The following is a 253,341-nucleotide window of genomic DNA, read 5'->3' on the forward strand; positions in this document are numbered from 1 at the left end:
ACCTCACCCCACTCGCTGAGCTGCAGCAGTCCCCTCGTTTGCGGGTACCAAATCCCCCTACGAAAACGCCCTTCCCAGGGCACGCAGGAGCCACCTGGGTGCTGGGCCGTCACCCGGGGGGACACTCAGCCACCAGCACAGCATCACCTTCAAAACCATCCTTAATAGGATTGCCTGGAAATATTTATTATCAGAGGTCCCTAAGGGCGAGCGTCGCCAGAGGCGTTGGACTCGGGGGCACCTGGCCGAAAGCCCTGCCCGTCACCGGCCGCGCTGCGGCGGCTGGGAGGTTTGCTTTGTTCCCTGGGCAAACAGCCTCGCTGGGGCTCGGCGCTTTCTTGTCGCTAATTTAATCTGGCAGAGGCCTCGCCGAGGGAGGAGCTGCCCATCTGGGTAATTTCCCTGGCTTTTCGGGGGCCCCTCTGAGCACGGTGCTTTGGCACCCGCTTGGCTTTAGGCAGGAACGTCGTGACGAAGTGGTGGAGCTGGTGGGCACCGATAACGCTGACCTCAGCGTTTAAACCTCTAGTGATGCTGCTGCCCGTAAAGGAGGGTCTTGATGCCATCGAGTGCAGCGATACCGTTAAACGGAGTTGGGAAGCATCGGATAGACTTAAAGAAACTTAGAATTAATGCAAGAATACACAAATGTGATCAGTCAGACCACGGCTCTGTCCAGCCTGGCATCCTCTTCCCCGTAGCCGTCCATAGAAGATGCTTTGAAAGAATACAAACGCCATTTGATGCTTGACTCTGTGGATGTCTCCTGCAGCGAGGAGTTCCACGGCTCCTTTACCTGTGACGTGAACAAAAGGTACTTTTGGGGCGGGGGGGGGGGCGTTTTGAACCTGCCGCCTCCTCGGTTTGTTTGGTAACCAGCGTATCTGGGCTCCAAGGGATTGCACTTTGTTTTTCAGGAACTTTAATGGGTGAGAGGAAGCTGACTCAGCTGCCGATGAATCACTCCTGCTCCAGATTACGTGTTTCTCTGCTTGCTGGTGCCCCTCGAGCACAGGGAACGATTAAGCCTGGATGAGACACGCTCCTGTCACATCACGGGCTGTCAGTCTGAGCCCAGGCCTGAGACCAGCTGGGACTCAAATCCCACTTCCAGCCCCTGTTTTCCATCCATCCTTCCCAAACTCCGTATTTCCATGCGAGATCAAAGTCTTTCCCATGCCAAAAAGCCTCCCTGATAACTTCCATTTCCTCCAAGGTCCCCTCAACCCCTGATTTTATTTGGAAAACACTATTAATTTCACGCTGAAAATAGAAACACCCTCTTGTTTCCCCCGTGTTTCATTGGATTCAGCTGATTTATTTACCAGTTTGCCTAATTATACAGCTGGGAGCTTTGCTCCTGCCTTGATAACACCCAGCTGGTACCCAGGGCCGATGGATTTGGGTTTTTCTCCGCACGGTGAGATGGGAGGAGATGTGAAGTGATTGCAGACATGAGTGTACCTTCCTCCCCGGTTGCTTGTTCTGCTCTTCGGTTGCGATTTCTGTTTGCAGACACTGGCCTGGCTTAAAGTAAGCAATGGAAAACTCTGCTCCCAGAGAAACATTCCTCTCATTTTTCCCCCATGCTTCTGCCTTTTCCCTTCCCTCTCCCCCTCCCACGAAAAAAGCCTGCAGTTTAAACACCAAAAATAAGGCATGCCTGGTCGTGGGCTGGATAAAAATAGCAGCCCTCGGTATTTGCTTTAGCGGCAGCAATAGGCTTTCCGGCTTTGGAGGAGAACGGGGAGGCGGGATGGGGTGGGATGGGATGGTGGCCCTCGTGGGGTGGAGGGTAAACGCTGAGCTGCTGGTTTTTGGGGCTGGCAGGCTCTCGTGGCAGCTGCTTCATCCCCTCCTGTCCCTCGGCTGGTGCCTCTGTCCCCTCTGGGAAGGGGGAAGCCCTGGGGATGGGTTGGGCTCAGGTGTCCCAGTCCCACCTGGATCCCCACCTTAAATGCCTGGGGCTCAGTCCCACGTGGGTAACGATGGGGGAAAGGCTGCTGCTAGGGGACATGCCTCAAAACTGGTGAGTTTTTTTGGGGTGCCTCTTCCCCACCCATCACCTGGGAGGCTTTGGGTGCAGCTGGGTTTGCTGAGGTGGGTCTGGGTCTGGGTCTGCTGGAGCATCCCTCCCTGGTGCTTAGGGGAAAGAAAGGGCTGGGGTGGGGACCAAGGTGGGGTCCGCGGGTGCATCCTCAAGTCCCGCTTGGTGCTTGTGTTGAGCAGAGATGGGGTACGGGGTCCCGAGTGTGTTTGGGGGGGCAGGGAGAGTGTGTGCCTCCGCACCCGATGCGGGGAGAGCAAGCAAGAGACGGTGGCTCGGGGTGTGTTTCGGTGCGTGCCGCAGGGTTTGGGAGGAAAGCGGTAGGGCTTTTTGTTGGTTTGGAGCTGACGATTGTTTTGTGTGTGCGAGCCCTCAGGAACTCCTTCCTGAGGAAATCCTACGGGCAGCGCTGGCGGTGGGTGAGGGGGAGAGGAGAAGTGCCGGGAGGTGGGGGAAGCACTGGGGATGGGCAAGTCCCGGCAGCGTGACGTGGTGCCTTCCCGTTTAGGAACGGCTCAAGAATTAATTATGTGAAGGCCAGGGGACGAAAACCTGTCAGTGAACGGGGGTGTTCCTTCCCTTGGCATGGAAAAGGGGCCACCGGCAGCGTCTTGCTGTCACCTCCCAAGGGTGAGATTTGTGGGAGGTGTGGACCAAAGGCAGAGGAGCGAGTGATGCTCGGGCACGGCCCCGGTGCCCCGAGGACCAGTGTGTGCCCCCAGCAGTGGGAAGTGGCACCTTGTGCCTCCTCCTGGAGCAGCCGCTCCTGGGGGTTTCTCATGCTGGGTGGGTGTTGGATCTGATCTGCCAAGGTTGCTTTTTAGGTGAAAAACCAGTTGTGCTGGCTGTCCCCTCCAGCGTGGTCCGTCCTTCGGCTCAGCCCCGCGATGCTGAGGAGCCGTCGGCGTCCATAGCTCGGCGCCAGCTTTCCGAGGCGGGCAGCGAGATCCGATCCTATTTCTTTGATGATAAGCGCTTGCCAAATTATTTTATTTTGTAATGTTTTCACTGTCCCTTCCCTTCCATAATCCGCTGCTCCTGGAGATCTCCGGTGAGCTGATGTCCCTCAGCTCAGGGCCACGTGAGGATTTTTAGCTCGCGCCACCACAAGCGGTTGGCCAAGGTGGGCTGTCGTGCCGGGATGTTTTGTGCTGCCCTTGGGGCTTAGTCCCTGCCTGGGGATGGGGACCGTTTGACCCTTGCTCTTCATGGTTCAAAGTCTTCCTCCTCCTCATCTTGTTTTTTAACGGGGGCTCAGCAAGGAGGATGCAGCTGGGCGCTGTGGCTCGGGCAGGGTGGCTCGGTGGGGGCTCACCCACCCCTGGGGAGAGAACCGAGAACGAAATGCAAATCGTGGTGGGTGAAAGAGGAAAAACACGCTGAAAGCCTTTCTCCTGGGGGTGTTTTGCCTCTTTCTGCCCCCCACGAGGGAGAGCAGGTTCCTTTATTTGGAGGGGCAAAGTCCCCCTCGGGCTGGCGGGGGGGAGAGGTGGCCTTAGGTCACGGGTGAGGAACCGATACAAGACGGCAAACGGGCAGATGCCGGCTGCTTTCGGCATGACTCGAGTGCAGGAGGGGACGTGGGACCGGGAGGAGGGCCAGAGCCTGTCCCCAGGAGCAGGGGCGTGCCGGCTGGCGGTGATGCTCCTCCAGCCCTGTCCCCTCTGCTGCTCCCCTCCCGGCTGCCGGTTTCCAACGCTTCGTCCCAAAATCCTTAGAGGAAGGGTTTCCCACTTCATCCCCCCCTCCTCTCGCTTTTTGGGAGGATTTTTTTCTTGTAAACATTCTCAGAGTTACTTCCTTCGAACCCCTCTTCTGTTGCGATGTCACCGAACGCGGGGGACGAGGGGCCGTTGTGACGAACAGAAGTGGCTTGTGTTCCCACCGGCATCCCGCTCCGCTCCGCCGTCCGGCAACCGCGCCGGGCCCCGGTGCCCGCGGAGGAGTAACGCTGGGGAGATAACCTGGGCGGGAGCAAGAGGATTAACCGCGCCGCTGGGAATAAGCGTGTTTATACATCGTGTGGTATACGCTATGGGGGGGGCTTCACATCTCCAGCATCCCCACCGACAGCAGAAAGCGATCCAAAATACGGGGAGGGGGAGAGGTGCTGCTATGAGCAAGTCCCTAGTCACAGCTAGCGCTCTGCTTCAATACTTCTGCCTCAAATATAATGTATATATATTGGGGCTTTTTTTGAGGGGGAAAATTGCTGACACAGGGTGGGAGCAGAAAAATCGCTGCGTGTTGAGGCCGTGGCTGTAGCGCAGGGAAAGGGAGAATAAGCCTGTGGGCTGCTGTTCGCGGCACCCCTCAACCCAGGGAGAGGGGACAAATCAATGAAATTTAAAAGCTCTGCATTTAGATTTGATTAAAAGATTATTATTTTTTTTTCTTTTACACTCTACATAATTAAGCTTTAGAGCCTGTAGCCACAGGAGTTGAAAATATAAAAATGGGAACGAGGGTTTTAAAGGGACGATGAGCACATCCAGGCTTACGAGGGGGAATTAAAACCCAAGAATGTTAAAGAGGGTGCTATAAAAATCACATCCCACAAGGCGTAAAGCAGCTGTGAATTCATGGGACGAGGATGCTCCTTCACCGACCTGCTCCAGCCTTGCTCCTGCAGGCGTTGCGCCTCCTCCTCCCGCGGTGCTGCCCGCTCCTGGGCGAGTGTTTCCCTTGCGGTTCTTTTTTGGGCTGAGGTTGCAGGGCGTGTTGCTGAGAATGCGTTGTTCGAGCTCCAGGTTTGGGACGGTCGCCCAACGCCCTTGCTGAGGACCTTTGTACGCCCTCCTGATGTTTGCTGGTGGAACAAAGTTCCCGAGCTTCGCTCATGCAAGAAGAGGACTTTGGTAAGAAGGCTGTGATGAAATATCTCTGTACAGAGTGCAGATGGGGGGTGCTGGCGATGGGATGCTCTGCGGTGGCTGGAAGGGCCTGAAGAGGAGAGTGGCTGCCCGCAGCGCGGCCGTGCTGCCTGCAGGTTCTGCCTGCACAAAGCCTGGGCAGCCCGAGGAGGTGCGCTCCTTGGAGAGGCTGGAAATGTGAGGTGCCACCGTGTGTGATCCTGCAGTGCCACCTGCGTGATGAGGGTGGTGGGTACCTGCAATGGGTCATGGGGCAGAAGCTCCCCAGGGGTTGGTGTGGTGGGGCAAAACACCTCCCTGGACTTATGTCAAAGCTTGGAGCACCCCCTTCTCATCCCGTCCGAAGCATGGAGCTGGGCCACGGCTCTGATTCTGGGAGGTGGGTTACAGTCCAGAGGGATGCGGTGGCTCCACGTGCTCCTGCCTTCTCTGGGTACCAACCTCCGAGTGGTGTGTGCCCACCTCATGCATCTGGTTATTGCAATGGAGAGTCTGTGTTTCCTTCAGCTTTTCTGGGGGCCTCTGCAGGGATTTTGGGGTCCTGGGGGGGTCCCACCTGGCCCCAGATGTGCTGAACAAGGGATACAGTGGAGACCACTGCCCTTCTCTAAGGAACCATAAATGAAACCCACCACATTGGGTCAACTGCTTGGCCAAGCAGGGTGAGACAGATGACAAGCACTGGTGCAGGCCACCCTTCCTCCCCATCCCAAACCCATCTCCACCCCTCGGCTCCTCTGCGGACAGGGCAGAGCCCCTGGGCTTGTTGGAAGTGTCTTCCATGGCATTGAGTCCCATCAGACGTGAAAACGGTCATTTAACACAGACAATTGAGTCTGTCAGGCTTCAGGCTTGGCTCTTTGCTATGCCGGTGGCTGTGGACGAGGCGGGGGATCCCCGTGCTCACAACTTCCTTTTTTTTTTTTTCTTTTTTTTTTTTCTCTCAAATCAGAGCAAGAAAGAGAAGTTGAGAAGCTACAGCAAAGAAAATTCCCCTATTTTGTCTCTCTGAAATTAAATTTAGAAAATATTGAAGTGGTCTGGCAGAAGATCTTCTTTCGGGCTTTCTCATCCTGCTTGGCTACGTGTCAAACACGAAAACTTAAGATGAGGAGGTCTAAATAAAGTTTGCGTGTGAAACGAGAGGAGACTTTCGAAATCCTCTGAAATTCATACTTGTCCCAGAGATTTTTGCTAAATCACTGTTTGTTTGTTTGTTTTTGTTTTCCAGTGGGAGCACGTTCTGCTGGAAATAGCCGCGCAGTTTGGTTTTTGCCGGCGTTTCCATTGCGCTGGGAACATTTTGCTTTCTAAATCGGGAGAACGGCTTTAACCGAAGACTTCGGGGTAGTTTCGCTCTGCTTCCGAGCATTTACACCGCGGCTTTGCTTTCTCTGGCTGCAAGCTGCAGAGCCAAGGGCCTCTCTAGCTCATGGGAGCAGCTAAATTTATTAACAAAACATCTTGCGCTGGGCTGAGGCCAAAACGCAGCTCCCTGCCTTACTGGGGTTAAAGGACCGGCCGCTCCGACTCGACTTTGTGGTCACTTTATTATTATTTATTTTAACAGGATAACTCGGGCAGGGGGGAACCTTGGGAGCTTCTGGTCCGACCTGCTGCCCAAAGCAGTCCTGGAGTCGGACCAGGTTGCTTAGGGCTTTCTCCAGCCTGGTCTTGAACACCTCCAAGGATGGAGATGGCACCACCTCTTTGGGCAGCTTGCGCCAACGCTGGGCTGCCCCCAACATTTCCTCCCTCTGTATATATAGATATATATATTTTTTTTTTTTTTTTATCCCATTGGATGTGCTTCGTCTCTCAGCTGCTCTGTTCCTCCCGGTTCCCGTTTCTTGGCGTGCTTTGCAAAGGAGGAGCGTGTCCTCTTCCAGCTGCTGCCGGGCTTGCTGGGGTGGGTGTCTTGGCTGTATGACACCTTGCCGCTCAGCTGCAAACCGCCGAGCGAAAAACCAAGCCTCTGTGACCAACTGCTTCAGCTGCAGAAGTATCTGAGCTCCAGTGGGGCAGGGCATGCCCTCGCAGGAGGGTGAGAGCGTGCGAATCCCTGCTGACGAGCCCCCCCCCCATGCCCCTTCTCCCATGGGGTAACCGAGGATTAGGGACAGAGGATGCGCGTCCCCGCTGGGCGTGAGGTCAGGGCTGTGATGCTGCTGGGCTTGGAGGCACCAGGACCCCACTCCCACCCCGCTCCCGGACAGGCACACGGCTCACTCCTTCGGTATCTTTTATTAATGTATAGAAAATGCATTAAAAAAAGGAACTATACATAGCCTAAGAGCGGTCAGGACTAAAAATACTAGTTAACAATGGTTAACAAGCGTCGATCCCATTCTCCGAGCTACGTTTTCATTAAAGGGCAGGGAGGGTTGTTTTAATATATTATTTATTTATATTATTTATTTTATTTATGCATTTATTTGCTTTTATCTTCCCCCTCATTTGGTTGCATTGGTTTGTGTTTGAGTTCATCAGATCTTCCTTCTTATTTATGTTTTTTAATTTTTTTTTTTTTTAAGTAATAAACATAATTTCAGGGTAACACCTGTACACAGGGGGCTGCTCGTTTGTTTGTTTAGGTCTTTGTGTCACCATCCTTCTGAGAAACCACTGACACCTGGAGAGCTGTGGGCTGGGTACCGAGGTGGGTCTGGGCATCAGCATCTCCCCAGCCCTTACCCCAAACCTCTCCCCTGGAAGGGGCGAGGAGCTGCCACCACCATCTGGGTACCATCAGGTTTAAGGAAGGGGGAAGGTGACCCTGGAGGGTACTGGTGGTCCCCAGGGGGCTCAGTTGGGTTTGATGGCCATCCTAGGGTGCTCGGTTGGCAGAAACAGGGATGGGCTTCTTGCTTGGCCCTGGGACAGAGCCCTTCGTTAGAGGGTGTAAGCATGATTTAAAGTTGGTTTTTTGGGGGGCAGTGAGGGCTCTTTGACAGTGTCTGGTAAGGTCGAAGCTTGTGGGCATTGCTGAGGAGCACAGGGCAGGGGGTCCGTGGTCACCCCGGGGTGTGACGGTGGGGATGTGCCTGGAGGGTGGCTCTGGGTCTGGATGAAGGGCATGTGCTGCCGTGGAGGTGATGCACCGGGGGGGCATTTTGGCTCCTGCTGTATTTTGGCAGGTCAGTCTAAGCCTGTTGTGGGCACAGGGCCACCCCAGCAAGGCGACACCACTGCTCTCGTCCTCACCTGCCGCAACACTGGGGATGAAAGTGGCGTGACCTGTGCTTTCCACGCGCCAATGCTTCACCTGGGGTAAGCATCACTTTGGGAAGGAGGTAAGAGGTTGGGGCAAGAGGGCAAGTAGGCTGGTACTATGCTTTGAGATACCCATGGTAAAGTAATGCAAAGATAAGGAGTTAGAAGCAAAGGCTTCTTCCCAACCTTTGTGTGGCTCTGAGACTCTTCCAGCATCCTTCTTCCAAAACCCAGCTACTTTGGGGAAGGCCTGGCCTCTTTCTTCCCCCAAATTGCTTGTTTATAAATGCTGTCTTAAGGATCTCTTCACTAAAGCAGCTTTTCCTTTCAGGCCTTTTTCTTTCTTTCTTTCTTTCTTTCTTTCTTTCTTTCTTTCTTTCTTTCTTTTTTTTTTTTTTTTTCTTTGGTTATGTTTTAGTGCAGTGTGTGGTGGAAAGGTGGACTTGGAGGTCTGGCAGGAATGGAAACAGAGGAAAAACAAAATTGGGTGAGAGATGAGAGAGTCCCTTGGTGTTTCCTTCCAGGTTAGAAAAAGAGGTGACTTTGAAAGGCTGTGGGGGTCCTGGGCATGCATGGTGCTCTGCTGGGTGAAGGACCTGACGTGCTTCTCCTTGCTTGATGTTATGGGAGTTGGCATCTCGCAGTGCATAGTGTGGTTTGGGTAACAGCTTCAGATTTGTTTTGGGGTCTGGAGCGAGCCTGACCCGTGTGAGCTGGATGGCCGAAGAGCCACCAGAGCCCAGTGATGGTTCATGTGCTGGAGCCAAGGTCTCTTGAGATGAGCGCTGCGTGGGATCCAGGCTGGGTTTCTGGGAATTTCAGGCCTGTTGCCAAGACTTCCTTCAGTCTCAGTGCTACACTGATGGGGGACAGGGCCAAACTTGGTCTGGTTGGAGAATGAATTCAGAAAAAGGGCTTGCCCAACCAGTGATGGAGGGTAAAGAGAGACTGTACTTAATCACCTGGCTGTTCTGTAGCATCAACATTAAGCACAAATTTGCTTGAAACTGCTGGCAGGAGCTCTGTCCAAAAAAATTCATCAGGCAATGGTGAAAAAGAAATTTCTGGAAAATTGTATCTCATAGATGGACAATGTGAACAAGGGACAGTGGCCAAATGACCGGGTTGTTGTTGCTGATTGTTTGCCTAGGCTTGAGTTAGGTTATGACCAGGAGAACAAAACCACCACGTGTAGATGTCTTTCCTTTAAAAGATTTTTAGCAACTGCATTTCATCAAGGTAATGGAAAGGTACCGTGTTTGAGATCAAGGACCAGCATTGGTATATAGCAGCGCTGGAAGGTTGGATATTATCTCCAAGGGCATCCTTCAGACTCGATGATGGTTGAATTAACCGGACCTTTCATCATTACAGGACTTATAAAAGGGGTGACAGACATAAGCAGGGAGGGAGGGACGTACATCAGGAAATCTATTTAGAGAATAATCAGCCTTTTTGAAGATCTTCTTTTGAAGCTCCTGGAAAAGCTTGGCATGTTTTGATTTTCTGTTTGACTTGTACTTTTGAAAAGAGAAGTTTCTTGCCTTCCACTTGATTGTGAATGATGAGCTCCCGTGTTTCCACTGACGTCTCTTCCTTTCACCTGGGTAGATAAGCAAACAGCACCATCCGAGACAGGCGATGAACGCCATCCACTGCCAATCTCTGCTTCTGCTTCTAACACTGCACTATAGTGCTTTTGTTAGGACGCTTCTTGCCTCTAAACTCTTGGTGATGTTGGGAAAAATATTACTCTGCTGGTCTACTAGGAGGCTTCTTAATTTTTAATCAGTTTTGTCTGCTGCTTGGCTTTTGGGACCTAAAACAGGACGGGTTGCTCAGAAGGCATGAGATACTGCCATCTGAGACACTGGCCATGTCCTGCAAGGGATCCCATCATCTGCAGCCTCTCTGACCTGTTCCTCAGCTGGTGGACTTGTTGCCTGATTTGATGCTGATGGGAAGTAAGAAGAGATCCCTCATTTGCATATGAGATGTTGCTGAGCTACAGCATCCTTCCTCCAGGTCAGACTGCAGCTTGTAAGCTGACCACTTGAAGGGCTGGACCCCGTATCTAATCCTGCCCTTGGGGTTAGCTATGATTTCGTGTGCCAGTATGTGGCATGGACAATGAGGCTGCGTTTCCCACTTAATGCCCTTCTTCAGCTCTGCAGCCGTGGTGAGTAACGTCAAAAAATCCAGGAGCATGACCATGAAAGAGACACTGGCCTGAATTATAAGCTACTGCAAAGATGCCTTTATGTTGCCATCTGGAAGATGTTTCTTGAGACAAAGCAGCTTCAGTGTGATAAAATAAAAAAAAGCAGTGTTTAGCATTTGTAATGCTCCCTTGGCTGCGAATCCAGCGATGAGCTGCATTGTCCTTGGATGTGGGGACGAGTCCCTTCTCCGAGACCAGGCCAGTGACAATGCCCAGCATTGATCAGAGCCCTTGGCAGGGGAGTGACTCCAGCGTAGTGGTCATTTGTGCTACACAGAGGTGATGTCAATGACAACAGAGAGCAGCCAAAGCTATCTGAAGGGTCCATTGTCCTTAAGATGGGAGAAGTTAAGGATGGGAAGAGTAAACTCATCTATTCTTCCAAGAGTCTTGAAGCGCTCCAAAATCTGAATGGACTAAGCTTTCCTTCCAGGAGGGGAAACGGTTACCTGTTAGAGAGATGGTGGTACCAAGGCACTGAGATTTGAGTCCCTCTTGTGATGGCGGCAAAGAGGGATGGTATAGAAGAAGGAAGGGAACGGGCGTTTCTCAGCTTGCACTTGTCTTCCCTTGGCTGCGTCATCATCCTTCCCATGTGCGTGGAGGTCCCTGAACAAGAGCACCTGGGCTGTGCTGGCTGCTGTCTGGGCTGTGCTGGCTGCTGTCTGGGCTGTGGTTGTGTGACAGCTCTTTTGGTTGCTGCTCCTTCTCTGAGATGCTTTGGTTTGGGTCCAATGATCTCTGTGAGAGACAGCGCGGTGGCATATAGAAATAGCAGAGGAACTGGGCCGTAGACTTCAAGACCACAAGCAGTGATTTTTCTCCCAAGTCCTCGAATTTGACTCCTTTTTTCTCCATCAAGCTCAGCATAACCCAGGCAGATGGCATGTCCCTGGAGTGGGGTGAATTCAGCTTGGAGGAGTGGATGATGCAGGTTGGGGTCAGTGGAGCAGCTCTTGTTCCCCTGCACCTCATGTACATGAGGATGACTTTGGCTGTGGTGGTGCCAAGACATGAGCTGTGGGTTTTCTAGAGTTCACCTGCACATGCACGTGATGTTCACCAAGCATTCCTGGTGTGATCTGTGAAAACTGGGGATGGGATGAGCCTTGTGTTTGCTCATCCTCCCTTTGTCTCCATGTGTACAGTGACTGCATGTAGGGGAGGGACGACCAGGCTGTGTGTCCTTGGCCACGAGGAGAGACGGGTCTCTGCCTGCTGAAAGAGTTGGTGTCTACAGGATGGCATGAAGCTTGGCACCTCCTTCCCAGGAGGGGACAGGGAGGCAGGGAGAGGGCAGGTGTCCCTGGCCATGACTGGGGTGGAAATGGCCGCACCAAGGTCCCTGTGGGAATGTTTCTGCCACAAGCCCCGTGACAAATGTTTCTAATGGGGTTTGCTGGGGATTTCTAAGTCTTTTAAAAAAATATCAAAAATCTGTCTGTCTCTCTCTCTCTCTTTCTTCTCGTGTTAAGGGCCAGAGTATTGGGGTAGGGAGACTGGAAATTTGGTATTTCTCTGGGACAGATGCAAAGCAATGAGATCTTTCCTTTCCCACAGCCTTTGCTTGTGCCGTGGTTCCCTCCAGCACTCGTGAGGGGCAGGTTGCTATCTCAGGCGAGTAGTAATTATTTTTTTTTCCCCTTTTCATATTATAAAATACAAACAAATGACAGAAAAGGTCAGGTGGCGGGAGGTGGGAGGGGGTTCAGCTGGCTCAGAGCTGTAGGGACCGTCGCTTCCTCCCAGAGATGTTACGGTGGTTGTAAGGTCGCATCTTCATTTCCACGAAGGGGATGGAGAACTCGTGGCCTTTCCAATGGTACCAGTTAATCCCCTGGCAGGAGGGAGAGAAAGGCACAGGGTAAAGACAGACCCTAACACACAACTAGAGTGGGAGAGGAAGGAAGCAAGGTCGACCACCACAAAGAAGTCAGAAGGAAGAACTTGCTACAGCAGGAGCAAGAAACTCTTCTGCTACTCTGGCTTGATTGTTTTTTCCCCGCTGCTCAAAGGCTCCTGCTAAAATTTATGTATGTATTTTTTTTAAATGTAACTTAACACGGTGCCACGATAAATAACCATGTATGAGGCACAACACACCAGCCCAAATGGCTCGAAGGGTCGTGCTGCAAGAAGAAATGCCGAAGGCTTTCAGCCCAGCTCTGCCCTTACCTGACTGTGCCGGGACTCTCCGTACTTGCCGTTGAGGTTGGTGCGGTGGCAGTTCTTGTACCACCAGGCCCCTTTGTAGGACATGGCGCAGTTGGTCACAGCGACGTCGTTGTCCCTGTCCTTGGTGGAGAAGGGGCGGCCCTGGTGATAGGTGAGGGAGTCCCCTGTGGAAAGAGGTGCCGTTAGGGGTGATGGAGCCTGAGTCACCTGGTCTTTTCACAAGGAAATTATGATATTACGGTATATGTGGTTGTCTGTGGATCAACAGTTCAAGCAGCTGAAAGTCTAGGAATAATGTTACCTGGAATTGCTAACAATAGCTTCATCTGAGGTCCTCTGCTGTTGGTTTAGGATAAGTACAGACCGTAGCAAATTTTAGAGGCTGCTTGGGTTTGGCAGATAAAATACTATATAGTTTTGGGTCTGAATTTCAGTGTTTCAGAAATGAATTAAATCCTAGATTTGGGCATCTCATATTTCCTGAAGCCTGGCTCTGCTACATAACTTCAGGATGCTTTCAGCCTCCTTCCCTCCTGTTAGCCAAAGGGAACTTTTTCTCCCAGAGGAGGCCAAGCCTTCGGCTATTGAACCAAGACACTTAGCCTTCTTTTGTCCCTTTGGATAAGGGGAAGAACCTTTTGGAAGGTGTGTGATGTCTTATTCCACCAAAACCATCAACCTCATCTCCCCTCCTTGCTAAGGAACAAGAGAGCTGCTTTTGGGTGAAAGAAGAGCCAAAATGAAATATGGTCATTATTACAATTGAGTCATGTCCTTACGGGAGACATTTGTAATATGCTCCTTGGTGGTCCCTACAAAAATACAAAGTGGACCCGTGCTAGTTGTGTGCAGTCCAGCCACCGAGAAACTTGCTAGAAGACCTCTTGGCAATGAACCATTTGGCGAGTCTTGGCTCTCTTTGCTCAAGGTGGAGCAGAAGCTCCTTGGTTGGATGGCTAGAAGAAGAGCTTGCGTGGGAAGAAAGGAGGGAGTCATGTCTGCAGCTGTTACTGGCATTTTTGGCAATAGGTTGGGTGCCTTGAGCCCTGGGACTTAAGGTCAGAGCAAGTGTTGTGTTGCACACAACCAAGATCCCTGTTGCTTCTCTTCCAGTGTCAACTATGTGATACCGTACAGGAAAACTCCTGCATCTTAGATACGGTGTGGGGTTCCTTGCTAAGTACACGGTGGTGAAGTTTTGTCTGGATCATGGAGGCTTGCCCTGGGCATGTCTATCCCAGCTAAAGGGGCTGCGGCTGTACCCCTGTCCACCTTTTTGGGGAAGAGACCCCATGCCCTCCCTCCATCACCCACTGTTTTCTGGTGGGCAAAGCCTAGCGCTGCTGCATCGACCGAGCAAACAGGTGTGACAGTGTCCTTGCAAAACCGGACTGTGTTTAGCCTCTGCGTGAGGAAACGATACAGAGGATTTCAGATTTTTCCATTGCTGTGGGAGGGCGATAAATACACCCTCCAGCATGGCATCAATAGCAAGCTGTGGTTATTGCCAAGGGAGATGACACCTCTGACGATTGACCTGTTATTTGAACAGTAATGCCTCTGATATTAATATCTAATCCCCAATGGAAAATTCCCTGTGTCCTTAGTTGGATTTATCACCCTGGTTTACATGATGGACTGCAGGAAGGGAGAAAGAGCTATGGGTTTGTGTCTTGCTGCTCCAGAGAAGTAAGCTTTGATGTTGGGATTTCCTTTACAGTTTCAGACCCACCGGTCCCAAGATCTCCCTGTGACTTGCTGGCAACAAGGTTGTACCTGAAGTGCCGTTGTAGTCCCCGATTCGCAGCTTGTACAGGCTCCGGGAGTCACCAATGGAGAACTTGTCGTAGTAGGCGTACGCTGCTTCCTGGCCATCCCTCATGTCTATTCGCAACTCATAGCGCCCTTGGGACGTGATCTTGTGGATGTTGTCCAAGCCTGGTAAGACAAGCAGCGAGACATCCGGTGAGACCCGGTGCCTGGATCCACTCTGTGAGCAAACAAAAAAGGCTCTAGGCAAATAAAACGGCTGTGGGAAATGAGAGCGAGGAGAGGAACCAAAGAGCGACAGCACTGCTGGTTAAGTCTTTGTCTCTCCTGGCAGTGGTGGGGTCTGAGCTCTCTGGGTCCTTTCAAGCCTCACCTCCCCATGGCTATGAGAGGTGGGTTCAAGGTGCAGGTTCAGCTTTCTCCATGCTGCTGAAGCTGGGGGCGTTCAGCTGTGGAGCCCTGGTGCTTCTCATGTTGCTGTTAAGCTTTTGCACAAGCCAGAGCGTGTTTACGCTGCGGGGCTGGCCTTGGCTCACGTTCAGGTTTTGGGGGAGCACGCTTCATTTCAGAGCCATGCTGGGTCTGCCACCGACCCCCTTCCTACTTTCTTTGGGCAACTGGCTTGCTGGCCAAGGCCAGGTGAGGACCACAAGCCATTGATACCACTAATGCAACCTGTAGTCATCCAAAGGAGGATGATGGGTTTTGGTCTATGAAGACCTAGGAGGAGCAACTTAGGGAGCTGCTGGCCTTCACGATGTGCTTTTATGTGGTGTGCCCATGAGTGACTTTCTAACGTGCAGGGCAGGGAACGAACAACGGGAGGAAAACTGTCCAAGGGAGAGCGTAGAAGAGTGGGGTGAAAGGCAAGGAGCCAACAGCTGGCACAGGTGAGCAGCACAGTGTACGGGGAGCTTGAGTTTGACATATCGATGAAAAACAACCGGTTAGGGTCTTACCCAGCCAAAACTCATCCTCCAGGTTTCCAAAGCCAACCCGGTAATCTGCCCATTTCCGGAAGAAATCGGTCAGTCCATTCTGCCGCCTCTGGAAGACCTGAGGTGGGGGAAGACCAGGGGGGAAATCAGTGTGAAGAAGAGGGACGGCCTCGCTGGGCTTTGGGGCTCACAAATAAAGACAATACTTTGTCTTTCCATCGCGCCTTTCAGGGAAGAAAATTGCAATTCCCATCCACTTAGTGTTAATTGCAGCTGTGCGATTAATTCCTGTGCAGGTGGAGAAACTGAAGAGATGTGAGATGTCTAAGGCCAATCAATGTTATAATAGGAAGGAATCGGCCTTCAAGCTTTCCGCTCTACCCCATGCGTGGTGTCTCTGGTTTTCTAGCATGTGATTCTGCTTTTGGCTGGCTCTTTCTGTGATATCCAAAGGGATGCTCTGAGGCAGAGTGAGATGGAGGGAAATTTCTTGGCTAAAATAACATCCGTGCTAGAAATCAGCGTTTGAGGAAGCCCATTTTTTTTGTTTCGACTATACATCTAGCAGAGTTTTGTGTAATGCATGTAAGTAGGCATTTGACATGAATAAAATCAAAGCACCGGAGCATTATTTACTTAAGCTGTCAGTCTATCTACGTCAAGACAAGCAGTGTTTGTGCAATTCAAAAGCCAAACAGGCATTTGCCTCTCAAATGCTCCTGTGCGGACTCAATTGGGGTGATGCCTGACACCCTCCTACTGCAGGCAGTGTGAATCATTCCCCATGAAAGCTATCGGCCATTAATTTCATTTCTAGAACAATAAATCAGCTTCGCTCTCAGATTTTGCTCTCCAGAAGCACCGCAAACATGTCAAATAAATCAAAGGGCATTTCTCCAAGTGTAACTATTATTACTGGAGCGTGGGCCATTCCCTATGGCGTGGGAAATGAAGCGTGCGATATTAAGCCTGCTGTTGTTCCCGCGCAGCGTGGTGCTTGGCTTTGCTGGTAGGATGAAGCTTGGTTACTTTGCAATGGGGACAACATGTAGGACAACCACATGGCTACTCACAATCCAGCCGCCTCCGTCGGTGGTCATGTCGCAGTAGACCTGGACCCGCTGGCTGAGGTCCCCGTTGATGGAGATGGTGTAGATGCCGCTCAGTGTGTCTCCGTTCATCAGGTGCTGGGCGCAGTCCTGTGGGTTAGCAAAGACACGGCCGCCTGCAAAATTAAAAAAAAAAAAAGGCTAAATTTAAGCAAAGCAACACCCTTTCCGCATGTCGTGGGCCCCACTGGTTGTCATCCAGGAAAGGTCTAGCTTGGCTTCTGCGTCCTGAGTTTTTCTGCGAGGTGGTGGGACTTTACGTCTGCCAACAACATCAGAGGATTTAATGGAAAAAAATGTGTGCATATATTAATTAATCTCCCATACGTCCTATATTGGAAAGGTGCATGGTAACATCATTATGAATGATGAGGGATGTCACTTCTTGGACCATCTTTCTGCACCGTGTCTGAAACCCTGGGGTTTAAGCTGTCACCAGCGTATTTAGACAGCTGTGAAAATACCAAAACCTGTTCTCCTCTCAGGATTGCCAGCTCCACACCAGTTCTATGACTTTACTGATTCCAGGGGGATTCCCCTGATCTACGCCCTTGGAAGCGATGGTGGACCTACGCCGGGCTGATTGTCACTTGCAAACTGAGCAGGAATTAGGCCGTGAGAGATGCTAGAGATGGGCAGCCTGGCTGTGCTGCAGGTGTCCTCTAATGAAGAAACGTCTCATTTGGGGGTCAGAGTTTAAGGGAGTCTTAACTATGAGACCCCAGCAGTATTGGGATGTCAACTCTGGGTTCAATTTTTTCCCATTTAGTGCAAAAGAGGGGGAATACATCTTTTTCTTCGCTGTCGGTGCATATGGATGATGGAGTAAATGAGCGCAGAGCTGGCAACATGGATGTGGCTTTTGAGGGTGTCTCGGTTACGCGTTGAGAAGGTGTGAATGATGTGTCGTGTGCGTCTGTCCCAACTGCGTGATACCCCGTAGGACCAGGGTACAGACCCTTGTCTGTTATTTCCCACTGGGGTGTATTCCACCCACCCTTGTGACCTGAAGATTCGGAGGTTGTCGCTTTGTCCGAATGTTGAAGATCCTCTATTTTTTCCCGTCTCCGTAGTCTGCAGTGCGAGGTCTGGTGAGACAGTGTTTGCATTTTATAGTATCTGACAATTAAAACTGCTTCAAAGACAACCACTTCAGGCTCCCCTGAGCTGTGCGGAGATTACTTGTTTCTTAATTTATATTCATATCTTTAAGAGCCAAGGAGACCTTGAAAGACATTTCAAACCACTATAAATTATAAATACTGTATCTGTTTCTTCCTTTTGTCCCATCTGTATACAATTCCCCAAGAACCTTATGCAAACATGAAACAAAGAGACTGAGCTATTAATATGTCAGAGGGAATAGAAGAACCACGGGATGTGCACCGTGAGCAGAAGGAAGCAAAACAATTTAAATTAAGCCTGGTTTGTTGTTTTTTTTTTTTTTTTCTCTTTTCTTTTCTCTTTTTTGTCTCTGTAAAGACAAGCCCTTGTTCTCTGCAAAGTGCCCCAACACGCTGCCAGAGTGAATTGAATCCTAGGCCCCAATTCTTCGCTGAGGTACGCTGCCGATGGATTGCATTGCTTCGGTGTTTGTTCCTGGGTACTTCTGTCTCATCGATACGTGGGGTAAGTGGGGAAAAACTGGTTTCTTGCTGATGCCTATCTTCATCTTAAAAGCAAATTAAACCTGTGTTCGGATGCTGCATCAGCTGGCGATGGTGTCTCTAACGCTGCCGAGGTCTAACATTTGTGTGTAATGGAAAGGGTGCTCTCCTTGCCTGACGTGAGTGGGTTTCTGCTGCTTTATCCCAGCGGAGAAGCCAGCCCTGTGCAGTTTCATCCCTCACACCCCAACAGCATCAAAGATTACACGCGTTTTTCCAGCACCTGTCTGAATTGCTTTATGTGCCCGCGTAAGAGGCAAGAATAACAGGAAAGCCTGATCCGTAGATGCATTAGAGAAGAGGTTTTTTTGTTGACGTAAATAGTTTCTATTATCTCTTAAAAGCAGGTGAAGAGACCTTTGCATGTAACCGAGATGGGGAAGCGTATCCGCAGCAGATTCAGAGAAAACTCTCCTAATCAAACTGGCAGCGCAGATGGGAGGAATTTCAGTGGGCATCATCTTCAGGCTTCTTGGGGCTTTTGAAGCCCAGGAGAAACGTAATTGGATTCAGCCCTGAACAAAACACACTCTGTCTGTTAAGTGCCCTGGCCTAGCACGGCTTTTCAAAGAGGGTAAGGGAGATATGCTTTGCGTGGTTTCTAATGTGAACACTTGCAAAGGGTGGGGACAATGGTACCATTTTCGTGCAAACTTCATTCTTGCAAGCACAAGCACTCCATCTGTGAGGGTTGCAGTGGCTGTGGATGTCCACCATTTGATTTGGAAAAGAAATTCCTGTTGCCTTAGGGGATTGCGACTTCTCTAGAATTAAGAGGGGGAAAGGAATAATGCAATTAGATAAAACTGGTGAGACCACAGTCCTGTGGGCACCCTGGCTCTGCTGTCTGTGACTCCACTGATGGTGGTGGAGATGGACCTGTGTGATATTTCCAAGGATGCCCCATCCCTGGAAACATTCAAGGTCAGGTTGGACGGGGTTCTGAGCAACCTGATCTAGTTGAAGATGTTCCTGCTCATTGCAGGGGCGTTGGACTGGATGACCTTTAAAGGCCTGTTCCAACCCAAACCATTCTATCATATTTGTGAGAGATTGGACCATGTCTGCAGCATGGAGAGACCAGCTGGGTCTCTCCCCACTCACTCCGAGATCACACCCATTGATATGTGTTGCTGACTTTTGTGGTTGTTTTCCTCTATTTATGTGTTTGAGGAAAGGCAAGGTCAAGGCAAAGGGCCTGGTAGATGGTTCCCAATCTGAAGCTCAAACCCCTTTGCCCTGGGCTGGGTCTCATGTTGGTGTTGTAGGTCCTTCAGCCATTAACTTTTTGTAGCAGAGCAGCACTGTGGGTCATGGCAATGAATGTACCTCTCTGTGGACCGTGGTGAAATGCTGCCTGAGGAGGGAAAGCCCATAAAAGCAGTCTGTGTCTACCAGCACGGTATGTGGGCTAAGCCCCACCTGGCTGAGCAGATGTGGTGTGAATCCTCACCTGTGGTGAAGGTGGTGGAGATGAAGCCGCTCCGCATGGCGTGTTGGGCAGCTTGCAGGCGCACAGTGTACTCTGTGGTCTCAGAAAGCCCTTCCAGGCGGATCCACGTGTCCTCGGCATCTACAATCAGCTCCTGTACATGGGTCCCAGAAGGAGGTAGACACCAAGAGCAACAGATGAGAAAAGCGATGGGGAGCCTAAAGAGCAAGCGAGGAGGGAAGGGAAGCCACAAACTACTGCAGTCCTTGGTGCCTGGCCGAGGAGCATTGCGTGGCTGCTTACATCCCTGGACTAAGTCAACGTGAGGTCAATGAATATATTCAGCCTCTTGGGATGGTTTGGGTGGGAGAAAACTGGCTGGTTTGGACACAGGAGATGTAAATGTTTGCAGTCTGTGTGTTCTATTTACCGACTCCTTTGGGACCTGCGTGCTCTCAATACGGGGCATGACAGATTACCCAAGCATCGCAAGGAGTAGAGCTGGCCAAACCTGGTTATCAGCCTGTTTTGACTCCGTCAATTCCTGTCACGTTAATTTTTCTGGTCGTCAGCCAATGCCACAGAGCATTATATCGAACCCCTTCTGCAAAGCTATTACCCTTTGGCCGCTGTGAGCCAGTCACACCGGCCATGGAAACGAGACTATTTGTGGTGACGTATTTCTGATAGTGTTTGTAGCAGCTCTTCCAGACAGGCAGATATGGACACACTCATTAAATAATCCAATATATTGTATTGTGGGATTAATTAGCTGTCTGTACCTTTCTTCCATGTTGCAAGAAGGGCAAGTGGCATTTTTAGCATCTCTGTTCGCGGGATAATTCTCTCCTGCCTCAGCTTGCTTGTGTGCTACAAGTTGTGAATTTCCCCTGTTCCTCCAAACTTTCCAGGCATGCCCTCTTTGCCCAGACCTGCAGGTGTGCATGAAGATTTTGCCCTAGGCAATCTTTTCCTGCTTTTTCCAATTGTTTATCTAAAGTATTGCTTATGTAGACAGTAGCATCTGCCCTTCTGGTCTCTCCCTGACCTGGTGAGCATTGTTCTTTTGCTTTGTTGGGTTTCTCCTGCTCATTTCTCCACGGTCAATTATTCCTTGACTTAATGATGCTCCTTTCTGTGTGAAGACTCACTCACCTTCCGGCTGCCATCGGTGGATCTGTAGGTCATGATGTAGTTCTCGATCTCTCCCACAGGAGGCACCCAGGAGAGCAGGGCGCTCTGTCGAGTGACTTCGCTGGCAGTCAGATTTGTTGGAGGATCCAAAACTGCAAAGGTGGATAGGGACCCAGGGAAGTGCAAGTTCTCACATGCAACCACCCCAACCCTGCTTCCCAACTCAGTGCACTGGGGTTCAACCTTGCAACCCTGAGCTACAGCCCAAAGTCCATCCTCACCCTCCGTTTCCAGACCTCATCACCCCTCCCCAGGCTTGAACAGAGCTCTGCAAGCTCTCTAAAAGTCCTCCTCTACCTGCATGCTCTCTGAAGGGTAACGGCTCTGAAATTCTTGTGCTATGGGACCTGTCAAGCTTCTTGTAAGCAAAATGGGTTGTAGTGCTCTTCTGGGCTACGCCCTTGGGCAAGAAAAAGACCAGGTCAAGGGTCTTCTTGGGAAACCACATGCAGAGGAAATCAAAGGAAGGGGTGGATCATGTTGAAAGAGTGAAGATGATGGTTGATGCTTGTTGTGATTAAAATTCTGTTCTTGTGTTGTGCCCAACACTCGTATTTGGGTGTCCTTTTAGCACATGGCTACTTCTACACCCACATGTATGTGATGAGCTTTGGCTTAGCCTTGCTGGCTGCTTTTCCTCAGGGGGGATGTGTAGCCGAGGACACGTAACAGGCAGTGGGGAAGGCGATTGTACGTACGAGTTGTAAAATTGGTGCTGATGGTCTGGCTGGTGAGAGGCCCGTTGGTGGCGTACATAGAGACTGTGTAGGTGGTGCTGGGCAGGAGGTTGGTCAGCTGGTACTCCTGGTTGACTCCATCCACAAGAACTGTTTCTCCTGCAACTGTAAGCCCAAAGAGATGACTTAGGGTAGATACTCAAGGTGTTTCTCCAAAACGTATCTAGGCCTATGACCTCACGATCAAAACCGCTTATACTGCTGAAACACCATGAGCTACTGTGTGGCAGCTGAGCTGTAGTGGTGGTGTGTGGTCTGAAGGATGGTCTTATTTTTCCCACGGTCCCTATGTTTACTTGATGCTTTCTTTCCCTTCGGTAGTGGGTTTCATGGAGTTTGCTGCACACTGAGTTTCTGTGGGATGGGTACTTGCTTGCCCCGGGCTGCTGCTGGTGGGCCAGTTAGTAAAGCGGGAGGGTCTCAGTCCCCTCCTGTGTGGACTGCCATGCTCTGAGGCTTGGTGAGGCGCACTGCCATGGGACCTGCACGGGAGGAGCTGGCGCCTGGGGATGGGGTACAGCCCTGCCACCCACCAGCTGCTGCCCTCCTGAGACAAGGGCCCCTTCCATACTCCCTCTGTGGAGGGCACCCGCCAAGCCCTGGGCTTTGGGATGGGGCAGAAGTGGAGGTGAGCTAAAATGGAACCCCAGCAACGCTTGCGGCAGAGGGGCACAGGGTTTCGGTGTACCTGCGTGGCGTGTGAGGACGAGGACGTAGCTCTCCACCTCTGACAGCGGCGGGTTCCACTGCAGCAGCGCCTCGGTGGGGGTGACATTGGTGGCTGTGACGCCCAGGGGGGCATCCATGGCTGCATGGGGGACAGATTCAGAGAATCAGAGCCATTAAGAGACTGGGCTGTGGACTGGAAAGGCTTCTTGTGGCCCATCACTCGTGGCCCTGCCTTGCTGCTCAGCCACATGTGCCTGCAGAGGAGTTATTGCTGCCCTAGATGGAGAGCAGAGATGTCATAGCTTGTGCTACTCTGCTACCTGGGCTGCTCTTCCACTGTTTTCCTGATGCACAGCCTGGGATGTTGAGGCATCTTTTAGGTTTTGAGGAGTCTGGGGATAGCAGAGCGTTTTATTCTTGCAGCAGATGCTGTTTTTGTCAGGGCTTCCCCAGGGATTATTTCTGGGAGGCTGTACTCCCTTTAGGAAAGGTTGTCATGGTTGCCCAACATCATATCTCTAGCTTCCCCATGCTCGGTACACAGATTTACCACTCCCCTCCATGACTACCCATGCATATACGGGAAAAGCTTTGCTTAGACATACTTCAAAAGTCCACACTGGGCCCTCGTGAGCCTCGCTCATCATCTTGAGCTTGCATCAGATTGGCACGAGGTTCAGCTTTCTCTCAGGTGCCTGATTACTACTGCGAGCAGGGGCTGGCACCATTTGATGGCTACCTGCCCACCAGGAGCTCCTTCCCACCTGTGTGCACAGTGATGGAGGACACCTCGCTCTCCTCCCGGCCCCGCATGCTCTTCACCCCGATCTCGTACTTGGTGGCTGGCTGCAGGCGGCGGAGGGTATACTCGGTGGCATCGCTGGCGATGGCGGTGCTGTCTGTCCTCCCTGTGGGGACAGAGCCAAGAGCTTTAGCATCATGGCTGGTCCCATCCCTGGGATACAGGAGGTGCTCGGGAGGGGAGGGCAGTGCCACAAGCCCTCTCCAGGGCTGGTACTGGGTGTAACTGGGGTTTGTGCCTGCGGGTGCACACTTGTGCGCCCATCGCTCTGCTGACTCAACCTTTTCAGCATCGTAGGTGAAAGTGGCGCTAAGGGAGATGAGGCAGGTGGGGAAGGGGGGATTTCAGCATCGGGCCCTGCGTTAACCATCCCGAGGAGGGCTCGCGGCAGGGGTCACTCCCTGTGACTTGGGCTACAGTGGCCCATCCTTGCCCCAGACACCCCGTCCTCCATCCCTGCAGCCTCTTGGTCCATCCCAGCTATTGGTGGCTTTTCCCGGGATGAGGATGACCAGATGGAGGGAGGGTTGGCAGCTTGGAGCTCAGGGCATGAGCAAGAGTAGTCTGACCCATTACCTTCCGCAGCACGGTAGGATATTCTGTAGTGGTCGAAGGCAGAAATGGGAGGGGTCCAGTAGATGATCATGGACTCCTGGGTGACATTGCTCACCCTGAGGTCCTTCGGCGCATCGATCCCTGGTGAGATGGAGCAGAAAGCAAAGCTGTGGGAGGCAGGTCCGCTCCCCGTTCCCCCCACCCGCCCTCCTGGCGGGGTCCCGTGCCTGGTAGGGGGGTCCCATGGTACCTGTTGTGATGGATTCCACGACAGGCTCGGAGCTAATGGCACCATGCATGGCCATCAGCGACACCAGGTACTCGGTGGATGGCCGCAAGCCCGTCAGGCTGGCGTGCCTGCGGGTGCCATCGAGCGTGAGCTGCTGTGCCTCCTCCTCGTCCCGGGCACCGTAGGTGAGGACGAGGCGGTCTGCTGGTGGGGACGGATCACTCCACGTGACGTTCACACTGGAGGACGTCAGCTGGGAGAAGTGGAGCTGCGTGATGGGCCGGGCCCCTGCAAGATGGAGAGGGGAGATGCAACCCCGACCGTCTGCAGATCCCGGCCTCTGCATCGTTCCCAGCACTTGTATGGGAAATACCCAACAGAGGTGGCAAAGCTGCAGCTCTGGGCTCTCCATTGATCTGAAACTGTGCTGGGAGTGAGAGGCAGAACTGGGAGGAGAAAAATGGTGCTTTTCTCAGCTCTGCCTGCAAACACGCTCCACCATCCCAGACCCATATGGTGAGTGATGGGGCTGTCCCACTACGGATGGTATGTGCTGTCTGGGCTTCTCGACTGCAGGCTTTTCATCCAGAGATGCGTGTGTGGTCACTCAATGCTTGGTTTTTTCCTTCTTATGGACACACAGACCACCCTGACCACAGAGGACAGCTTGGGCTGGCTGTTCCCCCAACCCTGCCTCTTCCTTATGGGAGCCTCCAGCCAAGCAAGAATGCTCAGTGCTGCTGGCCAGGGTGATGGGATCACCATGCTGGTAGGGCCATCCTCCTCCCATGTGGATGGATTTCCCCCATCACCACCTCAAGAGTTTTGGTGCTGGGGACGTAGTGGTCTGGTGGAGGTGCCAGTGTGGGGTGGTGGTCTGTGCCCTTGGCCCCATCCCATCTTGTCTTTCTCTACCTGTGAAGGCATCCACGGTGGCTTCCAGGCTCTGCTGGCGTCCCCTCTCGGCAATGATGGAGATAGTGTACTCCGTCCCGGGCTCCAGGTCCGAGAGGGTGAGCTGCGACTCGTGCCGGGGCACTGTCACTTCGGAGGCCATACCCGAGGCGGGGGTGAAGGTGACACGGTAGTGGTCGATGGGACCTGTGGCTTTGGTCCAGGTCAGCGAGATGGACGTCTCTGTGGAAGCTGTCACCAGGAGGTCCCGGGGGCTGTCAAGCTCTGTAGGAGAGAGTTGGTGCAGACCTTTGTCCCCATGCACAGGCTGTCCCATGGGGATGTCTGAGCCATAGGAGCCGACCGTGCTTGGAGCACGCAATGGGGCCAAACTCACCGGTCCTGGCGTTCATGGTTGCTGGCACACTCTGCTGGCTGTCCATCACAGCTGAAATCCCGATGCCGTACTCTGTCCCCGGCACCAGATCTGCCGGGGGGGCAAAGGACACAAAGGGGCATGAGACCAGCACGTGGCTGGGTGGCCTTGGGGTGCGACCTCCCCCCATCTCCCACAGCTGGGAACAAGGGGGGGACACTCATGAGCACCTGTGGGGTGAGCAGCCCTCCCACGGGTCAGCAGTTCCTCTGCATGTTGGAGAAGAGCTGAGCCCTTTTAAAAAGCTCCGTGGATGCTTTTGGACAGGGAATTTAGATTATCCTAGCTCAGAAATAAGCAATTTAAAAAAAGTTGTTGCTGAGGTCTGCTGTAATTGCTGGCACTGAGACAGAAATTGTGTGTGTGTGAGCTGAGATGGGAACGATAAAGTATTTATATTTGTTTCCAAAGTGATTCAACATCAAATATTGTCACTGGGCTGGTGTCTCAAAGAGAAATAAATTATGCAGAGCAAATGAAACGCACAGCAATTAGGAAGGGCACAGTCCTTCTGGGAGCCCTATCAGGCGCCGCTTCTTGGGGTGGACGGATCCTGCGGTGCCTCTCTCAAAGGACATGGGAATCTTGCTCGTCCAGCTCCTTTCCTGCGCGCCTCTTGCTGATGGCTGTTTTATCTCTGTGGGACATCTCCTGCCTCTGCCTGTCACTTGGCTGCTGGCGGCTTTATTCCCCTCCTCCCTGTGCTTCATGATCTCTCCCATGGGGCTAGAGAAAGCCATAAACCCTCCAGCCCGGCCTCACCGTGCCTTGCCCAGGGGCAGGAGCCCCTGCAGCCGCCAAAACCTTCCCTGAGAGGCCGGGAGGGAGGGAAACCCCCGTCCCCTGCTCCTCTCCTCTTGCTACGGTGCAGTCTCAGTGCTGGGAGGGAGATGGACCCCCTACGCCCCTGCCCAATAACTGTCAGAAGTATCCTGGAAAGGAGGAGAAGAGCCTGGGAGAAAGGGGGAGGAGAAGGAAGAAATGAGCAGGAGCATATAAAACGATGCCTTTCGTCTCCCAGCACTTTTGCGTAGAGCAAAATTACGGATATTTCTGTGCAAATGCTGGTTTTGAAGAGAGACATATGGGGCAGAGCAAGGCTTGCTGTATTTTTAAGCTGAAATCTTTGACAAGCTTTGCTCAGCACTGTTTGTCACTGCTTTTCCTGCAGGCAGATGAAGGGGGCCAAAGGAATCGCTGGTTGCTTTCATGCCACAGATCCCAGCAGGTCCCGGGTGGCTGGAAACACTACATGCAACAAGACCTTGGAGGACAGGGCTACTCTGTGCGTAATGGAGCTATGAGACAGCCTCATGTGCCATCCACATTATGGCTATCCTGGCTTTTTTTTTGCCAGCAGCAATTTTTTTTTTTGTTATTTTCTGCTATAATTAGATTTTTTTTAGATTTGTTTCTTTATTACATAGTACCCTGAGAGCTAGAAGCAATGCACTTAAGTGATGATGGAGACAGTATGTAAAAAAATTGCTCACCACTATCAACTTAAGCCTCTATATCTCTGGAGCTTGCTCTGGGGGTCTACAGGTAGAGACTTGGCAGCTTTTTTTATTTTTATTGAGAGAGAAGAGAGCCTTCGTGCTGTCTCTTCTTCTGGGGCAAGCTCAGGCTCTGCCATGGGTGCCATCGCAGTTTAGGTCACTGGGGTAGTATTGCCCCAGGGAGGAGGATTTGGCCCATTTTTAATGCTCCTTCTCACCTAGAAAGGCAGTAAACGCGTAGAGGAAAGCTATCAGGAGATCAGCACTGGGTGTCCAATCCCTTGCTGTCCCCTTCCATCTCATCCCGTTTCTCCGTGCACGTCCTCATCACGAATGCAGCAGAAACTATCCCAAACATTTCTTTTTTCTGCATGCCACATTTTTCAAGCTAACTGCTCTAATTGCTTTCCTGCCCTCCAGCGTTTCTCGTGCCTTGGTGCCGCTGTGCCTGTCTCTTGGCATTCGACTTGCCCACCAAACTTATTCCTATATGGCAGAGATGTCTGAGCCCTCTTCGGGCTGAGGAGGTCCTAGGAGGGCAAACGTGGAAGAACCTGGTGTCCTGCAATACCGAGGAGCTTCAAGCTGAGTGAGTGATCTTTTTTTGTCTATGTGTAAGTAAGTCTTTTATTTTATCAAAAAAAAATGCCACCGGAGCTGCAAATCTCGCAGGCGAGCAGTTGTAGTTGGAAAAAAAAAAGGAAACCAGATCTCACATGGTGCATCGTGGTGTTGCTGCAAAGGGTGTTTGGGACTTTCCTGGCAGTGGGAGGTGGATGATGTTTGCAGCCCCGGGTGGCACCCGCTGTCCTGGCCTGAGTAATGTACTACTTCAGGGACCGGCTCAAAAATAGCATCCCTGGATTTGGGTCTGCTTTGTGCTCGATTTGGAAAAAGGTGACGAACTTGGGCAGCATGGATCCCCATCGCTGCCTACAGGGCATAGCGCCTGCAGCTCTTTCCCAGCGAGGAAAAAGAAAAGGAAGGTCAAATAATATTTTCCTTTGCATTAGCCTAAAAAAGCCTTCCTCTCCCCATTTCTCACTTTGCTCCTTGCCAGCTCTATTTGGGACCTGGTCAGACCCCTGTTGGAGGTGCATCGCTCAAAGGTGCACCACCTGAAGTGTACCACTCGGAGGTGCGTCGCTCGGAGGTGCATCACCCTGCTCGTGGATAAGCAATGCCCAAATCCAGACCCACAGAGGGGAAAATGAGCTTCATCCCAAGGAAAACCTTCTCTCCAATAACTAATAAACTCCAAACCACCCTTAAATGTGTGCCAGCATAAGGGCAACCAAGCATCAGCGCTGATTTGGGCTCTCCATCACCCTACCTGCTTGCGAGGAAGAGGATGGGGAGGAAGGGCACGTGGGTGCACGTGTACCTGCGAGGGTGGCCCGGGTGGTGGGGCCGGTGTCACGCGGCACCAGGACTTCATGGTAGTGCTCCCCGGCCAGGGTGCTGTAGACCACCCTGTAGCTGTGTGCCTCGGCCTCGCTGTTGTCCCAGGCGAGCTCGAGGCTGGCGGGCGTCCGCGAGCCCACCCGTAGGTTCTTGGGGGCATCGATCTCTGCGCGACACAAGGGAGAGAGGCTCCGTCTCACTGCCGGGCACCAGGGATGCAAGGCACCCCGTAGCCTTGGCAAGGCTAAACAGCAGCGGAGGGGTACCCAGGTGTGATGTCCGTGAGGTCCCTCCTTCCCGGGGCACATCCCCGTGGCAGGGGCTGGGGCATCTGATCTCACCTCCTGCTTAGCGCAGACCTGGAGATGCCACCCAAGAGACCAACGCAAGTGCTGGGGTATTCACAGCGTCCCTCAGGAAGTAGCTTTGGGAGCTAATTGCATGTTATTTGAAAAAGAAAAGTGTTTCCCCTCTATGTTAGAGTAAGGGAAACCGAGGCAGCGTGCATAAGAGAACAAGGGCTCTGTAGCAGTCACGCGTTGGTATGGACTGCTCTTAGAAGAACCTCGAGCATCTTTACAGGCTCATTCACGCTCAGACATTGCCCAAAGGGTTTGTTTATTAGTGCTGCTGGGGCTGTGCACCAAATCTGCTCTGATTTCCGTGATAAACCTCTCGTGCGCAACAGCTTGGTGCCCGGCAGGGGCTGGGCGCCAGCAGATGGGGGGTAATTACTGCTTCTTGATGTTCTTTATGTTGCCTTTTAGAAATAAAGCAAGGAAGGCCAACGCAGCAAATCAGTCGGGGTGAACGTCTCGTCTGAAATATATATCTATAGAGATATATATACACACACAATTCACACACCACAGTTATTGTAATAGGAGCCTAGTATCCACCAGTAACGTACATGACAAGTAATTTATATACCATAAACCAGCACTGAAATACACGCTCTACCTCCTCCTTTATGGCACGGTAAATTAAACCTGTTAGCTATCTGCAGGCTTAACATTAATTAAAGTTTTACCGACCAGTTAGGGTATTCAGGGAAGATATAAAATAAGATAACCACGTTTCTGATTGGGCTGCTTTCAGCCGCTTGACTGCTGATTCCTCGGGCAACGCATCTGCCTTGGCTCTCGACGCTGAATGGGAGCGAGCATCGCCGTGAGTTCAGACCTGTGCTTGCTGTTTTGGTGCTTTTGAGAATTGCACGTTGATCAACGGGTGGTATTAAGGGTGTGAACTGCTGGGTTTTAAAGTTTTAGCTGTGAACTCAAGCTAAGCTGTGGGTCTGAACGGGCATTGAAGCTGGTGGGGACGTGTGTCCCAGGCAGCAGCAGGTTCAGCCTTCATGCTGCAGCAGGACATGCCCAAGGTGGGATTTTCTTGGGGGTTGTCATCTAAACATGGGGTTTGGAGTCATCTGCCTGGTTGCTGGCATCTGGGGGTCACCTGGGGGGTGCCCTGGGGGCCATGCGAGCATCCCTGCGGGGCATGGTGGAGACCCATTGCGCTGGAGGTTTAGGGACTAAACAGAAATGTAGGCGCTGGTGGAGGGGGGGGTCAGAGGGTGGTTTGAGCTGTGCACGTGTGGTTTAGGGTGAGCTGAATCGTTTGCTCTGCACCAGGACCATGATGGGATGCGAGGTACCTGCATTCAAGCATCTTCATTCGGACCTGCATCTTAACCATCATGTTTTCATTGCACCGCTTCCTCCCAGTACACCACATTAAACCCCAGCTCACTCATGCCAGGGGGGGGAAACCAGGTACCACTAAATCCCAGATGCAAAATCCCCTCAGTTTGGCTCCGGATACGCAAACCCCCACGCTCATTGCAGGACATCCCGTCTGCAGATTGCAACAAACCATCTGCCCGTGCTTGCTGGAGGCTTAAAAATTCGTGCCGGTTCTCCCAGCAAAGCCAGCTTAGCTACCTGTGGTGAACTGGGCGAGGGCCGGCCGGCTCTCGTTGGCACCCCGGAGGGCACTGACGGCCAGGCGGTAGCGGGCGCCGGGGCGCAGGGCCTGCAGGGAGTACTGGCTGAGGGGGGGCTGCAGGCGGAAGGTGGTCCTCCCGCCCTCCCCGTCCGCCAGCCCGTACTTCAGCAGGATGGCGTCCACCTTGGCGCGCGGCGGCGTCCACTCCACGAAGGCCACCGTGTCGGAGACGTCCCGCACCAGGATCTGCGTCGGGCCGTCGATGACTGCAGAGGAGGGGGGGAAACGGGTGCCTGTTATTTTGGGAGAGTTGGATAAGGAAGGGTGGTGGCTTTGGGGAACACCAAGCTTCAGGGATGCTTTAACCTGACCTTTGGAGTGGCCCAAATTAGCAGTTGGGGATGAGGCAGAGAGGTAGCACAGGGAAGAGACATGACCCCTCCACCCCAAGGTACTCGGGAGGTTTGGTCCTGGTGGGTTCCCAGTCCCTCATCCCAATGTCCTGGCTCTTTACTGAACCCTTTCCGCTTCACCAGTGTCTCTTCCAAGCTATGGACACCAGAGCAGGACCCAGCAGCTCTCCCATCGATGTCCATTACAGCTATAAGGCAACTCATGCCCTTCTCTCGAGCTGGTTATCAGCAATGATTCCTCCCTGGCTTTTCCAGACAGCGTCCCCCAGGATAAAACCTCCTCTGTCTAACTGTAGTCCATTTTCTTTGCTCCTAGCTAGCTTTGCAATGCATTGAAAAATATAGTTTTCCTTTGTTCCCAGCTCTTTGAGCCAGTCAAACTGCTTTTAGATGATCTCCTTCCACTCAATTTACTCTTTTCTGAGCCTTTCTGTCATTGGCAAAATTTATCAGCAATGATATTATGTCTTTTGAAAGGCGTTGACAATGTGTTAAATAACGTGGGGCCAAGGACTGATCAAATCATCGAGAACGGAGGAACGTCTCTAGAAATGTTCCGGCTTCGGTGCCAGCTCCTGGTTTGTATTTAAGCTGGGAGATCAGCTCTTAAAGCTGTTGACGTGTTAATGATGGGGAGAGAGGAGAAAATGCAACTGCTCTGGCGAGTCTTCATAACTAGCTGGGTGTGGGGCTACAGAGAGTGTCCACCAAACCCTCTCAGATAAAGGGGTTTTAGCTAAATTCATACTGGGGATCTCCTGGGAGGCTGTTTTGGACATTTCTGCTTTCTTTCGCAGAGAATTTGGGCCCTTCCCTCCTCCGCATCCCCCAACACTTGGCTTCCGGAAATCATGGGCTCAAGCCTGGGTGGTAGATGCTTTGAGTCCAGCAGGATCTAACCGCTGCATGGACGGATGGACGGGCCAAACCTGGCCATCGCTCCTGTGCCACGGCAGCATTGATGCACAGAGCCTGCTGGGCAGCCCCTTTTATCACGTACATGGTCACAAGGTGGGGATAAAATCATGCTGGTCTTGTAATTCAGGCTATACTGCATGCAAGTACATCTATTATACTGGATATATTAGAAAATGACGCTATATAGTAAGGATGCGCTGAATGCTGTACTCCAGGGTGGGAAGTCCTGGGGGAGATGAGCGTGGGTAGGGGTGGGAAGGACCACGGAGGGTTAGAGAGGACATGTGGGGGGACTGGGAGCAGTAGGGTGAGGTCTGGGGAGAAGGGAGGAAGGCTGGGAAGTACGGTGTTGAGGTAGGAGCTGGGTGTCCAGCTCGGTCAGGACCAGGTCATGCACATCCAACCCTGAATTTCCCAAATGCTTCAAGTTGTCCAGTCATCCAGGTGGTGCTGGGGAACAGCAAGTGACACTTAGCAGTGCACCATGAAACCATGCCTTTGCTGCTCGATCCCAGCACGAGGTGTTGAAGCAGAACAAGGACGATGGGGGCAAAGACACGGGGGTGCCGCGGAGGAGGGCAAACATGAGGACGCCTTCATGGAATGGAGAGCCGGGAGCCCACCAGTCCAGCCCTGCTCCCCTGCAAAGGTCACGCACTGAGTTTGAAGTACCAACTTCTCTCTTATTTTTGCTGACTTGTTAGGGAAAGGAAGATTTGGGCTTGACCAGGAGATGTCTCTGTTAAGCCATGTCTAGCCGAGCGGGCAGGCAAAGCAGGAGCAGAGGACTGTGCTGAGGAAGCTCAGACCTGCAGCAAGCTGCTGCTGGTGGAGGGACCCTCCCTTCACTCTCACAGTTGCCTCAAATTAGCAGCCTGGAGAGAGCATCACCTCGTTATAACCCTCCAGTAGCTATTTAAATGCTGCTTCCGTCTGCAACAGCTTGGATGGAGGTAGGTGCCTGCCTGGCTGCCAAGGCAGACTGCAGCAGATACGGCATGGACAGCCTTCTCTCCCCAGTGAGCTCTGCCCATCACCGTGTCCCCTTCGGTGAGGAGAAGACCCCACTGAATTTCCTCCAGCCTACAGGACAGACGAGTGACCGACTGAATTAAACGGGTTAGGAGAGAATGTGCCGTTGCTCTTGGCTCCCTGCCCTGCTGCCTGATTTGCCTGAATCGGTGGGAGTAGAGGGCATTTAGTGGTACAAAAGCAGGTGGGAGTTTTAATCTGTTATATATGAGCAGGCAATACATTTATAGAGATGTTTCTTGGGGGCATCCAGCCTCTGAAATGTGAGATTAGTGGAGAGGAGGAATTTATCCAGCTATATAATAAAAGCAGACCTGAGCCTTTGCTCCCAACTCCATTAACCTCGCCACGGTTTCTGTGCTCGCAGCAATTTGGGAAGGAGAGCGACAAAATACTGCATGAAGAAGCTGTTGCTGCAGTGCACCTGTAGCTTGGGCAGTTGGGTGGTGCTAGTTTTATCCCTGCCTGTGCAGCGCAGGGCTGCTCTCGCTGATGGGACCATATTTTGGGGACCGAGCCCTGGGTGCTGCCGTGCTGCCTGGGGTCGGGCTCACTCACGGGTTGAGACGCTGTCGGAGGTGGGAGGGCTCCTCGCTTGTTCCTTCAGGGCCACCACGGTGACGGTGTACTCCTCCCCTGGCTTCAGCCCCGTCTGGTTGAAGGTGGTGACGGTGCTGGGGAGCTGGGCGATCACACCGCCCTCGTTATTCTGCCAGGGAGTGGAAATAAGCATTAAAAAAAAAACCAAACCAAAGACCCCCAGGAAAATGGTGTTTTGGGTGGACTGATGCATGGAGAGGAGGTTCCCCTCACGTTACATCCTTCCGCACCCAGCCCTGCATCCCCAAATCGCATCCTCGCCCCAGCACGTCCCACCATGGAGGTGCAGAAACCCAGGGTGAAGTTGCCCACCAAGCGTGGAGCACCCGTGTTGTTGGGCTGAGAAATCCTCCCCTATTCCTTCTTCTACCCTCCCTCAACTTCTGTATTTTGCCATCTGTGTGTCTGCTGTTCTCCAGAAGAGAAGGGGTAATAAAACCAAAGTCTGGGCTGGACTTCTTTTCCCTGCTATTCAGGTGCCAGGAGCCTTCTGTGGTTCATATGTAGCTATGAAACTCTAAGGTCTATTTTGGCATTCCCTGCTTTTTAAGTATCTTTATTAAACTCATTATACTTTGCGGTTTTGCTTTGAAAAACCCTAAGGCTTTAAGCAACTGCAAATGTCACCTTTCCTGCCAGTGTTTGGACAAAGGATCTTTTCTTGCCGCTGTCTTCACTAATAACACGCTAAACAAATCTTTGCACATAGATCTCAATTCATATTCATCTCTTTTCTCATTAAACAGGAAATCTTCCATTTCAGCCATAAATTGCCATCTTACCTTTCCTAATTTTCTTTTCTAAATCTGTCTTTGCTTCATCTTTCCCCCCCCCGCCCCCCGCCATCCCCAGCGCACGCAGCAGACGGGCAATCCCCGCCTGACCCCGCTGTCGGGGGGCGAGAGCATCGCGGGGACCACGGGAGGAGAGTGCGAGCATCCTCGTGGGGGTGTCGAGGACCAAATTAGCGTCCTTTCGCCTGGTTTTCAGGAAGGCAGAGCGAGCTCTATTTTCCTCATAAAGGTTATTTGTGATGCCCCTGTTATAACTCTTGGGTTTTTTCACATTGATGCCTCTGGGACGAGGTTTTAGTTTTGTTTGGGGTGCAGCAATGGTTTAGCGTTTGCCCGAGCGAGCCTGTCTTCCAGGCAGTGAAGGAGACAGCACCCTCTGCTTTATTTTAGGAGAAAAGCTGGGTGACGGAGATCCGAGAGAGTCCGATTTCAGCAGCAAACAGGTAGAAGAATAACTGTGTCTTCACGACGCAGGACCGTGCGCTCGACCGATGAATGTGAGAACTTCAAAGCCTGGTGAGACACATCCCTTCCCTGCCCCAAACCCCTGCATCCAGGAGCAGCCATCCTTTGGAGCTTTTTCCTTTAAAGACTGAAATGTGTTTGCATGGTTTTAAGTTGTAAGCTCAAAAACAGTAACGGGGCCAACAGTTTGTATTTATTGGTGAGAAAAACCTATCGCTGATGACCCTGTGGGGAGAAGTTTGCTTCTGTCCCAGCAATTCCTCACCCTAAAATGGGTACATCCCCATTTATCTGCTTCAGGAGGATGCTGTTGAGCTTAATTGCTGAATATCAGTGAAATGTTTGAAAGATAATTATTTTTTGCTGCCAAAATCTCTTCCCTGACGTTGCCTTATCATTTCAGCTTTTATCCCAACGCTGAATGAAAATTACCCCGAGGTTTATGCCTGCAATACCTGAACTCTGAATTCCGACGCAATGTGCGTGTGGATGTGCCCAAAATTGCGCCCGGACCCTTCCAGCCTTTTTGGAAGGGAGGGAATGAGTTATTTAAAGCAATCGGGCCCTTGCTTCGTGCTGTGTAATGATATTTTACAGTTAAGAGCATTGAAAACTTTGGGGCCAAGTTCTGCGGTTCTCCGCTGCCCAGAGCTGCCTTTGACTCCAGCGAGGGTTTTGTACAAGTGAAAATGGCATAATTGAGCCCTTAATCAGCATTTCTTTTACTGCTGGGGCTTGAATGCTCTTGTAAAGAGGCTCCATATACAATTGAAGCTATACTTATGGCTAAATGGTGTAGAAATTATGAATATAGATGAAATACTTGATGTACAATTTTTGTTACTGAACATAGAAAATATGTGATATTTAAGGCAACATTTTCATCCTTTCATCTTTTCTGGCACAAATTCTACCTGTTCATCACTGCGATTAAAATTCCGTGGCAGGAATTAGCTGTGCGTGTGACTCGGGGATGCTGAAGGTTGTTGTCTGAAAGCCGGCGGCTGCTCGGTTCGATGCGGGCTGCTCTGGGTAGCTTAGTGTGCAGAGAGCAGGGGCGAGGAAGAGGGGGAGGAGGAAGGGTCACGGGAGGCAGTGACAGCAAGGCTGGAAGGTTTATTTATGTGCTCGTCTCTTGATCTTGTTGGGAAATTTCTTTGAAGGATATGTATGTCTTGACACCAAAGACCACTGGGGTAACACGAGCTGGCAAACTGAGGTTGAGGTGTTTGGGGTTGTCTGATGTGAAGCACGCAAATTGCAAACAGAGGCTGGGCTTTTTTGGGGGGAGTAATTGGAAGCTAATTTGGGACCTGCTGGCTCAGTGGTTTTAGGGTGACCGGGTGTACCCCGCGATGCTGTGCACGTGGGGACGGTACCTTGGGGATGAAGCTGATCTCCCAGCCGTCGAAGGGGAAGGAGAAGGGCTCCCACTGCACCTCCGCTGTCGTCTCTGTGATGGTCTTGAACTTCAGCCCCTGCGGCGTGGCGAGGTCTGGAAGGGAGCAGGGGGCGGTGAGCAGAGCGGGATGTGTGGGTGCTGCTGCCCGCACCCCGCTCCCTGTGGCAATTTTGTTATGTGGGTGATGGAAATGGGGGACCTTTTGGTAGCTGTTAGCAGAGTCATTGCCCCTTTGTCCCCCCCCTCCAGGCGGTTAGAGCGAGAGGAGGGAAATGCCTGGGCTGCCGGACACCACAGCATCCCTTTGCATCGCACCTAACTGAACCATGCAAACAGAGCGATGGGGTTGCAAAAGGGGTGTCTGGATAAGTTATGTTTGCCCTCTGTATCTTTAGTTTCTGAGGATCCTCTTAGGAGGTTGATACTCTTGTTTTACTCTGTGCATCGCGGTCCCGGTCTGGACTACTTATCTCCTGATGCACAGCAGCATCCCCTCTTGTGCATCCCCATGCCATGGGGATTCGTCACGGGCAACTTATACAAACTGGGAGGTGAACCTCTGACTTCTATGATATATCGCAATATTTTCTATGAGGAAAAAAGTGTAAGATGTCTTGGGCTATATTCTGTGGGCTTCAATCAAACACTGAAAGTTTCTTTGATTTTCGGTCATTTGAGATCTCATCCAGACTCTTTCTGCAGAGTGTGGACACATTTCCCCCATTCCTATATTCCCATAAAGATATAAATGGGGATAAAAATATCTGAAATTATTATTTTTTTTAAGCCTCAATTTTATGCTGCAGGAAGGATTTTGTGGAAAATATGAGCCAGCTCGAGCATCATCTCTGGTTATCCGGTTACCAAGCGACAAGTGCAGTAGGATACTTACTGGTCATCACCTTGGAGGTAACAGGAATGCTCAAGACGTCGCTGATGACTGCGTAGACACTGATGTTGTATGCAACGCCCGGCTCGAGGTCCGTGATGGTGATGCTGCTCCAGTCCCCGGGCACCCGCTGCTGGAGCTGGGTGCCCCCCGGCCCCACCGGCTGATACGAGACGACGTACTCTGTGGCCACCCCAGGGCTGTCCCACGTCAGCTCGATGGAGCTGTCGCTGATTCCCGTCACTCGCAGGTTTTCGGGAGGAGCCACTGATGGGAAGGGCAGAGGTAAGGAGAGCGTCAGGGTGTGCGTGGCTTATCCTCACGCCCGGCCGTGGGGAAGGGTGCGTGGGTCTGCTGGTGGGACACGGGTATGGGCTTTGGCCTGGGGGTTACGTGTTATCTGTGGTTGTATTAAATGCTATAGCAAGGCAAAGGCTCCGGAGAACCTGACTGCAAGCCGCTGTGGCACCAAGGGTTTACCACCGATATTGGGACAAACCTTGCTGGCTTTTTGCTCGCCTCCCAGACTTTTGACTGTGGCGTCTGTGGGGACAGGGACAACAGGGAGGCAGTCAGACTGCGGAGCCTGAGCAGGTCCTGTGTGACATGCTCTGCCAGTTATGGGTTTCTCCCAGGCTTCGTGGTGCTCCTACCGGGGCTCTGGGCATCTTGAAGCCCTTACTCATACATTAGGGTCTGTCTCTCCCCGTGCACGCCCCTCGCTACCTGCTGAGCAGTCCTGCCCTTCGTAGCCTTCCTCGCAGACGCAGAGACCATCCTGGCAGACCCCGCGGCCACTGCAGGCGTTGGGGCAGTGCAGCCACCTGCAGTCCTCCCCGGCGTAGCCCTCCTGGCAGATGCATGTACCGTTGACGCAGTGGCCCTTCCCCGAGCAGTCGTGGGGGCACCGCAGCTGGGAGCAATCCTCCCCGGCGAAACCCTCCTCGCAGACGCACTCGCCATCCACGCAGAGCCCGCGGGAGCCACAGCCGGCGGGGCAGCGGAGCTGGGAGCAGTCCTCACCCCCGTAGTCGTTGTCGCAGATGCACTGACCCTCCAGGCAGACGCCACGGCTGGAGCAGCCCCGGGGGCAGCGGGGCTCGGAGCAGTTGCTGCCCGCCCAGCCCTCCATGCACACGCAGCTGCACGACTCCAGGCTGAAGTTCCCGTGGCCGCTGCACTGCGGGGTGTAATCCAGCTGCCCTGCAAGGATGTGGGACCGAGGGTCAGAGCCCACCCGGCGGGAGGTGGAAAAAGGTCAGGATTGACCCCGGGTCAGCTTGTCAGTGGGCTGTGGGGAAGGGGAGCAAGATGCGGGGCAAGCAGGGGAACGTTCTCCCTCTGGTTGATCATGCCCCAGCCCTGGGGAGCTGGTGGCTTTAGCGCTGGCAGGGGCAGGATTGGTGATACGGGCTCATGCTGGGGCTTGGGTGGGTCCCCAGGAGTTTGTCTGTCCCTGGGGAGCACTGGCCTCCATGGCTATGGGTGCCACCAGCCATGTGGGGGTGCAAGTGCCCCCTTTGGTTTCTCTTCAGCTCAGCACTCAGTTGATGGGAACCTCCCTAGACCTCTTACTGGGAAAAGGTCTTCCCTGGCCAGGCCTTCTGAACCAGCCATAACTTTAATGGGCTCCTCTCCACCTGCTGTTCCTTTTTACCGGTGAGAGATCCCGCTCTGCTCGCTCTCTCTTCTACAAGAAGCAGGCGTGTATCCAAAGACATCATCTTCATCCCTATCCTGGTGAGCCTCACTAAGACAGAGCCGTTGGCTTTGCAAAAAGTACCATGGGTTTGGGTGTGCTGGGGTTGTGGGAAAACGGGGACAGCACATGGCCACCATGGCCACCACCTCTAATGTCCCCCCTTTACCCTGCAGCCCTGCACAGGGGGTGAAGGGACCAGTCACTCTATCGCCAACGCTCCCCTCTTTTGCCCCTCAATGTGGACCCACAACTCCAGCTTAGGGTTCTGAACTGAGGAAGACCAGACACCCTTTCCACGCTTCCTCCAACCCTTGGAAAACCTCTGCACCACAAAGACCCCAAGCCGCAGCACTTTTTTGTCCCCCAACTAAGTTTTCCATCCTAGCTGAGCTACCTGAGCAGCTCTTCCTATGGCACGTGCGGCAGACGCTCACGTAAGAGCGGTTCAGTTGCGTGCTGCGCCAGACAGACCCGTTCGGGTCACTTTGCAGGACTCTTCCCATCTAAACTGCGAATACTGGGAACGGAGATCAGGTTCTCTTCAGATCTCAGGCTCTAGTTAAGTTATCAAAAGAGGAGAGAGTGTAAGTGTGCTGGAAGAGAGCAGCTTTCCTTGGGGGGAAATGCCTCGGGCGGTGGGGTACGGATCCTGATCTCCTCTGCAGTGCAGTGAATTTAAAGCAACTCTGGTAAAAATAAGTGAAATTACTCCAGTTTTGGCTCAGCGTATCTGTGATCGGAGTAGAGACTCCACCAAGTGATGAATGTTTAATGGAACTGTCTGCGTATGTTGCAAGTAACCCAAATAGGCCCATCGGAGTTTCAAATTAATTCCTTTAAAACAGGTTTTTCCCCATTGTGTTTCCCATGTGATTTTTAACCCTTGCTTTGCACGCGCTGGTGGCACGTGTGGGTGTTTTCCAGTTTGTCTTTTTTTTAAGGCGGCTGATGACCGTTGCATCGGAGGGACAGCCCCTCTTACCCACCTCCCCGAGACGTAAGGCAAACCTGCGCTGTCGAGATGCAGCCTCTAGCCCAAACCTTGCTTAGCCCATCGCATTTCAACTGCGTGCTGCTTCCCTGGCTCCGAGGGGTGGCCGCGGTGAAACGATGGCTGTCTTTGATGGGGTGACCCTAATGGGGGCTCTAGGAGAGCTTAACAAACCACACCTATTGCTATTTAGATAAAGTATCCTGTTGATGGTTTTGTGCCTTTTTTACAGGTTTTGTTTGCATCTTTCATGGCAACAGAAGTTATTCCCTGTATTTATTTTTACTTTTAAACTCAGCTTTTCGTACACATTCACTCACCCTACAGAGAAGATGAAGGGGTTTATTGCTGGCTCCTGCGGTGCTGCCTTCAGCCCCGGGTCAGCTTAGGAGGGCAGCAGCTACGTCTCTCCTCCTGCAGCGGCAGATTTCTAACAGCGTTGCACGGAGTGCAGGGCTGGGAGATCACCCACCCAATTACAGATTTTATCTGTAATGGGGCTTTAGCTCTGGCCGTTACAGGGTTGCTGCAGCAAGCAGGGCATGGGGGCTCAGGTGACTAAATCCCTCCCGGGGATTTTCCTGCCTTGGAGGACCTAAGCCAGGCTTTTGCCTAAAGCCACAGCGATACCGTGGGTGAACATAGGTTTTCATCGGTTGCCGCTCTGAGTGGCATCGCCAGCTTTGTATTTATTTCTCCTGCCTTTTGCTCGAGCCCTCAGTCCCCAGCAAGAGCTAACAGGATGGCATTACTACCTGTGGCTGCATTTTCTTGGCAGCAATTGGAGTTGCATTGGTCCCGGAGCATGGAGACCTCCCTCTCCAGCATCTCAATCCTGCTCAGCAGCTCCTGCAGGGACGGGAGGGAGGTGGAGCACTTGCAGGCCTGCTTGGGCAAGTTTATCCTGTGGGTGAAGGTGACCTGGCTCTCGCTGTCGGAGGTCTGCTCCGCGTACTCTGCCAGCCGGTCGTCTTCTGAACTCACCTCCTCGGCCGAAGACTTGAACATGGATGAGCAGCAGCTGTCCAGGGGGATGTTGATGTTGTAGATGTGGTGGAAGACCATGGGCTGCTCTTTGATGGGTGGGCTGCAGTTGGCAAGGCCACCCTCCTCATCCACCACCGGCCTCTGGGCCGGTTCTGTTGTCACCTCCAACCGGCACTCGAAAGGTTTGAGGACGGCACCCAGCAGGAGCAAGTTGAAGCTGATGAGCATGTTCCTCAGGACTGGGTTTTCACTGTCAGTCCCCATTTTCTTGGGAGAGGGAAGAGCCTTCTAAGCCAGCCTTGGTCAGCCAAGCGCGGGGAGGACCTGGGGACACGGAAGAAAGAGAAGAAAGAGAGCATGGTTCGTGTTAGCCCTAAAACTGTGCTCAGCTTTGAGAGGCAAGTCCTTCTGGGCAAAGTCATCCAGACTTGATGGGGCTGATTTGACCCATGCACAGTCCTGCTGGCTTTGGTGGAGCCTAAACCAGCCCCGAGTGGAGCCCATGGCTGGTGGGGACACCCTGCCATAGCCCTTGGACAGTGACAGAGGCAGATTCTTGTTGGTTTTTGGGTTTTTTTTTTTTTTAATTTTTAAAAGAAAGCAGTTAATCTGGTACTAACAAAGCACTGAATACCTGTTTTCAGGAGAAACACCCTGTATGGGGTCTACTTTCAGTGCCACATCAGTACGGCATGTAGGGGCCAAAGAGTTGACACATGGGTGACAGTGACGCATCCTGGTGCTCTCCTTTGATTGTCTCCCATGCCCCAGGAGCTGCGCCCGGGGTTGCTAAGCTTCCTCCAGTAGCTATAGGAACTGCAGCCTTGATGTTAAACGCCGTTAAATTATACCACACAGGCTCCAGCTTGTTCAGGTTGACACTATGAGCAGACAAATCCCTCCTGTTAAAGTGGCTTCACCCCCTGCCCGTGCTCTGGATTACGGGTTGACCTTGCCTTGATTTGGAACAACACAACTTCTTGTTCTGGTATTGATCGCGAGCACCGGGGTGGTAATCCAGCCTCTGAGGACCACATTTATCTCCAGCCTAAAATCACCAGTGGTAGCCCAGTTTTGCTGGGGATGGATTCACCCCCATTAGTCTTGTTGGGACTATTGTGTGCTGACCAATACTTAACACCAGCTGGTTCGCTATGAGGAATCGCTGCCTGGTCCTTCAGAGGATAGTGCTAATGGGCAGGCGAGGCCATGTCTGCAATGTCGTTGCATCCAAAGATACCGTTTGCCTTGTGTTTTCTTTGCAGGAGGTAGTCTACCTGCAGTCCAAGAGGGATTGCTGGAGCACGGCTGCTCAGAGGGCACGTTCTGCCGTGGTTAGAGGCTCTCAGCTGAGCCCTGGCACTGCTTGGGTGTTGGGACAGCTACTTAAATATTTCCAGCTAATGGCTGCAAATGCTCGACTGGATTTCTTATAGCATTTTAGGAGAGAATGTAAATTGCTGTGTTTACTGCTCCCTGCTGGTGTTGGGTTTGTAGGAGTCAGACCGGTGAAAGCTGGTGATATGCTTTGTGGTTCCTTCTGCACCAGCAGTGCAAAAGATGCAGCAGGAACGTTAAATCTCGTCAACAGGCTCTTTACAGTGCTGGTAAAAAGATGCAAAGAGCCGAAGACTTCCTTGCTGCATCACCAGAAACTTTACCAAAACTCCAAGAAGTTGTGGTTTAAGGTATTATTCAAAGCCAGGACATAGCTCTTGCAGTGTTCAGCCTTAATTAATAATGAACTTTAATAACTCTGTATTTAGTACCATTAATAACTCTGTATTCAGACTCTAAGTGGGCTTAGCCATTCATGCAGATTCAAAGACTATGAATAAGCACCTGGGACTACGTGACTTAAGAAGGACTTAAAACCTCAAGGACTTATGCCCCCCGAGTGCTGGGGTGACCCATTTGGATAGAACCTGCCTTGAAGGGCCACTACGTGGAGAGGTACAAATTGCCACATCTGCCAGCTACAATGTGCTCTTTCTTCTGGGATATTTGGTGGCAAGGGGAGATGGGACATCAGCCTGGTCTGACTCAGCTGCCTATTGCAGTAGCTCTCATACTGGTTCCTGTACGTGGGAAACGGAGGTGAAGAGTAGCAGCAGGTTGAGCGTTTCCAACAAGCTGCTTAAAGCTGAATCTCCCAAGTTGCATTTAGTGCAGACACTGTAGGGTCTGGACTGGGGGGTTCACGGCTGGTCCACGCTAGGGAATGCTGGCCATGGTGAACACGAGGTGGGGAAGATGTGCTTTTGGTGGATGCTTCCCACCTACCCGTGTGGACCTTTTCCAAGCCATGGGAGCTGGCCCGGCAGGGTGGGTGCAATACCCTAGTGGTTCGGTTTTAGGAGGTGGGAGAAGATAGCAGTGCAAGGCTCAGCTGCGAGCCACGGCTAAGCCACGCTTGGGGCCGCTTGCGGAGTCTGACTTTGCCGGTATCTGCCGGTGCCATAATAATGAGCAATTGCCCTCCCTTACTTCTAACGACTCTCCTGCTCTGGAGCGCCTCTCCAGCTCCCCTGGGAACAGCCATGCCTCCCCCCTTCTCCTGCTGCTGAATGAAAATATTTGTTTACTTGTTTCTCTCCTACAATACCATGCTACTCCAGAAAATATCACTATTCAGCTGCCTCGCAGCACTCGCAGGGTTATTATCCCATATTACCGCACTGTTTCTGCTGCACTTTGCGGCTCTCTGCTTAATGCCTGCTTCTCATGAGCAGGCACCTGGGACTCCTTTGGTCAGCTCTCTCTTTTTCTTTGGGGTTTCAGGAAAAGCAAGAAAAATGGAAGTAACTCCACAGTGGGGTTACCTCCTCCTTCCCCTTGGCCTCTGTGGTGGCTGTGGCCATGCTTGCAGAAGAGGAAAAGGAGGGCACCTGAGATGGCAACGGGAGGGATTGATGCTCTGTAAGTGGCAATTTGGGGCTGCGCTCTCAGACCCCGACCCCCCCCAAATCCTCCTCTGCCTTCTGGGCTCTCCAGTGGCTCCTGGGTGGCCCTGGCTGACCCACAGAGAGATTTCTTATCCCTGTGTGATGGGGGGAGGCACAGGGACTAATTAGCGCCGGCTGCCATTAATTGACTCGTCGTTGTTCGAGGCTAACTACCCGCTCCTTGGCCTCTTGCTCAGCTTTTCTGTGTGCGCTTGGAGTGGAAGTAATCGTGGCTGTGAGCCAGCTGCGCTGAGCCAGGGCCAGAGCTTCAAAGCAAGCCTCCTTGCAGGATTACAGGAGCAGCTTAGACATGGGAGGATGAAATCCTCCTCCTCCCGGCATTTCGGATCCAGCCTGGCTCAACAGAGACGCCAGAGCCAGTTTACGAGGGATGGGGGGAGAAGGGATCCGGTTGGGTGCAGGGACGAGGGAGCAGGAGATGGGTCGGTGAATAAAGCGGGGCGAGCGGATGCACGGCGGAGATTGCTCGCTAATGACAGCGAGCAGGTTGGGTAGTTAACGACTCTCTAAAGACCGAAAGCCATTCATTTGCTGGTAGAAACCACCAGGCTCATTGATCCGAATCTGTTTATTGGTATACCCATCACAGCGGCCACCGGCGGGATGCTGTCCAGCGCCCGTTTCTGAGGGGCAAGTCGTGGCATCCCCCTCCAGCCCCGCTCAACGCGGCAGCCTTGGGCAGGGGGTGATGCTGCAGGGGTAATGGCATCCCCGTGGCTTGATGCCTGGGGAGCTTTCTCTTTTTTAATTTTTATTAGAAACAGGATTGTGTAAGGGAAAAAAAATCCCGAAAAAGTCTTCCTGCCTGTATTGGGTGCTGGGTCAGGCTTAATGCCACCGGCTGGGCTGTTTGCTGTGAAATGGTGAAAAGTCACCCCGGTTCAGGCTGTCCCCAGCTCAAACCAGGCTGAGTCCACAGGATCCTGCAGAGCAGGAGGATGCTCCTTGGTGTCCTCCGACCCACAGCAGACCATTTGAGCCATAAATCCCTATTAATCCCCGACTTCTTCCCAGAGGCTTGGGCTGACAGCTCTGAAACCCTGCCAAATTTGCAGATGCGTTCCCAGGGTCTGTCGTCTCCCTTCCTTATCTGCTCCTGCTTTGTCTCCTGGTTCTCCTGTCAATGGTTTCCTTTTTCCTGAAGGACCCCATCACCATGAGTTCAGCTGAGGTGAGTCAACGCGGGGATCTGGCTGGCAGCGCTCCGGGGCTGTGTGCACGGTCTGACAGCTCGAGGCATGTCGACCGGGGAAGAGCAGCTGTATTAATGTTCCTGCTTCAGGTTCCTTGTCCTCCTGCCCTCCTGCTGCTGCCCAGCCCAGGTAACGCTGTCCATGGGCAGTGACAGAACCGCTAGAGACCATTGACTGAGTGAACAGATTCAGGACTATATATTTTTTTCCTTCTCTACGAGAAAAAAGAAGCAAATTTCTGTGGTTGCTTCACGTGTAAAATCAGTTGCATTAGGGCAAATTTATCTGGGGTGCTTTTCAGTCTTTTTTTTTTCTTTTTCTTTCACTTTTGTTGCCACCAAGTTCAGATAAAACTCCAAGCTGGTGGTCTTCCTGGTGGCTTCAATCCCTCCGACCCCAGAGGTGGCTATGGAAAACCTCCTGGCTGGGGCAGCGAAGGCAGCTTTGAACCCAGCGCTTTCCTTTGAACAGCGATGTCTTCTCCTTCGCTTTCCAGCCGGGCTGGGGCAATGCCTCTCCATCCGCTCGCACCCACGATGCGGGGGTTGAGCTCCAGTTGCCTCTGGCACAGCACAGGTTTGGGGCTGCTGCTTTATTTTTAATATCGTGGTTTGTTTTTTTCCCGCCCCCAGCTGCTCGTAGGTGCCGGGTGGGAGTCACGCTCGTTGAGAAACAGCTTTCCCTGTGCTTCAAAAACCAGAGCTGGTTTCCCTTGCTTTGCTTTGCTGGTTTTTTTCCACCCCTACGATCCCCTAGAAAACATGGGTGTTTGAATTAAAGCTCAAATTAAAGAGTTATTAAAGTTAATTATGAAGTTTGGCAGGCACTGAGCTCTCGATTCCAAAGCATCAGCTTTGGGGAGCTGTGAAAGAATCAATCTGCTGCAATTTCCGTGTAATGCTCAATAAAAAAAAAACAACCCACACACAGTATAAAACTGAGAAAAATATTTGAGGGCTTTTGCCAGATGTATACCAGAGCAAAGCACTCTCTCTCCCTCCTGAACAGCCTTTCTCCATCCAGGGCTCGTGCCTTATGGGCCAGCGAAGGAAGAAATAGAAAAACCCTATTAAATCCACAGTGCATCCACCCTAATTATATATTTTTTGGCTATTTTTACATTTTGCTGATGGGCTGTATTTGTGCGGGCAAATGGTGCTGGGAATGCAAAAGGGAACCTGCATGCGGCGATGCTCAAAGCAGCTGTGCAGAGAAAGTCATTAATGGTGTGGCAGCGGTTTTGGGGGGGACAGCATCACCCAGAAATGCAGCACCACGTCTCCCAGCAGCATCCGCACCCCCTTTTTTATTGCTTTGCAATATCAACGTAGCAAATGCAAACTGTGCCCCAGGGGCTGCTGCAGGATGGGCACAGGGACATCAGATCTGCATAACAGGGATGATGCCAGCGGTTTTATCTTCAGCATTTTGCTGGAGATAATTTAATATGTGGATGGTCCAACAACATTTTTACTTTTGTGCCAGTTTTGCTGAATTGCTTTCATTAAAAAAAAAAAACAACAAACAACAAAACCAACACAACAACAAACACTGCCTGGAAAGGTGCTTGAAAAATTAAAGCATTTCTTTCTCCAGCCAGATATTGTGTATTAAAGAGATTTTAAATTGCTAAAGATGTGGAAATGAAGTGAATGTTTTGTTCTGGTTGAGAAACAATTTAATCTACCCAGAGCACATAGTTATATATGTGTATATATACATATTTATATGCATTTATTGTATTCTCTTTTCCTGAACACCAGATAAACCACAAACCCTGCTTTTCGGTGCGGATGGCAAGCTGGATAATCAGATTTATCTGGAGTTCGGATCGGCACTCATCCTTAATGCCGACCAACAAACCATCCAGAAACGGCGTTTGCTGCCTGCTTCCTTGGCGCAGCAGACGCTCGCTAACCCCCAGCGGTCCCCGGGCCGTGTCGGGGCTGGCCGATCGGAGCTGTGATGTGTTCCCTGCCAGAGCTCGGCTGGCAGGAGCTGAACCGCCGTGACGGATTTGCTCCCGGCTGCCGCTAATGATGGGAGCAAGCCCGGTGCGTGGTAGCGCATGAAGCAAGCAGGAAGCCTCTGAGCGTACTATTTGGGCTTTTATGTCGAGAAGTGTGTTGAAGCTTTCCCATAAGCCAAAAAAACCCCATGCTGGATGGTTTTCAAGACTCCCAAAACTGCCCTGGAGATACCCGAGCGCTCAGTGCAGATGATGCCTGCTCCATGTTACGGTGAGATGCAGCCCGTGCAAGCGTTCCTTGCCGGGCTCGTAGGGAAGGAAATTTAGCTCCGTGGTGGCCCTGGTTGGCTTCCCAGCCATGCGCTTTCCACTCTACGGTGACCACACAGCTGGGAAAATGAGGTGGTCTGCAAGCTCTGAAGCTCAACCCTGTTTTTTGGGTTTTTTTTTTTTTTTGACCTCCCAAGAAAGGCTGCAGCACTCGCCGGTTTAGAGCAACCCATCGCTCCCGTGCATCAGCATCGTTATTGGCTCTGCGTTGAAATTACTGCTGGGTGCCGCAGTCATCCACCCGTGGCAGGTGAGGACGTGTACACAGGAAGGTGCACGCCTTGCTTTTGCTTTGCTTCATGATCCAGCGAGAAACTCTTGTGATTTGCCCGTCTCACCAGAAAACACTTGCGTCGCATCAGCCGCTAAATGAGAAGTAGTGGAAATAATTGGGTCAGCTCCTCAGCAGCTTGAAACTGCTGCGAATTTGGTGTTGCGAGGCTGATTTGCACCAGCAGGACCCTCCTGAGCAGATGTAGAGATACAGCGTGTCCTGTAGACCCAATTCCCTCCCGCAGCTTTCTGGGGAGGGAAGAGTGCTGGCTCCCAGTTATTACTAACGTAATGATGTGCAATTTGTCTGTTTAAAAAGGTTTTAATTTCGTTAGCTCCCTGGGCTTCATGGCAGAGCGAAGGTCCCTGCAACGTGCAAGCAAACGTAGTCCTCTCCCTGATTGACTCCTCCTTCACCCTCTGCCTAATTGCAATCTTCGCCTCCTCTCTAAACCCAGTCTGCCGCGGGCTTTCGGGGGAGTTAAAGGAGATGGAAAGCTTAGAGGAGCAAAGCATCACAGCCCCCATAATGCTGGACCTCAGCCTGAGGTCGGTTCGCTGAAGGTCAGACCCTGCGGACTCATGGGGCCGGAGCTGAGGACCAATGCTGATACCTGCACCATGCAGGAGAAACCCAACCGAGTCATTTCATGCCATCGCCAAGCAGCCCTCGGAAAGGGAACGACTTTCACCCCGCTGACTAATTGCATATTTAAGGATGAAATACTTTGATGCTTCTACCAGCGTTCCCTAACTATATGTGGAGGGAGAAATCTATAGTTCCCCCAACTGACTGTACATTCTTCTGGCTTAATAATTCATGCACGCCTCTGTGATTGCAGCCTACGTTATATCTTGCTTTCATTACATATTCTTTTGTTGAATTGCCACGGCATATATCAATAGCCTCTATAAGCTCCCCCAGGAAAGCAGGCAGCGGCTTAACGCAAAGGTTTTGGGGGGGAATCTCCTTCCATTTTCCCATTAACAGGTAAAGCCCGGATCCGGCGTGTCCGACTTCACGTCGGCGCGTTCGACTGCTGCCTCCCACCTGCTCCCCCGCGAAGTCTGGCAAGTCTCAGGGGTAAGTCTCATTTTTGCAAGGGTACCGGCTCTAATCTGAGCCCATCCCAGCATTTTACTGAGCAAATTGTGGGGTTGACTGTCTTCATTTATGTGTACCTACAGGCAGCAGCAGGTACGCTATCAGCTCCCCCTTCAGAGCAACTGTGTGCTGCAAAAAACACTTGCTCCGTGTAAAATTCACTTATGATGTGACCAGCTTGCAAAGGCAGGCACCTAATTTTGTGTCAAAAGCCAAGGTGGGAACCTAACTTCATCCTGAAAGCCGTTAGCAGTGGGCTTGGGCAATGCCCAGCCGCTGCCTGTGCCTCTTCGCTGCGACCGGACCCAGCGCCCCATGGTGATGCTGAGATGCAGGCACAGGCTGCAGCATATCATGGCTCATGGTTAAACACCTTTTTCCATCCTTTAATGCCAATATAAAGACCCATGGTGTCCTATGTCCTGGAGGAGGGTGACCTATGTGACACCATGGTCTGGCGGTGCCTGAAATTCCAGCTCCTAATGGGAGCCGCTGGCTGGTAAAACTGATCTCTTCCATAACTTCTTATGGATGTGTGATTTGAGTTGTGGCAGGGGAGTATTTGGTAGCCCGTCCCTCTGAGCACTAGTATTTGACATCTGTTGGAGATGACCTCGGCCGCCCCGCTGCTGGGACAGCCCCATCCCTCAGGACTCCCTGCCCGTGAAAGGTCTTCACATCCTGCACTTCACACCATATATATTTGTCCACACTCAGTTAAGAAATACCGCGTCCCCCCACCCTCCCCCCCACCCCCCCCCGGGCCTGTATGTTGCAGAAAGGTTTATTTTATCCTTACACAGCATCACGGTGTTTCCTACCTCCGGGAATTAAAGCATTTTTACCAGGGAGAGCATGGGGGCTGAGGCTGGGACGGCTCCCGCTGCTCTCCCCTGCATCACCATTTGCCCATAGCGATGCTCCTGGGGGGGCATCGCTCCTGCCCCACGCCTGGGGAGAGATTAAATTTCTAAAAAAAGATTTTTGGGATGGGGCCAGGCCTTTCCGAGATGCTACCCTTCGACGCTAAAGCTGTGCACTGAATTTCTGAGCCCCGCGACGGCCACTCTGCCTGCCCCGGCAGCTCCTGGATCTCCGCCGGAGATGCTCGGAAGCCGTAAAGGAGGAATTAGCCATAATTATGGAGCATCGCAGGGCGTAAACACCCTCTAAATCCTCTTTAATTACGTGGTAGCACTTAATTACATGGCAACTGGAATGTAAGCACAAAAACCAAATATGATTTCAGCTTTATCTTCAGCAGGGGCTCAGGTAATTAATTTTGGAGGGTAACGTAGGACCCAGCTGAATGCGGGCAAGGTGCGGACCCTGCACGCACAGCGCTGCAGAGGTGCTGCCACCCGGGATGGTCAAACCTCCCTTCTCCCTCTCCAACAGCCATGGCTTTGCCATCCCTTCCCACTCCCCGCTCAGCGGCATCCCTCTTTTCTGCCCGTCCGTGCACAGGCAGAGACTTGCGGGCATCTCTTGCAGGACCAAGTGGTAGGGTACTCGCTCACCATCCAGCATGGACAAAACCAAGCGTGAGAGCCTCCGTGGCTAATTCATCCCACGTAAATTATGCTGCCAACCCACAGCCCATAACCAGACAGAGGGATGTGGACTGCTCTTGGCCATGGGCATGAGGGGTTTTATTTTTTTTTTCCCCTGTTTGCTCCCAGCACACAGCTCGGGTGCTGGCAGCAAGTCCTCATGCTCATGTAGCTGATGCTTGGCTGTCATGTTGCGTTAGAGTCTACGAGTCAACCCGGACCTCCCCAGAGCTTAGCTGAAGCGGATGCAAATGACCCAGCTTGGGGTGGGGTGCTCCTTCGCCAAAATGCCGCCAAGCCATTACCCCCGGCGCGGATGGAGGGTACGGCTTGATGAAGGAGCGTGTGATGAAGTGCAAAGTCACTTTGAGGAAACTGGATGCACCATGATCTCCATCGCCCCGTATAATCACCGCGTGCTGCCAGCGTGACCATGTTTAAATGGAGAGGAAAATCCCTGCTATTATCACAGCTTTTTTTTAACCATAATTAAAAGTTTGTGGCATTTTCCCCCAGGAACCCTGAGCAGGAGCACCCGGGAACTTGATTTACTTTCAGTAAAAGCAAAACCACCTGCTGAGGTCAAATGAGCACATTTTTTTAAACTGGCTTTTCAGTTTGCCTAGTCATTTATCCCCTGATCCGAAGTCGGGGGAATGGGAAAGAAACACTCATCTGATGCGTTTTTGCATTTGTTTTCTCCCCACATGTGTATTTCTACACTATGGAGATGAAGCAGAGCTGATGTGGCCAGGGTCGCGCATGCTGTGGCTTTCCCCCACCCGCTTTATAACCCCCATACTGGAAAAATTCTGATTCTTCTCCCTTTTAAAATATATTGCTCAGACTAAACTCTGTGTTACAGCTGATTTACAACCTGGCAGGTAGCAGCAGAGATCGCACCGTGAACCCTCCAATAATTGATATTTTCTACTCGCCTTCCCATTGTAATTTCCCTCTGAATATTCAGAGCAGCAGGAGATACTTGTACAATGGATTTGGGGCTGGAGCAAAGCCGCTGTGGTGGAGCTGGCTGATGCTAGAGTGTGGTTTTGCTTGGGCAAAACTTGTCCCAGGTCCATTTTGGGGACCTGCAGGGCGTTCTCAGGAGGGGAACAGCCTTGTCACAGCGACTGCAAGGAGCCTGCAAATGGTTTCTATCATCTCCCATCGAAAGACAGCCGAAGAGAGTGCAAGCAAGCTGGAGCAGAGAAATGAATTGTAGTCCTGCTGCAGAGACTTCATTTGATAAATAATGTATATAGAGTTTGCAGTAATAACTGCTTTTTTCCGACCCAGGCAGCCGGGCTGGGTTTGACACATCCTGGATGTATTCCTCCTTCCAGGTAGTGAGTGGGATGAGGGGTGCTCGCTCCCGCGGTGGGGAAGGCAGGGCGGGCAGTGACAGGCTCCGTTGTGCCTGATAGGTTAATCTGGGGCTTTTCTCACTTCTGACGAGGGTGTATGGAAAGGAGGTGGTGTTTCCAGGCACTGCAGGAGGAGAGATGCACTGGGGGTGCAGTGTTTAGGAAAGCTCCCGAGGTTAACACATGCCATGGAAATATGCCCGAGAGGTGACATATAGCCCTGGGTCTGCATGTGGGTACCAGCTGCCCCAACACCAGGATGCTGCACCCTGACCTGCCTGCCAGCCCCGGTCCAGCCCGATGCTGGAGATGTGTCTTCTCCATCCCAGGACCACGTCCCTCATCCCTCCCCTGGTAAAGGGGCAGTCCTCCTCTGAAATCTCTTTTTTGGCTTTGAGCATGTCTCCCGAACAGCATGTGGCATCGCCCACGGGTGGTCTCCCCCAGGAAAGATAGGACCTTGGAGATGACTAGCTAAATCACCCCTGGTTATCCCCGCACAGCACCGGGAGCAAGGATTTCCCTTTGCCATCCCATGCTGCTTTACAACAGCGTGAAGCGAGGTGGTTGCATCGCCTCCCCTCCCCAATTCGCCGTCCCTTTGACCATAACAGCCATTGCAGTAGGGCAACCCAACCAGTGGGTTTGGCCCTCATCCTCCTTATTCTGACATCTCAAGATGTGGAGGTGTGAAAATGGGGGCTGAAAGTGGGTCTCCTTAGGAAGCCAACAAAAAGGGGAGAAATCCCCCCCCCCTCCCCCGTGCCCTGATGCCCTTAAAAACTGCTTTCACAACAAATTAACAAAAAATGTGCACCTTCCCAAAGAACAAACTGAGTCTCCAGACCTCTTAATGTTTCAGGGGCTCATTTTTGGGCTCCCAAAGAAGGGCAAGGAGGGATAGGGGAGAACAGAGGTGGATCATGGCCACCCACTGAGCCTTGGAGGCCATGGTGGCTCAGGGCTCTCCTGACTTTCAAGAGCCTGGCTGGCCCCTGGTGCCGAAAGGGGTAGGGCAGAGCTAGTCTGGGCTTTTAGGATGGGTACAATAAGTCGTGCTGGGGTGTGCAATCAAAATCCCAGATTCCCTTAGGTTTATACCTTTCTGCTGGGACAGCGGCCACGGGCACGTCTGGGGCTGAGGGGCTGGCTGGCTGGCTGCACAGACCCCCCCAGCGCCACTGGAGGTATGTAAAATGACTTTAATCAAGTCACGCCAGAGATAATGCTCTTTAATCATTTTTATGGCAGGCTTTGAACGTTTCTGCTGGAGCGATTTGGTTAAAAATAGATTTGCTTCTGTTGGACTTTGGAGGAAGACCTGGGCTACCATATTAATGAAGGTGAGTGGGAAAACCCATCTCTCCCCTCATTTTACATCCCTGTGTAAGAACTGGAGATAGCCTCAGCGCTTTTATTGCAGGGAAAACCAAGATCCTTGGGAAGGAAAAATAGCTGTAGTCAATGTGGGCTAGCACCAGCTGAAGATCTGAGTCAGGTTGGGTTTTTATTGCCCTATAATAGGTAAGTACCTCATTAAGGAGTGGATATAAATGCGTAACATAATTTCATCGAGCCTGGAGCCAGTGCAGGGTGCAGGAGCTTGGAAGCAAGCCCACTGCTTTGTGATGTTTTTTAAGCCACAGCTTGGTTTTGCTCACTTTAGTTCTCCCACTAGTATTGTAAGTGTTGGGGTTAGACAGTTCACAAGCAAGCACTTAAAATCAATTTTAAAGCCCTTTTTTTTTTATGCTGAAGAAATGCGTGGAGATGTAAGACTCAGGATGAAGGAGACCCCTTCAGTCCTGTGACAGACAGTGATGTGATATAACCCCTTTCATGAACAGGTCAAAATTCATCTTTAGGTTGACTCCCATGGTCCCCCAGTGTCCCAGAAGGCTGGTTCAGCACCTTGTATTTCTGAGACTCTTATAATTTCTAAGCCAAAATTAACCACAGCCAGTTGAAACACACTTTCATGCTCGCCTTTGCTGCCCTCCTTCACTTCTGATCAAACGGATGGATAAATAATGATAAAAACACGCTGTGGCCATCAGTGTAGGGCTTGCTGAACTGAGAAATGAGATCGCTTGGGCAGCAATTGCAGCACCGTGGGAAGGCAGGAAACAGCCAAAAATATTTGCAGAGTCGGAGTGCTGCAATTTGAAAGCGAGGGATTACTGGCTGCGTCCTATTCCTGCAGAAAGTGAGGAGCAAACGCCCCTTGATGCCTGCTGGGAGCAGGACAACCCTGTCAAATTAGGCAAATGCGACCAGCTAATTGAGATGGACACGGACTGCTTCTCACACTCCTTAAACAGAGCGAATAGGACAGTGATCAGAGAGATGTCTCGATATATGACTGCACCGCTCACTCCCTGGCTTCTCTCGCCTCCCACCAGCCTGTAGTGGGCCACGCAATGAGGGCTATACAATTGCAATTTTCCCTTCAAAATCAGAGGCATTAGGCGCTGCGGTGCCTCTGCCACCTGTAACGCTGAGCTGCGACCGCTGAGCGGGGCAGGGACGATGGCACTGCAGAGGATGGGGCTGTTTTGCCCTCTCAATCCAAGGGACAGAACCAATGACATTTCAGAGTGGTCCTCCTTGAGAGGGGGACAACGACAAGGTGACATCCCTTCCAACGCTTGCACACGGGTACCGTGTCTCCAGTTGGGTTTTGCAGCGGGTTAGGGGATCTTTCTGGAGGAGGTCACCACGAGGCTTTCAAGCAGGCTGATATTCTAGCACAGCTATTTCCATTTTGGAATGGTTGTTTTACCTTTTGGGATAAAATTTGTTGGTTTGGTGTGGCTGAGCAGGTCAGCAGCAGTCAGGCAATGAACCCCCACCCTGACCCTGGCCGTCCTGTTTCACCGTGGATACCTCTCGCTGCTGCTTATCCCCTTTGAAAAATGGGGATAATTTAGGGCTATCTCCCTATGAAATGCTGAGATGACAGCCTAATGCACAGCACCACGAGCTGGTGGAGAATCACTTCTGTGCAGAGGTGCCAATCTAATTTTCCACTCTAGATAGATTATTTAATAACCCAAAGTCCTCTTACTCTGGTGGGATTATCTATGGAGCACTTTTCTTCCACAAAGTCCAAAATACTCTACTAAAAAGCAGGTGAGAAATGAAAACAGAGACCCCTCAGACGTGTGCTTAGCTGGGCGGCTGACAGGGACGACTCCACTGATGAAACTATGGAAAAAGATCAATTTTACAATCTGGCCTGAAATTTGAGTGGGCTGTCTTCCTACCCCAGCTGGCCTTGCTCTGGTGTTTGGCTGGTGTCTAGGAGATGAAAATGAGCTGTGATGTCTCTGATACCTCGCCTTCTCTTATAAGTGAAGTAAGCGGAAAAGAATGTTCTTTTAATGCAAAGCTTGGCTTGAAGATCAATAGCAGCTTCACATGTATTTTTGTCTAATATTTGGTTTCGTAGGGCTTTGGGGAAAAAAAAACAAAACAACAAACCACATTGCTTTTTATGCCGCACATGGACGTGATGAGCTCTGCTGCCAGGTTCTGGGCTTTTATCACTAATTGCCTCCCCAGCCTGAGCCATCGAGGCCAAAACCACGTGGCTGGGGCAGGCAGTGAGCCAGGACTGCCCATACACATCTTAGATCTTCTCCCACCAAATAGATGGACACCCTAAAGCCAAGGCATGGATGGCATCCAGCCTATGGTGTCCTACGGCACCTTGCAGAGGGGCTTTCACTCATTACTGCTTGTATAGAGCCACGAGATGCTCTGATGGAAGTTTTTCTGATTGCAAGTCATTATAATCATTCTCATATATGATTACGTTTCCTGGCAGGGAGCTAGTCTGCTAGATACATGCCTGCCGTGGCAAGAAATGCCAAGCGTTGCTAAGAGCTATCTTGAAACTCCATCTTCTTCACCCTGTGGTTCTCCTTTCTAAAGCTGCTGCAGCCCTTGCAGGTGAGATGGCTAATTACAAGGGGTGGTACCAGCTATAAGTAATTAGGCTGGTTGGTCAACACCTTTAAGTCCATGTGGCTCTACTGATTGCTGTGCTTATTTATGTCAGCTGAGATCAGGCCAGGAGCAGAGTATCTAAGGTAAAGGTGGGGGTTTGAGGTTTTTGTGGTGTTTGGAGGACAATGAGCATCTGTGGGTGTTGCTGCTCTAGACAGATAGGAGATGTGGGTAAGTGGGAGAAGAAGAGGAGCTGATGGTTTTTGTAAGGACTGTGTTTCCAAGAGGAACAACCCAAGTTTGGTGGGGTGCCGCTTTTTGATACTGGGCAGAAGGAATGCCAGAGGACCCTGGTGTGCTACTTCTGTCTTGTTCCGCTATCTGCACTAGTGCGTTGCTGGTCTGCCATCTGATGGCCTCTGAGAAGTGTGAACCTTGCCTTGCTGGGAGTCCTGGAGGAGGAAATGCATTGATCTTCTGTGACCTGAGTCCTGTGCTCTGGAGTTCAGGTGTGCTTGTTGTGCTGATTTCCTGCTGTGCCTCCTTCTCTACACTGCTGTGCCCTGTGTGGTCTTCTGTATCTCATGCTTACATATTTATATAAAGATACAAACACACATATATATATATGTGCTCCACTTTTTTGATGTGTGGTGGACCCCTGCTCTATGCAAAGTTGGGGTGCTAAAAGGACATGGCAGTAGATGATAAGGAAAGCCATGCGTTTGGAGGGGATTCAAGTACTGTTGTTAAATCTTCACACCCTGAGAAGAATGACATTTGAAAACAAACATCCAATCTTGAGCTCCTCAGAGCAGGCTGTCAAGCACAGGGTGGGAGAAGACAAGAGTGGGAAGGTCTCATCACTTCACCTGTCTCTGCACCCCACGTTTCCTGTCGGTGGTTTCAAGGGGAGCTTGGTTCATGCCAGGATTTCATTGTGTGCCCAGCTGATGCTCTGTCTCTCTGAGCTGCTTTTATGTCTCCTCTGTGCTGCTCCCGCAGCTCTGAGAGCCCTCCGGTCCCCCTAAACACGGGTGCTTTGGGGCATGCAGACTTTGACGTGATCTAAACAAAATTTAGAGGAACAGTTGAATGCAGTAAGGTGCTTTTTGTTTGTCAAGGCCAGGAGGCACAACTTTTCTCTCTTTTTTTTTTTTTCTAAAAAAAAAAAAAAGAAAAAAAAATCAAAGATTTGTTCTGGTTTTGAGAATTTGCAGGTAAAACAGTGATTTCCAAAGTCACTAGAGCACACAGTCCTGAGCCGGCACAGCTGCAGCCAGGGTTATCCAGCAGGTGTAAGGTTTTTATAATGGCCTTCTAAGGTGTGGGTTTTTTTAATTTATTTTATTTTTAGACAAAGCTGCTTTGTTACGTGTTTGCTGGGTTTGAGTGAAAACTCCTCCTATTGAGCTGGCCAGGCAGTGAAGTTGGGAGCACCTCTGAAAAGCATCTCAGGATGCAGTGCAACCGTGGGGACGGGGACCACGGGTGTCCTACAGACAGCGGGAGTCAGCCAGTGCTCCCAGTGCAACCGGGCTGTCCCCAGCTGGGGTTACTGGAGATGCTGGAAACCTCTGCCCTGAGCAAATTAGGCAAACGTAATCCACGTGCCCTAGGGCTGCTTCTGGGTGCTTTGCCTGGATGATTGCCCTGGGAAGAGCTGAGTGTGGCTCTTAGTGCTGGATGAGGGGTCTCATTCCAGCCGGATGCCGTGCATCTGGATGGGACGGAGCTGCTGGACACCCAGGCAGGGAACTGCCCCCCCCCAAATTGCAATGCTCCCTTTCCCTGAATTAACTTAAAACCATGGCAGCAACTCAACAAACTCTGTTTTCCCTTGCTGGATGTCACGTTTTGCATTTTTTGCTACACTTAAACCGTGGGATAATGCTTCTGTATGTGATTATGAACCTGACAGAGCCCCCAGTGAAGTACCTGCCTTTCTGAGGCGCTTAAGTAATATTTTTTGAAAAGCACTTCAGCGACCTTTGAATTCCCGTGGAGCACTCGAGTACGCGCGACCTGAGGCTTTGGTGTTATGAATGCAATTCTGAAAAAGCCTGGAAATTGATTTGTGGCTGTGTGAGACATGCAGGCTTCGGAGACACGGGGAAAAATGATGACTTATTACCTGACTCTGGAAATGCTTCAACGTTGGACCATCGCCACGGGTACGCCCATAGTGGGTCCATCCATCCTGCGGCAGACCCGCTCGTGGTCTCACTGGGCACTTTCCACCATAAGAAAATGCAAGTTCATATTGAATTGAGTTTAAAAAAGTGTCTTTACTAGTTGGGGAAGCCCAAATTATTAGAGTAAAAAGTGCTGATGCTGACAGGATCCATTCATCTGACGCTTATCCGGTGGCTCTGCTGCGCTCGCGCACCGCAGGCTGTCTGCTTCGGGTCTGTGGTCGTGTTCTTGTTAGCACTGGGGGATGGGGGGGTTGGCATAGGTGATGGAAACTCGCCCACGTTTCATGTCAGCCTTCCTTGGCACGTTAAAAAATAATTTTTCTATTTACCATGACAGCAGGAGCTTAAATCAAATCTCAAATATCCATAAAAGTGTATTGGTCGGGGAAGCCTCTGCTTCCTGGGGCTGGGAGGCACCGCTGTGGCTGCTGGAAGGGACCGTCTGATATTTTCCCCACAGAAAAATGGGACCTGGGACAAGGTAAGACAGTGAGGGAACGAATCTGCTTGTGAGCAGCAAGTCTGTGAGCTCCGCCGAGGGCAGCGGAGCATCCCGCGGGCGCCGCTTCGGTCCAGGTCTGGCTGCTGGAGTAACATGTTGGTTGGCGACGGCAAACCGGGGCGTATCAAAGCAGCTTGCAAACCTGTACAAAATTAACTTTGTACGGTTGTGGTTGGAAACTGGCCCTGAAGCCTGAATATTTATTTATTTTTAAGGAAATCGCTCAAGCCATGTTTCAGGATAACTTGTTTTCCAAGTAACCTTACACGGTCTAAGGGGAGGGAGGAGAAACTGCTGCAAAGCTGGGTTTTTGGTGGGGCTCGGTGTCCCGCTGCCAAACCTGGCTGGAGGGCTGATGCAAAGAAAGCAGAGCGACCTTTGCGGAGAGCCAGATGCTGCCTGTGAGCTGAGCTTGCCGGGGGGGAGGATAAATCCCCCACAGATGCTGCTCCAGAGCCTGTGAAGGAGGCAGCAAGTGACACGAGAGCCAAGGGGGTGAGGATTTGCAGCGTGGCAGTCGCAGCCCTACGCGCTGGTTACCTGGGACTTCCATGGCCTTGTGCATGCTTCCTTCGCTTAATTCCTTTTTTCCCCCACCTGAAAATGAGGGAAGGAGACAGCAGCGTGGGGAGATCCCTGTCTGCTCTGGGAGGCAGCTGATGTTGCTGCGGACCCAGCGTGTTCAATCCAGAGCTGCATTCCCAACCTCCTGGGCTTTGGGATTGAGGGGAGAAGAGAGAGCTGCATCCTCTGGGAGGCTCTGGAACATGGTTGGGGCTGAGAATATTTTTATATTTTTTTTCTTTCTTTCTAATTTTTATTTTTAGACCCAACCCTCATGGTGCAATGTCAGAGCTGCTGCTGCTTGCCCGAAGACTGACTCAGACTGGGCTGATGCCCAGGTGAAACAGCTTGTAAATCCAAGGCTGCGCTGTCCTGGTGTTTCAATCTGCCGTGGGAAATGATGTCATGGTCCTGGGCTCAACAGCAGGGTTTGGAGAAGACAACCTCTTCCCCCAGCTGCATGCAGGGTACATCCCTGCAGGGATGGATGCTCTGCAGCCCCTGCATCTCACTGGTGCTTTGCACCATTCAGGTGGGGAAAATCACGTTCCCTGAAGGCAGAGGTGGCCAAGGGCAGCAAGGATGCCTTGACCGCACCAAAACCAGCTTCTGTGGTATCTCCACCCTGCTCACGCCAGCTGTGGGCAGGGTGCTGGTGCAGCAGCACCACTGCTTGGTGCTGCAGGCTGGTCTTGGTGGCAGTGGGAGGGTTTCAAGTCCCCAGGACCTCGCTATGACATCTACTTTATATTTCTAAGTGAGGAGGCTGCAAAGGAGCATCCCTTGGGAGGTGGGTGCGTGTGTGTTCTCTACCTTAATCCCACTGAGCAGCTTCAAGCGAGAGATGCCAAACCCAATAGCCACATGGCCCCCACCACGTCTGCCACTAGCCACCCTCCTCCATGAGGGGACCTGTGATGCTGCAGAACCTGGATGAGCCAGCCCCATCTCTGCAGGACGCTTCCTTTGGATCAGAGGACCCCTTTCATCCTCCAAGCTCCCCCAGGCAGATTCCGTATCTCTGAATGGCCCAAGAGTTCACAAGAAATCAAACTTCAACATTTTGGATAGGTGGATGAAGTGAAAACTTGTGTCCCGGGGGAGGCGTGAACGCACACATCCGTGCACAGACAGACTGAGCAACACCCCTCATGGAAACTCTGCAATGGTTGAGTGTACCCCTCTGGGTCAAAAAGAGCAAATCTTTAATTTCTATAATACCAGGAACAAATCGGTGTGGAGGCAAGATCGTCACTGATGGCTTTGGCACAGTTGTCCCCAAAGGCGAGGGGAAAGCAGTACCAGGGCTTGCAGCTGCCTGTTCCCGTAGGAGATGGTTGGACTCCAATTTTTACGTGGAAGCCAACTGATTTTTGCCAACTGCTTATGACTTTTTTTTTTTTTATAGAACAGTCAGGATCTCTCTCTACTTGGACACCGCAGCAATGGCCATGAAACCCCCCCTCTGTTAGTTTGTCTAGAAAACCCTGGACTCGAACCTGTACATTTGGGTTCCAGCAAGACCCGTGAGCTCCCACTCCTTGGCGATGGCGTACCTGAATCTTATTCCAAACTAAACAACCATGGATGCCAGGAGTGGAGAGTCCAACTTTCAAATCCTTGCAAGACTTAAACTAAGAATTAAAGAGGAACTATAACTTTGGGGAAATGCAATTTGAGTTACATTTCCTGGCTTTTTTTTTACCCCCTTGAAAGCAATACAGAGGTTAATAGAAAGTGATTTTCTGACAGGTTTTTGTGGATCATGCCCTGTGAAAGGGCAAGAATAATTCTCCTTGTCATAAAAAACCTGAATGTATTGAATGGTTAAAACCACTATTAGAAAGCGTGTCCTGAGCTATTAAATGCTGCAGGTCTCAGGGTAACTCCATTAGCTGCATTGCTATTGCATCCCCCAGGATTTTCCCCACAGGGTACAGTTTCTCAGGGAGCTCGAACTACATACACTGACACTCGGGCATCTACAAAAGCCAAAATAACGCTATTTCTTCTCTTGCAGAATGGGGATTTTATCTCCCTTTTTATCTTCTTCTCTCTCCAGCTATTTCAGAAACGTCCTGAGGTTATGCCCGGGTGCTGATACAGAGACGTGACAGGGTACGTGGTGCGTGTGCGGGCTTTCCCCTTCGGCAGCAGGGCTGCTCGCCCGGGTCGGGTGGGTGGGCTTACGTGGGCTAAGGCTGCTTGCTGAGCACAGGGCATGATCAAAGGCAGTGTACAATGGCTGAAAAAGTTGATTTTTATGTGGGGTTTTAAATTAATGAAAATAATTTTGCTGTGCCTTTCCATGCTAACGTGATCTGTGCAAGCTCAGGACAGCCAGCTGTGGATGGAGCCGGCTCCTTGGGGGATCACCATGCGCCTTTTACTGGTTTTCTACCCTCCTGCCGCACTTCAAGGCTGATTAATCCCTTGATGGTGGCAGGACGCGTCCCTGTGATGAGGTGTGAGTATGCAGGCAATGCCATCAGCAACAGGAGCAGGTGGCAGGGAGCAAAAGGAGAGTTCAGCCCTTGCTCTGTGGGGTTTCCCTTAACTGGGAAGGGAAGCCCTGCTCCGAGTCTCCCTCTGGCAGCCAGCATCAGGTCAGCTGCTTTTTTTTTTTTTAAAAAAAATTATTTTATTCCCTCAGCCTTTACTTTTGTTCTTTGTCTCCATTCTGCCATCTCTGAAGGAGATCACAGCCAGTCATCTGCAAACGTGGGGGCCTGGTCTGGAGGGGAGACCTCAACCCCAGGCATTTCTCAGTGTGGATAATATTGCTCAGACAGCCTTTAAGCACCGCAACAGAGAGTTCTGCGGGAAAGCAGGCTCCAGATAGCTTAAATGCTTTATATTAAGGCTGGTGGACAAGGCATTGATCCTTTCCAGCTCCGTGTAGCCAGTGCCTTCCCATGCACTAGCATGGGGTTTGCATTTTTATTTATTTTTTTTCCCTCTGCTCTGGCTTTTTTTTAGGTTTTCCTCTCACATCAAGCAGCTGTAAGCAGCTCTGTTTCAAAATGACCAGCAAACATCCTGATCCCGTGAAATCCTCATGCAAACTCCTCCTGAGCTTCCTGGCCAGCCCCATACTGGAGACAAGGGACATCTTCCCAGTACAAACCTCCCAAGCAACAGCATGCGAAAGCCAGCTATTACAGCTTCTCTTCAAGGCTCTGTCGCCTTCCTTGATTTCTATTACATGACAGTGCTCACAGATTTTTCCAACTTGTTATTTATCAGGGCTGGAGCCTCTGGTGATGACAAAAATGGGAGGTTTTTCTACCAATGTCCCCGGGCAGCCACGGCTGGTTAGTCATTAAGGGCTCTGTGCACAAGTTCATCCTGAAGTCAGGTAGAGTTTCTCTTCCAATTTCCCCTCCTATCCTTCACACTTGTTCCTTGTTTTCCCTTTGGGAGACCTCTTGTAGTGAATTCTTTCTTTTTTTTCTTTATTTTTTTTTGACCCTCCCCCTGTATCTAGCAGAGTTTGATTTGGAGACCAGCCAGGAGAGAAAGGACTTGCAATTGCTTTGTCCTTTGGTGGGTTAGGTTACTGTGCCTTCGTGGTTTTCTGCTGGGAAAGCGATTAAGAAGAAAAAGTCCCATCTGTGACTCAAAATGGACTTCTGGTGATAAAAAATGTCCCTAGGTTATCTCTAAAGCTGGTGCAATCTCCTGCATTCTTCAGTTTCCAGTTTTTTTCCACCCTTTCCTTAATATATTTTTTTTTTGCTAGCTCTTCTATTTATTTCACAGGTGCTCGATTATTTGAAGGATACTCCTTCTCTGCTTGGGCATTTGTAGGTGGTACTTTAAACCCATTAAACCCTGTCTCCTGGAAGCAAGGGCAGAATCACAACGTTTTTTGGGGAGGTCTAGGTGAAACAAGCCAAGAAGCTGCCGATGGAAAGGCTGGTGGAGACAGGCTCACCGTCTTGTTTGTTTATGGGTGAGGAGTGGAGAAATGCTCCCATCTGTCGTTGAGTTTGGGGATCGGCAGAACCAGAGGCACTTGACCTGTATGGGGGGTCCTCGTTAGAGGCAGGCTGGGATCCCCTTAATTAGGAAAGGTGCCTGGTCATGCCGGCTTGCCATCAAAGCGAGGAGGTGCTGCACATCCACAGGTGACCAGAAGAAATGCCAACAAATAGCAGGAAGGGGGGGGGAAAGGCGGTGAGAACAGGAAAGGGATCCGAAAGCAAATAACAAGGTGAGCATGTCTGTACACACGTGCCTGAGCATGGCAAATAAAAGCTGATGTAGATGTCTTAGTACCTTGCTCAGACTAAGGCTCAAATGGCATTACAGGGACTTGGTGGGATAAATGGGACTCAGCATGACTTGCTGGGGAAGAGCAAGCTGGGAATGAAGGAAAGGAGTGCACCGAGAATGGGGCACGCTTGTCCTGAAGGTTAGCAAGGGGCTGGCAATGGGCTGCTTCAATGTGAGTGACTTAAAAGGAGTAAAACTGGTGGGACAGACCTCATGTGAATTATGAGGAGGTGAGTGAGTGTGAGGGCTCTTCAAACTCAGGCTGCCTCAGTGCAGTACAACATGGTGGTAACAGCATCTTAAACCACGCTGACATCCCTTGGGAGAGCGATGCAGCAGGAAGGAGCCATTCAGTTCTCTGGATGTGTTAGTGCAATATCTTCCAATGATGGTGAAAGCTACTGGAGAAGCTGCTATTTTGGGCTTGGCTTGGGCTAATAGAGCGGAACTGGTTGAAAAAAGTGGAAGGTGATTTCAGGAAATAAACTGCAAAATAGTGGAGCCCACAATGCCAAGACAAAGGGATTGAGAACAGCAGAGTAAGGATTAATGGGCTGCAGAAATCTCAGGGAACTGGTGGGCAGCATCTCTAGGGAAGATAATCCAAGAGAAAGAGTGCAGGGAAGCTGGTAGTTACCTAAAGCGACTGTGTTAGGGGCACCACAACAACCCATCCCGATGTAGAAGAACAAGAGGAAGGTGGCACAGAGACCTGATGGACCTCAGACCCAAAGAAGAGTTGCAGAAAAGGGGAACTGAGGCCAGAGACCCAGCGATGGGGAGAGCAGAGCAGTTGCTGTGCCAATATATGAACTTGGAGATGTGAAGGTACAGAATGAGCTCGTGGGCTGTCCAGTCAAAGACTGCACAAAATCTTTTGTAAACATGTAGGAAGGAGAAAGGAGAGCTGAGGAAAGCCCAAGCATGTTGCTTCAGCAGAGAAGGAAAGCTGAGGGATTCAGCATGGGCTTTGCTTCAGCCTGCCCTTGCACCCAGCTAATTAGGACAGGATGATTATTCTGGGCAGGAGCCCAACTCAGGGGGAGAAGACCTTCCAGGGTCTTTAGATCAGTCAGGTGTGCTTGTGTTGGCAGGGCCTGCTGAAATTCCCCCCCCAGGCATACTTCCAGAGCTAACCCAACCTTGGAAGTATTTGGGGTTTCTCCAAGCACTGTGGGAGCCCAGGGCAGGCTGAGAGCTGCAGCGGGGGCAACCCCAAGAGTTAGAGGCTTCAAAACAGGGAGCGATGCAAGAAGTAGTTACTACGCAAATCAATTTTGGAGGATAATGAGGTTAGAAAGTCAGAACTGACATGGGTTTGTCAAGAACAAGTCATGTGAAACCAGTCTAATTTTCTCCTCTGACAGGGTAACTGGCCGTGTGGGTAGGGGAGCGGTGGCAGGCGGGCTACTAGGGCTGGGCCTGTGCTGTATGGCAAGCAGCCGTGGGAGGGTGACCTGCTCTGCAGGAAGGGTTGGAGACCTCGGCCTTGAGCTTCAGGGGGAGGTGAAGAGCAGATGCATTGCACAGGAGTGAAAATGAGAACCCTGACGCATGATTCCATCAACAGCTTTCTGAATTGTCCCCCTATGGTAGTGCCTGTATCGCTGCAAGCTGATGTGCTCGCTTCTGTGTCTGTCCCAATGCTGCGAGGACCACCCCTGCCCTTGCTAATTGCCCCCATGGTCATCAGCTGGTTGACATCACCATCATCTCTGCTCACTGGGGGCACGTGGCTGCTTTCCCCTGCCCCATCCCTGTCTCTTGGGTTCAAGACCCTGAAGAGCAGCCCTGCCCTAAAGCAAACCTTGCAGGACTTGCCCAGGTCATTTGTCATGGTGCTTTTTATAGCCTTCTCTGCTGCAGCACAGCATCCCCCATTCCCCAGGATCGGCACCTCCACCTTGCATCTCCAGGGACTGCGGTTCTGCCATGCTCATTGCATGGCTGCATTTGTCTTAACGATTGACCCCTTCAGTTATTATTAGCCTCATGGTCACCTCCAGCACTGCCTGTCATGACGAATTAGAAATAGAGTCCTCTCCGCATCATAGTCCTGGTTAAACCAACCATCTCTTCTACCTGCCGCAGTCGTCACCTCATTATAACTCCATTACCTTTAACAACAACTCCATTACTATCCATTATCTTTCTTATCATCTCCTTTACAAGCTGTTATCTGCACCTCCTCCTTTACAGCCATCCCCTCCTCAATTACGATTCCATTATCTTTATTACCACCCCATTACAGTCATAATTATGCCCATTACGATTTTGAGATCTGCGTCTCCATCCAGACAACTTGGTGCTCCGTCAGCCCCGTCACCAGCAGCACGCCTTTCTCACTCGGCGCTCCTCATTGCCTTCATCTGCCTTCGTCGTCTAGCGCAGTTACCGCCACCTTCCCTTGCGTTTGTAATTATCCTCATACCAATGGTTGTATTTTAATTATTTTTCATTATGGTTTTATAGTCTTCTGCTGTTATTGCTTCCTTTATAGGCCATTCTCCTCTCCTTGAAGTCTCACGGTTGGGATGGGTACTGGGATGCACACTGAGACTCAGGTCAGTGATATTACACTGATTTGTACCAGCCCTGAGCAGGTACCTTCACCCCATCGCTGTCCTCCATTGCAATTCCAGCATTTAATCTCCATTGCAGCCCTAATTACTGACATTATCTTTCCATTATCCTTCCGCTCATCTCCATTGCAGCTTCCCTGATGGGCACGACCACCTCCTCCAGCCCATAGTGCCTTCCTGCCCGGGTGGAGGAGCATCCCTGACCCTCTCTGATTTTTCCATACCTAGAGCTGGACAATGGCTCTAGGGAAAGTTTATTCTCTTTAACGAAAATAATATCTGTGTGATATTAACAGAAGAAGTGGTTTTGTTGCAAAGGTACCGACTTCCATAAATTCTCATGGTGCAGCCATGAGCATCCCATCCCATCGGTGTTGCTCTCCCCTGGTTTCAGCTGCATTGCCAGACCTGCCTGCACTCCCCCCAACATCACCATCATCATCGAGAAACCACCCTGGTAGCTCAGGAGCAGTGTTTGGCATTTCTTTCATCAGCTTTAAGAGGGGGAAAAAAGTTTCTTGGCCAGCATGGGGCAGGTTGCACCAGCGCTGCACCCCTCGCTCCGTGGTTATTGGGCTCTGGCAGCATCACATCGCTCCTGATCTCATGGGTGGTTTCCGAAGGAGCCTGCCTCGCTCATCCAACGTGCTCAGGGCATCGTAGACCACAGCGTATCGGCTAATCACAACCCTTCCTCCGTGCACAAAACATCATGGACTAAAGATACAAACCGTGCATCTAAAACTGGTGCTGGGATGGGCTTTTCTATCTCTGGGCAGCAACAGACCTACACGGTGAGAAGAGGAAAGGGAGAGCCTCGATGCACCCATGCAGGAGCAGGGTGTCATTTAGGAGGAGCAGGGAACCATTTTATCCCCTGTACAGCACTGATGGAGCCAAGGACAAGCGCTCTGCCGGCGGGTCTGATGCCCACGCTCCTTGAGAGGACGTTGAGGGATTGGAGTGGTTACAGAGAGAGATGCAGAACTCCCCAAGGATGGGGAAACTGCCGGATTTAGAGAGCTTGGTCTGCTTAGTTTATCACGAAGATTGAGAGGTGACTTCATGACTTCCTATAAGAACTGTCAAGGCAGGGAAATACTAAAGAAGGTACTAAAGAGCTCTTCACGGCGGCGGGGAAAGGCAGAGCGGGAGCGATGGCTAGGAGCTAAGGCAGGCAAATTTGGATGACTGATGCAGCACGCGGGGTTTAAAGTGAGAGCGATGCCCGTTCCCAGAAGCTCCGGGAGGCTGCTGGAAAGGACGCGATGCAACGTCGGGTCTGCGGGCGATGCTTGGAGGCAGATGAGCCGGTAATGGCTTGCAGGTAATTAACATCTCTGGTGTAAGAGGGGATGTAGCTGGTGTTCGAACACCCCTGGGTTATTTCCCACAATCGATAAGCTTCGTAAATAATGTGTCCCGCAGGGGGGAAAAAAAATGCTACCTTGCGCTTATCAGATTTTGTGCTCTGTTTGGTTTAGCAATGCTCAGAGGGAATACAGCTCAGAGGGAAAAATAAAAGATATAAATAAGTAAAGGGGTGAGGGGAGCGACCCCGTGCTGCTGCAGCCCCCCCAAGATGCCACTGGGGAGCACCGGGAGGGAATCCTGATTAAAAGCTAACGAAGGGGCAGGGAGCTGTCATCCAGCCACGCCAGGTACCGGGCAGACACCAGCCTGGTGTGAGCTGAGCAGGGTGCAAACCACGGGGCAGCGCCCTCCCCGAGGGGCACGGGGACGGCTGGCACACTTGCTCGGCCACGCCGTTCCCCTGGGGATTTCAGGAGCACCCAGCGATGCCCTGTCCGCACCTCGGCGATCCTTTGGGGAAGGCTGAATGTAAGACAGGGCGGCAGGACATTTAAGCTCTTTTTGGGGTCAACGGGAAGGATTTGACTGGAGAATTGGGAAGCAGCACCGGGATGGAGCCTGGATCTCCTGGCTTGTGGTTTTAATGCGTAGCCACAGGTTGCCTCTTAAAAAGCATCACCTGGGATTGCCCCAGACAGCTGCCGAGCTGCCACGACCTGCTGCCCGTACCTTGGGGTTTTTCTAGTACAGAAAAGCAAGGAGCTGGCAGAAAGCAGGCAGCGTGGTGGCAAACACCTTCAGCATTAAAAGAACACCCACAGTAAGCCCTTCCCAGCAGGTTTCTGCTGCCCGAGCTGCTCGCTGAACATCTGGAGCCAGAACATCTGGGAGCTTTTATAAATTAAAAGGAAACACAGATTTTCCTGCTGTAAAACTCAGAATTACGATAGGCAGTAGAGCACGGATGTTTTTAGAAAGCCTTGAGGCGCTGGAGGTTTTTTTTCAGTGAGGTCAGTAAATAATTCCGGGGTTGAACTGGGGGAGCCCCGTTTCCCACAGAGACCCTTGCGAGGGTCTGATCCTGCTGCTCGGCAGCCCCTTTTCCCTCAGGGCAGGCGATTTCCACCACGCACGGATAACGGCAGACTGTAAATAATCCATCACCTCTGGGCTGGGGACCTATACTGGGAAGAGCGGCTTTTACCAACGCCCCCCCCCCCCCCCCCCATTGCAAACCAGTTGCAAACGGCAGCTGGGGACGCCGGTTCCCCAAAAGGGCTGCGCTGGGCTGGATGAGCCGCAGTTAGGAGCAAGCGTGCTGCAAACCGCCGGGCTGAGAAGGGAGCACCTTGGGGAGTCTTTAAATGCAGCTTAATTACATTAGCTGTACACCAGCCGAGGGGATAATTTACCGTCTCCAGACAGATGCTTTACTCCTTGCAACAAGATGAAAACAAAAGCAAGCGCAGCCCCGCGCAGGCGCCGCCCGCGCCAGGGGACTTTCTGGTCCCCGAGCATCTCCGACGGGTCAAGAACTGCTGCCGCTAGCGCTGGTGTTTCCTTGCAAAGCATCGGCCCCGGGAGCTTTGCTGGCAAGCAGGTTTCTACATGTGCCTGACCCAGGAATACCCACGTACGACCCTACCTGTAGGAGTAAATTAATATTTGCTCAGCTGCTATCCAGGGCTTGGGTTTGCTTCCCTGCTGCCCCGGGGAGGGTGTTTTTTGAGGCGGCGTGGGTGCTCACTGCTCCCCGCCGGCTGGAAAGCTTTGCTCTGGAGCTTGGCTGCTGGACCATGCAGCTGTTTTGGGGTTTATATTTCAAGCTTTGTGCGGCTGGCACCATCTCCTGATCTAATCATGCCCCCCAACCCATCACCAAGCCATCAGAGCAAAACTCAGCCCCCCAGGGACTAAACCTTGCTCACCCCGGGCAGAGGCTGCGCTGAGAGCAGCGTTGCGTTGCAGGGACCGGCGGGAGCAAGTACATCCCCATCAGGGTCTTTTCTCCATCACTATATCTCAAAAAAGATTTAAAAAATAATAATAAAAAATTCCTAGCTTTCCAGGCTGATGGAAACTTGCCTGTTAAAGTTTCCAGCCCCCCCTCCAGGGTTGCTCTGGGAGCTGGAGCCCAGATGGTCTGAACAGATTACTGCAGCCTCCGGGGCCATCCATCCCGGGCACTTTGGCAGGCCTGAATTCCCTCCAAACGACAAAAATAAATAAAATCTCTCAGCATTAAATGCCGGGAAGACCATGAAAAAAGCTGGGTACACAATGAAAACAAATATATGGTTAAATAACCTCTCTAACAGTATTTCTATAAAATGCCTCTCTAAATAATGCCAAGTGAAAGGCTTGCTCCATCCTGATTAACCTCAGTTGGGGAAGATTGTCTGTATCAAATCATTACTGTCAGCTGATTAAAAATGAATTAAACAAACAGAAAACAATTCCCAAAACATCCTCTTTCCTTTCCAATTCAAGGCCAAAATAAAAATAATAATAAACCCTGTAACGCCCAAGAGCAAACGCAGCCCTAAGTCGCCACAGCCTGAGGATGGAGCAGGTGATGGGGACCTGGGATGGGATGGGATGGGATGGGGGGGCTTGGCCACGGTCGCCCCATGGAGAGGCGGCAGGACCAGGTGTAAGGGACGTAAGGGATAAAGGGAATGCTGGTACAGATTAATTAAAATAACCCAAATGAGCTACCAAGTCCTTCACGTCTTAAACAGGCCCCTTTTTTGGAAGGACTGGAGTCAGCTAAAGAGACTTTTGACATCTCTCTCTTATTTTTGTTTTCTTTTTAGGAAGCCCAGCAGACCCTTGCGGTCAATATATCCGAAGGAAAGCAGAAAGTCACGAATCTCCAGTGTCGGCCAGATAAATCCATCCCGCCGGGAGCACGCTCGAGCGCTGAAAGCTAACGGGAGATGCTCTCTTTCACGCAGCAAAACCCCATCCCAACGCATTTCCGGAGAAAACACCTCCAGCAGCATCACCGGCGAGCGCCGAGGAGAGGGAAACGGTGGGCAAACCCTGCGTTTGGGACCCTGCCACAGGCACCCTCCTTCCCGTTGGAACAAGCTCCCGGATAAAGCCGCTGAGTAATGGAAACTCCTCAAATATTCCTTCTCGTGCTACTTATTGTTTAGTCGTTTCCATTTTTTCGATTATTTTCTCAATAACTGCATAGCAATCGTTGGGTCTCATCAGGACCCATCAGCCGAGGTGCTCCAAGGTCCTCCCCGGCTTGGGGTTGAGCAAGAGGCATCCTAAGCTGGAGCGATGAAGGAGAAAGGTCCCAAAATTTGGGAGTTCCTCCACTGAAGCTGTGCTGGTGACCCTGCTGTGACGTCCCTGCGGTCCCCAGCGTGAGCTGGTCGGAGGGTTTTGGGTCTTGGGGTAGGGCTGCCGGCAAAATCCACATTGGCAATGCTTCTTGGACGCAAACCTACCACGTTACGAAGGAGGGTCTAATTACTAACTCTAATTACAAAGAGGAGTAAATCACCGAGAATATTTTATTTTTTGGCCTTCGCCAAGTGTCTTTGATATAATAAAGAAGAATAATTGACAATCAAAGGGACCTGCCATCCTGACACTTTAACGACAGCCTATTTCGAGACACCAAAACTGAGACTCAGCAGTTCTAGAAGTTGTAAAAACTGTTGTAAAAACTACTCTCTGTCCAAGAAGTTGTAAAAACTCCTGGGTGCAAGCATCCCTGCCGGGTCCAGTCCCTGGGAAAAGATGACGGTGTCCCCCCCCATCCCCACCAGCATCCAGCCCCATGGGATGCGTGGGGACCCGACGGTTGCGGGGGAGAGCAAAGCATCACCAGGGCGGGCTTGTTCTCTACCCCAGGTGATTTTTAGAGCCAGGTTGTAAAAAGAGCATTTAATCCTCTTAAGGAGAGGCTTGTTCCTCCATGAGACGTAGAGCTGTCAAAAATGCCTGTACGTATGCGTAAGATTTTCTGCTTTTTGCTCTACCCCCCTCCAGCTTTCCAACACTGGGACACCCCTGCACCTTTCCCGTGGTGCTGGCACCCTAAACCCAGCAGGACACCCCGCTATGAGTGTTAATAGGAGCACCCTGCATGCTATGCATGTATGCGTATGTATTTTGGAGGAACCTTTTGGGGTGCGAGGGGACGCGATTAACAGCGCAGCCCTCTGCGGGGCTGTCGGGGGCTCGTTAAGGGGGGGGGAAGGTGGCATGGTGCTGGGTTACGGTGCCCGGCCGCTGGCAGGAATTAGCCCTGAGGTGCCACTCGCTTTGTTTTGAACAGCTCTTCCAACTCGGGCTGTAAAATTACTGTCTGAGCAGGTAGCTGGGAAAATAGGGAGCCGTGTAAAGTAACTCGGCGCTCGGTGGGGGGATGGAGACGAGCCGCGTTTGGGAGACGCTGGGATCCGACCGTATTTCTTTCCCCTCCGGAGATGCCAAGTGCCCCGGCACGGCGGGTACCACATCCCCATCCCTCCGCCCTGTGCCCCCAGCTCTCTCTAACGCCCAGCTCCCTGTTATTCCTCTCATCTCGCTGCTTGTTTATCCACCTGGCTTTTCTCTCCATTCCCCCACCCCTCGCATGTTTACTGAGCTCTCTGCCCTCGCAGTCCCTGCTTTATTTGCTGGCTCTTCTTCCCAGCCTCTACCTTGTGCTTCTGCTTAGAGCTTCACCTATTTATATTCTTAACCTTTGCCTCTCTTTCCTCTGTCTCTTTAATCCGTGCATCAATCTTGTTTATGGCCTCCATCGCGCTGCTCATCGCGGGTGCGTTGCCAGTGAGCTAACGCAGCCCCATCCGTGTGCCCCCTCTCCTACGCCAGCCGCAGCTCTAGCTCCTCCAGGCAGCAAAGTGCGATGGAAAAAGCCCTTTTGGCGCTGGAGCACGACGCGCGGAAGCTCAGCAACTCACCGCAGGGGATGCTTCCCCTCCTTGACACGTTTTTTTGCCCGGTTTTTGGGGTCAGGCTATGACTGGAGAGGTTTTTGCCCTGCAAATGGGCATCAAGAAACCTGCGGATGGTGAATACGTGCGGGGGGGGACTCAGCCTCCTGCATCCCTTCACCCTGGGATGCTCGGGACCCCGTCCACCCCACAGAGGGTGGTGGGTTTGGGGAGAAAACTCGCTGTTTCAGCGCTGCTGTGAGATTGGTACCCAGGGCAGCTTTCCCAATCTTCCCAGCAGCCGAAATTCACGCCAGGAGGACCGTCAGCTGAACATCCTCAACGCATCGCCCTGGTGCTACACCCCGCTGGCTGCTCCGGCACCACGGCTCCGCGCCTTCCCTCGACCTCCCTATTCCCACCTCATCACTGCATCCCATCAAGTAGCATCGCAGAGCCCAGCACGTCCCTGCACGTATTTTTTTATTGCCTCCTATCCCTCCCCGGAGAGTGGGAATTTTCCTCTTGCTGATTCACGCCTCCGTTGCGTCATTTTGCTTTTAAGCGCTGACGCTGACTGCGCTCACCCCAGGGAAAGGCTAAAAACCCCGAGCTGCTGCTTCGGGGACTGGCCCTCTGCCAGCCACGTGCTGCCAACTCAGCCAAAAACCTGCACCTGGGCTGAGCACAAACCTCTCCCACTGGTGGGGTCAAGTAAGGGAAAATTCAGGGGTTCATTTTCTCCCCGCTGCCCTATCCCCGTGCTCCCAACCGAGTCCCCGTGCTGGGAACGGCACACCTCAAATTTCAAAAAAAGGCCTTTTTTTTTTTTAGTATAAAAATCCCCTGGCTCTTCCCTCTGACCCGTTAAGGCGGCAATAAAAAGGTCAAGGGGTTGGTCATGGCCCCGCGGGCATCACCCGCGTCCCTGGTGGGATGGAGCTGTTTGCAGCCCTGGAAGGGTTTTGGGGAGGGGGAGCATCCAGGTCCCCCTGCAGGCACGTTTTGGGGGGGTTCAACAGCTGGATTGGCTGAACAGAGCATCTCGTGCCACGACAGGCACATTTGATGGGCTTTGCCATTTATTTTCTATCCTGGGAGGCTGTCTTTTTTTTTGTCTTTTTTTTTTTTCCCCCTCTTATTAAAAAGGCTCCAGAAGCATTCGATCCAAGCTCCCTCCTTCCCAAACCCCACCGATTTCAGCATCCCTGCCAGCTCCCCTTGCCTATCTGTAATCCTGCCTCCCTCTGGCAAGGTATAGTGGGGCCACACAAGACCTCGCTGCCTGGGAAGCAATTCCAAGGATTTCCAAGCAATTCCAAGGATTTCCAAGCAATTCCCACTTGGCAAAGGGATGCACAGACCCTTGCGATCGGCTCGGAAGTGCTGCTGCCCGCTCAGCTGGGGCAGGGTCCCTGCAGGCACCCGGGGAGGGGGGGGCTCTCTAAATGCCACATCAAGGAGGATGCCCATCAGTAGTTCCTCATGGGGTGGAATGAGTTTGGGAGGTCTCAGCCACACCAGTGTGCCCTGCCCCCCCCCCCCCCAGCAAAAGCTGCCTGTCCTCTGCCCGCACGCTCAGTCCAGGGTGGGAAAACCCCACAGCTCTGCATCCCCCTGCGGTCCCCGCAGCAATTCCAGGGAACATCTCCCCTTTCCTCCATCATCCTGCTGAGCCCAGAGGATAATTAGCGAGTAACGAGCCCCGCAGTCCTAAAATCAGAGTGGCTTTAGCGCCGGCTGCTCGGCCGCGGTGCAAATTACAGGGAGATGGGGATTTTGGCATTCAGCTGCAACGCCATGGGTTTGGGACGCTGCGGGGCACCAGCGCGGCCACCCTGGGGACCGACCGTGGCATGGGGGGGTGCGGGCAGCTGCCAGGCTGCCTCCGCCCTGGCAAACAAGAAGTTAAAGCTTTTCCTGATGTGACTGGGAGCCATTTACTGGGACCAGCTCCCACCAGAGGCTGGGAGCTGGAGAGCTGGCTCTGGACTTGTCCCAAATGCAGGTTTTTTTCACACCAAATACACTAGGGCATAAATGGAGGGAGGGGTTTGGGTTTTTTTGTGTTGGTTTTTTTTTTTTTTTTTCTTTTCCCCTCTTCCTTGCATTAAACCATTTGTTTCCAAGTGGTGGCGAGGAAAAAAGGAAAGGAGGAGAAGGGATGCAGTTCCCTGGAGATGATGGTCGGGGAAGGGCTGGTTGTACCCACAGATGCCGCGAGTTTGCACGTCCTCTGCCAGACTGAGCCCAGGGCTGGGGCAGCCCCAGCTCCGGGGGAGAGCAAAGAGCCAAGAGCTTTACCCTCTGCAAAGCCCCAGAGGTGATGCGGCAAGGCGAGAAGCTCCCTCGCTAGGGACCACCCAGCCCTGGCCACCTAACTGGGGTGTCCCACGCGCCGTCACCCACCGAGCCCTAGAGATCCCCGCAGCTCAGGAGCGGGGGGAGACTGCATTTGTGCCTCCAGTCTCATTTGGAGCAACTGCTTTTATCAAGGTCAAGCGGCGGGGAAAGTATTTCTGTAGCTATCATCTGCAGGATTTGGGAGGAACAACCCCCCCCCCAAAAAAAAAAGCGCTGATTTTTCACTCCAGTTGAATTTTTAGCCTGTTGAGAATGGCCAGTGCTCCCTCCTGAGTCTGCTCTGGTTTCGGTCTGGAGCATCCCAAAGCATCCCACCCTCGGATGCAGGAATTATCCCTGGCTGGCTGTCAGGCTCTGGGCGCAGCCACGTCAGCGGCTTAGCGGGAGCCGAGGAAGGATTAGAAACCGAAGGGGATAACAAGCGAGGATAAAGGCTTAGAGGGGATAAAAGCCCCTGGTGCATCAGGGCGTGAGGCAAATACTAATTGCCCCAGGGGAGGGAGGCAGTTTCCCTCCAGGAGGGTGATTTACGGCTGCGGGCAGGATGCTGCCAGCAAATCGGTGTGGCCGCAGCCAGCAGGCAGTGCCCGCCCGTTCCCTAGAAGCAAAGCTGAGATTTGCCCCAATTTGGGTAGCGAGGCGTGGATGGGCATGTGCAAAATACACTCGTGAGTGAAAAGGAGTTTGAGGACAGCATCTCCCACTTGGCATCGGTTAATGATTCAGTTTATACTCCAAAGGCGCAGAGCTGTTCTAATTCACTTGGTGTCCCGTTTAATGGGACTCTGAGCTTTGTCATTGACCAGGTAAGTGATGAATCCTGCTCGTTTCTGCACTGGGGTGTTCCCCAAATACACAAATATTTCGGGAGGAGGGGAGACCACGCTGGGCTGGATCTCAGCAGCATCCTCCATGCCGGCTCCCGGCAGGAGCAGGCAGCGGGAACGGGCAGCCCGGACACGGGCAGAGGGATGTGCCACCCGCCCCAGCTCCCTCTCCCTCTGGGAACCAATTTGGGGGCCCTCCCACCTCCTCCCAGCTGATGGAGGATTGTCCCACCAGGTGAGTGGGATGGACCATGAACCCCAGCGTGATGTCTGCACTGGATGTGGTGGAATCCAAACTCCCGGGATGGGGTGGCAATAAAAGCTCCCGGTGCCAACCCGCTGTGCTCGGTGGGCTCACGTCCGGCAGTGGCTTATTGACAAGGCGACAGCGGCCAGGCTGCCACAGGTCACGCGCCAAGGGAAGGGACAGATGTCCGTGCCGGCACCATCTGGGCATGGTTTAGGGGGTCCCTCTGTCTGCGGGTTGGACCCTTCTCCATGCTGGTGGCACTTGGGGAACCACATGGGGCTGGATGGCTTCAAATCAGTGCTGGGGGAGGTGAGAATGAGTGGTGGGGTAGGAGGGCATCGCTCTGCAGCATGCTCCAACAGCACGCGGCAGTGGCATCACCACCCTGCCTCAAATTCTGCTGAATTTGGGAGGAAAGCCTTTCACCGGTGCACACTCAAGGATCATCACCCACGGGCTGCTGGTCTCCTAAACTCCCCCCGTGCCCAGCCAGGCTGCACAGGACCTGGGTATGAGCGAGCCTGCCAGCGGCACGCCGTACGTGCGGGACGCGGTGATGGCGCACGCGTCCCCTCCTCCAGCTGTATTTAAAAAAAAAAATAAAAATCGTGAGAACGCCGCCGCCTTCTCTGCAGCACCACCAGCCCAGGCGCTGCTCTGCTTTGCCCAGCCTGGGGCAGAGGAGCAGAGGTTTGCTCCCAGCTGAAGGGAGGCACACGCCTTCCCCAGCGCCCAAGTGACGCTCAGCGGGATGCTCAGCCTGCTGCTCCCGCAGGACCCATGTGCGCAGTGAGCCGGTGACGTTAGAAATCCGTTTTTTTTTTCCCACCTGGATCTTGCTCTGCCATCGGCTTCAAAGGATCCCGTCCGAGGATTTCTCCTGCAGTTGCTCTGGGACGCGAAGGGGATGCGCAAGGGCAGGACCGAGAGGCAGCCGGACGCCTACCCGCGGGCTGAGTGACCGCTCCTGGGCAAGGTCAAACTCGCGCTAAAATTAAGGAAGGCTGGGCTTTCGCCTGGGATTTAATGGGTATTTTTAAGACCAGATGTAAACCCCGAGCCCTTGCTATTTACAGTCATTAAATGTCCCCTGGTTCATTCTGCAAAGGGTAGGCACATTAACCTGCTGGCCCGACCGCCCTCCGCTAACCACAGCCTCATCACACAAATTCCCCTGACATTTGAAACTGCTCTTTTTGCCAAACCCGCTGCCTACTCTCACTTCCCAACCCAACGTTTGGAGCCTGGGCATTTGCTTCTTGTCTTTCCTGAGGATCTTACAGCGTAAACGATGCTACGGAGGAAGAAGAAAAGACCCGTTATCGAAGCATCAGGCATAAGCCCGTCTCCATCACAAAGAGATTAATTTTTGCTCCGATTAATATCCTAAAAACGCAGGGAGAAGCCCTCCCTCGTCCAGCGAGGGGCAGGCGGGCAGAGCATCACCCCTGCCAGGGCTCACCGCTGCCTGTGCTGCCTTCACCACCTCTCCTGCCAGCTCCCATTTCCATGGAAACCTGCCCTCCTCCGTCCTTCCCCTGCCTGCACTCCCGCTAATTCAAGGAAACCGGTTGCTTTCTGCTCCCCGAGGAGTTGCCCGAGCCGGCTGGAGACATCCCACCGCGGCAGGCAGCGATGCCCCCCTGCCCACCGCTGACGGGGGGCTGTGCTGCTCTCTGGCAGCTCGGGCAGGGCAGGATCCCTCCGTATCTCTGCCCCTCTCATCTCCGCTCCTCCCTCCCGGTCCCTTCTGCGGCTGTGGCTCCTCTCCCAGCCCTCCTTATCTCTCGTCCCCCCCGTCTCTCTCGGCAGTTTTGTTTACATCAGTAAAACACTTGTCCAGGTCAAACACGGTTTCCTGATAAACGCATTTCCATTGATTGCTGGAAAGAAAAATCCCCCAGAGCAGCAGATTCTTTGCTCCGGGGATTGATAACACCTCCAAATCCCTCCTGTCCCCCAGCCCTCCATCCTGGTGAGGAGGATGCGGTTTGGGGACCCTCTTAGAGTGGAGGCAGGAGGGACCCCCCCTCCTGCAGGTATGGGATGCGAGGGATGACACCCGAAGCAGATATATGATGTAAGACACCTATAAATCCACCTGGGAGACCGAGGGCAGGGCCAGAAGCACTGACCTCTTCCATGCTGCACCCATGGGTGACCAACCGCCTCCAGCTGCTTCCCCAGGCAAGCGCCCCAGCGCATCAGCACCTGCACCCGTGTCCACGCATGCATCCCGCTCCCCTTCCCTGAGCCTGCCCAAGCGTTCCTGTATCATGCTGGAACTCAGGGATGCTGGGGTGCTGCCAGAGCTCCTCCGGCGAGCCCCACGGATGGGGCCAGCAGGTGAGGTGCTGCCATGCAGCCCCGTGCAAGGGCTGGAGTCCCACAGACCGCTAATGCACTTACGGTGGGGAAGCTCATGTGTCACTACAGCGAGTGATTTAGCCGTAAAGCTGCAATCGATAAAGAGAAATTTAAAGGGATTAAGTTTTTTGCCTCTACTGCCAACAAGATGCTCCCCATCTGGGTATCTCCCTCCCGGACCGCGTCGGCTACTGTGGGACCTCGTAGGTGAGGTCCAAGGGTGCCCATGTGTGTGGCCATGGGTACCCACCGAGACCACCCCCGGGTACCCGCAGGGTTCACTTGAGAGGCTTTTTTTAGACTAAAAAAAATGCCAAGCGACATGTAACCTGCTGTGCAAAACGGTGCTTCGCCCACCCGGCCGGTGAGCAAAACACACACGGGACGATGCTGGGCAAGCATCGCAGCTCAGTGAGCCTCACCATTTGGTGTGGGGAGAAAACGAATTCAATGACAATCATAAATAATTCCAGATAAATAATTAATAAATACATAAAAATGATAAGTAATAATTTGGGCTAGGAAGAAATCAGCCCGAGCGCTCCGTACGGCCCCTATAAACTACGGGAGTCCTGCCCCGAGGGAGCCAGCAAAGCGCTGCGTGGCGGAGCATAAGGAGCTGTAATGAATTCAGAGTTTCCACCAGGCTTTAATAAAGTCCGTCTGCAGAGGCTATTAAGGGAGCTAAGATGAGAGGTGAAAGTTTGGTATGGATCAGAAATGGCCTAGAAGCTCGAGAAAAAGCTAACGGAGCTGAGCAGTGGGGAAGGCACCCGATGGGGTGGGCAGCCTGGGCCGTCTATGGGGCGGGTGCTCCAGCGCGGGGCAGAGAGAGGGGGCTGGACCCCGTCGGGGGCTGCAGGAGGATCCGCCGTGCCCGTGCCCAGGAGCTGGGTTGGTTTTAAAGGAGAAGCTGAACCTCATTCATCCTCAGTGTGGGCGTTCATTCAAAACGAAAGCTGCCTTCGGTGCTGAGGATGCTGACGCCACGTCCCTCCCGACAGCGCCCAGCCTGTGCCTCGGCACCACGGCCCTTCAACTCCCCCGCAAAAGGCTGGGGTTACCCCGGCTCAGCCTTACCGATGCCACCAGGCTCCCCGCTGCCAGTCAGAGCCCGTGCACCACAGCTCCATCGTGGATTTTCACCCAGCTCCAGCCTGATTTTCGACCCGCATTGGCTCGGGGGGTGCTGTGGAGGTGCCGTGGGGCCATCCCTGCCCTCCTTGGGGCACCAGCGTCAGGTTTACCCCTTGCTGAGAGGGCGAGAACGACCTTTCCCAAAGGCAAACCAAGCCCCTGGGGTAGCCAGGAATTGGAAGGGGGGGGTGTTACACCCCACCAGGCCCCCCCCCCCCCAATCCCACCCAGCTTCATGCCTCTGAGCCCCTGGCATGAGGGCTGCAACCCCCCGGCGCCTCCAAACCCCTGCCCTGCTGGGATGGATTTGTTTTAATTGGATTGTGACAAACATTTAATACCTAATAGAGCTCACACCGGCACAGTTAATTAAGAAGGTGACTAATCCAATTCACTCGTGGGAGCGCAGGAAGAGAGGAGCGGGAGGGAAGCAGCCTGCGTGCATGTGGGGGGCAACGGCGGGGAGGGAGCAGGGGAACGGGGAAAAATCAGCTCAGCTGCTAGCACCCTTCATTTCATTTCGTGTGCGTGCATAAATGATGAAGAAGGATTTTTTTTCCTCCGTTTTCTCTTCCCCTTGCAAGCACCGGAGCGGCTGGGTAAACGCTGAGCTGTCTCAGGCACTGTACGAGCATCACTGGGGTACCAGCCCGGGGGAGGGTGGAAATTCGTGGCAGGTCGGCTGAAGGCTGCTTGGGGTTCAGCCGTAAAGATGCCCTTAGCCCAAATCTTGCTCTTTATTTTAAAACACCCCCCCACCCAGCTGGTTTTCCAGCTCTGGATGAGATGCCCAGAGCCAGACACCCCAGAGCATCCCCCCCTCCGCACAGGACCCCCCTTGCAGGGCCGGTCCCAGGCACGTCGGCCGGCAGAGCCAGCTGTGACAACATCTGTATGCCACTCACTCCCCGTCCCCCCGGAGTTGATAAATAAAACAAGTGGAGTTATTTTGGCCCCGGGGACAGGGCTGTCTCCCGGAGCACAGAGCTGCTCTTTCTCCGTCTCTCCGTAGCGCCCGAGTTCATTGTTATTCCCCCGTGGAGAACAGGACGTGGATTGAGCCCAGTTCCCCATCTGCAGCGGGCAGCTGGAGAGAGACTCTCTTCATATTAGCGCCGAACAGCATCAATAGCGCTTTTAAACGAAGCCCCAGGGGGAAACAAAAGGTCGAAGCGGGGAAGAGCGTGCGGTCGAAGCCGGAGAGGGATGGGGGGGACGGACGCGGAGCCAGGGGAAGGGATGGGGGGAGCAGGATGAGCTGGAGAGGAAGATGAGGGAGGGAAACAGAAATGCAGTAGCGCTGTATAAACAGCGTTTCCTACCAAAACCAGGGCAGCTGGAGGACCTCGGGGTGCGGGCGGCAGCGGCACAAGTGCCAGGTACCAGGGGTGCTGGTGGCATCGCCCGCCTCCAGCTCGGCTGTTGCCCACTGCCAGCCGCCCAGAGGAAAGCACCCCGCACGTTAATCAGCATCCCGCTGCAATTAGGCTTCATTAGGCAAGACGATGCTTTAGTAAAATGACAAGTGGCTAGGTTAAAATTGGGGAGGAGAGGAAAACAAAAAAAAAGAAAATCCAAAAAAACCAAGCCAAAGGAAACCCAACCAACCTCTGCCCGGGGGTGCTGCCAGCCTGGGGCCGGTGGCACCCGTGGGCAGCACCAAGAGCACCCGCTGGGACCCCGTCGGTCACCCCAGGGTGTACGGGATGGTGGGTGCACATCGGCCAGGCGCGGGGAGGAGGAGACGACCCGGCATCGAGTAATTAGCGAGGAATTACACGGAGGGTTCGTCCCTCCTGCTGCAGGGAGCGAAGAGTCCCCCAGGGCGCTCCCGCATCGTCCCCCTTGCAGGAAATAATTACTTAAGTTAAAATTATTTACTAAATGAGGCAATTCTCAGTGTGCTATCTCGGAGCCGTTTGCCCGGTTTACTTTGTTACCAGTGCTACATAATAAATTAACTGTGTAATTAAAGATAAGTTTACTGCTGGTGCTTTGCAGAGGGATTTTCTTTTAAGTTTCTGTGCAAGTACGAGCATCCCTCCTAAAAAAACCCACACGTGCGTGTGAGCATCGCACGAGGAGGTGCTGAACCCTGCTCTGCGGCTGCGGGCAGAGACAGGCAGGGCCAGGCAGGGCCAGGCAGGGCACCGGTTCCCCCCAACAAAGGCGCTCCCCAAGGGACAACGACCAGATCGAACCAAATCAATCAGCATTTTAATTACTGGCTGCCGGGATGCTGAGCCGCCTGCGGGTGCCAACTCGGCCGCCAGCAGCCGAAAGCGCCTCCGGGGAGGGTCCCCGCTCCTGTCCCCCACGTTATTGGGCAGGAACGTGGATGTGCTCCATCAGTGGGACCTATTCCTGGCCACGGTGCTGGGCAGGGTGCGGCTGCAAAAACCCATGGGGATTAGAGGGCTCGTCCACCAAAAAAATATGGAAAATAAAAAAAAAAAAAAAAAGCACTTTAGGAAATTCCATGTTTTCAGTGATTCCTGCTGACTAACGCAATTTCAACCAAAACGCAAGAAGCCGGCAGGGAAACGGCTCAGGAGCTTCGCTGGAAACATTTCCCTGTTGGAGATGATGCTCTAGGACCGCGACGGTGGGACTTGACCACCAAGGGTGGGGACCCCCAGGGGCCGCGAGACCCAGGGCACGCTCTGCTCCTCCTGCTCGCTCACCCGTCCTGCACCCACCGTCCCACTCCAGCGCAGCGCGGGCAGGGCTCGGCGCGGGCAGGGCTCGGCGCAGGCAGGGCTCAGGGGTCACCTCCTCCGCTAGCGATGAGCTCGGGAAGCCAAAGCCCAACCTTTCCCCGTTGCCGGCCGTTGGTGGGGGCAGCCATCCCCAAGCGCCTGCCTCCCCCGCGGCGAGCAGCCCGGCACGGTCCGAACGCATCGCTATCGACTCGGAAATCAATTTTCAAACCCCAGGCAGCTGGGCCAAGGAAGAGTAATTACGCCGGCCAAGCCGTGTGCCCCAGCTAACGCAAACGGAGCAGCTTTCCCTCGGGACACGGCCTCTGTGCCAGCACGCCCTTTCACATCCCGGGATGGGGAAAGCGATGCCGGGCTGGTTTCCTTCCTCCGGGGAGGATATTTACACTTTGGAGGGGGAGCCAGCACCCACTGGAGCACCTCCGCTCCCCAGGCACCTCTCCAGCCCCATCCGCAGCCCCCCCAGCTCCGCACTATCCCAACTGAGTGAGAGGAAGAGGAGGGAGCCGCCCCGGGGATGAAGGACAGAAAGCTGAAATAACTTCTCCCCGCTCTGTGACACCTCTCGTGAGCGGAGAGGAGATTTTTGAGGTGTCCCCCAAAAGGAGAAGGAGCTTCAGCCGGGCCAAGGGAAGCACCGTGGGTCATCAGCACCCCAGACCCACCAATGAAACACCCCATAATAATTCCCATAACAGCAGGAGACTTCAAACCTCGTCCTCCCACGGTGGCTCACTGGGGGGGGGGGGGGGGGGGGGGGGGGGGGGGGGGGCGGTGCTGGGGCTCTGCCCTCTCTGGGAAAAGAGAGGGGAGCAGAAACGCTGGCCAAAAAGCCCTTACTCAGCAAAAGAGCCGAGAGGCAGGCAGGGAGGTGGGGGTCGCTGGGATGGGCCCAGCTCGTCCTGGGCCACGCTGCCCCCAAAACCCAGAGCTTTTAGAAGAAAAACGTCCAGGTGAAGACCTCCTGGAGACAGGGACCTCAGCGTGCTCAGACCACCTCTGCTGCCCTTTGCGCTGGGGGTTTTGGGGGGACCTGGACCCCTTCCTACCCCCAGCCACCCCAGGGAGCCGGGGGGGGGGGGGGCACAATTTCATGTCCCTGGGATTTCCACCCCTCTGGCAAAGCTGGCAGCAACCGGCCACGGGGTATCAAAGCCCGTACCCATGAGGGTCCCCAGCGTGGGGAGGAGGAGAGGGGACGTGTGACACCCCACAGCCGTGGCACCTCCACGCGCCCCGTGTTTTCCCAGCCTCTGCTAACGTGCCGGCAGGACGAGCTGACCGCGCTGGCTCATTTAAAAGCATTGTGTTTCACTGAAGGCAGGCGCTGCAAGCTGGGAGACGTAAGCAAGGCAGCTGCCAGCTTTGCTGCCTGCACCTCGCCGATGCCTGCACTGGCTTTTCGGCTCCCCGTTTCGCCCTGTGGATGCTTTGCCAGGGAGAAATGTGCTGGTTTATGGGAAGAGAAGGCTTTGACATTGCAAAGCATCAAGGAAAATGGGGGGCGGGGGGGGGGGGGGGAAGAAAGAGCCAAACAATTACCTGGGCCTCATCAAGGAGCTGCTGGGAGAGATTGCGCCGGGTAATTATAAAGGGAAAATAAAATCAAGCTCCGAGATGAGGATGACAAGCTGGAGGGGTCTGGGAGGTGCAGGAGGAGAGGGGCTCACAGCGCCCTGCGGCAGCCCCTGGGTGGGAGGTTTGGTGCCGAGGTTTTGGCGAGGAAGGATTTTTTTTTTTTTTCCTTGGAATATTAATTTGGTCGGCAAACTCCCCGAGCAGGTCCGGAGGCCAAGAGGCGGGCGGGAACGTGATGTCTTGACAGGCAGCGCCGAGCCAGCTGCCGGCTCCTGCTGCCTGTCCCTGGGCTGGAGCCGTCCCACTGCTCCCAAACTTTGGGGCTGTTTCAGGGAATATCAGCATCAGTTAATTTGTGCAGGGCTGCTGCTGCCCCAGTGGGAAGGGGCTCGTCACCCCCCCCCGCCTTCGGCCAGAGAAGAGCGGGGAGCGCGGGGGGGGGGGGGGAGGCCCTGCCAGTGCCCACGCAACCCAAGTGAAGCAGCTTCCCTCGAGGGCTGCGGGAGCGGAGGCAGCCGACGGGGACAATCTTTAGCTAAAGGTCAGCTGAAATGGTGCTGGGCACCCCGGGATTCGTTTCGGGCGCATCGGTAAGGAACGCTGAACCTGCCCTGCAAGATGCGAGAGAGCGCTGGGGAAAAAAAAAAAAACCCAACCCTTCTGCAAGGGATGGACTAACGGCACTGCCAAACCTGCCCTATATTTTATATTTTATTTTTTTAATTTCTTATCCCTACCCTTTCTTATTTCCTTATTTCTTGCACAGCACGGGTGACACCGGGCTGAGAGCAGCGATGTGGGTTAGGGGAGACCAGGGGCTAATCACGCCTCGAGCAGGTCCCGTAGAGCCCTTCAGCTTCGAGCACTTAATGCCATCAAATTTAGCAGCCGCCTCCCAGTAACTCCAGCCGGCAAACTGGGCATGGCTAGAGACCAGTTCCCGGGGAGCTGGGAGGATCCAAGAGCTCCCCGGCTTTGCCCTAGCCGGGATTTTAACCCTGGCCTGTCCGCAGGATGCTGCTCCCCTGGCTGGGACCATCCTGCAGGGAGAAGCGGCGTGTAACCACATTGACATTTCGTTTCTCATTACAGGCGCAGTTAAAAGGAAAGAGGATTACAGGCGACGGCCGTGTCGTGTCCCTGTCCCTCGGCAGCCACGCTGCCTGTATCTCTTCCGCCCGGGCAGTTCCAGCGATGGATCGACTTCTCCCCCCCCCTACTCCTAATTTATGGCTCCTTTATGTTTGTTTATATAATATGGTTAAACATCTACTTTACACCCTGCTCGCTTGTACTCGCTAATTAGCATTTTTCTCGGCGTTTATTGCATTCGCTACGCATTCCGGCAAGATGAACGGGAGCAGGGAGAGGGCTGGGCAGCCCCACAGACACCCCCAGCCGCCAGCCCAGCCCAGCAGGTTTGGGTGCCCGTCCCCCCCTCCCCAAGAGCTGCAGATGAAGCTGTTGGCAGCCGGAGCTGCGGCTGTGTCAGGGAAGGGTTTCCTTGGGATTTATTTCTGCCTCCTAATGCAGTCCTTGAGCCATTTTAGGGGGACTGGGGAGCCTGGAGCATCACCGTCAGGGGAACAGCAAGGTACCCGTGTCCCCACCCATGACAGACCATCCCCACAGCCGTCTGTGTCCCCACCCCGGTGATGCTCACAGCCACTCGCTGAGCCCCTCTGAGTGGGTTTGGGGTGCAGGGCAGGGAGGTCTTAGGGCGGGGGGGGCCTTGAGCTTGAGCCCCCCCCATACCCCACAAACAGCCCCCCGGACACAGCGGATCACAGCCTGTCCCTGCACACAGAGCCACCTCCACTCGCCAGGAGCTGAGCCCAGAAGAAACCCCAAGCTCAGCCCAAACCAGACCTTCTCCTCAGCCTTGGTTTGCCAGGATTTACAGCCAAATCCCCACCCCTCCCCGAGCACCAGCATGATGAGTCCTGGCAAACGGCACTGTATCTTCCAGTCCTGGCAGTATCGATCTACATATGGATCCATACCACCCTGGGGCCCGAATCTGCCCCGTGGCCCCAGTAAAAGCCCCAGCCCCTGAGGAGTCACCACCTCTTGCTGCCCAGGTACCCTGGGGGGGGAGCTGCCCTCCTGGCAGGCTGATGCTCCGCTCCTCTCTCCCACTAAGCCTGCCTGTCCGGAATCCCGTCACGGCGCTTCGCACCCCAGCGCTGTGAGCACAGACCTAAGAGTCAAAGAAACAGCCAGGCTCATGCTCCACCAAAAGTGCAGGCAAACCCTCCTCTGACCCCTCGGCCTGCCCGCCCAGCCTCCTCCTCCTGCCCGCTCCCCGCGCTGCGCGCTGTTTCCCTGCCTGCAGACACAGGTCCCAGGGGGTGCGATGGGGGGGGGGCACCCACAGGGGTGCAGCCAGCAGGAAGTGCCCCCCCCCCCCGGATCCAGCCCTTCCTTGAGACCCCAACGCCAGCGCAGGAGGGGTGCCCGGTCTCAGCCGACACAGAGAGAGGAGAGCTTACAGCGGCGAGGCGCTCCCCATTTCCAGCCGGGAGGGCAGGATACAGGGACGCTTCTTCCCCCCGCCCAGGCTCCGCAGTGCCTTGGTGAACCCCCTGCCTCTCCGGGAAGCATCTTCCCATGGGGCTCAGCCTCCTCCTGCTCTCCGGATAGCTGGATTCTGCCAAAAGCTGTAACAGGTAACTGCTAACGAAGCACATCTAATTAATGTGCTCCTCGGAAACACCCTTGCCACCCCTTCCTCCCGATGCTTGGCCACCCCTCTGCTCAGCGGCGACCTCGCCAAACAAGCGCTCGGCTCCCTGACTTTACAAGATGCAGCTCGGCGAAGGCTCAGGGAGCATCTCTCAGCCCAAAGCTCTCAGATGGCCCCTTCCAGGGCAGCCCGAGGGGTTGGGTCTCCCAGAGCAAGGCGTCGTCACCGCCCCCAAGGTGTTCCCAAGCAGGCAGGAGGAGAGGCAGAAATCACAATCAAACTTTGGTGAATTGAAGCAGAAAGCTGGGGTTAAGGCTCAGCAGAGGGCCTGGGTGGTCTTCGTGCCCGCCAGCAGCATCTACGGGCAGACGGCAGCCGTGTGCAGGAGGGAAAGGCTGCGCAGGGTTCTTTCCACCCTGCCTGGAGTTAGGGATGCTGCTTCCCCAGCAGCGCGGTGGTGCCAGGGCGTTCGCTGCGGGGAACCGGGCTGCGCTCAGCCCTTGGCAGAGGGGAGCCGTGGGCAGGAGGAGGGAGGGAACGGGGTGAGGAGGAGATAGGAAGCATGGGTTTGATGGGGAGAGGGGGTGAACGAGGCTCCCCCAGCACTGCCTGCGAGTATGCAGCAAGAAACCTCCTTCCCTCCCTGAACTGTCTCCTCTCTCCGTGTGACGCAGGTGCCAAAAGCCAAATTTCTTTAACCTCATTCCAGCAACAAAAGGAACTTGCAGAAAGTACAGGCAGCCTTTGCCCCCCCCCCCCCGCCCCCAACACCCCCCCTACCCCCCCACCCTCTCTTTCCCCTGCACAGTCCCCCGTGGCCGGGCCGGAGAGACGCCGCACCGCGGCGGGGGAACCGCGGGTCCCTTCCCACCGCCACCTCCCTCCGCGCCCAACTCCGCGCCTGGCTGCCCGGCCGCGGGGGTGGCGGGACACACACACACACACACACACGCACACGCACACGCACACGGAGCACCGACGGCCGGGGCGCGGCCGCCCGCGGAGCTGGGATGCGCGGAGAAGCGGAGCGCGGCCACCCGCGGAGCCTGGAGCACGGAAAAGCGGAGCTCGGAGCCAGGAGCGCGGCCGCCCGCGGAGCGTAGGGAGCGCGGAGCCGCGGAACCGCGGAACTCGCAGCGAGGAGCCGGAGCGCGGAGCTCGGAACGCGGAGCGCGGAGCCCGGGCGCGGCCGCCCGCGGAGCGCGGAGCCCGGAACGCGGAGCCCGGAGCGCGGAGCGCGGAGCCCGGAACGCGGAGCCCGGAGCGCGGCCGCCCGCGGAGCGCGGAGCGCGGAGCTGTCCGCGGTGCTGAGGACACTCACCGGGCCGGGCCGGGCCGGCGCCTCCTGCCGCCGCCGGGAGCAAAGTGGGGCGGCCCCGCTCCGGCGGCGTCCCCGGGCTCGGCCTGGCGCCCTGCCTGGCGCCGGCAGCCCCGCTGGCTGCTGCGGCGGAGAGGAGCGACCCCGGGACTGCCTCGCTGCCGCTCCCTCCCCTGCTTAAATTTCAGCAGCTTGGCTTTTTTTTTTCTCTGTTTTTTTTTTTTTTTTTTTTTTTTTTTTCCCCCGTGCTCTCCCCTCTTCTCCCTGCGCTCCCCGCTCCGGGCTCTCCCAGCACGCAGCCACCTAGTGGGCAGAGGCGGGAGGAAAATCCCACCCGCAAACCCACGCAGCACCGCCGCATCGCCTCCCACCGCCGCCCCGGCCGCCCCCGGGCTGCCCCGCGGGACCCCCAAACCCCCCCTCCCGGGCGTCCGCTCCGAAGGAGTCAAGGGACTGGGGAAGAAGAGAGGGGGAAGGAGTGGTGCAACAATATGGGATTAAAAAAAAATAGTAATCAAGTGAGGGCCAACTGAGTTTGGCCTCATGCTTGCTGGGCTGTGAACGCAAGCCAGCGTGGCCACACACACGGTCAGAGGGCTGGTCACCTCTGCTGTGAGGACAGGGTGAGGGAGTGGGGGCTGCTCGGCCTGGAGGAGAGAAGGCTCTGGGGAGACCTTAGAGCACCTTCTAGTACCTAAAGGAGGCTTATAAAAAAGATGGGGACAGACTTTCTAGCAAGGCCTGTAGTGATAGGACAAGGGGTAATGGTTTTAAACTAAAGGAGGGGAGATTTAGACTAGATATAAGGAAGAAATTATTTGCGCTGAGGGTGGTGAGGCACTGGCACAGGTTGCCGGAAGAGGTGGTAGATGCCCCATCCCTGGAAACATTCAAGGTCATGGTGGACGGGGCTCTGAGCAACCTGGTCTAGTTGAAGATGTCCCTGCTCAGTGCAGGGGGTTGGACTGGATGACCTTTAAAGGTCCCTTCCAACCCACACTATTCTGTGATTCTATAACCCAACTCAACAAAGGCCTTCCACCAGCTGTCAGACCCTGGGGAAGTGGAAGGGTAAGCGGTCAAGCTGGCAGTAGGTATTTTTACACCCATCCTTACTTAACTTGGTGAAAAAGACCCGAGTTCAGCACTCCCTGCTTCTCCTGTACAGCCAGGGACCGGCCCCACCACGAACGTGAGAAACGAGCCTCCGTCCCCCGGGGCCGCTGCCCCAAATACAGCCAGGACAAGTTCTCAGCTGAATTCTCTCCTTGCAGGTTGAGAGCCATTGAAGCCATTTGTAAATTCCTGACAAATTCACCCAGTTACCATCGCTCAGCCAAAATAATGCAGGAAAGATGCCGAAGAGGCTGTAATGTAATATTTTAATGTATTCGGAGCGCTCTAATTCCTTTTAACATCAGAGCCTACCTGCATATTCAAAGTAATAAGCCTCCGAAAGCTTTTTGCTCAATAATGAGTAGCATTTTTGATGGTAGGAGGTTGTGAGTTTTTTTCCCAGCTAAGCTGGTGAACTGAAGTTGAAAAGAGCAAATCAATCTAATTCTGCATACAACTTTAGACACAGTTTCCACAGGTGGCTCAAACATTTTCCTGGCAAGCCGCTCTGTCAGCCGAGAGACTCCCGTCCCGAGGAGTTAAACCAGACCTTCCTTAATCACCGTAACAAGGTGGCCCTAAAAGTATCCGTGACTCCGGAGATACGATTTCATTTCCCAATTTCCCCACGTTGCTTTAGGTAAATTGCCTAATCTACCTCCTGCCTCTGTAAAACGGAAGCTCGTTGAGAGATGTGTAGCCCATTAATAACGACGAGCCGCTTCAGCTCTGGGGATTAGTGCCCCCTTAGATGTATAGGGACTCACACACCTGCACCTATGCACGCAGATGTCCTACACGGAGTGAAACCCACAGCTCCGAGGGAGTAGGCAGCAATTTTTGATGGTCTCAGACACCAAAGCTGACTAAACCTGGTTGAGCTACACCCAAAGGGTGCCACCACTGAAGCGGCATGCAACCTTCCCGACTGTAATGCAAAGGCCTGAGTTGGAAATGAGGTATTTCAGCTGCAAGAAAACTCCCTCTTTGGTTTTACAGAGGTACCAGCAAGACAAAAATTATGTTCCTTGGACCACGCCGATGGAAAAAACCCCAAGAAGCCATATTCAAGCAATAGAATTAAATAGCTGATGCGTCCCTCCTGGCTTTCTCCTCCCAGGCTCCTTGTTGTGGTGGGCAAAAGAACCTGGCTGGGTCCTGCCTTGGATGCTGAAATCACGTCAGCTGGAGAAGAGGAGGTCATTGCTCTCCTCCACCTTCCTGCCATGATGGCAAGCTTGCAAGTCAAAGTCAAGGGCAACATCCCCAAAAGTCGTGGTTTTCTGACAACGGCCACGCCTGAAGGAGAGGTTTCTCGCCCGAGTGCCTCAGGGCAGGGTGGCTGGGTGTAAAACTGGCACGCTTTAATTCCCGTGGTAGTGGAGATGCAAGGAAAAAGCAGACCCAAGCAGGGTCCAAAGCTGTCACCCAAAGCAGAAGAGGATCCTTCATGAAACCTGTGGTGAAGCTGAGGAGCAACACACAAAGTCCTGTACTCTTAAATGTACTTCAGAGCAAAATACACCCCCAAAATGAGAAACTCGCTTTTTTTTTTTGCAGCCAGCACAAGAAGTTTTCCAAGGGACACCTCTGGAGGGGAGAATACGTGGCTTGCATGAGGCATGGATGGTCGGAAGTGGTCCCTGGGGAAAACTAGAGATGTGCATTTAGAAGAAGTCTGCTCCCCTTTGCCCCTCCGCTTCTCTCACGCTGTTTCCAGCTCTTTGGCCATAACCACCCAGGTAGCCCGGGCACCCTCACGCTCTCCGAGCCTGCCTTGCTGACGCCAGCGGGAATCGAACCTCAGCTGGACACCCCGGGGGTTTCCATCCCTGCGGTAACACGGTGCATTAGGGAAAAGCACCCTCCAGTGAATGAGACCTTCTGGGCTGGCCTGAACACCCCAGGATCCCCCGCTGTGTGGTGCCCTTTGAGGAGATGCCCTCTCCCAGCACAGCCCTCAGGATCACCGGTGCCCGCCCGCATCCCCGGGCTTCGAGCATCCCTGCCCTCCCCTGGAGTGACGGGAGCTCTGCCTTTGCAGGAGGAGTGTGGGAAATGGCTTTTATTTCTTCTCCCAGCGCTGATGTTGGGGACGGCGGCTCCAGGGAGAAGCTCTTACGCAGAGCTACGTGTACGAAGCTAAACCGCCTCTTGCCGGGGGTGATCCTTACGTGCGCACAGAGGAATGAGCCGGGGCTCCGGGCCTAAATTACCAGAAAATTAAACATATGTCTCCATTCACCCAGGCGAGGAATTAGACGTTGATCCGTCCCGATTCCATCTATTTCAATTACAGCCGAGGGCAGATGCTGCCTTTCCCGCGCAGAGACCCCGGGAACGCTGAGTAACTCCGGAGAGGTCTCCAGCCCGCAGCGCTTTTCCGCACCCTGGGCACAGCAGCTCCAGCGAGTCCCATGGCTGGGGGGGGGATGCTCAGGGCCGTGGAATGATGTTCAGGGCCGGGGGAGGATGCTTGGGGCTCTTGGGGGATGCTCAGGGTGCCAGGGGGATGCTCAGGGCCCTTGGGGGATGCTCAGGGCCCTTGGGGGATGCTCAGGGTGCCAGAGGGGTGCTCAGGGTGCCGGGGGGATGCTCAGGGCCCCAGGGCACCGACAACACCCCGAGCCGCTTCCCCAGGAACGTGCAGCACACACAGGGCTGTAGGTCCACGGATAATAAGAGGGAGCATACTGTAAACCAGGGGCGATATTAAAAATGTTTGACTTTAATCATGAAAGCAATAAACCCAAATCTTTAAATCCATCTAATACCCTACAATCAAAGCCCCCAAATTATCTCCTGTCATGCAACGGCTGAATGAAGGCGAGCGCTGGCAGGGGCGCAGAGAACAGCAGCGGAGTCGGAGAAGAGCCCTGCAGAAGAGACACCAGCTTTGCGGCAAGGCAGCCCAGCTGCTTCATCGGGCCGTGGCACCGAGACCTCAATCCTCCCGGCGACGGGCAGGGAAAGCCTGTCCCCAGCTCGCTGCAACGTGCTCCCTTAGTGCAGGGTTTTGTGTTTCCGAGGGAGAGGAGAAATACCTCGAGACGCTCCAGCGGTGGGAAACACGGGCGAGCCCTGGGAGGTGCCCTGGCAGCCACAACCCGTGTTGTCCATGGAGGTGTCTCTGTCTTTGGCCTTGCTGGTGAGAAGCATACAGCTTCGCTGTGAAGCTGGGGGAAGTTGGTCTTTTTTTTTTTTTTTTTTTTTTGATGACAAAACAGTTTGTCTAACATTTCATATGCAAGTAATAAATATTAATATTATAGTACGGCATCACCGTGAAGTCTAACTACTGCGGCAGGCGGGTCGAGCCGACGCGGCTGTCTATACAATGCTCATTAGGAGAGGAGACCTTTTGGAAAACATCCAATAAACCTGCGCTTAGAGATCACTGGCAGCACAGGAGAAACCAAATGGAGTTTTTTTATTTCACATTTTAAGGAAGGACACGGATTCGCTGCCGAGAGCGCAGAGATCTGTCGCTCGCTGTGAGGACGAAGCACCTCCCGGGTCTAAGCGTGAGTCGTGTCCATCCTTCTCCATCCCCAGCCCCTCCTTGACCATTCCTGGGAGAGCCCCAGGAGAACACTCGCCCACGGGGCAGCTCCGAGGTTGGCCGCTGCTGCTCGGGGAAGCGGCTGTGAAGCTGTGCCCCATCCTTGGGTCTCAGGGTGCTGCTGGCAGCATCTTCCCTGCTCCTCCCCGGCATTGGCTGTGTCTCACCACATCCACCCTACAGCCAGTAAAGCACCTCGGGTGGAGGTGCTGCCACTGTGGAAGAAGCCACCCTGATCTCCAGGTGGATGAGGCGCTTTCCTGCTGGCTTTGCTGCTGGCCTGTGCTCGGACCCACCCCCAAACACCTCTCCATCCCCTCTGAGCTGGCCGGCGCCTGGCCCCATGGGAGAGGTGCCACCCCACGAGGGCTCCTCTGAGCCCTTTGCAAATCACCCCAAGGCTTTGGGGCATCGCCTTCGCTTTTTTCTCCCCCTCCGTGCCCCTGCTTTGCAGCAGCCAGGCCACCCTTAGCTGCTCAGAAATTCCCTGGGGCAGCCGGGTCCCCTCCCCAAGCGCGTGGCACCAATTTGGTTTTTCTCCCTCTCTCCACCTGTCCGGGGTAAGCGATGCCGACGCAAACACTTCATCATCATTAAAGCATCGTCGCCGCGACAAGCCCTTGCTTTCTCATCCGTCAGCAGTGCGGGCCACGCAGAGAGCATCTCCATCGCCGGAATAGATAGCCCTTAAAAACGGAGGCAAGAGTCAAACAGCCTCCGGGGGCTCGGAGCATCCGTGCGGTGGGAGGGGGACCCTCGGGGGAGAAGCCCCCCAAATCCTTCACCGCCCCGGGCAGGCACACCGACCCGCCAGCCAGTGCCACCGAAACCCATGGCTTGGCATCCCTGTGAGGAGAGGCTTTGCAGGCTCGCAGACAGACAAATAGCTACGTAAACAGCCACGGGGAAAGCGGGCACCCTGGGGACGTCGGTCCAAGGACCGTGCTAAACGCAAGCATTTTAAACCCTGATTTTTTTATTGCAAACAAGCGCCACGTGCTCTGCTGTGGTGCAGCCAAGCGGGGAAGGTCTCCTTCCCCTTGTGCAGAAGAGGCCAACCCCCCCCCCCCCCAAAACTGTCTCCTTACTCCCGCGGGAGGCTGGTGCCTGGGGGGGTCCCTGTACCTGGGTCAGACGGTGCTGGGGATGTCCCCTCGCTGGCTGCGTGGTGCTGGGCTCCCTCTCCGTCCTCCTCCTCCCAGCCCCGTGGGGCAGAGGCAGCTTCACGGCTCCGGTGAGGATTGCAGCATCCCCCAGCGACATCAGGGCGCTACAGGTTCCTGGGGGTTTTTAAAATGCAAAATGCCCCTTAGCACCGCTACTGCCGCACACAAGGCTTTTTGATGTCACAGGAGTGTATTACAGTAATTAAACCCCACGTTTAGACTTAATATCAGGTATGAAAAGGAAGCACTGGCAGCTCCGGTGCTGTTCAGCGGCCCCACGGCTGCTCCACAGGTGAGAGAAAGAAAGGGTCTTTAACCCCACGTCTCTGCCTTGGGATAAGGCTGTGCCATCCCACCTTTGCCAGCAGGTTGGGCGCATCCCGGCTCCTTCACGCGCCCCCCAGCTTACCCGAGCAGAGCCGCTTTCCTGCAGGAACCACCGCGTACCTGGGCTTTGCATGGAGGCAAATTTATGCCCATTTTACAGCTCAGTAAAACTGAGCCCAGAGGTAGCAAGGGCAAGGCAGGAATTACTGGGGTGGTTCAAGCTCTTTGACCACCCTGAACATCGCCTCTGCCGATATAGCGGGGTCGGGGGCAGGCAGGGCAGCTCGCCGGGTCCTGCCGAGCTGGGGGTGCCAGGGGGGACCTGTCCCGAAAGGAACCAGCACCCCGGTACCAGCACTCCATCGCTTGGCTGCGCACAGGTTGTTCGGGGAAAAAAAAAAAAAGATGATAAATAAAGATAAATGGAGGAGAGCGGAGCATGCCGGCAACCCTTTGCCATCATTCCTTTTCTTCCCTAAGCAGATCAAATTATGACCTGAAATCACTGAATACATATTTTATTATGTGGATAATTTAAAGGATGAGGGTGAGACAGAGAATTCATAAGGTACAGTCATGTTAGAAGACAAAGAGTTCCCATTAATCTCCTGCGGGGAAAAAACTGAACAGGAGAAAAGGGGAGGGGGGGCTCAGGTTGTAATGGATGCTGCCCTCTCCTCCTCCTCCTCCTTGTTTTGGGTGAGGTGGGACACACGGGGATGTCTTCTCCACCAATACCCAGACAGAAGCCGCTCCTGAACATCTCGCAAAACAGACGCGGCTCTTCCAGCCCTTCCCAGCCCCGCCGCCCTTCGCCAGCAACACAAACCCAACGCGTTGCACGTAAAGGGCTTGGAAATCGGCTCTCCTCCTCCTCCTCCTCCTCCTCCTCCTCCGCGCAGCGCCGGGGAGCAGGGGAGGGGGTCAGGATACAGCCGTACCTTGCCCCCAGCCCTGGGTAGGGCTGGCCCATGCGCGCGTCCCCCCCCTCCCCAGCACTCGCAGCCCCCAGCCCGCCGCTCGCCCTTGCCGGGGCCGTGCCGGGGGGCAGCGCCATCGCGGTCTGCTGGGCTTTGGCCCGTTTCGCCCCGGCTCGGGCGCCCGTCTGGCGCCAGCTCGAGCGTGATGCTCTTCTGACTTTGAGGGGTCGGGCTCTGCTTTGCTTCCCCTCTGCACCCCCCCCGCCCCATTAAGTCACGGGTCGCTCCGCAGATCGATGCCAGCTTCAGGATGTTTTTCCGTCACCGCAGGAGGGGGAAGAGCTGCTGGCTCTTAAAATTTGTTTTAACTGCAATGAAAAAAAAAACCCAACAAAAAACCCCCTCCATATAAAATAACTGTATATATAATTTTATAGGTATTTGAAGCCATGGCACTGGGCTGGGGGGGTGAGGGCTCGTCCCTGGAGGTGATGGGACAGGAGCAGCTGGGCTGGTGGCTTCAGCCCAGCTCCTGCTCGGCTCCAGGAGGACGAGAGGAGCGTGTTTTCCCTCTTAAACACCTAAATGGTTTTATGGGGATTTTGACAAGTCAGATTAAGCACCATAATCAAGACAAACTTGTTGTTTAAATAAGGCCCCTGAGGACAAATCAGAGCTGCTGAGCGTTTTCCCTACCCAACCCCGTGCATCTCGCGGGCGGAGGGTTGGGCGGTGGGATGGGGTCACACCTGCAGCACGAGTTGCCCATCCTCTGGCGGTCACCATCCTCACTGCGGCGTCCAGAGAAGGGGACACGTGGGATGGTCCAGCGCCGTCGCACCTCCATGGCTCGGTCCATTGGAGCCCAACGCCGTGCTTGTGGCTCCCCACGGCGTTGGCCAGCCCCCTCCGGGAGGCTCACGATGCCAAAGGGGTTACAACGAGGGAACCTTTCAACGAACACATTTCATTTCTGAATTAAAAGCCCCTGGGGCTGCTCTCCTTCCTGGCACGGCCCCTGGTGCGGAGCGGGGCGGTGGGAAGGCAGGCGGGGCTGGGAGGGCGCAGCGGCACTCGCCGGTTTGGGATTCACGTCGAGCTCGCGCTGCTGGCTTGGTTTCAGCTGTCACATGCTATTACTCACGCCTCCTAAGGATGGCCTTTACGTTTGATTTTTTTTTTTTTTTCCTCTGAAAGTCTCCAAATTATTTTTCTTGGCTGCCTGAAAGGATTTTAAGACACTAAGTGACAGCGCGCTGCCCAACCCTCGGAGGGGCGGATGGATTTTGGGGAAGATGATGGGGTTGGAGATGCTCACGGAGCTCTCCCTCTGCTACTCGAGCAAGGCTCCAGGTGAAAACCAGCCCCACATTGCTCCCCACCACCACATTTTGGGAGTCAAACAAGAGCATCAAGGTTGATATATCTCCCCAAACAAACTGGGGAGATGGCAATGCCTTTAAGAGAAGGCAAAACTAGGAGAGGAAAAAATTAACCTGCCTCTCTCTGCTGCCGCATGGACCAGAGCCTTTGGGCAAGCAGCTAGCACAGACGAGAGTGTGTTTCCTCCCCCATGAGCTATTTTCCACCGCAGCCCGTAGCAGGCACGGTGCACGCACTTGCAATTCCAGGCAGATGAAAAGAGGCTGCGATGGGTGCACGGAGCCCTCCGTCACCTGGAATGGTGCACGGAGCCCTGCGAGATGCTGCGGTCCTGCAAGAACCGGAACCACCTTCTCCCCTTGCACTGCACGTTGGCCAAGGAAGGTTCATGCTTTGTTTTCTTTCTCAGCGTTTATTCCTAAGAGATGTCCAAAAAACCTCGCTTTTTTCCCCCCTCCCAAGAATTTTTCCTGCTGCTCGATGTCATAGGACAAATTCCTGTCCTGTCCCTGCTGAGTAACGATGGCCAACCATCAGCCAGAGCCACACTGAAGGTCCGAAAATTAAGATGGAAAGATTTAAAACAGTTTCTCAGCCAAACCTACTCAACTCAAAAGGCTCGTTAACACGTGGAGCAGAGGAAGTCATCTTGTTTTAATCCAACCAACCATTTTAATTCACTTATGAAGACGCTGGGGTTAGCACCGCTGCCTGCACACAAGACGATCTCTTCAAGGCAAACGCCGCAGTGAACCCTCTGCTTCGCCCCCAGACCGCCGCAGGTCCTTGCTGGCCTCCGAAAAGCCGCGAGAAAGGAAAGAGGACTTTTGAGCAAGGAAGGAGTTAGATTTGCCTTTCCAATTATCCGCTGCTGTCATTATGACCTTCCATAGTTAAACAAAATTACCCTAAACAAACAAGGCTCCAGCGCTCGGGTTGAACGCTGGCATTAGCAGCCGTCCGCACTCACCGCTGAAGAGCCCTGACATATTGATATTAATTTAAATTTCCCCTTGACCATCATTTTCGATTCCCTCCAGCGCTGAACTTCTTTTTAGCACTGAGGCTCGTTCCTCCTACTCTTCTATTAAACGCTTTAAAATTAATTAAAGAGGCTGGCTGGCCAGGCAGGGTTTTAAATTCCCTTGCTCAAAGAAAAATCTGACTCACCCAACACCTCTCGCAGGGACGCAAACGCTGGAGGCAAAACCGTTCTGGGGCAGCTTCCAGCCAAGGGCTTTGTAACCCTGTTCTTTCAAAAGAAGAAAATGAGAATAAAGACTCTAAGTGCCCACCATCTGCAATTAATTTTCACAAGGAGAGCGATTAAGCGCTGGAACAAGTTTCCCAGAGGGAGGTAGGAATCTCCAGTCCTTGCTCGGTTGAGCTGTGAACATCTCCAAGCCTTGGAGCAACCCCATCCAACTTGGAGGTAAGCCCTGCTCTGGGCAGGGGATTAGACCGGAGACCTCCAAGATCCCTCCCAAACTCAATCACTCCCCGACTCTAAAAAGGCTGAAAACCTGATAGGGACCGTTCGTTGAGGAAGAGAGCCTAATTAAAAAAATATATTGACCAAATGCTGTTAAAAGAAAAAGAAAAAAGATTACAGTAAGTAATTATACGCGACTTAATACGTCAACTGCAAAGAGTTACCTGAAGGAAAGAAAATTAAGGGGATTAAAATAAGGAGCGTACCGTTTGTGACAAAGAGACAAAGACAAAAAATGCCATCAACTTGTGTTTATGAGCCGCTGTGTTTCTAATTAGGGCCAGACACCGCATTTGAATTTTATCTTGATTGAAACAGAATGAAAACCGAAAAAAATAAAAGCGGCCAACGTTAAACTGTTTTCCCTGTTTAATGCAAGGACTAACCTTACAGCATTCAAAATAGCTGGGGTTTTTTTCTTCTGTTTTTAAGATCTCGGCTTCGTCAAAGTGATTTCAATTTAAAACACAGAGGACCTTCAAGTGGGGGGAGAGAAGGAATGAGGTCACCTGCCAAGCAGTGGCTGCGTGGCGCGGAACTGGGGTACAACAGCAGCGGCAGCTTGCAAAATCAATTAGTAGGCGTCGATAAATAAGTCAGGGGACGAAGGAAACCCGCGCCTGAAACCAGGGCAAGCAGCAAGAGCAACGGCCATCGCTCCTCGTGCCGGTCCTGCCTTCGGAGGTGGCTCCCTCCGCGCAGCCCAGCAGAGTCACCCGGCACCGAATTCTCTTAAAATGCAGCAAAATGGAAATCAAGCCAGTGCTCAGCGGGACGCGTCAGACAGCTGCCATCAGGCAGAAGGAACCAATTTCATTTCCTTCTGCCACAGTGACTCGGGTGACTCATACGACGGAGACCTGCAGGCAGCACCTCGGAGCAGGACACGCAGAGCCCGCTCGTCTCTCTCCCTTCCTTCTCTCGTTGCTCTCACCCCCCACCAGCGCACCAGAAACCACGGAAGAAAACCAGCACGCGGCATCGGGGGCCCTTCCATACCTCTCTTGGAGCCGAGTGTCACGTTTCTCCCCACCGGACAAGGCTCTCCAGACGCCAACAGCAATTTCAGCACGTCCCACACCCTTCTCGGCGAGAGCCAGAGCTGAAGGAGCACCTAAGTCCTCTGCGGCCCCGTGGCGACGGGCACCAGCGTTGAATCAGGACAGGATCCGCCCTGACTCTGCTGTAAGGCTCCATCCCCGCTCCTTCGTTCATACCCCCAAGAGTTATCCCTGGTTTTTCTTTTCTGTCCTCTGACCAAAAGACCTCGCAACCCTTCCGGGAAGAGCAGAATCAGGCTTTTAACACCTGGAAGACGTGAGACACCTTTCACACGCTCCTCGATGAGCGGCCCAAGCCTGCGGCAGGACCTTGCTTTGCTGACACGGGGAGCCAAGTCCCTGCAGCGATCTCAGCCTCAGAGGCGCGCCGCAACGAACGAACGCGGGGAGATTCTGTTTGCAAACCGAAACGCTTCCTACAGGTATTGCTGTATACATCACACCTTTGCTACGCGCAGCCGGGAAGAGATGCTACGCCCACCAATTCCGCTTTCAAGCTTAACGAGTTCTGGCAGCAATCCTGACAGCTCAGCACGACAGCTACTCCTGAAGACCGTCTGCACCTTCTCACCCCTCCCGCTGTCCTGCCAACAAAGCAACAACGACTCTCAGCATCATGGTTTATTCCCCCTCCGTATGTACAATTAAGTGTATGCATGACCATTAAAAATAAGGCTACTTATATCATGGCTCTGAAACACATTACAAACCAACTCCATCCCCTCTCTTGTTACAACATTCGAAACGCTCGGCTTCCGTGGTGCGCAGGGAGGGACAAATGCAACCAGACCACACGGGCGATTCAGCGGTGCAGGGCTTTGGTAACTGGATCTAGAAGCTTCCTCCTCTAGCCGAGATAGTCAAACGCAGCCAGGGCAGCGTGCGTGTGTGCGTGAGGGGGGGATCGTTATCCCATGACGTCTTGGTGAGGTCAGTCCGGATCCCAGGCAACGACACGGTGCCGGTGGCAGGCAGCAGAGAAGCCCAGGCTGGCGTGGATGGAAGGACAACTTACTCCTCTCCTTTGGAGCTGCCCCTTTGGGGTGAGGCAGGGGCATAAGGAGAGGGGGAAGGGGAAGCTGCCCTTCTCTTCTTGAGAACCAGAGGACTTCAGTCTCCAGAGGTGTCAACCTGGGTGACACTTGTCAACATTTTTAATGCATCTAAACAAATAAAAATAAATCAAAGGAACAACTGAACCATATCATTATGGGATCTCAAAGCAGATTGCTTGCATGTCCAGGTAAGACTTAGAGACTTTCTTTTTCCAATGGGGATGAAGGAACAGTCCAGATGAAAGTAACGGGAGATGTGCAACTGAGGACAGCCCTGTGTGGTCCTGTAAGCTCCCTTCCCAAGTAAATCTGTTCCCATATGCAACAAGAGAGAATCTTCCAGCTTCAGCTTGTGGCTCAATAAATTTTATTATTCCTTTTTGTTTTTATTTAAAAGAATTTGTTTTCCTATCATAAAAATTAGACAACCATACCACCACCAGCAGCAGCAAAGTCTGTGGAGTTAATGTTGATGGCAGACAGTTCACTGGCATTTCCAGTGTCTCAAAACGTCCTAGAAAGTCCATAAATGGAAAACCCAAACATGATGGTTTTGAGGAGGAACATCAAGGTGGTTTCGGTTTCTTGTCCCGCTGAGGATCCCAGATGAATACTGTAGCATACCAGCTGGACCAAGTACCTCATGCCTTGAGAGAAAACCCTTCATACCAGCTCCAGTACCTGATTAGTAGGGAAGAGGAGACTTTTAGAATAGCAATTTATGACATTCATTATCTCCTACATCAGCATATAGATCACTAGGACAGGACTGACCCTTCTGTCTCCACCCCTTACCCTTTATTCAGCAGCATGCAATAATATCACACAAATGGGATAAACACTTGGCAAGGATCCCAATTTTGATGTCTGCTTGCACGAGGATAAATTACAGCACGAAGCAAAACCATCCAGTTGCCTCATTTCCACACATCCCAATCAACCACCTCTCAGAAATCTTGCGATGGAGATCAGAGGTTTGCTGCTCCTCAGCCCTCTGTGCCCACATTTCCCTTTGTCCACGCCAAGATGGTGCAGCAGCCTCTGAAGGCATGGTCTAGAGATGGTCTGGAGATGGCAGAAGAAAAGTGACTACGGGGGCCGTCACCTGCCGAGTGATTTGCACAGGGTATTGACCCAGGGTGGTTTTACTGGGGAGAGTTCCAGAGCCCGTGGGTACTGGCTGGTGTGGCATCGAGCCCCCAGACTGGAGTGGGTTTGGGCAAACCCAGACCCTTCCCAGACCATCCCACCTTCCTCCTGCGCGCTGCAAAAGGCAAATGGAAATACCAGAGTTCTGACAGCCCTGGCTGTTTGCATGTTTCTCTGTCTACCTTCTCTCATTAACAAGCGAAGTGCATGAGCAAAACCTCTCCTCTCTAATCACTCGCCTGTTGTTGCTGGATTCACTTCAAGATATCAAAAGTGTCTGTGCATTTTGTCCATTTTACTGAGAAGGAAGTGCCCAAAGTAATGAGCAACCAATTCCACAGCCTGCTAAATAAATCACCTACGAACGAGAGGCTACAGCATCACATGCTGCAAGAGCAGGAGTAACCAGGCCACTCGTGGCCTAAAAAGGAGGAAAAAAAAAATTAAATCTCGACACACAGTCAAACACAGACCACTTGGATCTCCCTCCATGCCTGCTTTTTTTTGTGATTTTTCCAGGACCATTCAGACCAGAGTTGCTGGTCTGGCTCCAGAGAGCTGCTATCGTCACAGGGATGAGAGAGGAAATCAGGATGAGGACCTCAGCTTCATGAGAGTGACAATCCAGCGTGTAACTTTGCAAACAGCAAAGAAACCCCTTTATCGGCAGCTCCAGAAAGCTGCCAGAGCTCTGGGCTACAAGCCTGCAGCATTAACCACCAAGCCTTAAAAGCACGGTGGAGGTCAACGCTGCTGTGTACAACTCGGGATGGCATCAGACCTGGGTTCTCTGGAGGATCAGCACCAGCCTGGGTTTGGGGACTGGTTTTGCTTGGCTGTCTGATGTAAAGAAGGACAAAGTCTCTGCCATATTAGTTGACCTTTCACGGAAGGAAATACATTGAACAGACACTCTGGAAGATTTTTAATTCAAGCGCTGAAAACCTGGCAGAACGCTGGCTTCTCGGTGCACAGGGAAGGCTGTTGCTTTCACAAAACCCTGCGCTGGCAGCTGCTGTTACGGCCAGCCCGGGCGCCAGGAGTAAGCAAAGCGAGGGAGCATCCCTGCTCATTTCAAACATTGCTCCAGCCGGCTGCACACCAGGAGCTCAGCTTTGAGCCCTGCCGCACCCTGCGTCGGCGGCTGCAGCCAGAGGATGGGTTCCGGTTAACGCCGGCGAGTTAACACGCAGCCTCTGCTCTGCCGCAAGAACCAGCACGACCCTTGGGAAGATGCTTGCGCCAGGCTCTCCGTGCTACCAGGGACCCCAAGGAGCGGCAGAAGCACGGCGGGTGCTGGACGGCCGCCAGCAGCTCTTCTACACCTTGCTTTAACTGGGTTTCACTGCTGGTGCGCTGTCTGCTCGCTCCGCCACGTGCAAATACATCATTTACATTACAAACTTCCGCAGTTGGGATGACCTCCTCTAATGGTTTCTCCTGGCTGCACGGTTTCTCTGACCTTGCTCTTTATTAACAACAGATTCAAGCGTTTAAAGAGGAGATGCATGAAATAACTTACCTTAATTGTACCCTGACTGTTAGCAGCAATCAGCACGTTGGACTCCTGGAAAAAAAAGCAGAGGCACTATCACAATCTGCCATTGCTTTTTTTTTTCCCTCCCCTCTTTTTCTGGAAGCAGCAGCAGTTGTTTTTATCTAAAACATTAGAAGTACATCTACTTTGAAAGGGACTTAACTCTTCCCATTTCCAAGATGCTTTCAAGGCTAAAAGTCTTTATAAAAGTTATATTACCTTAAAGAATTAGAAAGCAATAATCCTTAGTGCTTGTACAGAGCTTTAAATCTCCAAAGCAATTTACAAACATGAATTAATCCTCACAGTCTCCCTGTGAAGTGGGCAAATAACAATAATCATTTTCATCTTTTGGCAGCATACGGACAAAGGTCTCCAGCACCCTAACTAAACCGACTAATCACTGTGACAAAACCTGTCTGGCTCTGAGGCCAGGAAACCTCTCCCACAGCCAAGAGGTTTCAGAGAAGTAAAACAAAGACGAGCAACGGCAGATACACCCAGTTTGGAAGGAAGATAAACAGAGAAGGCTCCAGCCCCGCTTTATTCAGCAAGGCGGCATCTATTTACCTCCTGCCAATTGATGGAGTTGCCTTTGGAGATATCCTGGTTGTTTGCAAATTAATGGTCTGCTGCATCAGTCAGGCAAGCCCCAGGCAAAAACTAGGGGAGACAGCCTCTGCTCTTCAGCCCGCATTCCTGACGTGACCAGCGAGCGCAGAGGCACCCTCCCAAACCACAATCGTTCAGACGAGAGGAAAATCCAAAGGAAGGATATGGTGCCAATAAACCTAAAGCATGTAAGTGCTGGGGCGCTGGCAACAGCCCTGGAGATGCCCAGGTTGAACCACTGCTCCCAGACCGGTGTCCCACGTCCATCCTCGTGCCATCGATTGTAGCGTACGCTGCCAGACCGCCTGCCGCGAACTGTTTTCTCTAAAGATAGCTGATATCTTTTCCTCAGGCACATTTTTCAATTTCTCTCACTGCTGCTATCCATCCCCAGACAAACTTGCCGTAATTATCCCAGCGCTTAACACATGCATTTTTAATAAACTCGGTGACTGGAATACGCCCTGCTCCAAAGGGAGCGGAAAGCCAGCTCGACCCAGCCCCAACGGGGTTACGCGCTGCCTCACCATGAGGTTCGGGACTTTGCACAGCCACCAGCTTCGAAGCAGAGGGAGAAAAGTCCTTTTCAATGCAAAAATCCACTTATCAGGTAAGAGTAGCCTCATGGTGGACCACTGGGCTAATTGTTGCAGGTAGATTTGTTCACCCTGGTACAATCATTAGGGGATTACTTAAGACTCCTGATATTATCTCACCAGTGATCCTCCAAGTCAAAGCTCCTGAAAAGAAAGTATATCCTCAAAGGAAGCGCAGACTCCAATTTCTATTAATTTGGTGGCTAAGAGAGTCAGGTCCTGTGAACCGCTCAGCTTCAGGTTAACAGCATTAAAACCCACCGCAGGGGAGGAATGCAGATATAAGTGTGACTTAAGGACCAAAACAGGGTCTGGGATGCCCGATGGGATTTTGGAGGCAAGGGAGAGACACTGGCAGCTATCTAGCACGCAGCGCAAGAGACTTGAACTCCTGAGTACAGATGATCCAGGGTTTGAACGATTCCTGTTTGCACTGTGAGTGATTGGTAATTCATCCTGCTGCTGCAGTCTGCTGGGGTACCACTGTAAATGAACTCTGGTTCAATGAACAGTTTTACCTGCTAAATAAAATAAAAATGCCAGAGGGTAATATACTCTCGCTCCCTTGTTCTTCAGAAGCTACTGATTTTTTTTTTTTTTCAGCAGGGTCTGAGCTAATCACCGCTCTGCTGCTTTCACCCACAATCATGAGATGCAAACGGGAGCAGACAGCAGCAAAATTAGCACCAAATCTGTCATCGAACAAACAGTGACTTGCTTGTTAAGGCACTCTAGCACTGCTTCCTCGGGAACACAGCTAAGTAACTTGTTTTTAAACCTCTAAGGAAACAATTCTCTTCCTTTTGCGTTGCCTGTAAAACAGCCAATATATTTAACACATTAAACGCCTAAGCAAGTCGTGAGGTTGCTTAAATCTGTAGGTAACTCGCGACAGCCGTGTGCACGTTGAACCAATCCTCTCGTCAGGACACGTGTGAATGGAGTCACCACGTCCCCAAAAGAAAACCACCGTGACCGCTTAACTGGCAGAATATCTATTTCCCCTAGCACACTGCTACGAGCGTCTATGTATCTCAGGCATAAAAGCAGAGTATCACCATCCATTGTGCTTGCACGTTCTACTTTACCATCATCACTTGGTGTTTCTGTGCAGGGCAAGAAGGTTGAAAGGCTGGCCTTCCTCATCTCTCCCAAATCCGTTGTCTGCAGGAGCCAGAAACTCCCAAAGAAGAGGCAGGGGTATGTTGGAGATCCTCCCCAACTAAGTAGTCGTGCTCTGAAGAAATCGGGTATTAAAATGACTGTTCTATGCATGCACCTCCTCCTATGGGCGGTTAGCACCTGTAGCCCTTAACAGGAGAGGCAGAAGGTGCCAGCTGCCTTTGCTAAAACAAGATTGAAGGAAAAAAATAAATGAACAAACACAACAAAAACCAACAGATGAGGGTTTACTGCCTGGCAAGCAACAGAATTTTGTTCTGGGCGGCTGCTAATCTCAAGCATTACTGCACCCCGGTGGAAAGCCACCGACTGTGTAACCTGATGAAATGTGGCAACCTCTCCTCTGCACATTGAGGCAGATAAGGAGCGATCGGTGGAGAAGTGGCGCGGAGCGCTCGGGTCCCCTGCGATGAGATAACGTTGCATCTCAACAAGCCAGGGACGGCCATAAAATTGACGGGAGACAGCTCAAGAGTTTTGGTCCTGTTAAGTCAATAGAAAAGAGCAAGGCTCTAGGGATGACAAAAGTATGCGTCGTCTTGTCTCTTTACATATTAATTTAGAAAGATTAATTGACAAATGTGGGTGCATCTCAGGACTCACGTTAAGATTAACATAGGGTGCAGGTCCAGAACTGCTCTAAGATGCTCCAGGACTGAAGTCCTGTGCTAAGACTTATGAACAGCCTTCCACACACACGCCAACTTTTTCCTCAACTGCAGAGACAGCCTGAAGGACAGTTCCTTGACATTGGGAAGGACTTGACTCCACCACAAATCTTTGTTATTGCCTACAGACTGGACACATATCCACACAGAGGTAGGCATTATGCAAAATGAAGTTGTAAATCAGTCCTGAGTGCAAAGACAGACCTGACAGAAGCACCTCTGTCCTGAACCTGACACATCCCCGTTCTCCTGGATGCGGCACTGGCTGAACACGACTCGTCCACCCACAGGAACTTAGAAGCGTTTGCCCTTGGGATTTGAAGGGACTTTCATTGATTACACCAAAAGAAGAAATTTCTGCAGCGCATTCTTGATGGCAAAGAAAAACAAAATCAAATTTAGGACCTTCCTGAGTAATGAGATACCTGCTACATTCATCATTCGAAGGAATTATTTACCCGGTGACAGCTAGGTTTTGAAGCATACTGATTTCCTTCCCTCCTAGATGAGCCCTGTATTTGGGTGGCCCTGGGGAAGCAATTTGGGCAGGGAAGGAAGGGAGAAGGAAAGCCTGGCTGACCGCTGGCATTCATGCGAGAGCAGTCGGCAGTAAGAGAATCAGAAATGCTCTGGATTTTTCATGAAGCTTGAGGAAACTCAGCTGAACAACTGAAAATTGTCAGAGCTGCTTCAGTGTGACAGGGAGTAAGAGACAGCTGAGATCGTAGCTCTTCCACTCTTTCTTTACATCTTTGTGCAAGAAAACATTGGCAGGGGGCTAAATGAAAGTCACCACATCTGGACAGCTGTTAAAACAGCTCACACATCTCCTTGGAGCGACACACACTGATAATATACAAGCGGACTCAACTCTACGGAGCAAGTGAGAACTCCAGACATCCTCCCAGTAACTGCAAGGCTCCTCTGTCATCCCTCCTCACTAATAAAGAGCCACCGTGGACACCCGCCCGCAGCCACAGCGCTCCAGGAGCTAAGCACCCCTCTCGCCAGCGTGCTCGTGCAAAACCACAGCCGAGTGTTTTATTGTCTTCCTTTCCTGGCACAAAATAGAGAGCCTGTCCCAAAGGGGCTCAAAATAGGCAAGATGAGCACAAATCACTTGCATCTTTTTTTTTTTCCCTTTAATATAATCCTTTGTGAGACCATTCCTCCTCTATTATCCCACATATATCAATCCTTAAAATGAAATTCAGAAGCTCACACTGAAGAAAAAAAAAAAAAGCTGGAGCATGTTCTACACAAGAGGAGGAACCCGGACGCCAACTCTGAAACACCTCGGTGCCCCTGTTGGGAGTGAAACTGTGAATCAGAACATTTATTTATGTACATAACCTACACTTTTATAGTTCATAAACACGGTAGTTTTGCAAAAACTAGTCTTACCAGAAACAGAGTCAGCGTATCTGAAGGTGGGAACTGCAGCGGGTAGCTAACAACCACGGCTTTGACCACGTAAGCCACCACATCAGAGGTGCAGCAGCACTCCTCCGTGCTGTTAGCTCGACAAAACCAACCCTGAAATAAACTTAACCGACTGTGTTTCCCTCCAGGCCCACACTGAGGAAGGAGGAAAGTTTGGCTAAGGAGAAGTAGTACGACGTGGACTTATTTCTGACTTTTACACTCTCCCCTACCTCCTACAGGTACCAGCAACAACGGGCTGAAGGAGGTGTTCCTCAGGAGGATTATTAAGACGCGAGCTGCGTCTCTTCAAATTGTGCGTGCACATGTTCATGCAACGGACTGGAAATCCTATTTGGGACTTTCACGGTATTATAACTAATTACAGGCCACGAAGTCTGCGTTTGTTATCCCCCCCTCCTGTGCACAGATAAAGCACATTTGCCTCAAACTTCCAGCGCAATTGTCATTGCGGTAAGCGTGAATTTTCTGCATTTTTCAGCTAGGTTTGTTCTAGGGATTCACAGTTAGGATTCTTAAAGATCTTATTTTAAATTAACAACTTCTCACCTTCCCACCCCAGCACACGTTTTTGCTAACAAACGGCTGGTTCGTCAGCAATTCTCTTTCAAGCAGACTCACTGACAAGTGACCCTGAACACTGAGTCAAAGGAACTGGAGCCTAATTAAGCAAAGTTGTTGATACAATGGGAAAATGTAGTGGGTGAGAAAGCTTGCACTCAAACAGCCATTGTCTCATGTTATTTATAGGCAGAATAAAAATATATAGTTGAACTAAATCTAGTGCTCTTTGTGCAGAAAGTCCTTTCTTGAAGTAAAACTACTCGGTCCTTACTGAAGATGGCAACTATTACTCAGGTGAGTAGTAGTCCTTACTGAAGATGGCAATTATTACTCAAGCTTTTAGGACTGAAGCTGCAGATCATCTACAAGACACATTTCACTGAAACTTTTCCCATCGATATCACACGCAAAGCTTGCTTATACATCAAGATGTGTGAAAGCTGTTCCCCAGCAGACCACCACTGCTTGACTGCTCTTCATCTTGTAATTAGCAGATTCTAACGGCTTTTCACTCAAAACCCCCTGGGATCCAGTTATTTTCTTGTTGTATGACTCAAGTCAGCTTTTGTTTTTGAAAGAAAATTACAAATTCTAACCTAGGCGACATGATGAACCTTCAGCGTACAAAAATCAAGGCTTTTAAAAGCTAAACTGCTAGATTAGATTTCTTCCCAGCAGGATAACGTGTTGCACGCGGAATTATATTTTCTTCTTTCCATTGTTGCGATACAATCGTTATTGACGAAGGGGCGCACGGTGGGATGGTTAAATGTGGTGCGAACCCCACTGTCTCCCTGTGGGCCAAAATTAATCCCATCACACTCACCTAACATGAATCTCTTCTGAACAATTTCAAGGGAATACCATCTATACTGTGAACATCAGGCCCAAGCAGAAATTAATGACTCCTTTAAAAACCGAGCACTTCTTAAAGAACGAGGTCTTACATACAAGAGATATCGTACCAAGACATTTCAGGAGCAGCAACGCCCAAGTCTTTAGGTTTTAAACCTGGAACAGAACATGCATGCCTAAACTGTGTCTTTTAATCCTTAGAAACTATATTTTTATCTCATTCTGAAGGAAATTCCCTTGTATACACAGAGATAAAGCCTCTTTAGGCTTATCTGGGCCAAAAAAAAAGGCAACTCAATATATCTGAAAAAGGTCTTGTATGTGCTTCTAGCTCCAGCTACAAATATACAATCTTTTGGGGTTTTAAGTTTACAAAGGCTACACAATAACATCCGCACAGCGAAATAAAGATATTTACTTAACACATTAACCCACAGATTTACAGGCGACGGCGCTCCTTTGGCTTGTTTTCTATGGAAAGACTTGCCCGCAATCATATGCACACGCGTATAGTTTCTTCTCACGTAGGAATTCACGGACAGACTACAAAGGGGAGAAAAGCTTTCAAATAAATTAGTGTTTTCATCATCCTACATCACGCAGACTTTGCAGCTTCTGCACAAGATGAAGCGCGTCTCGCTAGGAAAGGTGCACAGGTAGAAATTCAGCATCTCCTTGAATCCCTCCCCTTGTTTTTCTGCAATTCCAGACTTTAACCTCTGTAGCAGGGACGCTTTTATCAAGTTTTCTGACCACTTTCACATCCGGTATTCTCTAACCGCAACTCAATATGTGACTATATCCCTCTTTTCTGCACCCTGAAGCAGCAATGTTCTCATTTTTGGATTTTACACTTAATGCATTTCTCTACCCCTATTCACACCAAACTCAGCACAAGAAGATGCTGTATAACTGGAAGCTTATTTGCTATCACATATAGCCAGGTCTCTGTATTCCCAGCACATGGGTGCCCAGAGGAAAGCAGTCCAAGGCTTGCTCCGATGACACACTCAAATAAGTAGTAAGCTATCCCTCAGCCAAGTGAGAAATCACTTTTTCTTAGCATGACCTTTCTTTTCAGCATGTAACTCTCAAGAAAACGAGATCAACACGGCAACTGAAGACCAGGCTAGAAGAAAACAGAAGTACGGGTGCGTACGGTGCTGCACACAGGCACCGATTTGCTCGTTTTTACGCCGTCTTCTGAATTCAAGATGGAAACGGAGACCAACGAGACTGATGGGAAGAGGGAGAAGAAAGCTCTGCAAAGGCAGGAGAGCCAGCCAGCAAAGCCCACCCCAGGAATTGTTGATGTATTACAGGCGACTGCCTCTGTAATTTAGTCATTCTGGAACAAAACTGGTTTTGATGAGCGCCTAATTTATTTAGAATTCAAGATGAGAATAACTCGTCAGAGGCTTATTATTCTGCATCTACTGCAAAGTGAAGTACGCAGCTCTAACAGCTGTTGCACACTCCCCATCAGGCAAGGTAGGGAGACATATGTTAAAACCAAATTATGTTGGCATTAACCCCCCTCCCCCAAAGGGCAAGTCTTCTCCTCCTCTGTCTGTGTGAACATCGAGCTCCACTACCCATCTATCTGTGACAAGGTCTTTAAAGCTACTTGTTCCTGTGGTCGTATATCCTGGGATTTCAGACACTCCCCATAAACAATACGCTCAAGGCCTTGAACAAAGCGGCAGCGGTATATAAATATAGCTTGCAATAAGCCTACAAAAAACGTATACATAAACATGCAACACATTAGCATCAATATTGCAAAACCACAGGAAATGGCTAGGCATTCGTTTAGCGAAAACAGCTTTTAGCATCTATTCTCTTAAAACTTAGAGCCCCTAAATACTCATTTGGCAATTCTACATAACGCAATGCCGTACGTTGCTTGACGACTACATAGTCCAAGACCAGCGTTCCTACTGCCGATACATTTTCCTCCTTTCTCTTCTACTGTTGGTTGCACTCAGTCATTACATCGTGCTGGAGGTGATGAATTTAATCTCTCCCTAGCCAAGGTCAGGCTGCCCTGCCCATCGGTGCTGTATGTGGCAAACCCAAGCCCCGGGGTGCTATCATTACTATCGCTAGTGCTTTTATCTCCCTTCCAAACCCTCATCAGAAACAAAATGTGCGATCTGAAGAAACGGCCACCAACCTGCATGAGAGTATTCAGAAGCGTGACCTAAATCTGGTAGGTTTAGATTTTGATTTTGTGCGGACCAATGGCAAACCATAAGGGATCAGAGCCATAAACAGAAACCAGCAGACCGTGAAAAGCCTTTTCCGTACAAGCTACTCCGAATTAAACAGCCCAGTCCACCCTGCCACAAGTGCTGCACAGCCCGGTCCTGAAGCCCAGCAAGGACCACCGCTCCCGACTGCTGCACTGGGAAGGAACGGATGCTGGTGAGAAAGTCCTGAGAGATGCTAAAAGACATCTTTTCCTGGGCCTCCCAGCTCCTTGGTCCTCTCTAACTCACAACACTCTCCTTGCCTCCTGCGAAGGGCAAACTCCAATTTCTTTAAGCCCCGCTTCGTGTTTAGCTGGTTCTCTTATGCCTCCTCCTTTCACACTCATGATGTGTTTCTCCCATCCCTCTTACCTTCTCTATTCTTCTTCCTTCTCTTTTTGCCAAGTCAGTGCTTTCTCTTCCAGCTAAACTATATCCAAAGCTCCTCGGTTGCTCAGTTCCCTCTTTCAAATCATCTTCACACTTGAATCAGCAATTCCCTAGTTTGTGCAAGAATGCTTTCATCTTTCCTAGACCATCTGTCCTATATCCTTCAGGGCTTTTGTATTTGTGAGATCATTGTCCCTTGCATGGCATCTCTCATCAAAACCCTACTTTCAGCACTCCATTCTTGAGTTTCAACTGCCTCTTTACAGCATCGTGTACATCTTCTCATCTCCTTCTCCATCCCACTGTGAACCCACCTTTGAAAATCCTGCTTACAGAACAGTATCCCCTTCTCTCCAACCCTTTTGCCTCCAACATGCTAGCACCAACACGCACAACTTCCTTGGGTTCAGAAAGGGAACGTGTGATGGTTAACCTTCCTCTCCGGTCCCAACTGTATCAGGTCCCCCAGGCCTTCTTTTCTTCTTGGCTCTCCTAGGTCCTTGAACTCATGAGTGCACTAGGATGACACATCTGTTCCTCTGGTCCCTGCCTCGGCTGTCAGCTACAGCTCATTCCCTCATCCACCTCAAACACCTGCCTGGATAGAAACCAGAGGATAGAAGAATATAACGAGGCAGAAGCCTTATGGTTAGAGACCGAAACATCCTGTTAATTTGTGGGAACCAACTGCTGCTGGGCCAGGAGTTTTCAAAAGGAGATGGCGATCCACGTCAGCAGCCTGGCAGATGCACACATGCCCCAGATATCCTTTCCTTCGTGCCTTTTCCCGATACACAAGAACTAATGCCACGTATCAGCTGCCATGCTGAACTGGAACACACTCCTCTGAAGGCTGACAAATGATTTTTAAGTTGGGCCATGGGGGATCACTGCTAGGTGCCACATCTCCTGTGCTTCTTGAAGCTCAGTGCATCGCTGATGCCACCAGAGGCTTCCCTGGGCCAGGCAGCGGAGTTTGGATCCTTGTGTTAAACCAGTCCCCACATAGAAATACCATGAAATAAGCTGTTACCTGGTCAAGCTCCCGCTTCCCTTCCTCTCCCGGTACCATTAGTTTCAGTCTCTAAGTAGCTGAATGATACAGGCTTAAAATTGACCCAACCACCTTGACGTTAATATTTTAAATTATTAAGTCTTAGTTCTCTAATGCCAATAAATCATTTATATGTGCACATTTAATTAACAATCCAATCAGTAAAAACAACTTAGCATTCGCACAGCACATTTTATCAGAGGACCCAAAGACACATTACAACATTAATTAAGTGTAACAAATGCACTGGTGAGGGAGTTAAGTATTATCCTGCTTTGACATGTGGGGAAACCGAGGCAACATGCTCAGTGGATTTGCCCAAGGTTAATCCAGATGTTTGCAGTGAGGCGCCGAAGAGAAAAAGCAGGGAGAAATACCACTGAGATTTAACTCTCCTAATAAGCATTCATTTTCTGAACTGCAGCATTTGCTTATTGGCTGATGAGAAATCCGTTCCAGCTGCATTCCTCTCCCAAACAGGCTAAGGGCACAAACCACTGCTGTCAAGCACGCTAAAGATCAACCCTAAACTGCAACAGCCTGCCAGGTGCGGCTGAACACACTGGGTCCAACAGGATACCTAGGGTTTTGAAGACCATTAATGACCCTTCCCACCCCATAGTTCACACCTACGGACACATCTGAGGTCATGGGATGCAGGACACCTACCCAGCCATCATAGGTCCTAGACCTACATCAGTGTGTGATATCTCCCAAGTGCTCCAACAACTCATCCAGCCCTCGGGGAGTTTCACACTTGAGAGCATGGGAGAAGAGCAAGAAATTCCTGAACGACACCAACTCTGCTCACAACACGCTGAACAGTTATGAGTCTTGGAAAACGTCAGGAGTCCAAATATCCTCACTCTTCTCCAAACCCATAGCTTAACAAGTCTTTCAGGCCATGCACAGCCTGTCTTTCCATCTCTCTCTCCCTTCCCACAGCCAGGAGGTGACCCTCACAGTGGTCCCAGACAATGGTGGCACTCACATAGCCATGGCAGCTCTGGTTGAGGATGTGCTCCTCTGTGTCCTCAACCTTAACAGCTCTAGATGCAGCAGTTCTGCTTGCTTCTCCCATTTGGTACAGAAAACCACCGGTTCCTGGGACTAAGGCTACAGCTGACAGCCAAATTGATTTGCCCAAAGTATCAGGGATGGTTTTGTTGATAGTGCCTGGCAGCCATCTAGAATTCAGTCCAGAAGTCCATTCCGGGCAAGTCCAGCCTTGTTTTTTCCAAAGATAATGAATTCTGCTCTGTATGCAAATTACATGCTGTGGCAATGCTTTAGGTTTCCCAATTACCATGTGATGAAACATTTGAGACCCAGATGATGCCTACTACCCGTCCCTTTAACCCAAGCGTGTGCCTCTCAGCGAAGCTGGCTGGATTTTCAGAAGTTCTCACTGAAACCAAGAGGAGCTCATCTCCTCAACACCTTTGGCTACTGGATCTCTATGATTAAAAGACCTGAGTATCGATGTAAGTCTGTCTCACGATGGCGGGATGCAGAGCCTTCCTTCCCCGAACAGAATGATGTACTAAGCATTGCTTACACAAGAGTAATCACAAAGTCACCGGTTCGTGCACCGCTCCCAGTCTGAGACAGGGCATGCAGAAGATTAAATAAGACAGAATTCACCTAATTAAAACAAGAGAGAGAAAGGCTTGACTAATGTTAAGGTATTAAAGCTACCATAGGCTTAAGACAGGGTGGATAAAGCCCCAAACTAACCTCTGGAGAAAGAGGTCTTGCAGCCGTGTAACTGGTGGGAATACATGCTGGGCTAGTGGGACGGGCTGGAAAGAAAAACCTTACAAAACCCCTCATATGACACCGTCCTCTGAAAACAGAAGTGGAAGAACAATTAATGCATTACAACCGCAGATGGTGGCAATCAATACGGGAGAATGGGGTAATCATAGGACATGTCAGGAGTGACGAAGGGAGCCAAGCCGAGTCGGGCTGGCTGGGTCAGCAAGAGGGGAACACTTTGGCAGGAACTCATGAAATGGCTGATGGACTGAGGAAATCAATTTATTTAAAACTGGTAATGGATTCATACTCTGCTACTGTTCATTTTATATGGTTTGGCTGTCAACTCTTTGGGGCAGGAAGCTGTCACTCGCTGTCTGTTCGGACAACGTCTAGTAAATTGGATCTCCTGCCGATTGTAGCTTCTTTGCACCGGCCTAATGAAAGCCACCTTCACCTCTAAGACTGGCCTGACACAGAGATGCAAAAAAATGGTCACGTTAAAGCAACCTGAATCCTGACATTTAATTTGTATGCTTTAAATGTACTAACATCCTTGAACATCCATTTTCAAGTGGAATTCCACCACCACCAAACCAAACCCTGATACTACAGTATCCCAAACCAACCAACTTTGTAAGTTCTGGACTTATGCTAAAAACTTGACTGTTTTGCTAACGGGCCTCGGAATAATGTTGCAGGGGGACTAGAGTGCTCGATATCTGGGAAACACATTAACTATTCTGAATGTTTTGCTCATGCCAGCTGGAAAAGAAAGATGATGGTTTCACTGCATCTGCAAGCCTTCTAATTGTGTTTCTGGATGGGCCAGAAGTCTGGCAGCCATGGAAATCAAAGCCTTCATTTCTCTTTGCGCCAGGAATAGTATATTTAATAGCAACAGGAACAGAGTCCTGGGTCTAAGCGTCAGCGCTTAGGATGCTGTCTGTGGGGGGGAAATGACAGCGTAGGTAGGATACTATACCTCCAGCCGAGGCTGCAGGCAGGGAGGGTGGGGGATTACACATCTGCGTGACAAGCAGAGCTACTGCAAGGGGAGGGGAAGCGAGGCACAACGGGAGAGCAAAAAATATCTCATCCCTGGAGGCCGCTTCCATCCAAAGGGCTGCAGCTGCACGAGGGAAGAACAGGAGAGGGAAGGGCACCTGCCTGCAAGGTGGCCCAGCTTGGAGCTGCATAAGCCACTACAGGAGATTTAAGAACACACGCTCATAAATACGTGTATGTGTATATACACCTATATGTTCTTGTCTGTTCTATGCAACTCATACATATAGAGAGAGAATTGCAGAAGTGAAATCACCAAGACCTGATGAGAGAAAAGAAGGGACAAATTGTTTCTTGCAGAGAAAAATCAAGACAAACATTAGCATACGTATAAGCTTCATGGAATTATACGTATAATAATGCTATTCATAACATACACCTATTTGGGAAAGGGGACTTTGATTTAAGGAATGAAAGTTTAATTAAGGTAAAACAAAAGTTTCCATTAATCTTGAAAGAATTCATAACCTGCTGCTCTCCTTCAACATCCAATTCAGCTAATGTTATAACAGGATCAAGCGCGGCACTAGGTACCTGAAACCTCCTGCCACGCAGGCAAGACCGGACAAGCTGTACTAAACCACGTGGACTTCTCTAGCCTTGAGAAATAGGAAGCTTTCTCTCCTCAAAATACTGTTTCAAAAGTGACCCAAGTGCAATGGGCAAATATTTTCACTAGCCAGGGCACAAAGGAAAATTATGAAGGAGGGAAGCTGTTGATAAACTCAAGACTGGCGATGAAAAATGGCTAGAGAGTCTACACCTGCAGGCAGCAGGTTCGGATGATATCCAAAACTGAGTTTAACGTCACAAGCCCGAGTTTACTCTTGAGCAGAATTATCTCCTCCTCACCTAAAGCCCCAAAAGGGTCAGAGCTGGCCTGGCTCGTGGTCAGTGCGGTCTCTGTAAATCCTTATCGTTACGGCAGTATACAAAAGGGAGCTGAACCGGACTTTGAGCTGTCTGCAAGGCTGTTGGGAAGAGAGCGATCTTTCATTTGTAAACGGAAAGAGAAGCTGGAATATCCTACTACTGATGCTTTCTCCATTGTATTTATCTGGGAGGAGAAGGGAGTGGGAAAAGATGACAGCTATGCCTTAGGTGTTAAGAATGATGAGAGTACAGCTTTATAGCTTTAGTACAATAAATGCAAAGCATGACATCTTCCCTACTTCGTTCTGCAGAATGAACTATTCAAAAGACAATAATGAACTTCGCATCATCTGAAGGACTCAATTGTGCTCTGCTGCCTGCTTCCCTGATCCCATCCATCTAAAACACTCCCGAATCCAGAAGGACGAGTGAAACCAGCAACAAAAATGCACCTGAGAAATCAGAAATCACTGGGTCATTCAGCTGTTGAAAAGCATTTTAGATATAAAAACAAAGGATGTAAAGAAAACCCACCAAGGACTGAGATTAAAGTCAGAAGAAAAACGTAGAATGTCTTTAGACAAGTTCATTGATTGTGAGAGATGGGGGATAAAAATAAAAATCCAAATGACACATAATTTTTACAACTAGAGAGAAATTCCCTATTCTTTCCTTCACCTTCCGCTTTCCCTCTTCTCGACTTGCTCATTCACCTCCCTGCACCTTACCTTCCCCTAAGGAATACCAGGAGGTGGCCCCTGAATTCTAATTGCCTTTGCCATTCTATTAAACCCCCTGGATTTAAATGGGCAAAATTAGCAGGACTCGCCTATCAGGCATTCTCCACAACACTAGATGAGAAGTCACCTGAAGCTCTGGATGGGCTTTCTTTTGTTTATGGCCTTTAAATAATTCAGAGAGAGGAGTTGTCAAGCTGAATCTGCAAAGGTCCCTTGACTTTGGACTTAACGCTATTAGACAGCCTGCCTATTGTTTATAAAGACAAAAAGGAAAACGTTACAGGATCGTATGTCTGCATGGGAGGGGAGTCAAGGACTAGAAGAACAAGGGCTGTCAGGACAGAAGTCATAAAAAACCAGATGGGAAAAGCAAAAGTAGGCAATAGGTGAAATACAGATGTACCAGCAAAGCAGCAAGAGCAAGTTGCCAGTTTGGTCATGCTATAAATAAACAATGCTAGCAGTTTCTTTTGTAATAGGATGTCATTCTTTAAAAAGGAAAAGCCCAAATGCAAATGGTAATTAGCAATTAAAAACACAACTTCCCAGCTATACAGCTGCAGCCACCTCTCCCAGATCTGTCTCACTTCTGCAAACCAGTGACAGCCATCAGGCAGCGGGCCAGCACTTCATAATCATCCCAAACCTCAGAGAGAGCAATTTCATCCTTTCTCCCTTTTTTTCCCTGGGCTTTCTGGGCAGACAAACACGGTAAGGCCTGTTGAAGATCTACTAGGTCCTGCCTGGGGACACCAGCAGACCACAGGCGATGGCTCCTGGCATCCCAGGGAGCTCACATGCTCCAAGGTGCCTTTTAGTTTTTATTTTTTTTTTAAATGACTCTGGGGCACGGCACCGCTTTGATGGGGTTTTGCACAGTCATTTTCAAAGCTGCAAACCTGGCTTGCAGCAAATGACTGTGTCTTGAAGCAGCGCGAAGAACTGAGAGGGAAGGGGAACCTCAGGACGTGCAGCCCTGCTCCACCCATGCACATCTCCCCAACCAGAACGTAATCACCTCTACAGCCAGTCTGCTACACCTAATGAGGACTTTTTTTAAAATAAAAAAAAAGGGCATTTTAATACAAAACCCAATAACTATGATTATAGCCTTGCCTTAAACTACTGAGCTGGATTAACTTTCAGCTATTACACTTAGCCCTGGATGCTGCAAGACAAAACCCTGCCCAAGGGCTGTCCCCACGTGGTGGGACATCACGGACGGGCAGCAGAGTCGCTGCTAAGGACACTGCCGGAGCTGCCTCTGCGTATTGGGGGATAATTCACGTGTATGGAGGGGAACGATCTGGTTTAGTTTGCTCTCCTAAAGCAGACAGAGACCTCCACTTCACTCTAGGAAGACTGCAACGGTGGACAAAAAACACATTTCTTTTGCCCATGACTGGTCCCAACTGGTCCCAGCAGCTTCCAGTTGTACAAAACATCACGATTAAAACAGCTTTTTATTACACCGTCTTTTACCCCAGGCTTCTGACCGTATCAAATCCTAAATGAAACATGACGTACCGCATGCAAATGAGCTGAAGAAAAGAGGATTCAAATAATAGGAAAATATCATTAAGTAGGCGAGTTTAACTCAGAAGGTCAAAATCATTCTAGCCAGAAGAAAGAGACGCTGCACGGGGCGCACACGCACGCCCGGTGGCTCCTTTCTTACTCGCTCGGTGACTGCCAGCTCACGGCAGGGCCTGAAGCTGCAGCACCGTTAATAAGTCCCTAAATCTCCTGGCCTTGAATACGCTCCTAAACTCGAGGGAAGAGCTTGCCAACGGTGTGCTGCCTGCCAGCATCCCTACAGCAAGGCCATTAAACAGCAAGCTGCTTTTTTTTCCTTTTTCTCTATATTTTTTTTTTTTTTTTTAAATTTTAAATGTGGTACGTCTATCTGAAATAAGTATCACCAGCTCCCAAACGTTACCGATCACAGCCTGCTCTCGGGTAGGAGTCCTGATATGAACTGAGGGGCTGTCAAGGTCACACGTCACATCTTGGAAATCCTTGAATTAGATTTTTCCCCTCCCCGTTCTCTCTCCTTGGCCCTCCCAAAAGGGTGAAAACCAGATGACATCCTCACTCCGTTCTAGGCTGTAACTGAGGATTTAGGAAAATCTGATGGCTCTACACACTCCCCACCAGAAAACAGGAGATTAAAAAGAGACATTAATTCTTAAAAGCATGGTTTTGTTGCTAGCATCGCTGCACCAGCAGCACGCAGGCAGGGTTAGTGGCAGCAAACGGAGCGGCGGATCGTGCTGTGGCTCTGCCGGATGTGCTGCCCGAAGGGCTCGGGTAGCTGGAGCCTGAGCTTGTCCTTCTCTGGGTTCCCAAAGAGGAAACAAAGCTGCAGTAAGGTACTTAATTTTCCGTCCTGGCCACTCCACAAACCCAGCAGTGGCCCAGTCAATGGCAGACCTTTTAGCCATCAGAGGCTTTTGCAGGTGGAGTGAGCCCATGCCAAAATAATTTCTAGCTAATACACTACAGATTTACCTATTCCCTACAACATCTAACAACTGTATTCCTAAAAAACTAGAAACCATTTTACTTTCTAATGAGCCAAACGAGGAAAAAGCATCCTTCTACATATGATGTAGTCCCAAGCAGCTCTCACACGCTCGTGGCTTCTCGGCATTGCAAAACCAACAAAGGCTTTCAATAAAGCGAGATCTGGGTAATGTTCCTCATCACTGTTTAAGGACAATTTGTTCTGGATTAAAAGTCTTGCTCCGATTAATCTTAACAGAGCAATGAATAGGAAATCCACGTCCCAGGAAGTAGGAAAGATTTTATCTTTAAACTCAATTCACAAGTAAAATCACCTCTCTTACAGTGGATAATTCTGCTACTGTTCAAGTTATTTTCACACAGTGGGTATAAAAAAATTATCTCTAGATTTCTCAAATTGAAATGACTGTTTTTAATGCTCCCTGTCATTTTGAATGCATGCAAAGACTAACAATACTGTATCAAAAAGAGAAGCTCAACAATCAAGAAATCCATTAAGCTACCAACGACACTAATAGCAAAAAGGAAGTTTAAAAAGACTCAAGTATATAAAGAAAAAAAAATCATGTCATTTTCCTTCTGGGATTATAGGAGTGAACAAAACCCCTTGTGTTGCGACATAGTACCTCTCATTTTATAATATCCTTCAGCTACACAAATATTAGAATACAAACCTGAGCTCTGCTGACAAAGGGTGAGGGAAGACAAACAAACACCCCCGGCATTTGATTTTTTTTTTAGCTCATCTGCTTCACCCTCCCTTGATTTTGGATATTCTTCCTGAAGAGATGCTGCTGTTGACTCGCTCCTCCTCAACAGACACCCCAGAGCCAAAGCCAGGGCGTGCGGCAGGTACCCTCTGCTTTTCTCAGCCTGACGATGCCTCAAACGTTTCGGAGCAGAGATGGTGAGAAATATAGGACAAAATACAGTGGATATAAGAAAATAAAAACAACTGTCCTCTGCGAGGACTACGCATGACTTATTTCTTGTCACAGCAAACTCATGGGTACTGCTACAATCATCAGCAGAAAAGCTCTTGTGACGAGCTCATGATCGTCTACTGCCCTGGCTATAGCTTCCAAGGAAGAAATAAATGATATTATAAGAAATTGCCTCTAAAAAACCAAAACCACATGGCACATACACAGTATGTGTGTGTCTGGATAAGGAGAGACAGAGACAATGGGGCTTGGCGTGCGCCACATTCATTACTTCATTAACTTTGATTTGTAGTGAGCTGGGTTCAAATTCCACATTCATATGTTATCCAAAATTAATACCGAAGCCCCAGCCCGGTCAAGAATACACTTGTCGGCATCATAAACCCACCTCAAGCCTGCTCACAAAGGAAAACAATGGAAACTTCACAAATCTGTACAAAAATGAGTTTTCACAGCTCCCCACCCCATTGCAGAATGGGTAATTCCCAGGTTCACAATAAACAGCAAAAGCCAAAGATTCAGTGATTGCGGTGGGCTTACGAGGAGGAGACCGTCCTTGTCCACACTCGTGCGTTCAGACAGCTCTGCTCTCGGGGGAAAACCAAGGAGCCTTACGACGGGAAGGAGAGGGAGGGCTGCAGAGGATGGCCAAGAGTCAGAGAGCCTGAGCTCGCGTCCAAGGATACACTGGGAAAACAGCGGCAAAATTGCGTCCCTTCACCCTGTAACCATACATCTAGCCAAACATTTATCTGAAAGAAATCTCGAAAGCGATATTTTTCTTATATAAACATCTGAGCATTAGCAGAGTGATTTTTCACAGTGTGGATCTTTGCTTACTTTTGGCAAGGTAAATATATATATTCTTAAGTTTTGCAACAAAGAAAAGTCACAAGTTCCCAGCACAGGCTGCTGCATGCTATAAGACCAGAAGTAAAGTTTCACAAGCTGCTAACTCCTGTTTTACTTCAGATTTTCATGCATTTCCCAATTTAAATTTCTTCTTTTGCATTGTTAAGCCAAGCGTGAACCTAACAAAAACAGAAAGCTGACAGTGAGATGAATCCTTTTGTACTAAATAAGGACATTTGTATTTCACTTCCAGCTCATATTCTCTTCTTAATACTCCTGTTGGCCCAAATTTATCTTTTCAAATGCCGGCGCTAACATGCGATTTGTGAAGCAAGACACACACAGAAGCACTATTAACCTCCTATTTTAATCAAGGATATTTCACTCTAAACGAGTCAAGTCTTCCCCCCAAGCACACACTCCCCAGACTAGACAGGCTTGCCGTTATTTGGTGGTCAGAAGAAACTTGGCTAGAGCAGTCTGCTTTGGAGAAGGTCTGTCTTGGAAGAAAAAGGCAACGAGGTCTCAACTGACCAACCTAGAAACTAGGAAAGAAAAAAAAAAAATCACGTATGCCTGATTTACACTCGGAGACTTGGCGAGCGATGCTGAGCCTCTGCCAGCGCGGGTAGTGAGGAGGGATGCAGCTTCTCCTCCCCCTGCTGCAGTTAATTTATGTGCTGTCTGCAGATTACAGGTAAAAGGAACTTTTTTTATTATTATTTAATGGATTTGAACTAATCTTTCTTTCCAGTATATGTAATATTGCTTATCTTCCCTCCAGTATCTCTCATTATTATAAGTAAATGGGAAACAATGCACCGTCTCATCTGCCAGCTCCCCAGGCTGCCCCGGCTATACCTCTTTGCTTAACTTAATATTCACTTCAGACATACTAAAGTAAAACCAGAAGATCCAGTACTGAACCAAACAGCTCCCTTCTCTCCAGCTTTAGCAACCAGATAAGAGTTTCGGAAGCGATTATGATATACAATAACATATAAGAGACAATTGTCTGAAGCAGCGCTTCCTTCGCAGAATTCAAAACACCTCGTGCAAGGGTGAAGGCAACTCCGTTCAGCTGCACAACCCCAATCATTTCTGTCTAAAAGGTACTCATTAAATTACTAAACATAACTTTCCTGCCATACTAGTTTTCTCTTCCTTAGAAAGGACTGATTATTATAATTCTGTGTGTATCCTATATAAGATAATTACATATCCTAATTACATATCCAGGTAGTTTCAATTCTGACACAAGATTGCTTTCAAAGGTGCGACTGTTTTCACTCCACGCACATAGCTACCTCATCTAGCATTAGCTAGAATTAGATCAGAACATTACCAAAAATCTTATTTAAATAGGTTAAAAGGACACAAATCCACCTTGCTGTTGGAAAACCAGTCTGAGCAGTTGTTTTTACAAGGAGTGTCCAAAAGCCTTAATTCCAGCTTTACTAACATTGCAATGCAATTGGCATTAAGCTGGTCACAAGTTACTGGGTTTCAAAATGCTTTGGGGTTTTGTTACTGATAACAGAAGGGCAGAAGGCGTACAAAAGCCTTCAGAACAGTTGCCCAAAGCCAAGCAGTAACTATATTGATGCAGAGACCTACATAAAGTAAAGCTTTTGCAGAGAAAACCACCTGTGCATAAATGCTTCTGCTTCCATCTCACCCAGAGGTTAAATTATCTGATCAAAATCTTGCGCTGGAAAGAAAAAAAAAATCAGTTCATATTTTTTCCACTTCATTTAGACTCCGTAAAACATTAAATCCTGCCATTAAAATTGCTTAATTAGGAGCGCTAGAGCGAAAGGTTGATGCAGCTCATGAGCTGCGACTACTGAATGGCGGTGGCCTGGCAGGACTTGCCATCGGTAGATGCACTGAAGAATGGGGAAAAAAGAAAAAGAAAGAGACAATATTGTGAGCTAGCTTTGACTGTAATTGAAGCAGTGCCACTTGTTAGAGGGAATGAGGTTATAAACCCACCTTCAAACAGCAGTGACAGCAGACCACCAGCAGCGAGGGCTTCAGACACCCTCAGTGTGGGAATTCTGCTGCTGCATTGAAGCCGACTTCAAAGGCGGTGGTTAGCCCAATGCCAATGGCTTTTCAAAACCTGCTTCACTCTCTCTCGCTTTGCTCTTGCTGGTCTGAAACCAGAGTCCCCCTTTAGCACTAAGTATCGAGAAATCCAGCTTTACCCCTGCAGCTCCCATCCTAAACAGCCCCCTTCATCTGCTTCATAAAACACTGGATACCGCCGCACTCACAGAGATTAGCTCCGAGCGTTCAGACCTCATCTCGCTGGCACTTCGTGCCAACCAGAGACTTCAGCAGATAGATGGCACTTCAAAAAAAAAAAAGAAGCCAGCATGAACCTAGCAGAGGAAAGTAAAGCAAAGGCTGCTCACGTAGGAGATGCTCTGAGTCAGAGGAGACCAGCTTTGGCTGGAGCTTGAGATCAGGCAATAGATGCTGACTCCGTACCCGTAAAACTTGCCTGGCTCCTAGAATGACTTACTGCTTTCAGGGGACACTATACATAATATACATCATAAAATGTATATCATACAAATACTAGGGATGAGCCTTCCTACCCAAAGGCTAAGAGCTGTGGGGGAACAGAGTGCACGCCTGCCACCTCTAATCCTTAGGGCAATAGAGGGTGAAATGCCCGCGGGACAAAGGCACATCACTAAGAACAAGCATGGGAAGAGAGGAGCTTACAACTCACAATAAGTAGGTTTCCAGGCATCATCTGAGAAAAAAAACCCCACCCCAAACCGTACAACAGCCTAATCAATTATTTAATCAGCATCTCTAGAGTCCAGCAGGATACGTATCAGTTCAGACCAAGGGGCTCAAGAGCAGCACTGCAGAGGTTGGGTGGGAAAAGAAAAGTACAACTGTGGTTTTCAATTACTTAATTCTAAAAGCAAATGTCTCCGAATACAAATCTGCTCTTTTTTTCCTCTCTCCACCCCAATATATAACAGAAGGGTGACCCTGAGTATCACCCTAATACAAGTAAGCTTCTATTAAGCTGTGCTGTTTGGAAAACAGGTTATGTGAAGGGCCACACCGTACATCCTGCTGCACTTCAGCTTGTACCTTGTAACATTACGGCTCGGCAAGGCAATTGGGGATGGAGTCAGGAACAAAGCCCAGGTTCCGGGTGAATTCCTGACTTAGGTTCATCTGTTAAAAAACCCTCACACTTGAATAAAGAATTGATGGTTACTAAAGCAGCAGAGTCCCAACAGGAGAGAAACATCCACTTACAAGCTTAATGACAGCTGCACAGAGACTTCGTTGTGTTCCCAGTTCATAGCATGTATCATAGCAATACAATTTGTGATTGCATTGGGATGCTCTTATTTTTTAAAGCCTAGGAAACAACGAGAGCCTGCTCGGACCTCTGCTTGCACCGGCAATGAACTGCAATCCATTATCTGTACAGCTGCACCACCGGGATCAGCTACTGGAACCGTAATGTCAACGATACTCAGAGTTATGTGGACCACTGTGTCATTCACTTGCTCTAGGAAAGAGATGACTAATAAGGAGGACCTCAGTCCTATCTACAGCACGCTGTCTACTTCTCTTGGCATTAGAAGAGACACATTGGTAAGCAAATATCAGCTGTAAAAGCCTGAAAGAGTAAATGCTGCTTTCATTCACGAAACGTGTGACTTTGATCTGCCTTCACTTCAAAAAAACATCAACCCCTTGGCAATTTTCCGCGCTTATGCGGGGGGGGGAGGGGGGGGAAAAATGCCTCAGCTTGCAGAAGGAAAGAGAAATTGAGTTTGAAAATGTAAACTTAAAATCAAAGAAGAAAAACCTGAGCCACCTACATTTCTTGGAGAAGCTATGCTTAAAATAGAAGCTAGGATGATATCAGAGTGCTGCAGTACCACAGGGGACCTGAACTTCCAGAGCTGAACAAAAGCGACAGACTCTTCCCCTCCGTTCGCAGCGGCGGCAGGGCCAGCTGCTCCGCTTCTAGGAAAGGAACAGTTAACATAGGCGCTGATGTACCAGCTACCCGCTGGCGTCCCACCTTGAGCTCTGAAACAGCATAATAAATGGTGCAATACACTTCTCCCCCCCTCAAACACATTAGATGGGAAGAGTAGAGCAGGCAGAGGTTGGGGTTATCAGGGAAGCGCCTGACTCCCTTCACCCCTCACCAGGAGGAAGCTCAGAGGGTGTCCAGGGGAGAAGCCATACTGAAAGAACATTTACCGATATTATTATTCTTCTCCAGGAGACTGAAAATTAAACACTTTCTCCTAAAGCCTGTCATTTGCATAATCACATTATCAAGATGGTCTTTCACATGGACCAAAGTGTCAACACACTGAGATTTCAATATAATCCATCAACTGTTAATAATAGACTATGATTCCCCCCACCCCGCAAAGTTCTCTGCGGTTGGACTCCAAGGGTTGTGATGAGGAATAAAATATTGTTAGTCACCTGAGTATTTTTTAATTACTTCTCCTTAGCCACAGAAAAAATAGAGGCCAAAAAGAGCATTTGAAAATGTATGGGTATGAAAGTGTATGAGCACGTTCAGCACAAAGAAGCAAACATACTGAACTTGTGACATCTTTTAACTGCAAGGTAGATATTGTTCTGCATACGAAAATACTCTTCAAGCAGCATATAACACAATATATGCAGTGTGTGTTGGTATACATAAGTATATAGGGGAAAAAGTCAACCATGTACGATGTATCTTTTGATATTCTGGGTTTCACTTGTTTTTAATGAAGATTTGAGATTCCTAAATAAGTAAGGGAGGAACAGACACGAAAAAGGTAGGATGGAAGAGAAATAAAAATATACTTACTACCTGAGGAAAGTGCAAAGCAGCAAAGTAATAAAAGCCAAAGAAAACTTCTTGTATAAAGCATTGCCAATGGCCAGAGAGCAGAGGGCATGTCAAGAGGAGTGGGAAGCCATCACACAGACAGCTGCGAGCTTCACAGCACACATGCTATAGGCCTTAGCTTCCACAGGAGGGAGGAAAATCTTTGAAGATTTTCAGGAGGGGAGGGGAAAAAAAAAAAAGCCTGTATAATAAACCCGATCAAAGCCACATATCCTTGCTTTTCTTAAAAGCTGATCATTCTCAGCCTTCCGTAAACTGCCGTGCATTTCAATCAGAAGAGAAAAGACGAAGACCACCGCAGACCGCGTTTCCAGGATGAAGCAGTAGCGTGGTACAGCACCGGAGAATAACCTGCAGGAATGCTGCTTTGGGGGATGCTGCACACAAATGCTACGGGTCAGCCCTGGTCTAGGAAAGAAAGGACGAGTCAGAAAACAGCAGGCACCCTCCCTGAAAATACCGCGGTTGGAGCTGCTCTCGCTGCTACCTGTGCCAGCGGCTGGTATCAGAGGCAGGCAAGGGACAGCTCGGGTCTGATCGCTCCAAGCAGGCATTTATCTCGTAAGCTTTAGATTACTACCTAGGTATATCTTAACCGACATCTGAACAACTTATTGAGGATGCTGCAAAAATGAAACAACACTGAGTTGAAGCTGGAAGTCAAAAATTCTCACCAATTTTGAGCCTTTGAAATTTCAGCAGCAAAGCAGAACACACACACACACAAAAAAAATCACAATTACACTTTCCCCACCCCCAAAATCCCATTGGAATTCATATTTCAAGGTACAAGAGATGTAGTTACAGTCGATACAAGTTACTTAAGAATGACACTGAATAAGCATTTGGTTATTTGGGAATGACAAAGGAGGTTTCATTTTTAATGTTCATAAGTCATCCAAATTAATTAGTGCTTTAACATGGCAATGAATCACTTCCCAAAATAATTTGTATTGGCTAAATTAATTCCAGTGAAGAGAGCCAATTTGCTGATTGTAAATTATCAGAGTCCCTGACTAGCTCTTGTGTATGTTGTGTACCATTTATTAGGCTACTGGGAAACAAAGGATGGCTACTTTTCATCAGTGAACAAGATTACAGCCCTATTAAGTGACCAGCTTATTGCGGTACAATTATAGGTTTCTATTTAAAGAATTCAAGCCAGACATCATTAAGAAACAAAGCTGGATGTTCAGAGGAAAGGAAAAATAAATGGAAGAAAAGCTTGTTTTCTGAAGAGATGCACCAAAAACCTATTTGAAGGGAATATTTCCATCCTCTTAGAGTAACAAAGAGAAGTTCAGACATGCAAGACTAATTATGAAGAAACTTCCATCATATGACAGTGCCTAAAGGCAACCTGAAGCCTGGAGTCCCAGAGCCTGCTTCTCTCACTCACAGCTAGATGATCGTTGTCACTCTTCAAAAGTCATTTTAATTTAGGGGAGACTCAAAATGAGGTGAGAAAACACATACAGGGGTTTCTGCTTTCCCCTGTCAGGCAGAGGAGACGCCTTCATAGCACTGCCTTCTGAGAGCCTTCCTCCCAAGTGCCAGGAGACCTCTGCATCCATCCAGCATGTACCACCAACCACCCACTCACTAGGGTGAGATGACTTGGTTCAAGTCCACAGCGCTGTCCTCAATGGATTTCCCTTCTTTACCCCTCTTAAAAGAAAAAATACATGTCCATAAAGCTTTACCTAAGCTAATTTGCATGGCATTCTCCTGCTCTTATCTGCATCTCCTTACTGGTATCAAAGCCTCGACATTTCTGCTTGAGAAATCTTTCCCTGGCTAACCTGCTTATCGGCAGTAATGAATACTCATGCAAACAGGTACAAAATTAAATGGCTTCTTTTCAGTGATTATGATAGATTGAGCCATGCTTAATCTACATAATCAAATTGCTTCTGTGTTCAGCAGTAATACCTTTTTGCTGTCCTGGGAGCAGGTTCAGCCTTGGTTTCTCTTTTGACAGCTTGTTTCTGAGAAAGACTAACCATGACTGGGAAAGGGGCTACTTGAGATGCAATTATTTAATACAGCTGTATGAGGCACGTCTCAAACTCTGCAACACGGCAAAGCAGGTCCGAACAAAAGGTGCCCCCTTTAGGGGACGCATAAGGGAAAACAAAGTACAAACCAATCTCTTCCAGCTACTATCCACGTACCTAGACAAAACTGGAGTGACCCTCCCAAGACAGATAGAACATCTCTACCCACCTAGCTGCAAGTGAGCTATGATCACTACAATAATTGCCTTTTTCCCAGGCAAGCGCATCCCCATAGGCAAGCAAGCGCATCCCCAGCTTCCATGGCAATGAAATAGAACCATGTATTTTCCAATCTCAAGACCAGATTTGCGTTTCAAATCAAGCTGGTTAAATCCTGCCAAGGTGCCAGAAACAAAGGATGGCACAGGTATGTTATAAAATCCTTGACTTGGGATTTGCCTCAGGGAAGGCTCTGAAATGCACCTCTGTGTCTAACTCATGTTTATCAGGTCACTTAGCACCAAAGTATCCTGAAGCTTTCTCTACTTTTAAATATTGATCAATTTTTAGAGTAAAATGAGAAGTGAGAAATGGTTTTCCCCACAAACTATAAATAAATGCTATTTAAAAAACACTAAACCGCCTATTTACCTTTGTCCAAAACAGCACCAAAAGAAGCAGAACAAAGGTTTGCTTCCTGATGTACCTGCTGAGAGGTTTTTTGTTTGCTTGGGTGGGGTTTTTTTGGGTTGTTTTTTTTTTTTTCAGTGTAACAAAACTATTAGCCTACAAGCCAGTGCTTATTTCTAAACATTACTTAGGAGTTGAAAAGTGAGTAAGCCTGAAATGCTAATAAGCACTTATGGAGAACAATTGCTCTCTCTCCTTATGGCTTTGTCACAGGTGGAAAAAAGGCACCGGCTGGACCTCTGCAGTTGGAAAGGTGACAGCTCTAGCAAAAAGGTCCCTGCATCTTTGTAAGCGCAGAAAAACCATGCGGGGGCGGGGGGAAAAGGGTTCTGGCAAGGGCTGCTGGCACAGCTTGACTTTGGCTCAGGAGGAAGTAAAAGCTTGAATTACACAAAAATAGATTTAAGAAAGAATCAATGACATTTCATCTGAAAGTTTTAGTTAAGTTTTAATTAGGATCTGAGATTTTGCACTTAAGTGCGTGAAGTGAAGGAGTACATGTACTCGTGCTTCACAAGATAACTGACAGATCTGAAACTTACTCATCTCATCTCGAAAGGTTAATTAAAGAACAATCTTTGAGAGCAACACCGTAGGGAAACCGAGGAGAGTCTGCTCTGCCGGGGAGCCATGGGGAAAGGCTGGCACACACTGCCCGCATCTCCTCCGCCTCAGAAACACTCCGGGTAGCAAACCGAAGCTACTGCCCAGCGACCATAGCACGGAGACAAGCGAGACAGCTTTGCGCCAGCCCAGCAAGGCACGGAGAGTAATATAAAGTTGACTCGCTGGGCTCCCTGAGGCTCTGGGGCAGGTTTCCCAGCCCGCACCGTTGCTGCTAGGCTGGAGCTGCTTCGATGTTCACACCCTTCGGCAGAGCAGGCACGATCACTGCCAGCGGTGAAAGGTAGGTGCGGTAACTCTTATAATTAGGAAACTAAGGCAGAGTGACTCACCCAGGATCAAAGTCTGCAATTACACCAGAAATAGGCTGCGGGTTCCCCGATTCCAGCTGACAGTGCTGCGAGGCAAAGGCCTTCTCTATTTCATCCGAGCATCATTAAAAAACACACCAGCTTCTAGGGAAGCCCGTATATATGAAGCTCATTTGAAAAAAATCTTATGCGAAATTCAAGAAACGTTATCGAAATGGAGAATAAAAGTTTCATCGTTCGAGTAAGACTTTGTGGACATAAGTGACCTTTGGCTGTGCAGTAATTTAATTTCCTAAGTACATGAGGAAAGTTTCAATTAGGTCAGAGAGGACTGCTGCGCCAGTACAAGAGGGAAGAGAAATGCGCGGCTGCATCGGTGAAGAGTACTTCTCGTCTCGAGGGGACTGAAGATATGGTGCAAGGAAGCATTAAGGCCTCTTGGCAAAAGCAAGGGAGGCTGCTTGCTCGGTATGCAAAGCAGGATGGCATGCACCACAGGCAGAGGTGAAACACAGAAGCAAAACACTCAGCCAGTGGCTCTCAGATCACAGGCAGCTTTTTGCTGCTTTTTTTTTTTTTTTTTACAAAAGACAGCCAGGTACTGTGGCTGCCACGGGAGGAACAGGCTAATTTAGAAGCCCAGGGAAAAGCAGAGGAGTGATGGAAAAGAAAATGATCAGAATAGCGATGGATTCTGAATGCTGCTTAATGGAGTGAAGCCTGAACGTTATTTGGCACAATCTTGATGGGCCTGACTGAACTATTACATTTTTGCACAAAATTTTCATACCGGTTATGAAGAATTGCTCGACACCCTTGGTGACTGCTCAAAAGTTTCTCAGTCACTTAAGCAGAAGGTCTGTTAGAGTAAAGCACGTTAATCAGAGAAAAGACTGATAGGGAGCGGGCGACAACAGAAACCCCACCAGAGGTGAGACATCACTGCTGTTTGTAGAAAAGTTGCCCAGGAGGTCAGTGGGCAGGACAACCCAACACAGGAACGCTGCAGTGAAGACAGTTCAGGGAAGAGGGTTTCTGGACACACAGGTTCCCACAGCATGTTTTTTATCCAGCAGAAACAAGAATTACGCAACTTCCAACAGCCGCTCTTCCTCTGAGACATGACATCGGCATATACCAAATCCTCCTAAATCCCCAGCCAGAAAGATGGTGACCCTACCTCACCAAGCGATGCCCACCGTTCAAACCACAACGGCCCACTTTTTACTTTGAAATCCAGAGTGCCATTTCAGACACTCGGGTTTATTTTTGTTTTGATTCAGAAGTGTCTATCTGAAGTGAGTTTATGCCAGTGACAACTGAATCGTGGTTGTGGGGGCAGTTTCTTCATAGGGAAACAGATTGGTAGATGTTACCCTTCCAAAACGCTGCCTTTGTGAACGCAACATCTCAGGACATCAATTAGGCAATGTTCCGTTTTTAGCTACTTGGAAGACTGTATTTAGGATGAACTCCTCTCCTCCTCCCAATAAGCCCATTAGATATCTGATCTGCAAACCCTTGTTTAACCCTTGTACAAGAGAGTTACTTGCTCAAGGTTTTTTGGTTTTTTTATGCAAGGTTTTCAAAAGCACTCTGAATTTAAAAGCAGCATTTTGTTCTCCAGAGCAGCCTCGTGCCGAAAGGCCACTCTCACAAAAGCTGTGTCAGGTCTGCCTGCAGCATTAGTACACACGCTACGTATATGAATTAAGTGTCACTGGAACAGTCATTGAGGTGACTGCAGCCTGGGCTCGCCTCCTTTACATATCTACTCATCTAAACACGGGGGCTGTATTTCAATGAGCAAGCCCACATAGACACAGTAACATCGAGATAAGGCTCCACAGCGAGTATCTGCAGGTGCCTTCATTAAAGCAACAAAAAAACCTGCTACTGCACCCACAAAAAACATTAAGTGCCAGAAATACAATGTTGCTTTTGGGATTTCAGGTGCCAAGAAGAGAAATTCAAACACCCAGGTGGAAGAGTTAAAAGCACAGCCCTCCCTTCTCCCCCACATCCCCCAGCATTTCTGTTACCCTGCAGATCTTCACGTTCTCACGCCGACCTGCAACACCCATAAACGGGAAAATACCAAGTGCAGTCAAACCCTCAGCACTGCTATTTCGTGAGAAAGCAGGAGGCATTCCTTCCGCACCCGGCTGGGTGTCTGAACAGAAAGCTTACCCCATCTGGTAGTGCCCTCCAGCACACAGCACTCACAAACTCATTTGTGTCGTCTTCTTTCCGGTCCTTGTCCAGGACACTTTTGACTGTATCAAACTTGAATGTCAGCAGTGTCTTTGAGAGGCCCTTATAGTATAGGTAAAGGGAATTATTTTCACTTCCTAAAAATAAAAAAAAATAAATGTACAAGGTCAGGTTCGGGTAGCAGACACAGAAATAAGACTTCTTAGCTTCTTCATTGTTTAAGATGAGACCAGACATTTCCTCCTTGTAGTTATCACGCTCGTGGTGCCTTGGCAACTGGGAATACTCCACAGCAAACTTTCACGATGCTTAATAACAGCACCAGGTTTTATTACAAGACAACTGCAGCATGCAGCACGTTTGCAAAACATACAGGATCCCAACTGTCCCCCATAACTTCCTTAGGGCAGAGCAGAGCATCTACGCTACCACATGAAACACCGCTACGCCCAGCCTGCTCAGTGTTACAGCTCTGAGGCAGGTAGCACTGTCACAGTTTTGCTTGCCGTAATCAAGTATGACAGTTTGGTCTGTGGAGGTTTAAGTAAGAGAGACTAGACAGTGTGCAGGCTTTATTTAGAAATCCATCTCAATTTCTGCCTTGCAAGCTGTACAGAGATCAGAGTATGCACAAGCCCAGGTCCTCCCTTCAGCGCTGGCACAGCTGTCCTGCTCATCCCACAACAATCAGCCTGTCACTGCTTTCCCACCAAGACCTCTGGGTTTACAGGGGTTCAACGGTCCAACTTAAGCGGCGAAAAGACAGAAACCGCCAAAGGGGTAACTGTTTCAGGATGATTTAGTCTTCTCGGGAGCTGCCCACGATGAGAGCGTTAGCGCTTCGCCATGCAGAACGCCATACCAGTGACAAGCACAGGACCACTCATGTGGCCCAGGCTACTGCCCTTCCTTCAAAGGATGCATGAGATGTGTCAGCTGATAAACTTGAAAGAGATAAGTGATATCAACAGTGGCTACATTAGCAGTTGATTTTTGGTGACAGCAAGTCTGAATTGTCATATAAAGAGAACTCATCTGAAATGGGAGAAAACCAAGTACAGACCCCCTTAGGTCAGGGCTCCTTCGCCATTCCCTGGGAAGGGAAGGAGGGTAGAAGTTCAGAATAATCCTCTATTAAAGCACCCAGGCAGCTGCGTAGCACAACTGCTGTGTGCTTTGCCACTGGAGAGGCACCAGCTCTGAGGAGTCCCATTAGCATTTGTCAGGACGGCTGCTCTACTCACCACAGGCGATGTAGTCTCCGTTGGACGCAAGCCCTACGAAATTCTTCTCGTTGATGTGACCCTTGAAGGAGCGCAAGCAGTGAGGCTTCCCTACGTTCCACAGCTTCAGCTGACTGTCTGTTGACCTGAAAACAATACCTAAAGTTACCCCGCTGCCATACGGCTGGTACTCCTCGCTTGCAACCCTGCTCCTTAACACCCTACTTGCACTGTAAACGTAGAAAGTCTTAGTGCACTCCAGGAGATCTCTCTCACTTTCAATCATATGCAACTCAGCTTGAGCTCGGAAAGGTATCATGTTATTTTAAAAGCCTATTAAAACGCATTACATGTTTGAATAAAACACTTCCCCGAAGTATTACTCTTCCTTGCTCCTATCAATTACAGAGTCTTTCACTGAACTGTACAGCCTTATGGGCCATCGCTGCCTCCTCCAGATCCAGGACACACTGAATCTTTTAATTTTTTTTTTTTAAAACCTCTACAGCACCAGACAAAATCTGTTCCCATCTCTGTGCCGGCTGCAACTCTCATTCATGCCTTTACAGGACTCAGGTAGGAAGCAGTCTCCTCCCTCTCCAGCTGCCCTGAAAGCATGTTCTCCTCCTCCTGCCCAATACCAAGCAGCAGCATATGAAAACCTATGGGGGCTCAGAGTTACTATTAGCATTAAATTGATGTGGTTTTCTCATGTGTAATTGAGACTGCATGGATACGGATCTCAAAACTTCCACTTTTTTCACCCTGGCAGCAAAGCTAAATATTACTATTAAAATATACAAACTCTGTTGGGATTAAATCAAAATTGATGTTTTCCGTTGTTCCCCCACATGCAAACATACCTGCCTTCAAAATGTTTTTCTATTTACTGTGAGCAAACACTTTCCCTTTGGCAAAAGAAAGGAGGTGGAGGTAGTCTCCTCTGCCTGGCAGAGCTCGGCTGTTCTGATCTTAAATTTGAAAGAAACGGGGAGCAGAACCTGTCAGCCTCCTGGGTGGGAAGGAGGGGAGGCAGGCAACGCTCCCCTCACGCAGGTCATGTCACCCAACCTTGCTGCTTTCTGAATATTTAGAGTTGAAGGGGGGAAAAAAAACCCCCACCCAATATCCATCAAATATTACCAGTGACATAAGACATCAGCCCTGCACCAGTGTCACATTTACCTAAAAATATAGCACAAAAGAGGAGAGATGCACCTTGTGCTATACTGCAAAAACCTTATCTCAGTCCTCAATGACAGCTGGAATGACAAAGGAGCGATAAGGGAGCTGCAGCAAGATTTGTTAGTCATTTGTAGTAATAGTGTGAGGTCAGATCAGAACGAAAGGTATGAACTTTATCTGCAATACTGTGACTTCAGCAGGAGTGCATTCCTCATCCCAGGTTTTGACCGGGGGGGCCCTAGAAGAGAGTATTCAGCTTCTCTGCCTGATGCTTGTTCCACGTCCGTCCCTGCCCTACGCTGCTGCTCACTCTCTCTTCCCTTGGCTTTACCATCCCAGTAGCAGCATAGCTCACAGAAAGGGAAGAAAAGGTAATACGCTACTGCTTTTTTGTGCTATTAGGGCAGCCGTATTTTTAAAACGCTGCTTTTAAAAGCTTCAGAGTTGCCTGGAAACTAAACTTTTCTGAAGGCAGGGTAAAGGAGCAAAAGACTAATCCCTGGCCTACAAGCTGTCACATTCTTGTGACAGCTTCTGGTATTAGCTAACCTATCAAGATGAGCATATAGGCACTTAACCTCTATATCTTAGTAGCATTTATTCTAGACCTCTTCATTAAAATAAAAACACTTAAAAGTCTATTAGTAATGGAATGCTTTTACTGTTAATAGATTCCCATTGAGCTCTAGCCATGTTTGCATCGCTTAGGATAGCATGCCTTAAAAGAAGAAAGTTACCCGCCACTGGACTGCAAAGAGAGGAAAAGGCCATTGATCCCGCTGGTGTTACACTGCTCTTCTGGTTTCATACCCTCTCCAAAAAAATACCATGGATGCACTGCTCTGTTAAATCCGTCTCTCTGTAAATCAGCACTGCAATCAATGCGTTGTGCTAAATACCAGGCAGTTCTGAACACCCTTGAGGTCAAAATCTAACTCTACAAGGCAAAGTAAATCAATGCAATCTATAAAACAGTTTTAGCTAGAAATCTAGAGAATCTGAATATACATATAATTTTTTCTTAAAAGAAATCAGTGCTTGATTTTTGGGAATCACTACTGCTGTCTCCTCTCCTCAATTTGCAAAAGACAGACATGAAAAATAATCTGCTCTGACGTTTCTTTCTGTTCACGCAGAAAAAGATAGGTGAACCCTCCAGATAGTCCCCTCACCCTGTTGTTACTTGTCCAAGTCTGACAGCTCTATCTATATTCCCCCCAGGACTGTGGGATAAGCTTTCTCAGACAGTCAGCACAAGCAGGACGGGTCCATTCTGTCCTAAAACATTCCATATACGATGTTCCACTTGATCATGGCTGTAAAACTTTCCCAGTCTCCTCCTGCTTCTATTAAACACTTTCTTCTTACCCAGATTTGGTTCAAAGCATTAAATTTAATTTTATCTGTGTTCTAGGTATGAATTTGCACCCTTATAGAGTTATAATGTTAATGGAAATAAGAAGAGAGGAGCTGATTAAATAGAAACAGTACCAGGAGCCACCAGGGAATCTTCCATCACACAGCTCAGCTCAGAGTAACTCACTAGCAGCCTGAATACACCTTAAAACACTACGCTTTTGCTCCAGGCTTCTAGAGCAAACTGCGTGCAAACACAGGACAGAGCAAAGCTGGATAATCATCGGCTCGGTACAAGGCAGCAGACGTACTTTCCGGGACGAGATCTACCCCTGCGACCCACTCCTGCTGCCCCCGGGTGTTACACATCAGCGTGTTGGGATCGAAGATTCCCCTGCAGCCCCCCACAAAGGTTGCTCACATTTTCCCCACTGTGTAAGAGGGGCTCAGCTCTGGTTTATTGAAGAGGCTTGCAGCCAGCCATTCGAACCTTTCACTACGTGATCCGATAGACACGCTCATTCCCACACAACTGAAAACCTGCCTAGAACTGAGGCAGCCACATCTGGCTTTGGGACGGAGACATCTGGCTGCGTACCTGAACAGAAGCTGTTGAATATTTTTCTTCAGTATCTCCATAGAAGGCTTTATGGCCTACCCTTAAGGCTGAAAAGCTGCACGCATTAGGACCACAAAACACAACTTCTTGTCTACTTTCTAACCCAAATATAATCCTAAAAAGGGCCTTTGCAGAGCAGATTAATAAATTACCAGAGAACAGATCACTCAGTCCTACTCGAGTTGCTTTCAGGCTGTGGCTAAACCTTCTCTTCAGACATAGCAGTACCATTTGATTGCTTCTGTCGCTCATCAGCTGTGTTCTACTGTTGATTACTATCCTCGCGGTTCTGCCAGCAGCCTTCTCTACAGCAGAGCTCTGGTCAGGAGCATCCTCAGCACACACAGCACTTTGTACAAGGAGAGTTCACCTGCAGCTTCCCCAGGTCGGGGCTTGCAGTCAGGAGCTGCATCTAGTTGTCTTCAGATTCCTCTTAAGCATTTTAGCTCCACGAGACAGAGAAGAACCAAGTGGCACTGGGAACGAATTTCTATTTTTGTCTTGGAAGGAAAAGCAACGATCTGCTTCCCAAAAGCACAGCAGCTAGCAAGCGCACCCACCCACGCAGGTGAACTTGCACAACGGCCCTGAAGCACGCCAGAAAGCAAGGGCTACAAAGTTTTTAGCTTACATAAAAGGCAATACTTACGCAGAGACAATTTCTTCCCCGCTCACAAATTTTGCGTAGGAGACTGCCTTGCGATGCCCTTTAAACACCATGATTGGCTGTTTAGTGTTGCGAAGATCGTAGTAGTGAACACAGTGATCTGGAGATGGGAAAGAAAAAGGGGCAAGATTTAATCACGGGACCTCTAATAGTCAGCTCGCAACAAAAGTCCTGCCTACAGCTTCCACATCTCACTTAAAGCCTCACCTAGGCCAAACAGTCTGCGCTATAGCAAAGGAACATTTAAGCAGGCTTCTCAAACCCAAAACTCTGTCTGAAAGGGTCCAAGCAGTCTTTCAGAGAGTCGACGAGGGAAAAAGGTGCGTCCGCATGTGCGTGCACATACACGTGTCCTCCTGCAAAGCCCACCTGGCTCACGTGCAAGCCAGCAGCTAGAGGAACTCTAGCCTCTCCTGCCTGCCTTCTCTTGGCTCCCTGCCCCGCCACTCCAATTGCCATCGCTAATTCCCTGCACCCCCTTCTTCCTCCTCAGGCTGTTCCTCTTGGAAAGCTGTTGAATTTGAGGCTAAAAAACTCAGTCTGTCTGCTACTTAAATTGGATTGTGGAAAAAAGAGAGATGAAATTTCTCATGCTTACTCTGAAATGGGTAACCTCCATACTTTTGTTTTTTGCTTCTCTCCTTTGACTTTATTACCAAAAGAGAATTAGCATTTCTGCTAATGAGAGAACAGACTAAATTTCATTTCTTCTTAAGTTTTAATTCACAGATGTGCTGCAGTGCCACAACCACACAAAAGGGATTGCAACAGAATTAGTGATACATTTTATTTTCTGCACAACTAACTGTCAATTCCCAAGAAAATAGAAAAATAAGAATAGAAAACCCCACGAGATCCAAGTCCCAAACACCCCCAGCGCTCTTTCCAGCTCAACAAGGTTAATAAGTTTCTCCCTTCCTGATTTTCAGCTTTTAATGTTGAACTTCATTAAATTATCCCCTGCTATTCTGGAAGCACAGGGAGGGAAGGGCCACACACATGCAAGGAAACCGAGCTGGACGCCTTTCTCACCAAGCAGCTTGCAATACCCAGACGTCAGCTGAAAACCGCTCTGACCCTCCTCCCACTGAAATAGCACACCACCAATGGAATTTTATCACAAAGATTACATAGAAATGAATTTAAATGCCAATAGCTACGGTTATTTTTGTATTTGCACAGCGTTTCAAAGCAGGGCTCTCAGGCGTACAAGCAACAACCAGCTGTCCCAAAATCCCATGTGGTTTGAGAGATAACTGGATTTACATCGATCGGGCTACAGCAACCACCACCAGACCGGCAAGGGCAGCTTCTCCCCCGTATTAACGCGCTAATTGGCGGCCGTGGCAGGACAGGGGGGCTGTGCCAGGAACACCTTTGGTAAATCGAGGCCAGCAGGCAAGTCGCCTTCCTCTCTACCTGCTCCCAGCATCTCACGCTCTGCGTAAGATGGGATCAGAGACTTCTCTGGTAAGAGGTTTACTGGCTCTCTCCCTCCTCGCCGTGTAAAAGCAGATGGTCCAAGCAGCCACCCCAAGTTTTCTCCACCGCTTAGCAGCCAACTGTCGAATTACCCCATTGTGCTGAAACCCAGCAGCTGCTGTACCCATTGCTGCTAGCACTGAAACGCTGGGAACCCCAAGCACTCTTTCCAATACTCTTCTTTCTTCTACCTCCAAAATATTAACCCTCTGAACAGTTGACACTATTGACCAAAATCCCAGAGCGTTGCTACCGTTCGGGCACTTTAATTAGCTTTACAACAAGATGACATTGCAACAGGCTTATTCAATAACGGGCTTAATTTTCAAAAGGACTTTGAAGTAAATTTTAACACTCCTTGAAAAAGATTTGGGCATCCTGGTCCCTTCCACCTCCCTGAAAGCTTGAGCCAAAAAATTCCACAGTTTCTCATCTGGCTGGTGTATGGAGCTACGAAAGAGTTAACTGGCAATTGTTATTTTAATGAGAATGATTCTAGCAGGGCTTTCTATTAGGAGCCAGTTAGCGGAGAAGCCTTTCAAGCCTATTTTTGCTCACAGTTTCAACCTCCTCTCCAGCTGGCCCGTCATTAGGATACCTTTTGAGCACCAGATTTTTATCCTTCAGAGGGTGGCGGGGAAAGGGGTACCTGCGGATGGCTGCGCATGAGCAGCTGGAGCGACGCGGAGAGGAAAGAGCTAGTGCAGGAAAGACAAGTTCATTTGCAGAACAGAGAGACGAAGCTGCATTCACCTTCTAAACATCGCCATCAACAGCTCGAAGCCTGCCGGCATCTTGCCCCGGCACCGCGTGTGCCCCTCGGCATCGGCAGGGCAATCAATCACTGTCTGCTCTGATCACAACCAGTTCGAGGGAATGGGCAAGGCCAGTGGGTTCTAAAATTAGGCACTTAATTATTAATTGATTATTTCAGCAGCCAAAGTGTTGGTGCCCAGTTGAGGGATTTTTTTAATTCAATTGAAGCAGCTATTTTTAAGTAGATGTATGAAGACGAATGCTCACTGCATTCATTAAAATCAGAACAGGTGGTTGTGTTTTACAATTAAAGAGATACTCTCTCTTGTAGGCCATATGGACTTTCCGAAAACATGATAAAAATGCCATCTGCTGAGGAAGCAGAGAGCCCAAAAATGAAGCTAAATGAAAAGAATACAACTCCCAGGTACCGCAGGCAGCAGCCTTGCCTGGTGGAGTCCGATGAGCTGAAATTGTCCGTGATGGGCAGCATCCCGGGCACGGCAGTGCGGCCGAGGCAAGGTGCTCTGGAAAGCTCAGAAAAATGAGTTAGTCCTAAGAGCCAGCTGAAGGTAAGGAAAACAGAGCGGGCACTGAGGGGAATCAACAACTTTGTGAACTCTGTGAGAGCCCGTAAGCCCATCCAGCATCCCACCGCTGGCTCCTGCCCTCAGCATCCCTGGAAAACCATGGAGCGCACTCCACCGCTAACCAGCGATGCACAGGGGTATTTGCTTCTTGCTTTGCTCCTCAAACACGAGCATTAAAATCATCATTTGGCAATTATTTTCCTGCTCTACAGTTTCTAGAAAAGTCACTTAGAACCATTTCAACTTGAAAATGACATTTCCACAGTTAAAAGCCTCATGTCTAACCCTTGGGCAGCAACAGCTCGCTGCTTTACTTTTTCTTCTGCGTTCAGGCTTAATTGAAATATATATGAGATAATGGGAAAGAACACATATATATACCATAACAAATTAAACACTCCAAAGCAATTCTCGTCCAGTTCAATGTCACTGCAGAAGCTGAACACGACAGAATTCTGCTGCTGCATCTTCCGAATTCAAATGTTTGCTGGCAGGCCATATTTTATTTTTTTTTTTATATATATCTATATATATCTTTTTTTTTTCAAGTGATCTCAGAAGGCAAAAAGGACAGCTAAGCTCCACCACTGCTGCTGAAAGGTCTCTGACCGCAAGTCTGAGTTTTTAAATAGTGCTTTTCCAGAACACTCAAGAACTGCTTACTTCCTTAAGACGCCGCCGCTTTCACCTTTGAGCCGTCTAGTGACAACTAATCAAGAATTCAGACTTTTCCAAGCTTCCGGAAGATCTCGCCACCTCTTCAGTAAATATCACCCGCGTCAGCAAAGAATGGCATCCCTGGCTGCTCGGCAGCTCATAAATTCACAGGACTCCAGCCGGCAGGAACGGGGCGAAAGGGAAGGATGGTTTTGTGATGTACAAGGTGAGGAGACGAGCACCTTCTCAATCTCCGTCCTCAGACTCAGCTTGGTTGCAGGGGTGGGGATGCAGCAAACAAACTGATGATGCTGTTATGTGAACTTCGGAAATCAGAATAAAAAGTTCAAAAAAGAAAAAAAAGAGCTGGGAATTGCTAATGGAACCAGCAGCATCTTAGGTAATTTCAGAGCTGTTCAGAAGGATGGAATTGTTCTTGGATCTTTGGTTGTTTAAACAAAAAAGGCAAAGTCCATGTTTTTGCCAAAAATTATTTTCCTTATGCTTACATTTGTTAAGAAAATTCACAAACCAGTTGTTACTAGCAGGCTTTAGGTTCCTATTATCTATTGCAAAGCTCTTAACGTGTACAGATAAGCAGCAAGCCCTGAAAGAGTAGGCGAGGGTTAGGAAGGAGCATCACCCAGCAGCAGTTTGTTTCACTGAGTACCAGTACATCCAGGGTAGCAACACACACAACCCAAAAAACCTAGAGTGATTTAACTCTCCAGGTAGCCAGCGATTCCAAATAACATTAATATTCCAGGGCATGTGCTTCATCCACCTTCACCACAAACATTAACCAGTCTACGGCACGAGCTAACTTGCAGACCCCCCAAGGCTTTTTTTTTCCCCAACCGCTTACTCGAAGGTATATCAAGGCCAGCACAGCAGTAGAAAAATTTACCTGCAATGCAACAGTTTTATATTCAATGGATGTAACGACTAGAAAGCCCCAAGAGCTGCTTACAAAGGTTCTGTGGCTCTCCTCTGGAAAACTGCATTGCTGGAGAATCAATGACCATTTTTCTTATTTCAATCATTTAGAAATGCATATTTCTCAACTGTTCAATATTTAGATTATCGATCCATTAAAAAAAGTAATTTACATTACTCAGATTTTTCAGTTCTTACAGACTTGAGAATATAAGTGGTGCTCGCTGCTACATGTTAGATGAATGTTACAGCCAAGAAGATGCCCGGATTCAAAACCGAAGTTGTAGGGTAAGGAGCCAGATGTTAATTAAGTGGTCTGTTAAAGTCTTCTGTTATCAAAGCACATTTTGGACTTTTTTTAAAAAAAAGTAAGAGATCTTCAATACCAAACTTAGATGTCCAATTATTTTCTTATATTAATGCTCTGGCTACAGCCTGTACTCCTGCACGCCTCGTGCTACAGATGTTTTACTGAAGCAGAAGCGCAGGCTAGAGCGTAACCTTTAATACATTTCTCTTGCGCTTCTTTGACCGTGATGATGTCATTTGTTGCATCTAGTAACTCATGTCCTCAGTTGGTGATTCCCTCAACTCCACCTATTTGTTTTCTTTCATATGAACTTTGAGTTTGGATCAGGGCTGCCTGTTTTTACCAGTGAAGCTCTGTGCATCGGTAGTAAGAGACATTTGTAGTCTGAGGTGTGTATTTAAATGACTTAACAAGATTTAAACTGAATCAAAGCAAATTTGGTGCAACATACCTCTGCTCGCTTCCAATTAAGTTATCCTGAAGAAACCAAAAGAGCAACAAAATAAAAGGGCACAAAAAAGCCCACATATCTTCAGTCAGAAAGAAAGATGAGAGGCATGATTTTGTGGAATTTGATTCCATTTCTACTTTCACTAGTTAAAAAAAAATTATTTCAGAGATCCTGAAGGAAGCCTGCCTTGCTCAATACATATGGAAGGGGTTAGCTAAAATCCAGTTATTTATATTTAAACATCTACCTCTAGAAATTGATCCTTCCTTTCTCACTTTTCTCCTCTGTATACCAAGCATAAGACAAGATCACCCAGCACACAGAGCGACCAGAATGAAGCCCTCAAAGCTACCTAGAATTGTATCTAGGCAACTTGTTTAGCAGGAAAATATAATCATATCCTTATGCCTTCGAGTGTCCAGAGCCCAGTGGTTCAAACCAAAGCTTGTGTTTCAAGTGTACTCTTTCCTTTCACCCAGAGACATGTTGTCATTCCCTTAAGTGGCATGCCATGAAGGAGAGCCATTAAGCCACCTTAATTTTTTGTTGAACATAGATAAACAAGCAGGAGAAGAACAGAACTTCAACAGCAAGATGGGTTAACCAAAAGGCTCTTTTTCAGCCAGGCTCCGTGTGATTTCTTGCTATAAAAAGGAAGCTTGCATCCTCAGAGGTAAAGCCTTTGGCTAGGCTAAAAATGGAAATGGAACTGGAGGGCTCACATGCAACCTCAGTTTTCACTGTTAAAAATTTTTCTTCTTCTGTTAGCGAGGAGAAAGAGGAAGGAGATAAAAAGGGACAACATCCTGATTTAAAAATAAACTCAAATCAGTCATACACTGTACTACAGCGTACTATATTGCAGTACATGGAAGATGACCTGGGACATTAGATGCCTCGGTCCTTACAGAAACCTGAACAAGGGCCAGGTAAACAGTGCTGGTACTCTCTCAAAAGCCTGAGAAAACACAAACAGCTGCTATCAGCACCCAAACCTCGAAGACAAAATGCTTTAGAATAGATTTCCTTTAATTTGAGAGACCTACAAGCGCCTCAACACTCTCTTGACCTCGCAGCCATCTAACAAGCTGCACACTTACTTAGAGGCTGACTGGAAAGCTATTAACAAGGAAGCGGAACCTCTCCAGTGGATCTTCTACATACCTCCGCACCAGGAAACACAGCGATATCAAAGGCTGGTCAAAAGACAACTCAGGATTTCATTATGAGGAAGCCCAAACCGAAACTTAATCCTACGCAGAGTGCAGTTTCTGTTTGAAATCCTTTTTTGCTCAAGGGCCCTGAAAGTCGTAGAATAAAGTAGGTTGGGAGGGACCTCTGGAATCCAGCCAGCCTGACTTCCCGCTCAAAGAAGGGACAACTGCAATGTTGGCTCCAACTTCCAAGTTAAATAATTGTGTTCAAGGGTCCTACTCAGCCAAGCTCTGAGCATTTCCAAAGACAGAGATTCTGCAAACTCTTCCCTCATCTTGGCTGCCTCGAAAAGTACTCTTATGTCAAAGGACTAGGGAGGAAGTTTTTTTTTAATCCCAATTTGCTTAAGGTATTTGCAATTGACATAAGAAATGAAAGGCATTAGCCCACCTCTCAGCATTACAGCGTTAACATTTAGGCTGTGTTTTCCTTCCTGGAAACTGCCATACAACTTTAGCTCTCCTTTAATTTTTTTTTTTCTTACTAGTAAAAAAGAAAATGGAGAACTGCTGAACTTTAACTGTTGCCAAGTCCTTAATACCAAACAACAGCACTTACGGATCTTCAGGTGACCAAGGTGGCTTTGTTCAAAAAGTTGAGGGTGGAGATTTAATCTCCCCTACGGCAGAGATGCAGCCTGGAGTTTGAACATCTGTATGCAGGTCTTGCTCTGGAGAGAAGGCTGGGGACATGGGACAGTTGAACACTCCATCTCTGGGAATAACTCAAGACAGGTCAACCTTCATGCAGGGACCACAAAACAAAGACTACTTTTAATCATAGGTATTTTCCAGGGCAGAAGAGAGTGTATGGAGAAAAAAAAAGGGTCTTTATTATAGCAACAGAAAGGCAGGGTGGCATTTGGGGATTCGACAAAGAACAGTGAGGAAACCTTCCAGCCAATGAAACACTATAAAGAGATTTATTTCAATTGACAGAGTAATACCAGGATGGGATACGATCGGGGCAGGCTTGGGCCCATCACAAGCCATTTCAGGGAGAGAAGGCAGTGTGATGGTTTTCCACTACACAAAGGAAATAGATGGGAAAAGAGAAAAGGTAACAACGCGTTAGAGATGGGAAACAAAGTGGACTTGAATTTGAGTGAACAGAGCCCTGCACGAAAAATTAACACAAGAATTTTCTTAAGAAATTAGATATTGACAGCAGTGAGCTGACATCTGTGCCCTCTTTACAAACCATTTCCCTTACTGCAAGGAAGGAGATTAAAAATGGGTTTGATACAGCCTGAAGCAAAGAACCTTTGACAGACAAAACTATCCGGAGTGTTTTGCTGAAGAATGCAGTGTGCTGTTTTCCACTTGCAGCATGACAAATCACATGAGGAGGAGAGAGCAGAAATAAATCCATTTCACCCCAACATCTCCCTGTAGAACACTACAGTGCAGGCAAAGCTAACTGGTGGGTTTTTTTTTTTATTTTTCCTGTCTATACTTCCCTCCAAAAAAAAAACCAAACCCACCCACCAATAAAACAAGAAAATTTTATCCCAACAGCCATCATTACAAGCACATTAAAATGTTTGCTGGATATGGCTTTGTATTAACAGTTTTCTATTCCAGCAGAGATTGCAAGTACTCTGTTTCTATAACTAAGACAAAATTACCCATTTGATGCATTTGCTTTTTCCTCTTCTTTTTACTTGGAGTTCCCTTTGCAGGAAAGGAACAGTTTTTCTCTGAATAACCATTTTCTGTTGTCCTGGGGGAATCACAGCAATGTCTTGTAGAAGCAAAGCTCTGGTCCGCAGCAGCAAGCTGGAACACCGCCCTTATTTTGTATTTCATGGGTGTGCCTGAGACGATTTGGGATGCGGTACTTTGTTCATGTTTGCTATCAGAGTCTGTCTAGACAATTGGTCTCAAACACTTGTACCAGACTCCCAGGGAGCTCCCGCACATCCCGTCTTCATAGGTGTCAAAAATTCAATGGCCACCCAAAGAAGGGCTGAACTTTGGGAAAGCATTCAATAGCTATTTTCCCTGCAGGTCGAAGCCTCCCCTGTGTGCTCTTCCCTTACAGCAGGCTCTGAAGACTATACAAGATTAAGTAAGGTCCGTATGATTTATTTTGCTGGTGGCAAACTCTGGAAGAAAAAAGTGCCAACAAAACCCCCTGTCTTTTAAGTGAGGAAGCCACAGAGCCCATGATGTTAGCGAGGAGATGAAAAGGAAGTTTCTAAAGCAGAGGAAGGCACAAGGGTATTTAGGGATGACAACTCAATCTCCCTACACTGCAATACAGATGACAGGGCACTGCCTCCAAAAATCGTATTTAGGGAATCCAACACAAATATAGTCCAAGTTTTTATTTAAACAAAAGGAAGAACATAAACTTTGAGAAGGAAAATCCCTAACCGTGTTCTGTTTAGCAGACCAGATGACCGAGGAAGCAACACAAGAAAGGTCCACTCCATGAAAATGGAATTAAAGAGAGCGGCAGTTGTTAAACACATCTGGCAGCCTCAGTTTAATCCCTGGCAAAACCAATACCACAGTAAGCACCTTCTACCTTTCCTTCTAACAAGGAAAGGCTCAGGGATGCGACAGCAGAGGGTTTCAGGTTAGCACTTGAGATATTTTGACAGAGCTCTGCGAGGAAGACTATATCCTGCTTCAGCCAGTGATTTTCACCTCTTACTAACACCAAATGCACTTTTAAAAAAATTTTTTTAATGTATATCAACACTAGCATTTCACTAAAGATCTATATCTCCCTCTGCTGAACAGATGAAGGGAACAGCAGCCTCGATGGGAACCGCCAACTGGGTTTTTAACCTTTGTATTCGACAGATGCCCGATGGCTTGAAGTTACAGATGACATTTGCTGGGTTATGGATAATGGTCTTTACACACTGGGGACATTTTTTACTGACTTGTCTAAAGCTTTTGACACAGCAGCCCATAAAACCTCCACCCTAAATAACTTGTCTTGTATTAAGGAGAGAAGGAGGAGACATAAAACATTAGAGATCTTAATCAGTTGAGAAAAGGGCTCTGATGGGAGGGGGAGGCAAAACAGATTTCTCTAGAACTCCTTTGAAATTTTGACCTTTATGGTTTTAAAGAGCTACAGAGATTTCTCACAGGAATAAGGGATAGCTGGTTTTTGTGCAATTCAAAGATTGCCTTCTATCAGACTGCTGGAGAAACAAAATATTCAGTACACATAAGGAAGATTTACTAATGTTACAAACCCAATGAAGACAATAGCAGTAACAACCTGCAGCTTTTGGAAAAATTACTTCTTTATGTCTGAAAGAAAAAAAGAGAATTATGTACTGTTCAGACTCTTAATCCAACTTTTCTCCTTGACTATGTAACATGTACAGCTCTACATGCAGTAGTGCACGTAGGTCAAAGTCCAAAATGAGTTTTAAGACACCGAGAGCATGTGAAGAACTGTCATTTTATAGTAAAAGGTGCTTTGACCTGTGCTGTCTAAATAGACTACCTCTCTGAAGATCTGAAACTTCTCACATGAGCATCAGGAGTCTTATTTGTACAATGACATTTGGATACATCTTTCAAAGTCAAAAGTACCACATCATTCAACCAGATTTCTCCCAATTCAAGACACTTATTGCACACAGTATGTGTTCTTACTGCAAACCCATGTCAGCTCCAGTTCTTGGACGACTCAAAGTTGTGAAGGTCATGGAACAGCGATGGAGGGAAAGGGCAGCACAGTCAGACTCCCAGGGACCACGCGCTCTGCGAGGTCAAGATCATGTAAATAAGGGCTTAAGACATTAATAAAGGCAGATACAAAAAGGAATATCCTCCCTCAGATTTTAGGAGTTCATTTATGAAGTAACAACTTTAGGGTGGGGTTTTTTCCTATCAGCAAACATTTTACAAAGAACCAAACAGGCTTCAGAGCAAACTAGCTCTAGGGGAAGTGCAGGCTGCTGCCATATGCATTACAATACGCAGCTGAGGACCCAAGTTTGCCAAATTATCAGTCAAACCTGATTTTAGTCCAGATCTACATTTTGCTTCACTAGCCTGAGGAGATACTTTTTTTTTTTTTTTTACTAGGTTCTGCACAGCAATCCGATTCATCACTTATACTGCCCTCAAATCAGACTCCGCTGGAAGAGATGATGGATATTAAATACAGTGTCACAATCGTTAATATTCAAGCTTAGATAAAGAATGTTTAAACCAAACCCCCAAAAGGTACAGTGGGATTATGCAGACAAGGAAATAAGCCCAGGAAAACACATGATGATCCACAAGCATGCAACATAGAAAAGAGGCGATGTATGGTCTAGGTAGGCAATGAAATAAGTGATGTGAAGGGGAACTAGATTTCCACACACACATCTACAGTCTTACTTTTTGCTATCTTCTTGATAATTCCTCTCAACCGAGGCCAAGTGTTCCAAAATTCTCTTAAAAGCACATGCAACGCTTGGGTGCTCAGATACTCTCCAACAATGCCTTTGAGATAAGAGCCCACAGTGCACCTGCAGGTTATAGGTTTTCCTATGCAATGTGCCAATCTTCACCAGTTTGTATGGAAAAAAAAGGAGGGAAGGTTACAAGAGTCTAAATGTGCACAATACCCAAATAAAAGGCTGGAATGGTTAATCTACGCAGCAGTCTGAACAGCAGATAACACAGGAAGCCATTACGGACGATGTCATTCCAACAAGCAATTCCTTTAAATGAGCTACCAGAAAAACTAGCTTTGGAAACTGCCAAGGTTGGAAAGGATTAAACTCTAAGGGATATAGCAACAGCTAGCAGCGAGAGCAATTTGGCATTCTGAGGAAAAGATGAATCTTGGAGTTGCCTATTCTGTTCCTGAATTTCAAGGCTCATTTCAATTTTAATTTGAATTTTGTAACATTGACTAAATGGCTTCTATACCAGTCGGAAGACAAAATGTTCAGGAAAAGAATATTTAAGCAAACAATTAGCACACTCATTTCTGCTAATGACAGATTTATCCTTTTCTCCAGAGAATCAAATGGAGCTTTTCAAGTTCATTTTATTCATTCACTTGTTACTGAAGTGTGACAACCTCTGGGATAAAGTTTGGAAACTCCCAATAGGTCTTGATATTGATACTCACTATTCATTACAAATGCTTTATCCAAAACAAGTCAGAGACTACTTTTTCTGTGCAAGTAGAAAAGTTACATAAGCTTTTAAACTCTGAAGCTTATGTGAAATTTGCCCGTACAACGTGTCCCGCACGCCTACGAGAGGTTTGTGTGTCCCTTGGTGATTTCCTAGGAAGGAGCTGCAGCAAGGCGGGACAACCCTGTGCAGTGCCTGGCTGATCTGGCAGCATCTCTGATGTGCAGATATAGGCAAGTCAGCTTAACTGCAAACACCGTAGGCTTAAATAACATGGCATAGCTGCATGTCATTCCCGAGCAGCAGCAGAATGTGATTACCTACCAGTGCCAGAAAGATTGTCTTCACCAGGACAGTAGAAGTTATGGCTCGATACTTTACTTTTGGTTACATCCCAGCCTCCAAGAAGAGGGATAACCACCCCACAAAGCTCAGTGCCTCCCCCACAGTAAGTACTGTTCAGGACAGAAATATGATCACAACCACATTGGCCAAAAATACAGATTCCTCTAAATGAACCTCAACTGATTGAAAGGTTGTAGATGCTTTAAAAGGTTACAAGAAATGAAAACTTTGCAATGAATTCTGGAATGAGTTTAAATTATAAGGTGACAAGTGTGCAATTCCAAAACACAGACCTAGTCCCCTACTTCCCCTGCTGATAGCCTCAGAGATCACGGACTTGAAGATTATTGAATACCCGCAAAAAGAAAAGACACCCTGCAGGTAAAGTCTGATACAAGTAACGGGCAAGTCCTGGACTGCTGCATGCCATCCCGATTTCATAAAGGCAGAATTTTGAGCACCACTGTGAACTTTTCCACAGGCTTGAAAGAAATGCCTAACCTTCGTCTGGGCCTTTGAATACTGCGCTGAATTCATACGCTAAAGGTAATCTTGTAGCTTAAGCTCAAAGAAGACGCCTAACTCCACCCTAAACATGTCATATATTCGCACAAATAGATTCTTTCTGAGTCACTGCAGGCTTTCAATAGAGCAGAGTACTTACCCATGAGAATCTATTAAGGTAAGACCTTGCTTTCAGCTGGAAAACATTAATTCTCTTCCAAAAAGGCACACCGTCTTCTTGGTCATTAATATCGCATCATTCTTCTGAGCTGAGCGACAAGCCAAGCAAGTCACCCAGATCTGAGGCAGCATGAAAGGCTAGCTCTATGGAGAGATGTTTGGGAAAGAGAAATCACTGCTCCAGTTACTGCAGCAGAAAAATCAATATTTCACTGGACAAGGATGGTCTCCAAAGTGGTCCCGCTTGGACACCAGGTATATTAGCACAACTGAATGATGCTGATAAAGAAGCCACACGTGACCTTGACCTGTAAGTGCAGCACGGCAATGCAGACCTCTTCAGGGGTGGGTAAATAGTTGCAAATGAAAACAAAACTGTTGACATAGCAACAGGAGTTCTTCGGCACATTGTATGCTGTGAATCAGCATCGGCAGTTTTGTAGCCGGTCAACAACGAAAGAAAAGCGGCTGCATTCAAAGCCAGAGTATGATGTCATTCTGTAATGCTGAAGATGGTGCACAGGAAAGCTCTTTAAATAGCATACAAAACCTGCTAGGGAAAGGCGGCTTTGAAGGAAAAGCACTTTCTTGGGAAGTGTTCTTGCTCAGCCTCACTGTACAAGTGGGGAACGGAATAAGGAGAGACAGAGCGGTCACGAAAGGGGAGAAACCTCAGCACTGGGAGAAGGCCTCATGTTCCGTGAGGACTCACCCCTCGGTAGCTGATGCTGACCTCCATTCAGGCTGCCAAAAGCCTGTCTGGGGCTGCACTGGTGCTCTGTGATCAGGGCTTGAGCTGATCCAGGAAAAAGGCAATTCAGTTTTGGCCACACAATTGCTAGCATGAAGGAAGAGATGGAAAAACAAGATTGGCAAGTTTAGGAGGGAGTACGGTACCCCCAGTGCAGGTAGTCTCAAACTCTGAGGCTGTAAACAGTAAAACCAACATAAACCAGCACTGCCCCAGGTTTTCCCCGCACTGGCCACTGCATCTGAACCCACACTGTCCAAAGTTTGTGACAACGCAGCGTTTGGAGACCTGATCAAGGTTCAAACTAACCCAAATCCTTAAGCCTCTGACCATGTTGCAGCTGTTCTGTTGTTCTCCTCTGTCCGTCTGTACGTGTCTGCTGCTTCCACTTACTTTGTGAAGCTCCTGCAAAGCAGGTAGTCTCTTGTCCTGCACCTCTACAGCCCTGAGGAACCCCTCTCATCCCCCAGTCTGACCTGCTAGATTTGTGGGTCCTACAAGGAAAAAAAAAACCTATAGCATGTGAGAGGATGATGCATCTAGTGTAAGAACTCAGGAATCTGAAGTTTTAATGACATGATCTCTGCATAATATATGGGAAATAAAAGGTCAGTGGTAGATGCTGACAGTATTACAGCATGCTGGGAATAAAGCATCGCTACTATCAATAGCTACGCTTAGCTCACTCGAGTTAGCAGACAGTCTGATCTCACCCAGACTGTCCAACTTGGACATTCAAGCTGCAAACTGCATGCATTTTCAGCCTTTTATTTTTTTTAAAGCAGGGAAATGGTACTGCTAGAAAATATACGGGTTGAGGGCATCAGAGCTATTGCTGAGGCAGAACAATAACAACTTCAGTCATGATTTATATAGCTAATTTCAGGATAAAACCCTATCTATTTTTAAAAAGAGGAAAAGACCACAAAACTACCTGATTTTGTATTCGGCAGTGATTACAGTTTATACTGCCCAATGTTTCAACTCAGTAAGCATGCAAATAGAATATTTTATTAAAGTAACAGACAAAAGGGATCTTTTCTTCTTTATGTGCCCTCTCTGATGCAACAGATTTTATCAGGCTGCAGCCAGACGCACGAGCTTCCCTCTCACCTGAAGTGCCTGTCTGGTTTTAAGAGAATTATTTCCCAAACCAAACACCCATTCCTCCCTTGTATAGGCTCTATTTTGAGTTTATTGCTCATTTGTTCTGTTTTAAGCTACCAAAATGACCTTTTGGTCATCTAAAAGCTTTCAGAGTGAAAAGCCCAGAAAAGAAACATATATATCATCCATATCAGATGGTAATCCTGGGATTTGCTTCTATAGTGGCAACTAAAGCATGGTTTTCTATGGCATCTGAAGCCAACTCAGTGCTCTCTACTAAAGGAAAGTGCTCTACATGGAGATACACAATCTAACAACACTTTTGACCATGGCTACATCTAAATCAAATCGTCACAACTCCTTCCATGATCACTACTCATGCTTACCAACAGGTATACATACTGAAGCACAGAGGGTTTGACCAAGAGATCCACATAAATCCCAGTTCCAACCCACATGTCCTTTTCAGGAAGCATCATTCAAGGCAGTCGCTTCATGTTCTCCTGCTACCACCTGTGATGGGCAGGGACCTGCAGAGGAACTCGGCACACGGGGGAAAGGGATGCTCTCCATGAAGGAGGCGCAGCATGATACGAACAGCAGCGAGCAGTCTAGCAGAGTCGACGTAGTCTCATCAGGGAGAAAAAAATCTCAGCCACAGCTGCTGGAGCAATAACCCCCATTTCACTGACTGTGCCACAGGGTTTGCCACCCGGCCTGGCTTCAAAACCCGTCACCGCAGTCCTTCGGTTCGCTCCTTTTGTTTGACAATACAGCATGTAAACTGGGTGCAGGTGGAAATGCTCTGTTAAAACCAAGACCTCTGGTTCAGGATTACTTACAGAGCCCTGAAGCTGTGGGTACATGACTGTGGCTACCTACATGAGTAGGACCGAGGGACCCAGCTGCCATCACCCTCAGCACTGGACACGCAGAAGTGATCCCAACCCCAGAGAGCCCCTAGTTTGAGGGCCAGAGGTCCTCAGCAGATAGACACACACGGAATGACAAGGCAATGAAAACACTTCAAATAGGCTGATGCATCAGCTCACATAGCTCATGCCACATGTTGGTACACCTCTCTGGGACCTAAGTATCTTCCTTCCTACTTTTCTGTAAAAAGAAGTTCTTCTAAAATTGGAGAAAGAGAGAAAGCACAAAGATAACTCTCTGAATATTTCACCCGTGCACAATGTAGCATCACTGGCAGAGGTGAGCCGACAGTCAAGATTTTACTAACAAATGAGAAGGAATATGTGAACTGGAGACAGGCAGAAAGGACCCTAAGATAGCCATCCTATTTCTGTGGAGAATGCAAAGGGGGAACCAGCACAGATATTCAAGAGATGCCGATCTAGTTGAAGCATCTGATTAGGAAAACCCACTTCAAAGAGGCATTTCTAACAGATGGAGGCAAGTGGGCAAGGTGCATTTGTCAAGGGCAGAGTAAAATATTTCATTAAGCAAGGTGTGAAAGAGCAAGACCTTAAGAAAAGGAGGTTCAGCTGTATGGATGGTTAAGACAGACCCTCAAGAGAAAATAAGAGAGAAATGAAAAACTGAAAAAAATTCATAATTTCAAAACATTAACACCAAAAAAAATTAGACTTGCATTCAAAACTGCACTGCTGAAGCAAGGCATGCCAGCTTGCAAACTATTCTGCGTACAGAGGAGAAAGGGGGAACTGAAATATGTATGTTTAGTAATTTAATAATGGTATATTAAATCAATTTACTTTCTCTTTTTATATCTCAAATATTAAGTATCAATGCTCCCCCTTCCCCCAACCATTTCATCAATTACTTATCTCATCAAGTCTTAAACTATAAATATATATACACACACACATATATAGCATTAAGTTCCATCAAATCAACAAGTAAAACAAGAGAGTATATACAGGAGCAGCATTTCTGCCTAAATGCTGTTCAAAACTGTTGGGCATGCAGTGCTAGGAAGTCTTGGCTCTTCTACCATTGTCTAAATCACTGAATAAATAATTGAAATGATTTTTTAAACTGAAAATCCTCTGAGAACGTGAGCAAGCCAAGGCAGAGCTAGGACAGCTTTCTAAAATTGCCCACTACACTGGTCACTGAATTAGCGTTTTGCATCGCTCATCTTTATTCCTGCTGGGGAGCAAACAGGAACGGCCAAGTCAGTGTGCCAAATCCACCTTTTTTCTTTTTTAATACTACAAGGAAACTAGCTTTGACACTTCCTTTATTGATTTCTATGGCCCACGTGACAAATCACACAATTTACAGGTTAGATTGCTTTTTCCATACACTAAATGAAATTAGTAAACAAGACCAGCTGAAACTGATGGAGGAGAAAAAACTTTGGCTCCATCTCAACACATGAAACAGGACTGATTGACTCTATGGAGTATGAAAGTAGACACTAACTCATTTCTTTGCTCTGATTGTTTTTAGGAGTTCAGAGATAACATCTGTCAAGACCCCAGTATTTCTTTTAATTTCATATGCCATTTTTCCCAATGTATCTGATCTGAAAGATCAATTAGAATTCCTTTGTGGGAAGTCATTCCCATCAGTTCAATTACTCCATGTAATTGTTTCAGCAATCATAGTTAAATACCCATTTTAATTTTTATTTAGAGACTCAATTACCAAACATCAAGCAGATGTAAACACATTTAAAATTTTATCTTATCTCCCTCCTATGCCTTCTTCCCCAGTACAAATACCATTTTACCCCTCAGCATTCTCTAAATCATAAAAATGCACATGTAGTCATTTAAAACCTCCACATAACTCCCAGTGCTCGCTAATGCTTCTTTCCCAAACGGACTTGAAGATGAGCCCATTGTGGTTCGTTAGGCACGAGCGTGGATAGACAACACTCCTACCTGCTTCCAACCCATGTGCCCTACAGCTCCAAAAGCCTTCATGGATTTATCTGTGCCTTATCCCCCCTCTGCCTTTCAGGTGAAAAAGAATCCCAGTTGCTGATTTATCAGGAAGAATTCTGTTCCGCGATGCTTTTATATATCTATTTTAATCAGCAACTGATCCATTTGGAGCTGGTGCTCTCATCTTTCCCCAGAGCCTTTCCCAGATAGACCCTTTCATTCAAATGCTGCTAGTAGGTATTGTAATTCAATTCTATTCTTGCATATAATTCACTAAACTTCAGTGAGATGCCTGTCAAGCAAGTCAATATTTTACACTCCAACTTGAATCCATTTTTTTGCAGTGTATCAAAATGCAAATTTATTTTTTTCCTCCTAAGAGTCACAATCTAAGTAGAACCAGCCTGGAAATGGGAACACCTAAATGAAATGGCAAACCAGTGGTTGCAAGAATGATCAACATATCTCCTGAAGTCCAGAGATAGCAGATGTCGTCAGAACATCTAGTTACAAGTGCATTAAAAGTCCCCGAGGAGAAAGAAAACGCAGAGTTGGTTAAACATTTATAGGTACCTCCGAGTTTCAGTTGCTGCATGCATAGCGTGATACGGTTGCCTCCCAAAGCGATACCTGCTCTGCTCTCAAATCTTTGTATTCTCACCGAGAACTATTTAATCTAAGTGAATAAAAGGCTCATCATGCCTTCCCCACTGACTACTTCAAAAAAATAAAAAACCAACATGTTAACAGCGATGCTTTGCCCAACCTAAGAAAACACGAGCCCACCCATGGGGATTGTAGTTGCAGCTATGGAAAACACGCACAGCCAGCATTATACAGCACGCCTCAGGTAAAACCAGTTAAAGTTCCCAGTATGGCTTTGTAGTATTTATAGAGCAACGCTGTAAATCAGAAAGAACAACTATCACCACGTTAACACATTAACTTTATATGAGACTCTCAAAGCTGAGCTTTGCCTGGTTGCCTTAGCAATCTCAATAAACACACTGGGTGACTTAGCTCTGACAGAGGCACCCAAACGAAAAAGTCAGGCTGCGGGACCCAGTTGCCACTTATGTATCATGATGTCTTCTGGGTGACTGCACACTTGAAAAAAGTCTTACTCAACGGCATTTTAACTGCAAAGACACCTCAGTCCTGGGCACAGCAGCCAACAATAAGAATTATGAAACAAATTAGAAACAAAGGAAGGAACAAACAGTATCTCTTTGCCCAAAACCCCTTTTACCTACCTGCACAGCCAAAAGCTAGGTGATACCTAGAAGAGGGGCTAAATTTGACACAACACACGTTAGCCTTGGCCTCGATGCTTGCTACTGAGTTGTCCAGGTTGGTAGACCACAGCTTCACTAGAGAAACAGAAAAAGAAATGAGTAAACAAAAACCAAACAAAATTAACCAATCTCATCTGAAAGGCATAAAATCTAGTTATTTCATAAATAAGATTCTGAAAAGCCTCACTTGCCAAGATGTTAGTGATTATAAAGGGTCAGTCACTGCCCACAGCTAGTAAGCTTGAGAACATTCTCAAGTGCACACTAAATATTCTGCCCACCTCCATACACACACGAGATGCAGAAAGTCCACGTCCTGCATGGCTGAGAACATCAGAGCAAGTGACTAACCACACGTTAGAATCTCAGCGTTTAAGGCTACTGGAGTGCAGATTCATATAACCAAGAGCACGAAGGCTTGCATCCTTTTTGTTCCTTGTCCCTTAGCTGAGATGCAAGAACTCCATGCTCCACAGCAGAATAGCTTTGCACGGAATAAATATACCTAATTGTATGCTTGAGCACAGCGAGAACAACTTGTTTTATTCTCAAAAAACTGGCACAGACAGGAAAGAAATCGTGTGCTGGCTTCCTACGATGATATATTTCCTTGGTACAAGGAACTCTACTGTTCTATGAGACTACTGTGGGAACACATTAAACTTTGTGCTACAGAACGATCTCTTCCCCCAAGCACTCACTCCAGTGCTGCACAGGATGACCAACAGTCTCCCCTAGCCTTCACAAACACTTCAAGTACCATTTAACTTTAAAGATGAAGAGTGCCAGGCATAGCCAATCTTACTATTAAAAGCTACAGATGAAACACTTTGCACTCAGTCCAGGAGAAGGGGCAGCACACTGGCATCAGCCCCCACTGAAGCCTACAAGGTAGAAAATAAGACCTAAGCGTTCTCCTTCTCCCTTTTCTTGATGAGCGGGTTGTGCTGTACTTGAGCATCACGATCGGTGTGCCGAGGCAGGAAGCAGAGCACCCTGAAGCTGATGTTTGAACATGCAGGAGCTCCATGGAGGCTTGATGCCCTAAACAGTGCCCACGAGCTGCCTGGGCTTCTTCAGGTCTGTGGCCAATGGGTTCTCTGCTGTCTTTTTACAAAAAGCTCACTTTGGAGGTGAAGTGAGCAAAAAGGGCAAAAGAACAGTAATCTTGTTACCCACTGCGGTCAATACATGAGGTAGGCAGTCTTATGGTGTGTCCCCACACCGTCCGAGGGGTCCTCTTGGTCAGCCTTTCCCAGGAGCTTTAAAGAAAAAGCAAGGCTTCCATGCTGATTACCCAAGGACATTTTAGATGGTCCAGGAAAAAGAGGAACACTGGCAGGTTTGGTCTAGTGCACCTAGTTTGTAACAACATGGCAAGCAATGAAAAGCAACAAAAATCGCACTATTTCTGACCCTACTTCGGAGAACTGCTTCAAGGATGAAGGAAATATTTGACTGCTCAGGGCAGACCAAGGAATCATTTTAAATACAGCGCTGTGTGGACATCTGACAGCTGCCTAGAACCATTATAAAGCAGCACACACACACACCAGAAAACAAACACTGATGTATACCATATTTGCATATAAGCGTTATGTAAAATTCAATGAAAACAGCACCCATTCTGTTGTTGGTTTTCAGAAATAAATCCATTCTCATTTACCAGAGCTATTATATTCACCCTAAACATCTAGCTGCATTTCTAAATGGAACCAACAGCTTTGCAAGCGTGGCTTAAGGTGCTCTCTTCTCCCAGGCGAGACTTGATGATACACCTCCTCCATCGTGTTTTGCGCTCGGGGACAGGGAGGGGAATGGAGCCAGGAAGGACAATTTTGCAAAACAATAAAACATTAGCAGGAGAGGACATCGCGTTTATGGATGAGATGGTATAGGAAGCACATAATACCATGATTGCAAGAGGACATTGTTGCCAGACAGCATTGCTTCAACTTGAGGCATGTGGGGAGGTTACATGATCTCACAGTTCAGAGCGACGTTCTGCCCAAATCTAGTACCAAACCCACGTGAAGCCTTCCAACCAGGTATCAATATTTCAAGCTGCATCAAGAGCAGCCCAAGTCCCTCCTTGACACCACCTCTAATCAACGGTTGGCCATCTGGTCTCACTTTTGTAGCAAAAGCTAATTGAGGGCTCTGTTTCAACTTGGCTCCTTTTTTCATTCAAGCTTTCAGGTCATAAGCGGAGCCATTTAATCTGGTGAAGAGTCAACCTGCATGTTTAAAGCCATCATAATATTCGTTACAACTGACAGACACAGATTAGAGCCTGCAATTTCTGTGATCTAACTGCTGTGGGATGCGCTGGGCTCCAATTATATCTTAGTCAGTGCCATTAAAAAAGGATATACGCAACATATAACAACACGTAATGAAACGTGTCAAGTTTTACCTGGAACTGCCCATTATTTTTTAAAAAGATCTGACAGGTTAATAAAGCATAATTCATAAGGGTAGAGTTTATTTGCTGTAGCTTTCTTCAATTTTGCGAAGGTCGAGGCAGTAATTATACAACGTACAGATGTCTTGATAACACCTAGAATTGTGTTGATGAGACAAGCAACCATCTGAGATAGACTATTTTTAAAACATACGTTCTCAAAGCATATGTTTCCTAATTTTGCAGCTGCTGAGAGTGACATCTCTGTGTGGCCAAATGTCTACCCCTCACCAAACAATTAAGAAAATGCCTCCGGAACAGCTTTTTCAGTTTATAATGTTTAGGTATTTTTCAGGATATTTTTTATTTTGTTGGAGCTTTACACCAGACATGTACATTTTAAGACAATTTCCTCTACATCAGTTCCGTGTCTAAACACGGAGGTAGAAGCCTGTACTGCCACAGCTGAAGGTGTCGCTGTACACAGCTGGTAAACTGATAGTAAGGATATTTCATCCAGTCTGTCATTCTTGAAACTCTTAGCTGGTCGTGTGATAGAGGAGCTGCCATTACTCTGAAGAAACTCTAAACCAGGAATAGGATACTGCTACCAGAAAACCCATTTGCACAGATCTGAGGAATCCCTAGGAAAGGAGGAAGCTGCTGAACTATCCTGCTAGGCAGAAGTTTTGATCCACTGCCTTACGCAGGTCAGGAGGAGGATGTAAACTGATGACTGTTAGCAGGCAGTGACCGCAGGGTATTCCTCTTTGCATAAGACACAGCCAGACAGATATTTTGGTTGGTATTTTAACTACCAACATCTTCTTGACCTTTCAAGGTATTCCCAATTGAAACCAACAACCCCACAAATCTCCAGGAAATTTTTGAACTTCTTTTAGCCAGAAAAATGAGCAAACTGGAAGTTCAACCTGATATTTTAAAAGCAATAAACACCTATACCTCCAGTTAAAGTCAGCAGAAGCTGAAGGAGCTAAGTATTACTGAAAATAAAACCCCAAATGATTCTCTAGAAGTCCTCAAAAAAGCTGGGGAGCAATCTCTGATGTGCAGTCCTCAGGTTAGTTGCCCCTCTAAAAGGCCACGCTTCTTTCTTTTTTATGAAATCTGCTTTGCCCCACTGAATTCAGTGACACTACAAAAAATAACCATAGGATTAGCACCTGTGGTCTCACTTACCAAGGCAGCATGGAAATTACTTTCCTTATACATAACAAAACAGATGCTTGGATTCCTCCTTGCCATGAGACAATGCAAAGTAACCTCTCACTGCAGCTCAGAGCTCTAGGGTGCTGCTGTTCTGCTCCACTTCTCCATTTTGAGCCAGGAAAAAGCAAAGGGACTACAGCTTACAGAAAGGACATAAAACCCAGGGCTCTTTCTCCAGTTGAATTTGTCACTACTGCTTGTATCTCCTTAAGCTTCAAAAACCACCCCAGAGCAGAGAACAAATGCTTCATCACTCCAGAACAGACCTCTATCACAGTGGCATCACAAAATACTTTGCTCTATCTGCTAACTTTACCACGGCCATTAAACTACATTCCCAAACGAGAACAGACAGGGATGTTGGGTTGAGAAGCAGCTGTAAGTCATTAGCTAAGTACACTAGCTCCAGCCCTATCCTGGCACTTTGATAGCATCATTTTGCCTTCACAAAATTAAATAATCTTTTCTGCTCAAATAGCAGAAATTCACTCTTACTTACATGAGAATCATAGCTCCTGCCATTATGTGCATAAAAGAACTGAAATTAAGACTGTGCCGTTTCCCCAAGCTGCTTGTAGCACAAGTAAACACTTTAATTTTGCTCACCGCTGTCTAGTTAGCGTACACCTTTGCGTCCCTATAGACATACACAACTACCTTTGCCCCTTTAAAAGGGAAGGGCACGACAACTATAGATAAAAGTGAGGTTTTCATACACACAGTAGTTACTTCAAATATAATAATGCTTTTATGCTCTCATTATTTGCTATTAAAGTAGAAAGATCTTCCACAAATAAGCATCCTGGATTAGCTTTATCTAAGAACGAGGACAATGCAGGACCTAAGGCCCAAGGATGCTGTTTATAATCAGAATCATTTTATCCTTAACAGCACCATTCATTAGCACCCCGTTTTGCTGTGCCTGAGCCCTGGCAGAGACAGCTGTGAAGCACTGATGCTAGGACTTTTCATCTAAAAGCTCCTTCCCCAATGCATACCTACCGAGCATACCAAGTGCTTTAAAAATTAACTTCCAACTTGAAAAGAGCGAGGAGAGACAGGCAGATACACAGGCAAGTGGGAAGAACTGGTAAAGCTGTCACTTTTTTTTGCTGGCTTGTCCTGATCAGTTGACAGGAAAAATGCTATGCTTTCTGGGGAAGCGCGGCGAGATTGGCTCCAAGTGCTCTGGTCACACCAGTATCTATCAGCATTGAGATTTCTTGTTAGAAAGCCCAGCTTAAAGTTAGGCAAGTTTGAATTAAGACAACTCGTCATTGGTGTTACCTTTTCCTCACATTTAACCCTTTCAATGAGATCACCAAAATGGACGTTGGACACTATAACACTAATTTGGACATTTGCTACTATCGCTCTGTACCTTAAAGACTTCTAAAATCTGTGCTTATTTCCAACACTTCCACACAGGACTCCATTTGTCTCTAATGAGCTCGTTACACATGCAAATCACAGGCAAACCACAGTGGAAGTAAAGGATAAGATGTTCCAGCCCAGTTTTATTCACCAAAACCCCAATACACCTTCAAAAGACTTTTGTGAATTGATATGCAAGTTATGGAGATCTGCCGACTTTACTACGATAATTTCTAAGTAAACGCTACGCTTTTAGAAACTATTCCTGAAAGAGTGCACTGTTAAACTAGAGACAGGAGCTCTGCTTGCAGCTGGCTTTGCAAAACTGGACAACTTGTTCACATGCTAATAAATGCAAGTCTACCTGGCAGATAAGCTTTTTCAAATGCATAGCATGAGTGGGGAGCAACGTGATGACGAGGTTGATAATTTACAAGGTGAATGTTCACTCCTGCTGCATTTAAGCAGACAGAAAACACTCTTGCCTTCCACCAAAAAGAAGGCGGGGGAAGTATCAAAAACATTTAAAGCCCACCTTAAATATAAAATAATCATTAAAGCTGCATTTTGTAAATGGAATTACCAGCTACATTAAGACTGACAAATGCAATTAAGAAAGACTAATACAGCTTGCTTTTGAAACAGAATTTAAAAGCATTTTAGAGAGGGGGGGAGCCGTTTGCAGGGTTTGATGTTTATGAAAAATTAATTTATCGTTTCAAAGCAAATCATGAAGAGCTCTGTCCAGAGCTGTATCAGCCCATCTAGGAGAGTTGATCCCCACTGACTATGAAAGGAACTCTAGAGCTCTTGCTGCTTAATAATTCTAATTTGATATTGTAAACATACTACAGATAAAAATCTTGTTCATTAGGGATGAAGAATACTACATATCGCTCGGTGCTATCCTTTTCTTTAGAAGTTTCCTGTTTCTTCTTAGAAGAGGAACATTTTTCTACCAGTATGTTGGGAAAGGACTTGTCTTAAGGGTTCTCTCCAAAAGACCCCAGAGGGTGGAAAGCTGAGAGCTGCTCCCAGTGCTCCCATTCAGTCCAACTCCGACTCTGTTAAGCTCTAAGAAACAGTGTACATCGTGAAAGCAGAAAGCTTCTCGTTGTGCGCAGTCTTTAACATTCACAGCTACAAGTAAAACAGCAGCAGGCATTTTTAACTTGTGTTTTTTCACCGACAATCCCATTTCTGAAATATAAATACATGCTGTTCTTTTGAAAGGCCCCAAGGCTTTAACTCAACAAGCTTAACTAATGTTAAAACACATTTTGCTTTGTTTAGTGTCCTGGAAAACACTAGCTAGAGAGCACATTACCCAAAAAATGTGAACATTGTACCAAGAAATCTTAATCCAAAGCCTCTCCTCCGCTAAGATGCAAACAGTTCAGTAATACCTTTACATATTACCATGTCAACTACAATATTGAAGGAAGCTACTTGAAATATCACTTTTTTGTTCCTCAAAGGGAATACACAAAGTGTAAGCCTTCTGCAGAGAGACTGAAAAACAATAATACCTTTGGCATCATCAGAGCCTGAAGCCAATAGCTTTGGGTCCATCAAGTTAAAGTCAACACTCCAGCACCTTTTCTCATGTTCCTGTTTAGAGAAACAAGAAGAATATTGCAAGGTAGTGAGCTGTAATCTGATAAAATAGTAAAAAAACCCACATGCTGTCTGGTATAAATTGTCAGGAGAATCCTGGACAGAGAAGCTTACTGTGTTTAGCAGTTTCTCAAAAAACTATCTTTACTCCCAATCAAACCAATACCGGTAGTATGCTAGACACGGCACAGAAGCAGAAAACAGTAAAACAGCAATTTTAAAAACTAAAACTGGTCTCTCTTTTACTTGAAAGAAGAAAAAATTATTTCTGGAATGCCCTAGTTTTCAGCTGGGATAGAGTTAATTTTCACAAGAAGCTGGGAGGCGACACAGCCAGGACAGCTGACCCAAACTAGCCAAAGAGGCGTTCCATACCATACGATGTCATGCTCAGTATATAAGAAGGGGGGAACTGGCCAGGGAGGAGGGATTGCTGCTCAGGGACTGGCTGGGTATTGGGTTCTGGGCAGTGAGCAAATTGCATTGTGTATCACCAGCTTCATATATTCTTTTATCAGCATTGTTGTTGTTATTTTCCTTTGCCTTTGCTGTCCTATTAAACTGTAAACCCCACGAGTTTTACCTTTTTCTCCTGATTCTCCTCCCCATCCCATCGGGGGAGGAGTGAGTGAGCAGCCTAAACCATGACAAGTAAATATACATTAAAGACTTGTTTTTGCAGCATTGTTTGACTGGCTGTGGTTCCAGCGTGTGCTGCTTCTCACTAGTAGATCACAGTTTTACCTCCCAATACTGATTAGATGCTTGTCCAAAGCCATTTCAAACATCTCAAAGTCCAAGAAATCCTCTCCTTCCTACTGAGTTATTAAACAAAGCTTCTGGTGTCTAATCCTGTGCTTTTCCACTCAAACATTCTTATAAGGCTGCACACCCTCCCCCAAGACACAGAAAAGCTGTATTTGCTATGCTGGCACATCCCACATGGCAGCAAAACACCGCATTGAACGAAACCTGAAATTCAGTCAAACGCTTTAAAGGCTTCATACAGGCTTGGAAGACGACGACACAAAAAGCTCGCCAGGACAAAGTCACTAAAGGATTTCTAATACATACGAAGCAGATGTCAGTATGCGTGCCTCTATGCAAATCTAAATAAAAAATTCAAGTAATCTGATAGGAAGCAAAATGAGTTTGTTTTAAAATAAGCAACAGCTGGTCTTCTCTAGGTTCATTATTCAGCCTCAAAGAAATGCAAAATATATTTGAGAGGAAAACAGACAAGATTTATTTTGTCCAGTATAATTTCTTTTTAATTGAGATATGCAAAGGATTAGTGAAAACAATCCTGAAATGGCCAAAACACAATGAAAAAGGGCTTAAACAGGAATTAAAACTCATGTTGAGCTGTCAAGAAGGGGGAACTGAAGGCTAGCCTGCAGTTCATTCATTATCCCTGACCACTTTCAATGCACTATGCTATCTACACAACAGCCTGCAGCACTTCCAGCCTCTCCCCAAACGGGCCATCTTCTCTCCCGACCTCCTTGTTCAGATCACAAGCCTCTCAGAGTCCATTATATAGGAACACAATGTTCAAATTGCCTGAAAAAGACAAAGAGCCAAGAAGTTGTCCTGAAACTGGTCTCGCTGTTGAGCTCAGCCCACTTGTGTGCGTACGCTGCTCTGCCAAGGAGACGACTCTACCAGGAAGGGTTCTGCCTACCGCTCTGTTCTCCCAGCCTCGTCACTTAAGCCTGCATTTTGCTCTTCTGCTTTATGAAGCACCTGCAGCAATCACTGCAGGATTTTACAATAGGCTTTTGACAAAGACTGAAGTGGAACAGATATGGAGAGGCAGAGGTTTCTAAAGGAAGCCGAGACAAACAACTTCCAGAAACTGGCTTCTCCCTGTGCAGATTCCCTACCCGAAAGCAGCAGTGAAAAAATGTCAACTGCCTCATGACTGCAGCAAGAAGATATAGCTGCCTCCCTTGGAGGACTACAGCTCAATAAAGCTGCGCAGATGAGACACATTTACCAAACAGGAGGAGCATCCATTTCACCCTATGGAATGTAAAAGCCTATTGCTATACTAGGAGCAGAATTTCAGACTGAATACTGATCCCTCGACGTGGTCCACGGTGTGGGAAAGCATTGCTCCCTGATTGCGTGTTACCTGGTAGACCTTGGATCTTTGTCCCGTGAATCCATCCCAAAGGATGACAGTGCCTTCATAGTCGCTGCTGGCTAACAGGTTCTTGTGGTAACTACTCCAGCTGATACAGCTTAAAAAGAAAAAAAAGCCATAGTCAGTCTTACATTAAGTCATACCTTACAACACTAAAATCACTCTTGCAATATGTTGGACAATTAGTGTCTTTGCAAAGCATGCAGCATTTGATCAAGCCACCTCACTGAAACACTCGGGATAGGACAAAACGAAAACCCATCAGGAACATAAACCTTCCCCCTAAGCTGAAAGAAAAGCTTTATTGGCTGAAGTGATGTTGCCTCCCTCAATATGAAGTGCTAGGGCTTGGGATTTTTGTTTAAATGTATTCATCTCTAAAACCACAATTGTTTTGCAATTTGAATTCCACAAGAATTCTCACAGAGCGCTCAGGGTTTGACTTCCTAGCCTCTTGCCAATAGCTACTACTATTATTATTGCCATAAAGACAACTACTTCCCTAACAGAAGCTGCATCTGTAAAACACATGGCTGCATGGATGGTAAATCAACCTGTACTCTGGCACATACGTAATGTTCTATACATGTACCTACGCACAAACCAAAGTTTGACTTCTGAGAAACTACTTCCAGCTTTCTGTAAATGCAGAAAGACCTCCCTTCCTATCCAGAAGGAAACAGCAGTTTGTTCGCTGTGGACAGTTTAGGAGATGTTTCTGATTGAGAACTGCAAAACAGATCGCACAGGTTTATATTTGAAACTGAATTAAATGGCTGTGCAAAACCAAGTGACAATTCCACTGACAAACTCTAACGATCAGCAGACAAAACAAGAGCAGTGCCACTGCCAAGTCACACTTGTAGCGTTCTGGCACTATGCCTCCCCTCTAACTCCCCCCCAAAAAATGTGACAGAGGTAAGAAAATTTGTGATACTTGTTCACCGATTTTTGCACCATCTGGCAGAAAAGCACGCCAGTTGGTATTAACTGTGATGCATGTAGCAGAAGCTGAACTGACAGATCCAATTGGCGCAGGTCACCCAACAGCTCTGACACAGTTAACTAGATTATTGTAGCCTTGGGGCCAAGTTTTAACCAACAATATAAACTAGAAGTCCGTGATTCTGGAACTTTTTAGTACTGCTTTGATCAGTGCAACTACACATTGAAATATGAGGTAGGTACACGGACAGTGACTTAGGAGTATTATACCTCAGCAAATTCTTGGTTCCGCTATACACTTCCATCCTGTTTTCCTCAGGAATTTACACACGGAAGGGGAAAAAGAATCTTTTCTTTTTTGAAGGTAGTTAAATATAAGCACTTCTATTTCAATTAATGAAATATCAGCAAACAGCACTGGTGTTCTGCTCCTGACTGCGGTCAAACTTAGTGTGGTGTGAGAGTTACAACTACAGAGGGACTATGCACACCAAGCACTAATCATAGCTCACCACTGTTCAGTTGCATGGAAGCAACAAGCTTATCTGAGGTTCTGGAGCAGCCAAATAACGGGAGGCAAGAAACTCAGCTGGTTTTTAAGACAAATTTGAAGAAATACAAGGAAGGAATAACATGCTATTGGTGTTTGCATTAGCAGGAAACTTCACTGCGTGATCCAAGACTTCCAGCTCTGACTTCTTCTGTCTGCACAAGTTAATCTGTAACTTACAGAAATGAGACAAAGTCATCCAACAGCAGCAGCTTTCTGCAAGCCTCGCGCGCCACTGCACGATGCTTGGAGAAAGCCTCCAGGACCCACCTTCCCCGGTGGATCTCTAGGAGCTTTCTTTAGAACGGCCAGTGCAGAGGGATATTTGATGACACTGCTTTCAACCTGTCAAACACTTCTCCCTGCGTGCACTTCTATCTACCTATCGTCTGTTCACACACTTGCACGTTTCCTTCTTATAACAGCACCCCTTGGTTTTAAAAATTTGCATTCAGAAACTTAAAAAAGTTTTATTTACCCAACATAAGTCATCATCTTTAACCACCATCTGCTAAGAGGATGGTTGAGCTCAGGCAATGCTTTCCCTGGTTTCACCTCTTCCACCATACATCATTAATTAAAAAACATTAATGTCCTCAGCCCTTGTAGGTAGAAGAGCCATCCACAAATGCAGCATCAAGGAGCTATCATTACGCCAGCTCTACTACTGTTAGGTACCCACACAGAAAAGCAGGTCTTGACAGTCTATGATTTACTAGAAGCCTCATTCAGAGAGGCTTAAGTGGCTCCCTGAGGACGAAATGAAGCTGGCAGGCACTGCCCACCAGCACGGCGAGGTGAAGGTTGCAGCGGTCCAGAGATAACCACGTCCGACGTCTGGAGCCTTGTTTCTAGGCAGAGCAGTCACTGACGGAAGCAAAAGCGGTTCAGAGCCCTAGAGCTACAACACAGTGAGGGTCTGGGCTGGGAGCAGGCTCCAGCTAATGGCAGGGGGGTAGACATTTATCAGTTCAAACATCCTCCTCCTCCTGCCATCTTATCTCCACTCAAGACAGGGCTTCAAGGAGCTTAAGGGAAAAAAAAAATATAAATCCGTAAGTTTAGCCATCACACAAAAGCAGGAATAATACAGCCCAGGGCCAAATCTTAGAGAGGGCAGTCTTCTATCTGGATGGCTTTGAGAGCACATCAGGCAGCATCAGCAGGTGGAGGGGGTCCTAGAGAAAGGCAGATGGATTGTCAAAAAAGAAAATCACCCCGGACAATGAAAATTAGGAATTACTGAGTAGGTAGAAAAATACAAAGGACAGAGTTTAACAATTCTGTCTGAGATGTGATAGATCCAAGGATATTAGAAGTGTCAGGTTTGTAGGGAGTAGTTGTATTTTTATCAGATCAATCAATATAAATGGAGAAAAAGGAAGGGTTTCTGTGCCCAAAAGCGTGTCCATTTGGTGTGGCACAGCAAAGATCAAGCTAAGCATTCTGTCCCACTGAAGTCCGATGGTGTTAACAAGGAGTTAACACTCACTTGGAAAGCATTTGTAGATAGACTGAGAGGGGAAAACAGGAACTGACAGGTGAAAAATGTTTAGGGATTTGCAACCACTAAATGGTTCAATTAACACCTTTTAAGTCACACACACCATAAATCTTTCATTTTTAAGGAATATGATTAAAGGATCATAATAAGACAAAACCAACCCTGTTCCAGCTCTCTGCCTTAATTCTCCCTTCATCACCACCCAATCCTCTTTACAAAGTCTGAAACTAGAGCTTTCTCCTTGACATTACAATACCTGAGCTTCTTTGTAACTTAAATTCTCAAAAGTAACCTCTGTAGAGTGCAATTCAGGGTTGGATCAGGTAGAGGGGAGCTCCCTCTCCAGGTAAAGGATGCCTTTTACCAAGGGCTGACTGTCCTTTGGTTGTATTCTCTGGCATCTGTGATGATAGAGGCTCAAAAGATACCGTCCTGGAGCTGGGACATTACCATGTTTCTCTTCCATGTGGCTTCCCTGGAACCTACAAAGGGTTGAGAAGCTACTGCCATGCTCCCCTCAAGGGAAGCACTGATCTTTCTTGCATGCCCAACACAGGCAATTTTGTTGAAACTTCAAAGATATCTACTTTTTTGTGTTCCCTTGAGATGTTATCATGGGTAACAAATTGAATAACAGACTCAAAAATGCATGGGTGAGCAAGCTGGAGAAAGGGCAAAGGTGAGATGGACCAAAAATGCAGCTTACACAGTCCTCAAACAGGTTAAGCATCTAACCCTGAGAAGTTAATAAAAACAACCTTCTTAGAGACAACCTTTAGATGGCCTGCAGCCACATCCAGGGAGAAATTGAAATGCAGAGGCTATGAGATACGATACAAAAGCCAGCTACCTAACGTAAAAGTGCTGGATTAAAAGGAGTTGTGCGAGGCCATCTTATTTTAAACACTAGTAGCTGTATTTTTTTCCAGTTTTTCCTTTGTTCTTTAATCCAGAAGCAGGGCAATAGTTACACCCCAGAGGTTTATCTTGCCATAAGTTGTGATAGCTTTCCTTCTCCTAGGAGATTAGCCTGGAGAAACTCTAGTTGAAAGCTAGCTAATCACTGACCTCTGAAACGCTTTCCTAACCTCGGCATCCGATCCAGACACACAGAAATCCTGACCCCATAAAGATTTATGTGCATCCTTCATTTTATTTGGAGACACAAGTGGGCCAGGCTTGGTTAGTGTTGTCAGTCGCACTGATGTTTCTTTCATGAGCCAGTATTTTTATAGCTGAAATGTCTCAAATCCAAGATCAAGTTACCCAGTGTCAACCACCCCTCTGGCAGCGAGAGTTAAAGGGAGTTAAAGCTTTTAATACGGCACAAACTGCTGTGGTCTGACCTGCTTCCGAGTGCCAAGTGCTTCACATCCAGTGTATTACCATGAGTCAAACGATGCCCAGTAATTTTAGGACTGAAATGTTTTTAAGGGAGTGATCCATTACTGAAAGGAACATCCACGTGAATAACAATGCTAACCAAATACGCCAGAGACATAAAGAATTACATTATGAATGTTCAAAAAAAACCAAATCTTTTTTTCTAATCAATCCAAAGAAAACCTCTAGTAGGGCCAAGAGACAAGTACTTTTAAAGAAAAACTTCATCTTATAGCAAAGTGAAGCAGTTACTCTGAAAACTGGAATTAATGAAAGTTGAAGGTGTATTTTTCTTATAACCTGTTTACTGTCAAATGGGCATCCAACAACTGCTCCTGAAGTTTTTCAGGATAAAGAGAGTTCATACCTCTCCAAACAACAAAGACTTTAAACTGAAAAATATCATATGGCAAGTTTTTGCTTAATTTAGACTTAATAGTGAGAACTGACTGCCATTTTAAAAACTGACAGCAATATGCCCATGAACTGCTATTAGGATAGAGCAATCACACATTTGATTTATTGACACTGAAAAATGAAAACAATAAAATACTAGCAGCCTCCTAAAAAACAGCCTACTGATGCTTTGCTTTTACTGCAGTTGACTAAACAGATGCAGCTGATTTTGGAGGTTTGTGGTAACATCTATCACTGAAGTACAGATGCTGCAAACACACAGTGGTGAACATGCAGAATACTAAACACCGATTTCAAAAGCGTGTTTACCTAACCACACTTGCACATCACCTATTGTAGATTAACACGGCCTAAAGCCAATTTCTTTTACCTGAACACTAGGTCTCCTTATTTTTCTCCCCCTGCAACCTATGGCAAAACAACAAATCTGCCTCTTGAATAAATCAAGAGAAGAGCTGTGGCTCGCTGCTAGCCATTCATCCTCTCCTCGTCCTTTCCCACCTCCTCCTGTGCAGGGGGAACCGCAGATTATTGTCTGCCATAGCCAGGGACACAGCAAGTCATAATTAGCTCACAGGGTGCTGTTTATAGCTACTACACTATGCCAGGATTTGTTTCTTGTACTGAAGCTATGAATCTGTAAATGGGATTTTTATGAGGATTTATGTGTCATCTTGTGTTTTTCCTGGAAGCTTATGCCACTGTTGTTCCCGGGGGACGCGATGCACATTTACCAGAAACCCGACACACCAACTTCCTCCCTGTTCTTAAAAATAGAGATGAGAAAGCTCAGCAGATGACAAAAAAAAAAAAGAATGTATTTAAGAAGCAGGTGGGTGTAAAAAGGGGGTTGGAAAAGAGGAAGAAAGACTCAGCTACAGCTGGTACCAGGGCTCTGCTCCAGAAAAGCCTACAATCAATTACTGCTGGCACAAAGCTCAACCTTTCAGCAGGCGCCCAGCTGGCACACGGCAGAGCAGGGCTGGGCTGGTGCCAGCCCCGTCCCGGGCAAGGGCTTCCCTTCCCGCAGCTGCTCCAGGCCAGCAGACTTGCTCTTGGCCAGACACGAGTCACTGCAAATGCTGTCACCTGTCTGCTTTTATAAAAGCCCGTCAGAGATGCTGAGCCTCCAAAAGCTGAGTCACCAACATAACCACTAACAGTTTATGTTCCGGCATCATCACTCTGAACAAGGTTAACCAGGATCAATTTAGGGTGAGCTTCCCATGACATGCGTTTGGAAAGACAAAGCGCCTGCGGACAGACAGCTCTGGTGCCGCACGAGGATGGAAGGGAATTTACGGGCTGTGCCAGTGTCGTGCGCCAACCTCAGCAGAAGAGACATGTCACCACATCCCATCTGCACGGACCCCCGTGTCTCTGCTGCGGCTCCAGGAGCAGAGTGCCCTGGGATGGGTGCTCAGGGGCCGACGGGAGGCTGCCACTCCTCACGAAGCATGAGCGCAGCTACGTACCCTCAGCTGTCTGCAAGATCACCATTACCCTGGTGTCTAATAGCGTTTTCAGCAACATTATTTTATTCTTGTTTTTTAAGAGGCCTCCTAGAAATAGGCAGGACAAAGCTTTGCACGAGACAGTCCTATTACACCAGGATTTTTATTTTTTTTTTCTAATGACAGCACCACAATGGAGCCCCAAACTCCAACCGAGAGCTTTAGCAGAATCCTTAAGAAGTGACAGACAAAAGAGGTACCACCCATGTGCTGCAGCAGAAATACATCTGTCCCTGACATCAGAAAGGGCATTTGCAGGTAGAGTAAGCCTCTGGAAGAAGCTGAACCTCCACCCAAATTAAGATCAACAGCTTTAAGCCAAGACTTTTTACAAAGAGCAGGCTCCACTTGTTTAAATTTTTTTATTATAATACAGGCACATTTTCAGCATACTGCAATATTCCGTAATGAAATTACAGCCTTCATATATAACTTCTCCCTCAAGCTACGCCACTTCAGAATAGCAAGTTATTATGCTGCTCGACACTGCGCCAGCGAGCCCCAGCACCAGTGACTGGCAGCACAGCTAATGGATATAGCAAGGATGTGTTTGACTGACAGCCTAACTTTATTTGTCAAAACCAAAAGCACCCACATGCCGAAGGAAGGTTGATATAATGTGGAGGTGCCGGGGGGGGGGGGGGGGGGGGGAAATGCATTTCTTAGGAGGAATGAGAGAAACTAGGGCAAGGAAATGAAAGAAGAGGACCCTGTCCACCTCTGCTGAGGCACAGAGTCAGAAAACAATACATTTAGAATCGTCATATAAGATATATATGCAAGAAATTTGAAACAGAAAAGAAATCTTGAATGCAAGTGATGTCTTGTCTGGAGCACAAAGCTGACAGGAGTAACATCACCGAAGGCGCTAACATGGCTCTTCTCAGCAGCAGCTGCTGGAGGAGGGAGAACAACCAACCTCCTAATGCCTGGCAGGATCATCGGGGTAGATCCCTCTCAAATTTGAAGTACCAAGTCTGGAATTCATCTCAGATGGATCAAGAAATACCAAAACACACATTGCTTTTCCCCTTCTAATTAAGGCAAAAGGTATTAATCAACTGCTAGGTGGTTCTCCTGTTATTCTGCTCTTCCCTCCAGAAGAATGAAGCTGAACAGTGGGAACTCTGCTGTGACTCAGTCGAAAACACTGAACATTTCACAAGTCCAGCAAAACACAAGCTCCATAATCAGCACAGCTTATCAATACAAACCCCTCTCAGACTGTTTTTACCCATCCTGAAAGCCAGTCCCAGGGTCAGTTGCATTTTCATCTTTTCCTTCACAGAACAGTGTTACATAACTCCCGAGAATAATCAGCACAAGGGACACAGGAGTGACTGATCTATCTTAAGAAACATGTCAACTACAAAACTGAGCATGACTTTTATGCTGTAAAGTAGACTCAAAACCAATATTAATCTCATTGCACACCATTTTGTTTTCACAGAAGCTGGACTGTTACATAAATTTATTACTTACACTTTTATGGGTGCTCTACTGTTTTTTAAAATGTAGAGTACCAAATAAAAACAAATGAGTTCAGAGATGCTGGAGACTTGTATTATAATACTGAATTGGTTTGATTGCCTGTATTACTCACTTTGGAGCTTTAACAGAATGTTTGAATTAGGATATTTAAGTTAGGCTAGCCGGATCCTTTCAGTTGAAGTTCTGACACAGTGGTCTATATTTCTTTGGTTTAAGTCATCTAAGAAGATTTTTAAAATAGGTTGACAGTAATGATAGCACAGAAGCAAAAATCAAGCAAGGTCTTTTCCCAAGAGCTTGATATTATGAGACTCAGCAGAACAGTACTTCAGGCAGACGTAAATTCATAGGCAGAAGGTGCAGATGAGGCACGTTTCCTGAGAACTAGCAGCCTCTTGGCAGAATAGAAAGGATCCGGTCAATGAACAGAACTGAGCACGGAGGAATCAGTGACTACTATAAAGAACTGGGCACAAAAGCTACCTTGAGACAAGCTAACACTTTACCTGGAGCATATCCACTACTCTGCTTTTACTCTCCTTTTAACTGAGTAGGTATCCACTGGCATTTGCCAGGAACACAGAACCAGTTCACCACCCTATGTCCCTTTCTCCTCCAGCTATGTGGGGCTCCTATTACCTTGGATGAGCCCGGCACACGCAAGTAACAGTGCTTGTGCCACCCGATCCCACCCAGAGTTCAAGGCAAGCTCTCCATCCACTCCCGCTTTCCTCCTTTCCCCTCCCATTCCCACAATGGATAAAGAAAGCAAAACAGCTACTGCACATAAGCAAATGAAAAAGGCCCTCTGAGTTTAAATGCAAAGTCAACACCTACCTGATTTTGGAATTACAGGTCATTTCATTCTCAGGGTAGTGAATATCCACCGCGTCCTGAATGACTGTACCATACTCATAGACTTTAATCTTCTTTGTCACCCCAGCGATGGCAAAGTAGTCACAGTCTCGGTCGAACTCAATACTGAGGAACAAAAGCACAGGTTGAGAACAGTGTAACACAACACATGTACTTACCAGCAGGGTATTTTACCACCTAAATGTCTCTGTATGGTAGAGCTGAGAATCACAGTTTGCAGTTAGCAAACGCCCAGTTCAGAGCGCCTCGGTCAGGTCTGGCACGCATGCCAACAGCGTTGAGTTCTCGCTCTCAGGCACCATTTTCTAATCCCCTCCAAACACACCCACATCTCCATTTACTGAAACGGACCTTTTGTGGTAGCACGATCTCCCTCCCGCAGCCAGGATCTTTGTTCAGATGCTCTAGAGGTTTTCCAGTTCAGCTACACCATCTACATTACATGGTACCCAAACGCCAAAGCTGACAGCTTGTCCTGGAAACATGCTTAACATTCAGCTGTATGCTACAGGATGACTGCCCGCTTTTCGGTTTCATTGCTGCATCTCTCAACTCCTATATACAGCAGCTTGGTGAACTCTTAAGTGTTAACGTAGAGTAAATCACTATTTGTGGGAAAAAACCCCTTCTAAATTCCCTGAGTAACAACAAAGGGTCAAAACATATATCATCAGTACTGTAAAAGCTACGCACGCTATGAATTCCACTTAGGGTTGCTCATGGAAACCGAGGCACCTTCTTTCTTGAACTGCAGGGCAAGTTTGTAATAGATATCAATGAAGTTGGAAATAAAAGCAGTCACCTCATAACAAAGTTAAGCTGCAAATGAGAAAAGCCTGAGGTTGTACATGAAATACATCTGAGAGGAAGGCAGGCGGCAGGTTACAGACAGCTAACGTCATTGCTACCTTTGCAGCTTGGAAGGGCTCAAGAGAAATCTGAGAGACACCCAGCAGGCAGCGGAGTAAACCCGCTTCCTAGAAGGAGCTCCAGGCTGCCTGCAGCCCGTGTCACTGTGGATGCGCACATACACCTTCCGCCTTTCGGGGCATCACCCCCAGCAAGACACCAGTTTGGTACTCCTCCCAGAAAGGGGGGGGAGCAGTTGCCCTCAGTCTCTACGTTTCTATGCTCAGTAGGTCTCCAAGTCTCTTGACAAAGCAATCAATCTACTACTTAGAGGTCTTTTGGGGTTCTTCCACTCAGTAATTCATTTCTATCACTGCTGCCCCATCATGATTTTTTTCCAAGAAGCCACAGTATTTGTGAACCAGGCAGCAAGTTCTGAATGGCAGCACAGAAAACCAAGTTTACACTGATTTCACATTCATACAGCTTGAAAAATCCTGACAATAGGGGTATTTAAGGTACCTTTTTACAATTAGAAAGCATTAAACCAATTACAAAAAGAGAGGGGGCTCTTGAGGCTGCCCCCACAGCTCTAACAGCTAGAATTTTCTACCCCTCAACATAGCTGAGAAGCTGAAGGCACCACAATGCTTTCAAGGGAAGATGAATTTTAAATGCCAGCAGAGTTCTCAAGTCCTTGTAAAGGAGATATCATCAAGTTATTTTTAAACTATGGAAAGGAAAGATTGTTGATATGCAGTGTGACAATATAAAATAATTCAATGAAACGGCTTGCAATTTGGCCTTTTAACTCAGGCACCTAAACTTCTCTGAAGCAGTGGCAGGAGACTGTCCCACTCACGATTACTTGCTAGTTTGCTAGAGGAAAAACGAGCTAGTCAGATCAAGTCTGTGAAATCACAAGCTCCCAAAAAGGCAAAGAAAATGAACGTGCTTATGGCTGGGGAATAAAGCAAGCAAGCATGCATCTATTTAAATAAAACAGGAGAGGGAAAGAAGTCATCTAAGCAGCCAGACAGCTCTCCCCCCGCCCCAGATCTACCCCAGTCTAATCACTTTTTATGCAAACAGGACTAAAGCACCGTTCAGGCCTGTCTTGTCTTGTCAGTTCACCCTCTCTATGGAAGAATTTTATAATCGAAAGCCTCTGTAACAATACAATGGATTTACTTGTACCACAATCTTAATTGAACCGCTGTCTCAGCTGCTGCTCACTGCCCTGTGGATTCAGGTAAAGCACAACTAAACTGATGGCAGCGATTCGTCTACTTGGATTGAATTTATACCCTTAGCCTTCTGCTGCTGAAGAAAAAAATTAATGTATTACAATGTCTGGTAAAAAGCCAAGTTATTAGAACAGAACCTATCTCACCTGGGGTGGGTTTGCTTCTCTAGCATTAATTCAATTTTTTTTTTTATAAATAGAGTCACGCTGTAGACATAACAAATGAGTATTTCAATTTGTCTATAAAAGTTAACACACCATTAAAAAAAATTAATAAAAAGCATCAACCAATAAAATTGATTGTCAGACCTGTGACCTTCAAACAGCATCAAAGACACTGCAGGGAGAAAACAGATGCAGAAACAAGCCACCACCCGTACAGATGTTTGCTGGCTGCCAGAGGCAGGCAAACCCAACACAGCAAGCCTAACGCACGCTTGCGCCTTGGCCTCCATCTCTGCACAGTCCTGGTACAACAAGTGTTCTCATTTTCTGCCAGTCAGTCAGCTTTTACTAAGCTATTTACAAAGAAAAATATAAATAATCTAATTAGCTAATCAAGTGGATTCTTTACCATATAAAACTATTCCTAATATTTGCAAAGCTCTGCTTCCCCCTGGACTAATCAGGACTAGGACAAGCAGCCCACTTACATAGCAAGTTATTTTCATGCTTTTTCCTATAAGTCTTCTAAATATGTTTAGCATTAAGCTAGGCTTATTTGCACTTAACTAGCTCGATGGTATTCCTGTCACTTACTGCTTCAAGTCTGCATCAGTGTAAGCTTGTGTATAAGCAAGCCCTTATCTATATGAAAATTCCCAAGAGAACTTAGTTTTATTTTGTCAAAAGACACAACAGGGCCAGCTCTGAAGAACGTCATCATTCTGGTTTGCAGGTGATACATTTCTACAGTCAAAGTGAATTAGTCAGTAGCACAACAATAATGTGCAATAGTGTAATAGGAAATACTTTATCCTTTTTGACAAAAAAGGCCATCAAGTCAAGAGATAAACCAGCTAGACAACAGCATCCACTTCACACGTAGCGAGAGGCACGGTGCCACCAGCGAGCCAAAGCAACACAGAAAACGTACGTGCAATTGCTATTAACGTCCTGCTAAAATAAGAGCAACGTGTTTTGGTAGCACTATTTTAAGTAGACTTAACGTGGGACTGACAATGAACGTTTTCACCATCTCAGAGGGCACATGGAGCACCAACTGTCTGTGTGTGCTACAAACCTACCTCAAGCCTAGCATGACGCAACCTCCTCTAGAGATAGGAGACCAGTTCAGACATTCTTTTCTTTTTTTTTTTAAGCACTGGAAGTAAGCCAGATTATAGATCATTTGAACACCCAGTGAAGTTCCTTTTGGACTAGCAGTGGTCCGTGCTCCTCAAAGGTGTGCACATTGGAAACAATTAGCAACTGTACCAGCTGAATTTTTACAAGGAATCTTTTCGGAACAGAAAAACTCCTGGATATTTGAAGACGACTTATAAATGCACAACAGAATTTACTTATAAAAATCAAATTGAAAGGAAAGGGTTGTTTTGTTCTAGGGAAAATAGAAGAGAGACAGCTCCCATTCCCAAGTCCCTGTTTTCTATTTCCTAAGAAGTTAATGACCAGCATCCTACAGAAATATCACTAAGAGCTGCTAGAAAGTAAACACATTCTCAAGGGTTCTGATTTCTCTGCTGCTTATCTTTATTCTCAATCTGTGAGATTATAAATCAATTGCTTCATTTTAATGCTAAAACCTATGACCTTGGAGAGCACTTGTAGCTAACAAATGGAATTACAAAATAAATTGCTTCTGAAACGTCTGGAAGCTTGGCTTGGTGTTGAGGATAGAGCAGCGGGGAAAGAGTAAAGAATGAGTATTTAGCAATTCCACCATTGTATAAAGCCTTGCTACATTCGCATCCTGATGGGGCGTGCAGTTGCTCTCCACATCCCAGGAGGATGCACTGGAGTTCGAGAATGCATACAGATGGGCAACTAAATTGATTCAAGGAACGGAGCAGCTGCCTTACCGTAAGGGTTATGAACAAGGCGACAGCAAGACCCATGTTCCACAAGTCACTCCACACTAGAACTAGGAGGTGCTCATCAGAAGATTGATTTGGGACAGATGAGGGGTTTCCCCCCCCCCGCCTAGTTACACTTTACAAACCACACACACACACTCCAGGTACTTACTCTTGCAAGACATGATGGTGGCAGAGTGAACCTGACAACAGTAATCCATGAGTAACTGGTCCATACCAGATATTAACAGAAATAAACATGGATACGCCCTTTAGTATCCCCAATGTAAAGACTGTGGATGCTGGGAGGCTGCAAGGTGACAACTTTACAGGCAGTGACCAGGTTGGCATGCTCTGTGGTCTTCTGCAAAGACAGCATGGGGCTAAGTGTCCTCCAAACAGACTGGAGAGGCACCTAGCCCAGCGAGCTCCCATGAGAAATGGGTACGTGCCACACTCGCTCCTTCAAATCAGGAGAAGGGGAGGTGCATCTAACTGCATTTGCCTTTAACTGCATCACTAGTTACAATTAAAGGCCTGCAGCCAACTGCTCCTCTCCTCTTTCCGCACATACACACACTACAATTGCTACTATAATCATAATTGCCTCAACCCTGACTTGGTAACAAGATCTGTGACTGTGGGAGTTGCCATTTCCACAAAGTAGATGACTCAGTCCCCCTCATGGGAAAACGTGTTTTTTTCTCCTTGAATATACCAAAGCCTTTCAATTCTACATCTACCTAATATGGTGCTGTTTCTATTTCTGCATCTCTAACCTCAACTCTTATCTTGCTGTGGCCCCACATTTAATTGCAACACGGATATCTTGTTCTCAGTTTTGGGGGACTTAATTAGTGAGAGGAAGGAGATATGACAACACCAGCTTTTGCTCTTCACTTACATTTCCTTAAAGTCTTTCTCACTCTGTGCTTCCACTCCCTGGTCTCCAAGGGATACCCTGTCACTTCTAACAATCTCAAATCCCACATTTTATAGCCTGGTTGCTTACTTCCAATGCCCATTTTGAGGCATCGAAGTCAAATATTAGAAATTTAGGTTACAATCCAACACCATGACCACCAATGCAGGCTGTTCAGCACCTGGGACCAACACAGAAATTGGTATTAACATCACATACCTGAGAGACTGTTTTTACAGCAGACTGATATTTTAAGGTAGAGTAATTAGTGTCAATAAGCCTGCACTAGCATACTAATTTGTAGTTTTTAAAAACAAAGCTATATTCAGGCATATAGAAAGCTGCTATTGTAGCGCTCAGATTTTGTGCTCCATCAGCTCAAAGTCTAAAATTTGTCACATAAAAACAAAGGCTACTGAGACAAAGAGTATTAAGTTTCAAGTATCAAAAGACTGTTTTGCTAAAGCTGTGAGTGTCTGAAAAAAATGTGTTTTCTTTTTAATGAAGCAACAGTTGCATTAGTTACTCCTTACTCCAGAGCACTACCTAAATAAGGTCATCGCTGCTATTTCAAAGTCCTTAACCCGTGCCACAGGGACAAGGACAGAACATCGCTGGTTGAATATATATTCCCCGATTCAAAGCCCTGTGCTGCAAAATGTTTTCCAAAATATAAACCAAGTAAGCATATCTGCATCCCAGATAGGCTATTACAATCTCTACTCAGGAAGGACCACTTAAAGAGAAAACCCTCCAATTCTCTGGACTGCTACATGGATAAATTAAATGCATAAACAAGACTCCCCTTAAATGCATTCTATCAGAGAGTCAACTCCTTCATCCCTAAGAATCACAAGAATTTGCATTAGATGTGACCCCCAGATTACCAGGAAAATGCCAGATTCATCCTCTAATCGAGGTAAAGTTGTCTTGGCTACTATAATTATGGCCTCTCAATAGATCAGATACAAGTCTAATGAAAGTCATGGGACAGAGGACCCCAAGCTATTTTAGTTTGATTCCATCACTCGGAGTTGTTTGGGATATTCAAGCTCCAGGTACCTCCCCTGACACTGCATCTCCTCCAGGCTTCGAACATCTGATGGGAATATGCTCCCCCCAGAGCAAACCTCCATGTGAAGCATAAAAATAAGACCTAGAAAGTCAGTTGTGGGTGTTGATTATCTCTCCCCTCTGAGCTGGGAAACAGAGAAGGGTGTTCTAGCGGTTCCTGGAAGCCTGCACTGCACAGAGAAGGACGGTTCTCAGCTCCAGGCTCCCTTGGGAAGGCATTATTGTACCAGTTGTGCTGCAGTCACACTTCGAGCATCTTTCTTGCAGCCACAATAGCCCAGAGTTTTATTTTGCTCCATTTGAAGAAAATCATAAAACAGTACCAAGTTGACAAAGTAATGTCATTAGACCTAGTTCCAGGCCCACTTCATGCTTACAAAAATCCTTTTAAGTATAATGAAATGCCATCAGTTCTAACAGAGACCACTTAGTAATACTTCCATTCCATAAAGAGCTTGTTTGAAGGAGACTATTAAATCTGAATGGAGGAGGTTTAGTGGGCTTAGATTTATCTCACAGGTCTGCAATGAAAACCAGAGCTACTTTCATGCTTTGTCATCACTAGATACAACAGCATCATTTTTTTAAACCCAATGAGAGAACATAGTATGCTATGAGGTTAATTATGCTTCCTGCAATAGCTCAACTTCCAGAACCAGGATCCCCTCTATTTTAGGGGGAAGCAAGGGGAAGTGACCCTCAAACTTATTTCCTCTAAATACAACCCAAAACGTCCTAGGAAGCCATAGCAGACTTCCAGCCTTGCCTACAAGACTCTATAGCTGCAGACATCCTGTTCTACTGCATAAGGGGCTTTTTCTTCCATACACATTCAGGGGAACCGGGTTTAATTAGCACTAATGATGAGAAAACCTATAGGGAACTACTGAATTTTGCAAGCAACCGAACATAAAGCGTATTGATAAAAAAGCTACTTTACTGCTAGGCAATGCTCTTCTGCATGCTGAAGAGAAGATGACGACAGTCCCAGGGTTTATATGCCAGATACACAGAAGTACAATGAGCCAAAGCCGCTGTAAACAACTACCATGCAAGTAAATGAGGATTAGATTCAGTTTTTCCACAAACACCATTTTAAATAAGCTACAGTAGGGAAACGTTAAGTAAAAATGCCAACAGTTAAATGCAGAATGTTTCTTATGACACTATTTAAAATTCAAGCCAAATTATCAGTCTGCCTGCTGTAATGTTTCGGGTAACCTATCTATATTTGAAAACCAGGATCTGCCATTTTACCCAGCTGGGCTGATACACAGCAGGTTACAAACAGGTCTGATAGGAGGAGCACAGCCTCAACATCACAGTTTTTTTTGAAGTCTCCAAACACTCAGCTGCCTTCTTTCTGCATTCAAGCTTGGGAAACATTTCTAGAAAGGAAGGCGGCAGCCTCTGCCCAAGCTGTATAAGGAGCAGGTTTGAGGGAGGAAACCCTGCTCCACAAAGAGTTGCAGGATTGTCTGTACAGCAGTACCATCTTACCAGGATTATGCCATTAAGTAGGAACTCAATCAGTTGTAATAGATACTGAAGTGCCTTCTAAATATAAGGCCATTTAAAAGCTTGCAACCTTGTTTTTAAGCCACTACACCAACAAGGATTTTATTTCTTCAAAATTGAGCACGGCAGCTGTCAACAGAGCTGAAGAGGCAGGGGAACAAGTACATCTGAAAGAGCTCAGCACAGGGGACCTCCATCAATACTGGGACTGTAAACAACACAGCCCATCCATAGGCTCCGATTCATAGTTCCACAATTCCTCCATGATTTAGCTGCAGCAGATGGAGCCATTTCTGTCTCCAGCTGACCATGCTGCCAGAGGTGCCACTCCTCAGACCAAATCACTGCCCAGCCTAGTGCCCCAGCACACAGCTCGCTGTACTATTAACCCAAGCCTCCAAACTCGCCCAACACCACCATCAGCTCTTCTGCCAGATATCCTGCAGCAGAGCATCAGGAGGGACAGCGGGAGACAGTAACCTGTTCAGACACCTCAGCTCAATCCAACAGGCACCATGAGAAAGGACACCAGCCTTCAGAAATATCGAGTCCATACGCCACAGATGAGCCGTCTCGAGAATAGGCTGGGTCAATTAACTCCGATGGTCCTGCTGCCTGGTAATGACAGAACAAGGTGAAAACACCATTTGAAGCATTTTTCATCCAACTGCCAAGTCTGTTTCAGGAGACTATTTATCCTTAAGCTGTTCTTTAGAAAAAATAAAAGGTACTTATGAAGACCCTTAATTTCACTGTCTCATACAGAGAAATTTGATCTGACTTCCACCTTCATTTGCACAAATGTATACACACAATTGTACACAATGCTGTAAGAACGTGTCACTTCATAACTTATTCTACAAAACACCTATGCAGCATATAAATCCCAAACATCTGTTTTAGAATCTGTATTTATTAATACATACAACATTAATTATCATTAGTTCAAGCCTCTTGTCCAGGCTGAGTTGCTTGTAAGGTTTTTCTCAGAACTGTTTAAGCCCACACCATACATCTTTGCATGCCTTAGCACACCACCTTAATATTTTTTTTTTTCAACTGCTTACCATTTAACAGACTAACTCCTCTAGTTAGCAAGGAAGGAACAAACAAAATATGCAAAGGCATGCTAATGCTTTTCAGATAATGACCTCCTAGCAAATTCAGGCATTTTCAACAAATATGGCTAGAGAATTAAAAGAACACTGTAATAAGCTACAGAAATTCATGTTTTATTAATAAAAACAGGCTTGTTTCTTCAAGCAGTCACAAAAACTCACTGTATTAACACTCAACATTGAAAGAAAGCTATAAAATTGGAGGGGAATTAAGGGAAATCTGTCTTTGCCTTTTACCAACACTGTTGACATGGAAGTTCTGCATATAAGATGCTGCTAACCCACAGCTTTCGTGGCTTGCAAGTTCAATTCCCGAGGCAGAGACACAGCGCTACTGCCTGACAATAGCCATTATCACACGAACATCAGGAGGAACAGAAGGGCAGCTACCTGCAGCCTTACAGAAAATATTTTTATCCTGATGCAATGCAACTTCCACATGGAGCCATCCTCCTACCCTCAATATTAATCTCAGATTAATATTTAGCATCCACTTTAAGTTCCTGCACTTTTACAAAGCTTCTCTTCAGAAAATCCCAGTATAATTCTAATAAATACAATCCCATTTAAATTAACCCCCATTTCTAAGTAGGGGATCCCAAAGTTCATAGGAAAGAAATTTCACTTTGCACTATACGCGGCAAAGCCTCTGGCCTTAGGTTTTAAGGAGAAGCAGTGTCCTTATGTGGAAGAAGGTCAGCAGAAAGTCAGGGACAGAACCTCAAGTTTCTAACAAGATGATCATGTACCTTCATCACAAGAGTACAGTCCCCAAGACTTGGAGGTCTCTAGTCCAATACCCTGCTCGGAGCAGGGACAGTTCTTTGCTTGGACCAGGCTGCCCAGGGGCTTTCTCCAGCCAGATCCTGAATACCCCTAAGGACGGAGTGTGCACAACCTCATTGGGAAGCCTGCTTGTGACCACTGCACGACGTTTGCCAAGGAATGGAAGCTGCTTACATAAACTGCACAAAGTTTCTTCAAGATATAAAAAGAAGAACATGAAGAACAATCATCGTTTAATACATTTGGTTTAAAAGCCAATTCCCAAATTCATCAAAAGACTGCTCAATACTTCTAACAGACCATTTATAAAAATTCACAAAAAGTTTAAATCAAACTAAAAAACTCATCTAATTATCTGCAGATGGAGACAGGTTTGAAGTACTACAACAGCTTAATGGGAAAAAGATTTTCCGACTAACAAATGGTCTGAAATTACTAGTAAAAAAATGAGGTCCCACTGGTGGCCATGCAACTTCCATTCATTAACTTCCCAATTCCAAGTTACTTAAGTTTACCCCTAAAAGTGAAAGCTTATGTTGTTGGAAGAACTGACTTCTCTCTCTACAGCATCACTGCAGTCACCAGAAAGTTTATTTTTCAGGTCAAGACTGAAGATAGGAGCAGACATGCTCTTTTCCGGTTTCGGAGTCCTTTTTGGTACTAGCAGTTCCTCCCACGGGCTTGGAGGGCTACGTTACAGAGTTGAACGTGTCCCTGAACTCTGAACTCAGAGATCTGAACTGACATCTGTATAACCCTTCTGCTGGGTACAAGTCACATTTAGCTTCTGCTCAAGGGATCCAGACCACAATTATGTACTAGGAAATGTATCAGTTCCACACTCCAGAAAAAAAAGAAGAGAAAGTAAGGGAAAGGCTCTGTACTTTACTCAGCTCTAATTAAACAAAATCCCAGTTCAGTCCCAGACAGCCTCTGGTCTACGGGCCAAAACCTCAACTGAAGTAAAGTAAGAGAACCACAGGAGAAGCACAAACTTCAAGTAGTCTCAGGGTATTAGACTTCAAGTTTCCTCAGCCAGTCTGCAACTCAAATCTCCAAGCATTTCTGTCTTCCTTCCAGTTGTGGGAACAGTCCAAATAAGACAGATCCATCCACAGTTTTGAGTTGCCACTTGTAAATAAGAGTCCATTTTAAAAATGATCGATTTAACAGACTATAAGAAAAATTCAGCCCTCCTCATTTCTCATCTTCTCAAGGAGCAGCATCTACTGTACTCTGAAACATAATCCTGTGAAGGATAAAGCCACTTACATTTCTTTCATTTATCTTCACCACCGAGTTAGAAGCATTGCTGGTCACAAACTTAATAAAATGGCTCACCTAATCCTAGTGAGCCCAGGGCATTAAAAAAAAAAAGGAAAAAAGGGGCTTGTTATGGTTGACAGAGAACTAAAAAGGTACCTTGTTAAAGTCTGGATCACAGAATTTATATGAACAAGTAATTGTAGTCCAAAGTAAAAAGGGGAACAAAAGATAGAATGGTTTAATGAATACATGGAAAACATACTCCTAATGGATGGTTTTTCTTTTAAGCTCACCTTTGAAGAAAAGATTTCAGGTCATCTTACTGAAAGGGTCAACACAAACAAAAATATTATCTTGAAACTGACTTAATTATACTGTTTGAATGCCAAGAGAAACCTCTTCATATCTTGCTCATTACTTAGAGGCAATGGAATAATAAGCAAGCAATGAAAAAAAAGAATAATAATACCCCAAAGGTAAGACTTGGTTTTTGAACACTGTCTGAAGATTCAACAGATGACTTGAGGAAGGTTTCAGCAGCCAAAACCAAGTTGTTTCTTTCCCCCTCCGTAAATCACTACGCTTTAGATAAATATAGTTAGTCTTGGCTATCCAAAACCTTTTGGATGTCATTGTAAGACCTGTCAGAGAAATGGTAAACTAACCCAGAAGAATTTGAATTCTAGGCAGATGACAAAAACCCATACCATTTGTCCCCAAACCTCAGGCCCTCAGACAGACATACTTGTGATTCCACCAGACCTGGGAACCGCTCGGCAGGAAGAACCAGCTTTCTGATAACCAGGTTTCAGACAGACATTCTTGCTGTAGCCTGTTTCATGGATTTTTATCTTTTTTTTTAAATATGAAAGACTGCCACATTATTCTCTGAAGGCCTCTGACAGTGCTAAAGCAATTTCCTACATAAATCATTGTAATGCTAACACTGCAGTTTACAGACTCATCTTTAAAAGAAAGCCTTTACTATTTACTGCCACAGCAGAGAGAAGAAAAGTTAAGCTCTGACGACTACTCTGTCTGAGGGCATAATAAACGGAAAATTTATTCCTTGGCCCAATTCTAACAAAACTTAATATATTTGTGAAAACCATGTAAATACTTTGTACTTAAGAGAATGGAGCATAAAAAACCATTTAGCATATTGAGGTACATGTACATTCGTATTGCAAGCATCCTGAAAGTCCCCCTAATGTTAAAGCAAAACCCAGCGACCTGCAATTGCAAAGCCTCGAATGTGTTTTCACTGAACAACCTTCTCTGTTCATCTGTTTTTCTTGAAGCAAATAAGGGGGGGAAAAAAGGACCAAGAGTTGTAAGTTTTGCTTGTGAGCATGTTTCTAAGCGAGGTAAGGAAGCTCTCCCTCACTGGGCTTGCAATCGTGCTGCGTGCACCTTTCTAAATAAGACTGTAAGCCTGCGATGAAAGATGCACAGCTTGAGTACCGACCCTGCATCGGTCCCCCAGCCCCTGCCCACCTCCTGCCCGCAGGCCTGTGCTGCCAGCACCGCAAACGACGGCTGCCACCGTGCGGATGCTGCACGGCTGCCGCAGAGCTGCCAGCCCAGCACAGCTCAGTGTGGGTCCCTCGGGGAAGCTCCACGCCAGGATAGGCAAACCTGGAACTGGAGAGCAGAGCGTCAGCTTGTCCCTTCATCCTGAAAGGCAACTGTAGCTTTCCTAATATCACATCAGAATTTTCATAGTAGTACAACCTACATAGTGTTGTTTATATACAGCCTTTAATTACGGTTGTCATCCTGTTACCATTAACTCTGTTCTATTTCCCTTCTAAATAAACATCAAAGTTTTGCAGATAAGGAACATATTTCAGGCTTCTTCCTTTGCAAGCAAAGCTAATACATCTTAAAAGCCTCAAGCAAGCACAGTTTTTAGAGTCCAGCATGTGAACTTCATGTAGGGTTAAAGCAATGCAAACCAAAACACCCTTATATTCTGTCTGTTTGTAACAGTTTTTAAAAAAATAAACTAAGTACAAGGAAGTTAAACTTCCAGTCAATTCTACTTTTATTCTTAAATATACTTAAAATATCCCTTTAAAATACTTATTCCTTACTTATTAGCCTTATATTTGTCTTGCATTTGAAATGCATTTGTCTCAACAGCCACAGCTAAGCCGCAAGACTTACTTTTGTCATTATTTCATCAGTGTTTCCCACAGCATGCCCAGGAACACCTTCAGAAGTCAATGCAGTCGGCCAGATAAAGCTTTTCACAGCATTTCAATCTGTTAAGAAGCTTTTTAAGGTACCCCAATAATTAATTTGGCCCATCCATAGGTACCTAAAAGCTGCTCTATTATCTCAAGTTGCCATCACCAAGACACACAGCTCATTTAGCTTCACAGAGTCTCTGAACTCGAATCCATTAATTTGGATGAAGAACAATGGTGAACACAGAACTGTGGTGGCCAACACATGACATGTAAACTCCTGATTAACAAATTCAAACTTTAAAGGAAACGTTTGGATAGCCAGAAGCTAACTAGAGTTGCAGCACAGCACATTCAGCAGCCACGCTCTACCAAAGCACTTAAGGACACGCTCAGATGCGAATAGTCTTACTCAGCCCACATACTAAAACCCTGAAAAATTTCTTAAATGCTTTGATAAATAAAAAGCATGAGAGAACATCAAGTTGGGAGCCAAGTTATTTTTCACTTAAATGCATTTAACTACTGATTCTAGCACTGGCTTGGAGGGAGGCCCCACAGTATCTTCATTTTAACAACAGTAACACACATACTTTTCAAACATATATTTCACCCAAGAATTATAATGCCTTCAAAACGGGAGCGAGATTTACCGCCCTTCCAGCATTTTCTAACCAAATACCACAAAAATGCTGCTCTTGCAGAATGTCAAGGAGAAGAAAGGGCAAAGGAGCAAAATCCAATCCGTACTGAAGTTGGTAGCTGAGGAAGTTTGTCTACGTTGCAGTGAGATTCCCATCTGCATTTCATTGCAGCTAGTGTGAACCCAATCAGCGCAGGTTAAATATACGTCAGATCAGTGATTATTGTGTTCTGACCTCTGTGGCTAAGTCGGACATTATACATTCCTGCTACATATTGCAGTAGTTAAGGAATCAATGCTGCTTTAAAAAAAAAATATGTATTTTATGCTACACATGCCTCCGTTTCTTCACACAGCACACTTGGGGTCTTCTAACAAACATTCGAGCTGTTGTTCTATTGCTGTGCGAACAGCCCCTTCATAAGGCATTAGATCAAGACTCGGAAAACCCAAGTTCAATTTGTTCTGTCATAATCCTGTTTCTCTCCAGGCCACAGGTATGGCCACTTTGAATCTCCTGCTCCCCACAGATAAAAGAGGGGATACTACTTCTCTCCCTCAAAAGGTTGCTGTGAACAAATACATTTAGATTTGTGAAACGTGCCTGTAAGAAGCTAATGGGTCCTGCATATATGCCATGCAGAAAAGATTTCTCAATTAACATCTTGCATCATTTTTTCCACCACCACCAGCTCCAAACAAGCTACCACAGACTAATTAAATCCCCCAGGGTATACTTCCACAGCTGCTGAAACCAGTTTAAGGTTAGGGCTGCTAGCAGGTACCAGCCTCTCCCTACCTTATGTTCTCTCTCAAGCCTGATCCCTAAGGGAGCAAGTTTACAGAGCTAAACTAGAAGAAACTAATTCTGCTGAAAGACTATCAATAGTATTTCACCAGCTGAAGTGTCCAAACTGGTCCACGGGAGGCCCAGATGAGCTTCAGCAGTGGTGCACACAACATGACCACCCCATATGGCAAGGGATGCAGAGTTGTTGATGGCAAGAACAGAGCTGTCGAGTCGGCTTTACCACAACCACCCCCTCACTAGTGTTTAGCACTGTAAACACAGCTTCCAACACTCAAGAGATCAAGCAGACGAAGTTAAAAACAACCCAGCTATCGACTATTTTCCATTGCGACTGGATCCACCAACAATATTTAAAACCACCAGATTCTTAAAGCTACCAACACCAAGCAAGACAGATGTTCCTTAAAATGCTAGAACTGCGTCACATACAACGGAACTACACTAACATGAAGAGGTCTAAACCTACAACAGGCTTCGTGCTTTATCACAAGAGCTCCAGATACTCACTGGCACCTCAAAGGTTCTGCATTCGGTCTTGACCAACACCAACGGGAGTGAAAGGTACACTGCGGTACTTGAGCGCCTTCGCAGATCAATGATAATCACACATTCGCAAAACTATTTTTGGGAAGCAACTGCAAAGTGTTATATATGTACAGACTATAAACTTGTTTAATACAGGTTATTAACTCAGCCTCAGCAGCCTGTATCAGCATGAGATGCGCTGTCAGAGCCGCAGTATGTCTTACCTGGATACTATGCTGGAGCCGTTGTAGAGGTCACTAGCATAAGACAGCGTTGCCAGGGGTCGGACAGAATTGTAGCGCGTGAACTTGGATAGACACTCCTGAAACTCATCCAGCTGGCTTGTGGTTCTGCTGTCATCTAAGGAGAGGCAGCAGCATTCAGGAGGAAAGAAATAGAATAAGATAAACTCAACAGCAAACAAAAATCAAAATACTACCTCTGCTTGTTATTTGGGGAGGATTCTTGGTCAAAACCAGGTCCTCTCACCTCTAGCATTCCCTGAAGGCAGTAGGATTTTTTCAGAGCACAAATTAAGTCTTTCCACTGCAATGCTGGGTAAATCTACTGTGCTGAGAATCTGCCTAGAGATCATAAATACAGCTTTCCTGGTAGATGAGCTCATTTATTGTATTCAAATCCAGAGCCCGTGGGCCATACAGATTAAAAGAAAGCCTTTAAGCATATCAAAATGCACTGCAAAGAACATACCCGGTTTTCTATGGAGGTGAAAGCATATTCCTTTCCCTATACTTCTGTTACAATATGCTTACATTTGGTGTCAATTACATTTAAAATACTTTTAGTAAAAAATATTTGTCTCATTATTCCAAAAGCAACAGAGCTAAGGGAGAGTTGTTTCAGGTCTGGGGAAGGAAGACAAGCATGAAACGAGAAGATTCTCTGTACTGTAAGTTTTGTGAAAATTATGACCTTCAGCAGGCAAGGTGAAATTGAGCCAGCTTAAATAATGATGATAAATATTCTGTGGGAAACAGAACAGTTTACTACAAAAGTTAAAACTAAATTGTAGCATAGATAGCTGAAAGTCATTCCCCGATTCCTCAGAAGTTCCAATTTTTCTTGGTATGAACAGGTTTTTATATAAACCATTTTAAAATTTCCTAAATAAGGAAAAATTCCCAACTTACAGCGATGCCTCATGAGCAAGCCAGCCTTCCTAACGATTACGCATCTGCAGTCAAACATTAGGTAGAGCCTTCAGGCTTTATAACAAACCTCAGAATTTGCAGCAACTCTCCCTTTCCTCCTTTAACACTCCCAGTGTTTGCTTTGTCTTTTTGCACCAGTGCAAGGTAAGGGAACTACAGCCGTGGCTGCTCTCAGCCCTAACACGCAGTGCCTTGGTTTACGGGTAGTCCAGTTTGTAAGTCACGTTACTGCACGCTGTGACTCCTGTTAAACCTCAGCATCCACTGCAGCAGCAGAAAAACCACACACAGAGCTCAGATAACAAATTCCACCCGCTAGTTAAGTTATTCTTACTCGTTTCATTATCAGCAGCATAAGCGGAGCTTTGTTGTTTCCTTATTAGAAAGCTTTGGAAATACTGGGGTGAAAAAAGGAAGAGGTTGATCTATAAAAGCAGAATACAGCTGTGATTTCTTGGGGGAAAACACAGAGAGAATAATCACTTTCTGCACCCTGGTAATTCCTTGCCATCAGAAGTTATTATCTTGCTCTACACTTGTAAGGCATTTTGAAGTGTCCCTTATATGCTATGTCATGTTTGATCATATAAACGAACGGTGAAGGCTAGTAATTACCATGTTTAAGGGTACTAGCATATACATTACCAATGTCAGATGGATCAAAAGGGGCAAAATGAACAAAGTACTGCTCCAAATTAAAATCACCAGCACCTGACTGCTGCAGGAAACAGCTCAAGCAGCACATAAACATCAGTGTTTTTCAAAGACTGCTTCCTCCTACAACACTTTGATAGGAACAAATAGCTGCTACTCTTCCATTTCCCTCATTTAGACATCAAGCACACAGTCCTCCTATAATTTATTCTGTGTCTCCGCCTGGAAAACCGAATGTTATTTCTCAAGACATTTTCCCCATCAAAGTGCAAGGCCATTTCATAATTACAGCTATATTATGTCTCCACTCCCTACTAGAACAGTCATAGGCATCTCTTGCAAAAAAGCTTTAAATCCACATTAAATCCTGTTTAAAATGTGTCAAAAAGCAGGAATGACTGAAGAGAAGAAAAATTAATCAGGTATCACAGGTTATCCTTTATTTAGAAAAGGACCTGCACTTGCAAATCCTCCGCTCTTGGTGTGGCTGACACATATGAATACAAAGAATAGTTTCACCGCATTCATATTTACAGTTCCAATTATGAAGAAAGATGTCTTCTAGAAGGGAATGCTGGGAAGAGTCCCGTTTGTTATCCTTAGTTAATAAGTATTATTTTAACATAAACACAGTTATGCATCACCAAGTTAGCACCGCATGAAGACAGTGTGATCTGTGAAGTACTGTAGTCTGCAAAGCAGTTGCCAACACTTCACAGGAAACTGGCTGGTCACATACAACTGGCTTCTCCGATTTTCCAGCTACTGAAGCACCCTCTCAACGTCCTGCATTCCTTGTTAAAATGATTTTGCTGCACATGATGAAACCTGAGTCAGTCACTGCTCTGAAGTAGGTAGAAGACAGACATATTTAAGAGTGAGCTCCCCTAAAACATGTTGCAGCCTTTAAACTTAAAGCCAAATTTTTAAATGGAAAAAAAAAAAAATCAAGCCTCATTATTTAAAGTGGACAAAACTTAAACTAAATTCATGGAGGAAAAAACAGCAGGGGTATCTACCCCGGCTCTCTTGCTGATCTGTGTGTCCTCGCCTGCTAAGCCTGCAAGTAAAGATATTCTGCCTGGTTCCCTCTTGTTCCTGGGCGGTTTCTCCCATCCCCTGAGGGCTGGCTGCTCCCGGCTGCAGTCTGTCACTCTTCCCATGAGCTGCAGCTTGGTGCTGCAAATCTCTTGCCTGCCACAGCCCATCGCCTGAAACTTTTTTCCCCAAAGCTGGTTTCTTCCTCAGAGAGACCACAGAGCAACCCTCCCCTCCCTCAAGACATATTCCTTTGACCCGTTCGTTTCTTAAGAATCTTGTCATGTAATTAAGAACCATCCATCCACTAGGTAACAATTACTCTAGCTGCTGTCACACTGTTACTCAATTATGAATGAGGCAATCTAGACAATTGTGAAAACAGCTTCTAATTCTACAAAACAAGCCTTAAATCTAAGGTGTGCCCCATGGGACAACACCACTGCTGCACACTCAGCTTCCATACGTCAAGCCATTTGTTAACCAAGACTCAATCTAGACAACGGAGGATAACCTCCAAGTGTCCTATTGCATGCTAAATACAAGACATTTATCAATTTATGTTTATACCTCCGTAGTATTTCAATAGCAATGTTTTTAACTACTGTGTTTATAGCAGAAAGACAACCCAACCACTGCTTTCAAACATTTGCATCTTCGCAACAAGCATCAGTGAAATTGTTTACTGTGGGTTATGCCCTTCACAGTGCAGGATTACAAAGCAATACGTGTGCTCCTCCAAACTGACAGGATTAAATTTTCTAAATATAGCAGCTTCAAAGATTGGTCAAGAAATACAAAATGGGATGATGTGAGTAACACATAAATATGTATAGCAACGTTCCCATGCTGTGAAGAAGTGAAAGCTGCTCTCAAAAGCAAGCCTTTTCTGAGGACTAGGCACTGGAAGAGGTAGCCGATGTCAGAAGCTGAACACCACGCAAGAGGAACTCACCCGAGACACGTGTCATCCTGGTGGAAAAATAGCACTGCTCTAGGTCCTCAAAATGAGCTGTGAGCCGCTTGCGTCGTGAGGCTAGCGTGCTGTTATACCACGGCTGCTTTTTGGTCTGAGTGGAGAAGAGAGAACACTTCAGAAAGGTAAAGCCAGGTCTGGTTTTCATTTCAGTAGATTTTACCAAATTATAAACAAATTTATACATTACATATGGAGGGTTAGAAGCGTAAAATGACAATAAATGACGATCTTGCCACTACCAACAGCTATTCTTAGGGTCCTATGCTGCACCCTTTAACTTGACAAACAAGAAAAGCTGCTTTTAGACAGTTCTTGTTTCCTGAATCTCTGCAAATTTACCAATTCCAGCCTCACACGCAGGACAGACAGCAGCAACCCTTGGGGAGTCACGTCTTGCATTTGTACAGATAGACAGCAGAGGCCAAGGATACTGGGCTTCCAGCTTCACAAATCAAACCAACTGTACAACAAATACTTTGTAGATCCCTAGCAGACAGCTCGTTAAAAGAGAAGGGGGTGTTTATTTGAAAGAGTTAGTTACTGAATTGCTTCTTTTGAAGCAGCTCAGGAACTCTGTAAAGCTAAGCAAATAAGTACAGAAGCAGAAGACACCATTGAGTTCAAAGGTTAATTGAAAAGAAGTCCAAACGCATCATTAAAGCCATTTCCCAACCTACCCAAGCAGTAATAGTGAGATGTAGAAGCAAAGGATTGAAACTACATAAGCTCTCCTCCTGAAGCAACAGAAAATACCGTACTTCTGGTTTTAATCACTAGTAAGGAAAAGGAACCCCCAATTCCTCTACTACACAAGAAGCATGAAGAGCACCATGCTTTAGTTTATATTCAAAAAGTCTCACATATTGTATAGTCAAAGCTAATGGGGAAACTATAGAACATTTGAGAACCACCAAGCTCCCTAATGAACAACGTCCCTGACCATTCAATAGCACCAACAAAACCCACTCCACTTACAACTCCCCCCTCAATCCATGCAGGGGAACAGGCTGCCTTCATCACACCCATCAAGAACAAACTAAGTTTAGAGCCCACTCAAATTCTGCTTACACCTGTATGAACAGTAATCTAACATTTTAGGGAAAAAGCAAACCCCCAACAACGAAGCCTCCAGACACTGCTTCCCACGCGAGGCCCCTAATATACACTGACATCATGACTCTCACTTGCATGTTGACAGCACCTTTGGCCTATGCAGCTTGTTTCATTTCAAAACCAACTCCAATCTCAACACACAACTAGAACACTGGAAAGTACTCCTACATCAACACCTTTAAACTACAGTTTTCTAAAACTTCACAGCTTTAAGAAATACTTAATGGGACACTTTTATACCACCTTCCTATTAATTTTGTGCACCAGCCTGCAAGGGCTCCAGCCTCTCGGCACATCAGGAGCAATTAGGGCTCAAGACGACTTCAAGCATTGAAGAGCAATCACTTCAGTCTCAAGTTAAGACAAGCTGCCTGCTACATGATGAGCAATATAACCCAAGTCCAAGTCTGATCTACTAGATGAGCCCAGTCCATGCCAAGGTGGAATGAATCGTGGTATCTGCCCGCTGTGTGATATACCTGCCGGGTCTCCAGAGGAAGATCCCCTTGGAGCAGGACTCGGGCTGGCACACGGTGACCCAGCAGTGCTCGGAATCAATCTGCACTAACCTATCTTCATCAGATCCTCCCCAGCTAAGCATTTTAAACCGCTCATGTTTTACCAAAACATTAACTGAGTTTCTATGAAGTCTGCTCCCTGGTTAAGCAATGCAGTGAAAACAGGAGTGAGGAAAAAAGGGAAAGGAAAGGAAAGAAAACATACCTAAGCATTTTTTCGTTCAACTGCTAAAACTACTATGGTTGTCCTAGTTGATGACATTAGTTAAGGCTGCTCTGTTATCAAGACTGATTTTACTGTCTGAGCTCCATTAGGTGCTCTGAAGAGTCCTCTAACAACTGCGGAAAAGCTTCACAGCTACACACAAGGTCCTTATTTCTAGCAGAGAAGCACTGCCACTAAATACTACCTGCAGAATTCCCCAGGGCTTATGTGACATGTCCACTCTTTACTTCTGAAGCTCAGCTACTGTAAGAAAACTGTCTGTAGGTTTGTGGTATATAAATTCTTCCTGAAGATGGTTGTGAGCTATGCACAAGGTAACTATATTAAGAAAGCTATGCTGTCCATCCTAGCATAGCTTCTTACTGCCAGCAGTGCCCAACCTATGATTTTTGCCATGACTGACAGCCAGAAAAAAGGTACAGTCGAATTTATTTATATTCAAGTTGTTTTTATGGTAAAGTCTTACTGAAATTAGCCTATCTTTGAATTAAGTCTTTAACTTCAAGAGACCTCTTTCAACTCCCCATCCAAACATATATAAAAGTTTAATTCAAAAGTTTGCACTAGAGAATACAGATCTTGCACTCTTGAGGACAAGAAATTTCATTTGAGGACAAAAAAAAAAGATTATTCTCACACAAATAAGGCTGTCACACAGAATGTGTCACACAGGCTAGGTTGCTTGTTTTGTGCACTTACCAGCAGCATAGCTATGCTATTAATTTTGTCTTTGAAATAGAAAAAGAGGAGTACCACAACAAGTAGTGTCAGTGGAGAACAAACACACTGCACCATATCAGTCCTGAACATCTCCACCCACATTTCACTTGCCCTCTGAAGTGAGGCAGAGCTACAACCCTTCCTTCAAGCAAAAAAATCTCTGACCACAGCACCAGAAACAAGTATTTTCCCCACAGACCAATAGATGGAATTTTCTAATTACCAACTAGTTATACAGCTGCAAACCTAAAAACCTGCATGCACACATACATGCACATCAGCCCAAAAAAATCAGGTGTTTTTTCTTTACATCAACTACTCCATGAAATAAGATCCACCAGCACTTCTACCCGTTAGTTTACCAATTTGATAGTGCTGTGTGCCACAGATGGTCCACCACCACCAGACAGCACCAAAGGCACCAGCTGGCACGTGCCCAACACTCCATCTCTCTAAATCAAAACTGTTTAACCTTTTTGAAGCTGTGAGCTAGATATCTGTGACATCTTCCCAGCCCAGCTGAATCACTGAGCTGCAAGACTACAGCAGTGCTGTTTGGCATTCCGGAGGCCCTGCGGATCAGGCAGTTTAGAGGCTGCCTGCCAAATGGCTTCACTGTATATGTAATTTTTTCTACTTTCTACATGATTTTATAATACAGTTTGTAAGGCCCTAATGAGGACAAACTACAAAACAGCTGTATGTTTGGAGAATTAAATGCTTCTTGTTTTGAAAGTCAAGCTTGATCCAAAGCTATTTAAGTCGATGCAAAGGGTCAGGGATTTACCTCCCTTCACAAATACTGCCCACGTGGGAGAAGAGATGAAGAGCAAAATAAATATCCCCCTCTGCCGTGGAAGAGTCAGCTTTAGGAATAAAGTCAGATGTCTAAATATATTACACCAGATTTCTGTGATGGCATCAGTGTAGACACTCACAATCATGCACAGCAATTCCTGCAGCTGTAGTCCTGGCTCCAGTTTGCCCATATAACCAGTTAAGAGCATTTCCAAGACTCACATTGACGGGTACCCTGGAGATGGATGAGTTGTGCCTAATCTCTGCCCAACCTCCACATCCACTCTCCCATCCCCCCTGTGCAGACACATGTATTACCTTACCTGAGAACTGCTGCTGAAGCCTGGAGGCTGGCTGTACTCCGTGGAGTCAATAATACTACTGCAAAATCAAAAGAAATAGTCTGCTTAAGTCACTGTACAACCATCCTTTATAATTTTTAACCCGTTTCCTATTCGCCCTTTTACATCCTGCAGCATACTTGCCTTTGAAATCCATTTTACACAGACAGGGAACACAAGGTTATTTTTGTTTGGAGGGTTGGGAGGGTCTGGTGTTTTTTTTAAATACAGGGATCTTCTAGACCAGAATGCTGTCACACACAATTATGTGTAGTGCAATGTAATAATTTCTAATTAGAATGCAAAAGCATCTCTTTTGTATGAAATATGCAAGATAAGACATTCTGAAAATAACATGCTACCATTGGTTTTCAGTTCCTTTTAAAAAAAGAGAAGTTTAATGCCATGACATTTGAAACAGCATTGTGAAGAAGAAAAAGCTAGAGACAGACACTAGTACTCCAGACATCTCTGAAGACATACAAAACAGACAAGTAATGAAATACAGAAATAAACCAAAAAATACTGACAGCCAGGCTTACCATGATTAGAAAATGCTACACCATATATAGCTACATCGTATCTATAACGATACAGCATACCTTAAACCACTGTTTTCAAAACATAGCACACATATGCAAATTCAAGAGATTTAACTTTCAAAGCTGCAAAAGGATCTGCTCATATAAGCAGAAGACAGGTGGTTCAGTATTCTTGCACATACGGGCAAAATATTTAGCTCTCACAATAAGACAGAGCCAGATTAAAGCACTCTTATCACTCAAATTTAAAATACTTTTAGGACAAGTAAAGGTTAGTACACAAGAACATCATTTTATTAGCTACAGGGAACGCATTACAAACATCACCAAGATTTGTTTCTAAAAATCTTGATAACTCACTTCCTTCTGCTACATCATGTGGCTTGGTCAGAAAAAGAGCTATCTGGCTTCATTATCCTCAGTCTTACTTACGAGGTAATCTTAGATTTAAGCATTGCTTAGGAAAGCTGAAGGTTTCTTTAAAAAGCTGCCAGAACACCGCTATCAGTCCTGGTTTTGTAAAAGATGATTGTACCTATTGATGCTTATGGATCAGCTGCCAGAACTGATGCGTACGTAGACTTGACATTCTTGGTCATAGAACAAGTGGTTTGGCTGAAATGCCAGTCAGGGCACCTCTAAGTCTAGAAGGATGAAACAGTGGGACTAAATATTTCTCTGAATGTTTTAAAGCACCCCTGGAGGTAGAGGGAAGTAGAAATGGAAGATGAGAGATGATTTTAAAGTCTCATTACTGGTTAACTTGTGCTATGAGATTGATTGGGCTTCTGTTACAGGCAAGACAAAAAGCTGCAAACCAAGAAAATCTGAGGGATAAAAATCATTATTTGCTGCAGGCTATTGCAAAGGAGAAAACAGCAGAGCTGTTTCAGGCATGGTCAGGGACAATGAACTTTAAATTAGAATGTGGCCACATGAAATAATGAAACACGTACAGCAGATCCTGCCAGGAACAGCATGAATAAGACGCTCGGCTGGAAAGCGATGAAAAAGTACTCCACTCCGAGACAGGTATAGTGGCAATTAACAGCAAAACACACAGACTTATAGCATCTAGTCTCGTTTTGCTGCAGGTTGTCTGGTGATGTAAAGCCTTCAAGAGTGCAGACGTCATCTCCCTAACCAGAATACAAATTCAAAGTCATTTCTGTGCGGTGCCTGTAGCTGAGTAACTGGCATATGCTTGAATATTTGTTTCCTGTTTTTAAAAAGAAAAAGTCAGAAAATGACAAAAGTTCCCTTGGAATTCTTTTTTAAAAAGCTGTAACATCAGGTTCAATTAGGAAATTCAGCTGCACTAAAACAACATATTTAAAAGCCTGAAACAGCAACAACAAAAAGGCAGCAACCTGCAGACTCTAAGTCCCATTTGTTACACTCTTACAGGGGTGGGAGGGGGTAATTAGAACAAATGGAGGGGAAGGAGATCGGGATTTCAATAACTGAATCAGAGTTACCAGGCAACTAATTTTTAGATCAGAATCTTCCCCCAGAAGCTCCTATTAGAGTGATAGTTTGTAATTGCTATTACTCCTGAACATGCAGTCACAATGAAGTTGCTTATTTGTATCTCCTGTTTGCACCATTTACTGGTAGCAAAAATAGCATGCGCGCCTGTTCAGAAATACCCTGCACAGAACTATTTGTTCTTTTCCCTTATTCTTCCCCTCTCGTTCTCTATTAGCATACAAACCCAGCAATCTGCAATGCTGTAAACAAGTGCTGTGCTATTACCCAATTTAATATTTCATCATACCCTGTACAAGCATAAGAGAAAACACGTGTTTCTTGAAGCCGAGAACGTATTTAACATGATAGCCGTACTTGTTTTTTGCTAAAGAACTTATGGAGGAAGATGGGGGGAGGCATAGTAATTTCACATTTTGAAGATGTTAAGAGCATGAGGAAAAAATAGCTACAAACAATGAAAAGAAACAGAGAATTAATGAAGCAAGCCTGTGATTTAGAGGAAGTAGATGAATACGGGCAAGTAACTAGAGACCAGATAAAACCAAATTCCAAAGAACTCTATTTTCTTGAACTTTAAATTCAAAGGCTAAATAGATTTTCTTCATCTCAGTATGGGTCTGTGATAACCTCATACTCTTTATAAGAAACATCAGTAAAATTTTATACAATTATATTTCATTAGCAGGGTGTTAAGCATGTTAACAACCTATATTCCAATTTAAATACACCATTTTAATTCACTGATAAGTTAAAATCTCTGCAAGTTTAATAATATTATAACATGGAAGTGAAACTGTCTCAAGCTATATTTGTATTTCATTCTTGGTGGTTCATAGCATCTCTAACACACACTTTGGAGATTAAATATTTCAGTTAACAGAGCTGGGGAAAAAAACCCCACAGCATATTTTAAAGCTCCTATCAGTTGTTCTGCAGCATTCTTTCCAAAGAAGAATCAAAGTTACAGTTTGAGATACTCTCCAAAACTTATGTTTAATGTTGAAAAGAAAATGAATTTCAAGTGGTAGGCCTTTCTGGAATCTGAGTTCTGGTAATTCAAACCAATTCAATTACTTGAATTACACAAAACTGTCAGGATAGGGCAGGGACAGAAGTTACAAGAGTCCAGCAACAACTGATGCCTGTTCAGATACTTCTTTCACATACTATTTTCTCTTCAACCACTCAAGACTACTTCTTAACAAAGGAATGTCATTGAGAAACAGAAAAGGGGTCTTCTCAAGCCAAGAGAAAAAGGCAACCCCACACACCCTAGAAAACCCCTAAATATCCTATTATATCACACCACTGGCATGTTGTACCAAAGAAAAAACCCAAAAGTTCAAGACACAGCCGAGATGGAACCAGACAAGTGTAAGAAGATAGTGCCTGTGGTCTCTGCACCGTCATGGTCTAACCCATCCCATCTCTGAGCAGACCTCGGGTGTTTTGGACACTATCTTACATCTTCAAAAGCAAGAACTGAGAATGATTGACCCTATGACACAAAATAAACAGTCATAAAGGAATATTAAATTTTCAGTAGACTGAAACCAGTGTAGATATCATGCAGATTTGCCCCCCCCCCCCCCAACTCTTTCACCAATACTCTTGGGCTTAAAATGTTATTCCAGCTTTCAACAGACAAAAAAGTTCTTTGGGGGCTTGTTTGTTAGCTTGGCTCAAGTAAGAGAGATACATTTCTACTCGTAAGTATAATTTTCTGTTAAAAAAAGAAAGGTTTCTAGGCCTGAAGGCATTCAACATGTAACAAATTCAGCCCAACCAGTGTTCAAGTTCTCCCCAAGCAGCAGTACCATGAAGCAAACAACAAGCAATCTATTTAATAGCCAATAACCAGAAAACTAGTAGAACCTGACAAGAATCTCATCAGCTTCACAAAACTGCTTCTTGGCAAAACAGCAATAACCCATATCAAAAAATGCACCTGCACCCAAAAAATTAAACAAGCTGTGAAGAGCAGAATAACAAACACTGTTCCCATCCATCTTGGCCATAATCCTGTCCTTTCCCTCAGGGCCAGCCAGAGCTTCATAGAAATATGAGAGATTCTGGTCTCTGGGTCCAGAAATAGCATCTTGGTAAGAAATCCCAGCCAATATCGCTAGGCTCCTTACCAGAGCACTGTATCTAAATCTCTCTAGGGGAGGAAATCTGATCATTTTTTCTTACTTCTGGGCTATTAGCTTTAGAGCTGCTAATTGCAGAAAAGGTACCAGTACAATTTTATAACAGAAGTCAATAGTTTAGAGAACTCTACTATTGGGAGAATACACTGGGGAGAGATAGGAGAGGTGACAGTTTAATAACATAACTTGGCCCTGTGAAATCAGAGCTTTCTTACAACCAAAAAACACTGCTATAAAGAAGTAGAGCACTTCAAACCTTGGCACTTGTAACTTGGACACATGAAGCATCTGCAATTTTATCATCAAGAAACCAGACTATACAATATTCCAGACAAAAATCCACATTGAAAATGTTATTAGAAAGGCATTTCATTAAATCAAAACAGACAGCAGATAAACAGAATCAATAGGCTGTATATTTTAAATTTTGATCCTGTGAGCCCATACCTTCAGCCATTCACGCCAAGCGAGGAAGCCAGAGGACACCAATATCATACAAAATTAAGACTTTTTGTATGCCAGGCAGAACTGCATAATGTTCAGAAAAAGTAGCATGTATTTAACAACGATATTTCATACCATAGCAAAGGCTTATGACTCAAGTTAACTAATCCACACTACATTTAAAACCATCAGCTTTCGACAGCATCTGGTTTAGAGCAGACTTTTCATCCAACTGCAGACTCTGATGGCTTTTTCTTCACTGCTTTGTTCACATAAAGTTTATACCAATCAAAAACAGAACAGGAAAATATTGCATGGCACTCAAAAACTAGTTTTGCTTGTGTTTTGGGCATGGCACGAAGGGGACTAGGAAGAACAGTGCAATATGTACAGCTTGAAATCCAAGTTCTGAGTTGCAAGCTGCATACCTGTGTGAAGGTGAGGGAGCCTCGAACTGTGGCACCGTACTGTCCTCGCTGACTGGGGAGTACAAGCCACTCATTTCCTGAAACAGAAAGCCATGTCACAGCAAAGCTGACAAAACACAGATAGTAGGCACCTGCTAATATACGGTGTTCACAGAGCGATTTTTTTTTCCCAAGCACATAACCAACTGTATCTACATTTATTCAACTCTCACCTAGAAGTCTTCACTATACCTGAAAACATTGATTTTCTTCAATTTTTTTTTTTCAATTATCATTCCAACCAAGTTTCAGAAATCATACAACTGCAGTGCTTTTTGCCCCAAAAGAGGCAGTTCTGGGGTTTACACTTAAGCAAAAAAAAAAACCCCCACAATGGATTTGGTTAGCATACAATTGTTTCTAACCCAGCACCTCCCTTACAGCAGAACAAGCAAGTTGCAACTGCATTTTTGAGACATACGAACTTTTCTCTAATAGCCTTCACAGCTGGAAAGTAATGCTGGATATGGGTCATGGCAAGAACAGCCACAAGGAAACAAGGCAAAGGTGGCATCGTGACCCAGACTTAAAAGAGGATCTCATCAGTGTTCTGTGGGGCAAGTGCACAAGAAACAAGCTTTGCACGTAAGCTTGACTTTGTCAGTCCCAGACTAAATCACTGCTGTGTGCCCAGTGTGAGACCATACCTTTCATCTGTTTGAGAAATAGAAGCTATGCAGGGTGCTGCAGCTCATTAGTTAGGGGGGCAAAGTGTTCCAGGACAACATTAGGGTGCTTTTCATATTCCCACTAGGTGCCCATTAGTTGTTAGGTAAAAAGTAGGATATTTGTGACAAGAGAGATCCCAGGCTTCAGAGGTCAGAACCAAGGTCACTGTCACACACCAGATATGTACCCCAGCTGCAGTCCACTGAAGTGCCCGATTAAAGAGCAGAAAAGCAGGTAGCGAGGTATTCTCCAACGGACCCTGCAGCTTTGGGAATAGATTCTCCTAGATCTGAAGACCTATGTTACCAGTCTCAAGGAAACATGCTAAGGTATATTTATTTCCCAAGAGCTGAGAAACATTTAGGGAAATAGGTCTGAAAAACGTTGTTATCTACCAAGTTACAATTTGCATAGCTATCAGCGGAAGGGAAGTTCCTGCAGTTGTCAGTTCTATTTATATTTTGGTAATTCATCAGCATGCATATAAACTGGAAAGTGAAGAAATCTAAAAGGCTTTTGGGCAGTGGTTGGGAGCTCGTGCTGACTACTCAAGATAAGCAAGAAGAAAGAAGCAGATCTGCAAGTTGATTCCCAAGCTTTAAGGGAATGCTATCTTCAGAGGTGGCAGCCTGATGCATTTCCAAAACATCAGTTTCCTACTCCAGGATCAAAACGTGAATGATTAAAGGACCAAGGAGGAACCGAAGGACTCAGTAAGGATTGAGCTGATGGGTTTACAAATACTTGGAGAATAATTCTTAGCAAAAATCTTAGGAGATCCCCATCATTAAGGAATTAAGAGAACTACATCAGGAGGTAGCAGATTGCTTCTGTTCTGACACACAGCAGGAGCTGGTTCTGCTCCTACCCAGTCTCTGCATTATGGCTCTTGCACACCCCCCAACACGTCTCCATTTTAAGAGTGGCATGCTGCTAAGATTTGAACAGCCCGTGCAAAAGGCCAGAACACTGCAGTGTACAAAAATCATAAGTGATGATCAATACACTGGCAGTTGATTTCTTTGTGTTGGTAGTAAGTATTTTCAAATAATTGCTAGAAATAGAAAGATACAATTATATAAGAGCTAGGTTTCAACAAAGTCCCCTCTTACCAACCTGCAGCTTGCACACACATCAACTAAATGAACAAATTAAAGAAATAGCATCATCTGTTCATTTTCCCATTACTGACTCAAATGCCATAAATTTAACACAGCAGCCCCACAGCAAGGCAGACAGCTTGATGAAAATGAAAAATTGCCAGAGTCAGAACAATGTCTGGGCGCCTCACCTCTACTCGTTTAATATCTTCTTCCAGAACACTTAGCTCCTTCTGGATCTGCTCCAATTGCTGTGGATAAGAGAATGGGAGAAGTCTAAATCAATCTGCACTGCACCACCAACAAGATAAATCACGATCTCTTCAGAGAGGAACCTGAACTATCTTAACTGGCATGCTACATGATTCAAAAGTCACTAGGCAGGAAGTTCATATGCTTAGATCAACATAAGTGTGCACACAAGCCACATTCAAGACAAAGTTGTTATTGTGAAACAGTGCAAAACAAGAACACGAGGTACTTTGACATCAGAGACCCACATCATTCAACGTAATACTATTATGCACCTCTAACATATTCCATGCAAAGTATTTATAACTGGTTTACAAATACTGAACATAATTAGAAAGAAGCACCATGAAAGACAGCAATCATTTCACCCTTCGACAAAGTACAAAACGTTTTGCTATAGGTATTAAGATTACTTCTCTTGCTAGTAGTTAACCTGCCATTTGCCAATTTAAACTCACTGATAAATTTTTGAATTGGCAAAAACCCACCTATTATGACCACAGAGAGATTTGCTCCTGGCACCAAGGAAGTACTGCATGGCATTTCTTTCAAAGGTGTGATACTTATCTTGGATTACACCATGAGCTCCAGTCAATCTGAGTGCTACCCCTGAAAGGGTCAGAAGGGGACTCCCCCTCTCACCATCCAACATCTCCTTTGTGTCACACACAGTATTTTTCAGGTTTTTCAATTACTCATCTCTAGAAACTGTGAAGCCACAGAGTCAACAATTGTTTACTCCTAAGCAAGAGCATCATCTACTTACAGCTCTAATTCCCACTCTCATTCAGCAGACACATCCCATCCAAACATGCACACAGCCTATACCCAGCCTCGCAAGACTCAAACACATGAGCTTCTCTAGGTGAGAGCTCCAGGCCTGGACCTAAACAGTCAAAACTCAGCTCCAATGCAAGTCTGGTTCATTAAGACGCACAAGTCTAATGAATACATTGAGAACTGGAAATCCACCCAACTCTCCTCAAAATTCCACAGACAACTAGCACTGTGGCCTGTGACCAGAAACTGTCACCAAATTGGCAAATCCACTGAAAGCTTATTAAGCACAACACATTCTCTAAAGGCCAGAAAAAATTTTGTCATTTTGAATTTACAAGGGAATATCAAATTGCCCAAATCCAAAGTTACTAGTACTGCAAGACATTACTCTTACTATGACATATTCGTGAGAGCATTTGGCAAGCTGCTCTCAAAGACTTACTCAAGTGCTTAAGCCTGATCCTTTAAGTGGCAGAAAGTTGTGCTTAAACAAAAACACACTCACCACTTAAACCCCCACTATTGATCAGCATTCCAAATATCTGTGTGCTGTGTTTTAGATAATCCACCATTTTAATTTACCTTTTCAACATTAAAAAAAAAAGACAGGGGAAGAAAGGACTGCTGGGTCCACACCTAGTTCTAACATGGCTGCTTCTTCCTTGGAATGAGACAACATTGTATTTATATCTTAATCTCTCCACTCTGAAGGTTTCCATTTATATTTACTTTGAGTCACAGACAGCACAAGTTTAATGGTTTAAAACTAGACTGCCACAGATAATTTACAAACCACTACACCATAACAGATAATTCCATTTTCACTTACAAAACCTACAGCAAGAATAGCAGGTGGTGCTATAGCTCCAAGATTAGTGGTAAAGTTAAGTGACACTTGCACAGCATGGGTCCTGCCTGTACTCAGCTCTAGCAGACAAATACCATTAGTCCCCCACTTTCATAAATCCCATTTAAACAGAAGTTACAAAACCACGTAGAACTTCCAGAATTACAGCAAGGAAAATCAGCTACTCCACAATGTACTGGCTCACAGCCAAACCGGACAACTACTGGAAAAATAATTGATGGTTGTTGCCATCACATAAACAGGAGACCTTTTTATAGGAACAAGAGCAGAGACTTTTTATTGGCCAGCTTTTATTAATTATTGCTCAGAGCCAGGAGTACAAGATCTGGGACTTCATTTACTAATTCTTCCTTCTGGTTACATTAAGGCAAGCAATTTGAACTACAAAAATCTTATCTGGTAGTAACAAGTCTAAAAATTAGCTAAGTGTTTCACACTTATTTTAGAAAGTCTTCTCATACCATCAGCATCAAATGAGTTACTAATGCCCACACTGAGACTTTTTTGGTAGGTTGGCTCAAGTGTTTCATGGTTTAGCTTTAATCTATCAAAGACCTTAAATCAGTCCACATTCATTCCAATTAAACTTTGAAAAATGAGACTACTGATTTATAATTGCCAGTCATTGAGGGACATTTAAGGAAAGCTAAATGAATTATAGTCCTTGCAGTATATCCAGATTTATGGGCCCTTAATTTGATTTTCATGATGTTGGGCACAGAAAGAAAGCCAAAGCCTGTCCCAATGATGGGTAGAATCACGCCTGTCAAACTTCAGATTAAGTCAGCAAAACCACGTAGAATGAACACTGAAGTTATGCTAAAATAGAAGCACATACTATAAACTCTTCTCAGACACAGATGCTTTCCCAGAACTGAAAGGCCAAGGTGGACAAGGAGAAGGTTTCAATTCAGCAGTTAAATCTCATAGTTTCAACCGCACTGAATGAACTATAAGAATTAGGTATAACGTTCTAGTCTCAAGTTACACAAATACATGCGTGCTAAAGAAAAAAGATGACCTCAAATAGCCCATGTTTCTTATAACCTGTGGAAAAGGGATTTCAGAACCTGCAAGTCAAGAACTAATGGACTGGAAAGATCTTGTATCAAGGAGCTGCAAGTTAAGGAAAACAAGCCAACAGCACAACTCAGGGCTAGTCTCACCTAAGCAAAACTCACAGCAAAACTTCAAGGACAAACAAGCTTACACAGTGAACAAGCTGCACGCTACTCTAGTCTGAGTAGGCAACTGACTCCCATCCCACAACTAGTTGTAAATGCTTCCAGTAAGGTGAAATTCATTCTTTTCAGAGGTGGCTGAAGAATTCAAGAATATTAGGTATGATCACTGGCAACCTTGTTCAAACAAAACAGACTAGCAGCAATAGGTCAAAACAATATTTGAAAGCAATATCCAGGAAGAACACCTTACACTCAGCAGTTACCAGAGAAAGTACCACAGTAGGAAACAGAGGCTCTCACATCATTCTTTTTAGGTAACCTTTCAGATCCAAACCCCTTTCATATTCACCAGGCAGCCCCCTCCAAAACCCTCTGGTTTGAGTCTGAAGCTGTCTAGACACACATACAGTTCTCCAGAGACAACTCTCAGCTCTGGAATATGGGGATTAAAGGAAACTCCCTGGTTAGAGTTGCTCAGAGATAAAGACACTCCACCATGCTACTGAACTACCATACAAGACTCTCAGGTGGAAATATTAGTTTGAACTTGCACAACACTAAACACCAGGTCATGGTCAGAGTTTGATTTCAGTTGGCCATCTACTAACAAGTGTAGCTGAGCACAGTGCTGAGTTTTCATCCTCAGTCTTTCTGTTTTTTTCCTGGACCAAAGGCCCCTCAGGAGGCAGTGACTTCATCCTCCGTACAGCACAGACAACAAGTAGTTCTGACGGGGTCTCCCGGTGCCAGTTTTTAAATGGTTACAAAAGCTCAGCAGAGCCTCCCAGTGCCACAGAGACTGCCTGGAAAAACACATTAGGAAAAAAGTCATATACTCCTGACCAACTGTCTTTCCACTTCTAGAAAAACCCCTAAGAGCAGCAGTATTTTCTACAGAAATACTGTGAAATCACCAACACAATTCCCACCAAGCAGTTTAAACAGAACATCTGGATTCACATTGTTGAAAGCTCACAAGCCTTGTTATGTTCAAACACCTTCAAGGCTCCAAACCAAAACCTTAATGAATTCATCACAACATACACCATAGATCAAGACAAAAAAAAAAAGACTTATTACCAGAGGAAGCATCTTGTTTTTCCCCCACAAACACACATAGCCATTGCACCAACAAGGACAGGGTAAAAACTAGCATCTGTCCAGCTGAGGAGGATAAACCAGGCAGTCTTTGTAGATAATCCATTCATTCTATCCCATAACTTCATCCAACATGACCTCTTCCTACTTCTTGTTCTTCCATGAACTAGTGCTCTAAAACTTGAGTGTAAACTTAAGTATCAACAGATGAATGTTTCTGAAATGTACACAGTGAAATTAATTTCTTCCCATAAAACTCAATACTTTAACAGCTACTCTACAGCAAATAAGATCAATTTCTCTCTCTGGAAACCAGTTGGAAATCTTGTCTGTCTCAGTGTTCCTTCCTATATTGATTCCGATACAGAGCCTGTTATAACATACAGGGCAACTATGTCAAGGAAGCAATCAGAGTTTACAGAGATTTTAGCCTTTTAAATTAATTGCAAATCTCACTTATTTTGACATCAAATTCCATCTGTTAACACTACACTTATGAAGTCTTTGCACAAGAGGAAAAAGATGCAAGGTTTCTTTTGGTATGGAGACAAGACCACCACCTAAGCCTCTGCAAGTTACTTTCATTGGTGAAACATGGCATCCAAGCCTTTCAGACACCTGGGCTGTCTGCCCTCAACAGACTTATCTGCAGGGAATATTTTTTTTCTCTCTGATCATTACTTCCTCCAAATGGTACAAGTTTCCTCCTAACTGGGGAAGAGCTAACAAAGGCTTGAGGACAAGACCCTGGTCAAGCCGTTTAGCATACCCAGTTTCCGAGGGCAGGACGAAGGAGATGATGCCTGGCTGATCAAAACCATCTTTCATATCTTGAATTTTCCTTCCCCTCCCCACCCCCCCATTTAAATCCTCCAGTTGCAGGAGTAAGGCTTTGAAGGCTTACTGATAGGGTCCAACAGATAAGCATCACAAGAGAAAGATATCTGGGGCAGGGAACAATTAGATTAATTGCCTTAGAGTTTAATACATCACTGTACATGCTACTTAGCTCCTAGTAGCAGGTTGTCCCCTTTTTTCTTTGGAAAAACCTCTCCACAGCAGTAAGGAGAGTCAACTATTATACACTGATGTTTATATGATAATCTCTAGCTTGCTGCTCATACGCCAGCTGTATCCTTGGCTTATCACTGCAGTCACAGCTCACATCTCTCATTGAGTAGCTTAGAAATGCAAATAGATTTAAAATACCAGTTATTTAAGTGCAGTGGATAGGAAAGAGATTACTATAGCTATAAATTCACCTCAGGAGTCCTGGAATGTAATCAAGACTATATGACAACATAAGAGCATGACTGATTTCTAGTTCTGTCACCTCCTCTTGCTTACTCATTAGTTCACCCATGTGTGTATGCACAGAACAGTAAGACTTGACAGGTGAAGTGATTACACAAGGTAATGACATCCCCAGAGAATTCATGCTTATAATTCCCTGCAATTATCCCACAATAACTAATAACTCCTCTTATTTTTAGTATTTAACATGCTCACAATATGGAGTAAGTGAAGACAGCTGGATAGATACGCACATTTGAGGCTGAACAATGATGATTCTGAAGTGCTGAGCAGGCACTCAGTGCAGCAAACCTAAGCCATTTCAGGATTATTTCTCTGTCCCAGGATGTCTATCAGCTGAAAACAGTCCCCCTTGCATTAGCAGACATGAAAGAGGTCTTGTTTGTTAGATATGAAAGACTTCATATGACATTATTAGAAAGAGAAGGCCCATGAAACAAAAATGAAGCAACAGCTACCAAGAGAAGCATGAATGCATCTAGGGAATACCACCTGCATGTTCTAGAACTTGATTTGTGGTACTAATTAATTGTTAAGCTCAGTATCTGCCTTCAGTAAGCAATGGTGCTACTTCACAGAAACAGCACTCTCTATCAGGTAGCTGAACTAGCAATGTTTTAGGATAAATTATATATAATATATATGGCGGTGTCTAACTTCATTTGGTAACATTCAAATCCTGACAAGACAATTAGTAAGGCTTCTTTTTAAAGTTATGAATAAAAACTGGGGGGAACTTTTTGTATTTACTGATATCAGCTCTCTCCAAGTGTTCCAAGAACATGTGATCATTCAAAAGTAAACAAAGTTAAATTTGCAAAAGCATTTACACAACACAGCTAACCTAACAGCATTAAAACTCTGGCATGAAAATATGAATTTAAAAAAGTATCAAGTTGTTGCATTTGGTTTCCCTTGAAAGCAGTAATAAAAACCCCAACATCAAATATTTCATTGTTAAATTTGACCTTCCAGACTCCTTGGATCTTTGATTTCAACAGAAGAGACTGCTGGATCAAAAAAGAGAGGAGAGTGTGCATCCAATTAACGGTGCACACATATGGAAAGGCACACAGCCATGCTAAGTTTGCTTTAGAGACAACCAACTATTATGGATGATCGATACATTTCTCCCCTCCAAAACTATCTGTTATTTTGTTGAAAAAGTATTTTCAAGCTTTAGCCATTTGTTTTCAATCTTTTTCAAAGAAAGAAATCTTTTTTCCTATACTATTGCCAAGGGTTTGGTTTTTTGCCACATTGCCATAGGTCAAAAAAAGAAAACAAAATATATAAGCTTAGAATAAAAAGAACTTGCAAATACCTTTGTGCAAAAAACCATACAGTAAATTTCAGCTTGAAAAAGATCAATGTTTTGGAAAGTTATAAACACATCAAAACAGAATTTCTAATAGAAACTTCTGCAGGTGCTGAACCTCGCATTTATCTTCTGGAGAAATTATGAAAGTGCAAGAAAGAGACATTTGTCAAAATACTTGACTACAGCAATATTCTGAATTCTTAAGTACAGGTCTATAAAGATACAGTTTTCTTCTAGATATAAACCCCCTCCGATAAGCTCTGAAGTCATTATTTCATGAAGGCAGAAGAAAAAACCTGAGTGAAGTAAGCAAGGAGGGTTACAAGTGGGGGACTATATGCTCTGAACATGTTTTTTATTAAATGTTATACAGGTGCACTAACTTTAAGGCAATTTCTGTATGAACTAACCAAGTATCTACTCTCTATGTAAGAACTTACAGTATGTAATAAATAAAACCTGTTAATAAAATAGTGCAATAAATAATATTCAAAGAGGCATACTAGGAAACAAAATTACCAAGTAATATTACATTCCTTTAAACATTTAAGCCAAACATTTGAAACAAGCAGAGTCATACACAAAAGGAAGCTGTTTTTTTATTAAGAACTTAATGTTACAGCTATGGCTTGCCAAGTGAAATTGCAATTACTCTGCAGTCATCTTTACTAGAACCAGGTTTAAATTAGGAAAGGAGAAAAGGTAGTGTTCCTCCACAGAATAAAGCCTGCTCATATGACTCAGCTATGTGCAAAAACATCGTAGAAGCATTCCAGGGTCCACACATGTTCCTTGAGTTCCATCCATATTTCTTAAAGAGTCACTTATTACAGCACCAAAAGAAACCACAGTAGACTTTGAAGCTGTGATAACCTTCCTCTGCTTTACTGCATTAAGGTGGCCCCCCAAACCCCTCTTCTCAGCTTCCAAACTAGCACCTCTGACCTTCCGCAGCCTGGATACATCTTCACCACCAGCATAACCCATGCCCTTTCACAAACAGTAGCTCCTCTATAATCCACACAGAAAACTCCCTTCCAGAAAGGAGTATTTGTCACAAAATCCACCAGCTACAGGAATGATCTTGGGGTTTACTAGAGAGGAAGCATCAACTGGCTTAATTTACTCCATGGGGATAGCTTGATTGCTGAAGACAGCGTTCGATATTTTTCTAAAACTAGCCTACTGACTGGTCTGTATTTTCCATGCTTCTTCCCACTGGTTCTCATCTTTCTTACGCTGATCAAGTAAAAAGAAAGATTGCTAACAGCAAGTCTGACAAGTCCTCATTTCCCTCAAAATAAACGGCAAGGCCAGATGCTAACCACCATGGCAAGGACAGAACTGACAGGCCTGCACAAAAGTCTTGAGATGTGACAGTCTGCATTTCACATTGGAATATATAAGGGGGACAAGAAATAACATTAGAGGAAGTCTTGGCAACAGAGGGAACACATAAGCACAGGGGCGGAGAGAATCCGAAATAAGCTACGTGTCCCAGGAGGCTTCAGGATGTTCCCAAGGCTGTATTTGGAGGATCTGCAGCCAAAATTAAGTTTCTTTAGCCTTGAAAGAGATGCTATCCTTGTACATTATTACTAAAGCCAAGGGTGGATGCAGATGAGATAGGAAAGGCTTCCTAAGCACTGAAAATCATAGTCAGTGGTGGAACACTGTGCTACGGTATGTTAAAAGCCAGCAGCTTTGCAATTTCCCTTCCCTTCATCCTTCCCACCCAGCACATGCAAACTAAAGTAGGTATCAACAGCCCCTCTTTCTGTGAGGCTTGTTCCAACTGGGGGAGGAGAAAGCAAACTCATCGCTGCCTTTATGGTTCTGTCCCAAACACCATCGCATGTGAATCACCACAGGATTACTCAAGGAAGAGCACCCTAGCTAGGCTGTGTGTGAACCTCCTGAAGCACTTCTCCATTCACCTCCTAGACAAAGGCAGCATTAACAGGAAACTTCCCCAATATCTTAACGGTATCTCAAGCTGCACGGAGTCCTGGTGGAAGGTGTTTAATGAGTGCCGATGATGGCCAGAGCCTGCAATAGTTCTGCACTGAAGATGGGTCAAGCTTCTGAAATTCTCTGCAGAATACTAAGTATTATGAATACAGGAAAACGAAAATAGATATTCTGAAATCTGAGAGGTGTTTGTAGACTAAGCCACCATAACATAACTTCTACCATCATTGAAAAAACAAAAGCTAAAAGATACCTCAATGGTTTTGAGCAATGCTCATGTCTTTGCTGTTTAAGCAAAACACACACTAATACATATTTTTCCATTTTTTTCAACCCTGAAAGATCAAACAAATAGTATGCTTCATACTAAACAGAATCCAAAGTGGAAGCATGCCATTTTGTCTTCACCGATACATTTAGTACACTAGAGAATATCTTGGCTCTCACATTTTCCTTTGACATACAGGTATCCTAATAAACAGTATTTTCATCATTTCTCATGGGATACTATGTCTAGCCTAGTAGGTCTCATACTCTACAAATGCAACTTTATCTCGGACTCAGTTTTCCCCTTTGGTTAGTCCCTTTCCATTACCCTTGTTGGCTCTCATCAGAAGGCCATGGACATCTGTTGGTGGACAGACTCTAAACAACTTGCTTTGGGATGACTCCAAAACCAGACCCTCAAGCCATTCTGGACAAGGCTTCTTACACCCATTGCCTTTACATGGTTCAAGTTTGACCCTACAGTCACGCTGATGGGTCTTATGTTCTTCACATCTTTTATCAGAAGCCATGACCTCCAAGAAAGCTTGTCCTTCTGCTGTTTTCAGGATCATTTTTCTAGGTTTCTGGGATATTTCTGGCGTTAGGGTTTATACACTGCATCGCATTATAAATGCAAAGTCCCAAACCATGAAAGACCATGTATGTGATTATGGAACCCTCTTGCATTCCTTCAGACACTCACTTTGAGGCAAATAAGGAAAGAGCACAGAATATTCATTCTTTTATGACACAGCATTAGTCATGGCATTTGATATACTACAAGAAAAAAATTTCAGTGACAACAATTTCACTCCTTTCCTATCTTTCCATTTTCCCCATCACAGAAAAAGAAAATCTTGTTTCAAGAATTTGATGTAAATTTACAACAAGGAATCTCTATCTTCCCACATGCTTCACCAGTGGGAGACAAAGAGGCAAGTGATTAAAAATTGAAGCTGTCACATGTAAAGAGATTAATTTTCCTTAAAACCCACATGTCCTCTGCCTGAGATTTCCCCAAACACGCCTTGCCTTTTTCTTCGCAGAGATAATGCCAAGCTAACACATCACTTAAATAGAAATGGAGTGGCAGAAAGCAACAGACAACACCTCACCCACTGAAAAACAAAGCAAGTTACCTCTCGCTTGTTTCTCCTGGCAACTTTGAGAAATTCCATAAGGATCTGCAATTGGGCAGCGTGGGACTCCTGTAACAGTAAATAAGGAAGTGTAACTCTTCCATATACATTAAGAGAAACAAACATTCATTTTATACACAGAAATCAACACTTAGCACAGAAACAGCTTTCATTTAGAGGTGAGAAAGAGGAAAAAATAGCTTGGTAAGGCAGTTTTAAGAATGGTAGTTTTACTTTGCCTCACAAGTTTTAAGGTCTTGTTTGGCTCACGACAAGTTTTTACATGAAGGCAGAAATCGTAACAGCTCTTGTTTGTGCGTTACTGAAGACTTACTAATAAGTAGAAATGCTTTTCAGTTTTTTTTGGCTACTGCATCTGAAATTGGCTTTGGAATACAGGTTCCTCACAGACTCATCTTCTACCCTGGAAGACCATTAGCATCCATTCATGATTAACATACTAAAGCATGAAGTATTGATATCAAAACACACCTCCTCCCAAAATAAACACAAATGTTAATGTAAAGAGATTACTGCTGAAGATTTCTCCAGAGTGGAAGACAACAGTAAAGTCACTGATGAAACAAATCTCCCTTACCAATCTTTCCATAACAATCTTTCAATTTACCTCAACCATCAGCATCGTATTTTTGCCCAAATTGGCCAAAAACTTAACAGGGCAAGACAAGAGAAGCACAAGAAAAATAAAACCTATATTCTAGCATTAATATAGCCCTAAACCTGTCCCAGCATTCTGAGACTTATTTCCACAACCTACTGAAATATTTATTATTAAAAGGACTGTGAACACACACTCAAAAAGGATCAAGACATAGGAGCACGCAGAATCCATTAAAGGCAGATGGGACAGGACAAGTAAAGGGATTAGGAACAAGACTGAGATTTTCTTCCTCCTCACACCTGTGACAATAATGAAAGTGAAGCAGGTAAAAGTAGAAAGGAAAAAATGGCTTTAAGTTGTTCTTTAAGTGTCAGGTGTGGTTTTGTTTTTTAAAGCTTAGCATCCTTAAAAGATATTCATGCTTGGAAGCATCCATACACTCAGTTCTGTGCCTTCTTTATTTCAGATTTGTCACAAATGACACAAAAAGGCTTGAGGGGAAAAAAAAAAGAGGTTTTACTTTGAAGTTAGAAACTATAGTCCCAGCATATCTCCACTGAACAACAATAAAAAAGTTATGTACAAATCCCAACACAATAAGGTAACTTAACAGGTTTTCTAGCAGTTAATAAACATTTTTTGGGTTACTTCCCTTCCATCAGAACCACAAGCTGCGTAAATATTGATTCTGCAAGAGTGAATAATAAGCCATTCCCAATACAACTTTTCCTCATCTGCCAAAACCGACCCTCCTACCCCAAAGTTCACTAGGCCAAAATTTGTAATCCAGTTAAGTTTAGAAGGTCTAGCTCTCATCACTGGAAAATGGTCACTTGATACCAACAACATGGAATGGCCAAATACATGAGAACTATCCCAAACCAACTACATTTCAGTTAAACCATAAGAACAACTTACTTCGTATTGTATAATCGTCAACCAGCCTCATAAACAAGACATCTGAACTTTTCTTTCAAGCATTAAATACTAAAAAGTCTTCAGGGATGGCAATCATTCAGGTTCTATCAGTGCCAGTAGAAACAAAAAGGTGTGGCACTTTTCACACATTCATTGAGTTTATTCCTTAACCTGTATTTTGGACTTCATGCTTATTATAAAGAAATATCTGATATTTACTCGTGCAACAGTCAATTAGCAAACATCTTCATACGCATTTCTCTGTTCTGCTAGCTACTTTCTCTTATCCTTTTCCATTTTTCCCTGCTTGTTTATACAACCCTGCCAGCACCAACACTATAAGCATATTATGAGCAAACTAACACATCAACTGTGATGCTACGAAGGTCAGTGAGATGGCCAACTCTTCAACAACAAAATGCAAGAGAAAATTGAGCAATTAATTTAGCAACAGACTCTTATTTGATGATAAAAGCATGAAGAGAAAAAACCTGCTAACTAGGCAACGGTGCTCATTTAAATAAGACAAGGGAAACTTCTTACTGCTTCCAACTGCTTCTTCTTTTGCACCAGCAGCTCCAGCATCAGGTTGACATTGGCCAAGTCAAGATTGTCTTGATCAGTTCCCAACAAGTCTTGAATTATCTGCCACCTATGGCCATTCTAGAAAGAAAAACAAGAGATGTTGGAGAGACAGTGAGTTCAAGCCATCCAGGGCTATATCCAGCAACAGATATTAAAAGCAATACTGCAATGTTTCATCCCTTTGTAAAAATTTCAAAGCAATTTTCAGGAATCAGAATTCCCAATTCTCCCACGTGTACAGGATATAGCTCTTCTGTCCTACTGTGTAACTGCTTATCTTATTTGGAAGATATTTGCGCTTTCTGAGGGCATAGCTGCTGCTAGGAAGAGATTATTTCACAGCCACAATTTTATCTGATTTGTGCCCTAGTTTCTGAGAACATATTTCTAAGAGGAGAAAGAAAAAACATGTTTATCCAAGCTTAGTTGGATTACATCTATCTGAAATACTGTTAAGTTGCAAGACCTTTCAATTTTTTTAATCAAGTAATAGGTAAAGCCCTCATGCTAAATTCAAATGGAAGAAGGTAGTATTAGCTTATTTTTTTTTCTATTCTCACCTCCCACACCACTCCTCTTAAAAGTATTTTCACAGGAAGTGTGAGAGTCAAAATAAAAGACGGGAGCTCATCAGGGTGATTGTCTCATTCAGCCTGTTAGAGGTGAGAAGGACTCTTCAGAGAGCCAGCGTACTATCACACACCCCAGTCCTCCCTACAGGCTGTTTGTTCTTATTGCCAGTAAAAAAAAAATTTAAAGTATCTTTTAGCACATGAAAACCTGAATAATAGGTTAATGCTAATATAGCCTTACATTAAAAAGCCTCGGGAACTAACAAGAGCAGCTGAGGGGTCTTTAGGACTAAGAAACAAAGCTGGTTTAAAAAAATCCTGCTTATAAAAGCCATGACGCTAGATCAAGATATTTAAATTTGCTAGAACTAGAAATGCCATGCAGTCTAAACCAGACATTTTCTAAGAGGTTGTAGCCTATTTCTATTGGCTAGATTAAGAAAAATAAAATACGTAACATCCACATAGAACACACAACTATCAACAGAACCTGTTGAAACCACACAGACAAGTACTAGTTAAATGTACTACTGCTGAACTACTCAGAAAGTTTCAAAGATGCCTTAACATGATTTCTTAATGAGACAAATCCATGACCAAGAAACACATTTGCTGCAACGTGTTTTGAAGGACTTCTCTTAATACCAGAAGTAACACAAGAGCAGAACAGGCACATTAAGGAGCTGGCAGCAAGGTTTCTCTTTTTAGAGACATCATGATTTTTTATTTGCTGCCAAAAAGTAGACGCAACACTGCTTTGGGCATGAAGTCATGGTAGAATTCCACTTACTGATAGTTATCTAACATAGATGCATCTACGGGCACAGTTTTTAAAGGTGCACTATGAGAAAGAGTAGAACCAATTTCCAAGAAGTTACTGTACATGCCTTCAGGTCAATTGTGTGCATTTTAAACCAGGTATGGTTTATGCATATTTTATATTGAATATGATATATGCATAGTTTATACTGAATATAAAAAACCTAATGTGAGTAGGCCAATGAATCCTTAAAGCATGCTCTTTTCTAAAGCAGGCAACTGCTGAAAGCACTGCTTTCTGCAATGCAGCCCCTAAATCAGTAACACTTCAATAGAAGGGGGTTTTTAACTGACAAAACCAGGGGCTCCCTGATTTTTAATATTACTTTGCAACCTTATTTATGAATTACAGAAGTCAAGGAAGCCAGACAGCAAAATATGCAAGTTTCCAGGTTCATGTCATATTTTCTTTTTGATCTTAATGTACAGGAGCATCCACTGCTGCTGTACCAGGGTTTTCACGAACTGAGAACACAGATCGTGCTCCGATTCTGTGACATGAAGCAAGTCTAGAAGATATCCAGGCAGTTTTATCTAGGATCAGAGCCAGAACACCAGTACTCCAAAGGCATCCTTCTCCCTCTTGTGGCTGGTATTAGTTTTCCTCCAATTTCCCTGCAGAACACAGGTTCTCACATGTGATCAGACAAGCCCGTGGCACTTTTAATCATCTATTACTCTCACTGTAGCTGTAATTTCCAACACTGAATGAAAATTATTACCTTTAAACAAGTGTGCTTCCATGGGTAGTTTCCCAGGTTATATTCAATACATCATATGACACTTAGCTATGCTAACACAGCTTGCCTCTACACGTATATTGCTAGCAGAAAGAACGAGAGTTAACAAGGTCGATGGGATCTAGTGCCACTGATATTGGTATTATTCCCTCATAAAGCAAGTTAAGGCATCGTCTCAGCAGTATAATTTCTTCTAAATTAAGCCACATAATGACACAATTGCTATACAAAACCATTGAATAAATATAAAGAAAGAAAGTTGGAACATACGGTGCTACTCACTGAATGGTCCAGTTTGAGTCTTTTCTCCTCAGATCTTTGCTTCTGTTTGAGAATAAGTTCATTGACTAAAAAACATAAATAAGACTTCAGAGAAGAGATGGATTTAAAGTTCACAAATCAAGTATGAAAGACTCTACCCGAATATTTTTACTTTAGTTATTAATTCCACAGTAAGTTTCAGTAAAGCAGATGTCTCCAATTTTTTTCTCACCAATTTATTCCTGGATTTTTTTGTAAAGTGTACAAAGATTATTAAAAAAACCAAACAACCAAATACAAAGCCTAAACATTTCCCAAATTGCTTCAACTCCTTTTTCTAAGCACCTATGGCTCTTTGTCAAAGTTGTTCAACTCCCAGGCAGAAGTACATCACAGAAGAGTATGAGAGAAATAGAACATTAACTGATTTGCTACAAGCCAAAAACAAGCACAGCTGAAGAGAACAACTTTCCTTTAATCATTATGTACATTTTTAAAGATATATTTTTGCTACAGTTTTATTTCACACCAATTTAGTGAACAGTGCCAAGAAAGCAAGCTAACCTCCACCCTTTGCACACACATACACAAGCTCTTCCCCCTCCAACAGACCTCAAACCCCTGGTCGTAGGTGTACGGAAGCAATGCTCTTTGGCATAACGTATACTCCAAGACCTGCCTCAGCACCATCTTTGGCACAACACGCTTGGGTCTAAATCAGGATGCCTGTTTCTGAAGTGTTCCTTGGCTACTGTGGCTTTTAATCTGTTTACTATTAAATGGGTATCCCAGCACATGAAATCAAGATTTAATTTTAATACTTCACACTGCAATGTGTTTCTTTTGATCTTTTCTCCCCATAACTAAGTTTTAAACTATTTCCAGTTAGGAACATTTCCCTCCTCTGTTTAAGAAGCAATCAATTAGGATTGCATATAGGTATGTGTATGAATATTTTTGCTGTATCTAATTTACACATACGTACATCACGTGGACCTCACTACAGTAGCCAAAATAGTACAACATGGAATTCAGCCTCCCCTCCTTCAGTGCCCATGCTTTGTAAACAGGGCATGTTCTTGATTAGACAGCAACAGTGCAATAAAGCAGAAGTAAATAAAGAGATTCAAATCTCTAGCCATCAGAAAACCAACTTCCTTCTGCTTTTCTTTGTATGCAAACAGCAGCAAGTCAGTCTCACTGCTTAACTCACACAGAACTGCTGGAGGCAGTGATTAACAATTTGTACTACTAACCACTTTTTTTTTTGTAAAAACCACAGTTGACCAAAGGAACAACGTTTGGATTTTATTTTCAATATCCAGAAGCTGGTTTTTTTTTTTATAGGACAAATTTACAAGTTCCTGCCTTAACAACTAAGATGTTTCTCATGCAAGCAAGCACAGAGCTCACCTAAGAAGTTGGGATAAAGATGATCTATGTTGTCCACAACATAGTTGCACTTGGGACATCTGTTATTGTCCTCCAAGCTCTGGTGAATACATTTATAGCTGTTTAAAAACAAAAATCAAGAAACAAAACAAGTGAGCAAACATGAAGGAACAAAACATAACAAAACATAAGCATAAGGTAAATAGTATCAACCTTAGATAATGTGTACTCTGTGTTGCTAGCTAACAGCTGCTTGCCAAGATCCTACACTGGAGTCAAAATGTTCCAATATTAACTCCGAGCATGCTGCAGCAGAAAGACAGCAGAGTTTCTGGGCAACAATTACAAGAAATATTTAAGTACTTCACTCTTATTTCCCCAAGGATTGTGGTAACATGGATACTTCAGCCACACTTCCATCTCAAATTCAGGCCCCCCCTTCCACAGGTAGAGCTAACAGACTGCGTTATTCAGAAGCAACTCTTCTAGATTAGCCAAATATTTAACAAGCAACATTAAAAACCTATTACACATTTTGAGTAACTGAGCATAGAGGAGACACCCTCACCAACCTCTCATGTTTCCCCCCACCTCTAGCTGTTTTTCTCCCCAGGAATGACTTCCGAGGTGCTCTCTGTCGAGCTGTTAGCTATTTGGGGGACAGAGTAAACTACAAGATGCACCTTAGCATCAGGTTTAAGCATCTCACTAAGAACCTAGCTCACTGCCGACTGCTGGTAGAGCCATCATGTGACAACATTGCTCTGATCTTTCTAAAGATATGTGAATACTTTTCATCTTGGACTTTAAAAGTTGCAGATCCCAGGGATAAAGTGTTACTATAGAGAGCACAAAATCAGCTGGTATCTTACTTGTTGCAGGTCAAAACATTTCTGAAAGTAACTCAATCTGCTGCTTGAGGAAATGCTTTATGCTACCAAAATATTACTTCTTGTAAAAGGTAGGCGATTTATTTCCAGTTAACAGACACCATAAGAGTATAATGTACATGGCATATTAAGACATCACAGTTCAACATTTATCCCAATCCCTCACTGAGAGCAGGAGCAGCAGATAGTTCCACACCTGCCCCTGGAGGGTTCTTGTACTTCTGCACAAAACATTTGCTCCTTGTGACAGCCAGAGATAACACTGAGAAATAAGCAGACCTTGGGCCAATTTAATACAACAGAAACACTCCTGAAGCATATCCTCTCTCAAAACGTTTAAGAGAATTGCAACAGATGACGTGCAAGCCACTTCAAACTGTACGGGGTCTTGCACAAAGGCAAGGAGGACCTCCCAACACCAACACTCACTCCCATGACCTCTACAGAGGTGGGACCCACTGTTTCAGGTGGTAAGAGACACCTTCCATTTCCAACAGAGGTAAGCTGACAAGCTGTTCTGACTCTAGGCACCACATACCACCAGCGGCTTAGAACCATTTTATTTCATTTTATTTTCTTCAGCAGACATATGGTGGCACAACTTTTTTTTGTTTTAAACACTAATAAGACTTTTTAAAATCTAACCAGTACCCATTATTTAAAGTTTTATTCCAACCTCTTTCTTCAGTGGAGGGACAGAAGACAGAAAAGTAACAAAAACTTGGAAAGAAAGGGATTCACAGCAGCGTCAGTTCATATGCTGTAAGAGATGGACATTTTGCACAATACAAAAAAAATCTTACCAGAAACTGTGTCCACATTTTGTCATGTAGGCTTCTTCAATCATATCAAAACAGATGGGACTGAAAACAAAACAATGTTTTTATGTTAAAAAAGGAAGGAAAGTATTACTAATTCAATGCAGCCACCTAATCATGCTTAGGTAATGCTTTCTATTTGTAAAATGAAAGAGGACACAGGAGTGCAACAGCGACCAGGCAGTATAAAGATCAAAAGGGCAATCAACGGTTCTTTGAACCCAGAATGATACTGCAGTTTGCTACAATTAGAAACCAGGTAAGTGTTCACTCTTGAAGCTTTCAACAGTTGCAAACCACCCAAAGCCAGAGTACCTTCAACAAGCAAGGCTGCAGCAGAACCTCCTAACCATCTGTACTAGGTCTCAAACAGAATGTAAAAAACCTGGGTTTTATATGAACAGACATAAGGTATTTATAAACGATACCAAAATTAGTTTATCCTTCCTTTTTTCAGCCAATAGCTATCTATAATTAAAAAAAATTGATGCAAAGAGGCAGAGCAGAACAGAAATAGTAATGATGTCATGAGAACAAGAATTAATAAGCAGGAGGAGAAGGTGCCAACAAGGGGGTGTGCCTGCAGAGCACTGCCAGGCAGCAGGCAGGGCTGAGGCTGCTGAAGAGCACAATGAACCTATGGTGCAACCAAAAGAGGGAACCAACAGTCAAGCACGGTGTTACAAAGTCAAAGGAGAAGATGGAAAGGTGGAATACAGGACCGTTCATAAGGAAGACAGGAATGCAAATGGAAACAAGAGCTTTAGTTGTTTCCAAGGTTAGTGACCAAAGCGCTGCCAGGTCTCTAGGAGGGATCCTCAAGGACCAAGCAGGGAACTGAGGAGAAGAAGGATGTGCAAGCAAGCAGTGCTCCACAGGAACCTGAGCAAGACAAAAGACATAGGAATTCAGTGAGAAGGGTAGTGGAAGAAATCTGTCTCGTCATGAAGTGGCTGCGACGTATTTGAAAGGAAAATGAAACCCAACCAAAAGGAGAGATGCATCTTACTTCCAGTGACTCCTATGGCTGCTGTCCCCCATAGCTGGTAAGACATGCTGCCACATACATCCTCAGGTCTCGGCCAGCTACCCAGTGAGATGCAGTGGACAGCAGTGTCAGTTCTGCACGTAACATAGTCAGCTGTGTCACAAGCTTCACCTTGCTTTCAAGTCCTTCCAGAGATCCAAACCCTCTCCTCTCAGTCCCACAAGTCCATGCCAATCTCAGTTCAGAGAGGTTTTCAGCAGCATTTGTTTTCTTCAGAAACAGCCTCCTCCCACCTTCTGCCAACGAGGCAGCTCCCACAGGAGCTGTTAATAAACTGTTAACCACTTTTGAAAAGCACAAATCTTTTTGAATCTGAGATCAAGAACTCAGATCGGACTGAAATAAGCAGTGATTGACTGAGCAGGGGAGGAGAGCACCTCAATTTCTCCCCTTGTTAGCACTCCACAGAAGTCACTGCCCCTTTCTGTCATCCATTGTAGAGGATACTAACATTTGTTATCCCATTAGGCATTTAATCATAGGAATGAGGAAACAACTCTTAAATAAATACTAAATTTTAAGCCCATAGATGGGAAGCTGTGGCCCCTGACAATGCAATCCCCCTGCAAATGACCGAAGTGGAAATCATGGATGCCTTGAAAGGTTTGTCTAACCTCACATACAAACCAAATTGTCTTAAGTATTCCACAAAATGGTCTGTATAAACACAATGTAGAGGCAAATTAATCAAACCAGAATGCTAGTCTCCAAGTCAACCAAGCAACCAATTCTGTTCCTCAAAAGAAGTCTCCAAAGTAATTAACACATACCTGTCCTCCTTCCACCCCGACAGACCCTTGTCTGCACATTATTTGTCTTGATTAGCACCAGCTTCAGGAGTTCAAGTCACTGCTTCCAAGTTAAGAGTTATTTAGTTTCAAGGCACTGTTTAGTCAGAATAAATTATGACCAAACTTAGCCAACAAGTGTGGATTAATAAGAGCAGAAATAGGCATCTCTGTATTCTACTAGCTGGCTTTTTTTAAAAGGAAGCCAAAGACATGGTTATGCGAGTGTCTGAGGCTGGTTTCTTCCCACTGGTCACGAACAGCTTTAGTTCTTCGCCTTCTTCTAGTCATGCTGTATAACGTAGTCCCACTCTCTGTATCTTGCTAAAAACTGCTGTTCCCCACAGGGCCAGATGCGGTTTTTCCAGCACACTCCTAATGCTCTGCCTCAAAAAAGTGCAGCAATCAACAAGGCTGTAATGCTCCTCCATCTGCAATAGCACACTACAAATTAGACCTAAAAAGATTACCTCCTAACACAACAGTCACTCAAGACCATTGTTCCCAAACTTATTCTTCTTCATATCAGTTTGATTGGAAAAATGACAGAGCCAAAATACTTGAGAAAAAAAAGCAATCAGAGCCAGCAAATGCAGCCATTCAGTGCCAGGGTCATCCTTAACAGAGCCTGAAGTTTCCATTAAGAACCGTTTCCCCCAAAGTGCTCACTGATTTACAAGTGGAAACAAGACTGATGTCTTTTAATACTTACTGAAGCCAAGCTGACTAACACATGAAAGTTGCTATGCACCAGTTGTTTTAAGTTAATCTAACACAGAGGGAAGGTTAAGAAAGTAGTGGAGTGATGGGAACTCAAGACATACTACTCCTTGTAGTGTACACTGAAATTGAGAAGCACAGGTATGGTGAAACCAAGGCTTCCCTGCATGAGATCGCTGCTTAACACAAATAGAGAATAAGAGCTGAGTCAGGTAAAAAGGATGCAAATTACTTCAGCAAGCCAAAAAGTCACTGTTCTTTACCAGATACTGATGCCTTATTTACTAAACAGTCATTTAACCAGCACTGCAAAGGCTTACTATTCTTTCTCTGGGGGGTCAACCTCAAACATTTTTTAAATCATTTTAACCAAGTTTTACCAGTGTTTTCAAGGCACCTCTCAAGAGTGCTACTGTCACCCTGCTGCTACCCAAACACCTGGCTCTAAAACTTAAACATGTTTCAGATTTCCTTCTGCTCCGCAGTAAACAAGACCCATTACAGTTTCTCCCTCCTATTCCGCTCCTCTGTGGTCTAAGCAGAGAGTAGGACTTGCCGCGGGCTCTGTCCTTCACATGGAAGGTGGCCTGGTTAAAGATCACTACCACTACTATCTGCTCAATATGAAGCTCCAATACAACAATAGATTGTAAACCCATCATTGCGTGTGGTATGTAAACAGCTTGCTATGTTTCTAGTTTGCGACCTCCAGGGTCAGTTTGCAGTGTTCCTTACTGGAGAGGTTTGCCAGATCACAAACACATGAACAACTACACTCAGCCCGTGCCTGGCATTAACAGGTAACCACCTGAGGAAAGAACTGTTTTTAAAAACCCATGAACCTGCAAGTCCACTTTTAAACATGGTACACAGCCCTTCCCACACCTGAGTGTGTTGGGTGTACCTCTCCAGGTCAGTATGCAACATCCCCTCTTCTGAATGTACTTAATTCTGCCAGAGCTCAGGAACAAGCACTGGTGTGAAGCAGCCACTGAAGAGACAGCCTACAGTAAGATCCCCTCCGTCCAGGGAGCAAAGCAGACAGGAACTGGTTTTAAAGAGGGAGGGCTAACGTAAGGCCTGGGAAAAGCATATGCAATTACATTGCTGGACAGGAGAAAATCCTCCTATTAGAGGATTCCCCTTCAGATGCTCTCCAGGCAATTGGAAAGAGGCCTGGCTACAGGAACAGCACAAACCACCTTTAAATTCTACATCCTGCACTAAGAGAAACAAAAAGTTCCCCTTTTATAATAAAGTTGTCCAGTAAGTCAGACCTATTTGCTTTCCTGACTAGAGTTACACATTCCCAGGCACAGGCTGATACATACCACAAACAGCACACATTTAGAAACTCCTGAGAGTACACTTGCTAAACATTTCACAACCCGGACTAGCAAGGTATGCCAACGTTTATGTTAAAGCCTAGGCCCCACATTGCTGAGATAGCACTTTCGGAAGACAGGCAGGGAAGTTGCACACATGAACACTATTTAGAGGATTTCCACTTGTACCTTGATGTTTGAAACTCACCCAAACTTCTTTACTCTTTCCCACCTTCAGCCTGGTACAGACAGAATCTACCACTGAGTTTACAGCTGTAGCTAACTGCTAGCAACTCACAGCCCATGTCCAGAAAAATTATCAAATGTTCCCTGCAGCTGGCAGCATCCTGAAAAGTGTCTTTAAGGAACAAAAAAATCCCCAGCATATGGAAAATTTCTGCTTCTCAGATCGAGGTATCCAAAGCTTGTTGAAATCAATTATTTAAACCCACATACACATATACCTGTCTTCTTGGACACTGCTCAAAATTCCAGAGTTGCCCAGTTAAGTTTACTTCTGTAACACATAACTGTATTGCTAACTCAAAAAAAAAAAAAAAAGAGAAAACACTAGCTTCAAATTATAGTATAATATAAGCAAGAACAAGCCTTACAGCCCACAGAAACATACAGCAGTGAAGAACCCAGGTAAGTTAAATATAATCATTGTCTGCTCTTAAAGCTTCTGACCTGCACTTTAATATGCCCGATGTGGCTCTTGTAAATACCAAGATTCTGCCCTGACTTTTTTTTTTGCCTCAGTTGATGTTTTTGCTCTCACTTGTTCAGCCAGCAGCACTCCTCAATGAGGAGAAAGAAGCTAATTACATATTCTCCTTGAAGCATGCACAGTACTTAACCTGCAGAAAAAAAAAAAGAACCAAGAAACTCAGCTTTTTGAGCTATCTTAAAATACTTCAACTGGCCTACAAACTTGTTATGGGTGTAATTTCCCTTCAAACACCCTCCCTTCTACGACAACAAAACGGGAAATGAGAGCTGACTGGAAAGGGACGGGGAAGGATAGGTGCAGACCACTACTGCCAGAGCATAACTGCAGAGGGAACAGAGGACACAGGTACTCGCAATCCATTTAACCCCCACAGCCAAGAGCAACGCAGTCGTCTCCCACACCAAGTGCCCTTAAATCCACCTAACCTGGCCAACAGCCTTCAGCCAGAGCAGGACATCAGCTGTGCTCTCATCCCAATTCTGCTACTGAGCAAACAACTACTTACAGTAATAAGCAGTCTTTTTTTATTATTACTTATTACTAGTAAGAAGTAGTTACTGTCTTTTCTGCCACTAACTTTTTAGCAGCTTCAGGTTCTCACTTCAGTAGTAATGGTATTTCCTATCTACTCTGCTAGATGGTTTATCAAAGCTGTAAAATCAAGTCTACAGTTTTTGAGACAATGCCTATCCTGTAGCAAAGCAGGTTTTTGAGACAATGCCTGTCCTGTAGCAAAGCCAAACATCCAACCCTCACCCGTAAGTCAGAGCTGTCAAAGTCATCTTGGAGGCTGTGCCCCATTTCTCTTCCTCTTTTCTTTTTTACAGTTTCTTCCTGAAACACGACTCTCCTACAACTCACGCTTCTTTCCAGTATCCCTTCACTGTTTGTCTCTCTCAGATGCAAACACTTACCCCTACTTTCCGTTCTCACATTTTAGTGCCCCCAACCAGCTATTTAAAAAAAAAAAATCAAACCTACTCCTTATGTTAGGAGGTTTGAAACACATTAGCAATGGGCTGTCTTAAAACTGCAAATCACCAACAGTTCCCAAATCACACGTGCAATGGGCCTTGGTCTATCGCTACTGCTGAAAGGGTATTTCCAGCTATAAACTGCAAGCTTTGGCCAAACATTAGAAGGACGACATCTGCATGGCTTCAAGAAAAACCTTTATCCCATCACCACCGAAGTTTCCCGCTCATCTGGTTTTAGGTGCCAGACTGACACAAACGTTATTGCTGTTTAAACCAGCCAACCTTCCCCAGCGAGGGAGGCAAACCCAACGCCAGCTTTGCTGGATCTACCAACCACCACGAGAGTCCTTAGATCCCCATCCAAAGGAGCATAAAATTCTCCGTCAGCTCCTCTTCCCGGGGTCGGAGCAAGGCAGCGGCAGGGCTCCGGGGGGGCCATCTCACCCGCTGGAGGCCTGAGCCCCTCCGGTCCCTGCCGAGGCTACCACCGCCCAGGAGAACCGGACATTTGCTTGCGATGTCAACGCTTTATGAGAAAACACCTCATGTTGCAGGTCCTTTCCGATAAGTCAGGCTGCTCCAGAGTGCACCCAAGGAGGAACCTGCTGGGAACATCCTGATTTTGCTTAAAAACAGAGAGAGTGAAAGCAGCGTCGCTACACAGGGCCAAGAAGCGAACAGATAGCCACGACGGGGGGGAAACCCCGGCGCCACACTCCCTCCCGGGCAGCTGGACGCACCGACGCCTCTCTCCCCTCAGCGAGCCTCTGAGGTGCCGCTGCCGGCTGCTCCGTCCTCCCGCCGGTATTTTACACCCCGCCGGGCTTCCCGCCGGCATGGCGGCGCTCCGGCTTCCCTCAGTGGGATAGCGGGTGCCGCTATCGCGATATACCGCAACTTACCAGACGAAGTCGTTGCTCTTGTCCTCGTAGGAGTTGATGAGCCCGTTGCAGAGCGGGGTGAGCAGCGGCCTCTTCCTGCTGCTGCCGCCGCCCGCCCCGCTACCGCCGCCTCCCCCGGAGGAGCCGGAGCCGCCACCGGGCCGGGCCGCCGCCGCCAAACGGGCCAGCCCCGCGCCCGAGCCCGACACGGCGGCCGCTACCAGCACAGGCCGCGCCGCCGCGCCGCCCGAGGAGGACGAGCCCGGCGCCATGGCCGCCGAAGAAGAGGAGGAGGAAGAGGAGGAAGAAGAAGAAGAAGAGGAGGATGAGGCCGGGGTGGCGGTGGCGGCAGCGGGCGGCGCGGCGGGGTGCGGCGGCGGGCGGCTGCCCGACATGCCGAGGCCGGGCCGGGGCGGGCGGAGCGGGGCCGACGGCGGAGCGGCCTCAGCGCATCCCCGCGCGCGCGCGGCGCCGCAGGAACAATAAAGTTCGTTCAAAGAAAAAAAAAAAAAAAAGAAAAAAAAAAGAATCAGAAGAAGAAAAAAAAAAGAAACACACCCGCCCGCGCGTCCCCGGCCCGGCGCTTGTTCAAGCTTTATTGACAGGCGGACAGCCCGCCGCGCATGCGCGGCCCGGGGCGGGGCCGGGTTCCCCTCGGGGCGGGGCGGTGGGTCCCCGGCCCGGCCTCCCCTCGCCGCCGCCGGCCCCGCACGGCTCCTGGGGCCCGGCCTCCCCTCGCCGCCGCCGGCTCCGGGCCCCGCACGGCTCCTCGGGCTCTGAACCCCCAGCGGTCGCCGGTTAGGGGCCGTGTGGCAGGGCGCCGGGCCGGGGCTGTGGACCAGGAGCCTGGCTGCTGCGGTGAGGGCTGTGAGCAAGGAGGCATTGCCCCCCGACAGCGCGTCGCCATCGGAGTGCGGCAGAGCTGAGGAGGAAGGCTGCCACCCCCCTCCCCCTCAGACACCGTCCCGCCGCACCGCAGAGGGCTCCCAGGAAGGGGCAGGGCCGGCCCGTGTCTCACGGGGTGCCCTCGCCCGCGGTTCCCACCTCAGGTGCGCAGCCCGAAAAGCCTGCTGAGCTCTACCCTGCCCAGCCCCGCGGAAGGCACCCAGGTCACAGGTTTTGCTTGAGCCAGCTCTCCTCGTTGCCTGGGCCGGTGGCATTCCCACTAAGCAGACCCACGGGGTGCTCCCTTTTCCCCACGGCAGCCGGGCAGGCTGCTTCCTGCGTAAGTTAATGAATTACTAACCAATGATGCCCCAAAGATGTTTTGGGGGTTAAGGGAAATGTTACCCCCCAGACCCAAGCTTTTGCGAGCCAAACTGAAGGGTTCATGAAACACAGCGTTTGCCGACTTCTCAGCTTGGCCAGAAGTACTGCAGAGATACCTGTTGTTTCCTTTCATTTCTATTCCAACAACCCATAGACACGTATTGCCTGCTTTGCATGGAGTAACTGTATTGTCTGCTGTCAGCTTTGCCGGACCAGGGTTAAAGGGGCAGCTGGTGAAACTCCAGGCCATTCCCTGAGGAAGGTAATCCTAAACCCAGGTATGGGAAAACGCCCAAAGAGATCAGCTCTGCAGCGCTCCTCCCAGTACAGAGAGCGGAGAGAGCCTTCAGTGTGCTGTAGAACCAGTACGAGAGCTGGTAGAACTGGTCTGAGAGGGGGGGGAAAAAAAAAAAAAATCAAGGTGGCTTCAGGTAGGCAGTGTTGGTCAGGAGACCTCTCTGGCATGTGGCAGGGTGGCAGGGACGCTGGATGTCCCAAAGCCAGCGCAGGGAAACACAGCTCTTGATCTACTCTGGAGATGCAGCTGCAGGTGGAGAGCTGCGGAGTGCTCCTCCTGACCTGGCCTCTCGGCTGTGCCAAACGCCGATGGGTATTCACCTCTGTGTATTTACCCCTAGCATTGAAAACCAAACCCCAAGACATTGAACCCAAACTATCTCTCTGAGGAATGTTAGTGTGTAAAGGTGGATTGGTGCAAGCCAGGAAATTCAAGGGCAGCTTCTCTTTAAGACCCAGGTCGGTAGACTTAACCTTTACAAGCTGGCATCTGCCACTATAGTCACTCCCATGATTTAACCCTTTGTTGCTGTTATTAAAAAGTTTCCTTTTTTACAGTTTTTGGTGTTCTTTTTGGTGTGGGTTTGGGGGTTTTTTAAGCCATCGTGTCTCCCTGCTTTCTATAGATATCCTTCTGACTGGCAGGTCTCAGGACTAACTCCATAAAGACATTGAAACACATCGATTCCCCCCGTTTTCAGTGGAAGCAAAAGAGAATTGCCTAAATACCTTTCTTTGAGCCTGACTGTTGGTGTCCATGTACATCATATTTCCTTGTCTTCCAGAGGGACCAAAAGCTTTACGGATGAGCGTCTGTAATGGACTTTTAGGTTTCCAAGGGAAGAACAAAGTAGTAGTAAGCAGTAGTATTGGCAACAGCACGTCTGCATGCTTCATGCGTACTGAAATACTGGGTGATCCTTGAAAAGCTTTGCTATTCTTTGATGCCATTACTGACTGTTCTCCAGGGAGGGAAAAATGACACAGGTAAAAGCTGTTAAAGATCAAATATATGCTCACTTATGCCTATCTGTAACTGGCCTTCACAACACCACCCACACCCGCAGGCCTGGCAGTGAGTGTGGCACCTTCAGCACCGAAGGACCAGCTCCCTAATACCTGAGCTTTAGGATATCATCAACGAGCTCTTGGAGGCCCTCTAAGTGAACACCTTCTCCTCACTGCCCTGATGCATACTGAACAGCCTCTGGCTTCTGCAGACATTTCTTTCCAGTTCCAGGATCAATGTATGCAGCCGAAGGGAAGATTAGCTGCTACTTCCCGGAGATACCTGTGCATTGTACCGGGATAAAGGACATGGATAAAGTCTCCCGGTTTTAAAGTTCACCACCGCTGGAGCAGTGGAAATGAGCTCTAAGAATTAATTTGCTACAGTCCAAGTATCGACAGCGCTGTTATTAGACTCAATGGCAGGGTACAAGAGTGAAAGACGATACATCAGCTGTAAAAGGTTTTTCTCTGTCTCTTCCAGCCAGCAGCGTGCCAGATGCTTGGCCACCTCGGGGCTGGGATCCCGCACTGAAGCACAACTCGTGATGGGTTCAGGACAGAGGGGAGAGTCCTGGCGTGGGGATGCCTGTGTCCTCGTGTAGCACGCTCTTCCTAAGGTCCTGCTCAGGTTCAAACCTGCCCCCAGAGGATTGCTTCTGTTTCCTTGCTTAATCTGGGTATTACCCTTGTATCTCTTCTTAAAGGAGATACCTCCTGCCCAGCCAGTAAACATGACCCATTTCTGACTGACCTGAAGCTTAAGCTGAAAACAAATCAGTTACTCCGGGAGAAATTGTTTCCAGCTAGCCCTTAGCGATTACTTTATACAAAGAAACTGGTATTTCTGGCAGGCGTACATTTTGGAAGACTGGCTGTAGTAATCTGCTCTTATTTTTCTGTATTTTCCAGCCTCCGAAGCCAGTCGCTTACCACGTCCCGAGCAGGAAAGTACCAATTCTGATCCTGTGCAAAGAGGGATGACACACTTCCCATGGCGTTAAAGGAAGGAGCAGACAAGTACTGTCTATAGATGAATGAACCTTAATAGCAATGTAGATTCTGCTCTTCTGGGTACATAAATCCTAATTACAAGCCCCGAGTTTGTGACTTTTATGACTGCAGCTCCATTTACCTGTGCAAAAGGCAGTTGCAGCTGTGATGCCCGGTGGTAGCACAGCCACAGAAATCATTAAGGACGCTCTGCATGGATCACCATGCAGGGAGAATGAGACTTCTTCCACGCAGAGTGGTGCGTGGGCCAGATGTTTGGGGGAAGTGACAGTCACCTCCCGGGCTCCGTTTCTGTCTGCTGGTGACTCATTAGGAAAATTACTTCTGCTTCCATTTCTGAGCCTGTTGCTGCCACCTAATTTCCAATGGGTCCGTTAGTCTGTTCAGGAATGCAGCAACCCCTGCTAGGAACTGCTACCCTGGCTTGGGAATTGCTGTTCCAGAGGTCATTAGCGAGCTTTATTAATAATCATTGCATTAACCTCCCAGCTAGCCAGTGACAGAAATGCCATTTCTCCCATTTTATAGCTGAGAAAAATGAAGCGTAGACAGATTCATCACCTGGTTACAGAGTCGATGGGAACTCTTAATGCTCCATAAATCTGAAAATTAGGCTGTCAGCAACTTCTCCTAAAGCTAACCCGCAGCGAAGCTATCCAGGAAACCCAGTTCCTACCCATCAGGTACAATCCCTCCCCAGTTTACTGGGAGAAACCTGGGCACATCTCTTCGAATTTCAGTTCCTGCAGACAGACACAGAGATGGGGGGGATCACGGTCAGACAGGGGAAGAGAGCTCAGTGCCCCCCACCCACAGCAGGCATCTCCTCTGCCGGGCAGCGGTACAGGGGAGAGCCCCGAGGAAGGGGCACGATGCACTTAATGACCGTGTTTTGACAGAGGGGTAGGAACTAATTGCTCTTAGAGCAACCCAGGTCTGGTCATCACCTGAAACTTGACTGTGAAAGAATATTTTGTTATTAAAATCTACAATTTAGGTTAACTCAGGCTGCTTGGGACTGGAGTACAGCAGGAACTGTAGAGGACCGGGTTGGTTGGTTGTTTTTTTAATTTCTTTTTAAGTTCAATAGTGCAGACGCAAGCAGTGCTTGGAGGGAGGATCCTTAGCAACATCTATTATAGTTAAGATTATACAGAGTTATTTAAAAAAAAAAAAAAGATTTTTTTTCAATGCTTTATAACAATACATTTGCCACTCGCAGATGGAATTTTATGCACCAGCCTCAGGCTAACTCCAAGTTAGCACAGAGATTTTGAACAAAAATGGTTTAAGCATTTTCAGAAATGAAAAATCAGCAAAATAAAATATTAAAATTTACTGCTGTGCTTAAGGAGCTCTGATACTTTAAAGCAAAAAAAAAAAAAAAACCAAAAACCACCTAAAAAGGAAAAAAAGGGTATCTGGGAGAAGTGTCACTGTCATCTTTACACTGCAAACTACATCATTCAGGCCTTCCGAAAAGGCATTTGACTTGACTGAACTAAAATGAGGTTAAAATCATTTGGTGATTCTTCTGTAGTACTGAAATACTGTCTCCAAAGATTCCACACGTTAACAGAGACCCGAAGAGAAATGCACATGCAGCTGCCATTTCAATGTGTGTGCGCTGAAGCAAAGCTACAGAGGAGCCCGACTTCATTTCTGACCCACACAAGCAGAAATACCTGACTCGCTGCTCAGAATTACGAAATTCCCTTTACAGAGGGAAAAAAAAAAAGATCCTGTCTTGTCATTAAACACCACCCTGTAATGCACGTGCCAGGGGTAGAGTCAAGGTTCCTTTATGGCACGTCCTTTCGCTCTCTCTTTGACCTTGTGTTCAAAGAGTGAACTTTCTAGGCAAATATTACTTAAACCCTCCGCTCGGCGTAAGCGGGGCTAGAGATGGTTTCTCTGTCACACAGGCTTGGCCCGCCCTCGGTCTGTGCAAGCCCAGGTCCGTCTCGGGACGCTGCAGCACTGCCGAAGCTCGCTGGTTCTCAGGCAGTGCCGCGGCGAGGCTCAGCCGTTCCTTACCCGGCATACCTGCTCCCACCCACGCCCCCCAAACCCGGCCAAACTCAGGCCCTGCTATCCCTCCCGCTCTCAGCTAATACGCCGTGCCTAAATACATCCATGGGCGGATTGATTCCTTGTGTAACCGTACTAATCATTTTAATAAAGATGAATTTAGCATCTCTGTCCGGGGTGATTTCTTTCCCCAAAATATGATTGGCACTGATGTAGTTTATGTGCCCTTATCGTATGGAACGGGTCTATTCACGGCTTGCGATTGGTTTTTCTGAGCACTAGCATGTGCTGCTATCTCCTGTGAACTCCCTCTGTTACGTTACAGCCAGCAAAACTCGTCTGTCTTTAGCGTTGCCACCTGTTTTACTGCACGGATTTACTCCATGGCTTGCAAGAGCTGATGGCTTTTTGCAGCCCCGACTGCCTAGATTCGGTGTTTGCCTGAGCCACGTTGCTCTGCGGTGTTTTTAGGGAAGCCTGTGCCTGGCCCGTGTGGTTATTGGGGCAGTCCGGAACAAGTGAGCTGGAAGAATTAAAAAAAATCAGGAAGTGAAACATATATAGAGAAATCTGTATATACTCTCAGTATTTTCAAGCCTGTTGAATGACTGTATTAGGGTTGACCAACCTGAATATTTTCCAGTCCATTTTCATTCATTGGGGCTGATTCTCCTGCTGCAGACCAACGGGTTTTGTAAAATTTACCCTTCTACAGAAGGCAGTTACCAACGAGGGCATTTTAGGGTGTGATCCACTGACCTGCTGATGATTTCCAGCCCGGGGAATTCCACGCTGCCCTGTTGCCTCTGCCAGACGTGAGCTCTGCCCGCAGAGGTGAGCTTTTCCATCTAGCCCATGTGCTGTTCTCCATTGCCCAGATCAAACCCGTGCTGGCCACGAGGAAATTTCTAGTGCATCTCCTCCTTCAAGTAGGCAATAAAATGATGTCTCTGCTGGCTATCTGGTGAGAAAAATTATCCCAAGGCCTTTGGAGTTGGCAAATGAAAGTTGCCGTCTGACCCAACCCAAAGATCCATACGCGGGTACGGACCGCTCCTGCTCTCTGCTCGCTGGAGCACGCTCTGCTCTCCTGCGTCACCTCTGTCACCTGCAGCCCAGGATGACCCACAGTGCTGCTGTCTTGTTGCTCACAGGCCGGATACAACGCAGATTTGTCGTGATTAAAAAAGACATAAAGTTGTGCGTGCTCTCATCCCTCCCTGCACATGTGGTCGGGGAAACGCAGTGCGATGCCCAGGCTGGATGCCAGGGACTGTGCACGAAATTCAGCACCCAAAGTCCTCACCACCCCTGGCCCTCACCCACCGACCTACACTCCCAACACCCTAACCCAGCCAGGTCTCCCTTTCATTTTTACTACCCCCTACACATTTCTTCATGCGACCCTGGAGTCCCTAGACGTGTGTGTATCACTCTCTTCTGGTTGTGCAACCTCTGTGCTTGTGTGGCTGCTTTTATTCTTCAAACTGAAACAGGGGAGAAAGATTGGCAGCTGTCAAATCCTCTGTGTCTCCCCCCATATGAACACGGAGGGGGGCAAAGTCCTTGCTTAGTGCCTGCTTTGGAAGCAGATTCCCGTGAAGAGCAAGCAGCCAACAGCTCCATCACTGTGGAGGTGAGCCTGGAGGTCTGACCTTCAGCAGAGAAATAGGGGAGAGGCAGGAAAAAGAAGGGGAGAGGCAGGAAAAAGAAGGGGGGAGTTAACTTCTGGCCCTGCATGCAGCATCACAGCAGCTGCCGGGACCCTGGGGGCACCAAAAACCTTTGATTGCCCTGAGCAGCCTGGGCTGGGACCCCCACCCACGCACTCTCTGGCCATTGGCTCAGGAGCTGTTTTTAAGCTCAGGCCTGGCCCTTTCCCCCTGTTTGGGATGTGGTGCTGTGGTACTTACCTCTAGTTCCACCTGGAGTCTGTGCTGTTGGTAGCTGGTCTCCAGTCCTGCTTCATCTTCTGCTGCTCCTAGATGGACCCAGGACCTGCCTCCTCCGCTGTGTTGGGGTGCGTGGATGGACCCTGTCACCAGCACCCAGCCCACCCTGCTGTGTCCAGGTGCCATGGGGCTGTGCTCTGGCTGGTGAGTGCTGTGCCAGGGTCACCCTTGGCTCCGGGCTTGTTCCTCTTGCATGGGGCAGCTGTGTTCCTGCTGCTCCCTGACACTTGCAAGTGCAGATGTGGCTGTGTCCTGGCTGCTTCCCCTGCCTGCTTTCTCTTTGCTAAGGTGGGTGGCTGGCAGGTCACGGGGTTTAGTCTTGCAGGAACCCCCCAAGAGAGCCAGGTTTGGGCAAGCTGGTGGATGGCTGGCAAAACTGCTTGGTTTCCTTTCTGTTCCCTGGCTCCTTTTTTTTAAACCAGGGTTTAAAAAAAGCCTTCTGTGGCCTTGCTGCCTCCTTTGAGATGCTGCAGCATCCCCGCGTTGCTTTGCTTGCCCTCTGCCAGGAGTTGTGTTCCCCCCAGCCCTGCTTGAGGCAGGGCACAACTTGGGCTGTCACGGCCAAGGGGGTGTCTGGAGAAGCTGCCCTCCCTGGGACAACCTTCAGCCCAGGAGCTGAGGATATCTTCAGGGCAGCAGTATTCTGAAATGCTTTATTAGCATCAGGGAGCTCAGCTGGAGATGAGGAAGCCCCCCCTGCGCCCCAGGGGAGAAGATGGGTTTGGGAGAGACCTGCTTCTTCTCACTACCAGCGCTTACCATCAGAGGGCAAGCTCAGCCCAGGCGAAGATGCTCCGTTCGCGGTACTGCAGCCTGCTGCTTCCCAGACCCATCTCTGCCAGGTGGTGACAAAGGAAAGGCAGGCCTTTTGCCGGCCCTCTCGCAGGGGACAGATCCAGCTTCCCACCTCTGCCTGCTGCCAGGAAGGGCTCCTCTCCCTGTCCCCCCCCCCAAGAGCAAGTCGTGCTTTGCAGGAACGCCCCAACCTGCAGCGAGGGGCAAGGATGATGCTGTGAGCTCCAAGTTACGTCAGTTTAATACAGAAGAGTGTCACGGAAAGCAGCAGGTTTGTGCTTTAGCATCCCAAATATAATATAACATTTCCCAGCCTCTCCTCCTCCTGCAGAAATCGTATTTGTGGCTGAGAACAGAGTTGGAGCAGCATGTGGAAAAGCGGTGCTGGCTGGTGCTTGCTTTCTATCCAGCATCTTGCTGCTCTCCAGAGCCACCTGTGAGCGTGGCCGCACAGCCCCAGCAAAACCAGTGGCATTAAGGTAACCCCTGTGGGAGTGGTGTCTCTCAAAGTGCTTCAGATGCATCCAGGAGCAGAGCGAACCACTTTACATTACTGCAGCTCCGACCTCTCCCAGGAGCCCCGTGTGCTGGCATGTGGTCCCAGCTGCCAGCCCCAGAGCCTCTGTGCTTCCCAGGGCAGTTGGTGAGGATTTACATCTTGCCAGCTCCCCCCTTTACCTCTTCCAATGAATCTCAGTCTTAATCCACACCCCCATCGTTGCCCGGAGTCTTCCTTTAAAAAGCCTGACGCTGGAGAGCTTTTCAGAGGGGAATAATGAACCAGACGCTTTCCCGGTGTCTCTCTTTGTTTTTACAGCCGTGGGTCTCCCCTGGGGACAGAGAGCCCTTTGTACTACATGGGGTCCCCTTACAAAAGGGGGCTTGTGAACAGAGCATCCTCCCATTGGGTACGACATCAAACTGATTTTTTTTCCACCTGCCCTCTTAGGCATAGCCAGTGTAAAAGCCCTTTCTGCATGCAGGGGACGGGGCCAATAGCTTTAACCTTGGAGATGCATGATGCACGTATGTAGGATCGCTCGGTGCCGTCCTGCTGCCCGCCCTCTGGCTAGCTGAAGGGTAAACAAAGGGTTAACCTGGTTGTCATCTCCCCTGCCCAGCTGATATTTGGAGTGAAGCCACATTTCATTCTCTAGATGGCTGATAATTGAATAAACTCTGCATCTCAGTGAATTTAAAACCAAGACAGGAGCTCTCCCCACCAGAAGTCGATATGTTTTTCTCTAGCAGGGATTTTTGTCTGGAGTTAATGCCGTAGCCACCCCTTCCAGGGGACGAGGGCGTGCTTGTGAGCTGTCGATTTTTGCCTGCTACAGGGCTTTAAATTTAGGTCTCTGTGCATAAAGGAGATTCCTGTTTCTATTCCCTGCTAAGGGTGAAATCTAGGGCTACAGCCTCAAAGAGCCTTAAAATTGCTAAGCCTTAAGTAACTTGCTGACGGTTTGGTGTCGTCCAGGATCCTCGCCCAGGTAACACAGGGAAAGAAAGGCGGAGGGCTGTGCGTACTGCTCAGGTGCCTGACTCTGCTCAGATCCCGGTATGGATGGAAGAAAGCAATGTGATGTAGCTAATTAACACCATGCTAATTAAATATTGGGTACTCCTCATGTACCCTTGCAATAAATCACTTTTAATCTCAGGTGGCAAATTCACCCACTGTCACTTAATATGCAAGACCCAAAGAAAGCTGTCTCCTGCGAAGCTGATACTCGTGATTTATTGAGCTGTTTAAAATATATTTGCTTTGGTCCTTCTCTGTATCCGCTTTTCACAGATATTCAAACAAATGCCTTTGAGTCTGGGAACCAGCAGCTTTTTGGCACGTGTTCTTTTTGCAAACAGGGGCATTCACACCAGAAATGCGGTTCTAGGATTTCATAGCCACGCGATGGGTAGGCAGAGATGCGCCGTGCGATCTGCGCCGCATCACAAATACCTGGCACAGCTTGCGCTTCAAACTTCACTGAGCTAAATAATTGCATGGAGCTGTTTACTGTCAATCTGCTGACTGCATGTTATTAATAGGAGAGATGGAGTGAATAATTAGGACTAATGACTAAATTAGAGAAAGTTGTCATCTATTCATGAATAGTTTGCAGAGAGAGGCAGTGTTCAACAATTAAACTGATAGGCAAAAATGATTCATTCCTCTTTGCAAACATGTTCTACATTATGCCAATACATAAACATCCACACCTGGCCTGATGTTGAGAGTTCAGCTTCCCCCAGCCCCATTTTGGCACTCAAACTGGTGTGATGGGATTGCCAGAGGTCCTGGGGATCCCCTGCCACACTGAGCTTCTCCACCAGGCTTTGGAGCTGAGCATCTTTAGGAGAGCAGAGGCATCTATCTAAAGTAAATCATGATCTGAGGATTGTGGAATGGTTTGGGTTGGGAGGGACCTTTAAAGACACCTAGTTCGAACCCCCTGCTGTTGGCAGGGACACCCTCCACTAGCCCAGGTTGCCCAAAGCCCCATCCAACCTGGCCTTGAATGCTTCCAAGGATGGGTCATCCACATTCTCTGGGAAACCTCTTCCACTGTTTCACAACCTTCTTTGTAAGAAATTTCTTCCTTATCCACCCTCTTTTAGTTTAAAGCTGTTGTCCCTTGTCCTATTGCTATGGGCCCTGGTAAAAAAGTCTCTGTCTGTCTTATAAGCCCCCTTTAGATATTGAAAGGCCTCAATAAGGTCTCCCTGGAGGCTCTTCCTTTCCATACTGAACAACCCCAACTCTCTCAGCCTGTCTTCAGAGAAGAGGTGCTGCAGCCTTTGGGTTGTTTTGGTGACCCTCTAACAGGTCCACAGCTGTCTTCTCCTGGGGACCCAAAGCTGAATGCAGTACTCTAGTGGGGGTCTCACGAGAGCAGAGTAGAGGGGGATCATCCCCTCCCTGGACCTGCTGGCCACGCTGCTGGTGGTGCACCCAGGACACAGTTGCCTTTCTGGGTCGTGAGCACACGTTGCTGGCTTGTGTCCAACTTGTCGCCCACCAGTATCCCCAAGCCCTCTTCTGCAGGGCTGCTCTCAACCAATTCATCTGAGTTTGGGCTCCTGTTTTGGATGCTGGCAATCATTTTGTGGAGTTGGGAGAAGCATAATGTTTTCAGCTGCCTCAGAAACACTGAAAACTCACTGTGTGATTATGGGAAAAGACCTGGGAGGCTGGGGCAGTTTCACCAAGAGCAAAGACAACTGAGGGGAGAGTACAGGAACAGACTCCAAATACACCCAAAACTGCCAGAGAAGAAATAAACTGTCCCTTGAGGAAAAGGCAAGGCATAATTTGTTTAAAAGCATTAGGAAGACCTGAGGAAACCCCTTTCTGCCAGGAAAAAAGTGAAGCTGTAGGAGATGTTTTTGTGGGGAGTCCCCTTTGCTGGCAGGAGGATCCAACCTTACTGCTGAAGCAGCTATGGGGGAAAAGCCAAATGAGTTTTGCCCCATGAACGGGGATGCTCTGCTGGTTTTTCTCCTGGCACTTCATTGAAGGTGCTTTGTCCTTCCACATGCAGCAACTGTGGAGGATAACGTGTGGCAGCGGATCTTGGCAATGGGGATGTTTGGAAAGCAGGGGAGACTTGCAAAGGTACAGGTGGGCACCAAGGGGAAGGATTCACTTTAGCTAGCTTCAGCTATCCAAAAGTTAGTTGTTGCATCAAAAGCTGTTGTCCAAGATCCCTTGATGGCCAAAGGACTGAATGAGCAACTGTCTGAGGGTGATTCATCCCATCTAAGCCAGTTGCCTCAGATACCTGGGATAAATCAACCTCTGGACTGAACTCTTGCTCATCTCTTGACTCACCGGAGAGGAAGCCTGGATGATTTGCTTGCGTTAGACAACCAAGCAAACCAACCAACCTTATAGATATCTGATGTGAGGTGAGGTGAATTCAACCTGAGGGTTACAGGGATTTTCCATGGAATTGCCAAGGTGAGGTCAGGTACCACGGGGTCTGCTGAACCTGTAAAAACCCTCTCTAGACTGTCCCAGGCTGAGCGATGTCCACACACCAACCCTCACGCACACTTCCTTCTCCTCAACCACCCTCTGCCCACAAACCCATTTTTCTTGAGTCGCGTTCTCACCAAGACGGGGCAGCTGCTGAAAGGTCATCCCACAAAAGTTCACTTCAAACATTTAAATCTATTTGTTTCCAGGCAGGAACTGTACTCGGGGTGCTCGCTGTCCCAGGAACTGTTGAGCCAACTAATTTTCTGGTGGGAAAGCCTGCCAGCGCGTTGAAGGCTGAGGGAATTCTGTGGAACGCGTTCAGAAAGCGAATGATTGATTCATCATCATCAGTGGTGGAGAACCGATTCCAGGAATTATGCATGTGCCAAGCTGAAGCCTGTTGAAGCCAGGGAAAAGGTATCCTTGAATTCGGGTCATCAGTCAGCATAGGGAAACGCACGGAGGCCCTGGTACAGGAGAGCTTAACTTCCAGCGCATACTCCAGCCTAACTAACCTCCGTTAACGTCAATGAGATAAAATTAAACATGAGGTCAAGATTTTGGATAAGAGTGGTTTATAGCCTGGAGGCTTACGTGGATGAGAAGGTCAGGCCAACGAGCCGGGGTGTTCAATATTGAGGAATCTAATCAAGGAGCTCCTGCGTAAGCCGCTGTGTGAATCAGGGAATAATTTGGGATAACAGACACATCTGAGTAATTCGTGACCTACTGGCAGGCGATTCACGCAGACAGGCAACATCCATCTGCGATGTTATTCCTCACAGAAGTCTTCTAGGGAGACTTCTGGGTCCACGGGTAGCTCCATCTCAGGAGGGTTTGTCGAGGGAGAAGCTGGGAGCAACCGGGATCGTGGGGACACCCCAGCACACATTGCTGCATGGGGACAGATCTGATCCTTCACCCACCAGCGGCTCAAGAGCCACGGTGCAATAGGTGCTTTGGGCAAAGGGGTAACTTCAGGTTTTTCAAGCTGTCCTTGAGAAGAAGGGGATCAAGATGAGGTGTGGGGGGCATTACTGTAGACCCTATATCCCCTCCCTGCTCTACCACACACCTCCCAGGTAACCTTGTTTAGACCTGCTTTATAACCTACTTTCCCACCTGAAACATCAGTGCATGTCTCTGCTTTCAGCTTCAAACGTGGTCTGCAAGATCCATCAACTATATTCTGGTGTTCACCAAGGGCCGTCATGAAACAGTTAACACCACAAATACGGAAAAAGCCTAGCTTGGAGCTCTAAAAGTGGGACTTACAGTGTAAGACTCAAAATCTGGAAAAAAACAAGCTTTATAATCTCTGTTCATCACAAAACAAGTAGTTTTCCAACAGCTAAATACTTACCTCCAGTGACATGTTGCCATGGGATAAAATACCCGCCTCACCTCTCCAGCCCAGACGCACGCTGATGCTATGGCAATATAGCTGTATCTATGGTAGGATTGTGGTTTGCCGTGCTGTATCTGAGATATTACATCAGATGGGGAAAAGTTTGAGCCTGACACCATCAAATTCCTATTTGACAGTGAATCAGCAGTGCCTTTTGGGATCTTCCTTTGGGTGCACCGTACCTCCGCTCATCTTCATGGACCACGTAACTCCAGGCAGTGCCAGGTGCCCTAGAAGCAAGAGGTCCCTCTGCCCTTAGGAGATGTGGTCCAGCTGTTCCACCTGGCTTGAAGACACAAAGGGGAGGAGGAAGCCCCGAGCCATTGGCAGATGGGGTAGGACATGGTGATGTGGGGTGACGTGGCTGGGATGCACCTAGAGCACCAGCAGAGAGGTGAGGGACAAGGAGAGCTTCCTGAGACCCCATCAGGAGACCTGCACTGACTCTGCACAGGGAAATCTGCTCCAGAACAGTCATCTGTGGGACTGGTGATTTGCCAGAAAGTCTTAAAAAGGAAAAAAAAAAAATTCCAAGTATAGCTGGAACCAGAATCTATAAAAGATCAACAGGCAGACATTAGCATGATCAGCATCATGCCTGGAGATGTTAGAATAAGAAAGAAAGAAATCCTTTTTTTTTTTTTTTTTTTTTTTTCCATGGAAAGTGCAGGAAAGGGAGGCAGCATGTCAGATCCTTGCTGGAGTTTGGCTAGGGCCTCACTAACGCAAGGCTCTGCAGAAGGTGTGAAAGGACTTGCGGGCATCCTGCTCACCTTCTCCTTCTGCAGGATGCACCAGCGCAGCCCCCAAGCCAGCGTGCTGGCACCCACCAAGCACCCAGCCACCCTCCCTGCAACGGAATGGAGCACCTTGCTTTTCCTCAAAGGGCTCCCACCTGGCCTTGGAGATGGGGAGCAGCTCAGAGCAGTATGGAGCTCCCCGTCCTCACTCCAGCACGTGAACATGGACCCAATTTTTGTGCATCGTTTGTACCATCGTTGGTGTTTCGGAGCCCTCCCGCGTGGGGACTGTGTTCTGCCCCTGCTAGCTGGCATCTGCCCGCACGCCTCTGCGTGGCAGATAGCCATCGAGCGGCTTCCACTTAGCTTTAAGAGTGGCTATAAAAAGAGCTTGACAAGATCAAATGCTAATAGAGAGGTTTTCTGAAGGTTGAAACTGATCTGCTCGAGGGCATTCGTGGCGGGGAGATGCCAGGAGAAACCAAATAACCAGTGCATTGTGGAGTAAATCATTTGATTTTAAATACTCTCTGGGAAAGGATCTTATGAGGGGGAAAAAAACCCTACTAAGTGCTTGGAAAGCTGTTGCTCTTCTAAATCTCCCCTTTGCTGCAACGCGTATAGAGCATTGCCGTCCAACGCTACGGGTGATGAGTGGGTCTATGCGGGGGTGTTCCCTGAATTTGTCTGAACCACATGAAATTTCAGCACCCACGGCATCCTGCCACTGCAGCATCCATGGATGGTGTGGAAAGCCACCTCCCGCTGCTCATATCCTTTGGTGGCCCCCCATTTTTGTATTCAGAGGGGCAGCAAACAGTCCCCTGGCCCCTCAATGGCTGGAGGAGCTTTGTTCGCATCCCTGAGTATTGTCCCACCACCCCCCATTGAAAGGTCCTACCAGCAGAGCTACAGCTCCCTCCTACCCAGCTGCAGCACGAAGCAGTGCCCATCTCCTGGCATGGGGTAGCTGTGTGTCAGTATTGCCTTCTGGGGGTTAGCTCAGTGCAATTCCACCCAAAACATGACCTTTGGGAAGAGGTTCACAGGTTGGCCCTTGCTTTCTGAAATGGGGAGGAGGATGTCAGTATTGGCCTTCCAGGACAGGGATCCAGAGTTGTAGCAACAGCAGGGCAAGCTGGGAGCACCAAAATGGCTCAGTAGAGTCCTGCCAGCATCTGTGTCCTCACCTTGGGGGAGGATGAATGTCCATGTGAACAGCACCCATGCCATTGGAGCCACAGGACTCTACCCCTCATGAGCATCTAGGCCCAGCTCTCCCAATTTCAGTCCACGCTGGTGGCAAAGGCTCCATCTCTGCTGGTTTTGTTGTTTGGTTGGTTTTTTCACAGGATAAGTGCTAAGCCAAAAATGTCCTCAGTCTTGCTAGTGTCGCACCATGGCCGAGCCAGACAGCCTGTTTCTCAACGGGTCTGTCGGTGGGAGCACTGGACCACACGACCATGGTTACACAGCTCTTGGACCAGAGCTAACTCCTAACCAGCCATATCTAAGCACGAGTGTGGGTTCAGCCTCAAGAGCTGTGCAGATGTGCCTTTAGGAAGACCTAGTGCAGATCATCCAGCCAAGCATCACCAGGCAGCTTGGGGACCAGAAATCCCCAGCCGTCCTGCGTGTGGTCCCCATCCTTGCGCTCCCACCTCTTCTCCCCCCTGTTTCTCCTCTCCGCCTTTCTCTCCCCACTAATGCATCCAGCGCATAAAAGTGAGGTTTCCGAAAAGATCTCTGAACCCAAAGAGACAGCAGGGAGATGGAGAGAGAGGGAAAGAGAAAGAGGCTTTTTGAATATTGAATTAAGGCTGTCTCCAGTATTATTGAATTCCCATAAGAAGGCAGCCAGGGAGCCCACTGCTTTAGCGTCCTATGAATATTTCATTGCTTGACTTAAGCTCAGTGAATATAGTTTCACTGCACAAAAGCACCTCTTTGGTTTGTGGACTTCTCTCCAAGCACGTGGTGATGGTCCCTGCACTCACACCGGCTATGAAGTCACCCTGGCTTGCAGATGGAGTCATCTGACACTACAGCAAACTAAATTTGTTGAACCTGAGTGATCTTTTGGCATGATCTAGCCAGGAATTTCCAGAAGACAACCGGTTACGGCTCAAAACACTTTGGTGGCTCGCTGGGTCAGACCGCACAAGCGCTGCAGTGGTGTTAGAAGCCGTAATGGTCTCCGTCCAACCAGGGCAACCGTGGAGAAGGTGCATGGTTGGGGATGTCATCTCGCCTCACTTCAACCTACCAAGCTGGCCGCAGAACTGGAGATACAAACCGTGCATCCTCATACCCAGTGATGGGCACTGGCCTTGAGGGTCTGGGTCTGCTTAGTTCCTGAAATTTTAGATGTTTACCTGGAGCTTCTCTGGTTAATCCAAACCATGAATTGCTCAGGCTGGAAATTTTTCCTAAATGGGCTCTTTCACAAAAAGAGGTAGCTCCTGCTTTCAGCCAGGCTGAAAACCCCATTCACCAATGCTATGGAGAACCCTGATGCAAGAGCATTGCTTGCCCCCTCTGCACAGATGAAAATGGTCTCAAATACCATGAAAATACCTCGTTTACCTTCTCCAGGACTGTGGTTTTTGGAAGTGCTGGTGTCCTACCACCCCCTGCTTTTTCTCCATGACCTAGGAGTTTCCTCTGATATCACCCAGCCATCAAAGGTCCTGCTCAGAGACAGCAGTGGCAAGAACCTTTTTCTTGTTTATTAGATGAGCTCAGAGGTCTTCTAATCACAGCACTTAACACCTCTCCTTGCTCTGCCAGATGTCATCGCGCAGATCTGGAGTGAGTCGAGTCCGGAGGGGGTTGGATAATTCTATTGCTTTCTTCTCTTTTTTTGTCTTTTTTTTTTTTTTTCCCCAGTCTGGAAATCCTCTTCAAAGGCAAAGAGGGCAAATTAATGAGAATTAATTATTTTATTGTAGACAGGGTAGATAACACTGAGGTTACCCAATAATTCCCATTATAGGGCTGTGTTTCCCAATGCTTAGAACAATGCCAGAACACGGACATTTAGGCAGAAATTGTCTCCCAGGGATTTGCCTCAACCTGAACTTCTCTGGAAAATTTCAGCCAAACTGGGTCAGTTTTTTCCAAGAGAAAAGCCAGGGAAAAGCCATTTGGTTTGCCTGTGGCCAAACACCCTTCCCAAACCTCCTTTGGAAAGCTGTCACACCCTGTGCTTTACGTGGGGAGGTGAAATTTGGCAAGGAAGGTCCCTCTTGATGGGACCATGCTCTCAGTCTTTTTCAGCTTGTTTCCTTAGAGGAGCCCAATGCCCTTTGCAGCTTATTTAAGCTTGTAGACTTGTTTTTCTTAGCTAAAGTCTGAGCAGCGGTTGCTTGACCTGCTGACCAAGAGGTGCAGGCAGCACCATGGTCTGCACCATGGTCCAGTGCCATCCTCCCCGAGTCATGTCTCTGGCGAGGTGGAGACCCTCTGTGTCTCCTACACGACTGAGCCTCAGCACTCTCCCTTCCATGGCTGTGGGATTGAACAGTCCCCGTAGAGCCGGGGATGGGGACAGACAGTGGGACAGGGAGCCAGGACCTGGTTTCTCCTTGCTGGGCACCCGCCTGCTGCAGATAAGGGACTTGCAGGTGCCTTCAGCCTGAGAAGAGAGGTGGCAGCACATTTTCTGAGCTAATTTCTCATAGTCATAGATCATAGAATGGGTTGGGTTGGAAGGGACCTCACAGCCCGTCTAGTTCCAACCCCCTGCCATGGGCAGGGACACCCTCCACTAGCCCAGGTTGCCCAAAGCCCCATCCAACCTGGCCTTGAACACTGCCAGGGACGGGGCACCTCCCTGAGGTCTGATTGCAGAAGGTGCTGCCCCTCTGCAACGTCCTGGGCAGGGACAGCCGGAGGTCCTGGGTGTAGCTGCCACTGTTGCACATTCACGCAGCACAGGAGCAGCATGGTCTTTTCATCACAAATGGTCAGATGCTGCCCCAAGATCACACTGCCTGTCCCCTTTTGCAATTTAATCAGGAGAAACAGTAAGTTCTCTGGGTTAAATGGGTTCTTTGCACACACAGGGTCTGCACGTTGCACGGCGAACCCCGTGGCAGATCCCGTCCTGATTACAACCGCAGATCCCTTCAGTGCCTGTCTTGGGTCTGCCCACCCTAGGCTTTAATTTTCTAGGAGGGTGACGACGGGCGGCTCCGGTTGACGTCAATGCAATTGCGTTAGTGCTGCTGAAAACCAGGCCCGTGTCGTCTGCCCCGGCAGAGCCCGCCCGGAGCGTGGCGGCTTGCGGAATCGTTTGGCATACATTAGGTTGGGTAAGATGGATTGCTTGGCTCCTAACTAGGACAGATAGATAAGGATAATGGATGGACGGTCAAAGAGCAACCGTGCTTTAGGCAGATGAATAAATCACTTTGATTGTTCATATATAAACAGGAGATGGCAGCAGGACTTGGCGTTCAAAGTGGGGTGCATCCAATTTGCGCCCTACAATTGTGTTTAAGGATGTAAAAGCTGTTTGAAGTGGGCTTCGTTAATTGAGGAAACCCCACTCATAGTGCTCCTGTGACAGAGCCAGGGTCACTCGGCACTCAGGACTTGGCTAAGAGCCCCAGTCCCTCTGGTCCCTTGGGAACCTCCGTCCTGAGATGCCACATCCTCGTGCCACCCTTCCTGGGCAAGAAGAGGTACCCAGGAAAAGGACGGGGGCAGCATCCTCCTGCCAAGGGAGGCTTACTGCAAGACCTGCCTTCCGCCTGCCTACCTGTCTGCACAGGTATCCTGGGTTGCATCCTGGGAGCAGGAAGGGTCTTCAAGAGGCTTTGCAGTTCATGCAGTGCCCTTAATTTCAAAGGATGCTCAGCTCTGGCATCTCCAGCATCTGGAGATGGGGTGGTGGGGTGATACAGGGCCACCACGGGGGACACATCTCCAGCCTGGCCTCCTCATGCTGCAGAGCACTGCATTTACTCACGGCAGCCCATGTGCTCAGCAGAACGGCACCCACCAGGCTCTCAGCCTGTGACATGGGGACATCTTTCTCACCCAAAGTGGTGGACAGTGTGTGCCTGGTTTCAGCTGAAAGCGTTTTTGGCACAGGAGTTGTGGCTGTTTCCGTGGGTGTCTGATCCTGTCGGGATCCATGCTGAGGGCGCGTGGAAATGCCACAGCAGCTGTGGATCAGAGAGGAGAACAAGACCTCCAGCCTGTGCAGGGATGGGGCGAGCTCTCAGTGCCCACCCAGGGCAAGGGGCAGCCCTCGACCTGCTTTAACAGGAGCACCTGGTGTGCTGTCACTGCAAGGGCTTTGCCCACCCAAAGCAGCTGGCCAGGGTGTCCCCGCAGATGTCCTCTCATGCCCCGCACTGGGCTGGGGCAAGTTCTTGGTGCCCATGAGCGTACCATACATCCATGGCCTCCCTGCTTATGCCCAGGCAAGTATGGCTTCATCAGAAACTCCCTCTGAGCCTTCGCCCCAAATAACCGCACTGGTGGGTCCGGTTCATGGTGCGGGGCTGCCACGGCTGCTCCCCCATGCCAAATCACAAGAGTCAGCAATTAAGCTCTATCTCAATTAGACTTTGCTCACACTACCAGCTGCCAGCTTTTCCTCGGCAGCCCAGCTCCAGAGATGCTTCTTGCCTTCCTCCGAGGGCTGAAGCAAGCCCTCAGAGACTCCGGCAGCCAACTAATGGTGTCTATCTCCTGATCCATCAGTCCCACCAACCCTTTAATTTCCCCCCAGTGTTGGAGCAAGCCAGGACGATGTTTCGGCCATCGCCTCCCAGCACAGCCGGGGTCCTGGATACAATTCTGCTCCCTTACCAAAAGCTGATCCAACCCCTTCCCACCAGCCACCCCCCTCCTTCTCTGTCTGCTCGTTGCCTTAATAACCCTCTGATCAATCTCAGAAGGAACCAGCAACGTGGGAATGGCAGATGGGGAACAGAGCATGAATATTAATTAGCAACGAATTCCAAACAGAGGACTTTAATTACATTAAGACCGCAGGCTCGGAGGCAGTGACTTACTTCCTGCTGTAAATCTGTTGACAGGTCATTTGCCGCAGCGGTGTCGGTGCTCCTTAATGAATGAATATATACATTTCAAGTGCTGGTGTATGGGGGGAAACAGGGTCTTGCTTCCAAAAACACAAAAACAAGCCACCGCACCAGCGAGAGAGCTTCGCTCATGGGGAGGATTTGGGGAAATAATTAGTAGTATAATTACCTGGTAATAATACGCCTGTTCTGGGAGCCAGGAGCTCTGCTGGTGGGGCTGGAAACCTCCCGTGCATAAGCCAGACCTGCGGCTTTGTTATATGTGGTCTGGTCACTGGGGGGAGACCAAGAACCGCAGCGCCTTCGCCGGGGATGGGGTGGGTGCCAGGGTCCCCGCCACGCCGGCACGCGTGGGTGCGCGCGATGCGCCTGGCCCGCTGCCCGCCTCGGATGGAGCCACTCGAGGATTTCCCTCGCTGCGGTGTTTCACCGGCTCCGGCGGGGCTCGCGGTGGGCTGGCGGTGGGTTGGGGACACGTCTCAGCCTCCAGGTTGCTGGTGGTGCTTTGGCAGCAAGGGCGGAGGGTTAGCCGAAACCCATCTAGCCGTGACCCCGCCTCAGCCCACGGGCAGCAGCAGGTGGAGCAGCACGTTTTCCCCAGCACGGTTTAACCACATTCCCCAGGAACAAGGCAGCCGGCGCAGGGGACCTTCTGTACCGGCAAAAGGGTCTTTTTGTTTTAATCCCTCAAACTGGCAGGGGACAGCGATGCTGCCAAATGACCCCTTACGGGGACAACTTTATCTGTACTAAAGGATTCTGCTGGATGCGTTTGGCCTGAGGTTTCCTGCACTGCTAACCAGCTTGAACTAAGAGGGTCACATGAGTGCCAGCACACCGATATCCCAGCAAGACGAAGCTTTAGCTTTACCCTCCTTCACCCCAGCCGCCCTTAGTCTGCGGAGCAGCACGTTCCTCCGCAGTGCCCTGCAGCGGTGCTGGAGAGCTGTGCTCCGGCTTGGGGCAGCACCCAGCCACCGACCCCTCTGGCGAGTCCGCTGGGCGATGGGTGATGCTCGGGGGACTTCTGCATTGTTGGAACTCCTCCGGCTTAGATTGGAGACGCCAGCCCTATGTGGGACATGGTGTGTTTCCGGACTGGATTCACCCCAGGGTCTGGGTGAAGGTGGGGAGGGAAAGGACCACTGTGGGAGCTGCGGCGTTGGTCGCAGTGGTATGGGCTGCAGGAGGGAGATGATGCGGAGGTCTCCACTGGGTGGGCACACTGAGCTGCAAGGGACTCTCAAGCAGCAGGTTCAGGAGATGGAGGCTTGCACAGGAGGGGCATGCCAGCAAACACCGCCTCATCTCCGTGCCTAACTGGAACAATCTTGCCTGGTGGGTCCGTACTCTTCCAAAGTGCTCTTACTGATTTTGCTGGCTCACCCTGGACCGGGACTCACACTCTTCTCCTGAGGTTCTTGCCAGCACAACAAGGCAGCCAGAAGCTGGAAGTGCTGCTGGCCAGCTCTGACGGCAGCACAGGAGTGAGCTCAGGGATGGCTCTGAGTAACTCTCAGCACAGCAGGAATCACTCGTGCATCTGCAGCTCCAAAAGAAGCCACAGAAATGGTTGAGGGGAAAACCTGACCTAGGGATGAAGCTTAGAAGAGCTAATTAAGTCTGGCTGAGCAGTGATAAAGGCTACAAGAGCAGGCTACAAAGATGCAATGGGTTTTAGCAGCCAGGAAAGCACTGATTTGGAAGGAGTGGTCCTTGCCAGCAAGGACCTTGTCCCGACCAAGGGTTTCATGCCCATGCCTTGCCCTCCTCTGCTCAACAGCTGTGGTGAGCGTGAGTGCTCTGGATTTAGATGGCCTTGAGGTGACACCAGGGTTGGGACCAGGTGGAAAATGCCACAAATGTGTGCCAAACATCCTCAGAGGATGTCTCTGTGCTTTGAGGTGGGCCATAACCACAGCACCATTGCTAAAGAGACACTGAAGGCTAAAGGCTCAGGAGCATGAAGCCAAAGACTCAGGGGCTTACGTGAGCTTCAGCTAACTGGCACAGAAAGCACACTGGCAGGATACGTCCCAGTGCAGGTCCTCCAGCAAATGGAGGTACCCACTCTGGTTGCAAAGGCTGAGGGAACCAATGCTTTTGGTGCCTCCAGCTCCCACTACTTGTGTAGACTCACAGGTACCAGGATGCCACTGGCGTGAGTGTTTGTACGCTGGGTAATGGGTGGTGCCCGAGTTCATCTCTTGGTCTCCTTCCTGGTCCAGCAAAAACCAGGAGGTGTCTTTTCCCCAGCCTGGGATAACCACTTTTTCCTCTTGCTTGAGAAGATTGTGTGTGTGTGCATGCTCATCCTTTCTTCCACCTTTTCACCAGGGCTTCGACCTGCCCCAGGGTGGGACATGAATGAACCGGGTGGCACAGGTTGGTGGCACAGGTTGATGGCACAGATGCGAGGGGAAGGCTGCGAGCTGCCTCAGCAGCTGGCACGTGGCTTCCTCCCCTTCGCTGCCCTGCCTGCGGCTCTCCTGGTAAGTCTATTTTTATTTGTCTCTTCTAACAATGAGTGGGGAGGGCAGAGGTGTTTCCTTGTTGTGATGAATTTGTCCAAACCCCAAATACTTAAAACCCTGCTAGCCAGCTTTTAAGAGCTGAGTCTGACTCTTTCACCCTTCTTTTTATTGCTCGCTGCCAAATGATAGAGCAGGATCTCCCAGCTGGCCTGGGAGCAGGATAGAGGATGTCACGATGACAGCGTGTTTTGGACCAGCAGTCAGGAGGCACCTCTAATTCACAGTGCCGACCAGTGCCAAAAATCCCACTTTACCTCGAGGACAGAGGCAGCAAAGTTAACAAACACAGCCCCTTTGCCTCCACCCCAGCCAATGCGCTCGTTTGCTCCTGCTCCATTCTTCTTGCAGCAACTGTTCCCTGGCTCGGGTCAGATGGAGAGATGTTAAAATGGGAGTTTGAGGAGCTGCCGAGCTTTGCATCCGCAAATCTGCCGCACTGGGGTGGCACGAGCCCTTTCCCCCTCCCCTTGTCCTTCAGATACCTGCAAAGGTTCACTCTGTGTCTTATCGACTGGCTCTAGCAAAGGGCTTTTCTGCCTGGGAGACACGTGGGAAGCGTATATAAATGCGAGAGGCAGAGCGAAGGCTATCTGGAGATGGCGAGGCTTGTTTATACAAGTAATTGCTCTGACACTCCTGCGAGGAAAGTCGTGCTCAACTAGGAAAGAGATGCTATCGTGCGAGCGGCACATCCGAGGGGGGACTAACAAGCAGATGTTGGCGTGGGCACGGGGACGGTGAAAATGCAGCAAGGTCATGTAATTATTCCTCCTGGATTTACCGCCAGAGCTGCCGTGAGCGTGGTGCTCTCCTGGAGCTCCTGCCAGCAGACCTTGGCTCTGCTGGGGTGGGATTTTGGAAGCTTGAGCTGGTCCCTGCTGTGTTTGTACCAATACGCTCCTCCCGCAGGTGCCTGCAGAGCTCACGTCCTCCTCCGGGATCCTGCCTCCGCTGCTGGCATGGGAGCCGTGCGGCATCGTGCCTCCCTTTGGCAGCCGCTCCCCATCCCAGCTGGGGTACAGAGGTGCACTTGAACAATCCTGACTTAATGGGGCTGAAACTCCCCAACGACAGTGGCAGAATGGGAGGGAAAGGCTGACGCCCTTTCTCCCCCTGCTTTTTCATGTATGCTTTTCCTCCGTGGCTGCTGGAAGAGCTACATTACATAAAGGCAGATAAGTCCCTGCCTTTTGTGAGCAGTTGGAATAATTTTCAATATCTGAGACACCCCATGTGGCAAAGGTCATGCTCTGTTCTCTGGATGGTCTTAATTTAGCACCTGCAAGTTCTTGGTGAAGTGCAAAACTCCGGGGTGCAGAAAGACCCCTGGAGGCCATTGTGCAGGGAACATCTTCCCTATGTAGAGATGTGAGTGCGCTGCTCAGCATCTGCATCATCCTCACCTCCCAACTGGACGTAAATGGTTTTTACCGAGGCTAGCAAGAGCCCTTCAAAGCACAGCTCCGCTGCAGCTCAGGGCTCCAGTGTGACATCCCAGGCTGGTCCAAAACAGCTGCACCTGACGCTGATACACCAAACCAGCTTCAAAGCACCGTAGTTGATGCCCCAGTGAGTGCCTGGCTAGCTGGCTTCCTCCACGGGCTCCTACCACCCCTGCTGCCGTGGGGTACCACCCACTGTCTGCAGGCTGCGTGGTTCAGAGCAAAGGTGGGGAGGCGGACGTGAGGCGTGAGGATGGTGGAGCAGACATATCCTTGGCTGGTTGCTCTTCGCTGTTATTTAAAGTTCATTCCTTGGCTCCGTTGCCAAAGGAGTCGAGGTTGTGTACATGGCTCGTTGAATTCTTGAGGCGGGTATAGCCGAATTCAGCAGAGGAGCTTGGAGAAGTTGTTGTCACCAAACTCATGGGACTAAACACTGTGGGGAAACCCTACCAGGTGTTGTGGGGTGGAGGGGCTGGGGGGAGCCCAGCCCGCACGTCAGACCTTGGAGAACCCAGGCGAGAGAGCCTGTGGGAGGGCTCCCCGCTTGTCTCTTGTCCCTTACGATATGTGCCCAACTGCAAGGCACGCACACATGGAGGCAGGGCTCCAGAGGTTTCATTGCTGGATTTTTGGTGTGCGGCTGTGGACTCCTGCTGGCGCTGGGACCGGCAGCGGCCGCACACCAGGGCTTATCTCCAGACCTACCAGAAGCAGGAAACTCAGCGAGTTCCCAAGCAAACCTCTGGTGCGGGAGGCCAGCGTCTCTGACCTCCGGGGGTCCTGCGCGTTTGAACGGGCTCCTAATCTGCTTGGGAAAAGCAGGCGAACTCGGGAGGGAGAGGAGGGAGGGCTGGGGCTGCGCCCCGAGCGGGGTCACGGTCGCTCGCGGCTTTGATTGCTGAGGCTTGCTGTCTCGGGCTCGCGGGATTTGGCTGCCTGGCCACGAACAAAAAAGCTGGATTCTCCCGGAGCCTTTATTCCCATGTCGAGATCGCTGGTGGTTTCTCGAGGAGGAGTGGATGGAGAGGAAGGCTTTTGTTGATGGCTTTTGACAGGCATGGGGAAAAGCACGGCTCGGCCTCTGCTCCAACTAAAATGCTGCTCTTCACTTTCCCCCAACACGGGCTGAGCCTGTGCTGGGAACCCTGCTCCTGCGTGGGGGTCACCCCACAGCTCCAGCTCAGCATCTCGCTTTGATGAGCATGTGGGGCTCCCCCCCTTCCCCCCGTGCCTCCTCCCAGAGGCTCCTGGCCGAGGGCTCGATGTGGGTCCCCTGCTCCTGCCCAGCGCCAGCAGCTCCCTGCTTCAGTCACCCCCCCCCAAATAACCCTGACTGTGGAGACCTGCTGCCCAGAGGGTCCAAAGAGCAGGGACGTGCCAGGAAGGACAACGCGTGGGGAAGGCACAAGGAACATCCAGCCAAACCTACTCTCTGCCACCACTTTGTCCTCCTCCTGCTCCCATCCAGCATCCTTTATCTTACTCCTGAGCATCAGCAGGTTTGAACTGCAGCTGGACCCTGCCTGGGATGAACATCTCCATCGAGATGCTGCACGCAGGGATCCCTGGAAGATGCAGGGCCACTGCGTTTACCAGCTAAGCCAGCCCAGCTCTGGGCTGCGACCTCTAATAGATGCCCACCCTGCTTTCCTGAGAGACAGAAAACATGCCGAGCGTACATTGCCACCACTCTGACATCTTTGAGTCCCTTGCCTTATCCCTGGGGCCAGCCTTTGCTTCACATGCAATGAAATCACCACATTGGTCAAGCTGATTAGCCCCTTCTTTGGGAAAACAAAGAAAAATGACCCAAAATACAGGGATTTACTCTGTAGCCGGCAGTGGCACTGAGATGGGAACAGCATTCCAGCATCTCTGCTCCCCAGACGCTGACCCAGGGGGAGTCGGGAGCTTGGCGTGGTGGGGAGCCCTCCTCTGCTCTCACCCACCTCCCCTCCAAAAAGGGGGCTCCTTGGTGGACCTTCACTCCTCCTTTGCAGCTCCTGCTCCACAGCAGCCCAACCGACAGCAGAGCTATTTGTTTGCGGGTGTCATTTTGTCAAGCAAGCGGCTTAGCCTGGGCCAGAGCCTATATATAGAGGCCTCGCTTGGGTGCATTTTTGGAGGGTTTTATTGCTCTGATGCTGGATTCATCCCAGCCAGGCTGTCCCCAAGGAGCCAGAGCTGCCGAACCTCTCAGATGGCAGCGCACACTGCTGAGGGTCTCACGGTCTTGCTTCTTTGGAGTACCTGGTCTGATGACCGGGTAGGGCAGGGTGTTGTGTGGCAAGATGATTAATAACCGCTTAATAAGGTCACCACCATTCAAAATAAGCCGTCCTGTGGGATCCTGTCTTATCATGCCCTGGTAGAGAGGGCTATCAGGAGCTCAGTTCATTCCTGAATGAATACGCACTACAAACAACGCTTGTTGGCGTTGGCCCCAGGACAACACTCTTGTTGGGCCACCTCACCCGTGCCAAGCGCCAGGCTGGGTTATCTCGATATCCCCACTGCCGGCGGACGGGCACCATTCGGTGCAGGCAGGAGAGCTGCAAACCTCTTCTCTCCTCCTCCCCGTGAGTGATGGGCGCTCGTGTTGTGCTTGGATGCCGTTCATGCCCCAAAGGTCCTCAGGAGCTGCTCGAGCTCCTTCGCCTGAGCCATCCCTGCTCTGCCTGGCCTTGTTCGTCTTCTGCGTGTCGTCCCTTCCTCTCCAGGCACCTTACCTCACCATGCCCTTACTTCTCCGTGTGCTTACACCTACCTTCCTCCTTCCCAGGGGGTTGGTGAAGCACGGTGCTCACCCCTCCTAACCCTCAAGTTTTTCCAGCACTATTTTTTTCTATCTCCCCCTACTAAAGCACCAGCCCCCCCCCTCCCCACCTCCTCCTATCACCCTCCCACCTTGAGAAGACAAAAAAAACCAACCCAACCAACCCCAACCCCAAGCAGTCAGCTCCTGCTGTTTGTTCTTAAATCCTTTCCCTCCTGCCTCCCTGGTTTGAAAGCCTGTACCCTGGAAGGGGCCTCCCAGCTTTCGCTGGCAACCCTGCTTCAGACTGACCGCCACAGATAGTGTTTGGGAGTGAAAAAAAAAAAAAAGAGAAAAGAAAAGAAAAAAAAAAATCTCTCTCCTTGCTGAAGTTTTCCTAGTCTCCCGCGCCACGTGCTGGTGTGACAGCGTCTCTGGAACCAAGAGGAAAGTTTGGGGGCTTGTTTTCTCACCCGTATGCTGTGAACAGCTCTCCCATGGCAGCGCCAGTGCCGTACCCTCTGGCAGGGTGGGGGGCGAGATGCGTTACCCACCCCCCCCTCCGGGGCATCGATGGGGTTTTTTTGGCTTTTGGATATGGCTCTTTTCCTCTTGCACAGATAAGGTGCCTCCAGCCCACCTTTCTGCACGTGTCAAACAGATGGGATCGTTGTTCGGGGAAGGGAAGAAAAAAAAAAAATAAAAGAGAGAAAACAGCAGAAAAATCTCTGGCTGAGGGGGGGACACTGGGTCTCTCTGCACACCTTGAGTCTGAGACCACTTCTCCTTTCGCCGGGGGAGGGCTGAGGGGGAGTGCCCCCTCCTTTCGTTTTCTTTTGCTCCCCCCTAGGTGATGGAGATGGAGGATGGAGGTGAGGTGAGCAAGCAGATATCACACCCAGAGCTACAACAAGAAAAAACACGGGCACGTTTCAACTTAGAAAAAAAAAAAAAAAAACCCAAACAATTAAAAAAAAAAAAAAGAAAGGAAAAGAAACCAAGTGCCGGACTGCCAAGCGGAGAAATAAGAAAAGCAGCGAGCCCGGCTGAGGGGAAGGCTGATGGGCCAAGCCAAGAGCAGCCCAGGACAGGGCAGGTGCT

General features: G+C 47.8%; 2 protein-coding genes, 2 long non-coding RNA genes and 1 other non-coding gene across 11 annotated transcripts; 2 read left to right on the forward strand and 3 right to left on the reverse strand.

The window, feature by feature from the left end:
* Positions 1–7,157: 7,157 nt before the first annotated feature.
* TNR (tenascin R) lies at positions 7,158–97,787 on the reverse strand. Of its 4 annotated transcripts, none has more exons than XM_054834113.1 (23): positions 97,266–97,787; positions 92,104–92,258; positions 39,773–40,328; positions 37,051–37,527; positions 36,328–36,591; positions 35,413–35,528; positions 32,733–32,883; positions 29,808–30,077; positions 27,845–28,030; positions 24,923–25,012; positions 24,547–24,810; positions 23,653–23,919; positions 23,424–23,543; positions 22,810–22,953; positions 22,065–22,184; positions 21,338–21,481; positions 20,601–20,731; positions 19,467–19,599; positions 16,311–16,462; positions 15,259–15,355; positions 14,306–14,467; positions 12,530–12,693; positions 7,158–12,191 (listed from the first exon to the last, which is right to left on the reverse strand). In XM_054834113.1, the coding sequence occupies exons 3-23, from the start codon at positions 40,266–40,268 to the stop codon at positions 12,072–12,074; spliced, it is 4,068 nt and encodes a 1,355-aa protein (XP_054690088.1). In that variant the 5' UTR covers positions 40,269–40,328; positions 92,104–92,258; positions 97,266–97,787; the 3' UTR covers positions 7,158–12,071. The 4 variants fall into 4 exon arrangements, with proteins under 4 accessions (XP_054690088.1, XP_054690087.1, XP_054690086.1 ...); XM_054834112.1 differs by lacking the exon at positions 97,266–97,787 and adding an exon at positions 94,141–95,263; XM_054834111.1 differs by lacking the exons at positions 92,104–92,258; positions 97,266–97,787 and adding an exon at positions 86,309–86,557.
* LOC129209541 (uncharacterized) lies at positions 58,254–61,181 on the forward strand. Its single transcript, XR_008578107.1, has 3 exons — positions 58,254–58,507; positions 60,038–60,093; positions 60,955–61,181. It is a non-coding gene; the product is annotated as an uncharacterized LOC129209541 (long non-coding RNA).
* Positions 64,372–69,907, forward strand: LOC129209540 (uncharacterized). Its single transcript, XR_008578106.1, has 3 exons — positions 64,372–64,817; positions 64,968–66,162; positions 68,966–69,907. It is a non-coding gene; the product is annotated as an uncharacterized LOC129209540 (long non-coding RNA).
* A 146-nt stretch (positions 97,788–97,933) lies between the features above and the next one.
* Positions 97,934–225,460, reverse strand: COP1 (COP1 E3 ubiquitin ligase). 4 transcript variants are annotated; one of them, XR_008578104.1, is made up of 21 exons: positions 224,973–225,458; positions 218,465–218,524; positions 216,793–216,890; positions 215,401–215,465; positions 212,946–213,065; positions 210,863–210,931; positions 200,860–200,919; positions 198,861–198,937; positions 193,788–193,845; positions 190,066–190,180; positions 186,471–186,606; positions 171,222–171,365; positions 162,569–162,677; positions 160,344–160,425; positions 153,765–153,881; positions 135,223–135,340; positions 131,435–131,559; positions 130,167–130,327; positions 119,888–119,990; positions 101,054–101,098; positions 97,934–99,063 (listed from the first exon to the last, which is right to left on the reverse strand). XR_008578104.1 is itself a non-coding variant. In XM_054834115.1 (20 exons), exons 1-20 carry the CDS (start codon positions 225,344–225,346, stop codon positions 99,046–99,048), a joined length of 2,163 nt encoding a protein of 720 aa, XP_054690090.1. In that variant the 5' UTR covers positions 225,347–225,457; the 3' UTR covers positions 97,934–99,045. The 4 variants fall into 4 exon arrangements, 1 of the variants encoding a protein (XP_054690090.1); XR_008578103.1 differs by having other exon boundaries at positions 215,389–215,465; XM_054834115.1 differs by lacking the exon at positions 119,888–119,990 and having other exon boundaries at positions 215,389–215,465; positions 224,973–225,457.
* LOC129209753 (small Cajal body-specific RNA 3) lies at positions 116,410–116,546 on the reverse strand. Its single transcript, XR_008578197.1, has one exon. It is a non-coding gene; the product is annotated as a small Cajal body-specific RNA 3 (non-coding RNA).
* Positions 225,461–253,341: the final 27,881 nt, after the last annotated feature.

This window comes from Grus americana, chromosome 8 (assembly GCF_028858705.1).
Source record: "Grus americana isolate bGruAme1 chromosome 8, bGruAme1.mat, whole genome shotgun sequence".
Classification (NCBI taxonomy): domain Eukaryota; kingdom Metazoa; phylum Chordata; class Aves; order Gruiformes; family Gruidae; genus Grus; species Grus americana.

Coding starts and splice junctions, on each gene's coding strand:
- TNR (XM_054834113.1), bottom strand. CDS start 40,268: ATGGGGACTGACAGTGAAAACCCAGTCCTGAGGAACATGCTCATCAGC. Junction 36,592..37,050: donor AGGGCAGGACTGCTCAGCAG/GTAGCGAGGGGC, acceptor CCTTCCCATCAG/TGGCTCCTCCCGAAAACCTG. Junction 28,031..29,807: donor CCTCGCCCAGTTCACCACAG/GTAGCTAAGCTG, acceptor TGTGTCGCGCAG/AGATCGATGCCCCCAAGAAC.
- COP1 (XM_054834115.1), bottom strand. CDS start 225,346: ATGTCGGGCAGCCGCCCGCCGCCGCACCCCGCCGCGCCGCCCGCTGCC. Junction 215,466..216,792: donor TCTTTATCCCAACTTCTTAG/GTGAGCTCTGTG, acceptor TATGTTTTTTAG/TCAATGAACTTATTCTCAAA. Junction 186,607..190,065: donor CAGGATGACACGTGTCTCGG/GTGAGTTCCTCT, acceptor GCCTCTCCTTAG/ATGACAGCAGAACCACAAGC.